This window comes from Triturus cristatus, chromosome 8 (assembly GCF_964204655.1).
Source record: "Triturus cristatus chromosome 8, aTriCri1.1, whole genome shotgun sequence".
NCBI lineage: Eukaryota > Metazoa > Chordata > Amphibia > Caudata > Salamandridae > Triturus > Triturus cristatus.
The window spans coordinates 259,919,034-260,207,391 of NC_140591.1; positions in this window are offsets into that span (position 1 = coordinate 259,919,034).

Below are 288,358 nucleotides of genomic sequence, written 5' to 3' on the forward strand. Positions count from 1 at the left end.
ATATACAACTTAATTGTGACAATCTAAAAACAAAATCTTATAGTGAGACTAGTAATGGCATAGATCAGCCTTGTTTGAATCAGCTCCAACAATATGGCTTGCATTTTCCTACTAATTGTTCTACCAACAATTAAGACATGGTGCCAACTTTTAGATTAGTGAGATATAGTTCCTTCATGGATTATACCATAATTTTGAGTGGTTTGTTAACACATATGCTTGGTTTTTCCATAATACCAAGAATGGAAAGTGATCCCAACCCACAAGCATTTCTATCTGATTTTCTATTTTGCAGTATGCAGAAGTCCAACATTCCCCTCCAAGCCATTTCTACTTACAATTTAAAGCGGTTATACACAAAATCACTAATAAAACCAGCAACTCAGCAATTGCAAATGAATCACCACTAGTGGATTTTTTAAATAACATAATACACTAATAATAATAAAGTTTGTGTCTAAACCCTCGTTAAATGCAAATCCACTTATGAAGCCCACCACAAAGTGATATGCAGCAACCTTGTATCAATAAAGGAGGCCTTACATAGGGCTACCAGAGCTGCCTTTCGCTTCAAGAGCAACTCCGTTCAAATGAAAGCAAAATTTCAACCACGCAAGTTAAGGAGGGCCTACAAACAAGATCTATATTATGCTAAGCACGCCTACCATGAGGAGATATGAAACAAACTTCTAGTTGTGAGTAAATCTAAAAATAGCAGGATTTTCTGGTCTATTATATACAAACTTGAACACAATGGAAACAGGGCCCATAGTGCTGATATCTTGGAGGCCATGTGGTTCAAATATATAACAGACGTGTATGGTTTCTGGTCAAATTCACCCAATGGAAAAAAATTGGATATGATTCGATCCACAGTGAAAGTTGAGGGTGAATTTGGAGGTAGCCCTGATGAAATCCATCAAAGCCTCTCTCTGGTACCTAGTAAGGATCCCACATTGTTTGTTTCTACTGTGTTGCCATTAGGATTAGGGGATACAACAGTTCGTCTTGAATGAAATAGGAGCAATGCCATTTATAGGGCCAACCCAGATTTGAGGTCATGGGTATTGACTATCCTCTATAATGAAGCAATTCTAACTGAGTTAATCCCAGTATCATGTCAAGAAAGTATCTTGCAACCTGTCAATACGGATGGTCTACCAGAATCACCAGCAGATTATTATTTAATTGCCCTAATAGACGTAGCGGCCAAAGTATTTGCATCATGACTGCTAGAGGAAGTGGAAGACTGGGCTGCTGCAGAACATCTTATCCCGTTGAATCAAACTGGTTTTCGTGAGGGCATGTCGACCACCATCAATTTGCTCACCTTGATACTCCTGATTGAGTCTGCCTTATCAACGAAACGCAAGCTGTATATTTGTTTCATAGACTTAAAGGCAGCCTTTGATACCGTTCCTAGAAAATTGTTATGGGAAAAATTATGTACATGGGGAGCTCCACCAAAACGTCTTGATCTCATAATAAGTTTTGACACGAAAACATGGGTCCAGATTAAACTGGCAGATGGAACTTTCCTTACCCGAAGAATTGAGACAGCAAATGGATTAAAAACTGTTGCATTCGTGCTCCCTGTTTGTTTAATGTTTTTATGGCAGATCTTAAACAACATTTGGAGCTCTCAAATTCACATCCACCTACACTGTGTAATATTCCCTTAAATTTCTTCAGGTTGCTGATGACACAGTACTTTTTAGCCAAACACCGATAGGTCTTCAGAATCTAATTAATTCCATTGGAAAATATATGTCAATAAATCATCTAGAGCTCAACATTAAAAGAAACTAAGATTATATAGAATGGAGATTCATCACTCAAACTATGGTCCTGGCACTCAAGAGGAAAACAAAATGAAATAGTCAAAAGCTTTAAGTACCTTGGCATCGTGTTTGACAAAAACATTTCTTTCAGAAGCCATTTTGATTTTTATAATGCTAAAGTGGCCACTAAAACCTTAGCCTTCAAGGCCCTCCGGGATAAACTGACAGGTCCATCATGTGGTCACCTTTTTAATGTTATGTCAGCCAAACTAATCCCTGCTTTAACTTATACTTCATTTATTTTTTGAGGGAAAGATGCAAAGCTACTGGATATACTGCAGGTCAAGGCTGTTAAATCGGTCTTTAAAATTGGCCAGGTACAAATTCAGCTAGAGTTTGGTCTTTACAGACAGGCTATAGCTCCCAAGCTGCATGCTTGCAATATTCCAATTCTTTAACTTCATCTGAATCTGGATCTCTTGCAAACTTGGACTGGCTAACAATTGCTAAATCTGCCTATATTGGCCAATTGCAGATCTACATGTAGGATTTACTCCAAGCTCTATGTTTGCTGGATCAGTGGCCTGTCCAAGAGTCTGCAGCATGCTTTAAAAACAGTGAATCTAACAATGACACTTTTTTCGGTTCCGCAGGACAAAGAAGCATTGACGCTCTAAAAGCATGCCAGGTCAGTGATAAACTCGTATGAAGTTCTGGGAACTCAATCATACTTTAACTTGTGCTTTCCTTCTCACATATGAGACTGATTTATTAAATTGAGACTCGGGTTCTTAATTCAATGTCGGTCAGACTACCAGCTTGCCATATCTGTGGTCAGACCACACTCTGACAGGGAAGACCGCCACCTCCTCCAGTATCTCAAATCTTGATGGGGCTGCGGTTGGAATCATTGTCAGGTGCCGACGTCGGGATTACCATACCCCTTTCTCATGTTGGATAGACTGCCATTAAAAGACTGTCAGAAACAGGTTTTGCGGGCCCCAAACAGGCCCCCATCCTTTGTGGGCCACAGCAAAGTGGTCCTGGGGGCACATGTGGTGCCCCCACACACCTCCATGCACTGTGTGCCAAGCATCATGTGGTGCATGGCATGTGCTGCATGGAAAGGTACGAGGTGCTGCATATCACTGCGGCTTGTGCTTCAGCCCTTTTCAGGTGCAGCTGCACCAACCGCCGTGGTATGGAGCAATTTCAAACCACCATCACGGTGGTTGCGTCGTAATGTGGCAGTCAGACCACTGACTGCCAGTACGGCGGTCTCCTGACAGCCATGATTGCGGTCGGAGGTCTGACCATGCGGCATTGTAATGATGCCCTTGGTGTCTATACAACTTAAGAGGGTACACCTTTATGGATGGAAACATGGCTGAACAGGAATTGTAGGCTCTATGGTCATATGGATTAAATGTTACTTCACCTAGTCTTCATTTGTTCAGCTATATTGAACTCTTGATGCAGGGATAAGAACATGCCACCAAGTATTGATTTTATGTTTAACTGGCAGCTCCATTGTGCTTATTTGCCAATTTGTCAAGTTTTTAGCTGTGGCCGAGAAAAAAACTGATGGCTTTAAGGGCATGGCAGTAAAAGTCTTACTAATTAGCATGGTTCTCGAAGTATTTTCACATTTGCATTTTTTGCACTGCTAAATAATGTCTAATTAATTATTTAATGGTTACGAAATAGTGGACTCTGATGATATAAATCTTTTCTAACAAATGTATATGTTATTGAAAACCAGCCTTTTCATGGCGGAAGAACCAACATGAAAAGGCTGTCAGAAAGGTGCATCCTAATCTCCATGGAGGTGCCTGAGCAAGCACCACCTCTATTTTAGGGATTACTATCCACTCGCAACCATAATGGGCTCCTTGAGTCTGTGGGAGGCGGAGTGTATTACCCCTGCATGCATCGGTCAGACTTCCTGTATCATAATACGGTGGATGGACTGATTCCTCAGACATTGTAATAAGGCCCTGGTATTATCAGCAACATCAGTACCATGATATCAATATTTCAAAATACCTGTACACTTAAAAATCACACATAATGAGGAACCCTTCCTTTTAAATGACATCCTAAACAGCGATAGACTAATATTTATATTTTCTAAAACAGACAACTTACTAAAACTAAGACATTGTTTAACATGATGTAGTATGGGTTAATCACTCCCTATGTACAACGCTAAGTTAGCATAACCTCGACGGCTGTTAGAGAGCCAGCTTGCTGCTTCTGCTGATTTTGCACGCGACACTGTTGTTACATGTTATTCATTCAAGAACTGCTGACTCGACTTTGCTTCACATGAGAACCGTCTGTTGTTCAACATCCTTAACAGCGAGCAGTGACCTTGGTCTGTACACCGTGTAAAGAACGTGTCTGGGTCACTAGACGGTGCAGGTTGTTGTGTTCAGGTTGATCGTACCACTTCTTAGCCATAACATACATACAGCTGCCAATACCTGAAAGACGAGTCCTTTAATATTGCAGAGCAGCATGTTTTCACACACATTTGAAACGAAGAGCTGTTGCAGGAGAGAGCCTAGCTGATCCTGTGATGTGATTCCACTAAGCTGATCTATAAGGTATGGGGTCCCCCATGCAAGCCTAAGAGACTTTCTATTAGTCTAATAATAACTTATTAGTTGTTAAAGAAAGGAGGGTGGTTGCTTTCCATTGTCATTATTATTATGATTGCTCCTTTCATTTTCTATGGTATTGTAACAATGCTGATGGTGCTGATCCTAAGCATTTGTCTGCTTGTGTTAGCCAAAGTACTGCATCTTAGGACGCGAGGTTGATAAAATAAACTCTTTAAACTTTACCGTGTCTTTGTTATTCTGTTGTGGACTGATATATATATATACCAATGGGTATTTCGGATTCCACCACTCCTGAGAGTATATAAGTCGCTTGTTCTGGGTTGTCTATACATTGGGACCGCCGAGCTAAATCTCGGATAACGAATGTGACACTAAGGTAGTCGGATAGGGGTTCTTGGTTCTGAGGGGAGTTTCTGGTACACCACAATTCTCTGAGGTCCTGGTTTCCTGCGCATAGTTCTGTGCATAAGCAGAATCCCTGCAACATGGCGCACCTAACGTTTGGTCTTTTGATCTGAAACGCCTTAGTAGTGCTTTTATTAGTTCACAGCGCCCTCGCTTTGGTTTCCGGACAACGGGAGTGACGGCTTAACCTACCTAGATTTCGACTAAAGGTTCTTTCAAGCTTGATAATTAAAAAGGTTTTCTTTTTCTGAACCCCCATTGCTACAGTAGAGCTCTTTGTTGTTCTTCTGAGTGTCCCGATGGCGGTCAATGTTGCCGCGCATAGTCGGGTTCCCCTGACCGCACATTTATGGGTCTATGGGGTCCCTGATGATGGCTTGGCTGTTATCTTTGTGGTAGGCGCTGATGTGGCGTTCCCGTATGAGTTGTTTTACTCTTGGGTGACGTTCGATGCAGTGGATGCAAACGACAATTTGCTCCACTACTATACTCACACAGCGATGCCTGCAGCCTATGCCCCTTATCGGACACTTGAGATTCCTCTCACTGCCTGGCAGCATACTATTTGGTTTAATGGCGCCCTTCCCCATGCGGTAGTGCCGGCGAGAATGGGCCCGTTGTCTATTGCAGAGGCCACATGGCCGGTGCTGGCTGGTTATACACCCCATCCCCGCTACATGACTGTTGCGGTGGCGGAGTTACGAGTGCTACACACTACCCTGATTACGGTCCATAGGGCGTTGGTGCAGTACGTGTCTCGCAATGTACAGGTGGGGGCACCTGCAGTTGCGGGCCACACGACTGACCATCACGCGGTGGTCATCAGTCCTGTTATGGTTAATGCGGTTGTCGGCAAGCGCCCCCAAAATAGGGATGAATTTCCTTACTGGCTTGCTGAAAAATTTGATCAATTAGAAGCCGTGTTTCCACATACTTCTCCTGTGGATAAACACAGGATTCTCACTATTACTTTGCCGAAGGATCTAGTCCCGGATGTTGTCGACTGTGACAATTGGGGCAAGGTCTTTGCTGCGACCTATGCGAAGTGCTATGGCACTCCGTCTATGTCTGTACTGCCCTCGGTCATCAGGAAGGCCAAGACAATCATGGTGCAGAGGCAGCAATTGAGTTGGGAATGAGGCTTGTCGACAGCTTCGGTATTGTTTGTTCCATGGTTATGGGCAACCTCAAAGGAGATGCCATGCAATTCCAAGTGTGCAATATGTTGGCACTAGTGGATCCGGGCGACAGGCCAAAGGAATTCGCTAAAATTATAGCGAAAGCCTACAAAATGTTGGGTCGTAGCGCCTTGGGTGTGAAACCCGCCGTGATCATTCCTACTGTGGTGCAGCAGCCTAAAGTGAGTTCGTCTACCAAAGACGAGAAGCCCAACTTTCCAAAACAAAGTTGGCAAGATAAAAAACAGGGGAAGCAGCAAGAGAAACAGAGGTCTCGTTCTGCGTTGCCGGTGCAGATACAAAGTGAACGCACTTATGATTTGCGCGAACATTCTAATATTAAGTCACCTGATAGATTTCAGGTTCCTGAACAACGCTCTCCTCGTTCTTCACAGGAAACATCGGCTTTTCAATCCGGTGGCGGAGATCGTGGGAAAGGAAGGGGTGCTAAAGGTCGTGAGCAGCCCCGTCAGACTGACGGTAAAGGCAAGCAGGACGAGTCTGCATATCAAAGACCCCCGTTTCAGAAGAAAAAAGTTGCTGCTCTGACTGCGAGATATGCCTCAGATGGTACGGACACAGCTTCTGAACCAGACATGGGCGCTAACGCTGCTAGACAGCGCGGCGGAAGTTACAGTAGTGCGACAAGCGCTGCGTCCATTTCTGGCGGCGACAGCAACTGATACATTTGTAAGTGTTGAAACTGCTGATACTCGCGTAGCTCCCACTGAACGGATGTTTGAAATTCTCCTTTTAATTGAGGGTGACATACAACGTAAAATTAAAGTGGTATTTTGGGATAATCTAACCTCCACCTATGATATCCTTTTGGCGGAGGCAGATTGGCCCCCGGCTTTCGTTTTAGAGGCTCCTCAAGGGGAGGTGGTGATCCTCCCGTCCTTTGGGCACACAGTGCCACTGGAACATTCTAACAGGTTAGCCGGGGAGTGGGCGCTGGTGCTCGCACCTGCGTTGTACCGTACTCAGGTGGGCTGGGACAAATTTTCTCCCAATCATACGATTCCATTGCGGTCGGAACCCCAGCCACAACCCCAATACCCCATGCGTCGCGTGGCTCGATCTCATGTCTCGTCCATCCTTGAACAATTGGAATATCAGGGAGTAATTGAAACATGTGTGTCACCCATGAATAATCCTTTATTTACTGTGACGAAGCCTGACGGATCGTACCGCCTAGTTTTGGATTACCGGCACTTAAATTCGCACTGCCGGACATGTGCGGTACAGAATACACACAGTTCGGCTCTCGTCGGTAGTCTCGTGAGAAAACGATTTAAAACTACTCTTGACATCTCCAATGGCTTTTATAGCCACAACCTGTCCCCTCATAGCTATGAGTGGACGGCGTTTACCTCGGGTGGCAAGCAAAAGAAGTTCAAAAGGCTCCCGATGGGCTATAAAAATAGCCCCGGGGTCTTTGCTGCTCGTGTGGTCTCTCTCTTGGAGATGACTGACCCAGAAGCATATTCGTATGTAGATGACATCTACCTGACGGACGACGAGTTGCTTCCACACCTTGCTCGCGTGGATAACATAATAACTATGTTTGCTGACTACGGTTACAAGTTCAACTTTGCGAAGTCCCACATCCCCGAGTTCACAGTGTTGTTCTTGGGGTACGAACTCAATCATGAGGGTCGAGGCTTGGCTCCGCAGTTCCTTGAGAAATGCGCACGCCTTAGTACTCCTACGACACTGAAGAAATTACAATCTTTGCTGGGTTTTCTGAATTTCGGTCATACCGACATTCCTGATTATGCCCAGCGTATCAAGTCGCTTTATGCCTTGGTACCACCTACTTTTACCAAATCTTGCTGGCTGCCTGAGCATTCGGCTGCATTGTAATCTTTGCAGTCTGATCTGCTTGCTTCAAAATTCTTACAAATGCGTGATAACCACACTAACCTGGTCATTAGAATCGTACCGGGTGCAGTGGGTTTCACATACTTGACGTTCAATGAGGGCGACACCATCCCCATTGCATACAAATCTCATCTGTACACTTCGGCTGAGCTGCGCTTCTCCGCTGTCGAAAAAGTACTTACAGCAGTTCAGATGGCGATCCTGAAAGAGCGAGCACTATCACAGGGGAAGCACATGCTGGTGGTAACACCGTACCCTGCTCTTGAGGCGGTTACTAAAGCCAGTGTACCGAATTCTAAGGCTTTGCATCCAAGATGGATACAATGGGTAACTTCCTTGACCCCGCCTGACGTCACATATATCTTTGACGCGGCATTACAGACACAGGAGTTCTTGGAGTATGAAATTGTTCATCCAGCTCCTCTGACTTTACGCCCGCTTGAGGAGTACCATTGTATCATTTTCACTTATGGATCAACTGGATCAAAGCACGCCTATTCAGCGGCCTGCGCAGTTTTAGTAGGTACTTTCGTGAACGGTGAGTTCCAGTCTGATGTCGTGCATACGCAGTCATTGGGTGATTGTACCGCGCAGTTAGCTGAACTGAAAGCTCTGGTGCTTGCACTGGAGTTTGCTGATCCTCGAGTCACCACACTTATAGTGAGTGACTCGTACTATTGTGTTCAATCATACAACTAGAATCTCCACTTTTGGAGTCACAATGACTTTCGTGATTCGAAAGGTAGCACAGTGAAGCACAAAACGCTTTGGGTTCGAGTGGCAGAACTTAAAGAAGGTCTGCTCCTCGTGAATGTAATTCACACTCTTGGTCATCAACGAGTTGGTGTCCATGCTGTCGGTAACAGTTTGGCTGACGAGGCAGCAAAAACCACAGTGGCGACATATTTAGTAGCAGCAGTTACAAGATCCAAAACTAGGATTGATGATGACATCTTGGCAGCTATTGCTGTGTCCGAGACAGGGACGGGCTTTCCGAAAGGATTCCCTTCCTGCTACCATTATTGTTTAAGTCCTGATAACTCCCGTTAGTGAGGATTAACGACGTTGGTGACAGATTGATTCCCAACGCGGACTGCAGACCATCTCTGATTACAGCTGCTCACGAAGGTGTTGCGTCTGCGCAGGCCGGCGTTTCGGCGACTGTATCTCTTTTACAGCAACGTTACTGGTGGTACGATTTGTACAAACAAGCGCAAGCTTATGTCCTTTTATGTGACATTTGCCAGCAGATTAAACCTTCTTCTGTCGCGCGTCCACCACAAACGCAGCTGTATATATCTAATCAACCACTTGCGTGTGTTTATTTAGATCACTGCGGTCCTTTTTCCTCTGATACTGCGTACAAGTACATCTTGGTTGCAGTGGATTTGTGTACACGTTTTCTGTGGGTGTGGCCGCAAAGGAGTACTGATGCCCGGACGGTCGTCAAGGTTTTGCGTGTCTTTATTGGGAGTTTTGCATGTGGTACCCTTCATTCTGACCAGGGCCCTGAGTTTGCCTCTAGGGCTTACAAAGAAGCCATGAGAAGTCTGGGGGTCCAAGTCAAATTTTCGTCTCCATACCGGCCTGAGGGCAATAGTGTTGTGGAGCGAATGAACCGTGACCTAAAGCAATCTTTGGGTGGGCGGACCCCATACATGATGCTCTTTGGAGTACGAATGTTTGTTCCGGACCTTGAGAGTCTAGATATGGCGGCGGCTGCCGCGCCTTTTGACCTAGATGATCACTGTGCTGTGTTGCAGAATCTTCAAGAAGCCAGAGACACTCTAGCAAAGGAACACGTACCCTCTACATGCGAAGCTGAGCTCCAGATTCCGGTAGTCGGCTGGCTACCTCGAGTTGGTGACCTGGTCCGTGAGAAGGTGGAGAACAAGAAGGAGTTTGGCCCCTCTTATCGTGCACCGGTCCCAGTGCTTGGAGTCCAGGGTACACGTACAGTTATTTTACCACCATTTCCTGGTCGCAAGGATAACAGGTACATCTCGATTGACAATGTCAAGCTACAGCGGGTGGCCGATTCTCCATAGTATGACACCTTCAGTTTCTTGCCCTTCCATTCTGCGAAATTCTGTTGTGATGCCGCCCTCGAACATCATGCCTCAGGTTGCCGTTGAGATGCATGCAGTTACTGCCCCTTCTATGCCACCTACTGATGGTGGTATGCCTGATGATCCTGAGTATGCTTATCCTGCAGGTGTCCCGTTGCCTCTGTTACATTCGAAAGCGATTAACCAGTCATGTTCTTCCTTTGACACTGAATCAATGACTTCCACTGCCCCTTCCAAAATTTCTATATTTTTTGCCTGGTTCAAGAGACATTTTTTGGTGGCACCATGGACTTACATCTGGCTGGTGCTAATATGTATTTTTTTGTTCATGGCAATTGGCTTTGTGGTAGTGTTTTTTAAACTTATCAATGGACACTACCTGACTGAAAGATCTACGATTGGATTAATTGATGGAACTTTGGCCCCCCATTCCTCATCACACATTATGAAAAGGGACCAGACTTTTGTGAACATAACTGCCTGGCCTGTGCGTGATGGGATCGCTTGGGATGCTGTTAAATTTCAAATTCATGGACCTACCGAAGTGATTAATGTGCCTAATGTATTTCGTGGTTCTATGGGTGATGTAGTTAAACAGAATATCCGATCTGATGATTGGGATGTACAAGCAATAGAAGCACTATTTTCTGATCTAAAATATTATGCTGCATTTGATGCTGAAGATTTGTATTTAAATTCTGCTAATTATGGTGAACAATTTTGTTATCAACATTATGGCACACATTTCCTACACAGAGCAAATACTTTTCGTAATTTTGTAAATTACACACAGTGGGAACACTGTCCGGCCCCTTCTCATGGAAGTTCTGCCACATTAGTGAACAAGTTCACGTATTTTTCGGATGTTATTGTGTCTAAACCGACCTCCTTTTATTTTAAAGTGGCCGCTGAGCCCGCCTCTAAGGTTAGGTTGACAAATACCAAATTATTATATTCCAAGTCCTTTATGGACGAATTGGCTGTCGGAGGCTATGAGCTATGGAAAGCTACTATCGATCTTAAATCGGTTTGGGGAACTAAACTATGACAGGTTCAGGGAACAGAAGCTTTGCATCCCGCCTGTCTTATCCCAAACCATATATTGTCTTTGAATTCATCTATTTATCAGACAACCTGTTTTGGTTTGGCAACGTCTAAAAGATTGAATTCCCTCGTGATCCCTGATCTGGGTGCTTATCCCGGCTGGGGTAATTACACAGATCTTTCCCTTAGTAGGTTGCAGTCCCTCATTTCCAACACCTCCTTTAATGTTTCAGCGTTTAATCCTGAGGGGTGGTTGGTATGGCAAACTGGTTCAGATTCCTGTCAACGTCGATTTTTAGCCTTGGCACCTGGGTACACTCAAGTCAGGGTAGATCCTCGTTTTGAATCATCACACACTGTAACTACCTACTCTGTGGGTAAGTTATGCCAGTCGTGGCTGCAACATTCCACGTTAGCATCTGTTAAACTTCATTTGTCACGTTTAAACGACAAAATTGATCTGAATGATTTTATTAAAGGTCCTGCAATAGGCAGGTCCAACAGATGGGTATATGCTATTTACAACGAAGTTTGGAAAATGTCGCAAATCGAGGCTGCGTCCAGATTACGTGCTATTGACCAGGCCAATATGGAAAAAGTTTTGGCTGTGATTGATAACAGTATAAATACCTTGTCTTCTAGAATTTATACCTTAGATAATATCATTTCATCTGTCGTAGACATTGTGCAGGATGATTTGTCTGTGTTGTACCATGGCCAGAATCAGTTGCGTTCTGTTATGCAGTTTGCATGGACTTTACAAACGTTAAAGGCAGGGAAGGTCCCATGGGATTCCATGAATGTTTCCTCTTTGTTCCTTCCTTTTAATTTAACTGCGAAACAACAGTTTATGTCTATGAAGGATGCGACTTATTCATTACTGCACATTGAGAAATTAGAACCATTGCCTTTTTCTATTGCTGAGTTAAATTTGGCCGTGTGGCTTATCCACGGCGTGATCACTTTACCTTTTTCGCTTTTTAAGTTTAGTTTGTGCATGAAGTATTATGCTCTTGGCAGATATGAACAACTTGGTAGTGCATTCCTGCACGAAGTTTGGTCGCTCCCGTTTACATATAGATGCATGCGGGAGGGCGCAGAGGTTTATCTGAAGGGTGAGGAATGCACTTCTGCTCCTGATCATTCTGTGGTATGTAGACACATACAATTACATGGTGCTTGCAATGTACACGCTCCTAATTTGGCTTGGGTCCTGAAAGGTGTACCGGTGCCAGTTATAACCCCACCATTTACACTGCTTGCTAACGGTAGTTATTTGCTTTTAAATGATGAAAATTGCTGTGGGATGCTAAAGGGCATACCATACATAGTCACTGTTTCACAGCGTGTTGTTTGCTGTAATAATGTCCTTTTCCCACCCCCGCATGGCCGGCTCGATGTTTCTATCTGGCCTTCGATTCCAACCTTGAGCGCAGAGTTCAACCAGATGAGCAGAATAAGGGCTCTTTTGTCTCAAAGGGAGGTCGCTTTTACTTCATCCCGTGAAACCTTTCTTCTTCACGTGGCAAACACCCGCACGGAGGTGCAGGCGCTTTTGAATACTGACCTCCCTTTCCATTTTGGAACATTGATACAGACTATCTTTAATGCCTCATCTACGACCGGCATAGTTCATTTTTTTAAACTTGTGGGCTCCGGCCTCGTGACCTCCTTTCAAACTATTTTTGGTGTGATTCCCGCATTTTTTCATTCTATTTTTTCCAGCGTCTTCGGAGGTCTTCCTTTGCTTCTCGCCCTTATAGCTGGAATACTTCTGTTGGTTTACGTTCTACGCAATGGCTGCGCAACTTGCGTTCCGAGACAACATGCCCCGGCTGGTGCATCTGCGTAACTGGATGCTCGAATACTATGGCACGTTGCCCCTGGCGACTTTAAGTGTCGCGTATGGATTGTCCTTCCGGTTTCCTTTCTTCACTTGTGTGCAACCCGTCTTTCACTGCCTGGATTGTCCATTCCAGTGGGCTCTGGATTTGTGCCTGTCAACCTAGGTGTCACCTGTACCGGATTTTGGTCAACTAATGGGCCCCTTAATGGCTCATGAGTTTGAATGTTCTGGTGTTGGGTTTATGGCCTTGGGTGCGGCACATGGAGTCCTTGGAAATTGGGCCATTGAAGAGGCTGCGATTGACTTTCTGGAACGGAGTTATATCGAGGAACCTTCCTGTTGTCCCCGTGTGGTGCTGGAAGCTCCGACTATGAGTGAACACGTGTGTTCCTTTCCCTTGCTGAATTGGATGGCAGATACTTTTGCGGAACGCTCCAATGATTTCCTCTTGGAGGCTGTTGCAACTTATTGTGCCTATACCTTTATGGATTGACTCATTGTCTTGGTCGACTCATGGTGTATCCATCGATGTCATTTTTCCCCATTTTTTCATGTTTTTTTCACCTGATGACATCTTTTTCTGTTTTTGAATTATTATTTTTTTCTTTTCGAACTTACACTTACCTTATATGGACCTATAGTTCGTGCCCTTGGTTCCGTTCTTTCTAGCTTGAACTCTGCGTTCTTGATAAGTGCGCCCCTAGTGGTTAGTAGTCCGATCAAAGGGGGGTGTAGTATGGGTTAACCACTACCTATGTACAACGCTAAGTTAGCATAACCTCGACGGCTGTTAGAAAGCCAGCTTGCTGCTTCTGCTGCTTTTGCACGCGACACTGTTGTTACATGTTATTCATTCGAGAACTGCTTACTCGACTTTGCTTCACATGAGAACCGTCTGTTGTTCAACATCCTTAACAGCGAGCAGTGACCTTGGTCTGTACACCGTGTAAAGAACGTGTCTGGGTCACTAGACGGTGCAGGTTGTTGTGTTCAGGTTGATCGTACCACTTCTTAGCCATAACATACATACAGCTACCAATACCTGAAAGACGAGTCCATTAATATTGCAGAGCAGCATGTTTTCACACACATTTGAAACGAAGAGCTGTTGCAGGAGAGAGCCTAGCTGATCCTGTGATGTGATTCCACTAAGCTGATCTATGAGGTATGGGGTCCCCCATGCAAGCCTAAGAGACCTTCTATTAGTCTAATAATAACTTATTAGTTGTTAGAGAAAGGAGGGTGGTTGCTTTCCACTGTCATTATTATTATGATTGCTCCTTTCATTTTCTATGGTATTGTAACAATGCTGATGGTGCTGATCCTAACCATTTGTCTGCTTGTGTTAGCCAAAGTACTGCATCTTAGGACGCGAGGTTTATAAAATAAACTCTTTAAACTTTACCGTGTCTTTGTTATTCTGTTGTGGACTGATATATAGCTACCAATGGGTATTTCGGATTCCCACCACTCCTGAGAGTATCTAAGTCGCTTGTTCTGGGTTGTCTATACATTGGGACCGCCGAGCTAAATCTCGGATAACGAATGTGACACTAAGCTAGTCGGATAGGGGTTCTTGGTTCTGAGGGGAGTTTCTGGTACACCACAATTCTCTGAGGTCCTGGTTTCCTGCGCATAGTTCTGTGCATAAGCAGAATCCCTACAACAAAGAATGATGGAAGGATTGCTTAAAATGTGCCTCAAAACATTAACTCAGATATACACCATAAATGGTTAATATAACAACTCAAATATCCCTTTCACATATACCCTATTACCAAATAAACAAAGTAGCACTTACTACAAACTCCTAAAACACATTAAAATAAAACAAATAACGACTACCCACAGAAAGTTTATCATAAACTTTGAATAACTCATGATTCAAGCAATTTTTAAAGTTTACCCACACACAGCCATACAGGGCTGTTACTACCCTTTCAATCAAAGCATATGGAGACATGTCTAATAATCTACACTAAGGGGCTGATAATGACCTTGGTGGATATTCTGTTTGTGGTTTTACCAGTTCCATTATAACCTATGGAACTTATAATAAAACGTACAGGATATCCGTCGTGTTTGTGAAGGAGTATTCCATCCGTAGATCATAATCAGGACCTATGTGTGGAATACGCAAAAAATTGTAAATTTGCCTTTGAAATAAAAACAAATTATAGCACTAGCCTATGTCACTGTCACAGAGGTAGCTAAACACTACAATTTACTAATAGAAAGTCCTTTCTACCAAAAAAACAAATACAAACTAATCCCCCATGGAACATTTTGAAGACATTTAGGTTGGCATTCTACATCACTCCAGGCACAGATGCCAACCCAAATTCCTAATGCCATGGTGGAATGTCTATGACATCACGTTGACACAGGAAGCCAAAACAAACAACGCAGTGGAAGGGTGGCACAATACCTTCCAGTGCAGAATAGGCAGAACACAACCTATCTCTACAGTTATAGAAGCCCTACAAAAAGAGCAAAGCTACCTACAACTATGAATGGAGCAATCCGTAACTCAAATTGCACCTAATATTAGCAAACAAACCAAAAGAATGTGCAAAATGCTCCAATTTAAAGTAAAATATTTCATAAACAACAAAGGAGTAGGTTACTTGGAAATAATAGCCGAAAGCATATTTTAAAATAAATACTAACATACAAAACTCTCCAAAAAGTATAGCATAATCCTAACATTACATATCATTTTTTATATAAATTATAAACATAAGATGGTATTAACTAAGTCAAAACATTACACAAAACCCCAATTTTAAATGAAACTGATGAAATAAAATGGTATGTAAATTGTTTAAATGAAAAACCTAAACCTCACCAACCAAAGACTTCAAACAACAAACACTATCCATTTTGAAAAATAATGATATATAATACCAAATAACACATACATAAATGATAGCATTTTACCCACTCAAAACAAATAATTGAGTAGTTGAAACGTATAATCTACCAAAAACTGGACAAATATTTTCCAAAAAGCCCCCCTAAAGATGCAAAAAATAAACCCAACTGATAGTGATCCAACAAAGTAATACAAAGTATCCAGGAGCCATAAAAAAGGAAATACTACTGGAAAACTGAAAAAAAGGAAATCTATTCAATAATATGGGTGTATTAGAAACCTAAACAGGTTTCCTTAAACAAAAATGGTGCATTGAGATGTCTATAGAACACGAACGTAAAGAAAAACCTGCAAACCAAAACATAACACCCACCCGCAAAACGAATGCAATGAAAAATGACATCTATATTACGCCTAATCACCAAAAAGCAAGGAGCATAACACAATATAAAAGAACATATTGCTACATTGCTAAAGCAATATACGAAAGCCTAAACCAACACACTAGTGATAAACACTACAATTATTACTACTACATGTACTTAGAACCACAAGCAATTATAACTAACCTCTAGAAGTCCCCATCACATCCTCCCTAACCCCCAAAAAAATCTTTAAAAAGGACTTTCTTGATCTAACAAAAAGAACACCTTCTTCCAACCTGGATCCGAGAACATAGATTAAAGATAAGACATCTAGACTAGAAAATAGAAAGTTGTGGTAAAACAAAATAGCAGCTAATGAAACTAAAAAAGAAAACTATCTCACCCGTGAAATCAATGAGAATATAAATTAAAAATATTTTTAAAATGATGCAAAAATGGAAAAAAAATATTAAACATTCAAACCATGATAAAAATTATTCAAGAGTTGTAAAACAATTGTAAAGTATGAAATAAATAATAGTATAGAAATATACAATAATTCAATATATGTTGAAAAAACATATATAAAAATTATGTTGCGAATATGTATATGGAACAACTGAAGTAATGTGGTAAACAATTGAAAAAACCTGAAAAGTGTACAACATATAACACTACTTAAATATGATTTACATTGTTCATTTAATAATAATTCATTTGATCAATAAATAAATATTTTTATATCGTTAACTATATATGTAAAAAATGTTAAACTGTACATTAAATAAACTAAGAAAAATGTAAAAATGTTACATATCTTATTTTAATGTTATTTATTACAAATATACAACCAACTACTATCATAATCTATTACTACTACATAGAAATACATTTAAAAAAAAGGAATTTAACTCCAAGAGCTAAATTTTGAACTCGGCAGTCCATGGGACCACCGAATCTGTGGTGCAGTCCCTGGACCACCAGACTGCTGGTCAACCCGCTACAAGTCCGCTACAGGACCACTGAAAAATGCCAGAGATCCCTGATCCAGTGGCAAAGGGTCTGTGGACCGCCAGACTCATAATCAGGCTCCTATGAGTCTTAGAAAGGCACCGCCACCACAGAAACGCCTGACCTGTATTCAAGCCAGAATGTGGCGGGCGGGAAGACTATGGGTTTAGCGGTAACACCACCAAACTCGTAATCAGGCCCTATGTTATAAGGTTTTATTGAGCGCCCATATCACTCGGAGGGGTCTCAAAGTGCTATAGTGAAAACAAATGAAGGCGAAGATTGACGGCAGACAGGGGGAGGAAAAGCAATCAAAAGAGCCAGGTTTTAAGCTTCTGTTGGAACCAGCCACGGCCCGTATAGGGCGTGCTACCGGGGCGGTGACGTGGGACAGGGGAGGGGCAGGGTGGGGGTTTGTGAAATGCGGCATACGGCCGATTTCAGGTAAGTAACGGAAAAAATAAATAAAACAAATTTTGTTGCGCGCTGCATCGCATTTGGCGAATGGCATATTAGTGAAATTCCATATCTGCAGAAATCTTGAGTTACCTGTTTTCTATTTACTCTGTGCAGTTTTAAGTACACTTTGATGATTAACACGGATTTGGTCTGACTCTGTATCTTTATTTCATCAATTATATTAGCTCAAAGTGAGGGGTATTTAAAATACCTTTCAATAATAAGGGGACTAATAGCCCATATCTCGTGCAAGGAAATAATATCTTTAAAACTGCTAGGGCTACAGGTTGATCGAGTACTTGCTTAAGCCCTGCCACAATTAAAGTGACCTGTGTGCTTCTTGACTCAAGTGTCGATTGTGATGTTGTTTGGAAAGGCTCCTAATGGGATTCAGGATTGCAGAATCCGATTTGGAACCCTTGTTTCCGAACGAATCATGCATATTTCCCAATTACCGATTATGATGTCGGGAAACCGTTCTGGGAGTCCGAATCGGGCATCCAATTAAGGCCCGTGAGGGTCTCCAATCATGCACCTTGGGGTGCTGACCACAGGGTGCAAGGTTTTCCCCAACCACCCCTTTTTTTCAATGGCAGCCTGTGCTCTCATTCGGAAAACAGGCTCCCATTGAAGTCAAAGCAAGTCCAACTGAATGATGTGCGGAAGCATCGCAATTGGTCGTTCGAACTTGCACAACCCGATTCATTCGGAAACGATTCCGAGAGGGATTTGTTTGGAACAGTTTCCGAATTACATTGTAATCGGCCCCTGGGTTTTAATTCTTTGGGCCTTGTTGTCAGTTGTTGTTCGGGACTTGTAGAAGGCCATTTGGATAGAGCCGAATGCAGCCAGCACCAGCCTGGGCCAGATTCTCATGCTCCAGCAGATATTATAATACAATTTCTCTGATTCCTAGAGTTAACTTTTATGCAAATTGTTTATTCCTATGTGTTAGTGGTTCATCCAAGCCATTTAGCCCCTAGGTTTACTGATTTCTCACTGGGGTTGATTAGGGCAAAAGTATATCTCTCTTGCTCCCTTAGTTGAATTTTAATCCCCGTCTGCACCAATATTGACTACTCTTGCAGTATTAGGGCAACATAGGATGGACACCTCCTTTATACTATGGTGGAAACTTTTCCAGGTGTACATTGGTTTGGGCTAATTTGTACTCTAGTAATGTACTCTGCATGTAGTTGTTTTAGCAATTATTGATGATATCACCACAGTATCATTTGGAATTGTGTTTGTTTGTTTGTATATGTTTATGACTAATCAAGAATTTAACTGAACTTTCAAGTGCTTCCCCTTTGTGAGATTTCTATGACGGTCCAAAAAAACACTTTATAATGATAAGCATGTGTATTTTTTATTGTAATAGACAATATTGTTTTGTTTTTATTAAAGTTATATCGTTACACAATCTATTAATATCTATAACAAGATCACTTTATTGATTTAAGAAATACAGATACATGTAGCATAAACATATACACTAATTAAGCAATGTTTAATACTGATTTGTAAATTACAACAATTATACATACAAAAATAATTCTTAAATAAAAATACATAATAATAGTAATTTATATTAAATACCAAAACTCTTAGTATTAACCACTTCTAAATAGGTATTGGAAACATATAACACAACAAGTGTTTTTAAAATACCAAAACTTAAATAAATATATAGTTTAAAAAAAAAGAAAACAAAATATAAAAGTAGCTAAATTAAACATTTTCTGAATTTAGCATGTTTTTAATATTTACCCAAAAATATTCAAACCAATCCCAAGGTAAATCCATATATAGTAGCCTAATACAATACAATACAAAATTGTTTTTAAGAATAAACACATAAAAACAAAGCAGGTACACCGTTCTAACTGAATCCACAAAGCTTCCGGAAATACACACATGGTGGGGGGCAAATTTACTAATCCAACTTCGCTCTAACAAAAATTAGGGGAAATGTACATGCGGGGTTAGATTTACTATTCTAATCATGTGTGACAAATATGGGGGGACAGTGTATACATTTGGGGGTTGCCTTTACTGTTCAAACTACAGTCTAACAAACATTGAGGAAAGTGCATACATTGGGGAAAAACGGGAGTCAGATTTAGTATTCCAACTCTGGTCTAACAAACATTGGGTAAATAGCTTAACTTGGGTGGGGTTCGGTGCATATTACCCATTACAATTCCAGTCCAACAAAAACAGGTAAAATGCATACATTGTGGGGCTCAATTGCAACACGCAAAAATAATACAAATAAATCAGATAAATATTCAAATGATTCCATAAATGTAAATAAAACTTTCTAAAACCTAAATTTACATCTATTATTTTTAATTAAAATTTCTTCTAAAAAAAAAAAATATCTGAAATTACAAAATTATATTTTTATTTCATTAAATAACATTAAAAAAATAAACAATATTCCTCAGTCCCCCAAACATAACATGCAAACATAGTAGAAAAGTAATACAAATGTTTTAAAGAAGTATTTAATTATAGTTTAACTTTTTTTTAAAACACAATCCCCAATATACCCTATTTCTCCCTCAAAACAAAAGATAATTGATTGTCTAGAAAAAACTAATGTAAACATTTAGAATATTAAACATGTAACAATAATTTTGAAACACTTTAAAAACAAAAATCCCCACTCCAACCACACTGCAAAGTGCTATCTATAAAATAAATTCCTAAGAAATACCTAAACCAATTATTTAAAAGTGTAAAAAATACTTTAATTTATTTAAAATAATTAAAAATACACAGACATTCCAACTAAGAGAGTGTTAATAAATAATTAATTAACCAATCTAACTAATGAGCAGAAAATAAGGTAACATTTTAAATTAATACACATTAATTAATAGTTGCCTAAAAACACCACTCCCCAAACATGCAATAAACCCTGCAATCTTAAAATAAAAGTGCCAAAGCAATTAATTAAATCAATAAATTAATATATCATTTAAAAAACCTGCCTATCAAATTCCACAAAATCCGCAATAATCCAAATAAAAAAATATTAAGTGCAGTACATTATTTAGATATTATGAAAATTACATGTCACCATAACTTTTCTTGCCTACATCAGTCAAGATTTTTTTCTGTCTCTTTGTCTTCGTCTCAGTGACACTTTGCTTTGCGCCATTAGTATCAACTCGGATACCACTGACAATTACATTTTCCTTTCCCTCCTGATCTAATAAAGCAACATCAGCATTGAGGGTGGTTTAGGGTAGCTTTCATAGGTGGTATATCCATCAAGGGGTCCTTCTCTTCATTCTAGAGCAAATCACTGTACATATTTGTCATTAACACTGTGAAATGCCACTTTAAACAACTTCTACTTTGATCGTATGATTGCCTGTTTGCAAATTCTTTTATATGTGTAATAAATTCCGATCCACCGGCGGAGTTCACTGAGTTTTGCCCACTCTGGCTTCGGGTGCAAGGACAGCACCCGGTGAGATCTTTTCAATGCAGGCAGTCGAGAGCAGTTGAGAAAGCTGCTTCTCTGGTAGCAAATAAACTCCAGTGGCAGCAAAGAAGCAGCTCCCTCTGGTATGCCATGCAGTGCCATTCACGCTAATTTTGCAGCTCGAAATGCTAAAAATCGCGCGACCCCACCATTCGTGCCGACTTGATCAAATCCTTACAGCGCTATTTTGATGAGAATGTGGGGTCGGTTCCGTCTGCCATCTCCCTGTGGGAGGCTTTCAAGGTGGTTCTTAGAGGGGAGGCCCTCTCCGTTATTTCCAATGCCCGGCGGCGCGAGCGGGAGGAGGTGACCCGGGTTGAGGCCGAAATTGCAGAACTGGAGGGTGACCTGGGGAGCGGGGTAACAGACGCCAAGTTGCATGTGTTGCATTTAAAGCAGGCGGCCTATCGGGCCCTCGTCACGGAGGCGGCCAGGGGCCTCAGTAGAGAGCAGCAGGGGCGATTGTATGATGTGGGTGACAAGGCTGGCAAACTGATTGCGTGGTTGGATAAGAGGGAGAGAGCGAGCCGCGTGGTGCCTTTGATTGAGAGCGTGGATGGAGTGTGTGTCACCGAGCCGGAAGCCATTGTCTCCTGCTTCGCGGACTATTTCCGCGAAGTTTACTCCCCGGTTTCTCCCTGCTCGGAGGAAGATTCCCATGCCCTGCTTCGGGACATCGCACTGCCCTCCCTTACGGTGGAGGACAGGGATTCGCTGGACGCCCCTCCCACCTCGGACGAAATTGCCTCGGCTATTCGCTCGGTTGCATCCGGCAAGGCCATGGGCCCCAATGGTATTCCCATTGAGCTATACAAGCTACGCCCGGATGTGCTGGCGCCCCACCTGCGCGCGATGTTCCTTGCGGCCCACTCGCAGGGCTCCCTCCCGCCGGACCAGCGTCTGGCTACAATTGTGGTGATCCATAAGGAGGGGAAGCCCCGTGAGCGGGTCACATCCTATAGGCCGATTTCGCTTTTGAACGCGGAGCCCAAAATCCTCGCCAAGGTGTTGGCCAACCGGTTGGTTGGCGTGGTGGGCGATTTGGTCCACCAAGACCAATCGGGCTTTATACCACACCGCAACACGGCGCTTAATCTGCGGCGCTTACATGGGGTGCTCGCGCGTGTTCCATTTGTGCGGGAGCCGGCCATCTTGGCGTCCTTGGACGCCACCATGGCGTTTGATACGCTCGAATGGCCATATATCTGGGCGATGCTGGCGAAGTTTGGGTTCGGCCCGGGTTTTGTCAGCTGGGTCAAATTGCTATATTCGGGCCCGTTGGCGCAGGTGGTGGTGAATGGGCGAGTATCGGCCCCATTCGCGCTGGGGCGGGGCACGCGACAGGGTTGTCCCCTGTCGCCTCTCCTGTTCGCCCTGGCCATGGAGCCCCTGGCGGAGTGGCTGCGGTGGCACCCTTCTATCCGTGGTCTCCGCTGGACCCCCGAGCATGAGGACCGCGTGTCCCTCTATGCTGACGATATCCTTTTGTATCTCGCCTCCCCGCGCAAATCACTGATCGTCCTGGTTGATGTTTTGCGCTCCTTCGGTCGCAACTCAGGCCTGGTCATCAACTGGGCGAAATCCTGTGTCTATGTGCTTTCCGGGGAGGCTCCGGTCCTGCCACGGGACTGTCCGATCCAGATTGCCTCCCAGGGTTTCCGGTACCTGGGTATCTATATCACTCTTGACCCGGAGGCCCGCTATGAGCGGAACTTGCTGCCCCCCCTCCAGCGTTTGAGGGAGGACGTGGTGCGCTGGCGGCGTTTGCCGCTCTCGCCGCTCGGCCGAGCGGCCTTATTTAAAATGATGTCCCTGCCGCGCTTCCTCTACGCCCTCCAGAATACCATGGACTTGGTCCCGGCACGCTACTTTCGCGAGGTGGAGGGCCTCCAGCGGCGCCTGTTCTGGGACGGGAGGCCGCGTATTGCTCTGGCTAAATTGACGCTCCCGTGGTACGATGGAGGGGTCGCCCTCCCGGACATCAAACGGTATTACTGGGCCTCCCAACTAGCTGCAATTAATCATGGCCTTTACGGGCCCGCCTTGAACCCGGCATTTGAGATGGACAGGATGCTTCTGCCCGGTGGCGATTATAATCGAGCGCTCTACTCTGGCGCGCCCGACTCCCGTTTGACGGGACCGACGCGTGTCATGGTGCGTGTCTGGCACGCGGCTAATGCAGCTATGGGGTGGAAGGACCGTTTGACCCGAGCGTCTCCGCTGTATGCATCTGAGAGGTTGGGCTCCCTGTGGATGTCGAAGGGCTTCGAGAAGTGGGACACGATCGGAATCAGCACGGTGGGAGATCTCTGGACGAGGGGGGGATTCAAAACTTTTGAGACGCTGCAGGCGGAGTTTCAGCTGCAGGGCAGTGAGTACTTTCGGTACCTACAGGTCCGCCATGCGCTGGGCTCCGTCTTCCCGGATGTCGCATCCATTCCGGAGTCTTCCCCCCTGGAGGACAGAGTGCTAGATGGCCATGTCCCGGACAGCACGATCTCCCTCATATACAAAAAATTGATCAACGATAGATCGTGCCTGCTGACTAGTCTCCGCGCGGCTTGGGTTGCCGACGGGCTGGAGCTGGACGACGAGGATTGGATTTTTGCGGTGGCCTCTCCGAAAGAGGTGGCCATCCCGGCTCGCCTTCGTTTCGTCCAGCTCAAGATCCTTCACCGGGTCTACGTGACGGGGCCAAGGCTTCTACGTATGGGTTTTGCCGGTGATGGAATGTGTAAGCGTGGCTGTGGTGCGTTGGCGACTTTCATGCATATACTGTGGGAGTGCCCGAAGGTGGAGCGATTCTGGCGTGGTGTGCATGAGGTTCTACGAGTGGTTACGCGTGTCGCGCTGCTGCCTGAAGCGAGGAGATGCTTGCTGAATGTCTGGGAACCTAATGACTATTCGGTCCCCCAGACGCGGTGGGTGACTCTGGGATACATGATAGCTAAGCGTGATATTGCTCAATTGTGGGGATCCCAGAGGCCCCCTGCGGTGTCGGCCTGGAAAGAGCATATGGATTGGTGTATGTTTCGTGAAAAGGTGGTGTATGTGGCGAGGGGTAAGCCTGGGGCGTGGATGAAACTCTGGGGCCCCTGGAACGCCTACCGCGGGGGTATTTGTGAGCCGCCACTGCTACCGGCTGCCTCGCCTGCTCCGTCTCCCTAGATGGCCCCCCTCCCTCGGCCGCGGGCGCGCGGTCCCCCAGTCCCTGATCTACTCCCGTCCCCCTCTTCAGAGTTTTGCTGCTGTTTGGATCCCCCACTTATGGAGCACGTGTTGTCACTTTGGATCGCGGGTTGCCTTGCGGTTGTGGTTTGTTGATGTTGTGTTGTTTTAAGAAAATGGAACCGTATTGTGGGCATGGAGCTATGTGGCCTGCACCATTGATTACCCCTGTTTTCCTACTGTACACCGCTGAGAGACTTTTTGCTGTATGTATGTAATATGCTTCTGATGCTCTAGCGGCCGGCCGTGTGGTTGTAGGCCCATACCTGTAACTTTTATAAACTGTAATAAACGGTTTCAAAAAAAAAAAAAAAAAAAAAAAAAGAAATGCTAAAAATCTCCACAACGTGCCCATTCTGCCCGCTCATGGAACTCCACGGAATCCCACAGAATTTTTATGTGACTCAATGGAATTCAACAGAGTCAACCTCTGCGAGTTCTGCCCACTGTCGCTGCCTTGTTTATGTGAGCAGTGGCGGATAAAATGCCAATATGTGAATTGAGACTACACTTTTTATGACCATTCCTATATTGTCTTATTAGTACTTTAGTATCACCAAACATATAAACATGAGATAGAAATCAGTGGGCAACGTACTATGAAAACACCTGAATTTGGCAGTAGTTTGGAGATGATTTGCGATGGAACTATCAGGCCAGAGCTCACGATGGTTTGATGCATTCCAGTCCCAATCAGGGGTTGCTCTGGGGCCTATAAGAGTGGCACAGAGAAGGGGTCTTAAGCCCAGCATTGCTTATCATTCCTCTGCAGGGTCTGTGATAGAAAATAGCTAAACAGCTATTTCTTGCTAAGAAAGGTATGCTGTGAGATCCATCTTGTGAAACTCAATATATTGGCTTGCTGTTTTTTGCTTTTGCTAACTTTAAGCATAGAGCTTAGAAGTAGCGATAGCTTGTTAGGATCGTAAGATTGTACTAATCATGTTAGGACTGTTTATATAGTATTTGCAGGCCATGTCATGCATTGCTGCATCTAATAAACATTTTTAAGTAGTACCCTGTGTTTCACACTGCAATTTTGAGTGTGGTGTTCATTAATGTTCAGAGTTCCACTGTGTCCCTTAACTCATCTTAGTGGGTTATGAGGGGGTTATTGTCCTGCTTGATTACTATTTCATGTTGGTGCATTGAACTTAGTCCTTGCACCTGGGGGTTATAAATCTGACACCTGAGGCTCTGAGGTGGGGGCCAAAATCATGTAATGTTGTTATCCTGTTTCCTTGTGTATTCACAGATACAAGGAGCAAATGGTGAGTGAAATAAGAACACATGAGCAATAATGAGCTGATATCAACAGGTAAAGAATTAATGAATGGGTGATAATTTATTGAGTTCACAGATACCCAAAAAAAGGTGTCCTGGCATTACACCCTTACCAGTAAAAGCATATGGACACAGGATCACACATCTCTTAATTGCAGGTCACATTCTAAGACACAGGGTCATTTAACTGAATGCCATATAAAAGCAATGCCATTGTGGGCCAACCTCTCTCCAAGCTACTGACATCATAGCAGTGGCAAAGGGCTATTGTAAATAATTACTTTTGTTCTATACAAAAACTCTGTAACATGGCCACTGAAGTCCACAGACTGTGCCTCCCATTTTAAGCAGATTTAAGCAAGGTGTTGTCTGTCTAATTGTAGGAATAGATGGAAATCATGGAGTTTCAGAAAAACTCCATGAGATTCTGTGGAGTTCTGCCAATGGGTGGGAAATATGCCGCAAATGGCACCTTGCGTTGCGTAAGAGAACGCAGCCATTCAAGTTGATTTTGCTCTTCTTGAGGGGCAGCAAATATACCCGAACCGCAGCCCTCAGACCACAACCACCCACAGCAGTCCGCTTTAGAAAATCTCACTTGAGCTCATCAGCTTACATTTTCTGGAGCCTCATGTGGGAAAAAATTACAAACACACAATGTTTGGGTGAATTTGGCCGGAACTCCGTATTAAAAAGTAGCACGGATTGACAAAATTCCACCAATCCTGCAGGTTGAGCGAAACAATCCACCCACCCCTATTTAATTGTATGTGGTTTTCCACTATATATGTGTATGAACAAATGCTTTTACCTGGATTAATTTAACAGCAGACAATCTACCTTTGTACATGCATTTATGAGGAATCCAATATTTAAATTATTTTGCAATCTCTCATTACAATATTCTCACAATAGCATTGAACAATGTAAACACCATAACATAGGGGGGGATTACGATGGCGGACGGACTTCAGCCTGTCCGCCATTGTTTTGGGAAGTGGGACCGCCCACCTACAAGACAGCCGTCTCACAAGGCTGATTACAATGCGACCGTCACCACGGCAGTCTCACTCCCCATATTTTACATTGCGCGCGTGTTGCGGGCAGCTTCACCCTCCGCAATGTTAAAATGCACATTTCCCTGCACTACGTGACAGGCAACATTCGGTGCCTGCCACATATTGCAGGAACATGTAGGGGGGCACCTATGGTTCCCCAAAACCAAAGTGCCAGGACGAAAGAGGGACCCGCTACGGACCTCCAAAATCCATCACGCCAGCTGTTCCATGGCGAGGGAACCTTTATGGAAAGGCAGGCAGGGATGGACCATCGTAATCCCTAGGGTGGTGCCATCATTTCAGGAATAGGGGGCCAGATGTATGATGCGCAAAATAGTGTCTTGCAAATTGCGAGACTTTTGCAACTCGCAATTTGTGAGATGGTATTATGCATGTACAACAGTATTATTACACTGTTCTGCGTTTCCCAATGGGGTTGTATTAATATTTATGAGCCTCTCGCAATTTGCGACCCCAGTGGGAATGCCAGCCCTCCCAGGGATCGTGGCCTGCTGGGCTCAGCAGACCATCATGTCTGGGACTGTTTTTCAAAAAGGCAGCTTATTTTTTAAATGCACCCCGTTTTCCTTAAAGGAAACGTTTTTCTGTTTAATTTTTTGGAGGCAGGCAGTGGTCCATGGGACCACTGCCTGCCAATAAGAAATATTTTCCCTTGCATTTGCAAAGGGAAAGGGGTCCCCTAAGGACCCCTTCCCTTTTGCGACCCCATTACCACCCTCTTTAAGAGGGTGGCAATTTGAAAGGGTTTTGCGACCGCAATTGCGGTCACAAAACATTTGTACATGCGGTTGCGCTCGCTATTAGGAAGGGAACGCCCCTTCCTAATAGTGACTTGCAATTCCAAAATAGCAAGTTGCAAAAAAATTGCGACTCGCTACTTTGGAATGGTACATACCCCTATTGCTTTTTGCATGCGCAAACAGGTTTGCAAACCTGTTTACACATGCAAAAACCTTCGTACATCTGGCCCCGGGAGGCCCTCCTCTGCACCGGCAGGCACCCCCGCCATAATTATATAGCAGGCAGAAAATGGCCTCATGATGGCGGTGAACACCCATCGTAATCAGCCCCATAATGTGATGTGATCACATATAAGCCCCTTTCCATTTCTAGAATCTTTAGCCACTCTCTGTGGCTTAAGAAGTACAGGACACATTTACCAATATTTGGCACAATGCAAAACAGCAATTAAAGTTGCTGCACTGCATTACATCGAAGTGTGAGAGAAAAACAGTGCCATACCAGCTAATATATGTCACATTTTTTCCTGTTTGGTAGTACTGGTGCATGTTAAGGCTGCCATGCACCAACACACACACTCTTTTATCATAATACAAGGGTGTGTGCATTCTGTAAAGCATAGGGTTTGTACTGGATGGGCTCTCTTCCAGTACTAAAACTTGGTTTAATACTTTTCCTACTTTGCAGCATACATGCAAAGGTAGAAAAATGTTGAGCTTTTTAAAGTTGCTCCTGTATTACGCCAACCTCAAGGAGACGTACATTTTATATTCAAATCTCTGTCTTGAGATATTAATAGATAGGGATTTTCATCAAGTAAATGCTGAAATAAAGCAGGAAAGAAGAGACCCAATGGAGTTTTAAACGTGTGTTTTAATCATAGAAGGTGTTCCGAACTGTTGTGACCAAGCTCTTTCAGCCTCTCCCCCAACATTCAAACTTGCTCTCCCTATGGTTCTAAAGCTAATCCATTGTTCTAAGCATTACGGGGAGGATGGTGAATACTATTAAAATATATCTAAACAATGTTAACCATACCTGCATTTAAACATAGGGGCTATAAAAGTATATATATATATATATATTCACTGAAAAAACGATGGGTTTCACACACGTTATAGTTAGGAATTAGCATTTAAAAAACCTTAGAAATTCAATGAAAAAACCAAAGGTTTCACACATGTTATAGTTAGCTGGACATTTCACTTGTAAAAAACCAATGAAATTCCCCCGTTATAGTTAGTTCAGCTAACTATAACTCGCGCGCCCGCAATGCACTGCTGATGACGTCACATATTACATCACTCATGACATGGTCAGTGACATCACTCATGACATCACTGATGACATCTCAAATGACATCACTGATGACATCACTGATGACATCATCCAGTGAATGTGTGTTTTTCTGAAAATTAAATATGTTTTATATATGTATATCTAAAGGTCGATGGAAGAATAAATGGGTATATAAGTATCTAAATGGATGATTTGTTTTTGAAAAATTGATTGTGTAACTGACTGATTAAGTGTATCATAGTGAATACATGGCTTAGTAAGTAATGTTAAATATGTAAATATCTGTATCAGTCTCTCACTTTGTGTATAAGTGGCTGCATGGGTTGGTGAGTAGCTACATGGGTGTCCATAAAGGTTATTAGTTGGTTTTTTGAGTATCAGTCTGAGTGTCTGCATGGTTCGGTGGGGGGTATTACGTAGTGCATAGTTGCATGAATGAGTGACTCACTGTTTGTATGTGTTGAAGACAGCATGTGTGCAGGACTGAATGGGTGGATGAGTGTGTGTATGGGTGTGTTAGTGAGTGAATGACTGTCTCAATAGTGTCTTTATGAGTAACTACATATGTTTTAAACTAGTATATGTGACTATTGGTGTATATAAGTGAGTATATGTGAGAGTGAAAGATTGAAAGAGTTCCTATATGAATAAATATGTGTTTCTATAAGTGATTGTTTAAAAGACTAAGTATGTGTACGTTTCCGTAGAAGTAAGTGTGGTGGTGTGTGTATAACTGTATATGCAAGTAAATGTATGGTTGATTCTTTATTAGCATGAGTGACTATGTGTGTGAGTAACTCTATGGATGAGTGGCATTGTGTAACAGGATGTATAGGTGTATGAGTACATATGATGAGTGAGTACATGTATGAGTGACTGTATAGGACTGTTGGTGAATGAGTGGATGTGTATGTGGATCTTAGAATTACTGAAGAGGTTGTTGTAACTGGTATTGGTATGTCCATTGTTTTGAAAATTGTAGTCTCTATTTTTGAATGTGTGTATCAAAGGTTATATTAGGGTGAGAGGAGGTCTGCCACTCTATCACAAGGATGATGTCATCAGTGATGTCATCAGTGATGTCATTTGAGATGTCATCACTGATGTCATGAGTGATGTCACTGACCATGTCATGAGTGATGTAATATGTGACGTCATCAGCAGTGCATTGCGGGCGCGCGAGTTATAGTTAGCTGAACTAACTATAACGGGGGAATTTCATTGGTTTTTTACGAGTGAACTGTCCAGCTAACTATAACATGTGTGAAACCTTTGGTTTTTTCATTGAATTTCTAAGGTTTTTTAAATGCTAATTCCTAACTATAACGTGTGTGAAACCCTTGTTTTTTCAGTGAATTTGCAAGGTTTTTTAAATGCTAATTCTTATATTTACCTTTTTTTTTTTTTTTCTTTTTAGCAATGTTTTTTACATATTTTTATTTTAATTTTATATCCTTTTTTAAAGACTATGGTTAAATTTTAAAAATTCTACAATATATTTTTAATTTTTACCTTTTTTTTAAACTAAACAGGTAAGATTTAGTAGTATAACATAGTGAATCTTTTTTTCCCTTTTCTTTTTTTTTTTTAGTATTTTTTTAACGTGCGCGTACGGTAAGCGCACGTCATGCTTTTTGTACGTTAGATTTCTACGCTGTTTGCGTTCAGATACGCAATTTGCGTAGACGTGCGTCACGCGCACGCGGCGCGTAACGCGTACGCTGCACGCGCATGTTACGCGGAAGTGAAGGGGCGTGCCTGTTTTGCGCATGTGCGCGTGCGCGTGTCTTTTTTACGCGCATGCGTACTTTTACCGTAAGCGCTCCGTAAGCGCACCGTAAGCGTAACGTACGCGCACGTTGGGTCATGTGATCAAGAAACAACACTTTTGATTGGTTTTTACTACTTTCAGTTCTAGAACTCTCCTACACCACACCCATTCCCCTCATTTCTGCTTGTGATCCCTTAGGAGAAGGAGCTGAGTTGTCTTTGTGATACGATGGCAGAACAGCAGACCTCTTCTGAGAGTGAGGCTAGCAGCACTACCATGAGGCAGAGAAGGAGGAAACAAAAGACCTCTTTCATATGGGAGTATTTTGCTTTTCCAGAGGGCCAGAAAAAGGTAAATGCACCTTTAGTGACTTGTAAGCTTTGTGACCGTGTACTTTCAAGAGGGAATCCTAACAAGAAGTATTCCTTCGGGAATCACACTATGTTGAGACACCTTCATGATGTACACGGTAGGACATATGCTCGACATACTGGAGGAAACCCTTCAGTAAGTCAACCAAGCACATCCACAGCAGCTCAGCCTGGTCCATCATCTGCAGGGCCGAGTCCATCTTCGGCAGGTCAGCTGAGCCCTTCATCTGTGGGGGGAGCATCTCCTTTTTCTGGTCCTCTTGAAACTAACCATCGGTTTGCGAGGGTTACAATGCGGTGCGCCACTTGTTATGGTCTAATTTGTCATAGGGAGACCAGTGTTGCCCTAGTTAACAATAAAATAGACCAGCACATTTGTCCTACCGACTAATATTCCCATTCTTTCTTTCCTCTGTCCCTGTACGAACACAACGGCTCTTTTAAGAGCCAACCTTACCTTTCAACTTTTTTTAAAATATTTTTTTTAACTTTTTTTTGATTTTTTTTTACCGTACGCGTACGGTACGCGTAATTTCTTTTTTTTTGTAAAAAAACACTAAAAATCAATTATCACATTACAAGGTCCTTGAGAGATGAAAAACTGAAAATGTGATTGTGGAGAAGTGGAAAAAAGGGACCATGAAATTTCTGACTTACCATACCCACTCAAAAAATTATTTATTAATTAAAATATAATTTTAATTGCTATAAAAATGGTTCAAGTTTTCGAAAATTTTCTTTCTCAATCTGAAAAAAAAGAAAAAAGTATTAATATTTAATAAAACATTTTATAATACAGTACACATATTTACATATTTTCCAAAAACAATTTTTTGCCTTTTTTTTGCTGTTTTCAGAATATATTGCATTTCACTATAAATCGTGAAAGCAATTGCATTCATCACTTAACAGCGGGCAAAAAAAAAATAACAATCTCAAAGATTGTTTAAAAAAATCCCAGAATCTCTTCTCAGTTAAACATAACATTATCGAAATGCAAAATATTATTCATTAAAAATATCATCTAATAACAAAAACTATTTCTAATAAATACCGTCTGACAATTTTCTTACAGAAGCATAATCTCAAAAATATTATATCTCAAATAAATCCACTATACATCTAGTTTCCTTTCTTTTAGGCCAAATGTTAATTTTTGAAATTATTTTTTGATTAAATTTCCAGCGATAATCCAATAAAATTCCAAAATTTAAATTGTACAGATGTTACCGATTCTCTCTAAAATGTTGGTTTCCGAAAGATTAATTAGGATTTAATTAAGTCCACAATACAATTGGATACCTTTCCTTTAGGCCAAATGGTAATTTTAAAAATCTTTTTTGATTAAATTTCCAACGGTAATCCAATAAAATACAAAAATTTAAATTGTACAGATGTTACCGATTCTCTCTAAAATGTTGTTTTCCGAAACATTAATTAAGAATTATATAAGTCCACAATACAATTGGTTACCTTTCCTTTAGGCCAAATGATAATTTTAAAAATCTTTAAATTTGAAAATTCCAATGGTAATCCAATAAAATCAAATCAAATCAACAAAGCTTTATTTCGACACGTGATGTCATAAAAGCACAAGACACATAAAAACAATTACAAATTCATTATTTTTAAAACATGTCGTAAGAAAAATCCAATTTGAAATATGCAATAAATATCTAAAAAGTGTATTAGATTTCACAGCTTTGGGGATTAAAAACAGTAATTTAAAAGATTTAATTAAAACTGATAGATTTTTGCCTGATTAGCCATGCCCAACCTAGAAATTTGGCCACTCCACAGACTAAGGTGGTGTTGGTGGTGGTTTTAAGGATTCGCATGGCGACAATGTGATCCCTTGTTCCTAAGAGTAAACAGGCGGGTCTAAGCCATTTCGTCCTAGGTAATAGATAGGCTGGGCATGCAAAGAAGAAATGGGAGACGTTTTCAGTGGCACCAGGACAGAATGGACAGTCAGGGATGGTCTTGTGGGGGGGTTTCCACTTACTAGTATGGTTACGTAATGGGAGCGTCCCGAACCTAAACTGAATAAAGAGCGACCTGTCCCTGGGCTTAGTGATGAAGTCAAGGTATGGTTCTAAGAGGATAGTTGATTTGTGTTGATAAAAAACCTCTGTCAGCCTTCCAATATTGGGATCTCTTTGTTCCGAAGCATCCACCCAAGCCCAAAAGGCTCGCTTAACTTCGATCTTCGATAATGGGGCCCCCGCTGGCCAAACAGTTGTAAGGCCGGTTGCGAACAGAAGTTTTTTTGTGTTTGTGAGCCACTCAATTTTATGGGCACCTTGCATGTTCATAACCTCCCTGAGCCCTTCAGCATAGTTAGAGAGCTCAGGGGTTCGCCACAGCCGCGCCCAATATAGCAGAGGGCGAAGGGTGGCTAGATCCCTAATTGAGCGCCTACCAAAATCGCTAAGGAGTGGTTTAGTCGGAGTGCCCCTGGGGAGTGATACAAGTTCCCTAAAGAACTTATTTTCGCTGGTCACCAGTGAGTCAACACAGCTGTAGCCCCATAGTTCGGCGCCATAAAGTGCGCTACCCACCGCCTTTGCAGCATAGATGTTTAGTACTGGGGTGATAGGTTTAGAGGTAGAGGCCCGGAATTCCTTTCCCAAGGCACCAATTACTCTTTTAAGATTAAGTGTCATTTTATCTATATGAGGCTGCCATCTGAGCCTGTCGGAGATTCTGATTCCCAGATAATCAAACTCTCCGACGCGCTCAAGAGGTTTCCCTTCTAGGGTCAGAATAGAACCAGAAGATTTTGAGGGATTGAAATAGAGGAGTTTAGTCTTGGCGGTGTTGATGACGAGGCCTCTTTGCTCACAGAACAGAGAGAAGCGCTGTAACAACTTCTGTAAACCAGACGGAGTTTTTGATATTAGCAAAGTGTCGTCTGCGAAAAGAAGTGCGGGAACTTTATCACCCGCCAGAGCGGGAACGTCCGCTTCGACTTCAAGCAGAGAAGAGACCACGCCATTCACAAATAGTGTAAAAAGTGTTGGTGCCATGACACACCCTTGTCGAACCCCTCTATTCACTGGAATTTTTTTAGTTTTCTGGCCCTGTGTCCCCCATCTAATGCAGGCAAAGTTCTCTTCATGCATTCGGATGAGGAGTTTCAAGATGTAGGAAGGGATGCCCAACTCCTCCAAAATCGACCACAGACGATCGCGGGGGACCAAATCGAAGGCGGTTTTAAGGTCAATGAACGCAAGGTATAAAGCACCCTTGCCAATGGTGACCGTCTTCCAGTAAAGAAGCATTAACCTGAATGCTTGGTCAATGGTGCTGGTGCAGGCCCTAAAACCCGCCTGGAACTTGGTTAGAATCCCTTTCTCGTCCACCCAGGAATGTATCCTCTCCAGAAGTACCCTGCCGACCAGCTTCTGGCCAGAATCGATTAAGCTAATTGGGCGATAATTCGCCGGGTCTCCCCTTAAACCCTTCTTGAAGATGGGGATTACTTCTGCACCCTTCCATGACTCCGGCACCGGGGATCCACTCAATAGACTGTTGATATAAATAGTAAAGAACGCAGCCCAGCCTATTGGATTCGCTTTGAAAAGGTCTCCCGGAATGCCGTCAGGACCTGGTGCCTTGGCAGATACAATCTTGTCAATTGCAATTTGAACCTCCTTCTCCTCAACACTTGGGAACAAGATATGATCATGGAATTTTACTACAGACCCTGGGCTGGTTGGCTGGTCTACCACAACCTCAGGACCTGCGTACAGGTTCTTGAAGTGGTTAAACCATTCCCCATCCGTGATGTGGTTAGGGATTTGCGCCTGGGCACAGCTGGATGATCTTCTCATGATGGACCAAAAAAGCTCGCCATTTTTTGCATGGCTCGCTAATTTCAGTGAAACCCATCGCTGTTCTTCCCAGGCTTTTTTGGCAGATGCGAGGGCTTGCCTATAAAGCAACCTCGCTTGCCTAACCTCACTGGGATTATTGGATTTGATTGCAGAAATTAGGCGATTTTTCTTAGTTCTCTAATCTTTATTGAACCAATCATTCTCTCTTTCAACTCTGGAGTTAGGTTTTTTCCTGCGGTCAATAAACAATGCCCCAATTGCATTCATAGAATCCACATAGACTTTAGTATAGCTAGAGTTGTCCTCGGATAGTGAAGAAAGCCTGGTGGTGTAATCAGCGAGGATGTTCTCCAACGCAAGAAGTTTAGTTTCGCTAAGGGCAATTTTGGACCATTTAAGGGATCTGCCACAGTTGGAAGGCTCAAGCTTCTTGGTCAATAGCTGTGTACCTGGTAGAGGGGAAATAGCCTGTCTATTCCAGACTTCACGCATGGTGAGGGACAGGGGGTTATGGTCGCTGGATGTTGATGGTATTACAACCATATCAACGACAAATTTCCATCCCCTCCTGTCAATTAGGATGTAATCTATTCTACTTTGACTGCCTACTCTGTTGAAAGTGTTAGCGCCCACTAGATCAGAAGGGGTGCGCCCATTGACAGCTCTTAAACCGAATTCCAACGCTATGGCATTCATTTGAATTACAGCAGGAGTCCATCTTTTAACGGGGTTCAAGGAGAGAAAAGGGATATTCCATCTAGTGTCCTCGTCATGTGCGCCCAATAAATCTTCTGCGGCAAGTGGTTCAAAAGAACAATTGAAATCACCGGCGACAAGAAGATAAGAGTTCGAGGTGCATGCAGAGAGTATCTCTGAAAGGGCTGTAATGGTAAGCGACTTAGCACCCCCTTGAGTGCCACGAGAATAAACATCAAGAAGTTCCCAGGGTGGACTGTTCTGAGTGTCTTTGATAGTGAGTCTCATTATATCAGGCGTGGAGCGACCGTCAATGGTGACCATCAGGTTGAGATCCGCCTTGATCCAAACCATGAGGCCCCCGGAGGGGCGCCCACGGCCTGACGAGATAGCTGGTATAAAAAAGCAACAGAACCCCAATTTATATATTGGATCGACACTCCAGGTTTCCTGGAAGATACATATATCGTGTTCTTCTATGAATGCGTTCCAGTCAGGGAGGTCTAGCTTGTTGCGTAAACCAGCTATGTTCCAGGAGACAATCTTGAGAAGACTAGGTGTAAACACCCCGGGAGTTGAAGCACTTGAAGGATAAATTTGAGGGGGGTCAGGACTAATAATGGACCTCGTCAGGCTCGTTAACATGATTGATAAATTCGACCCCAAATGTTCAGTCACTGGAGTGGGCTCTAGGGGACAACTTACTGAGAGAAGCGGAGGAGAGGCTGGGGTAACTTTACTGTCCTCCAGTCAATCGACAGCTTCAAGACTGCTAAAACGATTTACTGTAGGAATAAAGTCTAAGGGTGGCAGATGTATAGGCCGACTCCCCAGTGGAGGGCCTCTCCCTTTTCCATGTACAACTGTCCAAGGTTCTGTGAAATGACCAGGGGGATAAAAATAGGTTAAGGGGAGAGTTGAAATACATGATCCTATGGTGGTCGACCTCCAGTTGCAAATATACTCAACTGTTTTGGTGTCCTTGAAGTTAATTAGGATGCAATCCCCCTTTATGTTTTTGGCTAAATGGCCTACCCATGGAACCCGTCGTACCATAAGAATTTTGGCGCTGATGTGCGGAGGTAATGGTCTATTTGTGTTGAGCCAGTACACAACCCTATTCCTTAGGGTTGCGGGTGACTCAAGTGCATTACTCTCCAATTCGGGCACTCCTGCCAAGATTACAACATATGGGGCTGTTTCAGGAGGTAAGTTGGGAGTATTAGCCATAGTTATAGACTCTGATGTTGAGGGCCTAGCAACCTCTTTTGAATCTGTTTTACTGGACAAGATGGGGTTCCTTGGGTTGCCTGCTCTGATGGGGATGTTTGGTTTAATTAAGGGTTGGCTTTCGGTTTGGGCTGGTGGTAAAGGTTTAGGGGCCAACGGGACTTTCTTAGCTCTAGGGTTGGCGGATGGGTTCGGGGCCTCTGGACTAGGAGTGGTGCTTGGTGCAATGGACAGACCCCCTAGGATGCTTTCGATCCTGGCTAGATGTTTTTCGATTTTGAGTAATCTGTCCTGCACGGGACAAAGAGAGGACCTAATTAAATCCCGTATGTCATGCAAGCGCAATGGGTCAGGGGTCCCTCCCTTGGCCACTACGCTTTGCCCATCTCCCTCCTCCTGGCTCATTATCCTTATTGATGTTAAAATAGATTGGGGGACAGAGTCATCCAGTGGGGCCCCCTGTAAGGGTTGCTCGGTGATGTCAGGGGTTTTATTAGTTTTTCCCATTTGATTTGGCACCTTATGTTTGCTTTTGGATTGTTTGCCCTTTCTGCCAATATTGGGCGGGCACCCTTGTTTTGTTTTGGGAATAGCCCCCAAGTTACGCTCCCGAAGCTGCCTGGTGCTACACTCCGGGGCTGTGCTAGGGGCAGACGGCAGTGGGCAAGGAGACAATAACAAAGAGTCGAGGACCAAGGACTGGTCCTCCACTAAAGTATCAGCAACCGTTCCGCTAGCTGGCATCTCCTGGGCTGATGGATCTGTGTCAGATCTGGCTGAGCTTGTGGGGGATAAAGTTTGACGTGCTGGAGACCGAGCATTAACAAGGTATCCCAGGGAGGACCTTCTGGCGGCTGCCAGATCCTGGGAGACGCGGCGCTCCAGAAGCATTATTTCTTGATCAATGACACAATTAACTTTAGTAACAAATTGGTCCATTGTCCCCGTGAAATGAGCATTTGCCGCCCTGGCTTTGCTGTCCTTCGGTGGCATAATAATGGCCAATAGAACAAGCTGCAAGGTGGGCTGGTACAACAAGAGCAAAAATAATAATTAAATAAATGATCAATTTCACATGACACTGTTGTATGCAAGGCGCCTCTGGAGAAAGATGGGGCAACAGTACCTTAGATGAAGTGGTGTGCGGGAAACGTTAGAGGGGTTGCCCAGCCCAGTCCGTTCCAGGCAGTGACGGGCAAGGACGGGCGCTGCCCGCGCGCGTCCCGCGCTGCGTGAGGTCCCTGTTGGTTTTAAAGACCTCCGGCGCCCCTGGATGATGCAAGCGGATGGCGCCTCGCTGGGAACTCTGGGGGATGTAGTCCCTTCAGTGCCCGGCGCCGTTTCCCGCGCAACTGGAGCGAGAGACCCTGCTGCTGAAGTCCGTTCCCCTCACGGTGGTGTCTTCTGGTGAGGTAGGGTAGTGGTGGCAAAAGAGAGTAATATTGCTGCATTCAAGCGTCCCGCGCTGCGTGAGGTCCCTGTTGGTTTTAAAGACCTCCGGCGCCCCTGGATGATGCAAGCGGATGGCGCCTCGCTGGGAACTCTGGGGGATGTAGTCCCTTCAGTGCCCGGCGCCGTTTCCCGCGCAACTGGAGCGAGAGACCCTGCTGCTGAAGTCCGTTCCCCTCACGGTGGTGTCTTCTGGTGAGGTAGGGTAGTGGTGGCAAAAGAGAGTAATATTGCTGCATTCAAGCGTCCCGCGCTGCGTGAGGTCCCTGTTGGTTTTAAAGACCTCCGGCGCCCCTGGATGATGCAAGCGGATGGCGCCTCGCTGGGAACTCTGGGGGATGTAGTCCCTTCAGTGCCCGGCGCCGTTTCCCGCGCAACTGGAGCGAGAGACCCTGCTGCTGAAGTCCGTTCCCCTCACGGTGGTGTCTTCTGGTGAGGTAGGGTAGTGGTGGCAAAAGAGAGTAATATTGCTGCATTCAAGCGTCCCGCGCTGCGTGAGGTCCCTGTTGGTTTTAAAGACCTCCGGCGCCCCTGGATGATGCAAGCGGATGGCGCCTCGCTGGGAACTCTGGGGGATGTAGTCCCTTCAGTGCCCGGCGCCGTTTCCCGCGCAACTGGAGCGAGAGACCCTGCTGCTGAAGTCCGTTCCCCTCACGGTGGTGTCTTCTGGTGAGGTAGGGTAGTGGTGGCAAAAGAGAGTAATATTGCTGCATTCAAGCGTCCAATAAAATGGTAAAATTGTTTTGTACAGATGTTGCCAATTCTCTCTAAAATTTAGGTTTCAGGAAGATTAGATAGGAATTTGCTAAATCAAACGGCAAACGTTGCTTAAAAACCAATTGACAATCATTACACATTGTCCAGCCTTTTTTACATTTTAGATAAATGTGTAATGACCAGAAGTTACAGTAGGTCCATCATGGAAAATTATTGCAACTGTTACAAAAGGTTTTCCTGAAATTGATAATTGCTGTCCTGTAAACTTCTTTATTAAAGTATCCAATTTTGAACCATCAGCTCTACATCGTTGCATCATTAAAATTACATACTGTCCGTATTCCTTTAAAATTAACGTTGAAAACATGTCAGATTTACACTCACCGCATTCCATGCTATGATTAGCATCTTTAACTAATTTAGCAAAAGTGACTGTTTTACTCTCTGGCAATGTTAAATAAATAAACCTTTCAGAATCAACATTAGAGCCACATGTACTGAAACAGTTTTCACAACTATGTTCCCATTTATGAGAGAGACCAAACAAATTTTCAATGTGTACACCTTCTTCTTCCAGTACCTGAAGAAAATACAACAAGAATTCCTGTGCGTCTTGCTGTACATTTTGAGAAAACTGTGTACATCCTGAACATACATCTAAAAGTTTTCTAATTTCAGTAGCACTTTCTATTTGAGTTTTATCATTACTCAGCTTTTGAAAAAGGAGACTCAACTCAGAACAGAATCTTTTTCTATGATTTACTATTATCTGCTCTTGCAAACTTTCCAGATAAAATGCAACATTCAGCACTACATTAGCGTAGCAGTTGACACCAGAGCTATTTTCAAAATGACATCCTACAACCTCTTCTTCATTTTCCTTTTTCTTTTTGCTTGCAATTACATCACTCCTCTTTTTTTTCCTCCTCTCTACATCCTCATTACAGATATTCTCATTTCTCCTTTTACGAGAAACTACACGTTTCTCTAACACAGGATACTGACCTAAATGAGGAGCATAGGTACTTCTTAATCTATTGTACTCCTTTACACAATTTGCATCAGCACTAACTTTTGAATCATCAAAGTCTATCATGAATAAACCAGATAATGTTTTCACTCGTGACAAAGCTACATAAGCCATTCCTTCTTTGAACACAGTTGAACCAATGTTTACAAATGCACAATCTACAGTCAATCCTTGAGACTTGTGAATAGTTACAGCATATGCTAGAGAAAACGGAAACTGTTTCCTTTGTACATATAAGTCTTTTACAAGCATGAAACGAACTGAACAACGACAAATGTCTATAACTTCTTCTATCTGATCAAATTTTATTTTTAAACATTCAATTCCATCTTTTTTCTGATAATTAATAAAACCCACAACTCTTCCCATAGCTCCATTAACTAAACCTTTTTCAACATCCAAATTTCTCCTTAAAAATACTCTACAGTTCATGCAAACATATAGATTTTTTTCTAATCCAGCAGTTTTGGAAATGTTCTTCTCTAGTGAATCCAATTTATTTTTCAGTTTGCCTGTTAATTTGATAGTAATTCTTCCATCCTGAATTTTGTCCACTGCTTCCAATTTCCTGATATCTTCCTTTTCCAATTTCAAAAGCTCCTCATTGAATATTGAGCATTCACGTAGAGTTGGCATTCAGCAGATGACACTTTTCTTTTCTGCAATGTTCTTGTATATCTTCTCTGCAACTATTTCTTCCTTTGGAAATAAATTATGTAGCAACCGACTCTGTAATGCTTTTGTGCCAGCTTCAGTGAGTAGTCCAATTCTGATATCTTTCAGAATACTTCCATATTCTTCATCGTTTGCTTGTCTCATATTAGTAGTAAGTTCCTTGTACTCAAAGAAGGACCAAATATTTGCATTACCGATGCTTCCCAATGACTTCTTTGTGTCTTCATGTGTCACAGTATTAAACACTGGTTGTCCTTTAACTGGAGTAAGCTGTAGAAGATCCCCAAAAACTATGACATGTTTTCCACCAAATAACACGTCATAGTCTGTCCTTAGAGTTTGCTGCATTCTTAAATGCACAAAGGCAAGCATTAAGTTTGATACCATGCTCACCTCATCAATAATGAGAACTTGCATCTTCTTCAATACTCTTGAAACTTCCAAGCATGCTTCTCCAGTTAGCTTGTGGTATTGTATTTTGTTCTCATGCTCCACTGGTAACATTAGCAAACGATGTAAGGTGATTCCTTTTATGTTATATGCTGCTAACCCAGTTGGAGCAGTAACCACACAAGACAAAGTAGAATCCGTTTTTTGGTGTAGGTAGCTTCTGATGACTTTTATTAGGAAACTTTTTCCAGTTCCAGCTTGTCCGCTTACATACATCCTGATTGGATGAAATGATGTGCATGAGCACTCTTTTTTTTTCATGTAGTAATCCGTGATCAATTTTGTTTCTGATTTCTTCATAAATTTGTTGCTGCTCTTCATTCAGTTGTCTTTCCAAATTTGGTAAGTCTATAAATTCTTCTTGAGCTTGATTCATAGCCGTTTCCACTTCATTCATGGCTATTGCAGCTTCATTTTCAACGATTGGTTGTCCTAGGGGATCTTGACTGAGTGTTCCTGAACTTTGGCTGTCTTGAGAACTGTCTCTAGCTACTTCAGCTGCAATTGTAGTTTCCTGTTCAATTTAATCATTTAACATTTCCACATAAGTTGTGAATGTACTGCATTGTATGCTGTCTTTGCAAGCATTAAATGAATCTTCATAGCTTTGAAATTCTCCCAGTAGTTCGTCCTCTGTACGCCATGGTTTAAACAGCTGTAAAAGAGCCAAGTAGTAAAATTCCTTTTTGTCAGTAGTGTCGCAACTCAGCTTCCTGTGATTAATCAAACTTCCTTTTGTTTGCTTCACCAAACACCCTTCCTCACCAATGACTTTATATTTTCCATTGTTGATGTCTTCTGCGGCTTTCCGTGAATAAATGTAGTTCTGCAGCACTTCATAGAGACACACGTGTCCAACATGTTTGATTTCAAAATATCTGTACTTTCTGTGTCATTCTCGGCCAAATATTCAATTTCTCCAACAGATTTCAGTACCCGATTTCTCATTGATGCAAGGCCTAAACTTGCCCAAATTATTCTTCTTGATTTCGAGTAGAGACTTGCAGAAGATAACCTATCTGAACATTCGTAGGATCCAATTTCTCGATGCGATAACATCTTTAAACTGAAACTGTACAGCTTCTTACTGACAGTCTTCTCGTGAGAAATCTCTTCCCACATTTCCTTCAATTCACTTTTTTCTGATTTAGTAATGTAAGACGTTACATATCGAGCAACAGCAATGGAATTGTCAGCTACATACTGTATATCCATGTTAGCATTCCACATGGATAAAATGACTGGGTTGTAGTCATTTATATTTTTTGATTCTTCTTTTCTTTTAAGGTTGTAGGTATTCTTAGGTGATTTTCTTGTAATAGTATGTCGCACAGCTGACATAAAACTGTTGACTCTTCCTTTTGAAAGAACAGGTCTAGGAAATCCAAATCGACACTTTGTGTAGAATTTATCTTTGGTCTTGTACTTCCGTCGACAGTATTTTCCACACCGATGACTTTGGAAACGTAAAACTTGTTCTTTTAACTTTTTCTCTTCTGTGCTTTTAGGTATAGCACATGTTGCATATTCTTCAATGAAAGATAACACTGCTTCATCAGTATCTGTTCCAAACTTTGGGGCATCCTTGATCCACAACAGCATATGAATATGAGGAGCACCTCTTGCCTGGTACTCTTTTCTCCAAAAGAAATCTTCTACTTCTCCAAGAGGTGGATTTTTTTTATTGCAGATGAAGGACATCATAGCCTCAAATCTATGATTGAAATATCTGCAAACATTAACCGGATCCAATGAGCACAGTTCTCCAGCTGTCTTGTATTCGATGTTTTTAATGTTTGAATTTGCCTCTCGTAGAAAATCCAGTAAATCATCCCAAGCGTACTCAGCACAGCTTAGAGTAAGGAACCATGTTGGTGTTCCTAAATTACGTAACATGCATTTTAATTCACCATGGCGTCGGTACCAATATTCATTTGTCCCACGCTGACAAGCCATCAGATTGATCAGTTGTGTTTCCAAATGATCATCTCGGTGCTGCACTTTCTCCATAAAATCCTTAGCAGACACATTTTGTAAATGTACTCCACTTTTTAAAATGTGATTTACTGCATATGATAATGCAGACAAGTCGCTTTCAAATAAAAGATGGAATAAATAAGGAATACTTTGTCGAAATCTTGGATCTTCTGCATATAGTCTTGTAGTCCGATACTCAGAAGCTGGAATCTGTTCTGGACGTTCATCGTATCGTCCTCCTTTTCCTGTAGGAAACAGCTGGGGAAAACATCGAGCTTCCAAGCTCTCCTCCCATACACTCACAGGAGTTCCTTTTGCTTTCTTCATCTGAAACAGATCAATATTGTCTCCCATAACTTCTTTTGAATGAAGAGGATGTATGCTAAAATGTTCATAAACTTCTTCTTCCTTTGACTTGTCCACTTTTTCAATTTGTCCAGTTGGTGTTTCTGTGTCTTCTTGTAAATCTTCTTCTTCTTCTTCTATATAAATTGATTCATACCATTTGTTATTCGTTTTCAAATACAAATTTGCTCTTTGTACTTTCCGTACGTCTACCAGCTTCTGCCAAATCTTCTTATTCTTTGTAGGTACACCATTAACCAGAATAACTAATGGTTCAGTTTCCAAAGTATCTGCATTAATAGTTTCCATATTTTTTTTCAAATCCAAGGGCAAATACACCACTCTTCCTTTTAAACCTCTTACTAAATCTGAAGGAGGTAATTTACCAGTTTTTGGCTCCATACGCACTATGGTCTGGAACGGATGAACACATTGAATAAGTATAGACTCATATGTATTTAATTCAGAAAGTTCGGCAGGAATAGCATCCAATTCTAAATTATTATGTACAGCTCTGGTCGGCATTCTATTTTCTTCTAATTTGTTGTAACAGTATTTACAAATACGCTGATCTTCACCCAATTCAAAACAATTTTCAAGAAATATATATGTGGCAAAATCCTTCCACTTATAATTATCTTCATTTTCACTTTTTCTGTAGAGATCAACATACCTGGTTTGTTTTCTATAATGAGTTCTGCGGCAACAAATACAAGTAATATTTGGTCTTTCATTAGAGATTATTGCAAATTTTGTTATGTGATCATTAAATGTCTTACTTACAGAGGGTTCTTCATTCTCTTCCAGTTCTTCCTCATTTACTGTGTCCTTTTCTGCATTGTCTTGTTCAGGACCAAAGTAACAAAACTGAATTTCATCAATAACCTTCTCTACATCTGATACCGATCCACGGAACAGAGCCCTATTCAATTCATCTAACTTTATTGCTGGACTTTTAGCAAAATACAACCGTCTCACAAACTTTCTCATTTCAGTATGATGAACAGCCAGCATCCTAAAATGATGAAAAACACTTTTACACACTTTTCTAGATAGACAAGCCAGAGAATGACCCTGCAAACCAGTATTCTCTCTCACTCTGCATGGATCTAGACTTTGAAGCACCTTAATCTTCTGTTTTACACTTTTTTTTTACTATATTCTCTTAGAAACTCACGAAATTTATCAATAGATTCCTGACGCACAGTGCAAATACTACTACAATTCCAAGTGTACACTGGGGCTTTAGGACGTCTCCCCATAGCCTCATCCGCCATCACTTGTACCTCATCTCTTGGAACCATTTTCTCCTTCTCCATTATACAACCATTTTTCACTTCGTAAGCACGACCTCTGGTGTAAACTGCATGCAGCAAACTATTACTTTGAAAATAACTCTCTTCATTAAAAAAAGGTTCACTACTTGAACTATGCATCCATTCTCCTAAAAACACTTTACAAAAGTTTGTTCTTTTCACTTCTCTTTTCCTTTTGGTTTGTGATTTCAGTACATTAACCATTTTATCTAATGTACGCATCCTATTCAAAATTAAAATGAATAGTTTCCTTTTTAATTCTAATGCCTTAGCTGCAATGGCTTCAATTTCTTTTTTTCTCTTATAAAATTTAGCCTTTTGCTTATATTTCTTCACATCCTTTATCAAATTGGACATAACTCTTCTCTGAAACATTTTTCTACGTATCTCTTTAAACGCTGTTTTTCTGTTTAAATTAATCTTTATTGTTTCTGAAGGTATATTTGCATTAACTAAATGCTCAATTTTTTCCTGTTCTTTTCTATTTAAAACATTCTTTCCAGTACAGACATTTTGTACATTTTTCCTTTTTTTGAAGATGTTCTTTAAAAAATCTTTTGTCTGCTTACCAGAAGACTTTCTCTTTTTCCCAACATGAGCATCTCCAGCTAACTTAGGTCCTCCAGTTGTCTTCAAATATAGATTTTTTTTGTGGTTTTTCCTTTGTCTGGATTTTGTAGGCATCTTAAATTTTGTTCACTGCTCTTCCGCAATACCTGAAAAAAACTAAAAAGAAAATTTCTTTATTTTATTTAAATATATTACTACAATTTTTATGATCTTTTCAAATCTTAAAATACTAAGTACCCCTTTCCTACAAGTGAAAATCACAATAACACCTTCACAAATTAAATATCTAAAAACAATTCCTGTGTGCACACAGAGTCATGGTTTGAAATTAGGCAAAAAACGAAATTTCTTTGCCAATTGGAAAGCACACTTCCTACTGCTTTTTTGGCAAGTGATAAGTACTTTTACAATCTGACACATTTCTAATCCACTTTTCAGATTCTCAAAAAAGCACATGTCCAAACAGCTTTTTCAGACCAGAAACATCTATAACCTGGGTGACTGACTACACTCCAGCAAGGGCAACCAGCCTTAGTGATGCTGAATGTATTTGCATTACTAACTGCAACCTCAAACCCCACTCGGTTGTGAATACTGTGCATGATTCCACAGGATAAGCAGCTGGGTGTGTGCTAAGAGTCTGCTTCTGCACAAAAAAAATAGTTCCCCCTTTCCTACTAATGCAACTGTAAAATTACCAGAGCAATACGCAAAAAATCTCTGCCTGTAATTCCTCTTTGCACGCAGAGTCATGTTTTCATATTAGTCAGAAAACGAAATTTCTTTGCCAATTTGAAAGCACACTTACTACTCTTTTTTTTGGCAAGTGATAAGTACTTTTACAATCTGACACATTTCTAATCCACTTTTCAGATTCTCAAAAAAGCACATGTCCAAACAGCTTTTTGAGACCAGCAACATGTGTAACCTGGGTGACTGACTACACTCCAGCAAGGGCAACCAGCCTTAGTGATGCTGAATGTATTTGCATTACTGACTGCAACCTCAAACCCCACTCGGTTGTGAATACTGTGCATGATTCCACAGGATAAGCAGCTGGCTGTGTGCTAAGAGTCTGCTTCTGCACAAAAAAAATAGTTCCCCCTTTCCTACTAATGCAACTGTAAAATTACCAGAGCAATACGCAATAAATCTCTGCCTGTAATTCCTCTTTGCACACAGAGTCATGTTTTCATATTAGTCAGAAAACGAAATTTCTTTGCCAATTTGAAAGCACACTTACTACTCTTTTTTTTGGCAAGTGATAAGTACTTTTACAGTCTGACACATTTCTAATCCACTTTTCAGATTCTCAAAAAAGCACATGTCCAAACACCTTTCTGAGACCAGCAACATGTGTAACCTGGGTGACTGACTACACTCCAGCAAGGGCAACCAGCCTTAGTAATGCTGAATGTATTTGCATTACTGACTGCAACCTCAAACCCCACTCGGTTGTGAATACTGTGCATGATTCCACAGGATAAGCAGCTGGCTGTGTGCTAAGAGTCTGCTTCTGCACAAAAAAAATAGTTCCCCCTTTCCTACTAATGCAACTGTAAAATTACCAGAGCAATACGCAATAAATCTCTGCCTGTAATTCCTCTTTGCACACAGAGTCATGTTTTCATATTAGTCAGAAAACGAAATTTCTTTGCCAATTTGAAAGCACACTTACTACTCTTTTTTTTGGCAAGTGATAAGTACTTTTACAATCTGACACATTTCTAATCCACTTTTCAGATTCTCAAAAAAGCACATGTCCAAACAGCTTTTTGAGACCAGCAACATGTGTAACCTGGGTGACTGACTACACTCCAGCAAGGGCAACCAGCCTTAGTGATGCTGAATGTATTTGCATTACTGACTGCAACCTCAAACCCCACTCGGTTGTGAATACTGTGCATGATTCCACAGGATAAGCAGCTGGCTGTGTGCTAAGAGTCTGCTTCTGCACAAAAAAAATAGTTCCCCCTTTCCTACTAATGCAACTGTAAAATTACCAGAGCAATACGCAATAAATCTCTGCCTGTAATTCCTCTTTGCACACAGAGTCATGTTTTCATATTAGTCAGAAAACGAAATTTCTTTGCCAATTTGAAAGCACACTTACTACTCTTTTTTTTGGCAAGTGATAAGTACTTTTACAGTCTGACACATTTCTAATCCACTTTTCAGATTCTCAAAAAAGCACATGTCCAAACACCTTTCTGAGACCAGCAACATGTGTAACCTGGGTGACTGACTACACTCCAGCAAGGGCAACCAGCCTTAGTAATGCTGAATGTATTTGCATTACTGACTGCAACCTCAAACCCCACTCGGTTGTGAATACTGTGCATGATTCCACAGGATAAGCAGCTGGCTGTGTGCTAAGAGTCTGCTTCTGCACAAAAAAAATAGTTCCCCCTTTCCTACTAATGCAACTGTAAAATTACCAGAGCAATACGCAATAAATCTCTGCCTGTAATTCCTCTTTGCACACAGAGTCATGTTTTCATATTAGTCAGAAAACGAAATTTCTTTGCCAATTTGAAAGCACACTTACTACTCTTTTTTTGGCAAGTGATAAGTACTTTTACAGTCTGACACATTTCTAATCCACTTTTCAGATTCTCAAAAAAGCACATGTCCAAACAGCTTTTTGAGACCAGCAACATGTGTAACCTGGGTGACTGACTACACTCCAGCAAGGGCAACCAGCCTTAGTGATGCTGAATGTATTTGCATTACTGACTGCAACCGCAAACCCCACTCGGTTGTGAATACTGTGCATGATTCCACAGGATAAGCAGCTGGCTGTGTGCTAAGAGTCTGCTTCTGCATAAAAAAATAGCTCCCCCTTTCCATCTAATGCAAATGTAAAATCACCAGAGCAATACCAAACAGCTTTCTGAGACCAGCAACATGTGTAACCTGGGTGACTGACTACACTCCAGCAAGGGCAACCAGCCTTAGTAATGCTGAATGTATTTGCATTACTGACTGCAACCTCAAACCCCACTCGGTTGTGAATACTGTGCATGATTCCACAGGATAAGCAGCTGGCTGTGTGCTAAGAGTCTGCTTCTGCACACAAAAAATAGTTCCCCCTTTCCTACTAATGCAACTGTAAAATTACCAGAGCAATACGCAATAAATCTCTGCCTGTAATTCCTCTTTGCACACAGAGTCATGTTTTCATATTAGTCAGAAAACGAAATTTCTTTGCCAATTTGAAAGCACACTTACTACTCTTTTTTTTGGCAAGTGATAAGTACTTTTACAGTCTGACACATTTTGAATCCACTTTTCATATTCTCAAAAAAGCACATGTCCAAACAGCTTTTTGAGACCAGCAACATGTGTAACCTGGGTGACTGACTACACTTCAGCAAGGGCAATCAGCCTTAGTGATGCTGAATGTATTTGCATTACTGACTGCAACCTCAAACCCCACTCGGTTGTGAATACTGTGCATGATTCCACAGGATAAGCAGCTGGCTGTGTGCTAAGAGTCTGCTTCTGCATAAAAAAAATAGCTCCCCCTTTCCATCTAATGCAACTGTAAAATTACCAGAGCAATACGCAATAAATCTCTGCCTGTAATTCCTCTTTGCACACAGAGTCATGTTTTCATATTAGTCAGAAAACGAAATTTCTTTGCCAATTTGAAAGCACACTTACTACTCTTTTTTTTTTGGCAAGTGATAAGTACTTTTACAGTCTGACACTTTTTCAATCCACTTTTCATATTCTTAAAAAAGCACATGTCCAAACAGCTTTTTCAGACCAGGAACATGTGTAACCTGGGTGACTGACTACACTCTAGCAAGGGCAACCAGCCTTAGTGATGCTGAATGTATTTGCATTACTGACTGCAACCTCAAACCCCACTCGGTTGTGAATACTGTGCATGATTCCACAGGATAAGCAGCTGGCTGTATGCTAAGAGTCTGCTTCTGCATAAAAAATAGCTCCCCCTTTCCATCTAATGCAAATGTAAAATCACCAGAGCAATACCAAACAGCTTTCTGAGACCAGCAACATGTGTAACCTGGGTGACTGACTACACTCCAGCAAGGGCAACCAGCCTTAGTGATGCTGAATGTATTTGCATTACTGACTGGAACCTCAAACCCTAAAAGTATTCCTTATTTATACCAGTACACCTTAATTTATGGTGAAAACATAGTCCATATTATTTTACATGTTCCTCACATTTAAGTTTCTCCCAAAACACAAAATGATAAACACAACTTCAACAAAAGGAATTCCAATGCTATTATTCATTTCTTAATTTACCATATACATCCCCTCTCAAACTCTTAACTCACCTTTAAAATTAGTTAGTTGTGAAAGAAATGTGGCACTCAAACAGCAGATTATCAGAGCCAGGATCTCTGTTCTGTACACCTCTCTCCTCTCAGCAGAACCAGATAATGGCAATGTTTCCCTCTCTTTTTCCACACATATACATGTTAGTTTCAAATCTCAGTGCTTCCCCCTTTTTTTCAAATGTAATCACACATTTCTATTGGTTGAAAACCAACCCTTTTCAAAAAGTACCCTTCCCCCAGCTTGACTTCTGCCTAGTACCCTTCCCCCAACTTGACTTCTGCCTGCTACCATAGCAACAGCTCATGGAACACTGCTGTGTGGAGTCAGGTCAGAAGTTCAGCAGACAATGTTTCATTTTCAAAGTGCAAGAGTGCTTGACTTTTCAAACCTAACAGCAAATCCATAGTACTGTTCTTTGGTAACACATTTTTCTTTACCAATACAAATCATGCTTCTATAAATTGACACACACAGCCTAGTTTTTAGTGTAGAATGGTATGAAACAGCCAATCAGTTCTTTTTGTTTTGAAAAAAATATGTATGCCTCCATTTCCAAACTGTCTTTCTTTTCATATTGCCATTCTACTGAAAGACACCTCCTGAGTGTATCCAGTTCTCCTTTGAAGATGTTCACAGTGTGGATTGTAGGGCACAGCTATGTCTTCTGGAGTGAAAAGTATGCAGAGAAAACAGGTATGGTGAGAGACCTTGCTTTGCCAAATGTAGACATTAAATGGATTGGTCAGAGAGGGTTAAAGTGGCACCAATTGATGCCATTGGTGAAATCCTTCATGCAAATCCAACACCCTGACCTCATAATAGTGCACTGTGGTGGCAATGGCCTAGGCACTTTGACTGGGGTAGGTCTGGAAATGCTTATGAAGGAGACCTTTGCACAACTGTTTTCACTTTTCCCTAAAACTGCCTTTGTGTTTTCTAACATATGCCAAAGGCAAAAATGGAACTGGTCCAATCATTTTTGTCCACAGATTTACAAAGCAAGAAAGCACGTCAACAAATCTGTTTCTGCTTTCCTCCGTGACTATGGTATGGGTTCCATTTACCACAACAACTTGCGTTACGACATGCAAGACATTTATAGAGGAGATGGTGTACACTTCAATGATGAAGGGAACAGAGTCTTCCTCTTGAACCTTAGACTCTGCATCGGTAATTACTTGTAGGTACCACTAAAAAATCACTTAATAAACACAACGGCTCTTTTTAGAGCCCCCTAATATCTAAACACTTAAATCTGCATTTCATTTCATTTTTTTTTTTTTTTTACCGTACGCGTACGGTGAGCTTACGCGTACCCCGCGATTTAAAAAAAAAATAATAAATGTTTTTTTTGTACTTTTCTGTCCTTCTTTGACCCCCTTTCAAATGTTAGGGGGTCTGTAACTCTCTTCCTTGCCCCCTTTTCAAGTTATCACCCTTTATTTTCTCAGTGAAACACACAAAATGGCGGCCGCCGCTTCCTGATTTCGACCGATTCGAATGTTTACTAAGATCTAACAGCCAATCAGAATCGCGCTCGCGCACGTCACCGTACGCGTACGGTAAGCGCACCGTAAGCGCACCGTAAGCTGGCTCAGATATATATATTGATTTAACGGCTATTTTCTCAGAATCTACTGAACAGATTTACACCAAACCTACAAAAGGCACTTCCTTGACCTGTAGACTACCTCTCTGCCAAATTTCAAGGAACTCTGTTCAGCCGTTCAGGCTGTAGCTGTGTCTAAAGGTCCTATGGAAAAATGCATGGGAAAAACGCGTTTTGGACCCCCCTTTTATCTTAGCCCCCGCTTGACGAATCCCCCCGAGACTTTCAGGGTAGGAGCGGAGCGTAGCGCCCCATTAGTTTTGAAAATTTCGCGAGGATTCGTCGACCGGCGCCAAAGTTATTCCAAATAGAATGTTGCGGTTTTCCTATGGAAACAGGGTCCTAACTATAACTACCTACTGGCGACCGCCAGTAGGTAATATATATATATATATATATATATATATATATATATATATATATATATATATATATATATATATATATATATATATATATATATATATAAAACAATGGTGGAAAATCATAACATATTTCCCTTACCAAAACAAACAATAAAAAAGAAAGAGGAACAAAAACACATATCCTAATTCCAATACATTGTCCTTGAATTCAGAAATAATTTCTGCTGCAGTATATAACTTAATGAGACCAGGACTGGTCCAACATCTTAAAATATCTTCAAACATTTACTTCATTAATTTCATAGTCCTTGTGCCAATTTAGGAGTACATACCTTCTTCCTACTTTGTCTAACATCATTTTGTCTAGGCTGATTATTAACATCTAACATCTGGGACTCTCTTGTTGTGTTTGTCTTGAACAAAGTGTGGAACCAATCTGTCCATACTCCACATGGGTCCATCAGCCATTGCTACCACATTTTCCCCAACTTCCTTTATTCTCTCAGGACCATAGTATTTGTTGTACTTGTGTTGGTGTGTGTTAAGTTTCTTGATTGACCCATTGTCCGACCACCCATTTACTTTGTTTAACACCCCATCTGTTATCGTAGTCTTCTTTGTATTTCTACTGATGTAACAAAATCTTCTCCCTGGCCTCTTGCCACTCCCTTAGAAAGATTTATTTTCAAAAATCCAATTAGGAGTTAGTTTAAAACCAGGCTTGCGTCCTGTTAGAAAACAAAATGGGAAATGTCCTGTCACACTGTTAGGAGTGATGTGATCAGACCATAACATGTCTTTTATTGACTGAATGATGGGCTTAGAAGAAATGATGGCCAATTGTAAAGCATATTTGATAATTCTATTACTACGCTCCTCTATTCCATTGGCACCAGGGCAATACAGAGGAGTAGAAATATGCTTGATGGCCAGATCTGTAAGAAATTCCTTCATTTCTACTGATACTAGTTGAACACCACTGTCCGTGATAAGAGTGTGTGGAATGCCCTCATTGATGAACACTTCAGACAAAAAACATATGATGGTTTTTGTGGCAATCATATTCACAAATTTGACTGCAATTCATTTAGAGAAGTAATCAACTAAGAATAAAATGGATCCCTTGTACAAGCCAGAAACCAGTTCTAGCGGTTCCCTCCTTGTGCTTTTAGACTTGTCTCTGAGGCCACAAGTATGACACTCTTTCACTAACTCTTCTATCATGGTATCCAAATATGGAATCCGAACTCCACCTGGCAGCCCTTCTCCCCGAGGATCACACGCAGCAGGGGCAGAACACCCCTATAACTGCGACTGAGAACAACATAGTGGTCAACCTCTCCACATACCAACTCACGGACATGGAACTGGAAGTATTGAATAAAGGCCTAGGGTTTGTACCCACTCCCCGTCACGACGGGTTCCAACTTCGGGCAGACCTCTATGGTCTGATGAGGAAGATCAAGTTAAAAAAGTTTTTTGAAGGGAAGGAACAGGAGCAGGCATCAATTTTTTCAACCAACTTACGATGTCCATCACATTTTTGTCCTCCGACGAGCTCAGTAGGCCCGGAAACAGTGGTGTTTGAGCAGAAGGTCCTTCAAGACATCAGCCAGGCAGAACAAAATGTCCATACTGTGGCTCATAGCAACATGAGCATCAGAGATTGGCAAGCCTTAAAAAGTATACAAAGTAATCAAACCATCACTATTAAGCCAGCCGATAAAGGCGGGGCAGTGGTGGTAATGGATACCCAGGATTACGACATCGAGGTGGCCAGGCTTTTGGGGAACCACTGCAATTATCAACCTTTGGCGCGGGACCCCACTAATGATCTTCAGGCCACTATCATCAAACTAGTGACAGAGGCCAAAGAAAAGAAATGGGTAACATATAAGGAAGCGGAATTTCTGATCAATTTAAAACCAAGGATGCCGGCTTTTTATATTGTACCCAAAATTCACAAGCCACAACGACCCCCACCTGGACGTCCAATAGTATCGGGCATCCAATCCCTTTTAGAACCACTGTCACAATTTGCGGACTTTTTTCTCAGGGAATGTGTCATCACCCAACCCTCGTACGTCCAAGATACCACAGATGTCTTGAGAATCCTGGAGGATATAACATACGATCCTGTGAACCAATTCCTTGTCACCATAGACATAGAATCATTATACACGAGTATCCCTCAGGAAGCTACGCTGGTGGCAGCAGCCCGCGCCCTGAGGGACTCTGAATGGTTCTATGACACTCCTCAAACCTTTGTACTCCAGTGCATTGAGATCGCACTGACTAAAAACTTTTTTTCATGCAAAGAACAGGTGTACCTCCAGGTGTCAGGCACCTCGATGGGGGCTACCTTTGCTCCTAGTCTGGCCTGCATCTATGTGGGCCAGTTCGAGGCGTACCATATCCATTCCCACACGAATCTCTTCCAGAAGAACCTTGTTCTCTGGAAGAGATATATAGATGATGTGCTGTGTATATGGGAGGGCTCGGGAGAGAGACTCACTGAATTTCTAAACTGGCTGAATGGCCTTGATGTCTGTTTAAAATTCACTTGGGCGGTGAACAGAACATCTGCAGTGTACCTTGACCTGGACATACAGGCCGAGCATGACAAGCTCGTTACTAAGGTGCACCACAAAACAACTGACAAAAACTCCCTGCTGCACTACAGGTCATATCATCCCAGAGCACTCCGGGATAACTTACCTGTGGGCCAGTTTTTAAGATATCGCCGGAATTGCTCCAACCTTCGCCAATACTCTGAACAGTCTAACGTATTAGCTACCAAGCTGGAGAGCCGAGCATATCCTAAGAAAGTAATCAGGCAGGCGAAAAAACGAGCATACAACACGCCTCGTGCGGCTCTCCTGGAACGAACTTCTAAGCAAAATGGCGAATGTATTCCTGTGGTTACCACTTTTGGCCCCCTATCCACCAAAATTAGGCAGATCATCCGTAGACACTGGCATCTGTTAAGCACTGCCAACATGCAAATGCCTCCACCACGCTTTGCATTTAAACGATCGGCAAACTTACGTGATCAGCTGGTACACACCAGACCCAAATCAGACCCACGGGAAAATAACATTCCGCAAGGACATTATCCATGTGGGGGTTGTTCCGTATGTCGGCTCACAACAGCCACTAAAAGTGTCACCCTCGCAAACAACCGAATGTGGTATTTAAACAAATTCAGTAACTGTAATACATCCAACGTTATTTATAGACTGACTTGCCCTTGCGAGCTACATTATATCGGCCTTACCACCAGGAAGGTCAAAGTTAGGATTCAAGAACATCTTAGCACGTTACGTGCAGGAAAACTGAGTACAAAACTAGTTCAACACTTTCAACACCACAAACATGATCCCAAAGATGTACGTTGGGTAGTACTAGAAAGAGTGATGGGGGACCAGTTTAACATGGAATCCAGACTGAGCAGCAAGGAAGCTCGTTGGATTTACCAGGAGGGTGTGGACCAGACTGGACTGAATGACTCCATTGAGTGGAATAAGGTTTTTACATAATCCATTCACCATTCATTCATTGCTCTTCTTTTTTTCCCCCTGCTGGTCAGTATGAGTCCAGCTATAAGGGTTACTGTATGAACATTGCAAGAGAGGGCGCGACATGGGAGTGCTCCAATTCATGATAAATTAGCACCACAAAGTGAGAAACCTAAGGGCACCCGGCATCACCGACACCGTTTATTGCAGTATTGCAAGATACAGATATCATTCACACTACATTTGACTTTATACTTCATTTATGATTTAAGCCAATTGTCACAAGCGGAACTCCTAGGTGATGGTACGCTCGCATACTGATATGTTGATTGCCTTGTAGATGTATACAATATCATACATCTAGTTTACCATTCTAAGATGGCGCGTTCCGGCGGCCCAGCCAATGTGAACGACCTGAAATGGGCGGGACCAACATAGCGTAGCCACGTGATCCGCGAGATCACGCTTTTAGTCACGGCTGACAGCGGCTGCGTTGTTGCAGTGCTGAGTGAATGCCGGACACGGACACAATATCGGTGAGTCCGATTATACGTTTTCCTTTTAAACAAAGGGGGTTTCTTAAAAAGCAGGGCATACCACAGGCTAAGGGATACCTGCACCAGTTAACTTGGCTCGGCCGTGGGTTCCAAAAAGGGCACGCCTTGACCCGTTACGTAAAGCAATTTTTCCGCAATTTCTTAGTAAGAGCTTGGCTCCACCAATCACCAGTAGATACACCTTGTATGAGCCACACAATAGGCACTAAGAATCGTATCATGAGCGGGACATATGAGGGATAATACCCCACACGGCGGGTAGAACTTAAAATGACCATCTCCTTTGATATAAGACCAACCCCCGCTAAGCAGTAGTTATACATGAGGAGTTACACAACAGCGATATAGGGATGTCTCTAGACTAAGAGAAATAGCAGTCTATGTCACAGGGAGCGGTGGGAACTCGATATCCGTTTCCTCTAAAAACTTTTAATTCAAATTTTCTGATTCATGTCTTTTACTGTGTATTCACAGACTCACGATAGGAGTCGAGGGGATGAGCCCTGAACAAGTGACCGCTGTTATATACACACAAGCTCGAGGGTAAAGGTATGCCCACGATGGGCAACATCCCGGTAAACATTTTGGGGGATACTCAGTTGGGAATGGTGTATATACAGCAATGGGCTCTTTTAAACCAGAAGCCAAATATTTTGGATATGTGTTGTTTGTCTGTCTTTTTTCCAACAGAACTGCTTTTAACGGATCAAGCAAGGCTAAAGGGTGAAATGACAATACCCCACGCCCTGAAGAAGTTGCCGTGAGTTTTTCCAAATGGCAATGAAACATGTCGGCATTTTATATATGAGTAGTCACACAGCATAGAATAAAAAGTAGAAAGCCAGTGTGAACCAACTCAATTTTGTGTACATACACTGTGGGGTATATTACGGTGCACGGTTCTCTGCACAACTTTTCTTCTCTCTGTTACACACCCTAGCAGTTTTTGCGTTTTGGGTCACTACCCAGTCTCTTGTCTACACTCTCCCACACACATTTCCTTTCTGCGGAGTGGTGGCAGCTGATGATGAGATCTTGAGGTAGCAGGTGAGTACCTTCCTGCTTAATCCTCTGTGGTGTTGCTACCGTGAGGCGCCATCACTCCTTTTCTACACTTTTTTCCACATGGGGGTGTTTTTAGACATTATTGTTGGATAAAAAGACAGTCTTTTCCTTATCTCGTTTGAATAACCTTTGTCTTTCCTTTGAATAGTGAGCCATACCTAGAAGTAGCATTGATGACATTAAAACACTTGCTCTACAGTTCGTCTAAAATTAGATGACAACTGCAATGGATACATGAATCAAATGCTCACTGTGGGAACAGGTCCTTTATTGTATACACACATCCAAATATGGAAACCAATATCCCGAACAGTCTGCTTTCAGTAAGGTTCCTACCGAATTAGCCTTCATGAGCTACCTCACAAATACAACTTCTTAGTTTTTCTGGGGGGATAATTTTGTCCGATTTAAAAATATTGTTCCCTTCTATGGACAAATCTCCTCTTACATTCCAAAACAGTTGTATCTCCACTGGAAGATCTCCACATCTTTGTGGCCACTCCTTCATAATACTTTCTTTAACCCCTTCCATGCTCATGACAAGCCCAGCTCGTCATGAGTGACAGTGGAGCTGTGCTCATGACGAGCTGGGCTCGTCATAACGGCCGCGGCCCGCCCCCGCAAGATTGATTCCCCACCGGTGTGGGAGAATTAATTAGTGGGCGGGGTCATGACGAGCCCAGCTCATCATGAGAACAGCTCCACTGTGACTCATGACGAGTTGGGCTCGTCACGAGCACCTGGAGCACAGGTTTATGATTTGTCCTTAGCACAAACGGTAACCCCCCAAGTAATATTTCAAATGATTAGTGGCCCAAAAATATGATAGGGCCTCTTTTTCAAAAGTGGAATAGTTGCATTCCACCTCTTTCAATGCCCTGGAAGTGAAAGCTATGATAATTTCTTTACCGCCCACCACTTGGGACAAAGTGACACCAAGGCCTTTATTACTAGCATCAGTGGTGAGTATAAAATCTCTTTTACTATGAAAATTGCCAATACAAGGAGCTCAGACAATGGCTTTCTTTATCTCATTGAACATCAGGGTATGACAGGTAACCATTCAAACGGTGGGCCTTTCTTTAATAGGCCTCTGATAGGTTGTTCCAAATTGGAGACATTTTTGATACATTTTTACATGTATTCTGCTAAGCCCAGAAATGATTTGATTTCCTCTTTATTAATGGAAATAGGGGCTTTAGTGACCAATTCAATCAAGTCCATTTTAGGTATTATCTATTCACTAGAAAGAGTATTGCCCAGGAAATCTACTGACGCTAATCCTATTTGAAATGTATTTTTCTTGACGGTTAAACCTGCCTTCCTGAATTTTTCACACACTTTCCTCAAGTTGTTATTTTGCTCTTCCTCATTGGACCCATAAATCAGAATATCATCTTGGAAACATATAGTTTTATCCAATCCTTCCAGGACATGTGGCATTATTCTCTGGAATGCCACCACAACGGATGCAAGACCAAACATCTTCTTGGAATTCATATGTTCCAAGTGGAGTGGTAAAAGCTGTGAGTATTTGTGAGGCCGGGTGCCGGGCAACTTGGTTGTATGCCGAAGAAAGGTCCAATACAGAAAAATACTTTGCACCATGTATAATACTCAACATTACATTTATTTTTGGAAGAGGATGTCTGTCCATTCAAATGTTGGCATTCAAACTCCTCAAATCTACACATATGCGAATATCCTTTCCTTCCTTTTTTGACGTTATAACAATAGGAGCCAACCACTCTGATCTTTCTACAGCTTTAATTATTCCCTGCTCTTCTAATTTCTCTAGCTCCTTTTTTAATGGTGCTCACATAAGTAAGGGAATGGATCGAATTGTATGTACTACAGGGACAGCATCAGATTTTAGTTTAATCTTATGTACATATTTCTTTAACATCCCTATTTTGTCAGCAAATACCTCAGGAAAATCGTCACATACATCCACTCCCACTAAGGTTCTGTCTATGAGTAAAAGTTGTTCCTCATTATTCGGATCTAACATAATTCCGAAATCTCTCTGGTGTTTCCAACCCAATAAATTACTTCCTTTCTGTTTAAGATAGACTTTACCGATGGTAATTTTTTTTTGTCCTCATTTATGCGATCTTAATAGGTGAAGTGCAATCAGGTCCTCTTGAGTATAGGCGCCCTTGTAGTAGAATTTGAGGCCTTGCTTCAATACCACCGATCTCATAGATCAAAGGTTTTGGGTACTGCAACTATGAGCCAACGGTTTGATCGCGGTGTTAAATCATTGGACAACCCTTCCTACCCTACCATCTGAGATTATCCCATAGCTCCCAATGCACGGTGCGTTTGCATACTCCTCTAGATTTATCCAAAGATCTAAATTTGTGTACCGACCCCACCCATTCGTGAATCATTGGAGGGACGGGAAGTATCCATTTTAAACAAATTTCACGTCTTGCTATCAATATGCGTACAAATAAGAGATGTTTCTGATTTTTTGTTAAATTAATTTTACCACAGTCTAGAATACCCAAAATACCAAATATAACAGAGAAAGGTCTTACCTTAAAGGCCAGATTTAAACATTTACCAATAAGCTTGCCTACTTCATTCCAGAACTGGCCAAGTTGAGGACAAGAGTAGAACATGTGGATATCGTTTGCTTCTTCCTCACCGCATTTTGGGCATTTTTTCTTTGGCTGAATACTCATTTTGGAAAGCTTCCCCGGGGTCCAATACGACCTATGTCAGGTGAACAAATGATTTTTCCTCAATGGTGCAGAAATAGTAGTATACCACAAGTGAGTATAAGATACTTGCCAAGCCTGTTGTAGGTCTTCAGCCGGAAAGATCTTCTTCCATTTGTAATCTGGAAAATCATAATCCGATTCTTGCTTCTCTACCAGGGACCAGTACCACTTCGCGACTTCTTTCTTTCCCGGGAATTTATGAAGATTATCACCTGTAATTGTAGAGTGTTCTGGTCCGATGACTTGCGATTTAACCCAGTTGGTCAATTGATAGAATTTGAACCTCGAGATTCCATTCATAGTTATCATCGCCAGATCTTCCCATGATTTTAGCATACTGTTTTCTAAGAGATCACCCCATACTGTTATTCCGGATCTTTTCAACGGAAGAGCTAAAGAGTCTTGCAAACATTCCGGAGTACCGGGAGAATTCCATATTGGGGCTTGTGAACTGTAATATGGGTAGTTCCAGATTTTCCTTATGTCGGACCAGGTTTTGCATGCTGCTCGCAGTACCTTTAATTTTATTTTTTTGAAGAATCTGGGATGACCGAATTTGTACAAACAGTTAGTATGGTTGGTTATTGCTTTCCAGTATAGAGGATACGAGGCGTGGTCTAAAAAGAGATGTCTTATGTTTTTAAAGTGAAAAGCCCTATAATACATCAAGAGATCTGGACTAGCTATCCCACCTCGATGTTTTTTTTGACTCAGAGTTTTCCAGGCTATCCTAGATGTTTTAGATGCCCAGATAAAGGAGTTAATCTCGCTTTGGATCTTCTTTATTTGCAGTGTGTTGAACTCCAAGGGAATCGCTTTGAAAACAAAGGTGAACTTAGGCAGAATAGTCATTTTTACTACGTTGACTCTCCCTATAAAGGACAGAGATAAGCATGACCATGAATTAAAAAGTCTCCTCATTTCTCTAGTTTTTATCATCAAGTTCCCTTGGGCAATTTCGTCGATATTTTCTCGAATTTGTATTCCTAGATATCGAATTTCCCTCTTAGAGTTGTATTGAGAGGAGGGTACATTCCACTGCATGATCTCTGTCTTTTGTTGATTTATTTTGTACCCAGAGATCTCCCCAAATCTTGTCAGCATATCATTCATAATGATAGATGTCTCTGTTAACTTATTTGAATAGACCATCAGGTAATCGGCAAATAGTGCCACTCTCTTCTCCCAGTTGTTGAAACTAAATGAGGTAAGATCGTTAGAGGCTCGAATCATGTTGGCCAGGGGCTCTATATATAAATTAAAGAGTAAGGGGGAAAGCGGACACCCCTGTCTAGTGCCCCTCTTGATTTGAACACTGTTAGTTGTGGCACCATTTACCAATATTTTCCCAGTCGGGGCCGTATAGATATTTGCTATCGCCTTAGCAAAATGGTGACCTAGGTTATAGTATGTGATAACTTGGTGTAAGTATAACCAGTTAACTCGGTCAAAGGCCTTGGCCGCATCATTGGTAAATATTGCTAAAGGTACCTTCTCATGAGTTGCTATATCAATAGCTCCTATCAGCTGGTGCGTTAGGTCGTGTGAGTGTCTCCCTCTAACAAAACCCTTTTGATCTTCATGTATTAATTTGTTAGAGAGGGATCCAAGTCTTATGGCCAATATCTGACTGTACACTTTATAATCAGAATTAAGAAGCGAGATTGGTCTGTACGACTCGTAGGAGTGCACTTACTCATTTTGGTATTCACAGAAGGCACTTACTCATCAATGAGTAAGTGCCTTCTGTGAATACCAAAATGAATAAGTGCCCTCTGTGATTACCAAAATGAGTAAATGGCAGTAAGTTTAGGATTTTGTCTTAAGTTAGTTCTGTGAATCAGCCCTTTGTCGTCATCTTTTATGACACTTTTTTTCTTCGCTAATGCTAACCTTATTTAGTGTAATTTCTTTTGCACAAAAAGCAGCATGCTCAATACTTTTAGCTATCAGTACTGCTTCCTCTAGGTCTGACTTTTTGAGTTAATAATCTTCCTTGTACCTTGTGGTCATTGGTATAAAGAACTAATTGATCCCAAATTAGGTAATCCAATAACGTTCCAAACTCACAAGTTGCAGATAACCCCCTCAACGCAGCTATAAGTGAGGTAACCTTTTCCTTCTTTCCCGGCACTCTTTGTCTTTCTAGTACCACATTTACCCTTTCCTTGAAATGGGCACCTACTTTTCTCAATGTTGTAGTGAATACATCTTCATCTTCTTCTTCCTCCCCAACCCCATTGTGGGATAAGTCTTCATAAACCTTCCTTCCTTGGATTTCCAAATTATGTAATAGTATGTGTTATTTCCTTACAGAAGAATTTTTTTCTCTGCCAATTGCAATTAAATAACAATGCACCATTTTAACCCATCTATCTTGAGGAATATCTGGTCTGCCATCTTCATTTAAAAATGGTGGGGTTTGGTTCATATTTGCTATAGACATGTCTAAGGATGAGTTAACCTATACACCTCTGAAATGTATCACTTTTACAATATAAATAAATTAGCAGAAAGATAAGAAATATACAAGATATAAAATAACTTGGCTTGTAATTGTACACCAATAACAATAAAACACTAAGGGGATTGTCAATAAAAACTGTACATCCTATTAATTATGTGAGAGAAAATGAAAAAAAACAAAGTTACTTTTTCCATAAATTAGCACACATACAATATCTCCAATATAATTACAGTGTCTTTAATTCAGAGGTACCTTCCTCCCTGAACTACTTGTAGAAAAATATATCCTGGTTTCTTAGCTGTGCCTGTCAGCGAATCAAAATACAAATAGAAGCTGCAGGCAAACTTATTGGCAGAGAGCTGTGCCTATCATAAAATGAGAATTGCAGAATCGTAACTGCAGGCAGAAGATAAACAGTGAGCTCTGCCTGTCAGCGAAAAAAACTTGAGAACACCCACTCACCGAAACTCGCGCCGTGTTATGACTACTGCTGTCATAAAATATTCCCGTGTCAGAAGACCGCATTTACTCAGCCAACCGTCCAGGAAATGTCAGTAGAATTTGCTGCATTCAATTTGACAAAAGCTCAATTGTTGTCACACGCTGATTTCCTGACACAGAAGGCCATATGAGTAAGCGATAGGAGAATTCAGCACTCCTACTTTTGAAATTTGAGGAATCCAACTTTACCTGCACTTGCTGATTTCCCGACAGGCAGGAAGTGTCAGTCAGCGGTAGGCGGTTCATGCACTCCTACTTCAAGATCTGACTGAAATACTCTGTCTTTTGGCAAATAGTAGGACGACCTTCAACTGCCAGCTCTCCACCCAGGAAGACTCACACTCCAAATGTAGACATAGGTATACTCCGCTCATTCCGGAAGAATTCGGGATGCCAACTTACCGAAGAGCTGAGGTTCCTAGGCAAGCTGATCAGCAGCAGCTCCGGACAATATACCACATAGCTAAGGATCACTTGGACGTTAGCTCACTATAATGCATCGTAAATTAACAGCATCACAGGGGGAGGAACACCCAGCTGCTCCCTGCACAGCGGTTCTCGGTCATCGCCATTGAAAGAAAGAAGGAACTAAGAGGCCAATTGAAGTTATAAATGTGTGTTTTATTCATAAAAGATGTTCCCAACTGCTGTGTCGAAGATCTCTCAGCCTCTCCCCGAACATTCTATATATCTATATATATTTAAACATTGTTTTTTTTTTTTTTTTTTTTTTGAAACCGTTTATTGCACGATGAAAAAGTTACAGGCATGGGCCTACAACCATCCGGCCGGCCGCTAGAGTAGCAAAAGGCGTATAGCATACATACAGTGAGAGTCTCTCGGCGGAGCAGATTGGCAAATCAGGTAAAATCAATGGCGTAGGCCACATAACTCCTAGCCCACAATACGGTTTCCTTTTGTCAAACAGAACAACACAAAAAAACCACACCCGCAAGGCAACCCGCGATCCAAGTGACAGTACGTGCTCCGTAAATGGGGGATCCTAACCAGCAGCAAAACTCTGAAGAGGGGAATGGGAGTATAGCAGGGACTGGGGAGCCACGTGCCCACGGCTGAGGGAGGGGGTCGGCTAAGGAGATGGGGCTGGCGAGGCTGCCGGTAGCAGTGGCGGCTCACAAATACCCCCACGGTAGGCGTTCCAGGGGCTCCAGATTTTCACCCACGCCCCAGGCTTACCCCTCGCCACATACACTACTTTTTCACGAAACATACACCAATCCATATGTTCTTTCCAGGCCAACACCGCCGGGGGCCTCTGGGATCCCCACAATTGGGCAATGTCACGCTTCGCTATCATGTATCCCAGAGTCACCCACCGCGTCTGCGGGACCGAATAGTCATTTGGTTCCCACACATTCAGCAAGCATCTCCTCGCTTCAGGCAACAATGCGACACGCGTAACCACACGCAAAACCTCATGCACACCACGCCAGAATCGCTCCACTTTCGGGCACTCCCACAGTATATGCATGAAAGTTGCCAAAGCACCGCAGCCGCGCTTACACAATCCGTCACCAGCAAAGCCCATACGTAGAAGCCTCGGCCCCGTGACGTAAACCCGGTGAAGGATCTTAAGCTGGACGAAGCGAAGGCGAGCCGGGATGGCCACCTCCTTCGGAGAGGCCACCGCGGAGATCCAGTCCTCGTCGTCCAGCTCCAGCCCATCGGCAACCCAGGCCTCGCGGAGGCCAGTCAGCAGGCACGATCTGTCATTGATCAGTTTTTTATATATAAGGGAGATCGTGCTGTCTGGTACATGGCCATCTAGCACCCTGTCCTCCAGGGGGGAAGACTCCGGAATGGACGCAACATCCGGGAAGACGGAGGCCAGCGCGTGGCGGACCTGCAAGTATCGAAAGTACTCACTGCCTCGCAGCTGAAACTCCGTCTGCAGAGTCTCAAAAGTCTTGAAACCCCCCCTCGTCCAGAGATCTCCCACCGTGCTGATTCCGATCGTGTCCCACTTCTCGAAGCCCTTCGATGTCCACAGGGAGCCCAACCTCTCAGACGCATATAGCGGTGACGCCCGGGTCAAACGGTCCTTCCACCCCATAGCTGCATTAGCCGTGTGCCATACACGCACCATGACACGCGTCGGTCCCGTCAGACGGGAGTCGGGCGTGCCAGAGTAGAGCGCTCGATTATAATCGCCACCGGGCAGGAGCATCCTGTCCATTTCAAATGCCGGGTTCAAGGCGGGCCCGTAAAGGCCATGATTGATTGCAGCTAGCTGGGAGGCCCAGTAATACCGTTTAATGTCCGGGAGGGCGACCCCCCCATCGTACCACGGGAGCGTCAATTTGGCCAGAGCAATACGCGGCCTCCCGTCCCAGAACAGGCGCCGCTGCAGGCCCTCCACCTCGCGGAAGTAGCGCGCTGGTACCAAGTCCATAGTGTTCTGCAGGGCGTACAGAAAGCGCGGCAAGGACATCATCTTAAACAAGGCCGCTCGGCCAAGTGGCGAAAGCGGAAGACGCCGCCAACGCGCCACATCCTTTCGCAAGCGCTGGAGGGGGGGCAACAAGTTCCGCTCATAGCGGGCCTCCGGGTCTAGAGTGATATATATACCCAGGTACCGGAACCCCTGGGAGGCAATCTGGATCGGGCAGTCCCGCGGTAGGGCCGGAGCCTCCCCGGAAAGCACATATACGCAGGATTTCGCCCAGTTGATGACAAGGCCTGAGTTACGCCCGAAGGAGCGCAAAACATCAACCAGGACAATCAGCGATTTGCGCGGGGAGGCGAGATACAAAAGGATATCATCGGCGTAGAGGGACACGCGGTCCTCATACTCAGGGGTCCAGCGGAGACCACGGATAGAAGGGTGCCACCGTAGCCACTCCGCCAAGGGCTCCAAGGCCAGTGCAAACAGGAGCGGCGACAAGGGGCAACCCTGGCGCGTGCCCCGCCCCAGCTCGAATGGGGCTGAGACTCGCCCATTCACCACCACCTGCGCCAATGGGCCCGAATACAACAATTTGACCCAGCTAATGAACCCCGGGCCAAATCCGAATTTCGCCAGCATCGCCCAGAGGTATGGCCATTCAAGCGTGTCAAACGCCATGGTGGCGTCTAAGGATGCCAAGATGGCCGGCTCCCGCACAAACGGGACACGCGCGAGCACCCCGTGCAAGCGTCGCAGATTAAGAGCCGTGTTGCGATGGGGTATAAATCCAGATTGGTCTTGGTGGACCAAGTCGCCCACCACACCGACCAACCGGTTGGCCAACACCTTGGCGAGGATTTTGGGTTCCGCGTTCAAGAGCGAAATTGGCCTGTAGGATGTGACCCGCTCACGGGGCCTCCCCTCCTTGTGTATCACCACGATCGTGGCCAGACGCTGGTCCGGCGGGAGGGAACCCTGCGAGTGGGCCGCCAGGAACATCGCGCGCAGGTGGGGCGCTAGTACATCCGGGCGCAGCTTGTAAAGCTCGATGGGGAGACCATTAGGGCCCATGGCCTTGCCGGACGCGACCGAGCGAATAGCCAGGGCAATTTCGTCCGAGGTGGGAGGAGCGTCCAGCGAATCCCTGTCCTCCACCGAAAGGGAGGGCAGTGCTATGTCCCGAAGCAGGGAATGGGAATCTTCCTCCGAGCAAGGGGAAACCGGGGAGTACACCTCGCGGAAGTAATCCACGAAGCAGGAGACGATGGCTTCCGGCTCGGTGACACGCGTACCATCCATCCTCTCAATCAAAGGAACCACACGACTCGCTCTCTCCCTCTTATCCAACCACGCAATCAATTTACCCGCCTTATCGCCCACATCATACAATCGTCCCTGTTGCTCTCTACTGAGGCCCCTGGCCGCCTCCGTGACGAGGGCCCTATAGGCCGACTGCTTGAGGTGCAAAACATGCAACTTGGCATCCGTTACCCCGCTCCCCAGGTCACCCTCCAGTTCCACAATCTCGGCCTCCACCCGGGTCACCTCCTCCCGCTCACGCCTCCGGGCATGGGAGATAAAGGAGAGGGCCTCCCCTCTGAGGACTACCTTAAAGGCCTCCCACAGGGAGATGGCCGAAGGGACAGACCCCACATTCTCGTCAAAATATCGCTGTAAGGATTTGATCAAGTCGGCACGAATAGTGGGGTCTCGCAAGTACCATGCATTGATTGGGGCCACCCTGCCCTCCCCCCTCGGGAAGACATCAAAATGTAACAGTAGTGGGGAGTGATCCGAAATACCCCGCGCCAGATGGCACACCTCTCCTACCCTCCCAGCGTGGGCCGCCGGGACCAGGATGTAGTCAAGTCGCGAGAGGCTACCATGGGCACCCGAGTGGAAAGTGTATTGCAGCTGCGTAGGGTGCTTTAGTCGCCAGCAATCCACCAGGCCCAGTGTGTCTAAGAGGCCGGACAGCCACGCCTGTGCCCGGGGGAGGTCCCTAGGGGGGTGACGATCCATAGACCCAGAAACTACCGCATTGAAGTCCCCCCCAACCACCAGCAGGCCTCCCGGGAGGTCCAAGAGGAGGCGCCCCAGGTCCGCAAATGTAGTAGCTTGTAACCCAGGCGGGACGTACACTGACATGAAAACAATCACTCTACCCTCCATTCTACCCACCAGGACAGTGTAGCGTCCCCTCTCGTCATGGCGCACCTCATCAATCTCCAGCGGGAGGGAGTTCTTGATCATGATACCCACCCCCCGCGACCCCGAAGTGAAGCCCGAGTGGGCCACCAAACGATAGCCTCGCCGATTCATGGCATGGAAGGAATTACCTATAAGATGTGTCTCCTGCAGGAAGACCACATCTGGCGATATACGTTTCAGGAACTGCAGGACCACACCACGCTTAATCCGATCCCCCAGGCCGTTAACATTCCAGGACAACACAGCCAAGTCCCTACCCCCCATCATACATAGAAGCAATCAGTCGTCCCCCACAGAGCATTTCGAGAACAGCAATACAGTAAAGGGTTTGCCTTGCGGTGCGAACAAACAACACACCCCCCCCACCCCCCCATCCCAACAGAACTCCCCCCTCCCTGCACCCCTGCATGAGCCCAGTCAGCCCCCCCAAAGTGCAGTGTGCCTGTCGCCCCATAGAGAAAGACTAACTAGTACCCCAGAGGAGGAGGGAAGCCCCCAACAGACCCCGTACGACCTCCATAGGAGGGGAACGTACACGATTGAGAAATGGTAAAGAAGTATTGTCCCGAGCAGGGCCTATTATTCACCCCTTAATTCTGATCCGGCAGGCCCTCTCCACCGCCCGCACCCCCCCCACCCCCCCGGCCCCGATCATCAGGCAGAGTGTCCAACCAGTCCCCAGCCGCCTCGGGGCGATCAAAGAAGTGCGTGCGACCTTCCACCCCCACCCTTAGCTTAGCTGGAAAGAGCATTGAGTACTTTAGGTTCAGGTCCCGCAGGCGACGTTTAACACCGAGAAAACTCAGTCTCTGCTTTTGGACCGCCGGAGTAAAGTCTGGGTAGAAACGCACATCCATGTTGTCAAGCTTGACCGGTCCCTGTTGCCTGGAGGTCTGCAGGATAGCGTCCCTGTCCCGAAAGTTAAAAACCCGGGCAATGAGAGGCCGCGGCGGGGCACCGGCCTTCGGCCTGCCCCCAGGGACCCGGTGAGCACGCTCCACCGCAAAAAGCTTACTCAGGCCCCGGGGCTGCAGATGGGTAAGGATTAGATCTTCCACAAAAAGGTCGGCGGCCTCCGCCTCTCGTCCCTCCGGCACCCCCACAATCCGAACATTATTCCTCCTGGCCCGACCCTCGGAATCTTCCAGTCGCCGGTCCATCAGGGCGCTCGCCTGGCCAAGCCGGCGCACCTCCTTTTGGAGGGCCGCCACATCTGTCTCGAGGCCCGTTGTGGTGTGGGTCAGGGAATCGACCCGGTCATTCGTCTTAGAGAGGTCGGCCCTCACCAGGCTCACATCCACAAGGACCGAGTCTATTTTTTGCGCTAGGGTGTCGAAGCGCTGGTCTACCGAGGCCTTCATCTCCGCGATGGCGCCCATGACGTCCCGGAGGGTCAGGTCCACCGGCTGGGCAGGCGTCTCCGTCAGGCCCGCCGGGGACGTGCGCGATGTCTCCGGAGATCCCTTCTGGAGAGTGTAGCGGTCCATACTGTTGGATTGGTGCGCCGGGCCACGGCGGGTCGTCTTCACCTTCGCCCGGTCGCCATCTTGTTTGGTGGACATGCTTGCTCTCCCACCGTCGTGCCAATCTCCTCAAAAGTGCCGATAGACCCGTTCACGGGGTCCGGGGGGGGGAGGGCGGCCACCGCACCGCAGGACGATCCACAGCTGGCGGGTCAGCCGGGCACCTGGACAAGACCACACCACCGCACCCCGCTTCGCGACCCTACCTCGCTGGAGGCGAGGAGGGCGCAAAAGTGAAAGTGAAAGCGCGGGGTACGCGAGTCGCCCAGCCGTGCCCGCCGCTGTTGTTCACTTTGTCCCCGGATCGCCCCACTACTCCAATCCGGGGGGGCGGCGCGGGGAAGGCCGCAACCTTTGATCGGCGCTCCCGCCGGTGTTTGGGGTCCGATTCGAACACGGAAAACGGGTGGCGCCTCGGCTCGGGTTCACCGACACAGTCCCCTCAAAAAGGACAGGATATAGCCAGGATTAATTCAGGAGGTCGCGGAGGTCCTCGGGAGCCTCGCACCTACGCGGCCATCTTGGTTGCGCGCTAGGCTCCTCCTATTTATTTAAACATTGTTAACCATACTTGCATTTAAACATAGGGGCTATAAAAGTATAAATATATATAAAACAATGGTGGAAGATTATAACAAATGCCCATGTACAATTAATGGTATGCCCCATGCAAACAAAGTTGCACAAAGTAGCTATTTTGTGTTACTTTAGCAAACACTAATGTTTTGCATTGGAAAGCACTCATTATCCGTTGATCTTTCACCCATTCATTCTTTCTTCTGCACAGCACAGTGTTTGACTAAGGTATTGAATCCCTTTCTACCCTCCCTAAGTCAAGAGGCTAATGCATGTTGATATATTTCGACAATATGCTCCTCATAGCCTACAATGAGGATTACTAGAGGATCAACTCCAAAAAAACATTTTCTTTTTACAAGATTTATGGTTCATTATCGATTTAGAAAAATCTCAAATTTCTTGCACTCAGAAATTGGAGTTTCTTGGTTCCAGAATAAATGCTGATTCGTGAAATCTTCAACTTTCTCCTTCCAAAAGATTCTTGATTTAGAAAGAAGTCAAAGACTTTTCTTCCTGATCCTCCACAAGCAACTAGCAATGACTCTGGAGCTTTTAGCATCTTCAATCCAAGCTCTTTTCTTTGGCCCTCTCCATCATAGACCTTTCAAAAGGCACTAACAGGAATCATATTTAGGTGTCAATTCCTTGCTTAAAAAGACAAACAGAAAAAGAGAGTCAGGTAACTTGAAAATCAAGAAGCTTGGAAGTGGAGAGCTATCTTTTATTTATACTCAGATCTACACTGAGAGTCAGCTGCAAAATTTTAGATGAGGGACTTGTTGAGGTCAATACTAAAGTGAAGGAAGATTGTCATTGACAAAGTCTAAATCAAGGTGTAGAAGTGCTTACAGGTTTGTTTGAAATTCAAATTGTCGCAAAAGACGAGGTCCACTATTCATTACTTCTCAGGATGGACAATATTACAGTTATTTATTAAATCAACAGTCTAGGGGGCACAAAGTCAAAAGGTCTTGGTGCAATAGCAAACTACAAATTTTGTTTCAGCCACTTTTCAGTGAAGGCTGAATACCTACCAGGTATTCACAACTTAATGGCAGATTGGTACTTTTGTAATCTAGTGTATCAAATCAATTGACATCTTTGCTTTTTAAGATTTTAGTCCCTTCGAAATGTTTTGGCCCTTTCTGAATAAATGTATTTCCTTCTCATCTAAACTCCCAACATCCCTTCTTTTACAGCTGGAGGCTGTATTATTTTACAGCTGGAGGCTTTATCCAATGAGTCTTGCAATGGATGCCTTTCTCCAGGTTTTGAGTCTGGGTGTCACGTATGGCCTTTTTGTTTCACTATGACAGTCAGGTATTGAGATCAGGCACCCACAAATATTTCTGTGCATAATTTGTGACCTTCAGGAAGTCCAATATCTAATTTCAAATCTATTAAATGTGGCAATAAGAGTTCTGGTGATTCTCCCAAATTACATTCCCTTCTCACAGATCCAACAGGTCAATGGCAGGAGATGATCTTATTAGGCTACTTATTCAATGTAACTTAAAAGGTTTGGGGTCTCAATGCAATATGCAAGGATTTCTAACAGACACTATCTGATTCACTGAGATAGCTTGAGCTCCAGGAACCACTAGAAACTATAGGTTAACATGGTCCTCGTGGTCTGGCTGGTGTCTGGAGACATACAAAAATTGCATATAAGCAGATATCACCCAAGCAGTCAATTATTTGACCCGGGATGAATCCTAGTGTACAGAGCACATCCATAGATTAACCATTCTCCTTAATTGTAATCTGGTTGACTGTGAAGCTATTGGGTCATGTTCTTTGGTTGTAGAATGAATGAATTTCATGGGAGTTAACTGGATTCTCTAGTTGCTCTTCATAGGGTTACAATGCAATTTTCCCCTAAAACTGCTTCTTGCTAGGTAGGCAGCATTAGTTTGTTCGATGTCCTACAAAACAGTATTTAATATACAAGCTATTTATGTAGAAGGCAGACCATACCCCCCATTCCCTCCCCCTTGAGTGCATGTGTTTTAAAGCTTTAATAAAGCCTGTTAAATACCTTGTTTTTGAACTCAACCAAACGTATGTGTTATCTGTTGTTAAAAGAACGTGCTCACACCCCCTTACTGTTTTCTTTTTAAAAATTGGTTAATTTTCTTCTCCTGTGGCCATATGTGTTAAGATTGCTATGGACCTGGATGGCATTGATGCTTCCTATTTTGGGCCTCATTCTGCAAGAGGCTATGGTCTTAAAGTTTATCAGCCTTGGTCCAGGCTTGGAGAAATTTTCGAACGTACTGACTGGTCCAGGGTAACTACAGGAAAACGTTTTTTACTGAAAGCCTCTGTCCCTCACATCTGTTCAAATGTTGCTAATATGTTTTAAGCAAGCATAATAAGACTCAATAACGTCTTGACATAGAATATTCTTTTTTGTTTTATTGACAGAAAGTCTTAATTTTATTAAAAAAACAGTGATGAGTGTTATCCCACCTCAGATTGTTATGATATTCTTCGAGAACATTATGATCTTGCTTTCATATAGTGCTAAAGGGTCTTTGTTTTTCTACTAGTTCCATTTATATCAATACACCCACTTGTTTGATAATGAAGAGGATAATTTTTGTGGGGACTGACATCTCACAGACTTTAAACTGGGCTTTAATGCTTTTTTCATCTTGAGTTTTCATCACTTCTGTAAATACCACCTTAACAAGAAAGATTTGTTGTATACTTCAGGCAGTGATAAGATATGCTTTTATCATTCCTTATTGGTAATTGCCATTGTAGTTTTGCTTCCCATGTTGGTACAGATTTGTAAGTTTCTGTTTTGTCTAGTTGCTCTTGAAAATGAGTATGTATGCCTTTAAAACAATATAGAACTTTTCATTAAAACTAGGAAAAAACAAATTTCCATGATCGCAACCATAGCATACCTACAGCAATGCACATTTGTGAAATGTAAGAAGTAATTTATTTGTGCAAACTCTGTGCATGAATGTACAGGGGATGAAAACGTGCACTATATCTATTTAGCCCTTTTCACTCTTTGTGAATCTGGTACCAATTGTTCATTTGTAACTTATGAAATTTTGGACTCATAAGTCAGATTTTCACCAGAAAAAAACAGTTGTGAGGCAGATGCTACATTATTTACTGGTGAAACCGGGATATTTCACACAATCGCCCCATGGTTATGTCTACATCTTTTATGTTCCCTACTTGCTTGATAATCATTCTGTTCATTTTTTAAATTTAGGCTTACAAAACAAATGCATATTGCAACAAGTGTAACTTCTGGATAGGCATGGTTGTAATATGCTTTCTTTGACTGCATTGTTTACTCATAAATGGGAAGTTTAGGCCAGCATTCAGTACCTCCTTTGTACATTATCACATTAACTCTATAAATAAGTAACTTGAATCAGTTTCCAAGCGTATTTCAGAGATATATCAGGAAACATTTTCTGCTAATTGCCCTTTCCCGTTTGGCTGCAATTTTTTTCTCTTCATATCAAAATCTTTTTTTGTTACACTGCCTGAAGCAGTTATTTACAAAGGAATGTTCTTGCACTCCTCCACAAGTGATCAAATACCAACAATAATTCCTTGGTTGACCACCTTGATAATACTTCATGTTCATCTAGATTCCGCTCATTATATCTTGCTGGTTATCTCCCAGATCTTTGTACACATTACAGTTGTTCCTCCCTTCTGCAAGTCTCACAAAATGCTGTTGATGCACAGAAATATAGTTTTAGGCGAATATCCTAAATTTGCAACAGTAACGGGGCTATCTGGGTAGGATCAGATGAAGACTGGATAACAGGGGCTGGCGGAAGTACGTGTATACAATTAAATCCTGGAAAGCATTAAAGGAAGAAAGGACAGAAGCTGAGGACTGCAGCAGGTTGTGATCGGGAAATTGAAAGTCTGCAAAGGAAAACTGTAAGATAATACAATAACTACAACAAAGGGCACAAGGGAAATGATATATAAACAATCATAAATTATAGTTTGTATACTCCTTGGGAAGTGATCGCTCTCTGAGGTGGAAGGATCTTACAAGAAAACAAGGAGCAGATTAATCTCACAAAGTTCTGGGAGACATCCAACAGCTCCCCTGGGAAAGAGTGCTGGGTGGTTCTATGTGCCAGACAAACAAGCATTGCAATCTAACTGGCACCATTGGTAGCAATGACAATCAAGATTGTAATATAAAGAACCAGGAAGACAAAGAGCAGCAGTGGACGCAACACAGAAATTGGAACCGTGCTTTGGAAAACTAGGGATGGAATCAAGGTCAGGTTCAGGACAGGAATACTCTGAACATAAGAAAATAAGTTTTCAAGTAGCAGGACAGATCAAGAACAGTGCATAAAAGTAGATTGGGAAGAACAATCACTATTAAAGAAACAGAGAGGCAGGACAACAAGCAATAGAAACAGAATCAAAAGACAAGTCTTGAAATAAAGCACCAGTGATGCACATAGCATATAGAGATTCAAAAACCAAGTCAGTTGCGAATAACTGCACTCCAGGCTCATAGGGCTGAAAAAGCCTGAAACTCATGGGAAGGAGCACTGAAGCAGGCATGACCCAGGTGCAAAAAATTAACCAGGTGCAAGGAATCAGTGGACTACCAATGAAGGAAAGGTTGAGCTGGGACTTGCAAAATGGAAGACCAGGGTAATCAAGAGATACAGGGTGGGAATGGGAAAGCCAAGAATGGAGTGGGAATCGGAGCCAAGAGCGAGAAGAAAATCAAGAATACAGATATAAGTAGTTCCAAATAAACATAGGATCTAGGAACCAAGCTGGTGAATAGAACCACCACCAGTTCGTGATCTGTGAAGGGTCTGATGACATAGAGACCTACAATAACCATAATGCACCTGGGAAGGGTGACGACATCTAGGGTGGAAGGTGAAGAGAAGCTAAGCATGCTAAGTATAGATGTGCATATTATCCTACATGGATGCAAGGGCTGGGTCCTAAAGTGCCCTTGTGAGCAAAACCTAGAGGCAGGCTCATAGATTCCTGACAACTGTAGCATTTACATTTAAAAAATGAGCAATTCCTGCGTACTGTTTCTATTTGATCTTATCAGAGGTAGAAATAAGAGACGGTTCTGTGCTGGGTTTAGAAGCTTTCTTGCAAATTCAAATTCCTTCTTCCTTCTTTGCTAATAATGTTGCCTTATTTGTACCTTGTGTGATGTTGAGTAAGGTGGATTAGATTTTTTTCTCAATGGATTGCCTCAAGTGATCTCAACAAGCCCTTGTAATTTGAGAAGGCAGGTATCTCATATGCTCTAATAGTTTATCATGTTCCTTTTTCTAGTTTTCTACTTGCGAATTAGCTAAGAGTGCATCTAGGAAGTTGATTTTTCATTCAGTGCAATGATTTTGCAGATCAGCAATATGCTTATGGTATGTATCAATATGTGGGCACACATATTTGTTTTTAAATACCACAAAAGTTTGATTTTCCAATAATTTGTAGTAGTAACTCATTGTAAGTTTATGTTTTAGCATTCATAAATCTATGTTGTTTAGTCCTGCACAATGTTAGTGACACTATTTAATTTCACAACAGAGTTATTGACAGCTTGAACGTTACTGACCATTATATTGTCAACGCTTATATTAAATGCAGTTTTGTTTACTATATTATTGTGCCCTTACTTTTATATTAATCTTTGCCCATTACTCCTAGAGTCAAGTTTATTTTTTAATTTTACAAAATGGTGTTCTATCACATTATCAAGTTTTTAATATTGGCTTTCAAGACTATCCCCTTCAGGTTATCGACTGTCATTACATTGACATGGTAAGTTATATAAGTGATGTGAGGAAGTGGATTATTAGTTGAAGTGGCTGTCAGTCCCCTTTAAGTAATAATCACACTATTTCTTACTAGGATCAGTTAGTTCTCAATAATTTAAACCTGAGCTTAACACTTGGAAGCCATAGCACGAAGCTAGCAGGCTTAACTTAAAAGAAATGTGTAAAGTATTTATCAGCATGCAAACTGTTACAAATTGGAAACATAACAAAATAAAAATCCCACTCCAATTTATAATAAAGGAGAAACTTTTAATGGACACATTGACACCAAAATGATTTAACTATGATGTGGGGAACCCTAGATATGCTTTTAAGTATTAGGTGTTTCTAGCACCAAAATGTGCATAGTACCTCCTGCGGGTATCTGGTTGCACTAGACCATGCCAATGTCAAACGTTAAGGCTGACCATGATCAAATACAGGTCGTATACAGAGACCAGGCTCATCCTGGTGGAAAGTTTACCTTCAGACTTTGGTTATTTCCTGAAGAAAAGTATTTCCCAGCAAGGTTGTCAGTGAGTCTAGTGCCAGCCTTATCCAAAGAGGGGCTCATTGATGGTGGCCAACTGATGCACAGGACCTCAGTGGGAGCCCCAGCTCTGGCTAAAAGTTTGAGGCTCTCAACATTGACAGTTAGAAGACTCCAACCTGGTAAAGTCCAAAGTGTGGGCACAGGGAGTTGTCATGAGCTGCTCGGAGTTGGTCACGATGAAGTCCTTTACTTTCTGACTTAGAAAATTTTCTGGAAGTCAGGATCCTTTCAGTGGGGCAAACTAGTAAAATGAGTCCACTCTGTAGTTTGTGTCGGTAGTTCCGGCAGTCCAGTGGTAGCCTCTAGTTCTTTTTACAAAAAGTTTGGTGTTGCAATTTTGAAGGGGGGGACAAGTAACCTCCACTAATCAATGGTCCAGGACCTTTTGGGCACCAATTCAAGGTCAGGACTCAATCTCCTAGAATTCAGCAGCAGGGTCAAGGGCAAATGCAGTTGGAACAGGTAAGCTGAAATGTCTGCCTCTTGCAGCTTTTGAGTTTCTGGAGCTGAACTGGAGGCTAGCCAACTAGGCCTTCAAGTCCACTCTCTTTGTCTGGGTAAAATTGGGAGCAGATCCAGCAGTCGAGGTTTTCCCCCACATTCATCAGTAAGTCACATTTTGAGAGGTCTTCTGAAGAGGGTATTTTTAGGCCCCCTGCCAGCTTGGAGGTAACACTACCCATTTTTGTACACTTCCAGTGTGTTGTACAGTGAGCTATCACACTGTACCCCTCTCTGCCTAAACCCAATATGACAGAACATTTCTTCCGTTATGCTGGGCTCTGGGAATAATCCTGAGATGTGACCTTGGACAATTTGAAACTCCCCCTGCAAACCAGTTCTGAAATCAGTTTTCCCCTCAGTGGAATTGGTACCACTCTGACTACTTGTCAAAAAAAAATCAAAAACTGTTTTTGTCATATCTCTACAACCTGTTCCAGGCACTGGGTGGTGTTTGGAATAGAAATGGCATTTAAACATAGTAAGAAAGAACTGCAAGAAATAGCGGAATTAGAAAAGGAACGGCTTGGAATTTGATAACCTTGAGGAAGATACATTAGCCCTTGAAGGGCTTAACAGAACCATTAGTGAATGTAACACTTTTGAAATTAAGAAATAAGCAAATGAAGTCCAAAAAGACATTAACAACGTCACTAAAGAAAAGGCATACCCCTACCTACACGAAAATTAATATTCACAGAAACAACCTATGAAGAAAAGGGTCACTTGTGGATGATACAGAGATAACAAATTGATTATATTTTCAGAATCCTCAGCAGGGTCAGAAAGCTTAGACAACACAGGGAAAGGCACTAGCTCTGGCTCAGGTGACCAACCACTCAATAATTTTTTAGGCTAGGTCCAGGGGGGCAGGGGTAACAGACGGAACCAATGGGGAACATGGAATCAACATGCAGGAGATCACCAGACTCAGAGATGATATTATACCTGGGTCCCGGAGGGGTAGTAGAACACAGAGGTTGGACAGGAATTACCCTTTCCAATACTGATACTGCACGAATTCCGATGGGCTTCGTCCATCAGAAATGACTAATCCTTCCATAGGGGAGACAAATTTCCCCATCTGTGAGATGAGTCCTCTGCTGTGTATTACCATTTTCAATCTATCAAGCCATGAGTTCAGTGAAAATGAAATATCCTATTTAAGTAAAAGTCTATCTTTCGTAGGAACTGAAAGAACAGACTTTTTTAAGATACAATCCGAATTTCATACATTTTTTCAGATAATAAGACTAAGACACTTTTTTCAATAAAATTATTCACTAGTAACCCACTTCCAATGATTAGACGTATAATTCAAGAAGTGACTACACATGGCCTTGAAGAAGGCTTTCTCTCACACAAATGGCGTTTGAGTTTTGAATAAAAAGACACCAAAAACTCCAGTTTGATACACACTCCCAAAAATCCATAAGGACATTGAAAATCTACCAGGTAGACCAATTCTATCTGGTGTGACCCCATACTAGAATCCATTGTAGAATACATAAAAACCTTTATTAAAGATTATGTTTAGGTTATGGATACATACGTTCACGACAGTTCATAAATGATCAACCTCATTGAAGTTATGGAATTTGATCCCACAGAAGAAATTCTAGTAACTCTAGATATTGAGTCGCTCTACACCAATATTCCACAAAATCAGAGTATAGAGGTGATAAGAAAGATTTTTGACCTTCAACCAGCATCATACAGGGTCCCTACTGCATTCATTGGAGAACTCTTAGAGATTGCCCTGATTACCAACTACTTTACGTTTAACTCTACATATTGCCAACAATGTTCAGAGACTTCTACAGGAGCTATTTTTGCTCCCAACCTGGAGAATCTCTATGCTGGCCAAATTGAATTGGAACTAATAAACACCATATCTAACCCTTTGCACATTATTATCAAATGTTGGAAACTCTATATAGATGATATTTTTATGATCTGGAAAGGCTCACAAGAAATGCTGGATCAGTTTACACTCTACCTTAACACATGCCAACCACACTTGAAGTTCAAATATGTTGCAAACAGAGACAGCATTGCATTACTGGATTTAAAAATTAAGAACAATGACAATCACTTAATCGTATCTCTTCACAGAAAACCCACATAATGCAATACATTATTGCAATGTAAGAGCTTTCATCCACGGGCCCTAAAAGATAGGCTCCCTCATGGTCAATTCCTTAGACTAAGGAGAAACTGTACCCAAAAAGAATATTTTTTCTGATTTGTACGTTGAAGGAAAGAGGATACCCCAAATGATTAATTAAAACCTCATTCAAAAGAGCTTGGAATAGCCCGAGAGAAGAAATACTAAAAACGAAACAAAAAACAAACTAACATAAGATTGTCTGTGTGACTGTCTTCTACCCAGATACAACCAACATAGTTAAAACCATCAAACAACATTTGCCACTTCTTAACACAATGAGCATTTTCAAAGAACTCCCCCTGTTCTCAGATAGAAAAGGGAAAAACATCAAAGTTCACTTAGTACACTCAGATACGAGTGTGTAAGTACCATCAAACACTATAGCAGAGATGTGGCGCTTACCCCGATAAAAGGCCACCAAAAGTGTGGCATTGCATGGAATGCAATTATACTGCTAACACAAAGGAATTTACACATAGGGATATCAAATTGACATTACAGCAACACACTAACTGCAGCTCAACGAATGTCATTTGTTGCATTTGGTGTCTGTGCAATTTAATACAAACAACACAAACAATCATCAAGGCAAGAATTGGACAACATAGAAGCCGTATTAGTTGTCACATTGAGACAGCACCCCTTGTACAGCATTACATAGAAAAACAACATACAGCTGAGGAAGTGAGGTGGCAGATCATTGAGAAGGCCATTCCACCACCAAGAGATGGAAATGTTCATTTGAGCTTACGAAAGCTAGAATGCAAATGGATCGATGGGTGTAATTCTATCAGACAAGGATTGAACACATTAGAGGAATGGTGCCGCTTTATCACCTTAATGAACTGAGTACCACTATGATGAAAATCACTCCTTCTCAGTAGTGAACTGGATCAAAGAAATAAGAAAAACTGACCACATCTTGTGATGTGCCACTTTGCCACCCTAATGAACTAAGTACCACTCATACCAACTATGTTTAAAATACTTCTCTCTTGGAAATGAACTGTGTCCATGAAAATATGAAACACTGACCACATCTTGTTATGCAAACATAATAGTGAATGACAATATACTATTTTATAATGTGTTCTCATAAATTATAATTTTGTAAAAAAAATGTATCATATGAAAATATATAAATTGCAATTATGTGACCTTGTTCCAGTCGATTGTTGCAATAATATTTTTATGCTTGTACAAAATTCACTGCAATTGAAAATATTACCCATGTGGATCCACAAATCCCTAGAACATTATTAGGTTCATTAATTGTATATGACAAAAAACAAGCCATGTCTGTCTTGACTAGTAAAAGTATATCAGTATTAAATACCATAGGATAGTAAATGACTAACGTTCTATATGCGCCCCGAATAGACCCCAACCCATCGTCTACTATAACTACACTGACCCTCAGACTCGGTGCACAAAGGGGCTCATTATGATATTGGTCGGAAAGCCTCCTACAGACAGTTGGAATCTCCTTGACCGCGTCGGAGACCTTCCGAATGACTCGGTTGGTTTGCATTCCAACTCCCCGAGTACGATGTTCACAGGCAGATTGTAAACCGTGGGGTCATTCTGAATCAGTTCCGCGGAGAATCCGTGTTGGTCAAAACTGCATCGTGCACCCCTATGGACAGCGTTTCTACACACAGGATTACAATGTCATTTTCCAACAACCTTTCCACAGAATGCTCCTGGCGGGGCCCTCCTGTCCCTGCCGCCTACGGTTGATGGCCGATAGGGTACCCAAGGGACCCCCCTGTAGAACCCTGCACTGTGTGGCAGGTACCATGGGGTGCCTGCGACAGGGTGCAGGGTTTTTCACACACACCACATTTCCCCATAAGAGCCTGTGTTATGGCTGGTTTTTGGGCAGAACACAAGCTCCCATATTAAACAATTAGACTCAGACCAAACAGTGTTCGGTCGCACCGTAATCTGGCGGTTGGAACTACCGACCTCAAGTCAGTCGGTCCCAATTCTGAGTCAGTGCCGGTTGAAAGCTTTCCCCCAACATCGTAATGAGCCCCAAAGTGTCCAATCGTTGGTGCATGTGCAATTTGAAGCACGTCGGCCCGGTGCATACATTGTTTCCGCTGTGACTTGAACTAATTCTGGTGTCTCTGTGGCCAAACGCACAAAATAGGGTAAGATTATGGCAGACATTGTGGCTGCACTTTTGGCGATTCTCCGATTGGGAGTACGCCGCCTCATAACCTGGAGATACTGATGGGTAACCAATGAGCACAACATTAAGCCTTCTAAGAAATACTACAGAGTAACTAGATACTTTGTTGGTTTTGGTAAGTGGAATAATCAGCTTTTGATCAATGCTACTTTATTGCACACAACGTACAAATAAAAGTCAGGCCAACTACTAAATCGTTTCATTCTTTTTAAACTAAAGGCCCGTTCTACAGGGAGAGCACTATCTGCTAATATGCACAAAGATCGGAATGAAAAAAAACCTTCATTATGGTGAGTCCCACGGCGGTTCTCATCGTTACACTGAGCCTAGTGCTCAGCGATTAGGCTCCATGCCATTACTTAGGAAATGGACAATTTTAGCTCCTCGATGTTTCTTTCAGACTACTGGGCTATCTAGAGGAATACCAAATCCACTGATCTTCCTGAATATTAAGAAGGTCCCTATGAGAATTACTGCCTTGGAGAAACAACATTTCTACAGGAGAGAAAAAAAGGAAAAAGAGGAGTATTCACGGGTAAGCATATTAGCCATGGCCACAAACATTTTAATTATTGACTAGAAAACTATCTAATATGGAGTATTTCTGTAGCCACCAGATTACCATAGTCCTGATGAGACTCCTACATCCTGAATAGGGTTGAAACGTCGTTGACGTAATTGAAAGGACAGTCCTGAGGCGAAAGCGCCATAAAACATTTTGGTCGCTTGCCTTCTATTGTCTGAATAATCATTGGATGTCCCTGTTAATACCAAGAACCATTTATATATTTTTTGTAAAATTGTATAAGTTACTTATTGTTACTTTCTTTTGCTGTGTGGTTATGGTTACTTTATTTGGGGCTTTTCTATCACTTATCTCTTTAAAAACTCTCACCACTAAACTCTATACGTGTCATTGTATATAATTGTAGATACTGTATCCAATGTTTAAATAAATAACAAAAAATAAAAACGACTCAGTTCGGCTGAACTGAGTGTCATGACAGTGTTGTTCAGGCCATAAAATTATTTTTTTGAATTAGGTGGATACTGTTCCATAATTTCACATTTCTTTTCCTTGATTTAAATTCACACAAGAATTTTTCTTGTAGAAATAAGATAATTGTCTTTATAAAAGAGTTCCATGTGGACACTTGTTGGAAGGTAAAACTCTGACTACTTGTACACTGGTAGAGACAGGCCTAGGTGTGAGTTACATCTGCCAGCGACAGGTGATGCCCCTTTGAAGCTTGTACACTTGAAGGGCCATTCCCAGGCCGTCATGTCAGGAGGACAAAGTATAAACCAAAGGAAATGATGGACGGAGTGTTGAACATTGCAAGCACTCACCCCCAGTCAACTGATCTGGGTTTAATCCATCACCGTTCTTTAGCCCACTCTGCCACCCCAGTTCAGACATGGCCATATGCAAATCAGTCTGACCATGTGCCTCATGGGAACAGTCCAGCCCGAACTGCCAAGCCATGTCTTCCCCGGACCGGAAAAAAGCTTCCTAGGACCGGTTTCTGGCATTTCAGCCGTCTTCAGCCAGGCTTGCTTGAATCCAGTGGCAAAGTGAGCAAGGGACTCATGTCTGAGCATACCCTGCCACCTTATGGCGAACAAAGTATAAACCAAAGGAAATGATGGACGGAGTGTTGAACATTGCAAGCACTCACCCCCAGGCAACTGATCTGGGTTTAATCCATCACCGTTCTTTAGCCCACTCTGCCACCCCAGTTCAGACATGGCCATATGCAAATCAGTCTGACCATGTGCCTCATGGGAACAGTCCAGCCCGACCTGCCAAGCCATGTCTTCCCTGGACCGGAAACAAGCTTCCTAGGACCGGTTTCTGGCATTTCAGCCGTCTTCAGCCAGGCTTGCTTGAATCCAGTGGCAAAGTGAGCAAGGGACTCATGTCTGAGCATACCCTGCCAACTTATGGCGAGCAAAGTATAAACCAAAGGAAATGATGGACGGAGTGTTGAACATTGCAAGCACTCACCCCCAGTCAACTGATCTGGGTTTAATCCATCACCGTTCTTTAGCCCACTCTGCCACCCCAGTTCAGACATGGCCATATGCAAATCAGTCTGACCATGTGCCTCATGGGAACAGTCCAGCCCGAACTGCCAAGCCATGTCTTCCCTGGACCGGAAACAAGCTTCCTAGGACCGGTTTCTGGACTTTCAGCCGTCTTCAGCCAGGCTTGCTTGAATCCAGTGGCAAAGTCAGCAAGGGACTCACGTCTGAGCATACCCTGCCACATTATGGCGAACAAGGTATAAACCAAAGGAAAAGGAGGAGGTCACAATGTGATAACTGATTCTGTAGTTGGCAGAAAAAAGCACAAACAGAAAACTCAGGTCCATCTCCCAGATAAGCACAACACCACCACAATGGTCTAGGGAAATTGTCCCCAATAAAGGGGTGCATGCATTCCCAAAAACAAGATAAAGTCGGATGCCACATGAAGTTACGAACACGCAACCAATCAGGACATAGCACACACAGTACATGCAGTCATCACGCGCCCCTCATGCTGGACATCTGGACACATTAGCCACTGGCCGACATTGTGTCCATGCAAGGTTGAGGCCCACCTGCATTTGTTTTCAGGTGCCTTTTTTACGACTCAACGGATGAGGCCCGCATTCTTTTACCAAACAAGGATCGCCAGATGTACTTTTACAGCACCCAAATCTACATAACAAATGGTTGGAGTCCTCAGAACCATTTCTGTAAGCTTTACTGCCAGCCAAACTGTTTAATTAAACCAACTGTTACAGTTTTGCCAAGCACCTCTTGTTTTAGGTTTGCAAGGTAAATTCATTTTCGAGAAACAATACTATGAATATCCCCTTTAATGTCCTACACTTTCCCGACTATTGCTTATATTAGATTGGGAATAGTAAATGAACCCTCCTTAAAGTGTAAAAACTTTCCCCAATGTAGGTTACAGTGGAGTGTACCTGCATTTGTAAAAGTGATTGCCACATAATGGTTTTTTTTGCTACCAAATCTATTTTTGCAGTAGGAGTACTTTTTTACCAACACTTTTACATTTTTCATAGTTTTTCTCTACTTTCTATTTTTTATGATATTTTGAATAACATTTTCTTCAACATCAATTGGTATACATATTTTTGTTGTTGTTTACAATGTTCATATTTTTAGTTTTTCATAAAAACATTTTACAAATAAATTTTGCATTTTATACATTACAGTTGTACAAAAGAAGATATATTTTTCACCCAAAAAACTAACACCATTTTCACAATCACAACCGTAGGTTTCAAATTAATAAGCACAATAAATTAATACATATAACTGTATCAGTGCTTTTTAATATATTTTCACTTTTTTACAAATATTTTTAAACATTTGTAAATATTTTATAAAAATGTTATCATAGAAAAATATTTGTTAAACTTTCGCTTTTTTCCCTCTCTAGATGACTGCCTTTTTTATTATTTAGTATCAATATTTTTTACCTCTTTCTTTATTTATTAGTGTATCAACCTCATTTTGGGTTCTTCCATCTTAGATATGGTTGAAGTTCACCCTTGACACTTTACAGGCCAGGTAAGAGTATTTTTAGGATACTTTTTGAGGAAGATATAATTGGGGGATGTATTTAGGGTTAGTATAGTTAGTATAGGTTAGCTTTTTTTCGATTTGTTTAATAGTTAGGTTGTAGTTTTAGTTTTGGTCTTCTAGTGCAGTGTGATGCATGCTTTGATGTAATGTAGTAAACTATATTAAATTTATGTGCGTATTTATGTTTATTAACATGGAGCATAGTGGGCGTAGAGGAGCTATGCGGAGAGCCACGTAGTTGAGAACAAAGTCCGTGGAATTCCGTGGAGCTCCGCTACGCCACCCGCCTCCCACCCCCATTATCAATTGCTTAAAACTTAAATAAAAATACTTTAAAGTAAATAAAAAAACACTTACCTTGGCTGCTGCGTCCCCAGGCTGCCCTCCTCCTCTTCATCGTCGTCTCTGGGAAAACTGCGCATGCGCATTTCATGCGAGAAATGCACTTGCGCTCACAGCTATGGGAAGGGTGACAGTGAGGCATCCCGTAATATACTCAACAGTGCCACAGCAGCACCGCCAGGAAATTACTCAGCCTGACGGCTGCTCCACCGCCACAGGAGCAAGGATCCGCAGCAGCTGAAGTGGTCCAGTGGCGGTTAAACTGTCAAACTCAGAATTCAGCAGATGGAACACCAGTCTGGTGGTTCATGGCCGACTACCACAGGTTTCGCGGTCTAATGTACCACTGAACTGTTAATTACTCCCTTAGTGCAGATTTTTAGCTGTGTCTGGGCATATTTTTTAAATGGTATTGAAGATTGCTTGTTTGAAGTCAATGATAATTTTGGGGGGATTTATTTTCTGGGGATAGTAGTTGTTAATTTTGAATTTTATTTGACTTGGTAGTTCTTGGTATGTTATGGTATTCACCATGAATTGTGTAGATTTGTGTGAAAGTTGGAGGGCACAATTTAAACCTGCTCACCATTGTCCAAATGTTACTCTCACCAGGTTTTTTCCTGTTGCATAAATTATTATTCTTCTGCCATTGTTAGTGTTGTCATACATACAGAAGGTTTCTTTGATATGTGGTGTAGTTAAATTATCAGGAATATTTATGTCTTGGAAGTTTTTAGGTGCAGTAGGGGTTTCAGTCGTTGCTTTTCTGATTCTGGCTATGAGTCTATTTAGGTTTGGGATACCTGGGAGTTGGCCTTTAGTATAGTCAGAAAGTTTAGGTATGATATTTTGATAACATGTTTCTGTAGGTTCTTGTAAACTAGTACAAGCTTCTCTGAGGTCTTGTAATACATTTCTGACTTTGATTTCTGAAATATTTGGTGGGTCATTGATGCTCGCTAATGATTTGCTCAATTTCATTTTTAGCAGTAGCACTTCCATAACAGACGTTCAAATAATACTTTGTACATTTCCAGTATGTGTTTTCACTGCTTGTACTCTCATAACTGTAAGTACATCCCATGTGAGTCAATAGAAGTTTTCCTTTCTGAGATGTGATGCAAGTGGCTCTTTCTGACATTATGGTGCCGATCACGATCCGGTAAAAAAATTCCCCGTACGACTCGTATCCGGTCTTTTCACCGTACGAATCGTACAAGTGCCGTACAAACTGCCAATTATGATTCGCATGGGAAAAAGACCATACGAATCGCATTGGGAATTATTCCCCACACGTCCTCGGGTCGGAAAATGTGTCCGACACGTCCTCGGACGATTTACCGTACAAATGTGAAAAGTGAAGTCCGACCGAGGAATCACGATCCATCCCGTGCGTCCGATGTTACAACCGTATGGAAAAAACACTGTCCGCACCGAACACCCATAGCAACCATGGAGACATGTGCCCGCATACGCGCCCAACACTCCCCCCAGCCCCCTAACGTTCGAGACGTACCCCCGTGTATGTACACCCCACCCGTGTATGTACACCTGTGTACGTGTCGTACCCCCGTGTATGTACACCCCTGTACGTGTCGTACCCCCGTGTATGTACACCCGTGTACGTGTCCTACCCCCGTGTATGTAAACCCCTGTACGTGTTGTACCCCCCGTGTATGTACACCTGTGTACGTGTCGTACCCCCCCCTGTATGTACACCCGTGTACGTGTCGTACCCCCTCGTGTATGTACACCCGTGTACGTGTCGTACCCCCCGTGTATGTACACCCCTGTACGTGTCGTACCCCCGTGTATGTACACCCCTGTACATGTCGCACCCCCGTGTATGTACACCCCTGTACGTGTCGTACCCCACGTGTATGTACACCCGTGTATGTGTCCTACCCCGTGTATCTGCACCCCTGTACGTGTCATACCCCCCTTGTATGTACACCCGTGTACGTGTCGTACCCCCCGTGTATGGACACCCCTGTACGTGTCGTACCCCTGTGTATGTACACCCCTGTACGTGTCGTACCCCCCGTGTATGTACACCCCTGTACGTGTCGTACCCCCGTGTATGTCCACCCGTGTATGTACACCCCTGTACGTGTCGTACCCCCGTGTATGTACACCCCTGTACGTGTTGTACCCCCCGTGTCTGTACACCCGTGTACGTGTCGTACACCCGTGTATGTACACCCCTGTACGTGTCGTACCCCCGTGTATGTACACCCCTGTACGTGTCGTACCCCCCGTGTATGTACACCCCTGTACGTGTCGTACCCCCGTGTCTGTACACCCGTGTACGTGTCATACCCCCCGTGTATGTACACCCCCTGTACGTGTTGTACCCCCGTGTATGTACACCCCTGTACGTGTCGTACCCCCCGTGTCTGTACACCCGTGTACGTGTCGTACCCCCGTGTCTGTACACCCATGTACGTGTCGTACCCCCGTGTATGTACACCCCTGTACGTGTCGTACCCCACGTGTCGTACCCCCCGTGTCTGTACACCCGTGTACGTGTCGTACCCCCCGTGTATGTACACCCCTGTACATGTCGTACCCCCCGTGTATGTACACCCCTGTACATGTCGCACCCCCGTGTATGTACACCCCTGTACGTGTCATACCCCTGTGTATGTACACCCGTGTATGTGTCCTACCCCCCGTGTATGTACACCCCTGTACGTGTCATACCCCCCTTGTATGTACACCCGTGTACGTGTCGTACCCCCGTGTATGTACACCCCTGTACGTGTCGTACCCCCGTGTATGGACACCCCTGTACGTGTCGTACCCCCCGTGTATGTACACCCCTGTACGTGTCGTAACCCCGTGTATGTACACCCATGTATGTACACCCCTGTACGTGTCGTACCCCCCGTGTCTATAAGCCCCATGTACGTGTCGTACCCTCCGTGTATGTACACCCACACCCGTGTATGTACACCCGTGTACGTGTCGTACCCCCCGTGTATGTACACCCCTGTACGTGTCATACCCCCATGTCTGTACACCCCTGTACGTGTCGTACCCCCCGTGTATGTACACCCCCACCCGTGTATGTACACCCGTGTACGTGTCGTACCCCCCGTGTATGTACACCCCTGTACGTGTCGTACCCCCGTGTATGTACACCCGTGTACGTGTCGTACCCCCGTGTATGTACACCCGTGTACGTGTCCTACCCCCGTGTATGTACACCCCTGTATGTGTCGTACCCCCCCTTGTATGTACACCCGTGTACGTGTCGTACCCCCGTGTATGTACACCCCTGTACGTGTCGTACCCCCGTGTATGTACACCCCTGTACGTGTTGTAACCCCCGTGTATGTACACCCCTGTACGTGTCGTACCCCCGTGTATGTACACCCGTGTACGTGTCCTACCCCTGTGTATGTACACCCCTGTACATGTCGTACCCCCCGTGTCTGTACACCCCTGTACGTTTCGTACCCCCCGTGTATGTACACCCCCACCCGTGTATGTACACCCGTGTACGTGTCGTACCCCCCGTGTATGTACACCCCTGTACGTGTCGTACCCCCGTGTATGTACACGCGTGTACGTGTCCTACCCCCCGTGTATGTACACCCCTGTACGTGTCGTACCCCCGTGTATGTACACCCCTGTACGTGTCGTTCCCCCCCTGTATGTACACCCGTGTACGTGTCGTACCCCCTCGTGTATGTACACCCGTGTACGTGTCGTACCCCTGTGTATGTACACCCCTGTACGTGTCGTACCCCCGTGTCTGTACACCCGTGTACGTGTCGTACCCCCGTGTATGTACACCCCTGTATGTGTCGTACCCCCCGTGTATGTACACCCGTGTACGTCAGAGTCGCACCCCCACCACAACCTCCTAAGTACGGAGCGCACCCCAGGCCCCAACATCACAACCGCATGTATGAGTCTTACCAAGCCACACAGAAGGACAGCACTGTACAACAAAATGGCCCATGTACACCCCGTACACACGCTAAAAACGCACGTACACAACCAGGACAAAACAAAACAACACAAGAATACACCATTCGAATGGCACAAAGCCACTAAACATGTCCAACAACCACTAAAACAACACATTCACTGACCTGCAACTGCCAAAAACAAACAGAGGGCCCAAACACCACCACTCCTTATAACACACCCACCCAAACTTCAAACACAGCCACACCCACCAATGGACCAATAAAAAGGGCCCACACACACAAACCATGAGCCTTTGCAACAGACTCACTGCTGCCAGACCCCACAGACAACCTACAGCACCAAAATAGAAGCTTTACCACACCTTACACTTGCACACCTTCACAAAACCACCTTCACAAACACCCCCTCATCACATTCACACACACACCTGCACAACCACACCCACACACCCACAACCATCCACACACCCCCCCCACCATCCACACCCACACCCCTCACCATGCCCTCTAACAAGAATCCAAAGTTCAGTAACCGAGAGTTGGAGGTCCTTGTCGATGAAATCCTCAGAGTCGAGCCACACCTCTTTGGAACATTGGTCAGACAGACCAGCATGTCAGAAAAAACAGCCATGTGGCAGACCATCGTCGATGCTGTGAATGCTGTTGTGGACACCAGAAGGAACAAGCAGGAATGTCAAGCCAGATGTTACGATCTGCGGAGGAGGGTCCGAGCCAAGATGACGGATGAACACAACCAGGCCAACGTCACGGGAGGAAGGCCGTCCCGCAGACCCGTACACTACCATCCCTGGGAGGAGAGGGTGATGGCCATACTGCCGGTGGAGACAGTGGAGGGATTAGGAGGACTCCGAGACCCGGGTGAGTACACAAACAACGCACCTCACATGGGGGGAACGTCATCCACAACCAAACTCACATACAGGCACGCAACCACCCCAAGCTATCGCATGACTCAACCACACTCCATGAACACGCACATGCCACTGGCGCCACCATGCCCCATGCACCCAGCTGGACAATGTCAAGTCACAGGCCACAGAAGACACCAACACATGACACGGTAACCCGGATGGCGAGGGGGTGGGCCCCAAAAATCACATAGTGCAACTCAGAAGCAGACAACAATGCCCTCTGCCCATATGGCCTAGGTCACAGCCAGACAAACAGTGTGTCCCCACACAGGAAAGACTTGCCAGCAAATGGCGGACGCCTTGCATTAACACATGGGGGTGAAGACACGTTTTTGCACATGGCAGCAGCTAATGAACAGCCAACACTGTGGAAGAGTGGCAGCACACACCACCACAGCAGCAGCGCAGACACAGACACTACACCCAATGGGTGCCTGGAGATCAGAAACAAACTCACAGCAACAAGCCAAGGGCCATTGAAAGAACTGCTAACAGTGTGTGCCCAGGAAGCTGGGCTGAGGTGACAGAGGGTGACACACAGAGGGAGGGAGAGGGGGACAGAGAGGGAGGGAGACACAGGAAGATGGACAGAGGGAGGAGGCTGACACACAGAGGGAGGGAGAGGGGGACACAGAGGGAGGGAGAGGGGGACACAGAGGGAGGGAGACACAGGAAGACGGACAGAGGGAGGAGGCTGACACACAGAGGGAGGAAGAGGGGGACACAGAGGGAGGGAGAGGGGGACACAGAGGGAGGGAGACACAGGGAGAGCAAATCAGCCTTGTGGTGTGTGGGAATGTCTGCTCGTCAGCAGGTGGACTGCGTGCATGTAGACAAGGGTGGCCAGTGCCAGCACCCCCCCTCTCCTCCATGGCAAAACACAGGGCCATGTCACAACCTGTGCACGAGCACAACGACAGCTACATGCATCATTGAAGTGTGTGGAACAACTTCATGTGCCCACGTACAGTGCAACACGGAAGGCGCCAATGCACGGCTCGCCACACCTGCCCACTCCACTGCTGACTGCAGTCACACTTGACGCAGCAAGTAAGACTGTGCCACACATAGTTAAAGGCGCCAAAGTGGTGCCCAAGGGACACACCCATGCACAAGTACACTGTGAGTGGAATGCAAGACAGATCCTAATTCCCAAAGGAAATGTTCCAACTTTGAAACTGATGAAACATGGATGTTGCATGGACCAAAATTAACATTGTCTCTCTCACACACAGGTCAACCTTGTGGTTCACCCCCCAACACTGGGGGGGAAGACTCACAGGACCCGGCTCTGCGAGATGACGGACCCACCGGCAGCGACGACTCTCACCACTCTGTGGACGACCCCGACCAAACTGGCCCCTCTGGTGTCCAACGACCTGCAGCACCTGCGTCAGGTACAACGGGGCTAACCACCACCCCCACTCCTGCCACATCCCAGGAGACACCCAGGATCCCTGCCCCACCACCACAAAGCAGCCAGGCTGGCCAGGAGGGACATGGTGTCCCGGGCACCCAGGAGGAGGCAGGCGACAATGCCAATGCCACCCCTCAGGGGTCCCGGAGACCCGATGTGCCCACAAGAGCAGGTCAGGTGCAAGTGGGCAGGAGTGGTGGGAGTGGAGGACGGCGGAGGCGCCAGCCTGACCAGTTGGCTGGGGATCCGGTATATTCCCATGTCCGAAACATCCTGGACACATACCGGCAGGACACCACGGGCATGGCCCAGGTTGTGTCCGTCCTCGAGGGGATCAAGACCCAGCAGGCCCAGCAACATGCGGAGCTACATGCCTGTCTACTGCAACACCAACGGAGGATGGATAGGCTGAGCTCGTGACGGTGTACACGGGAATTCACAATACACTCCGTCGGATGGCCGACAACATGGGCAACCCTCCCTGTGCCAGAAGGCGTAGAACATCACCACCCACAGGGAGGGATCAGGAGGAGGAGGAGGAAACATCCGATGGAGCATCCCAAACATCGTCACAGCCTGCTTGTGAGGGTCCCCGCAGGAGGCCGGGTCGTCCACGGAAAAGACCGTGAGGGTCGGCGCTACAGCACCATCTCCCAGGACACCTGGCCTGGCACCTGGCCCACTGGAGCAACAGCAGCACAGCATCAAAAGACATTCTCTGCCACATGGCCTTGCTGATCACTGTCTGACCAATGTTGACAAAGACTGTGGCATGGACTCTGAGGATTTCAAATGGCAAGGACACCAACTCCCCTACTGAACTTTGGATTCCAAACACCCGGAGAGCCCCTCATGTCATATCCCCCCCCCCCCACTAAAATAAAAAGTCACACCATGAAGAGAAGATGCCTGCTGGTTGCATTATTACCTTACATGTGTCTTGTAAAGTCTAAACATGCCTGAGTTCTCTTTTGACTTCAACCATCCACACCCTGGGGCCTGAGTCTGGCACAGGACACACGGGTCACAGTGTATTAGGCAAGACAGACATGGAGCACCATACACACCCGTGATGGGCCCAACCAGCTGAGGGGGTGGCCGCACAACCGTGCTGACAGACAGATTGAGTACAGCAACAGTCATGCGCAGAGGTCAGGGATCCTGTCCAGTGTCCTGGGGGGCACCCAGGTATGTGTAGACAGGTGGCAGAACCATGTCCTGCAAGCTTGAGTCCGGTGGATGCAGATTATGGGGGCCTGGCCAACGTTGGATGCATGGGGATGGCACATGTCACAATACCCACACAGTCATGGACATCATGCACAATACACACTCTCATCCCACACACACAGCTTGCATCTTGCTACTCGACACATAGACACATAGCCACTATCAGGGAAAACCATGCCAGACATGCTGGATGCACCGTGGCAACACACCAGCATTGACTGAGAAGAGGCACCTTGGAGGCATAGGGACACCTTTATTAGTCATGTTTTCGGGATTGCAGAGGCAACTTGAAGTACACATGAACACTTCATGTGGAGTAACATGTGGGTCCAACACTGGCACCCCCCTTCTGCAGCACAAATGCGTGATAGCCATGGAAGTGGCACACAAGTGTCGGCTAACAGCTAAACACCCACAGCTGCTCACGGAGAGACTCCCATACACCATTGATCCGCTGATTTGGAAGTCCCACACCATGTCAAGCCAATGCAAACCGTATGTGTCCGAGGGCAGTGTTACACACATTGATGCCATCATCACAATCCACTATCCCATCACTGATGACTGTCAACAAGTCTGACCATCTATTCAGGTGTACCCAGCTGCATGTCATGTGTACCATGGTGATGCAACATGGCTGCAGAGGAACCAAACATCGACAGGGGCAGTGTGCATACATCGTGAACAACTGCCACACCCAATACACCCCTGATGCATCCCTTACCCCAAGGAGACTTCCAAACATGTCCGTGCCTGTAACGCTGAGTCAGCACACGATGACTTGTCCATGAGGAATAGCAGTGCCACAACAATGCAAGCAGCAGACGGCATGCGCAAGTACCTGGGGAAGAGAGACACACAAGAAGTCAGCCACAAAAAGCACAGCCACTTGCATGTGCATTTACTCGACACATGTATGGATGACAACATGCTAGGTCACAATTATGACTGGGGAAATACAACCATCACTGGCACCATCACTCCAGTGACACTCCCACACACACCTCTGACTCACGTGCCATACATGCAGGTGGAGACACACATCACAACACATGCCACACGGGGACCAATGCGTGCACACTCAGACACTGGTACTCACCACTAAGCAAAGAAGTCGAGTATGAGCCGACTCCGGATGTCCTCTTGCGGCTCCACATCCTCCACATCACGAGCCCCATTGCCAAGCCCTTCGTCCTCCATGGGTGGATGGTCCTCATCATCTTGATCCAGGATGAGTGGCACAGCTTTCTCAACTGCCATGTTGTGCAGCATGCAGCAGACCATGAAGATTTTGCAGACCTTCGCCGGGGCATATGGGAGCGCGCTGCCGGTCTTGTGTAGGCACCTGAATCGGCTCTTCAGCAGGCCAAACGTCCTCTCTATCACTCGCCTTGTCCGGCCATGGGCGGTGTTGTAGCGGAGCTGGGCCGGCGTGATGGGGTTGCGGAGAGGTGTGATCAGCCATGGCATGTTGGGATAGCCAGCGTCCCCTACATGGGAAGCACATGGACATCGTTAGAACAGGAGAAGCGGTTGTGCTAGTAGTCTACGCAGAATACAGGACAGACAGACTGTACCCACCAACAACACATGCTCGTTCGTTGCGCAGCTGCGTCATCATTTCAGGCACCCTGCTACGCCTCATGATGTAGGCATCGTGTGCTGATCCTGGAAAACGAGCACAGACATGTGAAATCACCATGTTGGACAGACACACCCCAAGGGCATTGATGGAGTGGTAGTGCTTGCGATTCCGGTACGCTACCTCCTGTGCCTGTGGTGGTACCAAAGCAACATGTGTCCCATCTATGGACCCAATGACATGGGGCATCCCTCCCAGGGCATAGAATCCACGCTTGACCCCAGTCAACATTTCTGGGGTAGGAAAATGTATGAAGTCATCCAGGTGAATCAACATGGCCTCTAAGAAATCATGCAGCACACGGCAGAACATGCTCTGGGACATGCCACCAACATGAGCTATGGTATTTTGAAAGGTACCCGTGGCTAGAAAATGTAGGGCTGCCATTACCTTCAGCTTGGGTGTCAGTGCCGTAGGATACCTGTGCAGCGGTTGCAGGTGTGGTGCCAGTCTCGCCGTCAACTCCAGAATCAACCGTTGGGGGACGCGGTAGCACCGGATACGATCATTCTCCCACATGGCAGCCAAGTCCGGAATTGCTCGGGGAAGAGGTGGCGCTCTGCAGTAATTTGGAAGTGACAAGGAAGAGTGAGTGCACCACAACAACAAATAATTTGTACTGAGCACATGTTAATCTGTCTATACACATATGCTACATACGGAGTTAGGTATGTGCCACATGCCCTGGACACGTATGGCTGGCAGGTGACACTCCTACCAAGACCCAGCTACACACGGAGATTCTGAACCTCCACATGCCATGGCCTGGGATTAGCTGTGTCCCAGTGCAAGTGAACAGCCAGACGCAAGACAGGAGTGACATACATCCACACATCAGCAGAAGTAGGATGTCGATTGCAGATACTGGTAGCGGAACACTAGAGCCCCAGGTCACATGACATTACACTATGACAGCCCACACACCTTGCCATGAAGGTGTACATGTCATGACTCACCCCACATTCATAGAGAGGATGCAGACATGTCCTTGTTACGCTACTCCGTGTCCCATGCATACATATGCACCTCACATCCGATACCACATGTGGCATGGTGTGCGGAACAGTGTGCAATGTCAATCTACACACAGACACATGTTGGTTGCTGCAACAGCTGCAGCTTTTGAGGGTGCTCCGACATCAACCTAATGGGAACCCCCCACACATACATGACATAGTCACATCGTGCACCGTGGGTAGTGACATGTCAGGTGTGGTAACCCCTGTACCGGGCATCAGGGGACACTTCCGTGTGTTGGTGTCCGTGCCATGCCAGTGACGCTCATTCCAAGTGTGCAGTACGACATACACACATGTCAAAGGAGTCAAGGACATGCCTGGCACACATTGCACCATCACACATAACATCTGTACACATCTCATCATACATCTGGTGCCTTCTCGACTCAGGAGTAATGTGCCACATCACAGCCTGTCACACCTGTGCCCCACACATGTAGTACTGCCCAGACAATGCCTTGATGTCCATCCATGGACAAGTATGTCAGCCCTATTCCTTCCTGTGTGCTGCCTGTCACCACTGTGATGTGTGAATACCACCGTACTGCTGCTAAGAGGGCCTGTGTACGTTCCCATATCCTTATGGGAGTGCTGCCGTATGTGTACCCATAGTGATGGTGAGCGTACAGGCATGTGTACGGTCAGTAAGTACGCATACGCAAGAACACCCATAGTGGTACGGCCCGTACACGCGTGCGTACGTTCACTATCACTATGGGTGTCCTCGCGTATGCGTACTCGTACTGGTACGGCCCGTACACACGCCTGTACGCTCACTATCACTATGGGTGTCCTCGCGTATGCGTACTCGCACTGGTACGGCCCGTACACACGCTTGTACGCTCACTATCACTATGGGTGTCCTCGCGTATGCGTACTCGTAGTGGTACGGCCTGTACACGCGTGCGTACGTTCACTATCACTATGGGTGTCCTCGCGTATGCGTACTCGTAGTGGTACGGCCCGTACACACGCCTGTACGCTCACTATCACTATGGGTGTCCTCGCGTATGCGTACTCGTACTGGAACGGCCCGTACACACGCCTGTACGCTCACTATCACTATGGGTGTCCTCGCGTATGCGTACTCGTACTGGTACGGCCCGTACACACGCCTGTACGCTCACTATCACTACGAGTACGCATATGCGAGGACACCCATAGTGATAGTGAGCGTACAGGCGTGTGTACGGGCCGTACCAGTACGAGTACGCATACGCGAGGACACCCATAGTGATAGTGAGCATACAGGCGTGTGTACGGGCCGTACCAGTACGAGTACGCATACGCGAGGACACCCATAGTGATAGTGAGCGTACAGGCGTGTGTACGGGCCGTACCAGTACGAGTACGGATACGCGAGGACACCCATAGTGATAGTGAGCGTACAGGCGTGTGTACGGCCCGTACCACTGCGAGTACGCATACGCGAGGGCACCCATGGTGATAGTGAAAGTACGCACGCCTGTACGGGCCGTTGCTATGCATTTGGGGTGCCCTAGTGCCCCGGAACGCACCGTACCTGTGTGTGAAGCTCAAAATTACATAGGGGACACTTGAGGGACAAGTATTAAGGCCTACATGCATGCTGGTTGTCATGGAGACCACGTTTTAAGTTTGAATTTGTTCTGGAAGGTGCACAGCAGAAGTCAGTTGGAATGAATCTACTTTGTTGCAATGTGTTTGTGGGGTTGACATCATGCTGAAGAAAAAAACACAATAAGAACCCACTGACTGTGCTAGGTTTGAAGGGATTGGAGGAAACATAGGATGCAAATGTGAGTGACCAATCACTCTGTACTCCTGTGCATGAAACAGGACAGCAAGGCAGATATAAGGCAGCCAGGTCCCATGAGGGAGCACTTGCCTGCACATCTCTGTATTCCACGACCCAGCTGCTGCTACTGATTCCCTGGAACCATGTCAAGGTCTGTGGAGAGGTCACAGCCCTTCACCCTGGAGGAGAACATGGCTCTGCTGGATGTGATCCTCCCACAGTACCCCATGCTGTATGGGCGACCAGGGTATCAGGTGAGTGCAGAGCTACTAGCACAGACTGTGTCCCTTTTTTTGTGACTGTGACTTCTGCCATTGTGTCCAGGTGTGACACACATGCTATGTACTGTAGGGTGGGTCCCAGGGGGGGGGGATGCCTGATGTCTCCCAGCAGTGCCCAGAGACAGGAGGGGTGTGTGCAGAGTCCTCCCAGCAGTGCCCAAAGTCAGGAGGGGTGTGTGCCTATCACTCACAGCAGTGCCCAGAGGCAGGAGGGGTGTGTGCAGAGGCCTCCCAGCAGTGCCCAGAGACAGGAGGGGTGGGTGCAGAGTCCTCCCAGCAGTGCCCAGAGACAGGAGGGGTGGGTGCCTATCACTCCCAGCAGTGCCCAGAGACAGGAGGGGTGGGTGCAGAGTCCTCCCAGCAGTGCCCAGAGACAGGAGGGGTGGGTGCCTATCACTCCCAGCAGTGCCCAGAGGCAGGAGGGGTGGGTGCAGAGTCCTCCCAGCAGTGCCCAGAGGCAGGAGGGGTGGGTGCCTATCACTCCCAGCAGTGCCCAGACACAGGAGGGGTGGGTGCCTATCACTCCCAGCAGTGCCCAGGGACAGGAGGGGTGGGTGCCTATCACTCCCAGCAGTGCCCAGAGACAGGAGGGGTGGGTGTGATGCACAGTGTGAGCCTTTGTAATTGATTGTGTCTTTGCCCTCATTCCACCTGTGTACTTTCACTGGCACGTACTGCTTTTGCCCTTCCCCAGAGGAGTATGTCCCTATGGCAAAGGTGCAATGTGTTGGCTGCATGACATGCCTTGTTGTAACCAGCTAATTTGTTCTCATATGTGTCTCTGTGACATGTTGCAGGTGTATTGATGTAGTGTCACTTGTTCATCCTCACAGGTAGGCGCTACTGCCAAGGAGCAGATCTGGCTGACGGCCGTCAGTGCCGTGAGGAGTGCGGATGGTCGGAAGCGGCGCCTGTCCCAGGTGAGGAAACGCTGGCAGGATATCCGGTGCTGGACGTGGAGGATCGCACGGGTCCTGCTGGGGGACTCACCTGAGAGCCATAAGAACCGCGGGCGCCGCCGTCTGAGCCACATCCACAAGCGTGTGCTGCCGGTGGTCTTTCCAGACTTGGAGAGGCGCTTACAGGAGATGCAGCAGCAGGAAGGGGGTAGGTACATGTGTGTTTGTTGTGTTTCACCAGCATTTGTAAGTGCACTGTTCCATGGATGCACTGCCAGGGTTTAATGGTGCTGTGCAGATCCTGTTACCCACAGTATTGCAGTGCTCTCCTGCCTCCCTTCCCCTCCTTGCAATGTGTTCCCTGGTCTGTGTGGTCACTCCGTCACAAGGTTATGTAGCCTGGCATCCTTCTCCACGTGTAGAATTCCTGCAGCATCATGTGTGGGGGTGGTGTGTAACAGATTTTGGGACCTTGCCTGTGCCCTGTCCAGTTCTGATCTTGTGGGTTCCATGTCAGTTGGCACTAATGATGAGTCCAGACATGGGAGTTAGTCTCTCAAGTGTGAGGCCTTACAGCACGCATGTCCTATGTGGTGGCCTGTGACATGATGTGCATGAGTGTGCAGTACGCATAGTGTGGGGATGGTAGCGTGTGTTGCAGTCATTCCCATTCAGGAGCATGGAGTTGTGTGGCCACTACTGTCCCCAGGGGCATATTTTCCTAGGTATCATGTGTGTAATCCGAATATGTTGACAATCTCTGTGTCTACAGCATAGGTTGTGCTCTGTGCCATTGTCCCCTGGCCAAATGTATATTGACGTGAAATGTAGTACAAGTGTCCACTGTACAGCCTGACCTGATTTTCCTTGTTCATAGTCACAGTGGCCAGTGCCTGTGTGTCTTGTTACAATCATCTGATGATGGCCATTTGTACATGATTATTTGGGCAGGCGCACCTTGGGTATTTTGTGTGCAACCTTGATTTGTTGCATCCCATGTGTATTTCACCCAGACTAAGGGATGTAAGTGCTTCCTGTGTCTCCAAATAGTAGTCTCATGTAGGGGGTGGGTGGTGCGGGCATGGCCTTCATGTCACAACCTGATATCTCCTTGCTAGGACTGGCCAGTGTGTGATGTTTGTCTGGACATGCACTCAAGGTGCAGTGGGCCAGTCATGGTGGGCATGTTTTCAGTATAACCTATGCTGCATGTGCCTCTTTTCCTGGATATGGTCCCTGCTCATCCCTATTTCTTGCCACGCTGTGTGGTGCAGATGCAGTGCTGGATTGTCCCCAGGGCCTTGCTCCTCAGTCAAAATTCCATTCCATCTCATTTGCTATTGTGTCATGCTCTCCATAGTTTTTGGGTGGCATGATGGGTCAAACAACTGTGTCTTGCATGCCCTACATAGGTACCTTGTTTTGTAGATGTAACTCTTCTTTTGTTTCAGGCTATGCACTGTGACCTATTTAGATTGGACTCATGTGACATATGTATACAGGTGTATGATTAATTTCTGTCTCTTCACCCTGCCCACAGCATCGTCGGGGGACACGGAGGGAGACATGGGCACAGACAGAGCAGAGGGACCGAGCACCAGTGCCAGCGGTGACATCGGGGCTGGCACATCAAGTGGGACTGAGGTGGAGGAGAGTGAAGCCGGGGACCTGTCGACTGGCACAACAGAGTATGAAGCTGACGGGTCCGAGGATGATCTCTCCGAGTGGGCGGCGGCTGCACCAGCAGCTGACAGCGGCACTACATCTCGCCCCGCCCCCTCCATTACCATCAGCCACCTCCCACTTGCTCGTGTCCCTTCCCAACGTGCCCGGTCACCACATGTCTCCTTCCTGCCAGGCACCGCACCCCCTGCCCCTGTCTCCACTGCTGCCACCAATGCCGAGTCTGTGGACATCCAGCGGCAGTTGCAGGTTGGTCAGGCTGCGATCCTTAATGTCCTCCATGGCCACAGCCAAGTGCTGCACAACATGGAGGCATACTTGGAGGGCATTCATTCATCGCAGGCTGACCAACGCAGCTTGCTGAGGTCGATAGACTCGACACTGACTGCAGCAGTGGGTCTCCTGCAGCGCTACGTCCCACCCCCTACCCCTGCCCCATCCACACTTCCCACTCCCATGCCTGTTCCACGTACACCCAGACGTCAGCATGCACCCACCACAACACACACAGGCACCACACCAGCAGGGAAGGTCCACCGCACACCTCCTGACACGCACACTCAGGGTGAAGTAGGCACACCCACTGGGTCGGGGGGCAAACGTGTGACACGCAGCCAGAGTGGGAGTCTGCATTCCACCCAATCCACTCCCTCCAAATCCCCTCCCCTCAGCTCTCCTGGCCACATCTCCCCCAAAGACTCCTTCATGGCCGCTCTGTCCCTGAGCCCCACAGTGACGCCACCACGCAATCGGTCAAGGAAGTCCTCGGTCAGGGTGGTTGATCCCCCCCCCCCCTGTCTACACCCTCCCCCAGTGGCGCTGCGACCCATCCCTCTGACCCCCCCCCCCTCCTTGGGGCCTGTGGTTCCTTCGGGTGCAGGGGATTCCCTGGAGGACCTTGCTAAGGTGTGCAGCGAGATCCTGGCCTCCGCCTTTGGCTCTGCCCCACCCCCTGTGGTGGAGTCCTCCATCCCTGCACCCACGACGCCTACCCTTCACCCTCCTGTCCCTGCGGTGCCTGTTTCTCCCCCCCACATGATGCCCTCACCCCTGTGGAAGACGACGGAATGTAACTGTGCAGGCAAGCTAGGGGACACGCATCCCACTGTGTCCCCCATCCAGCTGTGACTTCTGGACTGCCCAATGGGCTTTGTAAATATTGAACTTTATACGAACATACAATTTTTGATCATGCTGATTAAAGCCATTTTTGTTTCCTTTGAACACTACTGCTTTTCTGATATTGCTGTTGGTGGGGCTGCTACATGATTTTGGGTGGTGATCATGTGTTGGTTGTGTGGGAAATGTAGTAGTGTGCTGGTCATAGGGGGGACCCTGGGATCTGTGTGCCATCACACAGTGTTAGCTAGGTTTCTGTGTTCATGTGAGCAGTTGCTGCATTGTGAAATTGTCCAAAGGTGTATTCCTTCCTCTGTGTACCCTGCCATCTTCCCTGCAGGGTGTTCCCAATATTTAGCGCAGAGCTGTGTGTACATTAGCTGGGTGTGTGACGGACTCCTTCTACTTTGCACATGCATGCTGTGCGATGTCTCCACCTGCATCATTCGTGGCATTCTTGATAGTCATTGTACTTGTGTATGTGGACTATTGACATGACTTCATGTGGACATGTTTTCTTTTCTGCGCTATGCATGCGTATACTCCCAGCCTCGCACACATGTGGTTACATGTACTGCAGGGTCTTGTGCACCTGACTGACATTTGTGGGCATGGTATCTGTGGCTACTCCACCCTTTGCGTTACATGGGAACTGCTGTAAGTGTTAGGCACCCACCCCTCCTGTGTCTGGGCACTGCTGGGAGGACTCTGCACCCACCCCTCCTGACTCTGGGCACTGCTGGGAGGACTCTGCACCCACCCCTCCTGTGTCTGGGCACTGCTGGGAGTGATGGGCACACAACCCTCCTGTGTCTGGGCACTGCTGGGAGGACTCTGCACACACCCCTCCTGCCTCTGGGAACTGCTGGGAGTGATAGGCACACACCCCTCCTGTCTCTGGGCACTGCTGGGAGGACTCTGCACACACCCCTCCTGCCTCTGGGCACTGCTGTGAGTGATAGGCACCCACCCCTCCTGACTCTGGGCACTGCTGGGAGGCCTCTGCACACACCCCTCCTGACTCTGGGCACTGGTGGGAGGACTCTGCACACACCCCTCCTGACTCTGGGCACTGCTGGGCGGCCTCTGCACACACCCCTCCTGCCTCTGGGCACTGCTGGGAGTGATAGGCACACACCCCTCCTGTCTCTGGGCACTGCTGGGAGGCCTCTGCACACACCCCTCCTGCCTCTGGGCACTGCTGGGAGTGATAGGCACACACCCCTCCTGTCTCTGGGCACTGCTGGGAGGACTCTGCACACACCCCTCCTGCCTCTGGGCACTGCTGGGAGTGATAGGCACACACCCCTCCTGTCTCTGGGCAATGCTGGGAGGACTCTGCACACACCCCTCCTGACTCTGGGCACTGCTGGGAGTGATAGGCACACACCCCTCCTGTCTCTGGGCACTGCTGGGAGGACTCTGCACACACCCCTCCTGACTCTGGGCACTGCTGGGAGTGATAGGCACACACCCCTCCTGACTCTGGGCACTGCTGGGGGGACTCTGCACACACCCCTCCTGTGTCTAGGCACTGCTGGGAGGACTCTGCACACACCCCTCCTGTGTCTGGGCACTGCTGGGAGGACTCTGCACATACCCCTCCTGTGTCTGGGGACTGCTGGGAGTGATGGGCACACAACCCTCCTGTGTCTGGGCACTGCTGAGAGGACTCTGCACACACCCCTCCTGCCTCTGGGCACTGCTGGGAGTGATAGGCACACACCCCTCCTGTCTCTGGGCACTGCTGGGAGGACTCTGCACACACCCCTCCTGCCTCTGGGCACTGCTGTGAGTGATAGGCACCCACCCCTCCCGACTCTGGGCACTGCTGGGAGGCCTCTGCACACACCCCTCCTGACTCTTTGCACTGGTGGGAGGACTCTGCACACACCCCTCCTGACTCTGGGCACTGCTGGGCGGCCTCTGCTCACACCCCTCCTGCCTCTGGGCACTGCTGGGAGTGATAGGCACACACCCCTCCTGTCTCTGGGCACTGCTGGGAGGCCTCTGCACACACCCCTCCTGCCTCTGGGCACTGCTGGGAGTGATAGGCACACACCCCTCCTGTCTCTGGGCACTGGTGGGAGGACTCTGCACACACCCCTCCTGCCTCTGGGCACTGCTGGGAGGACTCTGCACCCACCCCTCCTGTCTCTGGGCACTGCTGGGAGGCCTCTGCACACACCCCTCCTGACTCTGGGCACTGCCGGGAGTGATAGGCACACACCCCTCCTGACTCTGGGCACTGCTGGGGGGACTCTGCACACACCCCTCCTGTGTCTGGGCACTGCTGGGAGGACTCTGCACACACCCCTCCTGTGTCTGGGCACTGCTGGGAGGACTCTGCACACACCCCTCCTGTGTCTGGGCACTGCTGGGAGTGATGGGCACACAACCCTCCTGTGTCTGGGCATTGCTGGGAGGACTCTGCACACACCCCTCCTGACTCTGGGCACTGCTGGGCGGCCTCTGCACACACCCCTCCTGCCTCTGGGCACTGCTGGGAGTGAGAGGCTCACACCCCTCTTGTCTCTGGGCACTGCTGGGAGGACTCTGCACACACCCCTCCTGACTCTGGGCACTGCTGGGAGGCCTCTGCACACACCCCTCCTGTCTCTGGGCACTGCTGGGAGGACTCTGCACCCACCCCTCCTGTCTCTGGGCACTGCTGGGAGGCCTCTGCACACACCCCTCCTGCCTCTGGGCACTGCTGTGAGTGATAGGCACACACCCCTCCTGTCTCTGGGCACTGCTGGGAGGACTCTGCACACACCCCTCCTGACTCTGGGCACTGCTGGGAGGCCTCTGCACACACCCCTCCTGTCTCTGGGCACTGCTGGGAGGACTCTGCACCCACCCCTCCTGTCTCTGGGCACTGCTGGGAGGCCTCTGCACACACCCCTCCTGCCTCTGGGCACTGCTGTGAGTGATAGGCACACCCCTCCTGACTCTGGGCACTGCTGGGAGTGATTGGCACACACCCCTCCTATTTATCAATATGTACGCTTTGTCCATACACGTGTGTGGGTTCGCTCCATGGGGGTACGGGTCGTACTTACACTGTTGGGGTGGGGGGTACGCTCCATACGTCCGCGGGTGAGGGTACGGGTCGTACTTACACTGTTGGGGTGGGGGTACGCTCCATACGTACGCGGGTGAGGGTACGGGTCGTACTTACACTGTTGGGGTGGGGGGGTACGCTCCATGCATACGCGGGTGGGGGGACGTGTCGTACGTACAATGTTGGCATGGGGGTACGCTCCTTGATTACGTGGGTGGGGGTACGTGTCGTACTTACACTGTTGGGGTGGGGGGTACGCTCCATACGTACGCGGGTGGGGGTACGGGTCGTACATACACGGTTGGGGTGGGGGTACGGTCCGTACATACACTGTTGGGGTGGGGGTATGCTCCATACGTACACGGGTGAGGGTACGGGTCGTACATACACGGTTGGGGTGGGGGGTACGCTCCATACGTACGCGGGTGGGGGTACGTGTCGTACTTACACTGTTGGGGTGGGGGGTACGCTCCTTGCATACGCGGGTGGGGGTACGTGTCGTACGTACAATGTTGGCATGGGGGTACACTCCTTGCATACGCGGGTGGGGGTACGGGTCATACTTACACTGTTGGGGTGGGGGGTACGCTCCATACGTACGTGGGTGGGGGTACGTGTCGTACTTACACTGTTGGCATGGGGGTACGCTCCTTGCATACGCGGGTGGGGGTACGGGTCATACTTACACTGTTGGGGTGGGGGGTACGCTCCATACGTATGCGGGTGGGGGTACGTGTCGTACTTACACTGTTGGCATGGGGGGTACGCTCCTTGCATACGCGGGTGGGGGTACGTGTCGTACATACAATGTTGGCATGGGGGTACGCTCCTTGCATACGCGGGTGGGGGTACGGGTCATACTTACACTGTTGGGGTGGGGGGTACGCTCCATACGTACGTGGGTGGGGGTACGTGTCGTACTTACACTGTTGGCATGGGGGTACGCTCCTTGCATACGCGGGTGGGGGTACGGGTCATACTTACACTGTTGGGGTGGGGGGTACGCTCCATACGTATGCGGGTGGGGGTACGTGTCGTACTTACACTGTTGGCATGGGGGGTACGCTCCTTGCATACGCGGGTGGGGGTACGTGTCGTACTTACACTGTTGGGGTGGGGGGTACGCTCTTTGCATACGCGGGTGGGGGTATGTGTCGTACTTACACTGTTGGGGTTGGGGGTACGCTCCATGCATACGGGGTGGGGGTACGGTCCGTACATATCCGTCCCCATGCTATGTGATGCTTGTGCGACCCGTACCCAGGCCTTTGCCACGTGGGTACGAGCCGTCCCGCCATTGTTGGGGTGACGAAGGTGTGGGCGTGGTACGACTCGTACCCACGCTCTTAAGGCGTGGGTACGGGACGTACCTGTCTGGTTGTGTTGCCGGTTCGCGTCGTCAAGAACTTCCGTTGTGGCGGTCGCTGGCTTAGCTGGACACGCCCCCACCCCCTCGTAGTGACCAGGGCCTGAGGGTCAGGTATGTCCAGGGCATGTGTGCTGTGTGACTTTGGTGGGGGTTTTGTGGCCTGCCCTGGTCTTGCCACCCCCCCCCCTTTCCCCCCTCCCTTTGTTGTTCTGACCTTCTGCGGTGTCTGCGTCGGAACCTGTAGAGGAGGTCGACTGCTATGAGGGCCGGGATGACACGTAGGTTCGGGTCCATGTCTGTCCGTCGCGTACGGGTACTCCTTGTTCGCGTCGTCCTGTCTGTCCGTCGCGTACCGGTACTCCTTGTTCGCGTCGTCCTGATTTCCCGGCAGTTTTTGGCAGCCGGAAAATATTCACCGTGCGGGATGACGTCGGTGCGAATCGTAATTCCTGGTTCGTGAATGGCAGGCTGCGTGCATCCCGACGTCACGTCGGCGCTTTCCCGGATCGCATTTGTAGGTTTATTTTCGTCGGTCGGGGTTCTGTACGATTCGTACGGAAATGGTGTTTCCTTGCGAATCGTAATTCCATGTTTGTATATTTTGACGACCGGGTACGCGTCGGACGGAGAATATGCTCCGTCCGACGGTTCGTACCCGGTTTTAACAGGATCGTGATCGGCACCTATGTCTGTGGGTTTGATGAGTTGGATTTCTTGTTTTTTGGAGCTGGTTGTTTTGTGTCCCCTGTGTACAATACAGCAGAGTGTTGCTTTCTTGTAGTGCTGGCATCTGGGGTGTAATTTTGAGCATGTTTTTGTGCCATTTTTTATAGTGGTTATTTAATTAGTAATGTGTTTGTATTGGTTTCTTTGTTTTCAGTTTAATTTCATTGGTTGCTTCACTTGAAATTTGATTTTATTAGCACTAATCAATATTTGATGGACACTAATTTGTGTTTATGTATTAATGTTGTATTAATATATTTTTTGAAGTTATATATATTAAACTTTATCTACGTAAGGTTCATGTTTTATTGAATAAATATTTTTTATTGCTGTGCTGGATCGTTAAATATTTCAGAATTATTTCTGGCTTAATGTTATTTTTGGTTCCTGTAGATTAATGTCACTTTGATAAATTGTATATAATATTTATAACTGTTTTGGTCTGTGTTTATGAGAAAAATAAATATTATTTAAATATGTTTGTGTTATCTATTTGCTTATGGAATTTTACATTTGTAGTTGAATGCATCTAAACCATAGTTATGTTTTTATTTATTTGTAATATTTTGGTTGTCGAAAAGTTTATTCTCAATATTTTTTTAATGTTGTAACTTTTTGTTGTGGTTACAATATTGTGTATTTCTTTATTTTATTTTTCGATATTTGGCCATTTTAGATATTTTTAAGGGTCATATATTTGTAGTTGACTTAAACATATTTCTCCTTTTAGCCAAAACCCCAACACAAGTGGAGCTCAAAATGATTAAAACAAATGGGGACTTCTGCCTGAAACAGAGTGATATTTATAATTCAGTAAGGTGTCCTACTTCCATTCGTAACTAAAACTAAAGAGCCCCCGTTAAAAGATATCTTTTGTATTCAGTGTATCTACTTTAGGCTATATGTTTGGGAATGCAGGCTGTGGGGTGATATGTGTTTCTGACAGGAAATGCAGGGGTTTGAAGAAGTATTTTTTATAATTCCCTGCATTTACCCTTCCACTTCTATCTGAGTGCAATCAATTCCAGTAAGTTTATTTTGCCTATTTATTTTCCCTATTAACAGCCCAAACCTTCCATAGAGGTCCTTCCTCAAATTTTCCAATGTCCTCTCCTTGCCAGAAGAAGAGATACATGAAGTGCTGTGTTCAAACAAGGGCGTTACTCACCTAGGAACTGAGGGTCATATGTACAAGCCCCTATCGGCACCACAACGTCACCTATAGTGGCGTTGTGGTGGCGATAGGGGCTGTGCCTTATGTACAAGGCAGTGTTAAGCCACTTATTGTGGCGTAATGCTGGCTTGTACATAGGGCCCCCTTTCTCGCTATGATAAGCATGAAAAGGGTGGGAAGTGGGTTTTGGGGTAGACGTTCCACCACAACACCAATTCATTTTGACGCTGCCCCCTGTGTACAAGGGTGGCTTACATAGGTAATAACTGGTCTTAAGATGGTGAAACGAGGAGAAATGCATTATTTCTCCTCGTTTTAGCTTTCTCCATGTGTGCTGCCTTGTGCAACACACATGGAAAAAGCAAAATGCCATGGTTTGTTTATGTACAGGAAGGTGTCCCTTCCTGTACATAAACAAACTTTTTTTTTAAATGCCATTTTGCCACTTTCATGTGTGCTGCATGAAGCAGCACACATGAAAGTGACAGAATGGCATTTCTAGGATTGTTTATATGCAGCAAGGGACACCTTCCTATACATAAACAATCCTCCCCTGCACGCAGACACTCTTGCACACTGGTGCAAGGGTGCCTGCGTTGGTACTAAGTTGCTAAACTTAGCGACCATCGCAGGGGGAAAAGCAAGGCTGCACCACATTCTTGTAAATATGGTGCAGTCTTGCGTTTCAGAAGTGGAAGAGAGAGGCGTTAAGCCAGGATGGCTAACACCTCTCTCCTCCATTTCCTTGTACATATCCCCCAGAGTTTTGCTTCCGTTGAGACAAACCATGAGATGCAGTATGATGACTAATCTACGCCCTCAGCCCAGGACATCCTAGCAGTACTCTCTGGTTCACAAAATCTCGAGGTGCAGCTATTGGGTGCTACTATAGAGAATACATACCCACAACGGACCAAAAAGCAGGGGTAGCTGGTGCACCTGCCTCTGTGTCAAGAACCACTGGAGGAAGGACCTGCCATTTCAAGGAGGAAATAGAGCAAAGGAGTGCCCCATCATGCAAGGCCCAAATTGATATGCACACCTTATTGTTAGGTTTAATACTTTAAAGAAAGGATAGCTGTAAGTATGTAAGCATTTGATCAACATTAGGTCAAACAAGTCAAAGAAATATGATAATTGATCGCGAACCATGACACTAGACATCAGGTCCATATTTAAAACTGGGTGCCTGAACTGATTCAGTATGGTGCTCTTTCTCTGCTTCTAAGCTGTCTAGTTAGGTGACACCGTCCTTTGAGCAGGTTAATAAAAAAAAAGGAACTATACTGCGGCCCATATTTATCAAAAATTCATGCAACGCAACAAGCTACCTTGTTGCTCTGCATTGTGCTGTGCTACTTGAAAGGGAAAGAGGGCAGAAATACGCCATATTTACTATTATACTTCGGATTCCTGACCTTTCATAGCACTGTCACACTTTTGGCTGCCTAGCATCAATGCAGGCACCCTTGTGTTATGTTGCAAGGGTGCCTGCATTACAGCCAGGATTGTTTTTATGCAGGAAGGGACACCTTCCTGCATAGAAAACAATACTGAAAGGCATGTTTCTCTTTCTAAGTGTGCAGCAGAATTCAGCCCACTTAGAAAGAAGTAACAATGAGGAGAAATAAAGATATTTCTCCTTGTTGCAGGTCTGATGGGGATGCGTGCAGTTCTGACTCATTCCCAGGGATGTATGACGTTACAACGCATGCTGTTACAACGCATGCTGTTACAACGAAAGTTTTACAACGCGAGTGCATTGACAACGCAGGACATTACAACGCAAGTATTTACATCGACTTGCACTAGATGGCGTGCTAACATTAAAAAAGTGTAATTTACTATTCCAACTCCAGTCCACGTAACAGTAGGGAAGGTGTTGGGATAGTAAACTACACTATTTTTAATGTTAGCACGCCATCTAGTGCAAGTCGATGTAAAGACTTGCATTGTAATGTCCTGCGTTGTCAATGCACTCGCGTTGTAACAGTTTCGTTGTAATGGTAGCACGTTGTAAAAGTTGCGTTGTAAAGGTTGTTCCCCCATTCCCAGGTCTACCAATGTTGCTAAATCTGGGAATGTGTAAGAATCAATGGGTGGTTGCCTGGGAACAATCACCTCCACCCATGGCACGCCTCCCTGCCTCAGAGTAATGAACGGCAGTGATTTGTGCTGCCTCGCGTTGCTCTAGATTTCTCAAGACATTCAGGGCCACGCAAAGTGGCCTTGTTTGACTTGATAAATCTCATCTGGGTTTTGCGTCCCCAGGCGTGTCTTAAGGGTGACACATCACCTTGGTAAATCTAGGGGCCAAATATTTCCATCAACTCACATATGATGTTTTGTAGTTGAACTCAAAATATGACAATTTGTCACAACGCTGTACATTTTAGTGTTGTGCATTACGATGCCTAAAATGTTTATTTTAGAGTGACGGTTTAAAGCAAGACATGAATGGGTATTGCAAGCAATGATAACGTGAGGTGACATACTGTAGAAAAAGGAGAATACCGTTATAATTTCATTTCATCACACTTCTTAGCAAAAATTGCTGATGGGAAATACACCTGGAGAAAAACATGTTTCCAGTTGTCACTTCTTCATCATGGAGAAATGCATATACATTAGACTAATAACATTTAACTGCTTTAAATACCGCTTCATACCGAACTTCTGTGTTTCGATGCTCTTTAAAGAAGGGGTGTTGCTATCACCTAATGTATTGATCCTTAATAGGCCGATCACGGAACGTTGACAGAGTCTGTCCTCCAATGATGTGAACTCGTGACCTTCAAATCATCACAGATGTCGGAAGCTCAATGTTTCCAGATGTGCCGGTATATTTATCGACTTATATATAAATTATGCATGTTGCCAGTCTGCAACTCTGAAAAAAAATTCAAGTTTGTTTTAGTTAGAATGGATCAGGCTTTTTATCTCAAATGCCATATTAAAGAGAACTCTCAAAAGTTCAACTGCACCCTTAGAAGGATTCCCTCCTGCAAGGATCTCAACAGACTCCGGTAGTTATTCATTCTCCTTTAACACTTTCTCAAGCTCACGGCCTTCTCTACTGATACAGAACATGGGCACACTATGTTTTAAATGAGGTATTTAATCATCACTGTGCAGCACTGACTGTCTTGATTTAAAGCAAGGCACCGTTAAGCATTTTAATCATTTCCCCAGGAGTACAGAAAGGTTTCCATAGGGGAAAGTGCATCAAAGCTGAAGCGCACATTTTATTTAAATGAACGTGTTAGTGCCTACTGAATTCTTCAATGAACAGGACAGCCGAATATTCATCCAAAGAATATAAATGCTAAATATGACTAAAAACTACCATGTGTCTTGCAATGAATGCCTGAATTCAAATAAAAAATTAATAATTAAGATCTTAGATCATGGGTCTATTCTTTTATAAAGTCTAGCATATTATACTAGCAAATGTCAATAGGTTGAATTTGTGGTCGTCAAACCAATCCAGAATGGTGGCAGGTTTACATGCATATTTAGCTGAGAAAGTGTGTGGTTGAATATATCCTGGTTAGCAAGCTGAAAAGAGTGTGTAAGAGGTTCACTGCTTATAATAATTTGAAGGCCGTGGATATATTATGAATGAAAGATAACTATAACTTTAGAATTTTTAAAGTTTGTGCAATTATAGGGGCATATCAACAACAACAGGCGATAATTATCTCTAAGCGCACTTAGCGCTAGGATAATTATCGCCGGCTAGCGTGAATTTTTATCGCTGAGATAGCGTGCTATTAGCAACGCTTATCTCAATAGCGATAAAAATCCTCACGCTAACAGGCTAACGTGAGATTATCGCTGGAAACCCAGCGATAATCTCACGTTACCTTGTTGATAGGGACAGGCAAACTTAGCCATGATATCCTCCTTCCATGGCTAAGTCAGAAAAATACCAGACGTAAAAAAGCAGCGTTAACCGCGGTTAGCGCTGCTTTTTTTGTCTCTAACAGGGTTAGCAACATTCTTGATAATAGGAGAAATGTCGCTTAGCGACATTTCTCCTATTATTTTACTCTGGAACGCCCCCTTTGCATCTCATTAGAGATGCAAGGGGAAGCGTAGAATAAAAGGGTGCTAACATGCAAATTTGCATGTTAGCACCCTGTTGTTGATAGGGCGCTAGTTTTATCTCTCCTTTTTTGGCTTTTAAAGCCAAAAAAGCAGAGATAAAGCCCTTGTTGATATGCCCCTAAATTTGGCTTCTATAGGGGAATTGCATTTCCCAACTATGACTAAACGTTAACCTTTGATTTTTTTCATTGAATTTCAATGGGTGTTTTAAACTTTTTTTACACTTTTTCACAACTCTCCCATTCGGTCTTTCGTCAGCCCCTTGATGTTTCACCAAGACCCTCAAACCCGTAGTATCGTCACTCAGAGCACAAGTGATCAGACTCATTGTCTATCTCGGTGACATTTGGATCATGGCTCAGAGCAGGGAAATTCTGTTAACTCCTTCCCGGCAGTTGGAGTTTCTTTGTTTCCTAATAGATACCTCTCGATCTGTTCTACAATTGTCTCTCCAAAAAGTGACTCTTATAAAAAAAAGTGATTCATCACACTCTCTCTCTCAGATTGTTAGCCTGTCTGGTGGTTCTCCTGGCATCCTCAATTCATGTAATTTTTCTGGGTGTTCTACACTATTGGGCCTTTTAGAGGTTAAAGATGTGTCATCTCCACAGAGGTCTTGCCTATTCAGACCCAGTTTCTTTAGGTCCAGAGTCCAAAGAAGAACTTCTTTGGTGGCTGATCCACTTAGAGGCTTGGAACAGAAGAACGATTTTCTCTGCCTTCCAGATCTTTGAAGTCGGACAGGTTGGGGCACAAGATGTGGTCAATTCTCGACTGCAGGTACATGGTCTCCTCTGGAGTCATTCTTGCACATATACAGTTTAGAGATGCTTGCAGGTTCGTTTGCTATCCATTCCTTTGCAAAAGACTAAGCAAAAAATGCAATTCTATTACTCATGAACAATCTGACAGCAGTACAATAAAAGATTTTGGCAGATCTTGCCAAACGCCTTTTGGGAATATTGTCTTCAAACTCAAATATCAGTCAGAGCTGTCTATCTCCCAGAAAATCTGAATTTTGTGACAGATTGAACTCCAGACATCTACACGACTCGAGCGATTGGCAAGTTCATCCTTCAGTATTCATCATCATCATCAAAAGTCTTTATTTCAGTTTTACAGTACCATAAAAGAGATCAGCACATTAATCTTAAATAGCAATTATCAAAGTAAAAGGTACTATAAAAAATATTCCCTATATAGACTCTTGGAAATTAAGAAAAAAAGAATACAAATTTAACAAGATCATGACACAAAGATACAAGTACAAAAAGGGTACAAAGGTAAACAATTTCAATATTTAAGTGATTTATCCTATCGAAACAGAGCTAAAGTGCTAGTGCCTATTTAGATTTTGTTTTTATCTCAAATTTACAAATATACAGCCCGATTACAGAGTAACACACATTTTAATCCCGTGCCCCAAATAACCAGTAAAAGGATAAAAGTTTAAAATAGTAACATATAAACCAGTTATTTACAAGCCAAAGTGCTAGTGCAGGGTACGCGCCCGACTGGTCTGATCATTTAGATTTCAGTTTATTTTGTTCATGCCAGTCGGTGAAGTAGATAGAGCCCTCCTTCTAATGGCCCACAAATGGCCCAGAAATGTTGCAGTTGCACAAGCATAGATTGGTCTCACATCTGACTTTAAAATACGTAGGGCATCTTTATGGCTATGTGACCCAAATTGTCTACATACCAGAGTTAGCCAGTTCCTTCTAGGTCTGGCATAAGCAGCACAGCCAAAGAATACATGGCCTATTGTTTCATAAGGGCATGGACAAGAGGGGCAGCCCTTGGGTTGTGGTGTATTTGTCAGCCAAGTGTTGATAAAAGCGTTAATGGGTAGACAGCCATATCTGAACTGAATATACCATTTTCTGTCTGCCGGCACTTTTATAAAATCGAGGTAGCTTTCAAGCCGGCTGATGGATTTAATATCAGTAAACACATCAGTTAAACAGCCTTGGCATATATTTCAGGAAATTCTTCTGTTCTACCCATGCCCAAAACTGTGGGCCCGATTCACAGAACTAACTTAAGACAAAATCCTAAACTTACTACCATTTTGGTATTCACAGAATGCACTTACTGCTTTTGGTATTCACAGAATGCACTTACAACTTTTGGTATTCACAGAATGGATTTATGACTACTAACTTTACGTCCGCACTCGGGCCGGAAATTCTGGCCCGGAGGCGGAGCTTCCGTCCCGAAGGCGGAGCTTCCGGGCCGGAGGAGGAGCTTCCGGCCCAGAGGTGGAGATTTTGGCCATGGCTAAATCTCCGCCACTGGCCGGAATCCCCACCTCTGGGCCGGAAGCTCCGCCTCCGGCCCGGAAGCCCCGCTTCCAGGCCGGAAGCTCCGCCTCCGGGCCGGAATTTCCGGCCCGAGAGCGGACGTAAAGTTAGTAGTCGTAAATCCATTCTGTGAATACCAAAAGTAGTAAGTGCATTCTGTGAATACCAAAAGTAGTAAGTGCATTCTGTGAATACCAAAAGTAGTAAGTTTAGGATTTTGTCTTAAGTTAATTCTGTGAATCGGGACCTGTGATTTTAATTGGTCCCTAGATGAGTGGGCGGAAGACCTTCTAACTCCTTAGGCACACCTATATGTGCCCGGATGGTATTTATGTATTTGATCCACCCAATTTTCTGATTTGTATGCAAGGCAGAAACTTCGGTAAAAGCAGCGGCGTATGGGGCCCGATCGGAGGTTGTAACCAATTGATGCCAGAAGAGCAATAGTCGTAAGTTCACTTGCTCATTGATAGACTTGACACCCATGTCAAGTTTTAATTGGAGGAGGGGGGTGCTCTGTGGGAGTGATACCAGGCTCCTAAGAAACTTGTTTTCTATTGTTGAAAGGATGTTAACGTTTATGGAACCCCATAGCTCTGCCCCGTAGAGCACACTACTCACTACCTTGCAACTATACAACTTAAGTATGGGTGCTACAGGCTTGGTATAAGAGAGGCAGTGCTCCCGTCACAAGGCCCCAGTTAACTGACAGAATTTCAGGGACGCCCTCTCTAGATGTTTCTTCCAAGCCATTCCCTCGGACAGCTTAATTCCTAGGTAGTCAAAGGAACTCACTCGTTCGAGCGGGACATTGTCAAGGACCAGAGTACCTTTAAAGGATTTGTGGGGGTTTAGCATCATCAACTTGGTTTTAGTAGTGTTGATGACCAAACCCCTCTCATCACAAAAGGTCTTCAAATGATTTAAAAGTTTTTCTAGGCCCATGGGAGTTTTGGACACCAAGAGGGTGTCGTCTGCAAACAATAAGGTAGCTATTTTGTGGTTTGCCAACGAGGGGGCGTCGGCCGGAGTAGAGCACAAGAGATCGGCCACCTGATTTACATAGAGGGAGAAGAGGGTGGGGACCAAGACACACCCTTGGCGTACCCCCGCCAAATCTTGAATGGCTCGGTAGTTTGACCCTGGTTTCCCCACCTTACACATGCAAAATTATCCTCATGTAGCCTGATAAGTGGTTCAAGGAGTTCCAAAGGCATACCCATGTCCCAAAGGACTTGCCAAAGTAAATCCCTGAGGACTAGGTCAAGCACAACTACCTTCCAATACAGCAGAACCTTCAGTATTCAGTTGTCTTCTTTCCATCTGTGGCACTATGTCAATAGATCTTTTTACTTCCCGTCTCAACTCCATGTCTTTTTCAGTCAGAGACCAGATCCTCAAGCTCTGCAACAAACACCTTTCTTCAGTCCTGGCCCTCTTCTCTTCTCTATGCCTGCCTTCCTTTTCTTCTAATTGCCCGAGCTCTAGCTCGTAGTCAACATTCCTCTCTGGTGCTAATAACCCCTTTTGCAAGCTCAATCCTGGTTCCCAACTCTGTTGGAACTGTCAGCCGATTTCTCTCTTTGGCTTCCTCATTTTCCAAATATCTTACTCAGCCACCAGAATCTTCAACACACCATTATCCTGCAGGGATGGATCCCTCTTTCTCATTGCTTGGAGGATTTTGGGTCTTCCTGGAGAACCCCAAGAATTTCTCAAGAAACTATCCTCCTCATCCAACAATCTTGGGCCCCTGGTATATCCAAACTTTATAAATCAGCCTGGTGGCCTGGAATAGATGGTGTTTGGACAGGGATTTAGATCCTGTTTCAGAGGATGTAACTCTTGTGGTCAATTTTTTTCCCTCTTTAGCTTCAAAAGGCAAAACCTATTGTACATTCAGTACCTATAGGTCAGACATAGCTGCTGAACATATTCGAGTTGATGGAAGACCCATCAGAGAACACCCTTTGGGTTGCCACTTGTTAAAGGGAATACGTTATGTAAATCCTCCTTTACCTAAGTACAGGACTTTATGGGATGTCAATTTGGTATTGAATTTGTTTGCTACATGGCAAGATAATATATATGTTTCTCTAAAACAGTTATCAGCAAAGTTAACAATGCTATTGTTTTTAATATCTTTGCAACGTGTTTCTGATGATAGAGCTCGGGATGGGTCCTCGTTTCAATAGTCTCCTTATGGTGCTACTTTTCAGGTTCATAGACGTACCAAGACCAATTTGACTACTGTCCATTACCCCTTTTTCCCTTCTCAACCAAAACTATGGGGCCAATTCCGATAGCCGGTCAGACAGCTGTCCGTAGCCGTACCATGCAACCGACACGTACCCGGAGCCGGTCCATCCTGTAGAGTAAATACGATGTGCATAACTGCCAAAAACCCGACCGACACATAGGCTCTGAGTCAAGCTCCATTCTCCGTCCGAGCCGTAACTCCTATTGCTGAACTGAGTCGCCCGGAAGCAGTATCCATTGCAGTTTCCAGCATGACAAGTACGATGCGTACTTCCTACGCGCCGGACGGGTCGCCATGTACGGCACGTCACAGCATCCGGAAAACAAGCATATCAGCTACGATTCGCGATGACACCCGCCTCCACAAGGGAGTCATCCTCAGAGCTGCTGTGGCCCTCAGCTGGGGGGATGGTGCTGATGACTCCTCTGTGTGGCTCCACTCGCCCTCCGTGCCAATGGGTCCACCCGACTCCTCTCCTTCTGTCCCTGTCACGCTCTGTGGCTCCTCCTGGTCCGTGGAGCTGTCCCCTCCTGTGGCCGTGGATGTATCTGGATAGGAATAGGAAGTAAGAGAACAACATCAGTCACCTGCACTGACTGCACACACCACAGTGAGTACATCACATCACAGGGCAAGCCCTGGCATCATCAGCTGAACACAGCTCAAAGTGCCAACACTGTTTAGAAAAAGACAATTGTCATTCTCAACATCAACCATGGCAAACATATCCCTCCTTGACTTTCACACATATGTCCGTTGCATGTTGGATGCTAACACCCCAATGTGTTAACATGCACCACCCACACATTAGTTGTACATGCAAGTGAACATGTAGGAGTATGTCACTATACACACAGCACATCTCTTGCTACTGACTGTACAGGTGTCCGGATGAAGGGATGGGCAGAGACCCATTTCACATGCTTGTGATGCATGCCAGCAACACACACTATGATGTACCCATGTCCTGATGGGCAATGCCACAATGGTGTGCATGGTGCACACTTGAACACAATGCAGGATCACTCATAGCAAGTTCAATGCCATGGCACTGGGATGCCCTGAAAGTCAGTCAATACTGTCTCCTGTCACAGGGGCAGGGCATCCAGGCAACAACAATATGCACTGACTCACAATCCTAGCTCAGGGGTAAAGCTAACTCTGCAGATGACCGGCCCACTTGCCCATCCCATGCAAACAACATATCCAGGACTCAGAAGACCCCACATCATGCAAATCATACATATGAGTCTCTGCAAACACAGATTCCTGTACACTAACACATCACAGTCTGCCATGCATGTAACCCAGCTGCATGAAGGACACAGTTGCATACACCATTGTGCGCTGTCATATGATCACACACCTATATGTCAGACAGGTCGTGTCTCTCACAGTCACATCTCAGATGTCATGCTGACACCCTGAATCATGGACACCCCAGTTGTACATAACAACAAGCCACACCCTAATGACACAGAGGCAGACACCTGAGGGCACATGTCACTAAGCACAACCTACAATTTCATACACAGGAGTGGGATTACAGAGTGTTTCTAAATGCCCTTGAGGAGCCATGACTGACCAGGTCTACATGAAACAGTGTTTGGCCCTGGACAGCAGTCAGGTGGCTAAGCAAGTGTGACATACTTGATATAAATACTTCTGAGGCCCCAAAATTGGAGTACCCTGCTGCATGGGTTTGTTTGGAATACCCCAGCCACATGTTGCGAGTCAGACCAGCGATTGGTACACATCTCAAGGGCACACACAGATCACATGTCAGATCTCAGGCATTGTGTAAACAATTGACCCGCCAATGAAACACACAACAGAGTCACGGGAACAGATGCTGTCCGGTAGATAAAGCATATCTAACTGCAGGAACACAGTGCCCTAGTGACACAAGAAACAGACTGTAGGGGCCACAGCTGTGGAACAGATGAGGAGGTTGCATCACACAATTGAGGGACCTGAGTATTGGACTACAAGACCTACGTAATGTGGAAGTGTGACCAGGCCAAAAGACTGCAATTAGCATGTCAGACATAGTACACAGATTAGGCATGGACTTACCCCCTTCCTGCTGCTGTCTGGCCTTCAGTTGCCTATCCAGGTCCGGGAAGACCACCACCAGTATCAGGAGCATGTGGGGAGTCAGGGTCCGGTGTCCGCCCCTCCTGCGTGGAGGTGACAGCTTCAGCTGGACTATAGCTATCCTCTGGGTCCAGCCCCAAAGGTCCTGCCACCTCTTCTGGCAGTTGCGAATCCGGCGCTTGTAGACCCCCACAGAATGAATAGCCCGGGCGATGGTCAGCCAGATCTCCTGCTTCTGGTGGGCATCAACTTGTGAGGATGACAAAGTGATAAATACATTAACACGCATGCCCCAGATTTGTGCAGCACACATTTGGATATACATGTCATCATCACAAAGGGAAATGAATTACACAGGTAGTGCAACCATGGGGAAGGAAAAAATCACCTGCATGTCTGACATGCTAACAATGCCTGGATAGTTTAAGCTTGCAATAATGCACTTTAGCAGCAGGAAACCTATTCATTACGTGTACCCACACACTTTAGGGGATGAAAGTAGTCATTGAGAATGTTTGCCACTGGTGTACACACTGCTAGTACTGCTAGTCAGCCAACATGCATAATTATGAAGTCAGTGGACTGCACACTCACCTGCTACCCTGGTTTCCCATAGAGCTTGCTGTACTGTGGAAGGAGCCCGTCCAGCAGGGCCTGGTCTCCTCCTCAGTGAAGGCTGGGGCCCTCTCCAGAGTACGTGCCATAGTAGGAGCCAGAGGATGCAGAGACAGCAGCAGTGGTAGCAGGGATGTGGTCCAGTAGCATGTAGTTCAGGCAAGTAAGCTACCTGGGGGGCAGCCAGCCTTATATCTGTGCAGCAGAGGCAGACTCTGTGCCATGTGTCCTAAGTCATAGGTCCAACACGGTTGCAGTCGATGAATCTGGCCAATCCATTTAAAAGTACGACTCGTACATGCCTTCCGCATCGTTCAAATCTTCACCTTCATGGAACACTTGAAATTGCAACATTGTTGTAGGCATCCAACTGAATTTCCAGTGCACAACTCGTACAAGTTTTGAATCCGCATCCGTCTCCATGACAGTCCAGAGCCAATGGGTGCACCCGGCTCATTCAACTGACTGTACAACTCGTATTTTGAATAAACACATGCACCCGTCTCCATACGATTCAATGGCCAAGGCGTACGCCTGTCTCGGACCATGCCTGTCCGACGCGTATGCATGATAGTCACCCGCGTCGGTCCTCATTGCATTCAATGACAAAGCGTACGCACGGTTCGGACATGACCCGTGCAATGCGTACGCGTTGTCACCCACGTCGGACCTCATTGCATTCAATGACAAAGCGTACGCACGACTCGGACATGACCCTTGCAATGCGTGCGCATTGTCACCCTCGTCGGTCCTCATTGCATTCAATGACAAAGCGTACGCACGGCTCGGACATGACCCGTGCAATGTGTATGCATTTTCACCCACGTCGGACCTCATTGGTGTGACTATTATACGAATGCAACACACATATACTGGCCAGGGACACCTGTGCACACCTACCACACTACAGCATTGGCCACACAGTGTCCCATGGCATGTAAGACTGCATTCCCTGGGTGTTTGGGGGGACCACATATGTTTTTTTGGCTGGCACTTTGTGCAGCCACTCCCAGGCTGTGCACATGTACATGGGGGCAAATTCATTTGTGTGTTGTGCACATTACCAATGTGATGTGCAATTGGACAGTAATGGGCATGAGTCACGGACACAGTGTCAGGTTGGATATATTTAGGACAGGTCACATACACCCTGAGTCCTGGGGGTGATGGCATGTACATCACAGTGATAGCTGTAGCCACAATACTGATGTGCACAAACAGTCTGTGTGCATGTTGTGTCTCAGATGTGTCTGATCAAATGTTCCCAATGGGTGACAGTCTCCACATCTATGTGGTATATGCATCAACCTTGATGGGGTGTGTGTCTAAGAGACGTACATGTTGGGCCGGCAGGAACAACAGTGGCCACTACCTGTGGGACTTACGCTTGCCTTGTGGTGTGTACGTGCTACGCCATGTCCATTGCTGTGTTGATGTTGCAATACAGGGAACCTGGGTTTCTGCATGGCAAAGATCTGTGATGCCTGGGAGACATGAGGCCTCAATTGTCACTATGGTGTGTGTTTGGAACGTTGCAGCAGCACATAGGTTGGGTGACACAGCCAGATGATTGGCCACTGCACTACATGGGACTCATGTGTACATGTGGAATTGAGATGTGAGGTGGTGGTCTTGTAGGTGACATATGTGTCCATGACGAACAGCACAAACCTCAGTACATTGTGTAATGTCATGAACTAGCATGTGATATTGATCATGGTCATGGCCACATGGGTGGATGAACTGACAATCTTCCTTTGTGCATCTCTGTACTGCAGGGCACCAGCTGTCCATCGGCCGTTCCCAGACCTTGCAACCATGCAGGAACGCGACTGCATCAGACGGTACCGCTTCACCAGGCCACTGATTGCGGAGTTGGCGGAGCAGTTGGCGCCACATCTGCTACCTGGCCGCACATACCCTACAGCACTGACCCCAGAGGTGAAGGTGATGGCAGCCCTGCACTTCTTTGCTACTGGTACCTTCCAGTACACTGTGGCTACTGCTGGTGGAATGTCGCAAACGATGTTTAGTCGGGTACTACGCGATGTCTTGGAGGAGATATTGCAATTCCTCGACCTGTATATAAAGTTCCCAAGCACAGCTGAACTTCCTGAAATAAAGGTTGCCTTTTATACACTGGGGAGGATGCCGAACGTCATCGGATCTATTGATGGGACACATGTTGCCCTGATACCACCACAGGCACATGAGCAGGCATACCGGAACAGGAAGCACTAACATTCAATCAATGCTCTGGTGGTCTGTCTTGCTGACATGTCAATCACACATGTGTGTGCACAGTTCCCTGGTTCTGCGCACGATGCCTACATTATGAGGAGTAGTCGCATTGCAACGCTGATGTCACAGATGCCAGCTCAGCATGCCTGGCTTGTCGGTGTGTACTGACTGTTTCTCATTGTGTGTGTTTGTCAATGTTGTATTCCGCACTCTGACAAAACTCAGCTACTTGTTCATTTTTGTGTGTGTAGGTGACTCCGGATACCCCAACATGCCGTGGTTGCTGACACCCCTCAGGAACCCTGTGACACCAGCCGAGCTGTGCTACAATGAGGCACATGGTCGGAGTAGTAGGGTGATTGAGCGGACATTCGACCTCCTGAAAAGCCGTTTTCGCTGCCTGGACAAGACCGGAGGGGCCCTCCCATATGATCCTGCAAAGGTGTGCAAAATAATCCTTGTCTGCTGCATGCTACACAACATGGCGGTGCAGAAGGAGGTGCCTCTCATCCAGGATGACGATGACCAACGTCCGGCACCTGTGGAGGATCCCGGCCTGGGCCAAGATGCCAGTGATGGTGACGTCCGCTCCCAAGTCATCAACAACTTCTTCACCTGAATGTGAGTTTCCATGGTTGTTATGTGAATGTATGGAGGTAGCCAGGAATGTGTTGTGCCAGTTCTGTTGCTGTCTGAGTGTGTCTGTGTGCCACTTGACTGGATGCGTGCTGTGATGTGTCCATTCAGGTGGTGTGTATTCCACAATAGGGTAGTACTGCTAACTAGTGTTTGTGTAGGTGTCTTGCAACATGTTTTGTACATGTGTATTGCATTTCTCTCCTGTTCTTCTTTGCTTTTGACTGTATCTTGTCTGTCCTTCCCAGGGTACTTTGCCTGTTGTGTGGTCAACACTGACCCCCAACACCCAGAAGTCAACACCAGTGTGGAAGTTGACAATTCCCATCAACTGATGTACCACACATCCCTGGACTTCCATCCTCCAACACATTGGGAACATGTGTCCACTATTACATAGAATTACCATGCAACTAATGTGGAATAAACGTGTTGCTGATGTGTAATGAACCTGTGCTACGCTTTGTTATGTGCGTTGTCTGTCTTCCCACATCTGAGTGACATCTGCTTACCTCACCTGTGGACTTGTTACCACTGACTGGGCTTGGTGTTGTGTCTGTGCATGCCAATGTGTTTCAGGTCAACATCATTGTGTGTGATGAATAACATGGCCTTGATGAGTATGTTTTGTGTTGTCATAGTGGCGTGTCTCCCTCACATGTGTCACATCCCCATGACTCACCTTACGTTGGTCACATTGTTGCAGTATTTGGCATGCACTGTGTTGTGTAGCAGATCGACATCTCCCTGAACATGACAAGTTGGAATCACAACAGAGGCAAGTATGGTGTACTGGTGAGTTTATTTACAAACATGTGTGAGGGAAGTGCACAGGATGATGGGTGCTGTACAGTGGTTTGGGAATCCAAAGTTCACATTGGAGTTGGAAGTACTGGTAGATGAAATGTCCAGAGTAAAGTCCACAGCCATCTGATACATTGGCCCAACATGAACCCTCCATGCGCACAAAGAACATTGTCCAGAACAGGTTTAGAGGCCCTGGGGGATGTGCTGGGACATCTGCCTCTCACATGTCTTTCTTCGGACGACCCCTCTTCTTCCGGGGGGGGGGATCCTCATGTGCAGGCCTCTGCGGTGCAGGGGACTCTCCATCCGGGAGTCCTCCTCCCTTCCTGTGGCGCTGGCAGATGGTGTTGCGACAGATGTTGTGGGCACACAGGGGGGTGTTGGCAGGTTGGTGTTGATCTGGCGGATGCATTGTAGTATGTCCTGATGCACCACAGGGATGTCATCCCACTTGGCCTCCATGTGGGCATGGTGGGCGACCTGCTTGTGTTGTATGTCCTTGAGGATCCCCACTACCTGGCCAAATCCTCCGGTGCTATCCTGGTACGCATCTAAGATGCATGCCAGGTGGGGGTCATCTTGCAGTCCAGACCCCTCTGCAAGGCGCGTCCTGTGCCTCTCACCCCTCCCAGCACCCCTCTCTACACGGGCAGGACCAGTGGCGGGACGCACAGGTGACACTGGGACCCCTTGGGTGGTGTTGCTGGTGGTGTTGGCTGTAGCTTTCGGGGGGTCCTGTGTCCCTGTGTTTTGGGTGTTAATTGTCCTTGGTCTGTCTGTGTTGGCGGGGGTGCGCTGTCAGTGCCCAGATGCTGGAGGCGTGGGTACAGAGGGTGCAGATGTTGATGCTGCTGGTGCTGCATGATGGCTCACACCGGAGGGGCCAGGTTGGTCGTCGTCATCCGAAGAGGACAGTGAGAGAGGCAGACCAGAGAGCTCAGTGTCCACCAGAGTCTAGGACTGGGTATCCTCATCTTTTGGTGCTGGGTGCCCAGCACCACCTGTGTTTGGGAGAGACATACAATGTGATTTATGTTTCTACATGCATTGTTGGTTCACAAACATGACATTTTCTACTTTTCAAACAGATGCCTGCCTGTACACTGCTTTTTCCCAGCTTGTCACGGACAGAGTTTGATATTGTTGTTGGCCATTTCCCAGCATGGCCTTGTGCTCCCCACGACAGTGCCCAGTGTCAGACATCTTGTCAGTCCCTTCCCACTCCCTGTGAGGTGAGTATGGTTCATTTTGATCTTGCTGGGCCATGTGGGTGGGTGTAGGTTGTCTGTGACTGCGAGTCCCATCATACTCTTGGCTACACCCCCCTTCCCAGCATGCCCATACTTCCTCCCTCTTGACTCTGCTTCCCTGTGAGGGGGTGTGACAGCAATGGCAAGATGGCTGACCGTGAAATTCTGGTGTTTGTTTGGCTACAAGTCCAAAGTGAGCCCCTGTGCTTCACACAGCAGCACCCAGTACGGGGTATCTTTTGCTGATATTTCAATGAGGTGTGTGTCAATGCATTGTACCAGGTGAGTTGTGTGAAGTTTGTGTTGAGGGGGGGTGTCTCCCCATGCTGATAAGTATGGTCAGGGCTCCCAGTCCTCCTTCCCATCATGAAACGTGCTTCCATTGTAGGGCGTGCAAGTTGTCTTTCAGGATGTCAGTCAGTGGTGTCCTGCTTCTTATTTGCACACAAGCCCTAGCAGGGCCTTGTGCTCCCCACAGCAGGACCCAGTGTCAGCCATCTTGTCAGTCATTTTCCACTCCCTGTGATGTGGGCATGTTTAAGAGAGGTCTTGATGGGCCAATCAGGAGGGGGAGCATTATCTGTGACTACAGGCCCCATTATGCTTTTGGCTACACTCACTTCACCTGCATCCCCACTATTCCTTCCTGACAGTCAGCTGCACTGTGAGGTGGTGTGTTTGTGGTGGCAAACTGTCTGGCAGGGTCTATTTGTTTTAGTGCCACTGGCTTGCTCTATTTGTTTGTAGGTGTGTGCATGTCATGACACAGTTCCAAGTCACTCTGAGATGGCAGGTATTGTGTTTGTCTGACTGGCATACACATCTTGGGCTGATTATCTTTTGGTTGGTGTAGCTTTGCTTGCAGTGCATGGTTTCACGGTCCCTTTGCCACACAATCTTGGGTATGTTGTTTGTGTACTCACCAGGTTCTGGGATGTCTGTTAGGCCATGGACGCTCTCTGGTGGTAGGATGTCCCGCACCTTCTCCTCCCCGTCCAGAAGTAGACTGGTTTGGCAGGAGGGCCACCGCCGGTGCACTGACTCAGGGCATGATCTTTTTTGATGAGTTTCTTGACCCTCCTGCGCACGTCATACCACCTGTTCTGGATATCGTCCTTTGTGCGCCTTGCTGGTGCTTGGGCGTTAACCTTGTCCACAATCCTCGCCCACATCTTGGTTTTCTGTGAGATGGGGGTCCTTTGGACCAATGTACCAAACAAATGTGGCTCTACTCTGATGATCTCGTCTACCAGCACTTCTAACTCCCTATCTGTGAACTTTGGATTCTTCTTTGGGGGCATGGTGATGGGTGGTGGTGGTGAGGGATGTGTGTGTGATGGTGCAAGTGATGGTGGGTTGGTGTTGGTTTTGCTGGGTCTATGTGTGTGTGCTTTTGTATGAGGTGCTGATGGTGTGTGAGTTGTGTGATGGGTGAGTTGTGAGTGTGTCTGTGGTTGCTGTGTACTGGTGTTTGCTGCTGGCTGTGTCTCCTGTTTGCAAGGGATGGTGGTAGTGATTGTAGTCCTTTATATAGTTGGAGTGGTGGGTGTGTCTTTGTCCCATGTTTTTTTTTTGCTATTTATTGGCTTTGTCATTGCTAGTTTGGTCCTTTTTTTGTCTTTTTTCCTTTGTGATTTGTAGGCATGAAGGAGACGTTCATGTGACGGAAACGGACACTGCTGTTGTCTCGTGCGGGTTACTCCGCCTCGTTCATGCTGCCTATCTTCTGTGTTTGGTATGCGTCGGTCGCAGTGGTCCCTGTTGCTTGTGTGCTGGGTTGTCTGTGCGTGTCGGTCGTGCGGCTTGGTCTCTGTGCGAATCAGTCTGGTTTTACACGCATTGCATCGTACTGCGCAAATCGTACATTGCGGGTACGGGTCGGTCGGCTTCATTCCGGGTTTGTGTCGGTCGGTGATATTCGCGTCGGTTTTCCGGCTGGATCACTATTTTCCTTACGGCTCGGTCATACGGCTTGTCTTCTGTACGTGTCGGTTGGACTTCACACGCGTTGCATCGTACTGCACAGGTCGTACGGCGCTGGTCAGTGTCGGTCGGTATTCGGTCCAAGTCCGTGTCGGTCGGTTCGTTTTGCAGCCAGAATCGGCCCCTATATGTTGGAAATTACTTAAAATCTTACGTTTCACGAACTGCAGATTTGAGGTACTCCTACTGTACTCAGTTATTAATCTCTTATCAGAAACCCCATAAGCCTTTTTTTCCCCCTCTTTAGCCCGCTAGGTTAAGTGGATCATGTCCTTGGCTGGGATTTACATTTCTTCCTTTGATGCCCATTCGGCCAGAGGAGCTATGGCTTCTCGGGCCTTCTGGGCCAGTGCAGGTTTCTGGGCTGGTGCACGACATCCTCAAATCTGAAGATTGATCAAATGTTAATACATTCAAAATCTTTTATTGTAAACCTATTGCTCATATATCTGATTCTTTTGTTGCATTGCTTCGACCAAGCATAATATGAGCCTCCAGTCTTGTAATGAAATTAAGATTTTCCTAGTCTTGGTGTCATAAAGGCTAGATTTTATTAAAGACATGGAGGCATGTATTACCCCACCACTAGTTCAACCCACCCTGATTGCTTTTTCTGCAGTTCCAGTGCCCTCTACTGGTGCTTCCTCCACCACGCGATCTTTCTGGACTTCCTTCTTCAATGGATTTGGGATCTATTCTACGTGGATCATTTGTCTATTCCCATGGGACTCAGCCTTGTTTGATGTTCGTAACTTGGTGGATTTTTTCAGTGTTCTGTTTTCTTTTATGACAGTGTTTTTCTTTCTTTCCGTACCTCATTTGAACTAACTCGCTTCAAGAAAAGAGGATTTGCTGTTCTCAAACAGGATAATTATTTGACTATACTCAATGTCCTATTGGTTGTTTTATTATGAGATCATCTTTGTTGTTATTCTATCAGATGTTTTGGGTATTGTAGTTTCTTTTTGATCTTATTAATCAGCAAGGAAAGACTGCATAATACTAACCCTGGGCGAGACACTACGCTTCGCCCACGTAGTGTACGTAGCGCTGCCTGCTTCGCAGTTTTCGAAGTAGGCGAAGCAGGCTAGCGCTACGCACACCCAGGGCGAAGCGTAGCTGCCTGCTGCTGCCACCCGCCTCCCGCCCGCCCTCCTTTTAAATCAAACCCCGGGATTTACAATAAATACTAAATTAAAGAAACTTACCTGAAACGCGGCGTCTCCGGGGCTCCCTCTTCCATTTCAAACTTCTTCCGGGGGTTTGATTTAAAAGGAGGGCGGGCGGGAGGCGGGTGGCGCGTAGTGGGGCTACGCGAAGCACGTATTGTGCGTAGATTTGGGCACACTACGTGCTGCTTCACGTAGCCCCACTACGCCCACTACGCCCACCCTTACATAATACTCAACTCTGTGTCTTTAGTAAAATCTAGCCTTTCTGACACCAAGGCTAGGAAAATCTTAGTTTTCCCATAGAAGTTATATAAGGTGCTCCGGAAGCTAAAATAAGAGCATATATTCTGTGAATTCACACTATGTTTCTAAGCCATATGAGAATGAATTCTGACATTCTCAGTGATACATATACTTCCAACATCTAGTTGATTCCTGTGTGTTCTACTGCAGCCACCCAGAATGTTGTAAATAACAACTAGAGGGCTAACAGTCTTATATTATGATAAAAGTATGGCACACTTAAAACCACCTGAATTGATTCAAGCTGGTAAAACTTAAAACATTTAAGTTAGAAAGAAACACAAAGAGATGGTTCTTTTTGTCATGGAATTATGGCTAATGCTATAGAAAGAAACATGAGGACAACACCACTTCCGCCTGGTTAGAGGTCTAGTGGTCCAGGGGAGGTCTACTTAATGAGCACGCTGTCGCGCCCGCGCAGCACTGATCACCGAGCAAAGCTGCGTTCAACGCTTGCTGGTGACATCGCTTTGAATTACGATCTTTTGGGTGATTATTTTAATGATTTTTTTAAAAAGATTTCATGGTTCTTAATACGGTTTTAACTTTAGAACGGCATTTAATTTACTGAGAAGCAGGAAGGGAGCTATCTTTTGCACTTGGGCACTTGCACTTTAGCCGGAGCACTGCTCTGGGCTCGGACGACACCACTTCCGCCTGGTTAGCGGTCTAGTGGTCCAGGGGGGGTCTACTTAATGAGCACGTTGTCGAGCCGCTGGCACGCCGAAGGCGCGCCCAATGCAAGCCCGTCTGCACCCGTCTGCGCGCGGGCCGGGCACAGGGCCAGTCCCCCTGGCCTTCTCACAAACCGACAGGTGGTGCTATAGTAGCAATGAATTACATATGCTGAATCAGGTTGACAAGGGTTTTCACAGCCCTAAAATGTTTCCGGACAATTATTATGAAAGTAACAAATATCAAGACACAGAAAGTGGGAGTTTAGCGTGCAACAATTGTCAGTTACTGTTTCCTACAGTGCTAAACCTACCAATTGAACTTAAGGAAATTACTCTGGGTTCGGATAGGGGCAGTGGAAGGTAGACTCCATTGAATTGTATGTTATTCAATGCCAGATCACTGGTAAAACATTCCATGGCATTTATCACAGAGACATGGTTAGACAGCACCTCGGGCCCGGACCTGGTTAAAGCCACACCATTTGGCTTTCACTGCTATACGCTTGATCGAACGCAGAAAAAAGGTGGAGGGCTTGCGGTGATATATCATAAGTCACTCACCCCACACTTCCTGCCAGTTTACGATCAAGGGTGTGAAGCTCTTTCTTTTAAGATATATTCAGTATTATATAAGCCTTTTAAGGGGATTTTAATTTACCGCCCACCTGGTGTTAAAAGTGGTTTCTTAGACTCTTTGAGTCTGTTATTAGAAGAAGGGCTGAGTCAACAATCTTTCACAATGCTTGGCGATTTTAATTTTCATTTGGAAAAACCTGATGACCCTGACACTGCCAGACTAAATAACATCATGGCTATAGGAGGTTTGGAACAACTGGTCTCTTCTCCTACTCATGTGAAAGGTCATACCCTAGATGGGATATTTTCAAACAATAATGATTTCGTCAATATTTCTACTCTTCCTATTACATGGTCTGATCACTCTGTGGTCAAGTTTGAACTAAATAGTTCCAGGAGGTATCTCATCTCACTGGCCCTAAACAGAATAAGGAGATCATTACTAGGGCATGGGGTAAACTGGATGCCAAACAACTGGAATCTTCCCTTATAGACTCAATGTACACATCTTCGCAGGACAGTCAACAGGCAACAACTTTGTATAACAGATGGTTAGTTAATGCATGTCAACAATTAGCACCCCCTAAAAACCGGATACCGAAATGGACCTCGCCTACCACAGCTTGGTATTCAGGAGAGCTCAAGGAAAAAAAAATTATATGCAAATATGCTGAAAGGAAATGGCGTAAAAACTATGCCGCGGCAGACAAAATAGAATTTAAATTAACCATCTCCAAATATAAGCAATCCCTCATGCTAGCTAAGAAAGAGTATTTTTCCTTACAAATAACCAAGGCCCAATCTGTTTCTAAGGAATTGTTTAAAACAGTTATCAAACAGTCCAGTCCCAAGATGCCAAAAGATCATGCTGCTCCAGATTTCTGTAATGTAGTCGGGGCGTTTTTCAAGTCGAAAGTTGAGACAATTTTTTTATCCTTGTCGGGACTGATCGACAAAAATCAGACTGATTTGAATTTTAAAAAATTGGAAAATCCACCTCCCCCTGTCATGATATTGGATCATTTTTCCCCTCTGGAAATGGATGACACCGTGAAACTGCTGAACAATATAAAATCTGGCGCCCCAAGTGATCCCTGTCCAGTATGGATCATCAAGCAGATTACTGATATTGTTTGCAGGGTATTGACACCTTTGTTCAACATATAATTTCATCTGGAATCTTTCCAAACTTATGGAAAAAAGCCTCAGTGCTCCCGTTATTGAAAAAACAGTCCTTGGATCCCAAGGACCCAATTAACTATCGTCCTATCTCTAGACTTCCTTTGCCAGCCAAACTGTTAGAAAAAGCAATAAATAGGCAACTTAGCGACTTTCTCTACCTTAATAACTCTCTGGATTCTTCACAATATGGTTTCAGAGCTTTTCATAGCAGTGAGCTGGCACTTCTTAAATCCACTGAGGAAATCAGAGAGGCCGTGGATAAGGGAGGGAATGCGATGTTGATCCTATTAGACTTTTCCGCGGCCTTTGATACGGTTCACCATAAGGTATTACTTAATGGGTTATCTGAGATCAGGATATGTGGTTGGGCCTGGAAACTGTTAAACTCCTTTTTGACGGACAGGTCACAAACAGTTGAACTAGACGGTAACACTTCTGAACCCTTTTCTTTGCCATGTGGGGTGCCGCAGGGATCAGCTCTTAGCCCCACACTTTTTAACATCTATGTGGAACCCCTGGCTGGCATTATTAGATCCTTTGGGTTCCAGCTCACCTCCTACGCTGACGACACACAAATTGTGTTGTCGGTGATGGAGGGAGCCGAAAAGGAAATAGGTGCACGTTTTCATGACTGCATGGGATCCATCTCAACTTGGATGTCGGCCAATTGCCTACAACTGAACTCAGCTAAAACTGAGGTGCTGAGATTTGGTAACAGTCCCCGGATGTGGACACCAGATTGGTGGCCTGATAATCTTGGTCTCTGTCCTACACCTTCCAGGAAAGCCAAAAACTTGGGTATGGTGATAGATGACAAACTTACCATGGGGGACCAGGTGAGCAAGGTGACGTCTGGATGCCCAATGGTTCTCAGAATGATTAGGAAAATTAGGTTTTTCCTATCTGAAGGGAGTCTGAGGACGGTGGTGACTGCATTAATAATGTCACGGCTTGACTATTGTAATAGCTTATATCTCAATATGCAAATACAACATCAGAACAGGCTGCAGGTCATTCAGAATGCAGCAGCTAGACTGTTGACCGGGACTTCCAGGACTGTTTCAGTCAGAGGAGAATTAAAGAAATTGCATTGGCTCCCAATTCATTTGAGCTCTCGCTTTAAGGCGTTGTGTATTGTTTTTAGGGCCTTGAACGGAATAGGTCCTGAGTTTCTTAAAAACAAGTTCTCTTGGTATATTCCTAGCAGAACTCTCAGGTCCACTGGTGCCATGTTAGTGAAAACTCCCTTTTTAAAAAAAGTAAACTGGGGAGGTAGAAGCTTTGTACATTGTGCCTCCAAAACCTGGAATGAACTCACCCTCATGTTGAGAAATGCCTCTGATTTGACTTCTTTTAAGAAAGATCTTAAGACATGGTTCTTCTCCCAGTTCTAGTTCTTTGTTATCTTAGGTAATCAGTGCTCAGCGCCAGGACACCTTATGGTAATCGTGCGCTCTAGAAGTAATAATAACATAACATAACATAACATAAGTGAGATCACAGATATCTTCCTGTTGTACTTCAGCAGGATCAGCACGTCAGTTGATTCCCCTGTGTTGTACTGCAGCCTCCCAGAGTATTCTAAGGAACAACTAGAGCACTAACACTCTTAATTATGACAAAGGTATGGCACACCTGAAGCCATCTTGATTGACTCAAACATTCAAACATTCAAACATTTAATTTAGAAAGAACAAAATGAGGGGTTTCATTTTATCATAGAAATTGTGGTTAGTGATTTAAAAAGAAAAATTAGGACATGTTTTAAGTGAGGTCTCAAATATCTTCCTCTTCTATTTCATTAAAACATTCTAACATGTAGACAAACACCAACAGCAGGCTGCCAATTAATTCCCTGGTCATCAGCAGATTACTACAATATTCTGATGAGGAACTAGAGTGCTAACATTCTGAATGTATGCCAAAAGTGTGGGACATCTTGATGGAATTTAAGTAAAAACTGAGAGCATTTTATACTGAGGATACCACAGTACATGAGGAGACTAGGGAGCTTCATAACAAATAAGTCTCCCAAGATGGCCACCAGAGAGAGAAAAAGCCTAAAATGTTGCCCAAATATCACCCAAATGCAGCCCACCTATAGCCCAATGTCAGAAGTGTGCAACACACCCACACATATTGGGCTTCTTTATAAAAGTGTATGAAAGGGATAACACATACTAACCATTCAGGAATGCAGTGAGAAAAAAAAGAATGAAAGATATGCTTTTATTTGATGACTTCCTCATTATCAGAGGGTGCAAATTTGAAAATGCTGCTTACATTGGTGCCGATTCCGATCCGGGTAAAAAATGTTGCGTATGACTCGTATCCGTATATTTTCACGTACGAATCATACAAGTACCGTACAAACTGCGAAGTGCGATTCGTACGTGAAAAATACATACGAATTGCGTCGGGAAAATGGTCCGAGAGGGATCCGTAAATTTCTACGTCCGAATAGCATCGGGAAAAGTGTCCGATAGGGAGCCGGACATTTTTACGTGCAAATAGTAAAACAGAAGTCCGAGCTCGCAAGTACGATCCGTACCGCCCGTCCGAATACACAACCGCATGTAAAAGGCCCCATACGGAGCGAACGCTGTAGCACACATGTACACTTGTGCCCAGGTACGAGTCGTACAGCCCCCCCTCACCCCGCACATGTCAGCACCGTACCCCCGTATGTCAGCACCATACCCCCCTCTGCACCGTACCCCAACACCGTAGCACAGCCCCGCACCTGTACGCGCCACACCCCAGGCCCGTCTCCCAGCCCCGCACCTGTACTCCCCGTACCCCAGGACCATACCCCAGCCCCCCTGTATGTACGCACCGTACACCCAGCCCCCCGTATGTATGCACCGTACCCCCAGCCCCCCGTATGTACGCGCCGTACCCCCAGCGCACAGTGCTGGGGGTACGGCGCGTACATACGGCGGTGGGGGTACGGCGCGTACATACGGCGCCATACCCCCAGCGCATTCCGCTGGGGGTACGGCGCGTACATACGGGGGTGGGGGTACGGCGCGTACATACGGGGGGCTGGGGGTACGGTGCGTACATAAGGGGGGCTGGGGGTACGGCACGTACCGGGCACTCTTTTCCTCGTGCATCGCAGCATACTTAGCTTTTCCGGCACTTTTTGGCTCCGTAAAAATATAGCCATGCGGAGTGCTGTGGGTACGAATCGTACTTGCTGGTCCGTAAAACGCTGCCTGACTCCGTGCGGACGTCGCGTACGTGCTGTCCAGGATCGTAATTGTATGTATTTTTTAGCCGCACGCTGTTTTTTATGATTCGTTCGGAAAAGGTATTTCTGTACGAATCGTACTTGCTGGTTTGTACGGTGGAATTCCCAGGTACGAGTCGTACGGAGAAAACGCTCCGTACGACCATTTGTACCCGGGTTTTACAGGATCGGAATCGGCACCTTTGTGTTAGAGTGGTTTTCCATTTTTATGCTTAGGTTTTACATTTCCTGACAGTATTGTATCTATCTGATAAGATCAAAAAATAACATTTGATCACAAACTCAATTTTCAGGTATGAGAATTGCATTTAATTTGGAGAACAAAACGATTAAAAAATGTATATGTGTAAGTGTGAATGTTATAAGCGAGTATGAAATATTGGAACTATATAAGGTAACGTATGAGTGGTTTTATGAGTGGCTTTGTATGTTTTATAACAGGTGATAAAGATGCTTTATGAGTGTCTGAGAATGTGACAGTTTGCCTGATTTTCAGACTAGGTGTGTGAGGAGTTGATTCACAATCTGTTGCTTTGAATTAGTATTTTGTGCATTTGCTGATTATTACATGGTATAATTGGTAGGAAAAAACTGTAGAGTTAAACTTTTAGTTAGCAAGGTATTAGAAGATGTGGAAATATTTAAATATGCATTCTACATGTGCTCTTCTCAAAGTACTTTTCTTTGAATTCTAGTGTTGTAGCTCTATTACACTGATTTGTCAGACAATTAAGGACGCATATATACATTCAGTCACTTCCCAGAAGGGAATATAACCTCCTTGAAACCTTAGGTTTTTAAGTGAATGTTAAGGTTTTTTTAAATTCTATTGCCCAACATTAGCATTCCTGTAACCTTTGACTTTTTCAGTGACATTCTAAGGTTTTTTAAATTATATTTCCTAACTATAATGTCCCTGTAACCTTTAGGTTTTTTTGAGAATTACTAAGGTTTTTTAATCTTTATGCTTCTGTGTGGGTGTGTTAGTAGCTGTATCAGTTACTGGGCCACAACAGAACTGCAGCAGCTCCTTTAACAAAAATAGTGTACATTTTTACAAAAAATATTACACCAGTGGAGGAGTTTCTAGTGGTTAATTAGTAGGCTTTATCTCCATGGGTAAATGTCCTGTATGTATTCTGCACTACAGCTCTGCAATGGAGTATGAGGAAATATCAGTAGTGACATTCTGTACGTTTTTGTAGGGGTGTACCTTGATCAGTAAGATTGTGGTGTTGTGAGCTTCAAAGGTGTTACCTCCTTCGGTAAATGTCCAGTACGTATTCTTCCCTACAGCTGTGTAATGGAATAAGAGGAAGTGTTAGTATTGACATTTTGTACATTTTTGCAGAATTGTACTTTGGTCAGTAAGATTGTGGTGGTGTGAAACATATTGAAAATATGACAACAAAAATATCGACTCCTATACTTAAACAGGTAAGTGCGAAAATATTGACTAAAAAATGTTGCTGTAAAAAATATAGATGTATAAAATATCGACTTTTACACATATAAAATAAAATAACATCTATTAAAACTATTAAATATAATTTTAACAAAATAAAAGAAATGTAGTATACATTTTAATAAAATATAACAAATAAACTTATTAAAAAATGATAAACATATATAATTTATACACATATATGAACTTTAAAACAATTAATAAACTATTATTTTTAGTTTATGTTAAAAGTTTAAAATAATATAAAAAATAAAAATAAATATTAATGATTTAAAATATAAGAAAACAAGAATCTACAATAAGTTAAAACATTAAACTATTAAAAAATATTTAAACATAATTTTCAAAATACAATCAATGCAACAGTAAGGAAAATGTTGGATAGCAAAAGAGAAAAAATAACTGTTCCTACTCCAGTGAGTGCAACAGTAGGGTAAGTGTTGGATAGCGGATAAATTACATTTACTAGTCCAACTTCAGTGAGTGCAACAGTAGGGAAAGTCTTAGATAGTGGAGGGGCAAAAATTACTATTCCCAATCCAAAGAGTGCAACAGTAAAGAAAGTGTTGGATAGCAGAGGGATAAAAATTTCTATTCCCACCTCAAAAAGTGCAACTAGAGGGAACGTGTTGGATAGCAGAGGGGTAAAAATTACTATTCCCACTCAACTGAATGCAACAGTAGGATAAGTGTTAGATAGCAGGGAGGTAAAAAATGTTATTCCCTCTCCGGTGAGTGCAATTGTAGGGAAAGTGTTGGATAGCAGAGGGGTAAAAATTACTATTTCAGTGAGAGCAACAGTAGGGGAAGTGTCGTATAGCGGAGGGGTAAAATTAACTAATCCCACTCCAGTGAGTGCAACAGTAGGGATAGTGCTTGATAGTGGAGGGGTAAAAATTACTATTCGCACTCCAGTGAGTGCAACAGTAGGGAAAGTGTTGGATAGCAGAGGGGTAAAAATTATTATTCTAACTCCAGTGAGTGCAACAGTATAGAAAGTGTTGTACAATGGAGGGGTAAAAATTACTATTCCCACTCCAGTCAGTGCAACATTAGGGAAAGTGCTAGATAGCGGAGAGACAAAAATTATTATTTACACTCAAAAAGTTAAAAAATATATTAAATATATAAAAGGAAATGATAATATAATATTAATTACATATTAAAAAAACCTACAAATATTATATAAAATAAAATTGAAAAAATTATTTTAAACTTGAAAATAATTGCAAACAAAACAAATAATCAATACATAAATGAATTCATTGTATTTCCTACCCTATAACACCACACCAAAAACAAAACACTTAAACATTTTAAATTAAATTTACTTCCATGATTAACATAATTAATAATCAATTAAAAAACTATTATTAATAAAAATAAACATTAATTGGCTAAACACACTTTAACACTATAATACCCACAACACACATCTAAATTAAACTATAAAATAATAAAACACAATTAAAAGTTATATTTAAATTAAAAACTATTACTGTTAAAAACGATTAATATAGTAATTAAAAAGTATTTAATACCCATCTTTTACTCCTTTAAAAGACAAAACAATACACACAAAGTAAACAATTACCCAAAAATAACATCAAATAATTCACATTAATTAACAACCAATTATTAATTCATAAATTAATAATAAATTACTTCCCACCCTTAACACCTATAAACACCACAACACACACCTAAAATTAATTAGGACTTTACCATATTTAATTATCATTTAATTAATTAAAACTCATTAACAACCAATTAGTAATTCGTAAATTAAAAATAAATCACTTCCCACCCTTTACATATATAAACACCACAACACACACCTAGAATTAATTACACAATTACCTTGATTAATTACCAATTATTCATTTAAAATTAATTAACAACCAATTATTAATTAATTAATTAATAATACATTATTTTACACAATTAAAACTATAAAATCTCAATCAAACAAGTCTTAATAAATACAAATTAATCAATTAATTTAATATAATTAAATAGCTTCCCACCCTATTCCCCTACAAACCCACAACCAGCTAAGGTAATTAAAAAGCAAAATTCAAATTTCAAAAAATGAATAGATACAAAAAATGTACAAATACAAACAATTCATATTAAAAAAAACAGACATCACATACATCTTAAATATATACTAAAATACATAACATTACTTGAAAACATATATTTTTACCAACAGAGGGGCCTATTAGGATGGCGGGAGGATCGCCCCCACCGGGCCGGCGGTAGCCCACCATCCAAGCCTGAATGACCCCCCACCATATTAGGATGGCTAGGGGGTCCGCGGCGGACGGGAATACTGTCCGCCGGTTTTCCGCCTGTCGACGAGTCGACTGGGTGGAAAAGGGGCTTAAAATGGTGGCGGTGTCTGCAAGAGTAAGACACCACCATCCATATTAACATGCAGGCGAAGATTGGCCTTTCCATGTTGGCATTGGAAAGGCATGCGGTCTTCGCTGTTGGGGGCCCGTAGCGGGCCCCCAGGATGTTGGGGGGGTGGGGGTTGCACATTGGGGGTACCTATGCACAAGGTGGCGGGCATCGCACAGTGCCTGTCTCATTGTGCATACAAATGCACTACATGAATTTTTTACATTGCGGCAGGTGCTGCTTACAGCACCGCCCGCCGTAATGTAAAAAATGCAGGATATGCCCGCCAGTGGCACATCTTAATTTGTATGGCGGGACCGCCGCAACAATGGCGGGTGGTCCAGTTTCCTGGTACAGTGGCGGACGAACATCGTAATAGGGCCCCTATGTTTTTGCAAATGATATTAAACACTTCGATATTTTTAAAGTAGATATTGCCTACCTTAAATCAATATTCTTGACCACGATATTCTATCTGTCGTTATTTCTGAACCAAAATATTTTTTCTCGATATTTGTGCAACTCAATATTTTTTATTCGATATTCTGTCTGCACACCGATTTTGTAATGTATGAAGTGATGTAGTGAGCAATGGTGATCAAATTCGCTGCAACAAAATGTAGCTCGATATTTGCATTTCACATCTTCAGAATCACAGGGTTGTAGTTATTTATGTATTTCGAGGCCTCTGTTCTTTTCAGGTTGCATGTGTTTTTCAATGAATTCCATTTCAAAGTATGTCTGACTGTAAACATAAAGCTGTTCACTCTTCCTTGTGAAATCACAGGTCATGGCCAAATCGACATTTTGTGTAAAATTTACATTTGCATCAGTATTTTCAACAACAGTACTTCCCATACCTATAAGTTTGAAAGCGTAGAACTTGCTATCTCAAGCTGTTTTAAGGACTGTCTCTTGGGATGCAACATGTCAAATACCGTTGCATGAAAGACAAGACAGACTCATCACGGTCTGTTCGAAACTTTTGTCCATCTTTTACCCATCACAGCATGTGAAAGTGAGGAGCATCTCTTGCTTGCTACTCTATTTGCAAAAAGAACTGAGTTGCTATGCCAAGAGGAGGATTTCCTTTGTTGCAGCTGAAAGACATCATAACTTGAAAACTATGGTTAAAAAATCGGCAAATATTTGTTGGATCCAAGGAGAAAGATTCTACAGCTGTCTTCACTTTGATAGTTTTAACATTAGAGTTCCCTTCGCTCAAAAATTCAAACAGGTCATCCCAGGTATACTCAGCACAACTGAATACCAATAATCAAGTAGGTGCACCTAGATTTTTTAGCACACACTTCAATTCTTCATGACAGCATTACCAATACTCGTGTGTGCCTTGTTGGCACTCCATCAAATTAATCAAGTTGTACTCCAAGTTCTCTTCTTTCCAATAAACTTTTTCAAACAATTCCTTTGCAGCCAGATTTTGAAGATTAACTCATTATTTCACAATATAGTTAACAGCATATGTAAGTCCAGCCAAGTCACTCTCAAACAGAAGATGGAATATGTAGGGAATACACTAACAAAATCTTCGATCCTCTGAATATAATCTGGTTGACCGGTATTCAGCTGCTAGCATCTGCACAGCAAAAGACACACAAATGATGAACGGAATGCGGTATACATCAAACATTCACCCCGAGTTAAGAGATCTTAGTTGAATCCATCATTTGTTTGCTCACCATGCCACTCTAGTTTAGACCGAGCCATATGTAAATCAGCCTTAACCCTGCTCCTCATGGGAACAGTCCAGCCCACACTGCCAAGCCAGACCCTCCCTGAACCAGAAACAAGTATTCTGCGATCAAGTTCGGGGTATCACCCCTCTTCAGACAGGCTAACTAGATTCCAGTGGCACATTTAGCTCAGGACCCACATCTGGGCATTCTCGTGGCACTTTGGGCAAGAATGCAAAAGACACACAAATGATGGAAAGAATGTCTAACAAATCATGCATCTATACAAGGTGGTCATCAAAGCAGCCTCCTTGTCCAGTGGAGAGCAGCTGTGGAAAGCAGCAAGCTTTTAAACTTTTCTTCCACACACTCATGGGAGGTCCTTTTGCTTGCTTCATTTGAAAGAGATTAATAGCATCACTGATTACTTCTTTAGAATGCAGAGGATGAATGCTGTAGTATTTGTAAATCACTTCTGATCTGGATCGATCCACTTTTTTTAATCTATCCACTTGATGGTGATGTTTCAGCCTCTACACGTCATGTCTTGAAAAACATAAACATTTTTTTTAATAAACAATATTTTGTACCAGGTATAATGTCGCTTCTTTTACTTTTCTAACATGCCGGATTTTCTTAACTCTTTGTAGTCACACCATTTACTAGAATCACAACTGATTCATGAGCCTCTCTATGTATACTAACAGTTTCAATATTCTGTTTAAAATCTAAAGGTAAGTAGACAACTCTTCCTCTAACTTGTTTCTGAAGGTCAGTTGGTGGTAGCTCACATGTCTTGGGTACCATACGAACTATAGCCTGCAATGGGTGTACACATTGTATGAGAATAGATTCATCAACATTTAAAACTCATAATTCTTTTGGAATAGATACTATATTACTTTCTGAGTGGTGTAGGAGTGGGTGCATACCTATCTAAGTGGGTCTTACAATGGGTGCATCAGTGTCTGAGTGGGTATGTCAGTGTGTGCTTAAATACCTGAGTGAAATTGTCAGTGAAAGTATGAATCTATGAATTGGTGTGTGAGTGGGTGCATGAATCTCTGAGTGAGTCTGTGAGTGGATGCATGAGTGTCTGAGTGGGTATATGAGTGTGTATCTGAGTGTCTGAGTGGGTATGTAATTGGATGTATGAGTATCTGAGTGGGTCTGTGAATTGGTGTTTGAGTGTCTGAGTTGATATGTGAATGATTGTATGAAACTCTGAGTGGGTCTTTGACTGGGTGCATGAGTCTCTGAGTGCATCTGTGAGTGGGTGTATGAGTGTCTGAGTAGGTATGTGAGTGGGTGTATGAGTGTCTAAATAGGTGTATGAACAGCTCAGTAGGTACATGAGTAGGTGCATGGGTCAGTAACTGGATGTATGAGTAGGTACATACATGTCTGAGTGGGTCTGTGAGTAGATGTATGAGTCTCTGATTGGGCGTCTCTGAGTGGGTATGTGAGTGGGTGCATGAGAGTCTGAGTGGGTATGCAAGTGGGTATATAAGTCTCCAAATGGGTCTGTGAGTGGGTGCATAAGTCTCTGAGTGGGTATGAGAGTGGGTGCATGAGTTTCTGAGTAGGTAGGTGAGTAGCTGCATGAGTCTCTGAGTAGGTTTGTGAGTGGGTGCCTGAGTGTCTGAGTGGGTATGTGTAGGAACCTGGCTCTCTATGAAGTGCTCTAAAAAGAAGTACACTATGCGGAGATTCCAGTGAGTCCCAGATTGGTAAACAGAGGCAAAAGTTGATAATACTGATGCTCTATTTGTGGTAGTGTGGGTGAGCAGTTAGACTTATCAGAGGGTAGTGCTAAGCATTTGTTGTACTCACAGAGCAATAAATGAGGCACACGCACATGCTCAAAGAATAAATGGAGACCAATGTACAAAACAACACTTCATTTTATGTAATTTTTCAGACCAAGAACTCCGTTAATAGTATCTACCCATTTTGTTTTGAAAATAACTCACAGTTGTGCGCAATTAGACATAATGCATTCCTAAGGGAGAAAACACATAAATGTTTAGGATATCATGTAGGCGGTTCTCGGGGTCCGCCTTTGGTTTTTAGAGTAGGAGTAAGTCCAGGTCCAATTTTCCATCGGCAGATTGTAGGACACGTCCTGGATTTGGCTGGGAAGCAGGGTGCTGGTGTTGTTGGTAGCAGGTGCTACAAAGAAGGGGGGCCAACCAGGATCTTTGCATCAAGATGTTCTTCGTGGTCAGGGGCAAACAGGTTCCAGGGATGATTTAAAGACAGCTGAGCCACTCACAAAGTGGGTCTCAGGGGTTTTGACATCCCTCAATGGGTGCTTGCTTCCTGGACAGTTAGAGTCTGGATTGAACTCCTTGTCTTGGTATAGGTTGCAGGCAGTCCAGTACCCATGGTAGTGCTTCGGCACACCTCCAGTAGGTCCTGGTGTCTTCACATTCAGTGGGGAGACAGATCTGACCCACTTGAGCTGGTGTACCTCTTTTTGTTTGTTTGCTGCATTGGCGTCACCGGGGAGTGGCAAGTTGGTATGCTGAACTCTGCTGATGTGTTGCCTGCATTCTGCAGGGGAGTAGTTACTCTTCTCCAAGGGAGTTTTCTGGCAATTGGTGAAGCTCTAGAGGTCTTCTTGGGTTCCTAGAGGCCTCACAGTAGCAGGACTGGGTGCATGAGTCACTGAATTGGAATGTAAGTGGGTGCATGAGTGTCTGAGTTGAGATGTAAGTGGGTGCATGAGTGGGTCTGTATAAAGTTCAAGGTGAGACCAAAATGATGATTTTAGAAAGGGGGTTTATTCATCACAGCACAGTAGCCTTCAACTCCTCCAACTCACTTGTACTGGCCACACTCCCCAGCCACCTCTTCATTTTATTACAGAATCCAGTTACAACACACTACCAGGAGACATAGGGGCCGATTCCAATCCTGGAAAAAGGCTGTACGAATCGTTGTACGGAGCGTTTTCTCCGTACGACTCGTACCCGGTAAACCTTTCCGTACAACCTAGGGAGTACGATTCGTACAGAAAGTCTATTTCCGTACGTTTCGTACAATAGACCGTACGGGTCAAAAAAAACAACAATTCTAATCCGGAACTGCTTGTACGCGACGTCCGGACGTATTCAAGCAGCGGTTTCCGGCCCAGCAAGTACGATTCGTCCCTACGTCACTCCGTACGGCTCTTTTTTTACGGGAGCCGAACACAGCCGGAAAAGCAGAGTCCTACGCGAACCGCTACGCAACGGAGCCCCAGTACGTGACGTACACGCCATGAACCCTATCGTACGTGTCATCCCGGTACTCCTAGCCTACGACCTGGTGCACCGTACTCAACGCACATGCTGCAGAAAGTGAGAACAACACTCAGGGGCCAGGGTGGGGGTGAGGGGCAGGAAATATACCCCATACCCAAATCCAAACCTATAATATGGAGTCCATACATTACCACCAGGGTCTGGTCACTTTGGGGGGCGTGTCCAGCAACCCCTGCGTACCGCAACATCGGAAGTGGACGTGTACGGTGCGTTGCACACATACCCCTACGGCACCAGTACAATAGTGATACGGACCGTACACACGCAATGAATGCGGGTGTACGGTGCGTTTCACATGTACCCCTACGGCACCAGTAGAATAGTGATACGGACCGTACACACGCAATGAATGCGGGTGTACGGTGCGTTTCACACGTACCCCTGCGGCACCAGTAGAATAGTGATACGGACCGTACACACGCAATGAATGCGGGTTTACGGTGCGATTCACACGTACCCCTATGGCACCAGTAGAAAATTGATACGGACCGTACACACGCAGTGAATGCGGGTGTACGGTGCATTTCACACGTACCCCTACGGCACCAGTAGAATAGTGATATGGACCGTACACACGCAATGAATGTGGGTGTACGATGTGTTTCACACGTACCCCTACGGCACCAGTAGAATAGTGATACAGACCGTACACACGCAATGAATGGGGGTGTATGGTGTGTTTCACACTTACCCGTATGGCACCAGTAGAACAATGATACGGACCGTACACACGCAATGAATGCGGGTGTACGGTGCATTTCATACGTACCCCTACGGCACCAGTAGAACAGTGATACGGACCGTACACACGCAATGAATGCGGGTGTACGGTGCGTTTCACATGTACCCCTACGGCACCAGTAGAATAGTGATACAGACCGTACACACGCAATGAATGCGGGTGTACGGTGCGTTTCACACGTACCCGTACGGCACCAGTAGAATAGTGATACGGACCGTACACACGCAATGAATGCGGGTGTACGCTGCGTTTCACACGTACCCCTACGGACACCAGTAGAATAGTGATATGATGCGTACACACGCAATGAATGGAGGGCTACGAGTCACACATGGATGTCCATCAAGTACTTGTCATTGCATACTTTCATGTGTAGGCCCTAGGTGTGTCAGCCAGTGATATTGCACAGGTCATCTCATCTAGTTGCACAATTGATGTGTGATGACCTGTGTACACATGTCATGTGTGATGGGGCACTATGTGGCACACATCACTTTGACACTTGCCACATGTGTGTCTGTAGTCCAACTGTGTCATGCACAGCAGCAGTGGGATGGCACAGTCATCACCACCTGCACCTGTCTCCTGATGCCAGGGACAGGGACACTCTATCAACTGACATGTCACGATCAGCGTGTCCCTATGTGACTATGTCAGGTGTGTGTCATGTGTTCCCATGAGCTTGCTGTTAGTGTTCCGTCAACTGCATCTGCTGTTGGTGCATCCAACATGGGTCTGTGTGGAGATGGGCATGGCACACATCTACGCACACCATGCCTCATGTGGATTCCCACGGCTGTAGGGTCTGTGTGTATTGGACATCATATTTTCCCAGGCATACATGTCTGCGTCGTCTGAATGGCTGTGTTTATTTGTTATCACGTGTACCCCTTCATCGCAATGTGTTTCATATGTACATTCGACATTGCATGTGACCTGTGCGTGTGCCTTGCAGTCAACTGTCTGGATGAGATGACATCCTTCCAATGCAGCTATGTGGATGAGTGTCACTCCGGTGATATCTCTGGCTGTTCACTCAGACTTGCCCCCAGCTCATTTCAGGGCATGTCACGTAGACTTGACAATCAACAGGTGTATCTGGCTTTTCATAGGAGTGCCAGCAAGCTGGCATATGTGTGCTGGATGTATTGCACACACCAGACTCCATAGTTACCTGATGTTTAGTAGCAGTTTAGCATGTGCTATGTTCATTGACATTGATGTTGGCTGACTCTCAATCTTTATTATTCATAACAATGTCTTGCAGGGCACCGCCTGTCCCAAGACCAATGCCAGACTTGGCTGCCATGAGGGAACGTGCCTGAATCTGACGTTACAGATTCACTCGACAGTTGATTGAGGACTTAACCGACAAGCTGGCACCACACCTCCAACCGCGACACAGGTATCCTACTGCGCTGACCCCCAAGATGAAGGTGATGGCAGCCCTACATTATTTTGCCACAGGTACGTTTCAATTGACCATAGCTGATGTTGCTGGGATGTCACAGACAACGTTCAGCTGTGTCCTGCGTGATGTTTTGGCAGCCATATTGGAGGACCTTGATGAATTCACCAAATTTCCTACTCCTGAGGAGTTGACAGATGTCAAGGGTGATTTCTATGCCCTGGGAGGGATGTCCCATGTCATTTGGCCCATTGATGTGGCTTTGGTACCACCACAGGCACAGGAGCAAGCCTATCGCAACCGTAAACATTACCACTCAATAAATGCCCTTGTGGTGTGTCTTGCTAACATGCTGATTTCCCACGTCTGTGCACGTTTTCCAGGATCAGCACACAATGCCTACATCATGAGGCATAGCAGGGTGCCACAAATGATGCTGCGGCTGCACATTGAACGAGCATGTCTTGTTGGTGGGTATACTCTGTTTGTCCTGTGTGTTGCGGTATCTTTGGCTCTTACGGCATCTCCTGACCCACTTATTTACATGATGTTTCCATGTAGGGGACTCTGAATATCCCAACATGCCATGGCTAATGACACCTCTCCGCAACCCAAGAACAGCTGCAGATCACCTGTACAACAATGCACACGGGCAGACCAGGCGAGTGATTGAGAGGACTTTCGGCCTCCTGAAGAGCCGATTTCGGTGCCTTGACAAGACAGGCGGGTCCCTCCCATATGCACCGGAGAAGGTCTGTAAAATCTTCATTGTGTGCTGCATGCTGCACAACATGGTCGTTGAGAAGGCAGTGCCACTCATCCTTGATCCTGATGAGCAGCAACATCCACCCGTGGAGGATCCAGGGCTTGGTCACGAGACAAGGGATGAGGAGGAGGAGGATGATATCCGGAGTCAGCTCATACGCAACTTCTTCTCATAATGGTGAGTCACTGGGTATGAGTGTGCAAGCTTGTAGCATTGAGTGGCATGTGTTGCAATGTGTGTGTCCAGCTGACTGAATGCAAAGTGACTTTGATGTGTGTACTGATGTGTCACTCGAGTGATGATGTCATGCCACACAGTTTTGCGGAGAGACTTTCTTTGAAATTTGCATGTGTCCAACATTGTTCATGTTTCGTAACTGACCATGTTTGCGGCGAGATTTGTTTTAGGTGACTTCTTCTGTGTCTGTCATTGCCAGGTTTTTGCGCTTGTTGTCTGCTCGTGTCATCTTTGTCCTCCAGCTATTCCTCATGAGGATTGCAATGCGTGCTGAATCAGCGTTCCATGCACGGACATGTGGAAATGTCAGTTTCGGTAAGGATTGCAGCAAGGCTTTTTGGTGGTGGTACAGGTTGGGAATGTGTGGGGACTGCTTCTGTGCATATTGTGGTACCATGCATACATGTCTTCTCACCATGGAGCATATAACACGCAGCATCACTCCCATGACATGATGGTCACCCTTCTTGACAGTCATCTGTAGTGGAGTGTGGAGTCTGATGAAGGCATCAATGTGTGTAAACCTTCCCTCTGAAACATTGCGGATGCTACGGGTGGACATAGTGTGGGACATCACAACAACAGGCTCTATGGTGAATTGCAGCCTCTCCGTGTGCAGCAGGATGTGTTTGGCTCCTCCCCTTAACTTGTGTGCCAGTTCATTGGGATTTACAACATCCGTGTTGTGAAGGGGGGGTCCAGCGTATGTCCCACATGTTCTGTCAACTGACCTGTGAGTCTGTTCGTATGGATGCATTTCCCTTTGTGTGAGTTTGTGCAATAAAGGTGTTCAGCACAATCCAAAGTGCCTCACTGCAGATCTCTTGCCAGTTTGCATGCGTCATCTATGTGTACTTCGGCAACATGCATGCAGTTATTCATGGCTAATAATCTCTATTGTGCATGAAGTACCTTGTTGTGTATGTATTTGTGCAGGTTGCTCCCCACAACGGGACGTCAACGCCTGCTGACGGTGTGTCTCCTGTGCACAGCTCCGCATTTTGTTGCCTGATCCTGTGGCCATCATTTTTGTTGATTCTTCATACATTTTCTCGGAGTGACCCATGAGTAACCTGACACTCCTTCCTTTACATACACCTGTTGCACTGTGCCTTTCTGACCTCCTTGTCTTTGTGTGCTACATTTTGCCTAGTTTCTCACCCCTTCCGCTTGTTACAGACTCACCTGCGGCACCGCCCCACCGAGTGCCCTGATTCTGCAACCCACACGCCTAAAAAATGCTCCTCCCTTCCCCCCTCCACCCATTCTTAATGCAGCCAGCAGCTTGTCTATGCCACAATTGCACCAAAGCTGTGCCAAAGGCAGGACTGTCTGCGCCTGCAACGTGCACAGTGCACGAGCCTCTGGTCCTTGCATGACCCACGTCACACAACAGGCTCATGCTGCAGCCACCCTCCAAGCAATGTTCACCAGGCAAGCAACCGCCTACTATCAGGCAACCTCTAAGCGCACACACGACACCTTTGCATGCTGAGTGTGCAACTCCAACTGCCTACACAGCGCTGCCCCACCTACCAGACCATGTCAGAACAACCAGGTCATGTGCCTCCTACTCCACACCCGCTCCGTCCACCAGCACGCCATTGGACTCTGTTACCTCCTCAACACAACAGCCCCACACATTACCTTCATGACAGTAACCTGGATAAAAGCTTCCTCATCACACAACTTCTTCATTGCCATCTCTGACGGATACAAGATCACTTGCAGGGACGGCACCAACAATCCCGGCGGATGACTTGCAATTTATTCACAAGTACACCCACAGAGTCACAAATCCGGTTTCGCACCAACCCCCTGGCAACCCTCAGAGTAACTCTCATCTACAGATCTCCAGGCCTACATCCACAAATCCGCAAAGCCATCAACACGTACATCTGCACACACGCCCTCACCTCCACAGGCTACATGTAGATGGGGGCCAGTAACTTCTTGCTGGAGGAGAACCACACCACCATCCATCATTGGTCCATCAACATTTGCATCCACGTCTCCGACAAGCAACACACTGCCCCACACCCCGCTACTGATCCTCCAAAGATGCTTGATGTAAGTCACCACAGACAAGCTGTGTGGGACACTCGAACCAACACACCCGCCACACCCTGCAACATCACACACTGGATCAGCAACTGATCCAACAAGCTTGCCACATTGACGGACTTTCCTGTGAAGCACACCAACAGTTAAGCCACCTGGGACAAGGCAGACCTACTGAATTCATACAGATCTAGCCGGACACTTGTACAAACCTTGCAACACAAAGAACCATCAGTTACCTTACAACCGTGGAAAATGCCACACACAGCCATCACCATATCATCAGCAAGGGCAAGTGGAGATCCTTCACATAGGGCCGAGGCACCAAAACACATGACATAAAGGAGCTCATCAGCATTGTGAGTGGACTGACAGCAGGTCTCCATCCAAAAGACACCCCACCCTTGCAAGGCAGATCAAATCCCTTGATACTTTCTACCACTGCAAGCTCATGGACATACACGACAGCCTTGGCACACAGACAGCACTATTATCCGCGGGACAGACCCTCCTCAGGTTCTGGACTCCCGTCAGCAGCAAATACACCACCTGGCTCATGTGCACCATCCACTCTGGCTCTCCACCAGGCCCCTTCCCACACAACATCTCAACCACATCATTCCCCATCTCTGAAGCCTACGTCCAGCACGTCATGAATGTCTCCTTTGAGTTTGCCACATTCCATGGGTGCTGGAGGCATGCAGAGACCCAGGCCCTTCTTAAACAACGGACGGCAGTACCGCTGGAACTCCTGGAACGTCACCCTGCTTCCCTACCCAGCAAATGTCATCAGGAAGAAACTCAACAAGCAACTGACAAACTTCCTCCACGCAAACAGCTCCAGGCAACCGGCACCAGACCATCTTCCACAGTAATCACACCACTGCACCCGTCATAATTGCCACCACCAACGACAACTTTGCCCTGCTCAACAATGGTGAGATCACCCCCCTTGACCTCTCAACGGCATTCTACACCATGTGCTACCACACTGTCAGTTCACACATCTCAAACACTGGTATCCAGAGGAGGGCCCAGGATTAAATCAACAAGTAGCTCACCAGCAAGGCCCGGGGAGTCGGCCTCCACCATTCCGCATGTGTTACACTGGGGTCATCTAGCCCATGCCCCAGGGCTAATCTCTCAGCGTGACGATCTTCAATGTCTCCATGACCCCCCTCTCCACCATCACATGAGCACACGTCCTCATCATCATCTCGTATGCCATTGACACCCATTGACAGCTTCTGCATCAACATTAGTTAGTAGTGAACATCACTAATTATTGGGTGTGTGATCTTATGCCGCCTACTACAGACAGAGGTATTCCTTATTTTGTCCCGCCATATGTGGCCTTTGTGCTACTACATGTGTAAGGAAACATGTATCAGAAAACGAGCTAAGTAATAGGATGATGCTACAGCAACATCTCCATGACTTCATGAATATTGACCTAGACTCGGATTGATGAGAGTATAGTTATTGCCTATGTAAGGGCAAAAGGAGGGTCTGTGGTACTTTAAAATTTGGGACCGCGTAGGAGGCAGGGCCCTACCCCTGTCTATCCCGGTATTAGCGAACCGCGAATGGTCAATGCGGTATGTACAAGTGCTTCGTGTAACGTTTTAGCTATAAATGCACTATGTATACGATATTATACATCACTACGTGGGTTCCATCTTAGAGCGGTGGCCATCTTATGGTTGCCCTCACATAGGCTACATATTATGAAGAAAATACGGGCCTTTAGAGCACATGTGCCTTCCTTTGACTTCTCTATGACCTGGGCAGCTTGGCTCTGCTGCCCCAGGTCAGTCCGGTCTCACGAGTTCCCCGTCCTCTGGCCACCTGTGATTAGCATCAGGGCTTGACACACCATAAAGCCTTTACATTAAACACGAGCCTCCAGCTAATCTCTTTCACACCTGACTGTTCCTGTTTTATGGCTTGTTCTCCAAACAGGAGATGCTCATGTTTATTGGGGCCTATCAATATCTGATGTGGGATCTGAGCCTTGCTGGGTAAATAATTGTGGGCTGGTTTAACTGGAATGTGGGATGGTCATCATGACTCTGCCTTTTCTTTGAAGCCAAAATATGTGAATAACCAACTGCAAGAGAAGGGCGGTGTTGCCCAGAGCGTAATATTCTGTATAAAACAGAAGACTGGTTTTTGTTCTGCAGACTGCCTCATTCAGTTGCTAAGGCTTCTGTGCGACGTAGTCTCACTCATGTGTGTTTAATAAAGATGTCTTTTCATATTTCAGCTTCTTTTGCCAAGTTCTTTGTTACATTACCATGAGAGCGTCTTTTATAATACTACAGCAACAGGATAACCCGAAGTCATAGGGTGCTATCCCTGGCACCGCTGGGGTCCTAAAATCCCCGGTACTTCAGTAGTCATCATTAATTTTTCGCTTGACTGCCCTCCGCAGATCGTACCACCTGGCTTGGCATTCAGTCCTGGTCCTTCTGATGGGTGCAACAGCATTCACCCTATCGACGAACCTCTGCCACAGGCGTGATTTTTCGGCTATGCTGGTCTGTCTGACCAATGTTCCAAACAGCTGTGGCTCGACTCTGATGACTTCATTGACAAGGATCTCCAGCTCCTCCCTTGTGAACTTTGGATTCTTCTCTGTGGGCATGGTGTGGGGTGAGGGTGTGGATGGTTGTGGGTGTGTGGGTCTGAATGTGAAGTTGTGTGTCTGAATGTGAAGAGGGGGTATGTGTGAAGGAGGTTGTGTGAAGGTGTATATGTTAAGGTGGATGGGTGCAGTTGTTGGTGTGTGCTCTCTAGCTGCAGTGAGTCTGTTGCAAAGGCCCATGGTTAGTGTGTGTGGGCCCTTTTTATTGGTCCATTTGTGGGTGGGCCTCAGTTTGAATTTTTGGTAGGTGTGTTATAAGGGGTGGTTGTGAGTTTGGCCCGCTTTTTGCCTGTTTGGATGTGGCCAGGTCAGTCATTTCCATGTTTTGTGCACTGTAGACGTATTTTGTGGTGTTGTGCGAGTCGAATAGACCCTCCTTGTGCTGTTTTACATTGCCTATGTACGGTGCGTACATACGCGATGTTGTTGTGAGGTGCGTACATATGCGATGTTGGGGTACGCACCGTACATACGCGATGATGTTGTCATAAGGTGTGTACATACGCGATGTTGGCGTACGCACTGTAAATACGCAAGGTTGGGGTACGCACCGTACATACGCGATGATGTTGTTGTAAGGTGTGTACATATGGGATGTTGTTGTGAGGTGCCTACATACGCGATGTGGGTGTACACACCGTACATACGCGATGATGTAAGGTGTGTACATACGCAATGTTGTTGTGAGGTGCATACATACGCGATGTTGGGGTACGCACCATACATACGCGATGATGTTGTTGTAAGGTGTGTACATACGCGATGTTGGCGTACGCACCGTACATATGCGATGTTGGGGTACGCACCGTACATACGCGATGTTGTTGTAAGGTGCGTACATACGCGATGTTGGCATACGCACTGTACATGCGCGATGTTGTTGTAAAGTGCATACATATGCGATGTTGTTGTAAGGTGCGTACATACGTGATGTTGGGGTACGTACCGTACATACGAGATGTTGTAAGGTGCGTACATATGCATGGGGGGCCTGTACGACTCGCACCCCGGGAACTACTTTTCCCAGGATACGAGTCGTACAAAGTTTGCTTTGTAACGGGTAAAGTCATTCCCCGCGTACGGGCTGTTTTCCGTACGAATCCTAAATCGGAAAGCCGGTCCGGATCGTACTTGTACGGTCGGACTGTATTTTTAGGATTCGTACGGAAAAGTGTCCGGGTCAGTCTCGTACAACTTTTCCCAATCCAATTCGTACAGATCGGGCCGATCCGTATGTATTTTTCCCGTACGAATCGTACTTCACGGGTGGGACAGGACTTGTACGATTCGTACGGGAAAAATTACGGATATAAGTTGTACGGAAAAAAAAATACAGGATCGGAATCGACCCCATAATGTTGATACCATCACAGCTGTATTACAGATACTAATCCCAACATATCTTTCCCCATACAAATGGCAAATCACAAAACAACAAACTATATACAATACCAGACATGCATAAAATATGGGACATATTATACTGAAACCCAAAACCTCAGGCAAAATCTCCGAACCTGGTCAGAGGACGCCGTTGCCTCACACATGTTCCCATCTTTACTCGCAAGGCTACAAATTTTCATCCAATACACTTCCCATACTCCACCCACGAGGTTGAAATCCATATAGAAATCACTCTGACCCCCAACACCACTGTCTTGAGATTCATAAGACGTATCTTTTCCCAACTTTACTCTCACAAAAGATCCATCATTCTCTTCCTCCTGAAAAAAAAATACTGTCTGGTTTGCATTTAGCCACCCTCCTCACATTCCAGACTTTCCCATCCTGTTTCACCACACTCTTACGATAGGTCTTTGTAGGAGAGTAGGATCTGCACTTATAATGCCCCCACTTTTTTTCTGATGCATACACTGGTTTCTGGCTATAGTCTGGCTGGGTCCCTGCTAATCAGGGCCCCAGTCTCTCTGTTCTCTCTAAACGACTTTGAGTGCATACTAGATGCACTAGCGATTGGATACTGTGGTACCTTATGAGCCCCTAGTATATGGTACCTTAGGTACCTAGGGCATAGGCACTTCACAGGCCTACCAGGGGCTGAAGCATGTATTATGCCACCCCTGGGAAGCAGACTAAATCTGACACCACAGGCCTGCTACTGCAGCCTAGGTGAGGTGGTGTTAGCACTCCTCACAGAGGTATAGGTTTCTATATCTCACCATACACACACATATAAACCTATCAGCCACCCCTATGGTAGGCCCTATCACTCCTGAGGGCAGGGTGCGTGGTTTACTATGTGAGGGGGTGCCTCTGCATGAGTAGGGCCCCTCTGCAGCTACCAGAGTCTATTCTCTATGGCTGCTTGTGGATGTGGTTAAACCATATACTCTTAAGTGCATTAAAATGCTAACTTTGGAATGACTGCATCAAAACATGTCGTGTTTGGTGTCGAACAACTTGGAATCATACCCCCACATCAGTCCATGATGTGGGAGCATGGTCCCACCCTTCTAGAGGGGACGACATGTAAAACGAAAGAAATCACAAAATGGATGCCACCAGCACAGACACTGGGCTGCCCTCCTGCTGCTGACTGAAATTCGCAGTGGAGGAAGCCCAACAATAGACATCCTGTCACAGGGAGGTGTCACCACCTTCCAGACAGGATTTAGTGTATTGGGGCTGGGTGGGTGCACTTCTAGAGTGCTTTGAAGTCCTGCACTGGGGGAGCAGTAGGCTTCTCTGTGCATATGCCGGCTCAAACCGGTTCAGGGGCTACCTGTCCCTGCTCTGTTGCAAAACTAGACAAAGGGAAGTGGGTGAAACCACCCCTACCCTGATCGTCCCAGAGGAGTGGTCATAGAGCTAGTCCCCCCCCCTATCTTTAGTATAAGAGAGCAAACCTTTCCATTGCAAAGCAGATAACCCTGGACGACGCTCTACAAAGAAGAATCCTGGCCCTTCGATGTTCCACTACCTTTGGAAGACAGAAGAATCTCCCTTGGAGTCAAGGAGGGACTCCCCTGCTTGGCAGGCACCAAAAACCTTAATCAATGGTCGCAAACTTTCCCGCTCCCGCCGGAGTTCAAAGTCCCTGTAGCCCCAGAAATAGATTTCCTGACTTCTTGATGGCCATTGTGAGTCCCCAGCAAAGCTGTGGCCAATGGACTCCACGAGTGACGAGGAACAGCAATACCCGGGGACCGTGCACTATTGTCGAGTGCAACCCCTTCACGACAATCTACAAACATGTGCATTGGACCATTTATGGGCCAAGCCTCTAGCCAATTTTGCAGTGAAAATCAGAGGCCTACCCTGTCCTGAGTGACCGTGGGCTCCTGTGAAGCATTTCCTCAAGAGGCATCTTCGCGATCACTTGCACATTGGCTTGTGGGTCCACCAAAGACTTTCTTATCAACTAAAAGGACTCCCCTGGTTGCTCTAGGCCTGCCCTCACTCACCCACACTGGGTGAGTCCCTCAGACCTTGCTGGTCTGCAACGCTGACAATCTTCACTTTCCACAAGACTTGCAGTTGCTAAGGCTTTTTGGCTCCAATCTGCTTGCTGACACTGCCATCAGCTGCAGACGTTGTGGGACACTCCGAATCCAGCTGCTGGTCATCGACGATCCCTCCTGGACCTCGTGAGAGAAGAGTCAAAACACCATTGATGACCTGAAATCACCCAACATCTGTGGTCATCCATCTTCCTGGCCACCGGTCACTGGCAAGTGACTTTGAACACTGTCCCTTCAATTTTCAGGTCACTTCCATCTTGAATCCACCCTTGGATTCCACCGAACACTTCTTCAGTCGACGCAAGCAGCCAGTCTTCTTTGGTCTCCATAGAAAACAGCAACGCGACCCGACACCAAAAGACACCTATGCACCCGGTTTCCCTGGGTGAGGTAGCTCGTGCACTCCAGTGCCCTAGTGTGTGTTGGCCCTCAAATTACTTACCTTCTAAGTGGCTTGCTTGTAGACTTCCTCGAAGTACCCTAAAACTTTAAAAATCAAACCGCGACTTGCTCCAGTGTAATCAATAGGGAACCCGCGGCTGCGTTCACACACTGCACGCGTCTCCCGTGGGCCTGTTACTTACCTGCAATCACTGCAGTAGTGAAGCCCCAGCGATTCCCCAGGCCCTAGGCCTTGTCATTTAGTATATGGTCTGGTAAGCTCCTAGGGCTCCAGCCATATTTGTGCTTAACTTATTGTGAAACGTTGATATTTGAATGTGTTCCTGTCTTCTAATCTCATAAAGAGATTAGTAGAGTGTGTCTAGTAATAAATATATATATATTTGATATATATATATACCTGTGTGGTGTCCTTTCATTTGGTAATTCAAGAGATTATAAGGTAAAACAAGCTGCTTTACATTCCTCGGAGACTTCTCTCCACAGCTACCACTAGGATAGCTTTCTTTAAAAGGTTGTCTTAAACCTATCTACCATAAGAGTCGAATCGGACTGGTGCAAGGTGGCCACTATAACTAGTGACCAGCATATGCCAGGCCAACTTCTCACATAGGTGGGCAGCGTGTGGGATTCCAGCTTGCCATTGTTTTACCAGAAAACCTCTATTTAAATTACTAACTGAAAACCACTAAAGGTACTCAAGGTACATATAAAAGTCAAGCTTAGTATCAATAAGTTCTACTGAACTTAGAGTTGTTTGTGAAGGGATAGCACACCCTTGCTACAGCTCAAGCTAGGATCAGTAGGCCACAAACTAGTGTAGGTAGTGCAACACTGCATAACACTAGAATGTCCTTAAGGGATGGACCCAGTGGATCCACTCAACCCCAGTATAAGGACATGACCTTCTTTGACTTGAAGGCCATGTGTGTTGCAAGACACAAGGGATTAGGACAGAGTCCCTCCACACTACACCTGATAAATCTACTTGTAGCAGATGATCTTAGACTAGCTATCGGAGCTGGTGGTTCTGGATCAGGGGGTGGGTCAGCCATAGTCTCTGGGTCTGATGATGAAAATCAAGATGACCTGGAGTCTGTGATTGAAGGGCCAGACTCAGAAAGGTCTGAACAGGACAGAGAAATTCTACCTAAGAGAGTTGGCAGAGTGGAAGTGAGGCCTAGGTCCCTATCAAGGGAATCTAACCACTCATATCACTCTGACAAGGATTCTGTCCATCAGAGGAACTCATACTTACATAGAGAGACCTCCTCTGAAAGAAGGTACAAGATGCTGCAGTATGAGGAAGCTAGGCTTGCCCTCAGAACCAAGCAATTGGCCTTAGAGAGAGAAGCCTTTGAGCTCCAGAGAGCTTCTAGAAGAGAGGGGTTAGATACCCCTGGTGGCAGCAACAGTGTCCCTAGAGGCAGAGATTATATGCCAGATCATAGGAACCTGTCCAATGTTGTTCCTCCCTACCAGAGTGGGAATGATATCCACAAATGGATAACTGCTATGGAGAGGGCCTGTAAAATTCAACAGGTCCCCCAGAAACAGTGGGCAGCAATCTTGTGGCTCTCCTTTTCTGATAAAGGTAGAGACAAGCTCTTCACTGTTAGAGAAGAGGATGATAATGATTATGAAACCCTGAAGAGTGCTTTGATAGATGGGTTTGCCCTAACCATTGAACAGTACAGGTTGAAGTTCAGAGATACCCAGAAAGCACAGACTCAGGATTAGACTGACTTTGTTGATTGTGCAACCAAGGCTCTAGAAGGTTGGCTAGTTGGTAGTAGAGTTACTGATTTTAAGGGATTGTATAATCTTATCACGAGAGAACAGATCCTTAAAAATTGCCAAAACTAGTTGTTGCATCAGTACCTGGTGGACTCTGATCTGACCTCTCCCCAAGAATTGGGAAAGAAGGCAGACAAATGGGTCAGAACCAGGGTGAGGCAGAAAACCCAGAACTAAGGGGGTGACACTAAGAAGCAGGATCCTAAATGCTCAGATAAAGGTGGGGATAAGTCAAAAGACCAGAAGTCTTCACAAGGGCCCCAAAAATCTGCATCTGGTGGGGATTCACAGTCTACAAAGGGAAAAGGTCAAAAGAAGCCCTGGTGCAAATTCTGTAAACGGAAAGGGCACTGGACTTCTGATTGTACCAAGTCCAAAGACCAAACCACCACCACTCCAGCTCCTATGGCAACTGTTCCCCCTAGTGCAGTCATTGGTGGAGGTGGTAATCAGAATAAGGGTGTAGTAGGGGTGACCCTGGGTTCTGATGTGGACTCTGGCCTAGTCAGAGTACCAACGCAGGCATTGCTAGTTTGTGAGGGAGACCTTGATATGTCCTTCCTAGTGAGCCCCAGTAATCTGGGCAAGTAAAAACAGCAGCCTATAATAAATGGCAAACAGGCTTTGGCATTCAGGGACACAGGTGCTAGTGTCACCATGGTGGCAGAGGATCTAGTGGATCCTGCACAGATCATCCTGGGTGAAATGTACCAGGTGACCAATGCAAGCAATGTCAGGACCAACCAAAGTCTGGCAGTTGTAAATTTCTCCTGGGGAGGGGTAACTGGCCTCAAAAAGGTAGTAGTCAGTGCAGACCTCCCTGTAGAATGTTTGTTGGGCAATGATCTGGAAACTTCATCCTGGTCTGAAGTAGAATTATGGACTCATGCTGAGATGTTGGGCATACCTGCTGAGGTGTTTGCTGTGACCAGGTCACAGGCCAAAATGCATAAAGCTTAACCAGCTCTGGATCCTGAAACTATGGACCAGATGCTACCCAAGACTAGAGGAGGGGCAGTAGGGTTAAGGCTGTGCCTTCCCCTCCGTCTCAGATCTCAGATTCCCTTCTGAGGGAGGAGAAGCATATCCTGAAGAAGGAACTGCCCCAGAGGGACTTGAGCCTGGTCAGGTTGAGTTATTGGGGGCAGGGGGACCTTCCAGGGAAGATCTGAGTAAGGAGCAACAGTGCTGCCCCTCTCTTGAACCCCTCAGACAGCAAGCTGCTGCTGAGGCTGCTGGGAGTGCTAGTGGGTCGCATAAGGTTTATTGGGATGAGGGACTCCTACATTCTGAGGCTAGAGATTCTACCCCTGGAGCCACCAGGAGGTTGGTAATGCCTCAGAAGTTTAGGGGGTTCCTCTTGACCCTAGCACATGACATCCCATTGGCAGGACACTTGGGCTAACCTGGGACAGGCATGTTCCACATTTTCATTGGCCACACATGTCTGAGGACACCAAGGAGTGTTGTCGCTCCTGTGTCACTTGCCAAGCAAGTGGCAAGTCAGGTGGCACAACAAAGGCCCCCCCTGATACCACTACCTGTGGTGGGGGTTCCCTTTGAAAGGGTAGGGATTGACATTGTTGGTCCCCTTGACCCTCCATCTGCATCTGGGCACAGATTTATACTGGTGGTAGTGGATCATGCCACCAGGTATCCAGAAGCTATACCCATCAGGACTAAGAGCCCTCATTGGAGTCTTCTCCAGAGTGGGTTTCCCTAAGGAGGTCATAGCTGACAGAGGTACCAACTTTATGTCAGGATATTTAAAAGCAATGTGGAAGGAGTGTGGTGTCAATTACAAATTCACTACTCCCTATCACCCACAATGCAATGGGTTACTTGAGAGATTCAACAAAACCCTAAAGGAAATGATTAAAGGCCTCCCAGAAAAGCTTAGGCGAAAATGGGACCTTTTACTTCCCTGCCTTCTATTTGCATACAGGGAGGTCCCACAGAAGGGGGTTGGCTTCAGCCCTTTTGAACTTCTGTTTGGGCACCCTGTAAGAGGTCCATTATGTTTGGTGAAGGAGGGCTGGGAGTTACCTCTCAAACCTCCCAAACAGGATGTGATGGACTATGTACTTGGTCTCCGCTCCCGGATGGCTGAATACATGGAGAAGGCAACCAAAAACCTGGAGGCAAGCCAACAACTACAAAAAGCTTGGCATGACCAAAAGGCTGTACTGACTGTCTTTCAGCCAGGACAGAAAGGGTGGGTGTTGGAGCCTGTGGCCCCAGCAGCTCTCCAAGACAAGTGTAGTGGCCCCCATACAATTGTTGAGAAAAAGGGAGAAATCACCTACTTGGTGGATCTTGAAACTCCCAGGAGTCCCCTTAGGGTGATCCATGTCAACAGATTAAAACCATTTGTGGACAGGGCTGACATGGGCTTGCACATGGCAACTGATGAGGACCAGGAGGAGGAGAGTGGCCCTCTCCCTGACCTGCTCTCACAGTACCCTGATGATTAGTCAGTAGATGGTGTTGCTTTGGCAAGCAGCCTCACTGACCATCAGCAAACTGAGTGCAGACAAGTTCTGCTGCAGTTCAGACATATGTTTAGCCTGACTCCTAGTCAGACTTCCTGGTGCACCCATGAGGTGGACACTGAAAACAGTCTGACTGTCAAGAGTAAAATCTACAGGCAACCTGGCCATGTCAGGGACTGTATCAGGACTGAAGTCTAGTAAATGTTGGAACTAGGTGTGATTGAGCCTTCAGATAGCCCTTGGGCTAGTCCAGTAGTCCTTGTGCCTAAACCTCATACACAGGGTGGTAAGAAAGAAATGAGGTTTTGTGTTGACTACAGATGCCTCAATGCAGTCACCAGGACTGATGCCTATCCAATTCCCAGGGCAGATCAACTGAAAGATACTTTGGCCTCAGCCAAGTGCCTTAGTACATTTGACCTAACAGCTGGCTACTGGCAAATCAAGTTAGCTGATGATGCCAAGGCAAAATTGCATTTTCAACCCCTGGTGGGCACTACCACTTTGTGGTGATGCCCTTTGGTTTGAAAAATGCACCTGACACTTTTCAGAGGTTGGTGAATAAAGTTCTGACAGGTATGGAGACTTATTGCTCAGCTTATCTAGATGACATTGCTGTCTTTAGTTCCACCTGGCAGGATCACCTGGTCCACCTCAGAAATGTTTTGGAGGCCCTGCAAAAAGCAGGCCTCACTATCAAGGCCATTAAGTGTCAGATAGGGCAGAGTCAGGTTGTGTACCTGGGCCACCTTGTAGGTGGAGGCCAGGTTCAACCATTGCAGAGCAAAATCCAAAACATAATGGAATGGGTAGCTCCAACAACCCAGACACAGGTTAGAGCCTTTTTAGGCCTGACTGGGTACTAAAGTTGGTTTGTTAAGGGATATGGATCTATAGTGACCCCCTTAAATGATCTTACCTCTAAGAAAATGCCAAAAAAGGTTCAGTGGACAGCTAGCTGTCAAAAGGCATTTGATGACCTGAAGCAGGCCATGTGCACTGCTCCCATCTTACAGAGTCCAGACTACACAAAAAAGTTCATTGTCCAAACAGATGCTTCTGAGCTGGGTGTGGGTGCTGTACTGTCTCAACTGAATGATGAAGGTCAAGACCAGCCAGTAGCTTTTATAAGCAGAAGGCTGACCCTAGAGAAAAACGTTGGTCCGCTATAGAGAGGGAGGCCTTTGCTGTGGTGTTGGCCCTGAAGAAGCTGAGGCCATACTTGTTTGGCACTCACTTCATAGTTCAGACTGACCACAAGCCCCTCCTATTGCTCAAACAGATGAAAGGTGAAAATCCTAAACTGCTAAGGTGGTCCATTTCCCTACAGAATATGGACTATATAGTGGAACATAGACCTGGGACCCAACATGCCAATGCAGATGGACTCTCAAGGTATTTCCACTTAGAACACAAAGACTCAACTGGTCAAGGTTAGTTTAGTGTCCTTGCGTTTGGGGGGGGGTTGTGTAGGAGAGTACGATCTGCACTGATGTTGCTCCCCACTTTTTTTCTGATGTTAACACTGGTTTCTGGCTATAGTCTGGCTGGGTCCCTGCTAATCAGGGCCCCCGTCTCTTTGTTCTCTCTAAACAACTTGGAGTGCATATTAGATGCACTAGTGATTGGATACTGTGGTACCTTATGATCCCCCAGTGTATGGTACCCTAGGTACCAATGCATAGGTACTTCACAGGCCTACCAGGGGCTGAAGCATGTATTATGCCACCCCTGGGAAGCAGACTAAATCTGACACCACAGGCCTGCTACTGCAGCCTGGGTGAGGTAGTGTTAGCACTCCTCACTGAGGTATAGGTTCCTATCTCACCATACACACACAAATAAGCCTATCAGCCACCCCTAAGGCAGGCCCTATCAATCCTGAGGGCAGGGTACTTGGATTACAATGTGAGGGGGTGCCTCTGCATGAGCAGGGTCCCTCTGCAGCTGGCAGAGTCTATTCTCTGTGGCTGTTTGTGGATGCGGTTAAACCATATACTCTTAAATGCATTATAACCCAACGGTAAATGCTAACTTTGGAATGACTGCATCAAAACATGACGTGTTTGGTGTCAAACAACTTGGAATCATACCCCCACACCAGTAACTGGTGTGGGAGTATGATCCCACCCTTCTAGAGGGGACGACATGTACCCACTGTGGAAACACGGTGGAAATCTGAAAGAGCCCTGGCATCACAAAATGGATGCCACCAGCACAGACACTGGGCTGCCCTCCTGCTGCTGACTGAAACTCGCAGTGCAGGAGGCCCAACAATAGGCATCCTGTCACAGGGAGGTGTCACCACCTTCCAGACAGGATTTAGTGTATTGGGGCTGGGTGGGTGCAGTCCTAGAGTGCTTTGAAGTCCTGCACTGGGGGAGCAGTAGGCTCCTCTGTGGATATGCCAGCTCAAACCGGTTCAGGGGCTACCTGTCCCTGCTCTGGTGTGAAACTGGACAAAGGGAATTTGGTGTAACCACCCCCTACCCTGACCCTCCGAGAGGAGTGGTCATAAATCTAGTCCCTCCCTTTCTTTTTAGTATAAGATAGGGAACCCTTGCCATTGCAAACTAGATATGCCTGGACGATGCTTTACAAGAAGAATCCTGGCCCTTTGACGTTCCACTACCTTTGGAAGACGGAAGAATCTCCCTTGGAGTCAAGGAGTGACTCCCCTGCTTGGTAGGCACCAAAAACTCTAATCATCGGTAGCAAACTTTCCTGCTCCCGCCGGAGTCCAAAGTCCCTGCAGCCCCAGAAGTAGATTTCCTGACTTCTTGATGGCCATTGTGAGTCCCCAGCAGAGCTGAGGCGAGTGGACCCCACGAGTGATGAGGAACAGCAATACCCGGGTACAGTGCACTATTGTTGAGTGCAACCCCTTTGCGACGTTTTACGAACTTGTGCATTGGACCTTTTCTGGCCCAAGCCTCCAGCACGTTGTGCACCGAAAATCAGAGGCCTACCCTGTCCCGAGTGAACGTGGGCTCCTGTAAAGCATTTCCTCATGAGGCATCTTCGTGATCCCTTGCCCATTGGCCTGTGGGTCCCCTGAGGACTTCTGATCAAACCAAAGGGCTGCCCTGGTTGCTCCAGGCCTGCCCTCACTTACCTTTGCTGGATGAGTCCCTCAGACCTTGCTGGTCTGCACCGCTGACTTTATTCACTTTTCACAAGACTTGCTGTTGCCAAGGCTTGTTGGCTCCAATCCGGTTACCGACACATCAGTAAGCTGCAGACATCGTGGGACACTCCGAATCCAGCTGCTGGTCATCGTCGATGCCTCCTGGTCCTCGTGAGCGAAGAGTCAAAACTTCCTTGATTACCCGAAATCACCCGACTTCTGTAGGCATCCATTTTCCTGGCCCCGGGTCACTGGCAAATGACTGTGAACACTGTCCCTTCTGCTTTTAGGTCATCTTCATCTTGAATCCAGCCTTGGATTCCACCAGACACTTCTTCAGTCTTCGCAAGCAGCAAATCTTCTTTGGCTTCCATAGAAAACAGCGACGCGACGCGACCCGACACCAAAAGACACCTATGCACCCGGCTTCCCTGGGTGAGGTAACTCGTGCACTCCGGTGCCCTAGTGTGTGCTGGCCCTCAAATTACTTACCTTGTAAGTGGCTTGCTTGTAGACTTCTTAGAAGTACCCTAAAACTTTAAAAATCCAACCGCGACTTGCTCCGTTGAAATCAATAGGGAACCGCGGCTGTGTTCTCACACTGCACGCATCTCCCGTGGGTCTTTTACTTACCTGCTTTTGCTGCATTAGTGAAGCCCCAGCGATTCTACAGGCCCTAGGCCTTGTCCCTCTGCAAGTTGACTTTCCTAAAGCTCTGTTTTTTAGTATATGGTCTGGTATGCCCCTGGGGCCCCAACCATATTTGTGCTTAACTTATTGTGAAATGTTGATATTTGAATGTGATCCTGACTTCTAATCTCATAAAGAGATTAGTAGAGTGTGTCTAGACATAAATACATATATATTTGATATATATACCTGTGTGGTGTCCTTTCATTTGGTAATTCAAGAGATTATAAGGTAAAACAAGCTGCTTTACTTTCCTCAGAGACTTAGCCTGAAGGCTGCTCTCCACAGCTACCACTAGGATAGCTGTCTTTAAAAGGTTGTCTTAAACCTATCTACCATGAGTCGAATTGGACTGGTGCAAGGTGCCACTATAACTAGTGACCAGCATATGCCAGGCCTACTTCTCACAGCCCTCTATTGTCTCATGAGCAGGACTGTTCCGTATGGGTTTGATGGCATGTGCGGCTGCGCTAGGGGTACTAGCTCAGTGGGATATTGGTGCAGCAGCACGTGATTTCCAGCAACGAAGTTACATCGAGTACCACGCAAGTTGCCCACCGATGGTGCCGGAAGCACCCATCATTAATGAGCATGTTTGCTCCTTTGAATTACTTAACTGGATGGCGTCTACATTTTCAGACAATGACAATGATTGATTGTTGGAAGCTGTCGCCACTTTTTGCGCTTACATGCTAATGGATTGATAAGACCAGGCCGCCCAGACATTTTTTTAAAATATTTTTTTTCCCTTTCTATTACTTTTTTAATCCCCTACCAGAAACACATATTTTTTTTAACGAACTGAACTATACCATATTTCTCACCCTATTGACCTTCTTCACTTTCAATTCGCATAAGCTCTTGTTGCTCAGACTTTTTGAACACTGTGTTCTGCTTCAATCACTGTGCGTAGGACTGCCCAAGGGGAGGGTGTCGTGAGGGTTTGGGGGTGTCAGCGGACTTTGCTAAGTGCGTTGCATCACTGCCATCTTGCCGCTTATGCACATGACACTACATGCCTTGGTTCCCATAAACACTTTTGCTCGTGCTGCTTCACATGGGAACTGTCTGCCTTTCACTATTTCTTTTGTGCTCTGATTTCTCGTCTGTACTTCATGTTCAAGGCCAGAAAACAACTACACTGGTTAATCGGCTTTGGTCCGTCCCACACACATATAGACATAAGATGGAACACAGCTGCGCTTCTGATTTTCTGGGAGCTTTTAATATTGCACGGAATGCAAGTTAGCAACACTTGGAGAAAACCTTGAGGTAGGTCTTCCCCTGAACATAGCTTGTAGCATGGAGAGGTTGGTAAAGCGCTATAAGGCTTAATCCACTGTCATTATAATATGCTATCCCCGTTCGTAATATATGGAATTGTAACCATGCTGATTATATTGTTTTGATGCATTTCTTTGCTAGTGTTAGCAAGTGTACTGCATTACAGAGCATGTTAGTTGAAATAAACGTTTTAAATTATACAGTGTCTCTGGTTACTCACATTGTGAACAGGTATGAGTATCTAAGCATAAGAGTGTCTTGTTCCCACGAATTCTGAGAGGCCCTGAGTCGCATGTTCTAGGATATCCAATCATTGGTAGCTCTGCTGTAGTACGTAGAACGAATGGGATACTATAGCTAGCCAGATAGGGCTTTTGGGCACAGAGGCGTGTTTTTGGTACACCACAATACACCGAAGTCCTGGTTTCCTGTGTATAGTTCTGTATATGTGCAGAATCCGAGCAACAACATGATTGTGTTGAGTTTGCCTGTTATTCCAACAAGATATGATAATGCCGAGTGAGGGCAAACAAGACAATCATGCTTGTACTTTCACAAATTTTGCACATACGACTTGTTTGACACATTCCCAAGGCCCTGTTTGGCCTAACATAACCATGTCCTACATGCTCTTTTCATGATAACATCGATGAAGAATGCACACGGGAGTGTCAAAACTATTGATGGTGTATGTCACTCTTTATAAGTCATATGCAATATATTTTAACTTTCAGATCTCATACAATGTTACTCTAGCCAGAGGTACAAGGGCAGCGCACATAGTCGTCTGCGCCAACATGGGATGTAGTGAATAGCTGTTCCTATCTCAACAAAACTTTGAGAAAAGCATTAATCCTCATCTTGTATTATCTTTACATGTGTGCTGCCTTGTGCAGCACACATGGAATGATCATAATGCATGGGATTGTTTATGTCTTGTAAGGTCACACTTCATGTACATGAACAATGTTTTCCCTGCACGCAGACACACTTGCACTATGGTGCAAGGGCGCCTGGGTTGGCACTACACTGCAACTTTTTTGCACCAGCGCTGGTGGAAACGCAAGCCTGCACCATATGCTTGTAAACATGGTGCAGCGTTGAGTCTCTGCAGTGGGAAAGTTAGGCCTGAAGGCATGTTGTAGAACGCCTCACTCCGCAAAATACCTGTACATATACCCCATTGTGTTACAAACATCACTTTTTATTAGTAACAAAAGTGTTCATTCAAGTATTTTGAGGTTGTACTTACCATCTTGTTGGCCATTGAGCACTTCAAGGTGGTCCAACATGTCACTCTCATGACCAACGCAATCCTGCCATCGATGTTTCCACTGTCGGACAGTCCTGCCCACACAGCAATATCTGGCTCCTTACATTCTCCCACCTAACCTTCCTCAAATGTACCGCATAGACCTGCAGGATCTGACCCCCACTTTCTATAATTAAGGGCAGGTAGTGCTTCACCAGCCAGAGGAAGCCCCCAATGCCCCCTCCGACATCCTGCCCTCCCTACCCACACCAACCATCTCCCCGTACACCCCTAAACCCTCATAAAAAATTAAAACCCCAATATATACCCCAACAATGATTAATAATTTAAAATACCCCTTGGACAAACACCCGACAAAATATAGTACTAGACACAAAAAACAAGAAAGGACAACTACACAAGACTTAACAGGGACACTAGGGACAGTTCACAGGACACAACCACACTCTCAAAACCAAATTCAGCAGCACAGAACACCAAAAACCTCCAACACTCTCCACAATCACAAGAAGTGCACAGTACTCCTCCATACAACAGGATGCATGCTGACATCACTTCCTGTGTGTTTGCGGCCCGTTTTTTGAGTTTGTGATTATTTTCTGCACGCAAAATGGATTTTGTGGTAATTTTTCATGTGTTCACATGTATCTAGCTATATTTTCCTAGTGCGTTTATAAAAAAAATTGTCGCGTTACCGTTTATGCGGCAAAAATCTGGAAGCTAGCTGAAAGTTTTACCTCTGATGAACTGTATTTGCTGTAATTTGATCTCTGACCCCAAAACACACCCTGAATTTTTATCTCTGACCCCAAAAAACACCCTTCATTTCATCTCTAACCCCCAAAACACCCTAAATGTCATATCTGACCTCAAAACACATCCTACATTTCATCTCTGACCTCAAGACCACATACCCACCCACAAACATACAATTCAACAATAATAACTGCACATTGTTAAACTTCACCTGTCAGATGTATCTACTCATGCAGAGTATGAACATGCACACAAGGTTTTTGTGTTGTGATGTTTTATTTGAACAACTATGCTCAGGTGCATTTTGCACAGTCTAAACAAAGAAAGGGTTGTCATATTTTTAAGTGGTCATGTGAAAAAATTGTGGATGATTCTGTCCCTTTGTGCTGTTCCTGCAGCCATGGCTGGGGTGTGTGCAGCATCAGCCTCTTCTTCTTCGTCATCCTCAGGATTGTCCAGTTGATCTGGAACTTCTATCCATATTGCATTGGTGCCGACACATATATTGTGCAGCACACAACATGCCATGATGATCTTGCAGACTATTTCAGGATTGTACAGCAGTCTGCCGCCTGAGATGAGTACACCAAATGTTCTCTACACAATGGACCCGGTGCGTGTAAGTGCCACATTGTAATGTCTCTGTACCTGGGTGTTTGTGGCTCTGAGGGGTGTCATCAGTCATGGAGATAGTGTATATCCTTGATCACCTGTAACATGAAATGGAGAGATGTGTCCATTAGTATATGTGCATGATGTGTTTGCAGTGTTCCTATTTTTGTGTGTGTGATTTGAGCTACTTAGGTAAATTAGATTTGCCATGTGTAGCTTCAGACAATTGTCCAGCATCAATGCAAATTACATTGTCTACCAGCTGCTCGTCCATCCCCCCTACCCTATGTAATGGCGGCGGCTGCACATTAGCACCACTAGTGCAACGAAGGCACACAAAAAGCAAGCACATCTGTGTCCGTCCGTAACCCAGACACAAACGGCACCAGGGACCCTGGATCTCATTACGTCTACCTCTACAACTCATCTGCCATTGTCGCACTCAACCCCAGAAGAATGTACATCTGACAACAGGCCACAATGAACACCACCCAGGCCAGTTAACCTGCCTCCACTGCCGCATTACCTTCACCACTTCCTCGGTGGCCAACACCGCCAACACACTAAGATGCACTCCCTGCACAGACACACTGTGGACATCTGGTACTTTTGGGACACACAATCACCCAAAATCCCCTTGTTTTTGCACAGCTGAACCACCAACTTCCCTGCCCCTGACATCACCTTCACAATGCCAGATGGAGACAAGAACCGGAGGGAGGACTGCCCCCAAAACCCGTCAGGAGTCCTCATCATTGTGCATGAAAAGTTCCCTTTGCCTCTCCACCTTCAGTAACACATTTGCCACCACGGAAGACATGCACTTCCAGGTTCAGCCAAGCCCCGAATCCACACTCTGTGGCACACTTGCCTACAGACCCCCGGGACACATGGACTGCTTTACCAACACCATCAACGACCTCTTTGTACCCCACGCCATCACCTCCATGGACTATCTACTCATCGTATACCTGGACCTCCATCTCAACAACCCCAAAGACACCAACTCCACTACCCTCTGGATGAAGAGCTCGCCAACATGTGAATGACACAACTCTTACCCACACCAACCCACAAGGCAGGAGACACCCTCAACCCCTTCTTTGCAGGAGGAAACAGCGTACCCTTCAGCCACACCACAGAGCACCCATGGACCAACCATCACTGCATACACTTCTTTGGCAACATAACCAAGCCGGACACACCTGCACATCACGCAACTCGAAGGTACTGGAGCTGAGTCACAGATGAGCAGATGTAATCAACCCTCAACTGCAACTCCCCCGACACTGCAGCAGACGCCAAATGCACTTCCAGGGAATCCCGCACATGGCACTCCAAATGCGCAGACAAACACAACCCGCCACACAACTCAAATATTCCAGACACACCTGCAGAACCCTGGAGAAAAACAGGAGAAACTGCAAGACACATATTAACTTCTAGACATACAAGACCATCATGTCCAAATACCACCAACGCATTGATAGGATTTTCTGCCACAACATAATAGTTGCGTATGCCACCAACTCAAAAGACATATTTAATGTCATCCATGAATTCACAAAGACCACCAGATAAGCCATAGACAACGCCATCCTGGACCCGTCACTGTCTTGATTTCTAAGCAACCACAGCACCTACTCGCTGCCACAGACAACATCCACACCCTCCTTGGCCAAGGCCACAACGCAGCCCTGATTCTACTCGACCTGTCAGCAGCTTTCCACACTGTCTCTCACCACACACTAGCGGGCAGACTACATGACGCAGGCAAACAAGGAACCACCCTTGACTGTATCCGATCATTCATCGGCGGCAGAAGCCATGGGACGAGACTGCCACCCTTCCTCTCTGAACCCACAAATATTCACATGCAGAGTGCCCGAGGGATCATTGCTCACCCAAACTCTTCAACATCCACATGCCCCCCCTCGCCACCATCTCCAACCGCACAAACTCAGCATAGTATCGTACACCAAGGACACCCAGCTCATCCTCTCCCTCACCAAGGAGCCCACTACCACCAGAGTCAAATTCCAGGATGGAATTAAGGTAGTTGCAGACTGCATGAGCAACACCTGCATGAGACTCAACGCAGAGAGAACATGAGTTGTCATCCTTGGAAACACCCCAGTGGCATCTAACAGCGCCTGGTGACACACCACCCTCGGCAGTCCCATAACACGACACGAGCATGTGTTATGATCTGTAAGCTGTGTATTGGTGCTGTTTGGAATTCTGTCCATGTCATGGAATGGATTGATGCATCGGGTGATGTGTCATCCATTCCAGAGCGGAGACGATGTCTGAAGGGTTGGTGCTGTTGCATTGATCCTGATGTATTCCTGAATAAACCATCTACTGCTGTTATAAGAAATGGATCATCTTCATCATTACACACACACAGACCCCGCTAGAGACCTGGACATCATACTCACATGCCCCCTCTCCATGTGCCAAATGGTCACCATCCTCACATCCAGCTACTTCAACACCCTCCACATCCTCTGTAAGAGCTTCAAATAGATTCCCACCAAATCCAAGAATACAGTCACCAACACACTAATTTACATCAGACTGGGATACAGATGCGCCCTCTGTACCAGCATGGGACAGTCTGTGCTTCGCAAGCTCAAGACTATGCAGGACACCACCACCATACTTGGGCTTGTGTTCACACTTTCCTCATAGGTCCTGACCCACCATCACACCTATTTGTTTCCAACCTCTCCTAGCATTTGCAGCTGTGTGACAGAGGGGCAGGACTTTGGATGGAATTTTGTCTACAAGGCTACCGCCAAGGACCGCAGTCCCTTAGGTTCTTTTGTATGGTGGGTGGACATATTTCAAGGCATGTTGTTTGGCATTTGCTATATGTACATTCTCACATTTGTGTGCTACATGATTGTGTACTTGTTGTGTGTGGTGTGTTCTGTTTGTACTTTCCAACAAGAAGTCCATTTCCATATGTGCCATTCTCAAAACGCTGGTTGATGATTGACTGCCGGAAGATGTAGAAGTCATGCACACTCTCTGGAAATGTGGCTGCAACATTGGTGAACAAGCCCCAGTGGTCCACGATTGCCTGAACGCTCATGGAGTGTGTGTGCTTCCTGTTCCTGTATATGTGTGCAGTGTCCACAGGAGGCACAAGTAGGACATGGGTGCATTCAGTTGCCCCCAACACATGGGGAAAGCCAGCAATAGCATAGAGACCTTGTTTGGTGTCAAGCTGTTCTTGAGCAGTGTTGGCGAAGTGTAGGTGCTGTGCCGTAAGGCTGATGATGGCAATCAAGACATTTGGGAGGAACCTTGAAAAGGATGACTGGGAGACTCCCCCAACTCTGGCAGTGGTTGGTTGGAAGGTACCTGAGGCCAACATGTGCAGCACTGCTACGAGCTTTGTCTTCGGAGGGATGTTGTTGCACCTCTGTGTTGGTGCCTGCAGCCTGGGGGCTATATGGGTCAATATGCGGAGGATGGAGGACCTTTTCAGCCTGTAGTGAGCTATCACATCCTCTGATGTTAGGTCTATCAGGGTGATGCGTTGACGATATACCCGCTGTCTTCTTTGGCGCTGCCTCCATGGTAATCCTGGGGACAGGGGTGGTGGCGGTGGTTGTAGTGGTCTTCTTGGTGCTCCATGCTGCATGAGCAGTACCTCCATGGCATCAGTGGGTTGTGAAATGTGGTTCTGGGCTACCCACTTCTTATATCCTCTTTTGTTATCCCCATTTTTCAGACCAACTTTTTTCTGGTCTTAGAAACCAGCCGCTAACAGACCTTAGCGGCTCTTTTTTTAACATTTCGCTGGCCCCGGCAATCATTGTACATATCGCGAAGTGGGATTAGCGTCGGTTTTTACACTGGAACACCTACCTTGCATCTCATTTTCGTTAGCTATCGCTAACAGAAGTGGCGAACAGACAAACAGACAATATAGCCAGAATGCTGTCACTAACCACGGTTAACGGCAACTTGTACATACGGTGATAAAAAAAGCTACCATAGCGTCAGAAAACTGAAGCTACGGCGGTGGTAACTCCTTGTACATACGCCTCATTGTTTCAAGATCTGTGCAAATGCTGTTTACTGGCAAATGTGTATGCAACCTCAGTCCAGTCTATATGCATATAAAGTGCAAATGTAAGAATATTGGCAATTTCCCCAAAATAGCTACTGTGAGAAAATAAAGGTATTGGTGCAATATGTAAACAATTATCTCTACGATATTTTTACTATCAAAGTTATGTCACATAATGTTCAACCATATATTCTATAACAATCATGTGGCGACTGCCCAACCAACATTTTCAGTATGGTTTAATTCCTGAGAACAATTACGTTTCCCTGTATATATTCCGGCACTGTAACTCCACCTGCAATGCAGGTTACATTTTATCAATATGCCGTGACAGAACCTTGTACATGTCCCTCCTAACTTTCTATAAATTGCAAGTGCTGTGCAGTACATACGATTATAGAGGTTATAATCCACTACATATTTATTCTTTATCTCAGTTCATCGAGGGTCTGCCAGTATACTATCCATCAAGTTCAGATTCTAATAATGCAAAAGCATATTATTCATAAGTGGACATGCAGTTCTGCATCAAGGTTATGACCCAATGGTTTTTTCAAGGCCAATGGTTTTTTCAATTCACATTGGCGCAGTTCCAGGTCCCTGTGATCCTTTCCCTGATCTTGCATGTTCTACCCTCAAATGTCTCATAACTCATGTGGTTAGTTCCAAATTCACAGGCCTTACAAGTGGCACACTTCTTAAACTGACAATTCCTGCTTGTGAGTCAACCTGGCTCTTGGTAGAACATAGATCATGTTAACATGTCGTCCAATGATGGTGCCTTGCCATACGTTATGCTGGGATGCTGACCTATGATGTCTTTCAAATGTTCATCATGTTGTAAGCTGTTGCAGTTGCACTCGATCAGGGAACTAATAAATCCATGTTCCATGTTGTAACTCATAAAAAAAGTATAACCTGTTCCTGTTTACATGTATCCCCTGGCGAGGTTGTAGATTTGGCCTATGTATTCAAGAACAACAATTACTCCCTATTCTTGGTCAGAATCCCCTGTTTAGCTGCTCTGAGATCTTGTTCTGGAAACCCCTTTTTAAAGAACCTCCCTTCCATTTCAAATAGTTCATCAGTTGAACAAATTCTACAGGTCCGTAATAGCTGACTATAAGGTATATTCCATTTCAATGAGCATGGATGACCACCGTTGCCATGAAGAATCAAAGTGCAGGCAGTTTTCTTTCGAGACACAGCGGTTTGGATGAAATTTCCATACTTCTTGCAACTTCACATCCAAAAAACTCGATTTCAAGCGTGCTCCATTTTACAGTCAGTTGTATGTTATCGAGATTGGTGTTTATGCTTGCAACATACTCACTCAACTACTTCTCATCTCCATCCCACAGGATGAACAATTTGTCTATTTACGGTATCCACATTATGATCTTACTGTTGTATTGCGTTACAGTCAGCCCACGCCACCTTTTTCTCCCATCAGCCCATATTGATGTTGGCATACATGGGGCAAATGCTGACCATTCACCATGCCTTGCTTTTGGAGATATATATTATTATCGAAGAGAAAGATGTTGTGCGCGAGACAAAAAGAAAGCATCATGATGAGCATTGTAGTATGTTGTGCAGGTTCCAGGAATCTCAATCTTGAAAAGGAACAGCAGGCCTTAATCATGGGCAATGGATGTATATAACAAACAAACATCCATTCTTACCTTTATGTAGCTACTATGCCTGGGGATATTGTTACTCTTGCATGACAAATCATTTGTATCCTGTAAATACAATGAAAGATGCGTGACGTTGTGACCTAAAAACAGATCTCAAAACCTGGAATTGTTCGCATCATACTGCGATCGGTCTTCCTGGAGGATTTTGAAGATTTTTGTGCACCTTCGAGAAACAGTAGATAACCGCTGTCTTGGGATGATGAGTCTTTGGGTACAAGTGTTCTTCAACTGACAACAGCCTCTGATCAGCCCAACCCTTGAGCATGGCATGATATACCCTTTGGTGGTCACAGATAGGGTTACTTTTCAGTTCCAGATAATGTTTTCTTACCTTAAATTGACTATTAATTTCCCTATTATACTGACTGGTATTGATGACAACGACACTGCCGCCTTTGCCTGAAGATTCCAGGATAATACATCTGGTGTTCCTGAGAGCATTTAGCTCACACCAATCCTGTGCTGTAAAGTTATTATGATTCTTTTGACATTCAGCACCCCTCAGTTTGTCAATGTCATCAGTTAGTAATTCATGAAATACATCAACCAAGTTACCAGTTGGCAATTGTGGCATGAATCTACTCCCTGTTTTCAACCCACTAATGATGGTCTGACATGTCAAGAAACCCATTTGTTCGAGTAGTGGGATGTCAATTTCATTTGATGCCAATGTGGGACCACTGATATCTCCTCCCATATCCAAGCTGTTAATTTCTAGTATAACTGGAATATCACCAATGGAGAAATTGGCAGCATTAAGGTCAGGATCACTCGTAAAGATTGTATTTTTAGGATTCTTCGAAGCAAAATGTTTACTCAATTTCAACTTTCTGACAAACTTGTTGGCCACTAATCTGAGATCAGGTCCTACTGAGGGGCAAAAGCGCTTAGGCCATCATTCTAGATCTTTAGTTGGCCTTATGTAATGGGAATGCCAGAGATGTTAATAACATTGTTCTCTGTATGTCCATATCCTTAAACGTGTGCATCAGAAAAATAAGCAAACCATGTGGTATCCTTTCGCACTCAATGTATCCGGTCAGAGACATCATCTCCCATCATTTTTGGGATTCTGCAATGTGTGTTTTCTCTAATTCTCTGATCACTGCCTGTGGTTTTCTTGCAGTCCCCATTTTTCTATCAATATTTCCACTGTAGTTGCTGCACCACTAATGACATCTAAAGCTGCTTTCTCCCACTGTACCCTTCTTTCTGCCACTTTAAAAAACAATAGTCAATTTCACAGTTCTGCAGAGGCTCTCCATTGTTGTTTTACTGCACTTTAAAATTGCGACTGCTAATTAAACAACATCTCAGCGAAACCTGTGGTCTGTGTCCGTGTTTTCTCATCAGGATTGGAGCGTGACGGTGTCTGCAACATATATATATATATATATATATATATATATATACATATATAGGCACAGAGCATTCGTTAATTTCTCCGAGAAAAAGAATGCACGAACTCCTCTTCGTCGGTAAACACTTTTTTATTTTCAAAAGTATTAGAGTCTCCCTTCTGTCATGACGCGTTTCGGCCGACGAACGGCCTTGATCACATGGAACAAACTTTGCGTATGACGGTCTTTAAAAATGCTAACACCCATATCACGTGATGGAGAGAAATAGAAAACATACTTTCATTTGCAAAATCAATTACCAGCAAAAAAAACATCGTAATATTTGCATAATGTGAACACATAATTATGTTTGTGTGTGTGTATATATTCAATACAATATTTGATCTAACCTCCCGAGTTTTACACTTAATGAAGAGTCTAAATACTGTTGATTATGACAAACTCAGAACACATGAAGCCAATTTTGTGCTAAAGTTAGATCGTATGAAGTAAATGGGCAATCCCAAACAAATCTCCTATGTAATATATATCCTACAACACAAGATAATTATAACTGAATGTGCAAATATTGCTAGCAGTGTATCTTGGGACCCGCCAAAAATATCACCTGGATAAAATCCAAAAAGCAGGAACCTTGTGTATTCAATAAAGTTCTATTTCAGTGCAATCAAGAAATACTATGTGGCTTACTATCGGTATGAATAATGTTTTTTTTGGTATAGTTTTAATTATTATGTATTTTTTTATGAATAGTTTATTTCTTTAATATGTATGTGCAATTGGATTAAAGTGCAAAAAGTGCATATAAGTGCAATTAATAAAGTGCAAATAGTGCAAAAGTGCAATTCGAGCATATGTGCAAATGCGCAATAAATGTGCAAAATGTAAAACGCTCATAAAGCACATACACTAAAATGATGCATAACGATAGAATCCTAATATCACCTAAAATAGTGTTTTTGAATTGCATAGAAATATAGGTGTTCTAAAAAGCATATTTTATATCTATTCTGAATAATAACCATGAAAGTGAGGTTGCAGACACCTCCCAACGTGAACCACAAGACTTTAAAACTCAATGGGCATACTGTCAAATTGAAAACATATATGAAGACAAGGAACATAGTTAATGCACAAACAAAGCATCATGGATAGATATAAAAATCCAAACTGTTCAATATTTTTTCGTTATCATAAAAATTCATAAAAAGTTGTGCAAGTCTTCCATACATATATATAACATGCAAGACAGATTTTGCATTGTTTATCTTACAATGTCCATGTGGCTTCTCCTATATAGGAAGTACTGTTCAGCAGTACACAAGCGAATTTTGCAGCATCAGTGGGCAATTAAGAACTGTGATAGAAGTTATCCAGTGGCCCGTCATTTTGAATTAGTACATAACAGTGGAACAACAGGTTTAATATACTTTGTCCTGGGTGTGGTCCCCCCAATATACAAGAAGGCAACAGAGAAAAACAATTTAGACAGATGTAATCTAGATATATTATATTGATGAACACGAAACAGCCCTGGGGTCTCAATAGTGAAGAAGACTTACATACACATTCATAAAGATACAGCGAATCATTTTGACTCTCAACACAGTATTTTAAATTCATTTTAACATGGACACAATTTACACATTGCACTGAGCACTTTAAGATGTATTCTGCACATTTCTCGCTAGGCTGAGATAATCACCAAATTCATGTGTTATTGGAGGGGACACAGCCCACTATTACCATTATCAATTTCTGCTCGGCTGAAATACACAAGGAAGAAACAGTACTTTATTAATAAATCCAAACTGGTCGTAAAAATGAGTTAAATTATGCATGTTATACAGTCATTTTTTGCATCAATTTTAACTGTATTTGGGGGCCAATTATGATGTCGGTCAGAAAGCCTCCTCCCGTCAGCCAGAATCTCCTCAGTCATGTCAGAACCCTTCCAACCAACTGAATACGATGTTCACAGTCGGAAGGTAAACCTCGTGGTCATTCCGAATTGGTTCCGACTGGCTCTCTGAGAATTTGTGTCGGTCGGAACTGCATCTTACACCTCTATGGACAGTGTTTCCAACCTCTCAATTATGATGCCGATTTCCAGCAGCTTTTCTGAGTCGCCCTGCCCGACACGGAAAGGCTTTTGGAAAGTGACTTTGGCAGCCTCTAACAGGCCCCCCTTCATCCTGAGGCCTCCGGTTGAGGGCTGAGGGGGTCCCTAAGGGTTTCTCCTGCAAAACCCTGCACAGTGTGGCTGGCACAATGGGGTGCCTGTGACAGGGTGCTGGGTTTTCCCACACACCCCCCATTTCCCCATAGGAGCCTGTGTTACGGCTGGTTGTCGGACAGAACACAGGCTCAAATAGGAAACAATGGGACTCCGACCGATCAGTGTTCGGTTGGACCGTAATAGGTCAGGAGGAACCGCCGACCGCGAGTCGGGCTGTCCCAAATCCTATTTTGTGCTGGGTGAAAAGTTTCCGCACAGCATCATAAGAGGCCTTCTGGTGTTTTACTATGTTGGGATTTTATGCTGCAGGAAGGAGTGTGGCACTTGGGATTAAACATTGCATAATTTTGTACATTTGGAATGGTATTTAATTGAATCTTATTTCATGGAGCGTTTCAATCAACTTGACATGTATACTAAATATTTGTCTCAATAGTGGCAACATGAAACCAGCACTGCTAAATAGAATGATTTCATCAGTTTTTTTATATAATTATTTTTGTACAAGCAGTGTATATTTCAACACATGTTGATAAATTATAATGAATGTATAGAACAAGCTTTGCAAGTTCCATGTGTTACCGTATAAAATTGTTTGTCATCAGGCGTAAAAACCTGCGAGGAGTTAGAGTCTGTTTTCACTTTTCACACATAAGTCACATGGTTTATGTTTAAATGCGAAAGTAAATGGTGTCTCGCTATCAGTGAACAAGTCTGGTTGTAGTCGAATTACGTCCGATGTAGAATGGCAAATAAAGAAAATATGTGTTCCTGCACGGCATCGTCATTCCCTTTTTTGAAGTGGATATCGTTTCATATATTTATATATAATATAGATAACCTATTTGAGATTGCCAGTAGGTAGTTATAGTTAGGACCTAGTTTCCATAGGAAAAGCATTTTTTGTTTTGGGACATACTTAAGCGCCAGAGGAAAAATCATCACAAAATTTCCAAACTAGTCTGCCACTCACTTCAGCTGCTGTTTGAAAGGTTTTGGGCTGATTTGTCAGGCGGGGGCAGAGAAAAAAGTGGTGTCTCAAAATGCGTTTTCTCCATGCAATTTCCCATAGCGAACTGCTTGATGGAATATACCAAATTTGACAGAAAGCTAGATCTTGGGATAGAAAGACCCTTTTTTGTAATTTGCTGTTTTAGTTTTGGGGTTAATAAAGATTTTTTTTTCGTATACCTAGGGAGGTGGATGCTATGCGAATCCAACATATCTCATGATGAGATCTGATTGACTACCACCATTTGAATCAAAAAGTTGTTGCAGCCATCTTGTGACTTGGACTCAGCTGAGTCCCTAGAAAAAATGCAAAAAAACCCATAAGGGGCAGAGTAGGAATACCCTTACCCCCCTAGGCCTGTTATTTCTTTTTTTAAATGTTGCCACAAATTCATGCAGGATATGCAGTAAAATTACATAGAAAAACAAACGTGGTTTCCCATGCCCAGGTTGGGCCAATTTCTGGGGAGGAGGGAATTTATAGATTTGGGGGAGGGGGCGCTTGCGACCCCCCCTATCTAGGCTGTGTTTGGCCCCGGGGACCCCATTCCCAGGACCCAGCCAAAATTAAAAAGGGGAAGGGGGCCATGCGGCCCTTCCTTTCAGACTGATTAATGGCCCTGAGCACCCCATCCACCAGGATGGGCTCCAGTTATGTCCTGGGGTGCCCACCTCAGGGACTTAGTGATGTCCCTGCCCTGGTGTGGGCAGGGACACCTGTGTTGGCTCTCGTTTATCGGGATCCATTTCAAAGCTCCCACCAAGCGAGGGCTGTTTATCTGCCCACAGTGCTGCAGGCCGGGAAATAGATCTGATTATTGCTCCTGCCCCCACAGGGAGCAACATTTTTAGCTGCTCCCTGCGGGCAGGAGCAATGCCACACCAGTGGGATGAGGGGAGCCGGCTGGGGCCTTGGCTCTCCCACAGATCCGAATGAGGACATAGTTGAGATGGAGTTCCCAGAGAAAAACTCATCACAGGGAGGGCGGGTTGTTGCCCCCCTCTCGGTTGTTGCCCCCCTCTCCTTGCAGTAATTGGCCAGGCCCAAGGGATAGGGTCCCTGGGCCTGTAATTTGCCTGGGGGAGGGGCTGTGTGCTCCCAACTCAAGGTTGCCTAGATATGGGGGTGGGCCCAGGCCTGGCAAAAGTCAGGCCCTGCAGCTGACCCCAGCCTCGCACAATATTTGGCAAGGCACAGGGGTGGGTGCCTGCGGGAGTTTGGCTACAACCAGTTCCTTTGGCCAACCCACTTCTGTGTACGACCCGCCCTCGCTGCTGTGTGGCATGGGGTTGAGTGCCTACGGGGGCTCGACCTTGGGCAGGGTCCTGAGGCTACCCCCACCACACACAGAAGATCTTGCATGGTGGGGGTTGGATTAACATAAGGTAATTAAATAGTACTTTTTTAATGGAGTTTTCATTGAATACAAACATCAGCACAGTACATTGAAGGTATTACTTTTACAATGAGACAGGTCTTAAGATATGTTTATCAAATTAAGTAGTTCAGTAGCATATATTATTAACTTTTGACCACTGTCCACAACATGCATACTAGCATCCCAGTTCCATTGTACCATGCTTCCGCTCCCCAGCAAGATTATGTGGAGCACATGTAGAAAAGAAAATGATAGAGAGAAGGAAAGAGAGGAGGGTGTTATTGGGGGAACTCTCAGGCCTATAGGGTGAGATGCATTTGGGCAGCATGGGTTTGTACAGTGCAGTTTCTGGCAAGCCACGTATCTCCCTCACAGTGCCCACTCGTTTGCTTGAGGGGTCACATTTTGCTCCTAGGGGTGAGATCTGAGGTATCTCTGCAGCAGTTCCCATATATCCTCAGGGTGCACCTGTGCAGGCGTCAGCTCCCAGAATTCTTACAACTGATTATGGCAGAATGCCGTGCCCCTAAGCCAATCATTAGCACGCGGGCACCGTCTAAGGCCCCAGCACATTGCAATACGTGCTTCACCAGCAATAAAAGCATAGCCGCTAGTTTCCTAACCGCCGTTGGTACATACTGTACATACCCAAAAAAAGCTATCAGAGGGGAGCATACAAGCCTGCACCCTAACATTGCCTCCAACACTTAAAAGATGCATCCCCAGTATTGTGCAACTTCCGGACAGGCCCAGGACAAATGCAGGAATTACACATCCGGTGCCTGGCAGGCCAGCTCTGTGCATCTATACAGGGGACCTACATAGTCTGTGTATGAACTTAAAGTGGATTAGCCTCAGTCTATAAATAAGAGATAACTCCCTTGCCTGCGCACAGCAGTACACCCATGTCATCCTTTGCAATAACTCCTTCCATTCGCGTTGCACCGGGGGAACACTGACCGGCGCCGTGCGCTGCATGCCGGAGTATAGTCTGGTGATGAGTTTACATGGTGACCGGTTCCCCAGAAACTCCTCCAGCACCTGGAACGTTGGTGGTGCTAGTGGGAAGAAGTGAAAGAGTGTGCACAGTGCTGCCCGAAACTGCTAGTCTGTCGGTCTGTCAAGTGATCTGATGTCCTCACCTTCAAGTGCTCTGTTTAAGGAAATAAAGATGCCATCAGACTGTGCAGCAGACCGTGTCTGCCTGGTCATGCTCAGGCGCAGCATGCACCATGAATTGGTTTGGGTATAGCTAGTAAAACCCAAATTGAGCCTGTGCGCAGTTGTAGTATAATTCCATGTCTGGAGTGCCCTGACCTCATTGCTTGAATGGCAGTGTTAGGGTTTCCCAGGTGACTCTGTGCTGCTTGCCTACCCAAGCGAGAGCGATCAGGTTTGAGCGCAATCAACGCCTAAAATCACTGCTATGAGGAAGCGGGAGATGGCCAAAAACATATAGAAACTTGCGAAGCACCACCATCTTGGCTATGGCCAGTCGGCCCACCAGAGACAGTGGGAGCATCGTCCAGCAGTTCAACTGGCTCTCGAGCCATTCCATGAGCCTCCCATAGTTGCAACACCACAGTTCTTCATAGTCCCAGCTGAGCCAGATTCCCAAGTATTTCACCGGAAACTCTGCCCAACCGAGTGGGAATTCTGACTGGATCCGATTGGTGGCCGATGTCAACGGGAAAATAATTGACTTACCCCTGTTTATGGTAATGCCAGATAAGCCTCCGAACCAAATGATTTTGCGGATTAGGACATCCAGATTCTCAACTGGGCACATGACATATAGGGTCACATCATCAGCATACATGGATACCAGGATTACTTGTGGTAAGAAAGCAAGGCCACGATGTGCATGATGTTGCCTTAATCTGGTAGCCAGTGGCTCCATGGCCATGGCAAAGAAGATGGGAGAGAGGGGGCAACCCTGTCTCATGCCACGGGCCACCAGGATGGGAGGAGAGATTATGCCGTTGATCCGCAGTTTCACCCTCAAGGCAGAGTAAAGCAAAGCAACATTTATAAAAAAAGAAGAGCTAATGTCAAAGTGGGAGAGAAGTGTGAAAAGATATGGCCACTCCAAGGTGTCAAAGGCCTTGGTGGCATCCAGAAAGATAACAGCCGCCAGGAGGGAGGGGTCTATTTCTTGTATGGTCAAAAAAAAGTGCGAAGGTTGTGGTAAGTGCCCCTACCATGAACAAATCCACACTGGTCAGGCCTCAGCACCATGGGGAGCAACAGGAGTAGCCGAGTAGTTATTAATTTTGTGAGAATTTTATTATCCAGGTTAATAATTGATAGTTGTCTATAGGAGTCGCAGAGCTGCGTATACTTATATGGTTTGAGGATAGTGACAATCAATGCCTCTTGCAGGGAGGGAGGAAGCCTGCCCCACTCCAGTGATTCCTCATACATACTGAGGAGCTGTGGCACCAGCAGTGGGGCAAAATCCTTACAGAAGGCGGAGGACCAAGGGCCTTATCGCCAGGCATGTCACGGATTACTCCAATCTCCTTCTCCACCGAAAACTGCTTGTCTAGGTATCTACGCTGGCCATCACTTACCCACAGCAGTTCAATAGAATCTAGGAAGGGGATCAGAATAGCGTGCAGCATACAGCGTGGATCATTTCGGTCTGGACAGCGTCCTGCCCAACCAAGACCCGGGTGTCTGTATTGCATAATTCACTAATGTAGTTGCTTGGCCACAGCTTTTTTAAAGGGCCAGCCAGTGTTTTTACAGCTCAGTCTCCTTCGCCATATCATTGAGCACCTGTCTACTTCCGCAAGTAATGCGTCTCTCTGTGGGCTGCTTCCTCAAATTCTACAATTTTCTCCTTGATGTGTCCAAGGATCACTAACTGGTTAGTGGCAAAGTATTCTGACTCTATTCTCCGTATCTCTCCCTCGAGGCATCTAAGGTCCTCTCTTAGTGAGTGCAGTGCACTTACCCCTTATGACAGTTTGAATGCTTCCCACAGTGTGGCGAGGAAATCTACCATGCCCGTGTTTATTGCGAAGTACTCTGTTATAGCAGAACGGATCACATCTTTGAAGACCTGGTCCCAAAGTGCCCCCTGGAGGAGTCTCCATCTGGAGGTCTTATTAGGAGCGCCCGTTAGCGAGAACTCATGTAGCGCTGGGGCATGGTCGGAGAGGGTTCGAGCAAGGTGGGTAGCACCAGACACCCATGCATCTAAATCCCTCGATGTCAGCCAATAGTCTATCCTGGACCAGGTGGGGCCCACTGCAGACACGCACATGCCCTCTATTTTGTGCAACTGGCAGCAGCGACAGACGTCTACCAGCTTATGATCCTCCATGATAGTCTGCAGTTGCACCACTGCCCGCGGGTGGGGTCGATGAGAGTCCCCCGATCTGTCCTTGTGTGGATCCAGTATTACATTAAAGTCTCCTTCAACAGGACAGCACCAGGCATCACCTCTCAGTCAAGCAGCACACCTCACTGAAGAAGTTTGGGTCGCCCACGTTAGGGCCGTATTTTGAGATCAGCCTGACCGCATGTCCCCCGATCATGCCAGCCACAATGACATATTTACGTTTTGGGTCGCAAAGCGCAGTATGCGTGCACCAAGGCAGTCCTTTCCTGAGAATAAGTGCAGTGCCTCTTGCATAGTTGGAGTAGTCGGCAATGAATTTCTCTCCCATCAACCCCGCCCGCAGGAGGGCGTAGCTGGTCCCCATCACATGCAACTCTGAAAAAGGAAATATCTGCACTATTGCGATTTAGATATGCCATAACCAGCCGCACCTTTCTGCAGTCATTCTGGCCACAAACATTCCACGTCACTGCTTTTAGAGTAGTCACACTGTTAACACACGAGCCCTGACATATGAACATGCTGTACATTGTGTACCTGCATTAAGGATGTAGCGGTCCCATGGCAAAGGGAGACCAGAGAGGGGGAAGAGGGGAAGGAGGGGAGAAAGTACAGAAGCATTGCAGCCATTCTGAGCAGCTCAACACCTGAGAAAAACACCCCCTACCACTACAGCCTCCCAACATGGCTGAAAGGTGATACCCCTACCCCAGAAAGGCCCAAAGTGGCAAACTGTTAGGAAAAACGTAGGACCCATACCAGAGAGGAGCCTTAGGGGCTTGACATATCCCAGCTGGTGGATACTGTGTGGCTGGCGAGATACGCTGAGTGGGGAAATCCCCACAGGCATCCGGGCAAACATATTAAATCAACAAAGCATTGTTGTAAGGGGGAAAGCCAGCCTGAGAGAGGCACAAGCGGGGGCTCCACCCCGCCAGACAAGGGGGACTACATCACAGAAAAAAGATTGTTCCACCCAGTCCCTCAGTCATTTGTGTTAAGAGAGTTGTCTTCCTCTGCGTTTCTCTCTGCATGTACGGGCTGTCTGGGTTGCTTGAGACCATGAGCAAATTTGGCGGCAAGTTTGGGATCAGTGAAAAACACGGTTTTGCCAGAGTGAAAAATTCGAAATTAAAGCAGAGAATACTTACTGTTACGTTGTTGTAACATTCTTTTCACTGGCACAAAATCTCTCCTGGCCGCCTGGACATTTAATGAGAAGTCGTGGAAGAATGACACAGCGTTGTCTTGATATCTCATTTCCTGTTGGTCTCTGGCCCTGCGCAGGACCACATCACAGTCCCTGTAGTTTAATAGGCGCGCAATTATCGGCCTCGCGGAGACTCCCGGGCGGGGGTCTCGGGCCAAGGAATCTATGGGCTTGTTCGATAATACAGACCACAGACAGGGAATCTCCGAACAGGGACCGCAAAATCTCAACCACATCGTCTTTGATGAAGGTCATGACTGTGGACTCCGGGATCCTCAAGATGTGCAGGTTGTTGCATTGTGACCTGGCATCTAGGTCTTCATTCTTATTCCTGATAACTTCTAATGCTTTCTCCATTCAGAGAAGTTTTTACCCCGGGGCGGTCCACTCATCTTCTAGCACGAATGTGCTCTGCTCAACCTCCGCAATGCATTTATCATGGCCAGTGACCTTGTCTTGGAGCTGGTCCAGTCTGTTTGACACTGAGTCGATTTTGATATCGATGGCCGATAGTGACTGGTTTAGGTCTTTGAACATTTCACGGATGTTCGGTTCAGATGCGGACATGGATTACATGGTTGTTTCTGGCTCTTCCTCCTCTGGGGGATTGCCGCCACAGGGTCTCTTGCGCTGTTCAAAGGATATTTCCGGTTGCCTCGTATCTGTTTTACCCATGGTGTGTATACGCTCCTGCTCCACATGGGGTGTGCTTACATAGATGAACCAGGTCTGTTTGCATTGTGTTTTCCCCATGGACGTTGGGGCAGTCAGGAGCTTATCAGCATGGGAAGTGTTCTCTTTGAGTTGGTGGTGGCGTTATCCCATGTGCCAGGGCTATGCTAGATCCTGGTCTTACTCCCAGCGAGGAGGATGAAAGGCAGCCATGCACATCTGCCCGAAATGTTACAATCTATGGGGCCAAAAGGTAGATCCTTGTTTAATTGAGCACACATTTTTGCCTGACCCCCACCTCTCTTCACTGAGTCGATGAGTCTGCTATAGGAACTGTGCTGGCCACACGCAGGCAGGCCCTGGTGCAATGCAGCTGTCCTGTAGTGTCTGTCATAGTGTTAGGGTGGGTCCCCCACCACAGGCTGCACGACTCAGCCCGTGCAGCTTCCCAGGTATGCCACCGTCCACGCCTCCACATGGTGTCCATTTTGGAACAGAGCAGGATTTACTCCGCCGTCGGTACCCGCCCTCCAGTTTTCACAGACTATTCTCAGTGCACTCAGGAAGGGGGGTGCGCATCATTCCTTCCAAGTCTTCCTCCTGCTGCGGCTCACACCACGAATCGGTGAGGCGCGGAGCCTGCTTCAGCTCCTTCTCTGCTGATCATCTAGTAGGCAGCACCAGAGGCTGTCCGCCTGACTGTGTCTACTGGGCCTTCCCGGCTTGGGGCCCGCTGACTCAAGGCTTATGGGCCTGCCTCAGCAGTGTTATTTGTGCGTCACAGTCCGGCACGGCTGGGGCAGCCTCAACACACCCAATCCTCACAGTCCTTACCTAAACTTTGCCGTTCGCTGCTCTCGCCGGTCTCCTCGGCCGGTGCCCCACACGTTGTCGATATCTGCTCTTATGAGCTGTGTTGGGCTGTGCTGGGCGATCTCCCAGGCGATCTCTATCCTGCCTCGTCCTGCCACCTCACAGCTAGGACCTCTAGGGGGAATCAGCCATATGCAGTGCTGCAGTCTCGCAGCTACTCGGGTCCCACCTGGTAGAGGTCCAAGGCGTCACCTCCACCTCACTTCGCCAGGGTACATCAGGGTGCCACCGTCACCTCAGCCACTCCCAATCCCGCTCGAAACTGGCTCCAGCAAACGTGCGCTACCCAGCAATACACACGTATCTCCGTTCCACCAGCCTTGCCCTTCGTGCTGTGCGCGGGGCAACTCACTCTGTGCGGCCGAGTGCCAACGGCCCTAAGCAGTGCTGCTCGTCTCTCTCCGCTTTCCCCAGCCAGCAAGTCATGGCTAGGGGAGGCGGCAGAGCCAGTACAGTCTCAACGAGATGTCCGAGCAGTGGCCCCAGCTTGGATGCGTGTGCTCAGATCACTGCATCATCCATAGCTCAATCCGTGCACTGCAGCCGGTCCTGGGCTCAATTATTCAATGCCACAGGTGTCGCGTAGTATTCCCCCGTTTTTAGGGCTCACGATGTCTGCCCTGGCAGCTGGACTTGTAACGGAGTGTCCACCCAGCCTCTAGATCCTCACCAGGTGGTGTCCATCGTTCAGCCAGCACTCTAGCACCTTCCCATAGGTAATTAAATAGTACTTACTTTCATTTTTATTTTATTTTTATTTATTTTTTATTAGAAAATGTATACCAACACAGCTGTTTGCCTACAACCCGGAGGCCGGCAGCAAGTATTAAGTGAATGCTTTGGCAATATGACACAGCTCTTTTGCCTACAACCCATCGGGCCGGCAGCGATGTACAGTACATTGAAGCCATAATCTTCCTATTCAGTTGGTGGCGCTATTTCAACTTATAGCATGGTTCTACACTTAATAGGCCTTTCTCTAACAACTATCCTCCCTCCCTCCCCCCTATCTCACCTACTCTACCCTGATGCCTGTAGTGTCACCCTATTTGTCATGTGGTGTATGTGGCTATCTCACTCCGGCCGTCCTTCCCCTTCACTCTGCATCGCTGATCGTCGGGTCCCCCTCCTCTGCTTCCTTTCCCTCAACCCTACTGGTTTGGCAATGGCCCCTGGTGCATGGCGTTATCAGCCATTCTCCTACGCCTAGTGTCTCAGAAGGTCCGACCCCCCTGCTCCCAGCCAGGCCACGAATGGCTTCCAAATGTCCACAGGCCTGGATCTGCTAGACATTAACCCTTTCGGTGCCACGCCCTTTCCCCCTCCTGTGCCGGGCGTTTCCTTAGTGGGCGGGTTTCATGACGAGATAGTCTCGTCATGGGCACAGCGCGACCGTGCTCCATGACGAGACTATCTCGTCATGGGCACAGAAGAGGTTAACTCCCAGTAATTAGAAAGCTGGTCTTTACAATAAATTACCGTATTCACCCAAGCAGCTATTGTAGGGGGCTGCTGTTTCTTCCAATGGATTGCCACCTGTCTCTTAGCCAGCAGTAGCAACATGGCCGTGAGTTTCCTGGAGCCCTTTGGAACCTCGGAGACCCATCCCAAGAGTACTGTCAGTAGAGTGGCATGTACCTGAGTATTGGTGATTTGTCTAACATGCTCGATAACTTCCTCCCAGAATCTCGTTATCGGTTCGCAGTCCCATGCCAAGTGTGTGAATGTGGCACTCGGGCCCCACACCTCCAACATCTCGCATCTGGATGAATGTCCATGCGATGCAACCGAGAGGGCGTGCGATATAGCCTATGTAAGAAATTAAAGTGTATTAGCCGCAGCCTGTAATTAGGTGATAGCAGTATTGCTATTGTTTCTCCGTAACACCAAGGTTAAAATCTCTTTCCCACTCCGCCCTAGATGTGCTCACGATAACTGGTGATTCTTTTTGAGTTATACTGTAAATACGCGTGATCAATTTGCGAGGAGATGGATTTGCCAAGACATTTTCTAGCGCAGGTAACGCAGGAGGCGCCTGTGGGAAGGATATATATCTAGCGCGGCACGCAGCTCTAATCTGATAGTACAATAGTGTATCCGATGCCGTGGGTGCGCGAGAATTACACTTCTGTTGTAATGTTATGAATGTGTCATCCGGATATAAATCGCCACCCTTTTCCAACGCATGCGCTTTGGCTCGTGATGTGATTGCTTTATCCATTAGGGGAGTGAGCAACGGGTTGCCCCCCAGTGGCATCGATGGAGCATACAGTTCCTCGAGGCAGGCCCTCTTAGCTATCCCTCTTCAGGCCCACTGCATGGTTTCTACCGTGTCTATTTCTAAGTGGGGTCTTTTGTAGGGCTGATAGAGCGCCGCGTTCAGCGGAACAAGAGCCACTCTATCAATTTCGATCGCCACGTGTGGTTGAAAGGGCGTTGGATGCTGCCAGAAATGTAGAAATTGCGCCTGAGCGCTATAGACATATAGCTCGAAGTCTGGAGCCCCCAGTCCTCCCTGAGTGAATAGTAATGTCAACAGCCCCCAGGATGCTCTAGGCTGTTTTCCCACCCACACCAGTTCTAGGATGTGTGATCCTAGTTTCCGGAAGAAGTGCGTGTTGAGTGGCATCGGTATGTTTACAAAGAGGTATAGGAGTTAGGGTAAGATTACCATTTTTATAATGGCTATCCGACCCATCAATTACAACGGTAGCTGTTTCCATTTCTTCACTTTGCTTTCAATCCAATCCACCACTGTGCCGTAATTAGCCAGCCATATCTCGTGCAGTGATCTGCTCACCCGTATTCCCAGGTATTTGACTTCCCCGCCCACCCACTGTATAGGGAATTCCGTATCAACCTGAGTGGTGTCATCAGTGAGCGGAAATATCACAGACTCAGACCAATTCACCTGAATTCCCGTGAGTCCACCATATCGGACTATCTCTCGCATCACTTCAACGAAATTCTCCTGGCGGTTTGTTAAATATATTATAATGTCATCCGCATACATTGAGATTAACAGCCCTCTGGACATGAACCCTATGCTTCTATGCATATGATGTTGCCGAAGTCGGGCTGCCAATGGCTCCGTTGCATTGGCGAACAACAGTGGCGACAGCGGACAGCCCTGTCTTGTCCCCCTCGTTATTGTGAAAGGCTCTGACATTTGCCCATTTAACCTGACCCGTGCCACCGGATTCGTATAAAGCAACTGAATTTGTTTGAGGAATAAAGGGCTAAACTCCATACGGGACAGTAAGACAAAGAGAAACCTCCACTCCAAGGCGTCAAATGCCTTTGTGGCATCCAGCAGTGCAGCAATCGCTTGTACATGGGCGGCCCGATAATGCAAGAGTCCGAAGAGCATTCTTAAATTATGGGCGGTTGGGCAGCCAGGTATACAACCAGACTGGTCCGGCAATGCTATCTGCGGCAACATTGGCTTCAACCTGTTAGCAATGAGTTTAGCGTAGATCTTAGCATCAAGATTTGTTAAAGAAAGTGGACGTAGGAATCAGGCTCCGCAGGATCCTTTTCGGGTTTCAGCAGAGTAACTATAGTGGCATCTCGTAGCGTGGGGGGGAGGATACCTGTCTCCATTGCCTCTAGGTATACTTGCAGCAGACGCGGAGCCAGTAGATCAGGGTACTCCTTATAGAAGGCCGCAGTAAGCCTGTCAGCCCCAGGGGCATGCCACTTATCACCTGCTTGACGTCGTTTACCGTGATGGGAATTTCCATATATTGCCTAGCTCTATCGCTAAACCATGCCAAAGCTACGGAGTCCAAATAGTCCGCTATGTCTGACTGCAAAGGGCTAGATTTAGAAGTATATAATGTTTCATAATACCGAGACATTGTATGTAAGATTTCTGGCGGTGTTCTAACCATCTTCCCATCTTCTGTGCGCATCTCAGTTATGTACCCCGCCCCCCTCGGCTGTCTAAGCAATCCTGCTAGGGTTCTCCCAGCTCTGTCTCCCTCCCCGTATCGCCGCGCCTGTGCATGTTTGTATAAGTATGCCGTTTCCCTCTCCGCCTCTGCCTGAAAATCAGGCAATTTGGACCTAATCTGTGCAGCAATGGCAAGGGAAGGGGAATGTGCCCATGTACGCTTCAATTCTCCGATTTCGCGTTCCAGCTTCTGCAATTCGTTGCGTATACCTCCAAGGACCCCTGTCTTTAGTGCTATACAGTCCCCCCGGACCACAGCTTTGAATGCCTCCCAGAGCACACCAGGTGACTCCACCGTACCCTCATTGAGTGTGAAATAGTCGTCTATTTTCCCCCGTAATTCTTCCCTGAAGACTTGGTCTAGTAGTGTAGAAACCTCCAGCTAAACGGAGTGATGTAGGGGTCGGGCACTCCAAATGTCAGCAGTGCAAGCGCGTGATCTGAGAGTGTGCGTGGGAGGTGCTTGGCTGCGGTCACTCACGTGTGCATGTCTTTAGATATTAACCAAAAATCTAGCCTCGACCAGGCATAGCGGTGGTGTGTCGCGCATGTGCCTTCTCGAAGCGTGGGGTGCAACGCTCTCCATGAGTCAACCAAGTGGAGGTCTGATATGATATTCTGTAACATTTCAGCCGCTCTCGGATGGTGTTCCCTGTTCGCACCCTGCCTGTCAGCCGCGTCCGAGAGAACCACATTGAAGTCCCCACCCCAGATAACGGTGGTATTAGTCAATGATTGGACCATATATCTGATGTGCTGGAAGAAATCAGGTGCGTCCGAGTTTGGGCCATACGTATTGATTATCACCGTGGGTGTATTGTATAGTGTCCCATGCAGTAAAATATATCGTCCCTCCCTGTCTATCATTTTATGATGTGTGCGCCATTGCAACTCCTTGCGTATTAATATAGCCACTCCTCAAGAGTAGTTGGAGTACCCCCTGTCCACCACCTCCCCCATCTGTTGTTCCAGAGCATGCCCGCCGTGCCTCCCGTTAAATGTTTTTCTTGTAGTAAACATATGTCCACTCCATGCCTAGCGAGGTATGAATGAACCAGTCATGACTTACGACGGTCATTAGGACGCCGAACGTTCCATGTGAGGCATTTCAGCTGTGACATATTATGAGCAAGGTCTGGATATGGTCACAACCTATAGATGTCGCTAGGCCCCCCAACTTAACAGTTAACAGAGCCACGGGCCATTGTCTGTCCGTGCTGTCAGCATCCTCATGTCCAATTGCGGAGATAACCACACTCTGCAATCTCCATCTACCACTGGGTGTACACACACAGGCTAGCAGGCATCCTAAATAAAACAGCCCGTCCCCCCCTTGCCCTCCCACACCAACCTCCCAAACAGGTTGTGATGTCCTTCCCATCTCCCCTCAACTGTAAACAAGAGCTCCGTGGTAGGAACCCTAAGGGAATCATCCCATGAGGAATGTGGGTCCGCCGGCATTACACCCCTGCACTCATGGCAGGGTGGCCGAGTGTTACACCTACTGACCCAGGTCCAGAGCCTGTATATGCCGTCATCAGCAGGAATCTGTGCACCAGCTGAGCCCTTAACATAGGATTATTAGATTCCACTGTCCCCTTCAATTTTGTCATTCAATAACTCTGAGAAATAAACTTATCTGAACAGCTGGCGTTATATATTGAATCCGTCAGTCATTGTCGATCAGATGATTTTCCGCATTGGGTTCTTCCGATGGCGTTCTGTGTCGCTGTGCCTTGGCCATCGGTTTCGCGTACGCCAGAGAAGCCTTTGCATCCGTAACGAAGGTGGGCTTTCCATGGCCCTGAATCCGCAGCTTGGCTGGGTAGATCAGCGAATACTTGGTGCCTATCTGTTGGAATATATTTTTGGCCAGCATGAACTCCCTGCGGGCCGCCTGTACCTGTAACGTAAAATCTGGATACATGGCGATGTTATTGCCACTGTATTGTATGTCCCTTTTTTGTCGCGCCATTCTGAGGATCGTGTCCCGGTCTCTGTAGTTGAGGACTCTAGCCAGTATGGGTCTTGGAGGCGCCCACGCCCACGGTCTGGGACCCAGCGTTCTATGGGTCCGTCCTATGAAGAACATGGTGGATAATGCGGTGCCAAAGAGATCTCGCATCATGGTCTCTATGTATTTCTCCATGTATTGTATGTCTGTGGTTTCCGAAATACCTGTGATTCGTCGTTATTCCTCCTCGACCTGGCTTCCAAATCTTCGTTCTTTAACCTTATGACATGCAACACCCCATCCATTTCCCGCAAGTTTTTTGTCCATTTCCGTTGTCCTTCTTCCGCCTCTGTTACTCTTGTTTCCAATATGCTCATGCAACATTCCTGCTTATCCAACCTGTGCGTTATCCTGTCCATTCTTTCTGCAAGGGAATCCATCTTGGAGTCCAGGCCATGGAAACTTGATTTCAGATCTTTGAACATGGAGCGGATGTCTTCCTCTGGCGGTAACGCTGAAGCCCCATCCTCCGCAGCCTGGCTCTGCTGAATTGATCTCCCTCCGCCACCTTGCTAGATTTTTTGTCGAACGTGATCCGGGGCTGACGAGTGTCAGTTTTCCCCATCTTGACTGGCTCTTTAGTCCTCGTGGCAATGTTGGCTATGCGCTAAATTACCGCTTGTGCGGGACTCCCCTGGAAGACACGATTCGCCGTGTGATCCGTCACCGTCTCTGCCATCGTGCATCTGTCGTAAATTGGCTGCGATTAAATTAGCGTTAGCAGAATCCATCTGGTATTTAGAGGCTATCCTGTACATTTTGTGGAATCCATTTTGTATTTCTGGCAGCCATTTTGTCTTCCCTTGTGCTCTGTTTAAAGGACTGGCTATACTTAGACTCTGCTACCCTGCACATGCGCAGGAATATCTAACTGTCCATGCATCTGTTTTTAGTCTGTAACTATCAGGTTGTTTCTACCAGAGTCAGCAACTGCTTGCTCCTCCTTTACTGTTGATTGTGCATTTCTGTATGACCATCTATGTATGTAACTCTTCTCATGTATGCTTGCACCGCCCTTTTTCTGAGCCCCTGTGTGGGTATTAAAGACCCATGGTTCTTCTACTCTGTGTGCTACCTTCATTCAGCACCACAGGGTGCTGGGTGAATGTGGTTCCACCTCATGAGGTATTAAACTCTGTATTTTCTATTTCAGTTTCTGTGCCAACTTCTTTCTAATAGTCTGAGGACTCTGTGCAGAGAAGGGCGAACCCCTTACACTGGTAGGCCTAGCTGAGGCCTACTTTCCACACATCAACCCCCATTATCAGAGTTCAGGGGTAGTCTCCAATCCACCAGCAGCATAGCACGGCCGGCGCGGCACTGCAACCACCTTGTCTCCACAACCTCGGCAGGACTTAGCGCAGCATTTCCACAATGGCACGGCCTGTCGCGTCTCCCCGCTAGTGCACCACCTTGAGGATGTCGTCTGTCTCATTGCGTGGTCGCCTACAGTTCCACAGCACATGACATGTTCACCAGACCGCGCTAAAGCGCCTTAGGTGCCCTATCCTCCACTCTCCGGTGGCTCCTATGATGGCCAACAGCATGACCTGACATGAGCAGCTTCTATGCCAGCTCCTTTCTGTGGCGCAACACCGCAACAGTAGTACGGTCAGCTCCACTTTGCATCGCACAGCACCCCAACAATGTCCTCCTCCACAATGGCTCCCCGTCTGGGTGGGGTCTGTAGTACCAGCAGCCCGCCGTCTCCACACAGCTGTCCCAGGTCCGCAGCACCTATCAGCGATCCCTCTTCCGGGCCCTGCTTCAGACTTGTGCCACACTCACCGTCGCTGCCCCACTTAAATATGTCCTACAGGCGCTGGCTCTGAAGAGTCTGAAGCCCCCGCTACAGGGCCTTCACTTACAATTATCAATTAGAGACATCCAGCCGTCATTCGCCTGCACAAGCCCCCCCACTGCTTGCAGTTACTTTGTCAGCCAAGTGTTAATGGTGCGCTCTGGACGAAGCCCCTGTGAAAAATGCGCCGCATGCAGAGTTCTCTCCGCTTCAGCAGCCCCCAGGACATGCAGAAACCAAGCGCTGCTGTGCACACTGACTGAGGAGTGGATATCTTGATTGATTGATTGATATCGGTAACGCAGGCATTCTTCCCAGGCGGAGCTCTCCGTGCCGGTACAGGTGCCGCAATCTCTCCCTGCCTCTCAAAGGCCTCTCATCTCGCCCCCGGCAATCTCACACCAGTCGCGCCTCCTACCGCTTCTCGGGGCTCGCCTCCTTCCACCGCTCATATCCCCCGATGTCAGCAATCTCCCTCCGATGCAGCCGCCGGGCATCTCAACTTCAGTCCGCGGCCCGCCCCGGCAGGCCGCAGCTCTGGTATTTTTGCACCTCCAACCGTCGATCAGGGCCTCCCCGGGCAGCTCGCACTCAAGGTCCCGACTGCGCGCTGGAACGGCGTCGGAAGGATGCGCCGCCATCCTCACCACCTCCCGCGGCGTTCTGGCGGATTTTCGCTCCCAGGTGCTGCCACCTCACTCACGGGTCATCCGTCCCATGATTGGTTCTCCCCTGGGTCAGTATTAGCGGATTAATGCAACTCAGCTGGCAGAGCCACTGTAGTGTGCGGCCATTTCGCAGCTCGGCGAAGCCACACCCCTGTACTTACTTTCATTAAACAAGCCCTAGAAATTCACTGAACAAACAAAGTTTACAAGGACATTTAAGTTAGGAAACAGAATTTATTTTAAACATAGAAATTGGCTAAAAAACCAAATGTTAGAGGCATGTTACAGTTAGGTTCATATTCTATATGCACAAAACCTTAGAAATGTAACCTTTATAGTTATACCTATCACAAGAAACTTTAACTTGTGTACTAAGGTAACTATAACTCACTCCCTCGTCATGAACAGCTACTTACCCCACATATTACATCAGAAATGACATCATTCATAATATAACTGCAACATTTGCAAAATAATTATTGATGAGAAAACTGTGCATGGCAGGGCCATGAGTTATAGTACCATTAAATTGTAAAGGTATATGTTTAGTTTGTTTGTAGTCAAGTGGGAATAGTAAGTTTTATGTTTGTATTGTGAAATAGGTTGTAATAGTTGTGTTTTGTATTTGTGAGATGAAATAAAATGTAATTTTCAAAATATTTGTGTTTATACATTAAGAAGTATAAAAAAAAAATACACACATTTATATTTATGAATTTTTTATTTAAACAAAATAACACTTTTAGTAGCTTTCAACTATATTCGTTCCATAAAAAAGTACAGTTTGCTGTAGCTACATAACGACATATTTTTAAAAGTTGAAAAACATATAAAAAAATAGTAGTTTTCATTATTGTTTACATGATATACATTATGATTTTTTGGGAATATCGTACTTTTTTTTATATATGTTCGAAACATGTTTATATTCATAATTAAAGATATTTAACATAAATATTATTATCATATAATAAATAATCGTATATATAGTATAATGTTATTAAATATACACTTTACAATGTATGTAGTCTTTTCACAACATTGTTGTACATGTTTGATTTTTTTTATATTTCTAAACTTATTTAAAAACATTTTAATAACTTTTCTGCTATTTTTACAATTAATTCCTGTGGGAAGATAGTCTTTTTGTTACTTTTATTAAGTTTTTTTTCCTACAGCTAACTATATTTAGTACTCTATTCGTGCTATTTAGGGTTGTTTCTGGAAGAAAGAAGTTGCAATTGGGTGCTGCTGTCCATTGGTAAATGTAAGTTAATTTTTACTGTTTTTATGGGGTTTCTTAGGTTGGGGTAAGTAGTACAGTTGTGTAAGATGGTTGTGCTGCTATTGCAAAGTTCTTTTTGGGTTTTAGTGCATTTCTAATTTTATTTGGCATTGAGGTGCTTTGAGACTTTTTTGAATGAAAAGTAAATTATAGTCCAAGTTATTATTAAGATATGTAAAGTATTTTATTGATTTTCTAATCTCATAACATACAATAAACAAACTGCCTCTTTCCAATACCTCTCATGATTAAGATATGTGTTGATAAATAGTTTTGTATAGTTTAATCGATGTATGTTTTGAGGGTGTTTTATTTATTTGTAACATGTTTGCGTTTCCTTGGTGGAAATCTGTATTTAATTGTTATAAATATATTTCCCTGTTTTTTGCGTTTCCTGGAGAGGTTCATTTTTAAATTTTTAATTTTTTTTTGGAACCTACAGACTGTGGATTGCTTCAAGGGATTCCCTTTTTTTTCTAAACTGTTGCATTTAAGGTGGCTTTTTATTAATGTGCTAAGGCCTTTTTGGTGGATTACTATGTTTTCATATAAGGATTTGGAGAGAGATCTGCAGCAACAAAATTGTAAGTTTAATTAATGTATTTATCAAGGGTGGGAAATATAATTTTTGTATAATGATATGTTGATGTATGTAATATGTTGCTTTGTTGCTTTGTTGAAGGTATGTGCTGTATTTATACTATTATGTCTACTTAGGTTGTTAGTTAATTTTATTAGTTTAATATTGAAATATGTTTTTTTAAATGCCACTATTAATATTTTTTTATGTATCAGTGCTTAATGTCTGTTTTAACATTATTTATTCACTGAAATATTAATAATACTTTAATAAGTATAAAATATATATTTTATTTTTCTGCTGTTGTATATTGTACTCTCTGACTTTTGGGCCAGGTTCTATTTGGTCTTATATAATGGATTTGGCTATGCCTTCTAAGAAGTATAGTGTTTTAATGTTTATAAATAATTTTATGTTGCTTTGTAGCTTCTTATACATTCTCTTACTTTGTTTACTTCCTTTTGGGCAAATTTCGGTAACTGATTGTTCTCTTCTAAGTTCTTGGTAGCTTTGTTCTTTTTGTAAGGCTTCTAATAATAGTGTAGGTTGAATTCTGCCTAGTGTGAATTAGAAGGCATTATGACATTCTTTTACCGCATTGTTTGCTTTTGTTTCTTGTGTCATGGTACTGTCGTAGACATTCCAACATGGTATCTTGATTTTTGGTTATCATCTGTGTCCTGACCTATGCAATCTGCCAACTCATGTATTCTTGAGGTAGTCTGTTAGGGAAGTAAGTTTGTCTTTATTATTTAGATAATAAGGGCTTTCTATTAGGATGTTGTAATGGTTAGGTACGTCTTTGACAGGAAAGTAGGCTAGCGCAATCATTTTTTTTACCTCACATGCAAATTGGCTGTTGGTAGCGTATTCTACCCTTAGTGCAGATTTCTGTAGTTGATGGCATATGCTTTGATGAAAATAGTAATAACATCCTTGTATGGCTGTGTAGGGGTTCTATTCTTAGGATGGATTGAATCATAGCTCATTCAAAGTCAATAATAATTTGTTGGAGGTAATAGTTGTTTGTCTGTTGTTTGGTATGGTTGAGGAATTCCATGTAGGTACTGCCTTGTTTATTAGGAAGTAGATCATAAACAAAAGGAATACTGATGGAATGATTTGGGACACATTTTAACTGTCCCATCCATCATCTATGTTTGGCATGAGGACAGTTTTAGTAAGTTGTTAGAGGTAGAGAATACTAAAACTCTTTATTATTTTATTATCAGATAGTAAGAAGCATTTTCTCTATGGGTTGTTAGGTTTATTGGTTTGTTTATCTCCCTGTATGTTTGAGGACCAGGTGAAGTGTCACTGGTGGCCCTTTTAGTGCTTGTTCCTAGGCATTTAAAGGTTCGTATTGATGGCATTTGGCCTGTTATATGTTCAGATACCTGGGATAGTATATTTTTGAGTATTTGTGTTGTGGGTTCTTGAATGCTAGTGCTTGCTTCTCATATATTTTCTAAAACATCTCTCACTTCTATTTCTGTTAAATTTGCGTGGGGATTATGCTCTTTAATGTTAAATATTACAGTTTCTTTTGTAGTAGCCCACCCATAAGTTGCATTGGAATAATACTTCTACAGTTAAATAATATTTCCTATTTCTTATCTCAACTTACTTGTATGATCTTTAGAGAATTTTTTGTTGTTGCAGTGTTTTCTTTCGGGAAGCATCTTCACGTAACAGGTCTTTTTATTCTTTTGGGAAAAAAGCTGTTTTATTTGTTTCATGTGGTATAGTTTTAGTGTTTGACGACGTTTAGGTGATTAGCATGTTTGGCATTGCTCTTGCACTAAGGATTAGGTTGTTATTTAAATGTACTTACTTTGTTTTGTGTTGTTTGATGTGTAGTAATCGATCCCTCTTTGGGCCCTATGCACAATTTTGTCCCAGGATTACAAACCCTTTTGGAATCCAGTATGGAGTATCAAACTTTTAAGGTATTAGGAAACTTTAATTTTCATCTAGACCTAGTGGACAACTGAGGTAAGGATAACATGGTTGACTGCTGTAGGAGATTTGGCATTCACAAATAGTAAATGAGACCACCCATAATGCTAATCGTATTCTTTTTTAAGTTAGTGACTTCTGGACTCGCCCCACGGCCAAGTAACAGAGGTATCTCAAAAAAACTTCAGCCAATCGTGAAAGGTAATTAAGCCGGAGTTAAGGGGGACACTACTACCAGTCCATCATTTGGTTCCGACATTGATATTGACACTTCTAATTTTACACATTGGATTGATGGGGCAATCACCCAGTTTATGCCTGAGAAAATTATAATCAGTCACAGGACACACCCATCAGCATCTTGGTACACACCTGAATTGGGCACTCTCATGCAGAAATGTAGGGCTTTTGAATGAAAATGGAGGAGGGAATATGATCCAGAAGAGAAAACAAGATAGTAGTCCGTGAAGAATATAAAGAGCTCATAACCTACACTAAAGTTCAATGTTTTTCAGACAAAATAAAAATCACTGAAAACTCTGCATGTGTGTTGTTTAAAACCGTCACCTTTCTCTCTAACCTTCATCAGGGCATTACTAGTGGCATGAATCAAGCTTTTTGTAACAAACTGGCGGACTTTTTTTCAAAGTAAAATAAACAGTGTGTATAACAAATTTGTGGCAAGTGCAATTTCCAGCTACTTGGAATCTGTAGCTGACCCATTACTTAGAAACTCACACAATTTATCTCAGCCTACACCAGATAACCTGATATTGCAAGTTGGTTTATGTAACTTCTCCCCTCGAGGAAAAAGTTACTGATTTGATTGTAACCACCAAATCTGTGTCACCAATGGACCCCTGTCCATGTTCTGTCCTCCATTTGGTACCTGAATTGATATCAGGGTATCAGACAGAATTGCAGAATTACATTGTAGAGGCAGGTCAATATCCAATGGCCTTATAAGGTGGCCTCTGTCCTCTTCATCTTAAAAGATTCTACATTAAATCTGACAGTTACTAATTAAAATCATACCATCTCCCTGTTGCCTTTCCTTGCCAAAATATTGGGAAAAAATTGAATCAAAATCTTACAGCTTTTTGGACTCCAATACAATATTAAATCCCTTGCAACACAGTTTTAGACCTAAACATTGTACAGAATTGGCCAATGTGACTGCTACAGAGGAGATCCGGAGGTTGGTGGAGGAGTGTGGGGGTGCCACGCTGATTCTTCTGGACCTCTCATCCTGAGAGGCTCAGGGATAGAGGTGCAGCGCTCTCACTTCTCAGTTCCTTCCTAGCTAATATAGTTCAAACAGTCAAAATGGGCAGCTTTAAATCCAACTCTTTCTTTCTTCATTGTGGGGTACCCCAAAAGTCCTCCTTGTCCCCTGCGCTTTTTACTATTTATACCACGCCTTTGGTGGAACTCATTCAATCATTCGGCATTACGGCTATTTCTCACGCTGATGGTACAGAAATTCTAGTATCTATTTCTATTGAGGAAGGCAGAGCTGTCTCTAATTACAATCAATGCTTCACTCAGACCGCTGTTTGGATTTGGAATAGTTTTCTAAAACTGAACACGGAGAAAACAGAGGTGATCTTCTTTGGGAAAAACATAGCATCTTGGAATAACTTTTGGTGGCCTGAGGACTTTCGCCCAATACCAGTCCCTGTGCAATAGGTAAAACACCTAAGTATTAACTTTGATAAACCGCTGCATTTCTCAGAGCAGGGTAACTGCCTAACTTCTTCCTCCTTTTATGCAATTAAGCTGCTCAAAAAGGTTTTTCCTTTTATTCCCATTCACGTGCAAAAGATGGTTGTGGTTTTCTTATATTTTCAAGGATCGACAATTGTAATGTCCTCTTTTAAGGGATAAATAAAAGCTCTCAATCCAAGTTACAATCATTGCAAAATGCAGCTGCACATCTTCTTCTAAAGTTACCTAAATTCTGCTCTGTTTCCAAGAAAATTCAGGAGTTGCATTGGCTGCCAGTGACCAAAAGGGTTTTGTTTAAGAATCTTTGTATGATACACAAAGTCCTGCCTGGCACTAGCTCCCTTTATCTTCAGAAAGTTTTTACTTGGTACTTTCCACGGTGAGTATTAATGCCCTTGCTTTCCTATTTGGTGATAATTCTCAGAATAAACAAGTCCAGGTGGGGGGAGCGGGGGTGGAATTGGACCTTTTACTACCTTGGCAGAAGATTGTGGAACTGCCTTTGTATTTAAGATCCCAAGCAAGCCTCATCCTTTTTTAGGAAATCCTTGCACTTGCAAGTAAGTTAGGGGCTGATTACGATGGTTGGTGGACTTACGTCTGCCCGCCGCCGTATCGAGAATGGGAATGTCCAACAGTCTACAAACTTACTACAAAATGCCATTTGCAAGCCTTGGGGCAAATTTATAACAAAGTGGCGGAGTGCGGTGTTAGCCTCCTTGGCTTAACGCAGCGCTCTGCCACTTCAGAAGAGCAGGGCTGCCCCATATTTACAACAATATGCTGCCTTCCTGCAATTTCCCCCTACGTTGGCGCTAAATTTAGCAGCCCAGCAAAAATTCAGGCACCCTTGCAGCATAGAAGGGAAGATTGAGGGAAAGATTGTTTATGAGCAGGGAGGTGTGCCTTCCCGCACATAAACAATCTGAAATTTGTAACTATTATGTGCGCTGCTTAATGCAGCACACATACAACTTGCAAAATGTGTTTTTAGGTGTGCTGCACACCACAACGCACATAGAAACAGCATAAACAAGGAGAAATAAAGCTTTTCTCCTCATTTCACCTGTTTAGGACACGGTTTTCCATTTGTCTTCATTTTGGTGCTGACTCCTATTTATGCCTCTCTTGTAAATAGAGGGCACCATCAAAATCAATGAGTGTTGCAGTGCAACACTCACCGCAGCACCCATTGCCTTCCCCTTTCACGCAAAGTACACCGTGAAAGTGTGCCTTATTTACATGGCAGTGTTAAGCCACGTTAAGAGGCTTAACACTGCCTTGTAAATAAGGCGAAGAGCCTATCGCCACCACAACGTCACTAAAAGTGACGCCTATGGTGGCAGTAGGGGCTTGGAAATATACCCCCTAATTTCGGAGGTCAACAGCTCTGCCTATCTTTTATGTGCAGAGATCTCTGTCCTGACTGAAAAAAGGGGAAGTGGCTTGAAAATTAGGGATATTTATGAACTAAGGAGAGGAATTTTGCAAAGGTTAAGGCGGGGTCAGGGGAGGACTAGAGAGAGGTTTGGAAAGAGACATGCTCCACTGGACAAAAGATTATGCCCCTTCTCATTCTCAAATTGCTCTTCTAAAGTTATTGAGGCCTAAAATGACCCAAAACAAAATGTATTCCAGTTTAGATCTGGAATAAGTCCAGCACTACGCCTGACTACTCACTGGTACTGTAACACCATACCCAGGAGTAGGGGCCTGAAATAGAACCTCATAGTAAAGAATAGTAAACTGAATAAACTCATTTGAATTGATATTTATTTTTTACGTTAACATAAATATCTATATGTTAAAAAATATGTTTAAAATATTAATTTGTATTTGTAAGTATTTTATATTAAAATAATGTAATTACAATTTTTCAAGATCAATATGAATAAATATTTTTACTTTTTTAAATTGTATATGTTTAAATTAGTTACATTAAATTTGTTTTATGCCTCTCTTTTAGTAATGTTTAATACATAATAAATAAATATAAGCATTTTACTAGGTGGTATTAATTTAAAAAAAATACTTATAGTCTTGTAAAAATAATTACACATTTTTCAATAGTGCAGTAGCATAACACAAATATTATACATATATACAATTATTTAAAATTATTATATATTTCAAATGTAATATTTTTTTAATTATTTCTAGGACTTTGCTAGAGGGAGATCCCTGTTCGAAGTGCGGAGGTCTCCACCAAGTGTACAAAACGTCAAATGTGGTTGTAAAGTCACTACTAGGAGTAACTTTACACTCATGATTAATGTTTTATGAACAAGTAAGTCTACACTTTTGAGTAACTTTACACTTCTAAAACGTAAATAGCCAGAAGTACTAACGTTACTAAAAAGTGCAAGAGAAATTGTCCATGTTTAGATTTACTCATATGTAAAGCTACCTTTGAGAATAGTCCCGTACTGTTTCCATATTACCTACGATAGCAATCTGCAAAACTCTTCCTTGCTGTAGCATGTGGTGCCAATTCTGAGAGATTGTTATTGAAGAGAAGGAAATTACTATACGCTGAGTGGAATCTCAATGACAACAAATGCCACATTCTAAAGGGGTATACATTGAATGTCAAAAAAACATGTCACACAAAGATGGAGGGGTGGCCCAAAAGTTTGCAAATTATGAAAATCAAATAAACACATCAATATTTATAAAAGTAAATAGAAAATAACCCATAGGAACACCCTGGAAAAGGTGTAGATTCAAAGGTATGGGATCTTCTGAAAAAGGGGTAAAATTGCAAAGTATCTTCTGTATAGGAGATCTTTTTCTTGGAGGTAAATAATGCAATCTCATTGCAGGCTCAAACTTCTCAGCAAAATTCTCCCAGTCGAAAAACATTCAGATGAAGCTGTTGAAGACTCACCTATTTCATCTTGTCCAGAACATCCCAGCAAAAATCTCCTAGTGGAAAAACCGCTGTTTCACTTATAATTGTCACCTTGTCCCGATCCTCCAGGGGTGAATATATTCATATTCATTAAGGAAAAGTAGGTCGCACACCGCTCGTCACACCAGCAAGTTGCCCCAAAGGACTGTGGGAAATGTAGTGGCGACGGCGGGTACGCCTATGCCACAGAATGTAAATAGAACAGTATGTGTATGCGTTAGCCATCCCTGGACACGTGTTTCGAGGTAGTTGCCTCTCGTCAGCAGGGAGCAGGTCAATGTAAAGGGGTGCCGCCTGGACTGCCAAATGTAATTAAAAGCAGGTCAAGTACCTCTCCTGGCGCGCAGGTGCAGACTCAAGGCTCGTCAGCCCGTTAGCTTAAGGAAGCCGTTTAAATTAAGGAAAAGTAGGTCGCACACCGCTCGTCACACCAGCAAGTTGCCCCAAAGGACTGTGGGAAATGTAGTGGCGACGGCGGGTACGCCTATGCCACAGAATGTAAATAGAACAGTATGTGTATGCGTTAGCCATCCCTGGACACGTGTTTCGAGGTAGTTGCCTCTCGTCAGCAGGGAGCAGGTCAATGTAAAGGGGTGCCGCCTGGACTGCCAAATGTAATTAAAAGCAGGTCAAGTACCTCTCCTGGCGCGCAGGTGCAGACTCAAGGCTCGTCAGCCCGTTAGCTTAAGGAAGCCGTTTAAATTAAGGAAAAGTAGGTCGCACACCGCTCGTCACACCAGCAAGTTGCCCCAAAGGACTGTGGGAAATGTAGTGGCGACGGCGGGTACGCCTATGCCACAGAATGTAAATAGAACAGTATGTGTATGCGTTAGCCATCCCTGGACACGTGTTTCGAGGTAGTTGCCTCTCGTCAGCAGGGAGCAGGTCAATGTAAAGGGGTGCCGCCTGGACTGCCAAATGTAATTAAAAGCAGGTCAAGTACCTCTCCTGGCGCGCAGGTGCAGACTCAAGGCTCGTCAGCCCGTTAGCTTAAGGAAGCCGTTTAAATTAAGGAAAAGTAGGTCGCACACCGCTCGTCACACCAGCAAGTTGCCCCAAAGGACTGTGGGAAATGTAGTGGCGACGGCGGGTACGCCTATGCCACAGAATGTAAATAGAACAGTATGTGTATGCGTTAGCCATCCCTGGACACGTGTTTCGAGGTAGTTGCCTCTCGTCAGCAGGGAGCAGGTCAATGTAAAGGGGTGCCGCCTGGACTGCCAAATGTAATTAAAAGCAGGTCAAGTAGCTCTCCTGGCGCGCAGGTGCAGACTCAAGGCTCGTCAGCCCGTTAGCTTAAAGAAGCCGTTTAAATTAAGGAAAAGTAGGTCGCACACCGCTCGTCACACCAGCAAGTTGCCCCAAAGGACTGTGGGAAATGTAGTGGCGACGGCGGGTACGCCTATGCCACAGAATGTAAATAGAACAGTATGTGTATGCGTTAGCCATCCCTGGACACGTGTTTCGAGGTAGTTGCCTCTCGTCAGCAGGGAGCAGGTCAATGTAAAGGGGTGCCGCCTGGACTGCCAAATGTAATTAAAAGCAGGTCAAGTACCTCTCCTGGCGCGCAGGTGCAGACTCAAGGCTCGTCAGCCCGTTAGCTTAAGGAAGCCGTTTAAATTAAGGAAAAGTAGGTCGCACACCGCTCGTCACACCAGCAAGTTGCCCCAAAGGACTGTGGGAAATGTAGTGGCGACGGCGGGTACGCCTATGCCACAGAATGTAAATAGAACAGTATGTGTATGCGTTAGCCATCCCTGGACACGTGTTTCGAGGTAGTTGCCTCTCGTCAGCAGGGAGCAGGTCAATGTAAAGGGGTGCCGCCTGGACTGCCAAATGTAATTAAAAGCAGGTCAAGTACCTCTCCTGGCGCGCAGGTGCAGACTCAAGGCTCGTCAGCCCGTTAGCTTAAGGAAGCCGTTTAAATTAAGGAAAAGTAGGTCGCACACCGCTCGTCACACCAGCAAGTTGCCCCAAAGGACTGTGGGAAATGTAGTGGCGACGGCGGGTACGCCTATGCCACAGAATGTAAATAGAACAGTATGTGTATGCGTTAGCCATCCCTGGACACGTGTTTCGAGGTAGTTGCCTCTCGTCAGCAGGGAGCAGGTCAATGTAAAGGGGTGCCGCCTGGACTGCCAAATGTAATTAAAAGCAGGTCAAGTACCTCTCCTGGCGCGCAGGTGCAGACTCAAGGCTCGTCAGCCCGTTAGCTTAAGGAAGCCGTTTAAATTAAGGAAAAGTAGGTCGCACACCGCTCGTCACACCAGCAAGTTGCCCCAAAGGACTGTGGGAAATGTAGTGGCGACGGCGGGTACGCCTATGCCACAGAATGTAAATAGAACAGTATGTGTATGCGTTAGCCATCCCTGGACACGTGTTTCGAGGTAGTTGCCTCTCGTCAGCAGGGAGCAGGTCAATGTAAAGGGGTGCCGCCTGGACTGCCAAATGTAATTAAAAGCAGGTCAAGTACCTCTCCTGGCGCGCAGGTGCAGACTCAAGGCTCGTCAGCCCGTTAGCTTAAGGAAGCCGTTTAAATTAAGGAAAAGTAGGTCGCACACCGCTCGTCACACCAGCAAGTTGCCCCAAAGGACTGTGGGAAATGTAGTGGCGACGGCGGGTACGCCTATGCCACAGAATGTAAATAGAACAGTATGTGTATGCGTTAGCCATCCCTGGACACGTGTTTCGAGGTAGTTGCCTCTCGTCAGCAGGGAGCAGGTCAATGTAAAGGGGTGCCGCCTGGACTGCCAAATGTAATTAAAAGCAGGTCAAGTACCTCTCCTGGCGCGCAGGTGCAGACTCAAGGCTCGTCAGCCCGTTAGCTTAAGGAAGCCGTTTAAATTAAGGAAAAGTAGGTCGCACACCGCTCGTCACACCAGCAAGTTGCCCCAAAGGACTGTGGGAAATGTAGTGGCGACGGCGGGTACGCCTATGCCACAGAATGTAAATAGAACAGTATGTGTATGCGTTAGCCATCCCTGGACACGTGTTTCGAGGTAGTTGCCTCTCGTCAGCAGGGAGCAGGTCAATGTAAAGGGGTGCCGCCTGGACTGCCAAATGTAATTAAAAGCAGGTCAAGTACCTCTCCTGGCGCGCAGGTGCAGACTCAAGGCTCGTCAGCCCGTTAGCTTAAGGAAGCCGTTTAAATTAAGGAAAAGTAGGTCGCACACCGCTCGTCACACCAGCAAGTTGCCCCAAAGGACTGTGGGAAATGTAGTGGCTACGGCGGGTACGCCTATGCCACAGAATGTAAATAGAACAGTATGTGTATGCGTTAGCCATCCCTGGACACGTGTTTCGAGGTAGTTGCCTCTCGTCAGCAGGGAGCAGGTCAATGTAAAGGGGTGCCGCCTGGACTGCCAAATGTAATTAAAAGCAGGTCAAGTACCTCTCCTGGCGCGCAGGTGCAGACTCAAGGCTCGTCAGCCCGTTAGCTTAAGGAAGCCGTTTAAATTAAGGAAAAGTAGGTCGCACACCGCTCGTCACACCAGCAAGTTGCCCCAAAGGACTGTGGGAAATGTAGTGGCGACGGCGGGTACGCCTATGCCACAGAATGTAAATAGAACAGTATGTGTATGCGTTAGCCATCCCTGGACACGTGTTTCGAGGTAGTTGCCTCTCGTCAGCAGGGAGCAGGTCAATGTAAAGGGGTGCCGCCTGGACTGCCAAATGTAATTAAAAGCAGGTCAAGTACCTCTCCTGGCGCGCAGGTGCAGACTCAAGGCTCGTCAGCCCGTTAGCTTAAGGAAGCCGTTTAAATTAAGGAAAAGTAGGTCGCACACCGCTCGTCACACCAGCAAGTTGCCCCAAAGGACTGTGGGAAATGTAGTGGCGACGGCGGGTACGCCTATGCCACAGAATGTAAATAGAACAGTATGTGTATGCGTTAGCCATCCCTGGACACATGTTTCGAGGTAGTTGCCTCTCGTCAGCAGGGAGCAGGTCAATGTAAAGGGGTGCCGCCTGGACTGCCAAATGTAATTAAAAGCAGGTCAAGTACCTCTCCTGGCGCGCAGGTGCAGACTCAAGGCTCGTCAGCCCGTTAGCTTAAGGAAGCCGTTTAAATTAAGGAAAAGTAGGTCGCACACCGCTCGTCACACCAGCAAGTTGCCCCAAAGGACTGTGGGAAATGTAGTGGCGACGGCGGGTACGCCTATGCCACAGAATGTAAATAAAACAGTATGTGTATGCGTTAGCCATCCCTGGACACGTGTTTCGAGGTAGTTGCCTCTCGTCAGCAGGGAGCAGGTCAATGTAAAGGGGTGCCGCCTGGACTGCCAAATGTAATTAAAAGCAGGTCAAGTACCTCTCCTGGCGCGCAGGTGCAGACTCAAGGCTCGTCAGCCCGTTAGCTTAAGGAAGCCGTTTAAATTAAGGAAAAGTAGGTCGCACACCGCTCGTCACACCAGCAAGTTGCCCCAAAGGACTGTGGGAAATGTAGTGGCGACGGCGGGTACGCCTATGCCACAGAATGTAAATAGAACAGTATGTGTATGCGTTAGCCATCCCTGGACACGTGTTTCGAGGTAGTTGCCTCTCGTCAGCAGGGAGCAGGTCAATGTAAAGGGGTGCCGCCTGGACTGCCAAATGTAATTAAAAGCAGGTCAAGTACCTCTCCTGGCGCGCAGGTGCAGACTCAAGGCTCGTCAGCCCGTTAGCTTAAGGAAGCCGTTTAAATTAAGGAAAAGTAGGTCGCACACCGCTCGTCACACCAGCAAGTTGCCCCAAAGGACTGTGGGAAATGTAGTGGCGACGGCGGGTACGCCTATGCCACAGAATGTAAATAGAACAGTATGTGTATGCGTTAGCCATCCCTGGACACGTGTTTCGAGGTAGTTGCCTCTCGTCAGCAGGGAGCAGGTCAATGTAAAGGGGTGCCGCCTGGACTGCCAAATGTAATTAAAAGCAGGTCAAGTACCTCTCCTGGCGCGCAGGTGCAGACTCAAGGCTCGTCAGCCCGTTAGCTTAAGGAAGCCGTTTAAATTAAGGAAAAGTAGGTCGCACACCGCTCGTCACACCAGCAAGTTGCCCCAAAGGACTGTGGGAAATGTAGTGGCGACGGCGGGTACGCCTATGCCACAGAATGTAAATAGAACAGTATGTGTATGCGTTAGCCATCCCTGGACACGTGTTTCGAGGTAGTAGCCTCTCGTCAGCAGGGAGCAGGTCAATGTAAAGGGGTGCCGCCTGGACTGCCAAATGTAATTAAAAGCAGGTCAAGTACCTCTCCTGGCGCGCAGGTGCAGACTCAAGGCTCGTCAGCCCGTTAGCTTAAGGAAGCCGTTTAAATTAAGGAAAAGTAGGTCGCACACCGCTCGTCACACCAGCAAGTTGCCCCAAAGGACTGTGGGAAATGTAGTGGCGACGGCGGGTACGCCTATGCCACAGAATGTAAATAGAACAGTATGTGTATGCGTTAGCCATCCCTGGACACGTGTTTCGAGGTAGTTGCCTCTCGTCAGCAGGGAGCAGGTCAATGTAAAGGGGTGCCGCCTGGACTGCCAAATGTAATTAAAAGCAGGTCAAGTACCTCTCCTGGCGCGCAGGTGCAGACTCAAGGCTCGTCAGCCCGTTAGCTTAAGGAAGCCGTTTAAATTAAGGAAAAGTAGGTCGCACACCGCTCGTCACACCAGCAAGTTGCCCCAAAGGACTGTGGGAAATGTAGTGGTGACGGCGGGTACGCCTATGCCACAGAATGTAAATAGAACAGTATGTGTATGCGTTAGCCATCCCTGGACACGTGTTTCGAGGTAGTTGCCTCTCGTCAGCAGGGAGCAGGTCAATGTAAAGGGGTGCCGCCTGGACTGCCAAATGTAATTAAAAGCAGGTCAAGTACCTCTCCTGGCGCGCAGGTGCAGACTCAAGGCTCGTCAGCCCGTTAGCTTAAGGAAGCCGTTTAAATTAAGGAAAAGTAGGTCGCACACCGCTCGTCACACCAGCAAGTTGCCCCAAAGGACTGTGGGAAATGTAGTGGCGACGGCGGGTACGCCTATGCCACAGAATGTAAATAGAACAGTATGTGTATGCGTTAGCCATCCCTGGACACGTGTTTCGAGGTAGTTGCCTCTCGTCAGCAGGGAGCAGGTCAATGTAAAGGGGTGCCGCCTGGACTGCCAAATGTAATTAAAAGCAGGTCAAGTACCTCTCCTGGCGCGCAGGTGCAGACTCAAGGCTCGTCAGCCCGTTAGCTTAAGGAAGCCGTTTAAATTAAGGAAAAGTAGGTCGCACACCGCTCGTCACACCAGCAAGTTGCCCCAAAGGACTGTGGGAAATGTAGTGGCGACGGCGGGTACGCCTATGCCACAGAATGTAAATAGAACAGTATGTGTATGCGTTAGCCATCCCTGGACACGTGTTTCGAGGTAGTTGCCTCTCGTCAGCAGGGAGCAGGTCAATGTAAAGGGGTGCCGCCTGGACTGCCAAATGTAATTAAAAGCAGGTCAAGTACCTCTCCTGGCGCGCAGGTGCAGACTCAAGGCTCGTCAGCCCGTTAGCTTAAGGAAGCCGTTTAAATTAAGGAAAAGTAGGTCGCACACCGCTCGTCACACCAGCAAGTTGCCCCAAAGGACTGTGGGAAATGTAGTGGCGACGGCGGGTACGCCTATGCCACAGAATGTAAATAGAACAGTATGTGTATGCGTTAGCCATCCCTGGACACGTGTTTCGAGGTAGTTGCCTCTCGTCAGCAGGGAGCAGGTCAATGTAAAGGGGTGCCGCCTGGACTGCCAAATGTAATTAAAAGCAGGTCAAGTACCTCTCCTGGCGCGCAGGTGCAGACTCAAGGCTCGTCAGCCCGTTAGCTTAAGGAAGCCGTTTAAATTAAGGAAAAGTAGGTCGCACACCGCTCGTCACACCAGCAAGTTGCCCCAAAGGACTGTGGGAAATGTAGTGGCGACGGCGGGTACGCCTATGCCACAGAATGTAAATAGAACAGTATGTGTATGCGTTAGCCATCCCTGGACACGTGTTTCGAGGTAGTTGCCTCTCGTCAGCAGGGAGCAGGTCAATGTAAAGGGGTGCCGCCTGGACTGCCAAATGTAATTAAAAGCAGGTCAAGTACCTCTCCTGGCGCGCAGGTGCAGACTCAAGGCTCGTCAGCCCGTTAGCTTAAGGAAGCCGTTTAAATTAAGGAAAAGTAGGTCGCACACCGCTCGTCACACCAGCAAGTTGCCCCAAAGGACTGTGGGAAATGTAGTGGCGACGGCGGGTACGCCTATGCCACAGAATGTAAATAGAACAGTATGTGTATGCGTTAGCCATCCCTGGACACGTGTTTCGAGGTAGTTGCCTCTCGTCAGCAGGGAGCAGGTCAATGTAAAGGGGTGCCGCCTGGACTGCCAAATGTAATTAAAAGCAGGTCAAGTACCTCTCCTGGTGCGCAGGTGCAGACTCAAGGCTCGTCAGCCCGTTAGCTTAAGGAAGCCGTTTAAATTAAGGAAAAGTAGGTCGCACACCGCTCGTCACACCAGCAAGTTGCCCCAAAGGACTGTGGGAAATGTAGTGGCGACGGCGGGTACGCCTATGCCACAGAATGTAAATAGAACAGTATGTGTATGCGTTAGCCATCCCTGGACACGTGTTTCGAGGTAGTTGCCTCTTGTCAGCAGGGAGCAGGTCAATGTAAAGGGGTGCCGCCTGGACTGCCAAATGTAATTAAAAGCAGGTCAAGTACCTCTCCTGGCGCGCAGGTGCAGACTCAAGGCTCGTCAGCCCGTTAGCTTAAGGAAGCCGTTTAAATTAAGGAAAAGTAGGTCGCACACCGCTCGTCACACCAGCAAGTTGCCCCAAAGGACTGTGGGAAATGTAAGTGGCGACGGCGGGTCGAAACACGTGTCCAGGGATGGCTAACGCTATTCACACTTGCACTCACGACACGAGCATAGGTGTATCCGCCGACGCTAACTACAGGGACCACAGTTCTTTGGGGTAACACGCAGGTAGGTCAGCAGTGTGCGGCCATTTTGTTGTAAATATTCATATTCATATAGACTTTCTGATAGGTCTGGTACCTTGAAGAAATAATAAGTAGACCTGGACGAAATTTAAATTACTCCGGCACAATTCCAATATTCTTGGGAACTTCATGGTACACTTGTCACACGAAATAGCCAAAATTAGTCCATTACACCAATTTGGGCCTGATTACGATGCTGTCGGAAACGGCTCGGAGCTTTTCCGACTACATCGTAATATGCTAGTCGAATTCCTTTCTAACCACCTCATTATGATGGAGGTGGTCGGAAAGGAATCTAAAAGGTCATTCCGACTGGCTTCCAATGGGCATTGAGAGTGGCCAGTAATCCCAAGGGCGGCTCTTTCTGCCTGTGGGATTAAGATGTTGGGTTTCGGCAGCCTTTTCGTGACGGCCTTTCGACACAGAAAGGCTGTTAGAACTCGACTTGAGGTGCTTGCCACAGGGTGCAGGGATGAACTGCACCTTCTATTTCACAATGGGAGCATGCATTCCATCTGGAATACATGCTCCTATTGTAAAGTATTGGAATGCGACCAAACAGTGTTCGGTCACAGCCTAATCAGTTAGTCGGGACTGTCGACCGGGTGTTGGCCTTAGTGTAATTATGCTCTATTCATTGTAAAAAATTACCAGAAACACACAGGCACAACAGAACCAGACCAACCATAGTTTATGGAGCAGGCTTTTTTGCACCTTTTATTTACTGTGGCATGAATTCTGGTGTCACAAATTGTCAAATGAATGCATTTGACTCTAAAATATACTTTTGCTGAAGTTTCACATAATTATGCAAAAACAAATTACTCACAATTCTCACACCTCTATCTTAAAGCTGCAGGACCGGCTCCTCATAACACCAGTTCTTGTTTTCAAGTCAAAGGGGACTTCCTATAATTTCATTTTCAGGGTCCCGAAAAGAGTCTTGGTCAATCTGCTTTACTGATATTCACTACATCAGGCTATAGCCTCTTCGTCCCTGAAGAAAAACATGTTTTCCCAATGGAAAAAAAGAAAAAGAAAACATTTGTACATCAAGTTACTTTTTAGCATGAATACAACCCTGCATTGTCAAATATCATATACCATTCTGTAAGTAATTAGGTATTACTTGAGGGGGTTAACAACCCACCTCAAGTAATAATCACAATCCTTGTCAGGGTGAATCACAAAAGTCACTGAATTAACCTGAGGTCAACCCACTGGTAAATATTGCACAGAGCAAACAGGCATAACTTAGAGACAATGTGTAAGACATTTACCCAGTAGTAAAGTCGAAATGCAAAATAATAAAAATCCAAAAATGGTGTAGAAAAACTAATAAATAAAATAATAAAAAAATGAAAGCATATTTAAAAAGGGGACCAAGAGATATAAATATTCAAAATCTACAGTACAAAATACACCAAAAAACAGAAAGTGCAAATGATATTCAATGGTCAAGAAAGAACAGGACTTAGGCTCAACCGCAATGGATTGGGTGCTGAATACACTAATCAGGTTCACGCTGGTCAAAGATTTTACTTTCTGACAATAATCCTTGAAGTCTCAAGCCATCACAGCAGCACACTTCCGAAACTCTCAGGGCCTTAAGGGAGGATTTAGAGACTCAATTGAATTTGGACTTAGCTCCAACAGGGCCTAGTTCAAGTCACATTGCCTCTGGCCATCTGGACAGTTGCATGAAAAGGCTTCTTATAGCTTGTTGTGTCCATGTAGCTTCAACAGGATAACAGTATTATGACCCTAGGAGCCCACTTCTTTGTCCTGGATACACATGGCAGACAAGGTCCAGTCTTCTCGTCTTTTCTCAAGTGTCCGATAGTAGGTCCAATACTCTTCCGATCTTCCACAGGTCCAGGAGTGTTCTGAAGTGGGTGCCTGGTTATGCCACATTTATGCCTGACAAATGATCGTGGGTTGGAATGACCCCTGGGGAAGCCCTAACTGAGGGGACACAGGTCTCATGGACTAGCCCTACCCTTATTGGATATTTTGAAGATGGCAGAAGTCTTCAACCACACAAGCTTCCTGTACCCCTAAAAAGCTAAAAACAAAACTGAAGCATGGTAGAACAATGCTGAGCTAACAGCAACCAGACAGTGAGCCCCAAATGTTACATGTAAACGCAGCAGACCTGTCAAACAGGCTTTGACACTAAAATGTCAAAAATAGGCCTGATGTAATTGGGGCCTCTTTAACTGGGGGGGGCCATGGAATGACCATACCCATTTGTGAGCTAACATTTGCCTGTGGCATGGGAGGCCTCTTTAAAGTACACACCAAGGTGCCAATCACGATCCGGTAAAAAAATTCCCCGTACGACTCGTATCCGGTCTTTTTACCGTACGAATCGTACAAGTGCCGTACAAACTGCCAATTACGATTCGCATGGTAAAAAGTCCATACGAATCGCATTGGGAATTATTCCCCACACGTCCTCGAGTCGGAAAATGTGTCCGACACGTCCATGGACGATTTACCGTACAAATGTGAAAAGTGAAGTCCGACCGCGGAATTACGATCCATCTCGTGCGTCCGATGTTGCAACCGTATGGAAAAAACACCGTCCGCACCGAACTCCCATAGCAACCATGGAGACATGTGCCCGCATACGCGCCGAACACCCCCCCAGCCCCCGTATGTACGCGCCGACCCCCCCAGCCCCCGTACGTTTGAGTCGAACCCCCCGTGTATGTACACCTGTGTACGTGTCGAACCCCCGTGTATGTACACCCGTGTACGTGTCGAACCCCCCCGTGTATGTACACCTGTGTACGTGTCAAACCCCCCGTGTATGTACACCCGTGTACGTGTCGAACCCCCCCGTGTATGTACACCTGTGTACGTGTCGAACCCCTGTGTATGTACACCCGTGTACGTGTCGAACCCCCCGTGTATGTACACCTGTGTACGTGTCGAACCCCCCGTGTATGTACACCCGTGTACGTGTCGAACCCCCCCGTGTATGTACACCTGTGTACGTGTCGAACCCCCCGTGTATGAACACCTGTGTACGTGTCGAACCCCCCGTGTATGTACACCCGTGTACGTGTCGAACCCCCCGTGTATGTACACCTGTGTACGTGTCGAACCCCCGTGTATGTACACCCGTGTACGTGTCGAACATACACGGGTGGGGGTACGACTCGAACGTACATGGGTGTACATACACGGGGGGGTTCGACACGTACATGGGTGTACATACACGGGGGGGTTCGACACGTACACGGGTGTACATACACGGGGGGGTACGACTCGAACGTACACAGGTGTACATACACGGGGGGTTCGACTCGAACGTACGGAGGCTGGGGGGGTCGACTCGAACGTACGGGGGCTGGGGGGGTTCGACTCAGACGTACGGGGGCTGGGGGGGGTCGGCGCGTACCGGGCCACCTACTCTGGTCGTTTTGCGCCGTACTTCGCTTTTCCGGCACCTTTTGGGTGCCGGAAAAATATTGCCGTCCGGACTGCTGTCGGTTCGAATCGTACTTCCTGGGTCGTGAAACGCTGCCTGACAGCGTCCCGACGTCACGTCGCTGCATTCCCGGTTCACATTCGTACGTATATTTTCGTCGGTCGGTGTTTTTTACGATTCGTACGGAAATGGTGTTTTCGTGCGAATCGTAATTCCATGTTTGTAAAGTTTTACAACCGGGTACGAGTCGGACGGAGAAAACGCTCCGACCGACGGTTCGTACCCGGTTTTTACCGGATCGTAATCGGCACCCAAGCATCATATGAAAAGTCCAGCAGAACTGTCAAGCAGGTCTTGACTTTCCAGCAGGATCTGACACTGCAATTTCAACAGCTGTCCCACTGTGATGAATGCCAGTTTGGCTATAGGGACGAAAGAGGGGTGCAGGCCTTGATGTTAGCTACATCTGCCTGTGACAGGGTAGGCCTGTTTGAAGTTAATCTCGTCCTTTCACCCAGCACAAAGGCCAGCCTGAAAGGGGACCACACAGACATCGCCCCACACTCAAGGCCTTTTGTAGCTGTCCTGGGAGCAAGTTCACACATCTTTCACATCCACTGAAATTTCAATTAATAGATGGAAGCAAGAGCAAAATGCAGATTTAGCTGCCAGGGACTTCAGGCAGGTTAAAGATGACTTTTTTTAAGTACCCCTTCAAAGTATTTATTTCAAATCCGACTTTACTAGTCTATTGGCTTGTAATAAATATTTCAAAAAGTCCAAAACTCTCATTTGTGACTGGTTTCTAGGCATAGGTAACATTTATTATACTTGGGGCCTTATGAGTGGATCTCCGAACCAAGGGTGGTGGTCCGACCACCGCCACACTGCTGCCCGCCCACAGTATTGTGAGTGTGGCAGTCGCACCGCCACAGGACCACTGCGACTGCCGCACCGCCACAGGACCACTAAGACTGCCAGGGATCAAGATCACATAGTGGTCAGGAGCACGAATATGCTGGCAGTGCTGCTTCGGCACTGCCAAGTGTATTAGGAGTTGCTGCTCCACCGCCCTTTTCATGACAGGGAACCCGCCATGAAAAAGGTGGCAGAGAGGTGACATAGGGGGCCCTAACAGGGCTCCTGGGCCTGGGGGTGCATGCGGGGGGGGGGGCACATTTAGTTGCACCCCTGGTTTTGTACCCCCAGTTCCTGCACGATGTGGCATGTATGCCACACCATGTAGGAAGGTGCATTCGGCGCTCTGAGAACAGCGGTCTGCATGTCAGGCTTTTCAATGAGCCTGACAGACCTTCACCTTAGACAGCTGCAGCACCGCCCACCAGACAAGAATTAATTCCTAATCTGGCAGGCTGCAGCACCACAGCTTTGGTGGTCCTATGGCGGGTGGGGCATTGCTCCATTCGCTGTTGGACCACCAAAGTTGTAATAAGACCTTTAATATTGTATCCTATTGCTTTCCTATGGAACAGCCTACCCTGCTACATTGAATATAGTATTGAGGTGTTAGTTACTGTAAGGGCATATTTAACACTAACCTTTACATGCTCTAAATATGATGCATCCTGCTTTAATGGGCAGTAAGGCTTATTTAGGGGCGACTTATAAGTATTTAAATGGAGATATAGGCCTGTCAAAAGGGTTAGTTTGAAAAGGCGCATGAGCAGTTTAAACCAAGACAGCTAGGCTACTGGTGGCAGGCCTGTAGTGTGTTTGCATCATCAATGCAGTGGGTGGCACAATGAGTACTGCAGGCCACTGGTGACATTTAATTTAATTTATTTACAGGCCCTGGAGATACGCTGTGGGGACTATATACTTGGGATATATAGATAAGTTAGCATGCCAGTCAGGATTAGACATTTTTTACTATGTTTAAAGGAGGAGCACAAGCAATGTATAAGTGTTAGATGGGGTAAAGTGCTCAGGGTAATACTGCCAAACAAAATAGGGTTCAGCAGAGAGGCCACACTAATCAGGATGGCCCTTTGGAAAAGGAAAAGTTCCAACACAGTGCCAGTAACACGCTGTGTGAGATTCAAATAGCTTTTCTTTTTTTTTTTTTCTTTTTTTTTTTTTTTTTGTGGTTCAATTTTTTATTGAAATTTACAAAAGAATACATATAGTATAATAACTGTTTGCATTATCATACAATAAATATATAAGAAAATTGTTATATATAAGCATATAATAAAACTTTCTGAATAATTAATCATATTATATAATTTAATAAATTCATAAACAGATCCATGCAAAAACAAATATTTGACTTTATATTGAGGCCATAAAAGATGGAATTACGGGAAGGGGGGGAGGAGAGAGAAAGGGAAGGCAAAGAAGGGAACACAAAAGAAAACGATAAATGAAAATGTACACAAATATAAGACATAATGCTATATAAATTCAAATAGCTTTTCATAAGTACGAATGGAAACGTTTGGTAATTTCCAAGTCATTTACAATCGTGAGTAGGAGTACTCGTGCGGGAGTAAATGTGCAGCTTTTTGTGAATTTGAAATCAGTCATCCGGCTCTGTGGCTGCCGAAAAAGAAATCGCAGTGTTGAAATCCAGGGTTACACTGTTGCAATGCCAATTTATCGAAGTCAAACGCCCAGCGCCACAGTTTAATTGCCCGTCTGCACACATCAAGTGCCAGGCTGCATGAGTTACATGCTCCAATGGAGCGTAAAATGACAGTGAATGACATGAAATTGCAGAACAGATTGAAGACTCTCACTGAGATCAGTGGCAGGTTTTCAGCCTCAAACATTCACCTGCAATACTCTGTCAAAGGCCAGCAGCACATCCACTCCAACACTAAGGAATGAAACATACTTGAACACTGACGGCAGCACAGATGTAAATCTGGAGACTTTGCTTTGCTTAATTATAACTGAACACAGGTTGATGGTTAGTACCCATCTATTTAAGCTATAACCAACAGCTAGAAAACACCAAGGGAATATTTAGAGCTATGCAAGCAAAGCATAAATCCTAAAAACAAAACAACTGGTGCGTTTACAAACATGGCTGCACGGAATTTACCAGAGGTTAATCAAGTCAAAGATTAAAATGTAAAATAAGGGACTTATTTAAGAGAGGTTTATGTCGCCGGAGCTTCACTTTTCTTAAAGCTCCTGCAGTGCAAGCCTCTCAATCATATCTATGAGGCCACTCAAAGCCTCTTTGCATGGCCTCACAGATATGTGATGCTGCCCCAGATTTACTAAATCAAGCAAATCTGGGGCAGAACCAAAACCTTATGCCTCCATAAGGAATAACAAGGAGAAATATTTGTATTTCTCCTTGTTTTTTCCTCTGTCCATGTGTGCTGCATTCTGCAGAACACATGGAAAGAGTAAAACGCATCTTGGGATTGTATTTATGCAGCAAGGCGCACATTTCTGCAAACCAGCAACCTGGTCTGCAAGAAGACTTGCGACGCTGCCCTATGCCATTTTTGTGTAAATGAGGCCATAAATACATACTGCAATATGTCTACTAGTAAATAGACACAATTCTCATATTGCTGGAAGCAGAACATTCATTCCCACCTTTCAGTTGTTAAATGTATTTAGCAGGAACACATCAATAGATATACTCGATGATTAGTATTTTTCCTTTTAGAAAATTACTATACATAAGGAGGCCAATTCCGATCCTGGAAAAACCGGGTACGAATCGTCGGACGGAGCGTTTTCTCCGTCCGACTCGTACCCGGGAAATCCACCTTACAAACCCGCAAGTACGATTCGTACAGAAACACCATTTCCGTACGAATCGTAAAAAACACCGACCGGCTAAAATATACCCACAATTCCGATCCAGGACACCGCGTACGCGACATTCGCATGGAGTCAGGCAGCGTTTTATGGACCAGCAAGTACGATTCGTACCCACAGCACTTCGCACGGCAATATTTTTACGGGACCCAAAAAGTGCCGGGAAAGCTAAGTACGCCACGATGCACGGCGAAAAGGGGGCCCGGTACGCACTGTACCCCCATCCCTACACGTCCGCACCGTACCCCCAGCCCCCCCCATGTCCGCGCCGTACCCCAGCACCCCCCCATGTCCACGCCATACCCCAGCACCCCCCCATGTCCGTGCCGTACCCCAGCACCCCCCCACCCCCCCGTAGGCACGGTGCATACCCCCACCCGCCGTAGGCACGGTGCGTACCCCCACACCCGTATGTACGGTGCGTACCCCCACCCCCCGAAGGCACGGTGCGTACCCCCAACCCCGTATGTACGGTGCGTATCCCCAGCGCTATGAGCTGGGGGTACGCACCGTACATATGGGGTAGGGGTATGCACCGTACATACGGGGGTGGGGGTACGCACCGTACATACGGGGGGTGGGGGTACGCACCGTACATACGGGGGTGGGGGTCCGCACCGTACATACGGGGGGTGGGGGTACGCACAGTACATACAGGGGTGGGGGTACGGCACGGACATGGGGGGGCTGGGGGTACAGCACGTAAATGGGGGGGTTGGGGGTACGGCACGTACATGGGGGGGCTGGGGGTATGGCGCGTACGTAAAACTGTCCGGGGACATGTCGGACACTTTTTCCGACCCGAAGACATGTGCATCAAGGAGGCATTTCATGGAAGTTGTGGTGGGTACTCCGACGCAACAACCATGGGTTTTCACACTGCGCCGGATTTACAAAATCACATAAACCTGTGGCAGTGCCAAAACCGTACGCCTCCCCTGAGCATGCGTAAAAAGGAGAATTTCTTTCATTTCTTCTTGTTTTTTCCTCTTTCCATGTGTGCTGCATTCTGTGGAAAACGATTCCTGTACAAAAATAATCCTGCATAATGCAGGAGTGACTAAGTTGTTGCTAGGCAGCAAATTGTGCACCTACAAAGGGGCAAAGGACCTGTGTCCATTCCTGCCATTTCAAATTGGCATAGGGCAGTGCAGCAAAAAGATTTGCGCCGTTGGCCTATGCCAGTGTTTTGTAAATGAGGCCATAAGGGCATACTGCAATATATCTGTTCATAAATAAACACAGTTCTCGTATTACTGGTAGCGGTGTTTAGCCAAAATATCGAGTTTTGAATTTCGACCTACCATAAAATCGTGTTTTTAATATCGTAGGTACAGAATATCGAAGTCAAGAATATCGACGGACAGAATATCGATCCCAAGGTAAGTAATATCGAAGTTAATAATATCGAAGTAATTAATATCCATGTAAGTAATATCGTAAGCAAAAATTTCGATGTCAATAATATCGATATTGTTTTAGTGTAATGTAATTTAATATGTATTTTATTTGTATGTTAAAGATTATTGTAATGTATTTTAATACATTTAAAAATAAATGTTTAGAGATTAATAATTATTTTAAATTTAATTTAGCGTTTTAGTATCAGAGCGGGTTGTGGGTTTATAGGGGAATAGGGTGGGAAGTAATGTAATTATAATTAATGAATTAATATGCATTTTTTTCATTGGTATTTATGATTAATTAATTGGTAATTAATTAATAATTCGTAATTAATTGAATAATTAATTGTTAATTAATGATCAATTGTAAAATTATTTTATTAATTGGTTAATTATATACATTATAATTAGTTTATTATTAATATTTATTTATTGTTATTGTTAATTAATTAATTGTTAATTAGTAATTAATTGGTGATTTAATTTTATTAAGTGATTAATTGATAATTAAATTAAATATGTGAATGTTTATGTGTAGTGGGTTGTGGGTTTGTAGGGGAATAGGGTGGGATGTAATTAAAATAAAATAAATATTGATATATTTTATTTATTATTAATTAATTGTTATTAGTTAGTTAAATATAGTAAATATAAATAATTTATTATTGTATTTTATTTGTTGTTATTGCTAATTAATGTATTGTTAATTAATAATTAATAGGTGAATATTTGTAATTTCGTAGTTAATATGTATTAATTAGTCAATTAATAACTATATTAATTATAAAGAATGTATTATTAATTTTAAATAAGAGATAAATTGATATTTAAATCTATTGTGTATTTTGTATGTGTAGTGTGTTGTGTGTTAAAGGTGGAATAGTGTGGGATGTAATTTAAATTTATTTATGTAAATATTTATTTTACATAATTGGTATTTAATAATATATATTTTTTTAAAACATTGTTAACATGCAATTTTTTTATAAGAAATTATTGAATTGGTTATAATGTTCATAGAATCACTATGCTATCTAGTGCTTTCCCAACTGTTTTACTATCTGGAGTGGGAATAGTAATTTTTACCCCTACGCTATCCAGCGCTTTCCCTACTGTTGCACTCTCTGGAGTTGGAATAGTAATCTTTACCCCTACTCTATCCAGCGATTTCCCTACTGTTGCACTCTTTGGAGTTGGAATAGTAATTTTTACCCCTATGCTATCCAACCTTTTCTCTACTGTTGCACTGTCTGGAGTGGGAAGAGTAATTTTTACCCTTACGCTATCCAACACTTTCCCTACTATTGCATTCTCTGGAGTGGGAATAGTAAATGTTACCCTTACGCTATCCAACACTTTCCCTACTATTGCACTCTCTGGAGTTGGAATAGTAATTTTTACCCCTACGCTATCCAACGTTTTCTCTACTGTTGCACTCTATGGAGTTGGAATAGTTATTTTTACCCCTACGCTATCCAATGTTTTCTCTACTGTTGCACTGTCTGAAGTGGGAATAGTAATTTTTACCCTTACGCTATCCAACACTTTCCCTACTATTGCACTCTCTGGAGTGGGAATAGTAAATTTTACCCTTACGCTATCCAACACTTTCCCTACTATTGCACTCTCTGGAGTTGGAATAGTAATTTTTACCCCTACGCTATCCAACATTTTCCCTACTGTTGCACTCTTTGGAGTTGGAATAGTTATTTGTACCCCTACGCTATCCAACATTTTCCCTACTGTTGCACTGTCTGTAGTGGGAATAGTAATTTTTACCCTTACGCTATCCAACACTTTCCCTACTATTGCACTCTCTGGAGTGGGAATAGTAATTTTTACCATTACGCTATCCAACACTTTCCCTACTATTGCACTCTCTGGAGTTGGAATAGTAATTTTTACCCCTACGCTATCCAACGCTTTCCCTACTGTTGCACTCTTTGGAGTTGGAATAGTAATTTTTACCCCTACGCTATCCAATGTTTTCCCTACTGTTGCACTCTCGGGAGTTGGAATAGTTATTTTTACCCCTACGCTGTCCAACATTTTCCTTACTGTTGTTTTTGTTGAAGTTGGACTAGTAGTTTTATTGTGTCTGATATTTAATATGTTTTGTAATATTTTAGCTATTCTAATATATAATTAATAATACAAATTATTCATATTAAAAATATTGATTATTATTTGCTATATGTAATTATTTAATATTTATTAATGTTATTGTTTTATGTGTATAGATGTATTGGTAATTTAAATAAATATTTAATAATTTATATGTAACAGAAATTATTATTAAAAGTAATTATTAAGTAAGTGTATATATTATGGTGCCGATTACGATCCTGTAAAAAAATTCCCCGTACGACTCGTATCCGGTCTTTTTACCGCACGAATCGTGCAAGTGCCATACAAACTGCCAAGTACGATTCGCATGGGAAAAACTCCATACGAGTCGCATTGGGAATAATTCCCCACACGTCCTCGGGTCGGAAAATGTGCCCGACACCTCCCCGGACGATTAACCATACAAACGTGAAAAGTGAAGTCCGACCGCGCAAGTACAATCCATCCCGTGCGTTCGATGTCACAACCGTTTGGAAAAAACACCGTCCGCACCGAACTCCCATTGCAACCATGGAGACATGTGCCCACATACGCGCCGTACACCCTCCCCAGCCCCCCGTGAGTACGCGCCGTACTCCCCCAGCCCCCGTGAGTATGCGCCGTACCCCCCCCAGCCCCCGTGAGTACGCGCCGAACCCCCCGTGTATGTACACCCCTGTACGTGTCAAACCCCCGTGTATGTACACCCCTGTACGTGTCGAACCCCCGTGTATGTACACCTCTGTACGTGTCGAACCCCCGTGTATGTACACCCCTGTACGTTCGAGTCGTACCCCCACCCGTGTATGTACGGTGCGTACCCCCAGCGCGTAGGCTGGGGGGGTACGGCGCGTACTCACGGGGGCTGGGGGGGGGTACGGCGCATACTCACGGGGGCTGGGGGGGGTACGGCGCGTACTCACGGGGGCTGGGGGGTGTACGGCACGTACTGGGCCCCCTATTCTGGTCGTTTTGCGGCGTACTTCGCTTTTCCGGCACTTTTTGGGTGCCGTAAAAATATTGCCGTCCTGACTGCTGTCGGTTCGAATCGTACTTCCTGGGTCGTGAAACGCTGCCTGACAGCGTCCCGACGTCACGTCGGGGCATTCCCGGATCACATTCGTATGTATATTTTCGTACGGAAATGGTGTTTCCGTGCGAATCGTACTTCCATGTTTGTAAAGTTTTACAACCAGGTACGAGTCGGACGGAGAAAACACTCCGACCGACGGTTCGTACCCGGTTTTTCCAGGATCGTAATCGGCACCTATATATTATATATATATGTTTAATTAAAGTTTTATTTAATTATATATATTTATTATAAATTTTACATATTATAAAATATATTTAATTATGTTTCTTTGATTTATAAGTATTATTTGGTTTATTTTACATATATTTTTAATGTTAAAAAAACCCGATATTTTTGAATTACGATATTTTTGACATCGATATTAAATTATCGATATTTTTGGACTTACCATATTGTAGATAGGATGTCGATATTCTTGACCACGATATTTTTGTTGCGATATTTTTGTAGGTCGAATTTTTGTCTTTCGAAATTATGTCATACAACCTACTGGTAGCAGCACATTCATTCCCACTTTTTAGTTGCTAAATGTATTTGCCTGCTTTAACAGGAACACGTCAATAGATATACCCAATGACCAGTATTTTTTTTTTTTTTAGAAATTCGTATAAATTTAGGGGCTTATTTACAAGAGGCCTGCACCACGGGTGCGTCACTTTTTTGATGCTCCGGTGGTGCAGGCCTCTCAATCATATGAATTAGGCGACGCAAAGCTAACCTGAGTGGCTTTGCATGTCCTCATAGATATGCATGTCCTCATAGATAGGCAAGGCAGCGCAAAGAGCTGACTTGCCTTACTTTGCATCAAGGAGGTATTTCATTAGCGTTGCAGTAGGTGCTTGTTGGAAAGTGGATTATTAGCAGTGGTAAATATGGATCTACCACTGGCAATAATGCCACTAACACTGTATAGGGCTCAGAACAGGTCTCAGAAACGTATTCCCATGCTCATCCCTTGGTAGCTTGGCTGCGAGCAGGCAAGCTTAACTTTAAAGGCAGGTATGTAAAGTATTTAAAAACACCAATTCAGTAAATAATTAAGGCAAAACACACAATGAAAATCCACCACAAATTTATAAAAATAGGACATATTTTTATCTTTAAAATGACACCAAAATGAAAACAATCCAATGTAGGGAACAGGAGATATGATTTTTTTTAAAAGATTTAGCACTGTATAGCACATAGAAACCTATAGCGCCTATTGCAATATCTGGTCATGCTAGACCGGGACAAAGTCAAAGTTTCAGGCCAACTGTGATGGAGCCCTGCGTGGCTACCCCTCGCGGTAGGTCTCGGTCAAAGTTTTTACATTCTGACTTTTCTGGAGCTTTCTTTCCCGGGGTTCCTCAAAGCTCTCGGATTTGGTGAGGTCTCCTGCTTGCCTTGCGATTAGCTCCCAGTCAAACTTATGGAAGTCAGACCTCCGGAGCTTTCCAGGGCACAAACTAGAGATTTAGGCTGGATTGCGGTTGAAGGTGGGCAGCTTGACTCTCGAGGTTGGTCCCGGTCACCTTTCATACGTTCTGACTTGTAACATTTTACAGAGCTTTTTCTCCTGTGGTCCCTCAATGCTCTTCACCAGGCAGATTCAGTGAGGGTTCACCGGCTTTGGTTTCAACCAATTACCGGTCGGACTTTTGGAACTTTTCATCAGGACGAACATGAAGGGCAGCCCAGCTTGCGGTTAAGGGGTCGCCGGCTTGGATGGCCAGGTCTAGTCGGTCCACTTATGGAGTATTTTTCCAAAGTTGTTCAAAACTTCTTCAAACTTTTGGACCTTCTTTCTGAAGTTCCTTTGAGGGTCCCAACGTGTCCAAAATGTACTCAAAGGGTCTAGAAGCTCCAAGATGGTCCTTGAAAGTTTGGGGTTTCAAATCCCACAATCCACTTGGACAAAACCCTCACAAATCCATTGCTAGTACTCCAGGCTAGGGATTCTTGGGGAGCTCTGTTAACTTAGTCCTTTTGAAGCAGATTTGATCCACAGGGCTGTAGTTCCAGATTGTGCAGCAAGCACAGTCAGTCAGAGTACAGTTGGTGCCAATCAAACTTCCAGCATGGACTCTTCTTATGTAGTTTCAAGCAGAAGATATGAGAGGCACTGCCCCTCTCAGATACTTCATCAGTGTTCTCTGGAGTAACACTGGAGGGCACTCCAGTCCAATGTGGGGCAGGACAATGTGGCACAAGGGTCTCCCAGAAAGCACTATTTCTCCAAATTTCAATAAGGCTGCAGTATCAGCAGAGAGGCAAGAGCTGTCTAAAACAACCTCCAGGATGGCTCATCTTCATATTCTACCTCCCCCTGGCATCAGCACATTCCTTCCTTAAGCATGTAATCAGGCTGGGGTCAAAGAGTAGGGGTGTAAATAAAACTAGTTTCCCCTGCCTGTCTCCTCCTTCTATTGAAGATTATTGTTTACGACCCCTCCTCTTGCTCTGGCATTTCTATGTAGCAGAACCCTCTTATCCCAGAGTGGCTATTTCCCCCCACCGGCATTATCACCTCATCAAAGCAGCCTGGCTAATCCACTTTAGTCTGACTAATCAGGACAGATCACTGGATGGCTGAATGTTGGCTTACAGACAAGGGTGCGCAGTTAAAATATCAAGTTTTTTATATCGACCTACATTTTTATCGAGTTTGAAATATAGGAGGGACAGAATATAGACAGCAAGAATATCGGTGACCAGAATATCGACCTTAAGGTAAATAATATCGTTTTTGTTAATATAGAAGTAAGTCATATCGTTTGCAATAATCTAGATGTCAATAATATCGACATTTATATTAGTGTTATGTATTTTAGTATGTATTTTATATGTATGTGTTTAACATTTTTTATGTTTTTTTTTTTTAAATATATGCATTAAATGTTTAGAAGTTATTAATTTTTTGTACGTTAATTTTGCGTTTCAGTATTGTCGCGGGTTGTGGGTTTATAGGGGAATAAGGTGGGAAGTAATTTATTATAATTAATTCATTAATATGTTGTATTTATTGGTATTGCTAATTAATTTATTTTCAGTTAATTATTAATTGGTAATTCATTAATAATAATATATTAATTGAGAATTATATTAATTGTGTAAATATTTTTACAGAGTGGGTTGTGTGTTTAAAGGGGAATAGGTTGGGAAGTAATGTATTATAATTAATGTATTATTGTTTGTTATTTATTGGTATTGATTTTTAATTTACTGTTCATTATTTATTGATTGGTAATTACGTTTTAATAATGTATTAATTAATAATTGTATTAATCGTGTTCTTTTTTATGTAGAGTGTGTTGTGGGTTTAGAGGGAACTAGTGTTGGAAGTAATCTAATTATAATTAAGTAATTAAATTTTTTTATTGAATGGCATTTATAAATATTTATTTTTTATAATTATTAATTGGTAATTAGTTCTTGTAAATTGATTAATTGATAATTACATTAATTGTGTAAATATTTTTATGGAGCGGGTTGTGAGTTTATAGGGGTATAGGGTGGGAACTAATTTATTATAATTAAGTAATTATTAATTTAACTTTATTGGTATTCATTTAAAAAGAAATGCTAATTAATTATCAATTGGTAATTATTTTTTAGTAATTGATTAATTGATATATTTTATTAATTGTGTTAAATTTTTATGGGCGTATTGTGTGTTTATAGGGGAATAGGGTGGGAAGTAATTTAATGTTAGTTAAGTAAATATTTTTTATTGAGTTTTTTTATGGGCAATTATTACGTTTTTACATAAATTAAAACAAAACATAATTAATAAGTATTTTAAGTAAAACCCCCGGCTTTCCAAGACTTTCCCTAAAGTTATACTTTCTGGAGTAGGAATAGTCATTTTTACCCCTACGCTATCCAACACTTTCTCTACTGTTGCACTCTCTGAGGTGGGAATAGTAATTTTTAGCCCTATACTATCCTACACTTCCCCTACTGTTGCACTCACTGGAGTGGTAATAGTAATTTTTAGCCCTACGCTATCCTACACTTTCCCTACTGTTGCACTCACTGGAGTTGGAATAGTAATTTTTACCCCTCCTCTATCCAATACTTTCCCTACTGTTGCAGTAACTGGAGTGAGAATAGTAATTTTAACCCTTACGCTATCCAACACTTTCCCTACTGTTGCACTCACTGGAGTGGGAATAGTAATTTTAACCCCTGCGCTATCCAACCCTTTACCTACTGTTGCACTCACTGGAAATCCCTGCCTGCAACAGAGGCACCCTTGCAACATGGTGCAAGGGTGCCAGTGTTTGTGCTAGGCAGCAAATTGTGCCCCAGCACAGGGGAAAAGGACAGGAATGCACCGTATTTTCATGAATACAGTGCATTCCTGCCCTTTCTATGAGAATCAGGTGGCAGACGCCTCTCAATCATATCTATTAGGCAACACAAAGCCACCCTTCATGGCCTCATAGGTATGGAGCTGTGGCTAGGCAGCGCAGAGCTCAACATCAAGAAGGCATTCCATGGGTGTTGCTGTGGGATTTCACATGCAACACCTGTGGGTTTTGACTCATTCACTGATTTACAATGCGTCAAAACTCTGTGCCTTCCCAGGTGAGGCGTAACATGGAGAATACCTTTATTTCACCTTGTTTTTTTATCTTTCTATATGCGCTGCATTCTGCAGAACACATAGGAAGTGGAAAACATCTCAATTTTTGTGCAGGAAGTTGTCCCTTAGAGCAGAAAAACAATTGTGTCAACAACGCAGACAGCCTTACACCATGGTGCAAGCGTGCCTGTGTGGGAGCTAGGCATCAATTATTGTGCAGGCAAAGAGAACAGAAATGCACTTGGGTTTTATTGATATGTGCTGTGCTGCCCTTTCCTTTTGATGCAGGGCCGCACAGCAAGAAGCCTTGTGGTGCAGCCCTACACCATAAAGTTGTGAATAAGGACCCATGTTTTAAGCTTTGCATTCTGAGACTAGTAGTTCTGGTGACTCATATTATACATATCACTACAAGTGCCAATATACAAAGTTGACCCTAGGCTGGTGCTGCACTTCACATGTGACAGGGAGAAATGTGAGGGAGCTGGACTGAGCTGTGCTACGTTACTGGTGATGTTACTTGCACCTATGTGATGTTTAATGATACATGACCCAGATTCTTGCCCTTTGGCCTGTACACAGGGCAGTGGAGCACTGGTACCTAGATCGCTGCACTGTACAACATGTCCTTTTTGCCCAGATTGTCCCTTGTTGCAACGTAACATGTAGGTTTTGTTTGTTCCTCATGAGTTGCACTGTCTTATCCTGGCACGCCAGCCACCAACTCCTCTGTGATGAGAGCTGCCACCAGCTCCTCCAAAAAAATCTAGCTCCTCCAGTGGTGTCAGACTACCAACTCCAGTCTGCGTGGCTGCCTTGAGGTGTTTGTCCAGTTTCTCCTTCGAACTGCTCTTACAGTCATGGCAGCATTTTTTGTAGTAGGTGACTGTCCTCCTGGCCAGGGGCGGCTCCACCACCAAGGTGGAGGAGTTTCACCACACTGCTCTCAGAGCAATTGAAAAGGGAAAAAAAATGGTAATACCAATGTTCATTTTATTTTTCATTGCTGCGGGGCTGGGTTAAGGTGAGTAGGGCCGATGGCACAGGGAGCAAGAGTGGTTCATGCACTTAAGAGCGCATGAAATTATTGCCAGCCATCTTGGGCTGGCTAAATAGTCATGCGCACTATGCATATTCTCCACCAGGCTGTAATACACAGCCTGGGTGGAGAACATGCACAGGCTCCCTGTCCTTATTTGAGCACTGCCCCAGACCAATCACAACACTGCATTGCAGTGTTATAATTGTTTTAGGGGAGCCTGTGTGCTTCCTTATTCTTCCAGACTCGGAGTTAGGAAGGGAAGCTGAGAGACAAGGAGAGACAGCGCAAAAAGTATGTTTTAAAAAAAATACTTTTCAAACCCCCCCTACCACCGCATTATGTACCAGCCGCCACTGCTCTTGGCTTGTTCCACGCTGTTGATCTTGTCCACTATGGACTGCCAAATGGCCTCTTTCCTCCCTAATGCCAATTTTGTGGTGATAAAGAACTGATGTTGGTGGCTTGTCACCTCAGTGATCAAGATTTTGTTTTCCTACTCACTGAAGTTAGACATTTCTTTTTCCTCTTCCTCTGGGAATCTGTCTGGACATCCTGGCTGGTACTGAGGTTGTTGGGGGTGTTGTACTGGCTGCTGCTCTCTTCTTCCCTCTGCATGACTGGATTTTGTGTAGTGTGGCAATGTTTTTTTTTTCACACAGCTTAATTTTTTTTGTTTCTTATTTTGACATTTCATGCAATGAAAAGTGTTACTCAAATGTTCCTCATCACTTTACCTGCGCCAAAACAGCCTTACATCAGTTTTCCTGCTGAAGCCTCAGTTTCCGCTGCACCAACATGCCCGCGGCATCATCATTGTTTTTTTACGGTGCTTGATACTTATGCCATGGTGGCCCACACCATAAAAATAGCGCTTCCATGGCTTTTACAACTGACATAGCGATTCGTAAGTGATTTTAACGCATCGCAGAGATGCATCACTTCATGTTAATGAGGGCCTTTACTCCTAAGGTGTCTTCTAGGCTTCAATTGCACCAAGAGGTCTTTCAGGATGAAGGCGATCTTTGGCTGCCTTCCTCCCTGGATGTTAACGGGGCTTTGACAATCTACCTGCACCCTATGAAGGAGTTTCACCTTGTCAATTCCCTGTTAATTTCTCTTGGTAGTGCCAATAGGGGTAAAAAATGGTCACCTCGATGCTCAGCAGATGGATTTGGCAGGCAATCTGTCAAACTTACAAATGCCTTGGTGCAGCCCCTCCAGTGCATGTCCAGCACTCCACTGGGTCAGTTTTTTAATCCGGGGCTGAGGCATCGTGGGGGTCAAACCAGGAGATTGGCAGGGCGGCCACATGACAGTCTCTTCACACCTTTGTTAAACACTATCGTCCTGATGTGTTGCAATCTGCTTCTGATCATTTTGCTGTTGGGGTTGTGAAAGCCGCAATGGAATAAGTATGGTTTAATACATTTCACTTGTTTGCAGACTATGGTGTTAAATGCATTCTTTTTTGCATGTGAAATCCTCATATTGTGATGGCTTGGAGGAGGAGGTCCTAGGAGGGGTTAATGATTCCATCACTTACTGGTAAACTTCCTCACCCTAATCAAGGTCCTCCTCGTCCCAGTCATCGGTCCACCCTCTCTCCCTTCTGGTTTTATATTTCTTGTCGGGTCTTGTTACCAGCAGGCACAAAACAGGGAGGGAGGAGTCTTTATTCTATTAGTTAAAAATATAAGAAAAACTAGATGTGGATAGGCCTGTCTGGGGGCTGGACCGCCACAGATTGTAATGACTGGGGCGAGGAGAACCATGATCGGGGTAACGAAGTTTAGCGGTAAGTAAGGGATTCAAAACCCTGGATTGTCTTGTAAATATTTTGCATGCACTGTCAATTTGTTAAAATTTCCATTCTGCATATGATATTATATCACTTATATACAAAATTAACAGGTAACACAGCATTCGATTATGTATTTCAAAAACCACTGCAGTGCTTTAATGTTTATGGGAATCAAAAAGGGCATTTGCTAGTAAGAGAAGATTTTCTTGAACAGTGAAAAACAGTAATATGTAAGTGCTAGATCACAAAACAGATCACACAAACTGAACTGCCTGCACTGGAATTCCTTGTAGCATCTTAACTCAGCATCGCAAACAAAGTCTCTCAGCCTAAAATATATTTATAGTTTCATACCATAGTGGAACTTTTTTCTTCTACAGATAAATCTGTGCAATTCCAACAGCCTTTGCATTCTACCATGGTGTTATATTTTCAGCTAACCCAAGTGTCACAAAATGCAGAGTTGTGCTTTGATAGGACTAACGCCATGTTAGTTATTATACTTTTTCGCTAAAGATAGTTGTGCGCGTTCGAATGTGATTCATTCAAGCCGCAGCTCTCTTGAATGCAGAATCACCCTCTTGCTCTTTGTCTCCCTGCTGCACAGATATCAAACCCATAAACCTTTCTGACGACCCAAAGCAACCAAGGGTGACTTCTCTGCTTGGCCCTGTTAGGTCTGGCCTAGGGCCTGGGTTTGTGGTCAAACTACTTTCCACCTTAAGATGGCAGTCTATCTAGGACCCCTGTTCTGCATTTTTACAATAATTTAGCTGCACGTACTGCTTGATGTGCCATCTTTGGATCTCGCACATGTGACGGCCACGCACACATAGCCCACTGTCCTGATACACTCCCATGAGATCTAACCAAACTACTCCTCCCCACAGGTTGTGTGACGGAACCATGCATGCCATTACCACGTATGCGGGTTCAACACGGTCCTAACCACGCAAGTCTTAATCATACATATACCTTTACCACGCATGCCTTTACAATGAAATATGCATTGTTAAGTCATGTATGGCAAAGACATATGTGTGTTTTATACTTATGACCCCTGCCACCCACCCTGAGCCATTAAAGGCCCCCAGGGCAAAAATCTACTTTGACCCCAGAACACCAGCCCCCCTGCCGCGACCCCTGTCCAGAGCCCTAAAACCGCCCGAGCCCAAAAATCTAACCTGATCACTGGCCCCCACACTGAGCCCTAAAGCAGCCCCCAGGCCAATAAAATACCCCTTCCTCCCTAACCCGAAACCTAAAACTACCCTCTCTCTCCTGAAAACCAACCCCTCCCCCTGAGCCCTATAAACCTCCCCAACCCCTCACACTAAAAACTATTCATGCCTCTCTGCCCTGAGACTTAAAACTACCCCCTCCCTCCTGAAAACCAACACCCTCTCCCCGAGCCATGAAAAGTTCCCCTACCGCCCTGAGCCCTAAAACCTTCCCCTGACCCCTCAGCCCTGAAAACTATCCCCAACCCTTAATACCTACCCCCCATCGCCCCAAAACCCAGCCCCACTACCTCACCTCGTCCTCTCCTGATCCTTCCTCTTCCTGGGTCTGCACATTCGGGGCATCTAGACCGCGCAAATGCCTTAACCACACACATATATGCAGGGTTAAGCCATATGCAAGCATGGTAGAGCTTTCATTGATTGGACACGCGTTGCTGAGGCTGTGTCGTTCCAGCTGTTTCCCCTCTCCACACCATGTTACATGCATCTCCTATTATCCTGCTGTAATAAAACTGCAGTCCACATCCTCTGATCAAACAAACATCGTGCTTATGTTCTATATATATATATATATACCTGCATTAACAGCCAACGTTCTTTTCATGCACACACGCATGCCTGAGTCTAAAACCAAGGTATGTGTGCTGGTGGCCACATTAGTGGCAGCAATGCTTCAGTTGAATGGCAATGACGCAGACATACGTGAGTCATTGTGTAACCTGGACAAAAAACAAATCATCAGTTATTGGTGTGTAGATCTTAATAAGGGGAAAATATGGGATGGCATCATGTCGCATGTAATGACATGAAGGATGACGTAGGAGGAAGGTGGGGTGACATCATTCACATTTGCTGTGGCTAAAACATACAAATGTAATATTTGCATTGAAAAGCTATACCTTTTGATTTACCTGTTGCTTTCGATTTATCTTTGAAATAAAATAGTCTGCAGACTGCACTGGTGTGGATAGTCTCAGCCCTGATGGTTCACAGTTGTGCTCTGGTCGTTGTGCCTTCTTTTTCGACATTATTACATTATTTGTCACTTTGAGAAGCATGACAAGGGCCCCAATGATCGTGATGTGCTGTAAACAGGATTACAGCTCCGATTATTATTATGAGAATCAAGTTAAACCTGCAGATACTGTGCATCTCACCTGCGAGTGTGGCTGCTGAAACCTCTGGGTGAAAAACATGAGTAATCACCACAATCAAGGCTCCTGTAGTAATGTATCATTACTAAGGGGACCCTCATGGTGCCCCTTGTACTCCACATCTCCCAGTGATCAATGCCCCTGTATTGGTAACTCTGGCAGCTGGACATGAGTGGGCTGGCGCCGGAGAACTCGCAATGAGACCCTAGGTCTCACATGCACGTAGGCCTCTGTTAACAAAAGAGAGTGTCCATCATTTATATTGGAGGGAGGATACAATTAGATACAAGTGAATATTCTCTTGCATGCTTTCAAATCGGGGCTAGATTTAGAGTTTGGTGGACGGGCACTCCATCACAAATTCCAGGTGCCTTATTACAAGTGCATTATCCCATGGCTCTTGTGATTCAGTGGAAAGGATATCAGTCACATTTGTGAGAAAGTAACCAATCCACCACTCTAAATCTAAATCAGGCACTTAGGGCCTGATTCACAGAAGTAATCTGAGACAAAATCCTAAACTTACTACTTTTGGTATTCACAGAAGGCATTTAGAAGTAGTAAAGTTAGGATTTTGTCTTAAGTCTGTCTTAAGTCTGTCTTAAGTCTGTCCTAAGTTTGTCTTAAGTTTGTCTTAAGTCTGACTTAAGTCTGACTTAAGTCTGTATTAAGTCTGTTTTAAGTCAAATTTAAGACAAAATCCTAACTTCACTACTTCTAAATGCCTTCTGTGAATATCAAAAGTAGTAAGTTTAGGATTTTGTCTCAGATTAGTTCTGTGAATCGGCCCCTTACTACCTTTTTTAAATCCTTTACATTTGTTGCAGAGATATATCATAGTATAGCATAACATCGGTTAAGTGTTTGGGTATAATGAACTAATCATATAAATTGACTTTTTTAATTCAATTGTGCATGGGAATCATTAGCTTCGGAAATCACCTGTTTTGGTTTTATATTTGCCCCTTTCTCTAAAACAGCCAACAATGTAAGTAGCAACCTGTTTAATCTTCAATTAGTCAAATCTTCATTACTAACATGAGAAGTCGGGCATGGTGGGTGGGGGCACCTTCTTCTTGAATTCTGGAATAGGCCAAATAAAAAGATGCTGACAATTGGCACTTGTTCTTGAAGTCACTGACACAGAATTTTGCTGTTGCAACTATCGAATTAGATCACTACCAACATTCATGACAGGGTTTATGGTTGAAGTAGATTGCAGCAATGACGTCTGTCTCCAATGCAAGAATCTACTGGCAATAAATGCAATCTAAAGGTTACAGCACAGTCATTATATTTAAAGGGACAGCATTTTTTTAGGCAAATAGTTCACATACCAAGAATTTAGGGCCTCATTTATGAAAAGTGACATCACTTTTCATTGCACCCTCCTTGCGATACCAATGATGCGTCATATTTCCAGTATGACGCATCATGTTGCAAGGAGATACAGATACGTCAGTATTTCTGACGTATCTGTAGGCGCAAAAATGACGCATTGCTGGAGTGTGTCACAAAAGTGACGCAACTCTAGCAATGGGTCATTTCACCTGGGCAAGTCCCATTTGGAATGTGCCTGCGTCAGTCTTACGCCTGCTGTGATGTAGGTGTGAGATATTGACGCATTTGCGTCCTAGAAGTGGAGCAGTGAAATCTCATAGATTTCACTGCGTCACTTCTACGAGGTTTACTTGCGTCGAAGTGCCCACCCTGCATACATTATACCTGGCGCAGGTATAATGTGGCGCACGGGATTACAAAGTGACGCATCTATCTAGATGCGTCACTTTGTAAATATGACGCAACGTGGCACATTTTTTTACGTCGCTGATGCGTCACAAAAAGTGACGCACCGGCGGCGCAAAAGTGACGCAAGGGCTCATAAATAAGCCCCTTAGTATTTCTTTGTGAGTGAAGTAGAATGGAGTCGGGTATTAACCCATTAAATACAATTACCCCGGAGTGAGGTGCTTACCAAGTACAGTAAATAACTCCCATTCTCAGTATGCATATCCAATTTTACATGTACAAGAATTCCTCCCATGTATATTTCAGCAGGATTACTCTGGCAAAATTGAATTGGGAAAAGATCGCAGGATGCCCGGTGCTTGCTGGGCAACATACAGTTAAAATAGCAACACAAACAGAATTATGTGTAGGAATTGGAATTTAACCCCGTCCTCAGATTCGGGGCATTCTTTGTCATAGCTTGACGATGCATGTGCATGAGCAACAGTGGTATCTCTATTTTAAGAACTCTGCATCCCCTGGTGTTTCAATTGCAGCATATTGCTTTCTGAGATGATTAGTCTCTTGACAGTTTTAGCAAATAGGCTTATCTTTCAGTCACTTAGGATTTTCACAACAGCATTGAAATCTCTTTTGAAACATATACTGACTGTCGGGCATAACATGTATTTAATCGTCACTTTGTTTACTTCTGTCAGTGTTGTGTTTCCCCATGTCAATATTCCAATGACTCTTAGTCCAGTGAAAACAGCACATGTGCATACAAGTACTTCTGCATCTACTTCTCTCCTGTTTCTCTTGACATTAGCTGCTGTTGAGTTTCCTTTCAGTATGAGGTTGGCAAAAATACAAATTAGAAAATCAATTACAATTTGTTTTTTTCCCTACATATGATGCTAATTAACCCAAACCAGCAAATGGAAATAAAGCAACTGAGAATGCTGAGAGGCTTGAAAATAAGCTACTGTGCTGAATGTCAGCACTGAGAACGTAGGGGATTGGTGATTGATTCTGTGCCAGCAGTGTGGTGCCAGTGCCACCATTGCTCTCCGGTGAAGGATATGAATAGTGTTCTTCTTCAGGTCTTATCTGTGAGAAAGCACGTCTTTTGGCATGGAGACTCCCATAATCTGAGCACTGATGTGGCTGTTTTTTTAACTCTGCACACTGAGGTACTAATGTCTAGTCTCCAGAGTACATTCTTTGACCCCTAAAGCATGGTAACATTGGGTAATCCCCAACTGTCATAATTATCTTTCCAGTAAGGCCATTGAATATGGTGCCAGAAAACACCAAATTAAATGTGAGATGTCAAATTAAATGTGAGATGTAAACTGCAGCAGATACTGTGCAATCCACTAGAATGACACAGAAAATCTAAAACAGATCACCCCTGAGTAGGCACTGTAGCCCATAATGTAGGGTACCTATTATTTAAAAATGGAATGTGATAATGTCATGTTTTCATGTACCTACAGTGAATTGCCCACAAAAGCTATTTTACCGACACAGCAATTATGATGATCCTTTGAGGAAAACGAAAGTCCAATTAAACTACTATTTTTGCTAACTTTGGCTTGTGATAAGCTATGGAACTGGGCACTGTTTCTAATATTTCTTAAAGACCAATTGATTGGTGAAGTTGAAGTTTGATGAATATACAGAAAAAGCAACTTTTAGAAATGTTACTTTAACTACCTAAAAGCTCCAGCAGGCTATTTACCATTAGCTTGCATGCACTTGCCCTTTGGTCAGTGCTTTTCACTATGGCATGAAAAGTGCTCATAGAGTAGATACAATGGTGTGGCTTTTTGGTAGGAAGACCTGGGTGTGAGGTGTGTGGTTCAACTCAGTTCAGGAACAGCAGTTTGTGAAAGATCAGGAATGTAACTAACTTGAAAGAAGCAGTGAGAGGACTGCTCCTTCATAGCTAACTATAAAATGAGACCCTCAGGAATTGTCTTTTTTAGGTTTTACTCGTTAATTGTGGTTTCACAGGTCTAGTTCCCAAGTTATCTCTACCCAGCGAAGCATAGGTATCTTCGATAATCCTGTTGTGCAAGAGTGAATTCCCTCAGGCGTTGGCGTATAGCCACCGCTACTGAGTTCCCTTTTACTTTAGCTAACTTAATTGTTGATACCTGGGCAAAATTGCCTATCCATTTCATCCCCAAGTCCAGGGCAGGTTCTGTCCTGTACTCATTCTGTGTTTGTTTCAATACTTCTTGTATGACTGCTATTGAGGGGGTACCATGATTTCTGGTGTAAATGGCAGCAAAAACTGTACCCAAAGTGCTACAATCCTCTATCGGGGGAGCTATTCCCATTGGCAAGCAAATTGTTGTTGCTATTCTGTGTTTTTCCTGCGGGTTTGTGTGGGGTAATATGGCCTCAAGCTCTGCTATTTTCAGTGCAATCCAGAATGGTATCTGCTCAACTTTATTAGGCATTCTTCCCCTAATTGCGTTTAGCATTTGTGGGGTGATTTTTGTCGCTGTTCCTTGCAGTTGACCGGCTGGATTGACCCTTGTAGGTTGAATTGTAAGTGTTCGCATTACCAACTGTGTAAGGTTTTTGTATAGCTTTACTATCTCTTTGTAAAGTGTACGTAAGTCTGCTGCTGGCAGGGAGAGGATGTGGTCTGATGGCTAGATTGACAGACTTTGGTGCTGGAAACCAAGGTTCGAGCCTCGGTGTCGCGTCCACATCCTGTGATTCTGGGCAAATCACTTAATCTCCCCTTGCCTGAATGTGTCCTTGTGTAATGTAACCGGTGCTCATGTAAAGCACTCCAATACCTTCGGGTCAAGTTTGCACTATATAAATCTGCATTTAAAAAAAAAGAAAAATGTACCAATCTCTGGATGAGGGGTGGAAGCAGCTAGGACCAGCCAAGGAAGTCGCTCCTTCTCTGCTGAGTGGACTAAGTCTCACTTTTTCTGTTGTGTGTGGGAGGGCGCCTTTAAACCAGTTAATATGCTCTTGGTAAGTTAACAGGACGTCTATGTCCTCGTATGGAGAGTATTCTTCAGGTGTCTCATCTGAAATGTAAGTATGAATCACATGTGTACGTGCATCTGCAGGTGGGAATCTGACCCAAGAATAGAATACCTCTGTCCTGAATGCCTCGTGTGCCTCAATCACGAAGGTAACAGTCCCACCTATTGATGAGAGACCATAATCTGCAAATTTCATAGTAAGTGCATGTCTGCAATTCTCTGAAATGTCAAGAGCACCTTCAGCCTCATCTTCCCCTGAATTAGCAGCGCCTACCTGAACAGACATTGTGGATAGGATTTGTAAGAAAAAGAGAAGAGGTTATGCACAATGTGGGGATCTCTAATCCTTCAAGCTTGATCGAACCTACAGCTAATACATAGGATATGCCTACTCAGCTTTCCTTCCCACTCCAGATGTATTTGGGTAAATGTGAGTAGGTGTCTCTGAGAAAGCATGACTGAACTACTCAGATTTGACAGTTAAATAGGAACCAAACCAACATTGGGTGCCATGTTGCGTAGTTCCTAAACATACATAGGATCTGCACGTTTAGACAACATAAACTAAGGGATTGATGTCCAGACTGATTCCAGACACCCCAAAAGGATATGTCAGCCTTTAGACCAGCTGCCTCACAGTGCCACCATAAGCCCCCTAACCTTGCCAAGGAGTGAATAGGTTCTGGCAACTATTGAAGATGACAACCCTTGATTCTTCAGGGAACATGGAAACAGTGCAATACTTTTCACTCAGTAAATCGTGCTCACTTAGGGGCTCATTAGCATGGCGGTCGTAGACACATCCACGGTGCTGGCAGAAAATATCCTTATCCGCATTCCATCGGCGGTCCTCATGTCTGCCATATTACAATGGGCAAACATAGCCCATTTTCTGTCCGCTGCGGAGTTACGTGAAGCACCCGCTGGTGGGGACAGGAACATATCCGCCAGTGTACTCACACATTTCCTACCTGATAGAAACTCACACCTCCACATCCGGGTCACCCATCAACCCCCAAATCACTGCAATGTCCCAGGCAAGTCACCGCAGTGTTGAAGACGCTGGAAAACCTGCGCACAATGTAGTAGGCAGGGCCGGCACCAGGCATGGGCAGTCCGGCCAGATTCACAGGCCTCCACCTTTACCCTTCCCACAGTACACTTCCCACACCCATTTGGGCACATGCTGTGTGCCCCTCCTTTGCTCCCTTGCATAATTTATGAGCCAGGTGAAGCCAGACCTCACACATCAAATGAACAAGGTAGATTGACTGGGAAGGTGGGGGTGAAGATGAACACCCTGCACAGAAGGTCAGGGGCTGGGCAACCTTCCCCCTCACACTTACCTTCCATTCATGTGAATCAACCAGAGTATAAATCAGAAATGAAGACTCACACTGCATATGAACTTCCACTGTACTGTTCACACTGATTGGCAAGTCCCTCAGAAAGATCCCACACTGACACTCTGCCACATACAAATACCATAGGTCAGCAGCAATGGACGACAATGAATGGGCTAGCCCAAAGTGAAGTGAACAGTGCTGGAAAGCCATGGAGCAAGCCACATAGCATGGAACATATCACACCACCCTTAGACTCTCAAATCCGACATGGGTGGCACAGTGAGTGAAATTAAACCACAATGGCCTCTGTGCAACAACTCAGGGATACATCAATGCAAGCCATGCATAGGCACAGGAATGATAGGAAGTGTCAGAAGTCATACAGTGACCAGCCACACATCTGTGTCAACTTACTTGACATGTGTATGCCATCAGCACAACACACATGGCTCATTGTCACACTCTCTGACTGTCAAACACAAGTAGGACCTTCACACATACCCCTCATCTACCAACCTCACACCTGAAACACTCAACACCTGTGAGAAACACACGTAATGGTGCAAATGATGTCCTGTGAGTTCACTGACAACCAATCACACACCCTGTGGTGCATCCACAAATATCAGACTCACAATCAGGGATGACTGAACCAATGCTGATACAAAACCAATAGCCAAACACAAATCTCGCAAACAATATCCACAGAAGTCCAACAAGCCCAGCCATGTGCAGCCAAACAGTGGAAAGGCAATGTGACCCTAGACAGAACAGGAATGCACAACATTGTCAATCTGGACAAATGCACAGACACCATACCCCAACACAAACAAGAATTGCATCATCAAAAAACAATCATGAACAATAACTGGGATCAAGGGATCAAATTGGCTAACACACACATACACAACACACATACACACTACACCAGTCATCAAGTGAACATGGTGACATAGTGTACCACAAGCACACACATGCACAAACCTGACAAGTGACAGGCCAAAAATGGGAGGACAAACCACTATTGTGTACGCAAAACAAGTTCATTAACATGAATCCACATTGCTGCATGTGACATACACACAAGAAATGCACACTACACATGCAACACACATCTGAATGTATCACAATGCATAAACTACTCACACACAATGTCATGCAAATAGAACATCACACACATATTTCACCTGTCAGCAGAAAGTGCCAACACAGGACACACACTGCATACACCCACAAGAACAACACAACAAAGGCACATACCAACCCATCACATAGCAAACTCAGCTGGACATCAGGGGGATGCACACCAAGCAAGTACAAGGCAACATACACTGACAGCATTGCATGCACACCAAGCAGTGTGTGCACAACTGCAAACCCAGTAGCACACATATCTGAGTGCCACACCATGAAGTCCCACAATAAAAATCATCACAACACGCAGATAACATCACACTCAGGAAGGGTAGCAGTACCTCAGCAAACACACATACAGCTTAGCCTTCACCCACAGATGCACAACTCAGGGAACACCGGATGCAAACAACATGACTAGAGGACTGTGCTGCTCAAACATATGCACATCAGACGAGGAACCATGACTGCAAACTAGTAGAAGAAAATAACATGAAACTAATTGTGATACTGTCCTGAGTGGCACATTGGTCTGGTACACAGATCATCCTCACACAGTGTAGTGTCACACTATGAAGTGGTGGGAGGCTCACACACTGGCAAGGCATGGGGTGGAAGATATGAGACTGAAGTGGTCTGTACATCAGTATTGGATAGTTGAGGAGTGTACAGTCCACAAACACATAGAGGAGTAACTCACAATGTGTAGGCATCAGAAGGACGTATAGTGTATGGTATGACTCCTCATACCACATACCATACTGGAGCAAAAAATGGGTCAAGTGACAGCAATGCATGAGAAAACTCACAAATAATGTCAGTGTGGCTGAGCAGGTCAGCACAGTGAGCACAAACAGAAACAAGACACACGGCTGATCCACAAAACACAACACAGACTTTGCAGCCACACACTCTGCGTACTCACAACTGGCAGCAACAACAAGTAGGTGTTCCCCAGGACTGCAAGCACATACGGACACACTGCACAGTGCTCAACCTACAACTCCTAAATGTGCCCACAATCTGAAGCACATGGGTGACAATTTAAGCAAACAGGCACTCATTACCTGGATCATACATGTGTGTAGTTGGCTTTGCAGGGGCACACACACATCAACAATACTGACAATGACAGCCCATTCTCACTGTATGACTACTCAAGTGGACACATTCAAATGTACCCATGTGACTATGAACAGAGGCACACACAAGATGACTACACACCAATTTTGCTGTGCACAAATCAAGAAAGAACCCACATGCCGGACCGTGACCACCCTGCAAGTAATCCTGTGGATAGCATTCACCTCTGTACTGGTATTGCATCCTGGCATGACATGTGTACAATTTAGAAAACCTGAGCACAGAATGTTTAGGAGAAGAGTAGACCATCACAAACGACCATCATTGCACCCTCAAGCCTCAGAATCAAGAAAAACAAAAGTGCCTGTTACCTCTGGAAACCTCTGAAAAAATAAAACAAGCAATTGGCAATGTTAAAGTGGCATACGAGCATGTGTCACATGAACCGATACCCATACATAAAACCTTTTATTTAGCAAGGACATTGACAAAGCAGACAGCATGAGTAACTGTGTTTATTACATAATACCCAGATAGGCATCAAAAGTACAAAACAGCAAGGCCATTGGCAGTACAAATTATAAGTATGCACATGTGTGCATGAGAAGCTGCACAGGGAATGGGCATCCAAAGTGACAAACAGCAAGGCCATTGGCCAGTACAAATTCAAAGTATGTACATGTGTGCATGAGAAACTGCACAGGGAATGGGCATCCAAAGTGACAAACAGCAAGGCCATTGGCCAGTACAAATTCAAAGTATGTACATGTGTGCATGAGAAACTGCACAGGGAATGGGCATCCAAAGTGACAAACAGCAAGGTCATTGGCCAGTACAAATTCAAAGTATGTAGATGTGTGCATGAGAAAGTGCACAGGGAAAGGGCATCCAAAGTGACAAACAGTAAGGCCAGTGGCCAGTGCAAAGTTCCGGTGTGCACATGTGTGCACGAGAAACTGCACAGGGAATGGGTAACACCGCCCACTGCCATGGGGATCACCACAGCTCCGGGGATACAAATGGGCAGTCCATGCACCGCTGTGGGAGAGATGGTGTTGGGAGGAGGACTTTGCCTCAGATTTGGCTGTCAGTTGAACTGGTAGGTGGCTGATTGTTGGGGCCAGTTGGAGGACTGTGTAGGAGAGTAGGATCTGCTTCACATGTTTACCCCCACTTTTTGCTTGTGTTTCACTGTTTTTCGACTTTAGTCTGGTTGGGACCCTGCTATTCAGGGCCCCAGCCTAGCTGCTTCCTCTCTAAATTGAATCCATGTACATTAGGTACATCACAGATTGGATTCTGGAATGCCCTTATAAGTCCCTAGTAAATGGTATACTATGGACCTAGGGTATAGGTACCCCAGACGCCTACCAGGGGCTGGAGCATGTATTATGCCACCCCTGGAAAGCCACCCAAAATGACACCACAGGGCTGCTACTGCAGCCTGGGTAAGGTGGTGCATGCACCCCTTACTGTGGTATAGGTTACCTATATTACTATATCTATACACACATATAAACCTATAAGTCACTCCACTGGCAGGCCTTATCAATCCTGAAGGCTGAGTGCTTGGTTCTTATGTGAGAGGGTGCCTCTGCATGAGCAGAGCCCCTCTGCAGCGTTCGGAGACCCTTCACTGATGCTGTTTGTAGTGCAGCCTGACCATATACTCTTAAGTGCATTATAACCTCGCGGTAAATGCTAACTTAAGGATGGCTGCACGGAAACATGTCGTGTTTGGTGTCAAACGCTTTGGAATCCTACCCCCCCCCACCAGTTCTGGTGGCGGGGGTACAATTCCACCCTTGTAGAGGGAGAGACATGTACCCACTGGTATACCCGGTAGAAATCTAATAGAGCCCTGGCATCACAAAATGGATGCTGCAGCCACAGACACGGGTCTGGCCTCCTGCTGCTGACCGAAACTCCGGCAGGGGAGGCCTGTATAATAGGTTTCCTGTCACAAGGAGGTGTAACCACCTCCCCAACAGGGTTATGTGTATTGGGGCTGGGTGGGAGCAATCTCTGAGTGCTTTGAAGTCCTGCACTGGGGGCACATTTGGTGTCCCTGTGCATTGTCCAGCTCAGACCGGTTCAGGGGCTTCCAGCACCTGCTCTGGCGCGAAACTGGACAAAGGAAATGGGTGTAGCCACCCCTCTTTCCAAACCCTCCCATAGGTGGGTCCCCAGAGCTAATCCAACCCCTTCCTTAGCTATAAGTAAGGAACCTCGGTAACCAGAACTTAAGATATCCCTGGACGAAACTCTGAAGCTGAATCCTGGAACTTCGATGCTCTACTCAAGACTAGAGGACTGAAGAAATCTCCCTTGGGGTCAAGGAGTGACTTCCCTGCTTGGCAGGCACCAACAAAGCATTTTGCCGGTCTGCATTTCCGCCGGACTCCAAAGTATTTGCAGCCCAGGAAGAGGATTTCAAGATATCTCACAGCCGACCCGAGTCCCCAGCAAAGCTGAGACCTGCAGTCCATGGGAGTAGCGTGGAACCGGAACACCTGGTCACTGTGCACTTTTGCAAGTGCATTGAGTTCTTGATGTCTCCTGAAGTCGTGCTTGGGCTGACTTGTAGCTCCATCCTCGAACACTGAATTCACTGAAGATTGTTGGCCTGGTCACTCCGAGTGACCCGTGGGCTGCCATTTTGTGTTTTGTCTTGAGGTCCCTTCACAATCCCTATTCCATTGACTGGTGGGTCCCTGAGGGGGTAACTTTCAATTTCCTTGGGCTTCCATGGTTGCTCCAGACGTGCCCCAACTCCCTACCAAGTGGTGAGTCCCCCAGACCTTGCTGGTCTGCACCGATGCACCTTTCTCGTTTCTGCTTGGGTTGCTGTTGCCAAGGCTTGTTGTATCCAATCCGGGCACCGATGCTGCAGCACTCAACATCCTTTGTGGGACAGCTCAAATCCAGCTCCTGATTGTCCTTGACACCTCCTGGTCCTCGTGGCTGAAGAGTCAAGCTTCACCTTCTTCACCTGAAATCACCCAACATTGGTGGGTATCTTCCTATCGTCTTCCTGGTCACTGGCTAGTGACCCAGACTGTGTCCCCTCGGCTTTCAGGTTCTTCTCATCTTCGATCCAGGCTTGGATCTCTACGGACACTTCGTATTTTCCCGGCAGCAGCACTTCTTCGCCCGCTCCTATTGAAATCGACGACGCGACCCGACACCAAAAGACACCTATGCACCCAGCTTCCCTGGGTGAGGTAACACAAGTACTCTGGTGCTCCCATGGGTGCTAGCCCTAGTACTTCCTAAGTCCAAAAGGGTTTGGTCCTGACTTAATTCTAAGTGTCCCTAATTGTTAAAAATCTAACGGCAACTTTCCCCATAGAAGCTAACTGGAGCTCTCGGCTGTGTTCACACACTGCACACGGCCCCCGTGGGTCCCCTGTGTCACTACCTTGGGTGGTTCCTTGGGGTCCTCGCAATTCTACAGGCTCTAGGCCTTGTGTCTAGTTAAGTCGTGGTTCTTATACCACTATTTTAGTATATGGGTTGGCTCGCCCCTAGGGCCTGACGTGTATTTGTGCTTATTACTGTGATACTTGAAGGGTAACTTATGTGTTTTGACCTCTAGCCTCATAAAGAGTCTAGGAGGGTGTGTTTAGAAATAAATACATATATTTTATATATATACCTGGTGTGGTTATCTTTCATTTAGGCACTCAAGAGATTATAGACTGTTAAAACAAGCTGCTTTACATTCCTTCAAGACTTTACCTGAAGGCTGCTCTCCATAGCTACCACTAGGATAGCTTTCAATAAAGGTTGTCTTTAACCTAAAACCAATAAGGGGTTGTTTGGACTGGTACAGGGTGCCCACTATAACTAGTAGACAACATATACCAGGCCAACTTCTCACAGACTGGACCTGGGAGAGAGAGGGCCAGCTGAAGTAGAGGCATCAGTGGCTGTGGGAGCCTAAGGGCTGCTTGGACCGGGTGGTGTGGTGGCACGGGGAGGTGGAGACATGCTGCCGTGAGACACAGTGTGTGAGGGTGAATTTTGAGGGCTGGGTCTTAACTTCTTATGGATTTGATAGCCCACAATTGTCTTGGACGGATTGGGAAGTGAGTTGGGCACAACAGCCTCACTCTCCACCAAAAGTGTATCAGGTGCAGGTGGTTCTCCCGGTGGGTATTTGCTGGATCTGCTGGTTTGCTTGGGTGGCCTTGCCTTTTCCCCTCCATCCCCTGTTGTCCAGGCGAACCACCCACTTTGCCCTCCTGTACCAGCTTCATAGGGGTGTTGGTGGGAGTTGAGGTTGTGGGTGAATGTGCCTTAGAGAAGTGTTTGTGATGAGTATTTGCAGGCACCAAGTTCACAGCAGACAGGGCAACTGTTCGCTTGTCTGTGGGAGCACCCTTGGGTGGGGATGATTTGGATGAATGTGAGGTTGAGGCCTGCTTCTTGGACTGATGCCCCTGAGTGTCACGTGATGGGCTTTTCCCTGTTTTGTGTTTTGGGGATGGTGTCTGTGCTCTGGGCCGCTTGAAGTGCTACTGTTGTGTGCTGCGTGTGGAGGACTTGGTGCCTGAGGCCTCTGGCGTGTGGGCACTCTCGTCAGGTGGTGCCACTTGCAGTGTGGTTGCTAAAGGGACTGGAGCTAGACAGGGAGCCTGTGACAGCAGAATGTCATGGAGGTCACATTTAGGGCCATGATCTTACATTCTCACACTCTTCCCACAAGGTGTAGGCCTGTCTTGTGCAATCCTCAGGCCTTAGATAGCTCATTGAGAAATAGGGTGGCAGACAACATATATGTTTCACTCTGTCTGTGAGAAGTTGGCCTGGCATATGCTGGTGACTAATTATAGTGGCCACCTTGCACCAGTCCAATTCGACTCTTATGGTAGATAGGTTTAAGACAACCTTTTAAAGAAAGCTATCCTAGTGGTAGCTGTGGAGAGCAGCCATCAGGCTAAGCCTTAGAGGAATGTAAAGCAGCTTGTTTTACCTTATAATCTCTTGAATTACCAAATGAAAGGACACCACACAGGTATATATATCAAATATTTATGTATTTATTACTAGACACACTCTACTAATCTCTTTATGAGATTAGAAGCCAGGAACACATTCAAATATCAACATTTCACAATAAGGTAAGCACAAATATGGCTAGGACCCTAGGGGTGTACCAGACCATATACTAAAAAAGAGGTTTAGGAAAGTCGACTTGCAGAATGACAAGGTCTAGGGCCTGTAGAATCGCTGGGGCTTCACTACTGCAGTGAAAGCAGGTAAGTAACAGACCCACGGGAGACGCATGCAGTGTGTGAACACAGCCGCGGGTTCCCTATTGATTACAATGAAGCAAGTCGCTGTTTGATTTTTTAAGTTTTAGGGTACTTCGAGGAAGTCTACAAGCAAGCCACTTACAAGGAAAGTAATTCGAGGGCCAACACACACTAGGGCACCGGAGTGCATGAGTTACCTCACCCAGGGAAGCCGGGTGCATAGGTGTCTTTTGGTGTCGGGTCGCGTCGCTGTTTTCTATGGAGACCCAAGAAGATTTGCTTCTTGCGAAGACTGAAGAAGTGTCCGGTGGAATCCAAGGCTGGATTCAAGATGTAGAGGACCTGAAAATTGAAGGGACAGTGTTCACAGTCACCGTGACCCGGGGCCAGGAAGATGGATGCCCACGGATGTTGGGTGATTTCCGGTGATCAAGGGTGTTTTGACTCTTCGCTAACGAGGTCCAGGAGAGATCGATGATGACCAGCAGCTGGATTCGGAGTATCCCATGAAGTCTGCAGCTGATGGCTGTGTCGGCAACCAGATTGGAGCCAACAAGCCTTGGCAACAGCAAGTCTTGTGGAAAGTGAATTTAGTCAATGGTGCAGACCAGCAAGATCTGAGGGACTCTCCCAGCAAGGGTGAGTGAGGGCAGGCCTGGAGCAACCAGGGGAGCCCTATTAGTTGATAAGAAAGTCTTCGGGGGACCCACATGCCAACAGGCAAGTGATTGCAAAGGTGCCTCTTAAGGAAATGCTTCACAGGAGCCCACGGTCACTTAGGACAGGGTAGGCGTCTGATTTTCGCTGCAGAACCTGCTGGAGGCTTGGGGCACAAGTGGTCCAAAGCACAAGATCGTAGAACATCGTGAAGGGGTTGCACTTGACAATAGTGCATGGTTCCCAGGTATTGCGGTTCCTCGTCACTCGTGGGGTCCACTCACCTCAGCTCTGCTGGGGACTCACAATGGCCTTATAAAAGTCAGGAAATCTACTTCAGGGGCTGCAGGGACTTCGGACTCCGCCGGGAGTGGGAACGTTTGCAACCACTGATTCATGTTTTGGTGCCTGCCAATCAAGGGAGATTCTTCTATCTTCCAAACGTAGTGGAACATCGAAGGACCAGGATTCTTCTTGTAAAGTGTTGTCCAGGGTTATCTACTTTGCAATGGCAAGGTTTCCTATCTTATACTGAAGATAGGGGAGGGACTAGCTCATTGACCACTCCTCTGGGATGGTCAGGGTAGGGGGTGGTTACACCCACTTCCCTTTGTCCAGTTTCGTGCCAGAGCAGGGGCAGGTAGCCCCTGAACCGGCTTGAGCTGGCATATGCACAAAGGAGCCTACTGCTCCCCAGTGCAGGATTTCAAAGCACTCTAGGAGTGCACCCAACCCCAAATACACTAAATCCTGTCTGGAAGGCGGTGACACCTCCCTGTGACAGGATGCCTATTGTTGGGCCTCCTCCACTGCGAGTTTCAGTCAGCAGCAGGAGGGCAGCCCAGTGTCTGTGCTGGTGGCATCCATTTTGTGATGCCAGGGCTCTTTCAGATTTCTACCGTGTTACCACAGTAGGCACATGTCGTCCCCTCTAGAAGGGTGGGATCATGCTCCCACATCATGGACTGATGTGGGTGTATGATTCCAGGTTGTTTGACACCAAACACGACATGTTTTGATGCAGTAATTCCAAAGCTAGCATTTATAATGCACTTAAGAGTATATGGTTTAACTGCATCCACAAACAGCCACAAGGAATAGACTCTGCCAGCTGCAGAGGGGCCCTGCTCAGGCAGAGGCACCCCCCTCACATTGTAAACCAAGTACCCTGCCCTCAGGATTTATAGGGCCTGCCTTAAGGGTGACTGATTGGTTTATATGTGTGTGTATGGTGAGAAATAGGAACCTATACCTCAGTGAGGAGTGGTAACACTACCTTACCCAGGCTGCAGTAGCAGGCCTGTGGTGTCAGATGTAGTCTGCTTCCCAGGGGTGGCATAATACATGCTTCAGCCCCTGGTAGGCCTGTGAAGTACCTATGCCCTTGGTCCTTAGGGTACCAAATACTAGGGGCTCATAAGGTACCACTGTATCCAATCACTAGTACATCTAGTATGCACTCAAAGTTGTTTAGAGAGAACAGAGAGACTGGGGCCCTGATTAGCAGGGACCCAGCCAGACTATAGCCAGAAACCAGTGTATACATCAGAAAAAAAGTGGGGGCAACATAAGTGCAGATCCTACTCTCCTACACTGTCCATTTACTGATGGGTCCTTGTCAAATTGGGCATTTTCTGTGCAGGCCAGGGGAACTCACACTGAGGTTAAACGTGGGCCATCAGAACATGCACATGCATGTACAATATGAGAGGGCAAACAGTGTCTGCACATGCGAGTCAGTACACATAATGAAAAAAATGGAAGGCTGATATCTCCAAATTACATTTATCTGATGTGTCATAGGTGAATTACGACCAAAAGTGTTACACTCAGGCATTTTGAACACATATGCATGGGGGTAATATGAAAACTGTACACCCATTCTTCATTACCCTCTGGAAGACATAACTTTGCACTGTCACAAATGAGCATGTGAAAACCTCGTGGACCATGTCATCGCATAGCCCAGGCAATGTTTTTTCAGACTTCGACTGTGCAAACCAGCAGTGTGACAGTATGGCTGCAAAAACACTGCATATCCCTCCAATTCTTCAATGCAGCCATGGATCTGTGGAAATAAGGCTACACACCCCATCAACATGAAGTCAGCATGTCAGGCATTGTATCACTCATTTACATTACCCAGTCTCAGACCTACGTTTGTATTTTACTTGCTGGAGAAGGGCTGTAGAAAGGTCCATGTTGCCATCCTCCACAAATAGTCAAGTGCAATATTTACTAGGCCAGGTATGGAGCATGGTACATCAAAAATGAGGACGCATGCCTATTAACTTGCCCACACAGGCACGTAATACTGCAGAGCAATATCATGTGAGCACTCTCAAATTGTCACTCTGAAACACTTACCAGTACATCTGGAGCACCATATAGCCTCCAATACTGTGAAAGCACCTCATCCACCATGACCTCCATCTCCTCTGTGATGAACGGACAGGCCCTGATGTTCTCAGTTCTCACCATCACTGGGTCCAGGAGACAGGAACAGCAGCAGTTGGGGATGAAGAATGGCAGGCAGCAGTGTCTGGATACTATTCAAATGTGTGGCTCTCGCACAGACATATATAGCCCCCTGGGGTTGTTTCAGTGGTACTCAGCTGCTGCAATTGGTGTTCCTGGTCAGCTTTTTTCAAATGCAACCACTGACCGGGACCGCAGTAGCGATGCACACCTACCGTTATTTTCAAATGTGTAACTCACTACCGCAATCACGGTTCCCATTGGCTGGTAGGGCATGGGCATTGGCGGTGTTACACTGTGGGGGCCAAGCGGTCGCTACCGCAATCATGCATCTTTTGATATTACCCAATAACCGGGCCTGGGCCCACAATGGTGGTGCATGCCTACCGCGGGTTTCAAATGTGTAATTCACTACTGCGATCGCGGTTCCCATTGGCTGGTAGGGCATGGGCATTGGCGGTGTCACACCGCAGGGACCAGGTTATCACTACCGCAAATGTGTATCTTTTGCTAGTACCCAATGACCGGGCCCGTGGTAGCGGAGCACGCCTACCGTAGGTTTCAAATGTGTAATTCACTACCGCGATCGTGGTGTCCATTAGCTGGTAGGGCATGGTCATTGGCGGTGTCACACTGCGGGGACCAGGTGATTACTACCGCAATTGTGTATCTTTTGATAGAACCCAATGACCGGGCCTGCGGTGGCGATTCACGCCTACCGTGTGTTTCAAATGTGTAATTCTCTACCACGATCGTGGTGCCCATAAGCTGGTAGGGCATGGGCATTGGCGGTGTCACATCGCGGGGGCCAGGAGGGTGCTACCGCAATCCTGCATCTTTTGATAGTACCCAATGACCGGGCCCGCGTTGGTGTTGCACGCCTACCACGGGTTTCAAATGTGTAATTCACTACAGCGACTGCGGTTCCCATTGGCTGGTAGGGCATGGGCATTGGTGGTGTCACACCCCGGGGGCCAGGAGGTGACAACCACAATCTTGCATCTTTTGATAGTACCCAATGACCGGGCCCACGTTGGTGGTGCAACACTACCGCGGGTTTCAAATGTGTAATTCACTACCACGATCCCGGTTCCCATTGGCTGGTAGGGCATGGGCATTGGCGGTGTCACACTGCTGGGCCCAGGAGGTTGCTACCACGAATTAGCATTTTTCAATTGGGGCCAATGACCGTGATTACTGTGGCAGTGCACGCATACGGCACCTATGGACACATCATGCTGCAGCAATAGCAATGGCCACTTCTCATCATTGAACACTAGACACTTACAATGAATCAAGCCACCTGATTGGTAAATTCAATGCTAGTGTGACATTGAACTCACTGATGACTACACATGCCATGTCAGTGCACAGGATTACATGCATTGGCATGTACTTCCTCACATGTCACATATGATATTTGTGTGCATGAACACAGATCTGTTGTGTAATGGACTCTCATATTTGTGAACATGTCAATGTGTGAGATGGCTAATCAACCCACAGTAATGATGGACTGACTACATAATTTGCCTATTTCACTGTGTACATTACAGAAATCATTTTGATTGTCGATCTGCTTACACACACTGTGCTCATTGTGTTTAAAATGTGTGCTCTATCCGACTTACGAAAAAGGTGTGGCAGGTACAGCAGCTACGTAGAAGCCAGCAGTGTTGCTGTTTCAAGCATGTGCCGTGTCAACTACTCTCAGGGCTGGTGACACAGGATGTCGGAATGTACCATTTTCAATTCACATAGTCAGAATCTGTTTTGGGGTACTCAGTATGTACATACTGAACACATGTACAACTACTTGAGAACAAGGTGTTTCTGCATGTGACTTGCGCTTTAAGCTGTTGTTTCAGTCCAGTCATTGTTGGTGCTGTGTCAGTCAAGACATAAGATGTTGGACACATCTCATAGGGGAATTGAATTGACATGTGTCCACTTTCATTTTATGTAGGAGACAAACAAATGTGCATCGTCCATTCACATTGCTGGCGGACATGGAGGATGAGGACATCATAAGGAAATTCCGTTTGGATCGACTTACCCTTCAAGACCAATGTGGTCAGTTGGAGCCCCATCTGAGGCCTCACAGAACCTATCCAACTGCTTTGGCACCAACTGTTAAGGTGATGGCAGCCCTGCATTTCTTCGCAACTGGTTCGTTCCAGTACACGGTGGCCAGCGCAGGTGGGATGTCTCAACCAATGTTCAGCATGGTGCTACGTGATGTCCTGTCTGCAATGATGACATACAAGGACCGTTACTTCCATTTTCCCAGGAGACATGAATTGGCAGCTGTGAAGGGTGATTTTTATGACCTTGGCAACATACTGAATGTTGTTGGCGCCATTGACTGCACACATGTTGGCCTGGTTCCACCACAGGCACTTGAGCACATATATAGGAACAGAAAGCATTTCCATACCATTAATGTGCAAGTGGTATGCCAATCAGATATGATTATCTCCCATGTCTGTGCCAGATTTCCAGGATCAGCACATGACTCCTACATACTGCGTAACAGCATCATACCACAGCTGATGGCAAATCTGCATCCAGAGTGTGTGTGGCTTGTTGGTGAGTATGCAGAGTCAAGTAGTGTGCTGTATGTGTAACATGCTGTCCTCAGCTACTGTTTATATTACAAAATTGGTCTGTATATCTCACACCAAGGTGATTCTGCGTATCCCAACCGGCCTTGGTTGCTGAGCCACTGAGGAATCCCAGGATCCCGGGTGAAGTCCGCTACAATGATGCACATGGGAGGAAATGTTGTGTGGTGGAGCGTCCTTTTGGGCTTCTGAAGTCTAGATTCCGGTGTCTGGACAAGAGCGGAGGTGCACAACTGTACTCTCTCCAAAAGATGTGTCAGATCGTAGTTGCATGCTCCACAACCTTGCCTTGCGCAAAGACATCCCCCTTCTCCTGGACGATGGTAAGCAGCAGATGCCCCCCGCAAACCCACACATGTCCAGTGACGACAATAGTGGAGAGTAGGAAGGTGGCAACCTGCATCAACAGCTCATCAACAACTACTTCCCTTTAGTGTGAGTGACATTCTACAACAGTGACATTGTCTGTTGTCTTTGATGGTAGTGACGAGGCCTAGAAGAGCTTTTTGACTGCTGGCTGTTGTTGGCCCTGTGCTAATGGCTGATGTGTGTGGAACACGGTAGTTATGACCAGCTACATAATGTCGATTTTTGATATTGGTGCTCATTGTAATGTGTGCTGGTTTGTGTACCTTGATGACTAGTGGTGTGTTCTAGCTGTGATGCCATCACCTGACAAATAAATGTCATTCTCTTATGTCTTTCTAGGTCCCTACACCCTCTCAATGTCTAGTCACAATCAGAGCTTGTGGTACATTGGAATCTGAGTACAAATTGTACATACTCTGATAAACATGGAGCTGAGCTGATACAAAGACATAGGTGTGTAAAGAGTTTTTATTTACAATGAGTATTTGTGACAGAAAAGTGATTATTTGCAAAATGGTGCGATGTGAATTTATGTGTTGTCAGTGATGGTAAATGAGACAATAGAATAGTCACCAAATTGATGTAGTCAAACAGTGCAAAAGACACCTGTCATCAACATGGCAGGGTGGGTAAGGATAGTCAACAAAGTCAATGTCAAGGGGAACAGAGGTGCCATCATGGCTGGCTCGGCGACTAGCGTTTGGATGGTTCGTTGCCACGTGATCCTCCCCTGATGTTTCTCGAACAGACCCTTGTGCGTTTGGCAGGGGGGCCACTGCTGCGGGCTCAGTGGTGTCTGAGGAGTCCTTTTATTGCTGCTCACCCCTCTCTGTGGCCGCAGCTGAGGTGGTAGGAGTATCATCCTACGGGCCACTGGAGGGGGGTTGAGCTGTCCTTTAAGCCGCATGTCTGTCCATCAGAACACCCACTAGCTGGCCCATGAGGTCCACAATTTGGCCCATACACGTGTCCATGGACCTCAGCAGCAGGCAGAGTTCACGCACTTCTTCCACAACCTGGCCCATGTATCCCTGGGTCTGCTCACATGCCCCAAGGACTCTGGCGATGTTGGCCAGGGCTTCGGTCCCAGTGTCCTCTGGAATTAGTCCTGCAGTTGCCCTCCCACCTGCCCTGCTGTCCCGGACCTGTGGCATTGGCACTCAATGCACCCGCAGACTCTCCCTGCCCTCCTCTGATTGTGTGGTGGTGTTGGTAACCATTGATGCAGTGAGCGTGTTGCAGACAGAAGTGGTGGTTTATGGTGGTGGTGGTTGAGGCCGCACAGGTCATTGCAGCAGGGGTCAGCGCTGTTGTTGTTGCTGTGGTGGTGGCGCTGGTGGGGACAATGGGGACCTGGGACGTGGTGCGCCCTGGCAGTCCAGATGGGCCAGGTTGTTGCTCCTCATGCGAGAAACATAGGGAGTCTGCATCCGAGAGTTAATGTTCCGGGGGGGAAATACTGGCTCTGCTGGTTGGTGTTGTGTTCTGCAGCAGTTGCTTGTGGATCTCCTGTTGAACAGAGGTGAAATGGTCATTGAAGTGCACTCCACAAGGTTGGTGTTAGACATTTGTATGTTACATGTGATCCACCACACAGTTTACATTGAAATCACTTTATATGGCTGCAAGGTACTGAGCATCATGACATGATGTGGAGGTACATACATTACTTGTCCATGGTGCGACATGTAAAAAGAAACCATGTGCCACGTACAGATTCTGTGATTACAAGGACATGTCATCATCTAACGACTTGCGGCACATCAACTTAATGTGATGCATCTTTTTGGTTTGCTCTGCTTGGAAGACGTTTCATCTGAGAAATAACTAGCCATTGTAATGTTATGCATACCTTTTTCACATCATGTACTTTACTTTGTTTTTCCAATTGACCATGCATGTTTTATGTTCATATGGGCCTTCATGCTCTGACACCATGGCACTTACACATAGCATTCAGTGCTGTGCATGATTGGGATCTGAATTTCTTCAACATGTGACTTGGTGAGTCAAACTTTAATTTCAGTGACAGTTACGTATGCTTTGTTGTCTGCACACTGGATGTGGGTTTTGGATCTATGTCAAGTTGAATGACATGTGAGGGCTGGTGTGGTCATATGGCTCCATGCTTTTTGAGAAGGATGGCAGGGTGCATGCACTGAGCACTGATTTGGCTGTTTTTTGACCTCTGCACACTGGGGTACTATGGTCCAGTCTCCAGAGTATATTCTTTGACCCCTAAAGCATGGTAACATTGGTTAATGCCCAACTGTCATAATTATCTTTCCCGTAAACTAAAGTATATGGTGCAAGAAAACACCAATTTAAATGGTATTCAGTCAAAATATCGATTTGGAAATGTCGACTTACACTAATATCGAGTTTTAAAGATCGTGACACAGAAATGTCGACAGCAAGAATATTTTGGTCAAGAATATCGACTTTAAGGTAAGAAATATTGTTTTAAAAAATATAGAAATCATTAATATTGTTTGCAAAAATTGAGGGGCTCATTACGATGGCGTAACGATTGCCACCGTCGGTGGCAATCGTTGCGCAATTGTAACGTGATATACCCCCCGCCATATTACGATGGCAGTGGGTATCGCGGCAGATAGAAAGTCTGTCCGCCTGCTTTTTTGCCGGCAGGCAATCGTTACGATTGCCTGCTGGGCGGAGGAGGGGCTCTAATAGCCAGCCATTTAGGATGTCGTTTTGTAAAGGCCTTTCCATGGCATCGATGCCGCTATGGAAAGGCTGGCGAGGAATGGCTTTGGGGGCCCGTGTGGTGCCTGCCATGTGGTACAGTGACATGCTAGGCATGTGGTTTTGACATCGTGGTGGGTGCTGCTGTAAGCAGCACCCGCCGCATTGTTAAAAGGAGGAATGCGACCGCTAGGGTGGCGGTCGCATTCTAATTCGTCGTGTGGGACCGCCACATGTCTGGCGGCCGGTCCCAACACCGCGAGTCCGCCTGCCATCCTAATAGGTCCCATAGTTCTATAAAATATTGATTTTTTAGTTAGTGCTATGTATTTTTGTATATATTTTAAATGTGATGCATTTTTTTGTATAAGTATTGTTTATCTTTTATAATAAATGTGTTAAATTTTTTGTAGTAATTAATTTTATTTTAATTACATTTTTTGTATTTTAGTTGAGTAGCGGGTTGTGGTTTTATAGGGGACAAGGGTGGGAAGTCATTTAATTATAATAAATGAATGAATTGTTTTTTTTAAATTAATTGAGATTTTATACTGCTAATTGTGTTTTTATTTTGTTTGGTAAAATTTAGGTGCGGGTTGTGGGGTTTATAGGGGTAAAGGATAGAAAGTAATTTATTTGTAATTAATTACAAATTGTTAATTAATTAATTGACAATTAAGTATGGTAATTGTGTAATTAATTTTAGGTGCAGGTTGTGGGGTTTATAGGGATAAAGGGTGGGATGTAATTTATTTTTAATTAATTATTAATTAATTGTTAATTATTATTAATTAATTAATTGACAATTAAATATGGAAATTATGTCATTTATTTTAGTTGTGTGTTGTGGGGTTTTTAGGGGTACAGGGTGGGAAGTAATTTATTTTTCATTCATAAACAATTAGTTGAGAATTAATTAATTAATTGATTATTGATTAGGGTAATTGTTGAATTATTTTTTTGTTTGGGGGTTTTGGGTTTATAGGGGTGAAGGGTGGGGAGTAAATACATTTTACTTACTTTATAATTGCTGGCTGCAGCACCTGCCGCAATGTCAAATGGCCATGTTGTGCATTTCCATGCACAACGGGGCAGGCACCACGCGGTGCCTACCACCTTGTGCATGGACATGGTGGGGGTTACCATGGGTACCCCCCAGTGCACCCCAACCCCCCTCCAGAGGGAGCCTGCAACAAGTCCCCAAAGCCAATCACCTCCAGCCTTTTCATGACGGCATCGCCACCATGGAAAGGCACCTACAACACCCACATCCTAATATGGCGGATGAAGCCTGCAAGGCACAGCCACCATATTATTGCCCCTGCTCTGTCCAGCAGGCAATCGTGACGATTGCCAACAGCAGAAAAGCGGCAGATGGACATTTCGTCCGCCGCGATACCCACCGCCATCATAATATGGCTGGGGGTAACTCTCATGATGTTGGCGTAACGATCGCCACCGCTGGCCCGGCAGTGGCGATCGTTCCACCATCGGAATGAGCCCCTTAGTATTTAAAAATGGGGGGCCAGATGTACGAGCATTTTTTGCGGTCGCAAACAGAAATCGGGCCATTTACGACTATAAAAAAGGGGCTGGCATGTACAAATGCAAATTGGTGAGTTGGTTACTCGCAAAATATCATTTGCGACTATTGTTATTAGGAAAGGGTGCCCCTTCCTAATAGCGAGTCACAATGGAATGTACCATTGTTTTGCAACCGCATTTGTGGCCGCAAAACACTCACATTTTACCACCTACTACAAGTAAGTGCTAAGCCACCCGCAAAAGGGAAGTGGTCCCTAAAAGACTGCTTCCCCTTTGTGATTGGATACAAAAATATTTTTTAAGAGCAGGCAGTGGTCCCATGGACCACTGTATGCCCTTAAAAATGAAACAGAAACGTTTCATTTTTCTTTTTTAAATGCATTCCGTTTTCCTGTAAGGAAAACAGGCTGCATTTTTTTTAAAAACTGCTTTATTTAAAAAAGCAGTCACAGACATGGCGGTCTGCTGACCCCAGCAGGCCACCATCCCTGAGAGTGCTAGCCATTCCTAACGGGGTCGCAAATTGCACCTGCCTCATAAATATTAATGAGGCATGCAATTTGCAACCCCAATAGGAATCGCAAAATGTGTCTGAGACACTGTTATCAATTCCAATTTGTGTGTCACAAATTGTGACTCCCAAATTGGTAGGGTCATACGTCTGGCCCGGAATGTGATCATTTCATGTTTTCATGTTCCTACAGTGAATTGCATCCCAAAGCTATTTTAACTGCACAGGAAAACTAAGGTCCAATTAAACTACTACTTTTGCTAACTTTGGCTTGTGATAAGCTATAGAACTGGGCGCTGTTTCGAATATTTATTAAACTTCAATTCATTAATGAAGTTGAATTTTGATAAATATACAGAAAAGGCAACTTTTAGAAATGATACTTTTCCTACCTAAAAGCTCCAGTGGCTGATTACCATTAGTTTGATGTAGTTGTCCTTGGTCAGTGATTTGCACTAAGGCATGTAAACTGCACACAGAGTAGATACAATGGTTTGGGCCTTTTGGCAGGCAGACCTGGGTGTGAGGTATGTGGTTCAACTCCCATTTATAGTTAACTGTAAAATTAGACCCTTAAGAAGAGAAGTTATTTGATCCAAGAGCCATCTGTAACCAGTTTGACACCATGCTACCTCTACAGGAAGAAGGGCTCTGCCATGTTGGATTTCACTCAGAATCATGCACTGTGAAGTAGATTAGCATTGGGAATTTTGTTCTTATTGTTTTGGGAGTGGCCAGGAGTTACCACCACTTACTGGCTAGTCCATTTTAAAAAGGTGGCACCTCATCAGCAGCTCCTCAGAACACATCTGGGCCTGAGGATGAATATAACAAGACCGGACTTGCTATCATGCAGGCACTCAAAATTGATGTTTCTTCTCATCTGCATCTATGCAGTGGTTCCAAGTGCACTGCATTCATCTGGTTCCCACAACTGCAGTGATCAGTTGGTTTTGATTGGCGCAACGGTGTTGATGTATGTGTTCTGGGAGAAGCAGAACTTTAAGCTCACTTCCAAGGCCCTAGGACTGGATTAGCACCACTTGGCAGAGCAGGACTTACAGCAGACAGACTCCAGGTGCAATTTGCAGGTTGAAGAGAGAAGTCTTAGAAATATCTGAGACTTCAGAAAACCGTAGGCAAGACAACTAGCACTTGGCAATACTGTGGTTCTGGGATGTTTAGATGAAGGTCCAGTCCTTCTCACTCCCAGGCATGAGGTAGCAGGCCAACACAGCAAGCAGTTCAGCAAAGTGGCAGTCCCTCCAGCAGCACAGCACTTCATCTTCTGGTAGAATGGTAGATTTGGTGGTGTCAGAGGTCCACTGCTTATACTCAGTTGGGGATTTGAATTAGGGGAGATTTCAAAGACATGCTTCGAAGTGCACAAAGTCCCTTTCTTTCCTGCCCTGACTTCGGATTTACTACAGGGGGTATGCAAACCTTTGTGTGGGGACATGACACAGCGCTTTCAGGTGTAACTGTCCGCTCCTCCATCCGATCTTGCTCAGGGTGACCCATTAGCATGCAGATGGCCATTAAGTCACACCTACCTTTCCTTTGTGAGTTGGTATCTAAAGGTAATGCAGAAAGCCAGCTGCCACCCACCACAGACGTGTATTCCAGAGACAGGCAGAAGGCACCAAATGGTTGCAGCAAGAAAATGCAAACTTTCTAAAAGTGACATTTCTAGAATTGCAATTTAAAAACCAACTGCACCATAAGTTGTATTTTTAAATTGTGATTCCAGAGACACCATTTATGGGGAGCCCATCTTTTTCCAATTGGAAATTATGCTTATGAAATGAAATAGGGAAATCCCAATGTTATCTTATGGGAGAGATAGGCCTTGCACTAATGCAAAATGAGTTGGTAGTATTTCACTACCAGGACATGTACATGCCCTACTTTTCAAATACGCTGCACCGTGCTCATTGACTGTCCAGGGTCTACCTTTGGGACCTATTTGTAATAAAAAGGAAAGTTTGGGCCTGACAAGTAGGTTAACTTGCCAGGTCAGCATTGCAGTTTACACACAGGCTGTGCAGTGGCAGGCCTGAGACATGTTTAAGGGAATACTTAAGTGGGTGGCCCAATCAGTGGTGCAATCCCACTAGTGGCATTGGGGTACAGGTCCTGGGTACATGTAGTGCACTTTACTAGGTATTTATAAGAAAATCAAATATGCCAGTTGTGGATAAACCAATGTTACCATGTCTTGTGGAAGAAGCACATGCACCTGTAATGTAATGTAATGTAATCGGATACTTGTAAAGCACGACTATCAATCCGAGGAGCATCATGGTACTAGGCGGATCGCTGAGTTGGAACAAAACTGGGTAGCAGAGGGAGAAAAGGGGAGTTAGATAAGTGTTCTGCTTAGGTCGTCGGAGGCTGAGAAAATCCAAGTTTTAGGGCCTTCCTGAAGGGTGTTTCAAATTGGATATGAAGGAGGTGGTTAGGTAGTTAGTTTCATTCTCTGGCACCTATCATTGCAAGCGGTTTTCCTCCTTTTGAGGAATATCTAAATGCTGGTGATTTTAACAGGTTTGAGTTAGGTGATCTGAGACTCCGGAATGGTAGATAACGGTCAAATCTGGACCGGAAATATTCTGAAGGTGATTATCAGAATCTTAAACAGAACTCTTTTATAGCTAGGTACCCAGTGTAATGTTTCTAAGGCAGCCAATGCAGATGATCTCCTCGGCCATTATAGTACTAGGCATGCCGCTGCTTGTTGGACCATTTGGAGTTTATGTAAGACTGACTTGTTGGGCCCTGCATAAATGCTGTTGCAGAAGTCCAATCTAGATGTGATTAGGGCCACAGCGACTGCCTGTCTGGCTGAAATGGGAAGCAAATCAAAAACCTTTTTGAGTGCTTTTATAATGTGAAAGCAGGTTCCAGCGACTGCTAGTGATTGTTTGTTGAAAGATAGTGTGGCATCAAATTTGATTCTCATGTTTCTAGCTACTTTTATTGAATTTGGAGGAGGAGGAGTGTCAACTGGCCACCATATATTGGTAGAGAAAGCGTTCCCTTGTCCCAGGGGTAGGATCTCTGTCTTTTCTGAATTGCACTTTAGATGGTTGGTTTTCATCCATTGGAAAGATGCAGTAAGACATAGGCAGAAATGTTCTTCCTGTGTGTGTTGTGTTTTTATCTAGGACCAGGATTAACTAAACTGCGTATCGTCAGCATATAAAATGGTCTCTATGTGAAAGGACAATATCAGACTGATCAATGGGGCCATGTAGGCATTAAAGAGCACCGGGCTAAGAACGGACCCCTGAGGGTCACCAGAAAGCAGGTTTTTTTTTTTACTTGTATTGCCCATGGGTGAGGACTTGTCTGCGGTTCTGCAAGAACCCTTTAAGACAGGCCAGGGCCATGTGGGAGATGCCGTACGATTCGAGACGTTCTAGAAGAATGACATGTGAGACCATATCAAACGCGGCCGATAGTTCCAACAGGACTAGACCTGCATTCTTTCCTTGATCAAGGGCTGCTTTGAGAGATTCTTTAGCACTGGTTATCAGTGGTCAGGTCCCCAGATTCCTAAAACCAGCGACCACGTGGCCGGGAACAACAGTCAAAAACAGGAGGATAGAAGCCAAAATGTCAGGGGAAACCTCACCAAGGATGTCAGGTCTAACACAATTTGATGCAGTTTTTAAATAAATACTAAATATTTTATTAACGCTAATAGTAAATAAAATAGTTTCACGCACAGAATTTCAACAAAAGTTACAATAAAATTAATTCATTATTAAAAGCATCAAAATCTTTAAGATAAAAAGTACAATAGTACAACTATACCCAATCAATTGTCAATTATTGAACTACATTAAAAATAATAAATACACAAAATACTATAACTTTAAAGTCTTCCAAACCTATACCACTACCAAACATAACACAGTATAAAGATAACTCCATAACAAGCATAGACATTTAAAATGAACCTAGTAAAAAAATCCCAAAATTACAAAAACATTAGAAAAAGTAATAATTTACTCAATTAAATATTACATTGAAATTGAAAATACATTAACAATAATATTTATATAATGGTCTTTTTAATTGACATCCCATCTTATTCCTCTACAAGCTCAAAAACCTACTGCTAAAATGTAACTTACTATTAATACAAATAAAATTGAAATGTGCATTAAAATCAACAATTAACCAAAACATAATTTAACAATGAAAACATTAACATAATTATTAATCAATTGTATTAAAAAAAAGATATTTATCATTAAATATACATTACTTATATTTAATTAACGTTCCACCTTATTCCTCTACAAGGCCAACAGTCTACCACTACACTAAATAACAAATTTAATTCACAAATAAAATAGTATAAAACTTAAAATTACAAACCATATATTAAAAAATTAATAGTAATTTTACTATCAATACTAACATTCAAAATTATTATATTAACTAAAACACGTTAAATGAATGCAAAAAGGAAATATTTTATAAAAAATAAACTTGAAAACGATATTATTTATCAAAAAATGATATTATTAATAACAATATTCTGTGCCATGATGTTTTCGTGTTAACAATTTTTCTTGATGATGTTTATGTAGCACAATATTTAAAAATGTATATTTTGTCCAAATACCCTGGAAGCTTTAGTAAAAGATAAAACCCAGTCATGTAGCTCCCTTCCCTTCAGTGGTAATACCTAGAAAATGTAAGCGGTAGAAAAATACCTCTATGTCAAGGGACAACAGTGCCTGAGCTGACAAGAAGACCAAGAGAGGTAATCAGTTGCCGTGCATCCTGGAATGAGGGGGAGAGAAAGCGAACAGTAACACAAATGGAATCAAAAAACACTAAGGTGGACCTTGCCCTCCTCTAAATAATGTGGTTGAATTCAAGAAACAGTGGCTGCACATTTATGAGAGACACAATACCCCTCACAAGTGTCTGCCTGCAGAGGAGGTCCAAGCAATGAGCACAAATCCTTTGGTCACAATCTTACACACAAAGCAATGAAAAAACACCCATTGGTCACTTATGGATTCTCGTCTATGAGCAGTGTTGGTGCAATGGGAGCCTGCTAGTCATCATCCAAAGTAGCATATTGACATGTTTGGTATTTCACATTAACCATTATTAACTCAAAAAATTACTCAAAGAATTACATTTTGATCACAATAGTAGGGGTGGAAATATGTCTAATTGCTCTATCACTCATAGCTTTCATAAGTAGTGAAAAACAGGGTCTTTGTTGTAGACACTGAATTTTACTGCCCTCTTTTGGACATTTTCCCATGTCAGCCAGGTGTCAGATTAAGGCTGCAGAAGGCACAGACTGAGAGCACATTTCACATATAGGTCTGATAGAAGTTTTTTAATTTGTGAGTATGTACTGACACATGCCGTTCCTGGAATTGGGATACATTGGATTGTGTGGCTGGCAATATCGGTTAACTGCATATCTACTATGCCAGACTTGGGGAATGGATTAGAATTTCGAGTTAATAGAAAACCCTCCGATTTCTATAGAGAGTGCAGAAACCTCAGTTTCTCCTTCTGATCCAGAACATCTTCCTGAAATTGAAAGATTTTCCATTGGCATACAACTCTAGTTTGGTCCTGTATTTCTGTTTTCAAGGCTTTAGAATGCACATACTTAAGGCTACTCTATCAATTTGCAGATGACCTGTGGCATTCTATTTCCTCATTCCATTGTTAGCCAACAGAGGAAGAGATTAGCATTACATTTCGATAATGCACCATTACATAACTGCTATTTGCAATGTTGAGATTAAGTGGACCGGATGCGTGTCACAAAGACTTTGTGCTCATGTGACCTGAGGCTCTGTCATTATTTCATAGATGAGACATAAACGGAACAAACTCATATGTGTTTGACTGTTATCCCTTGAATTCTGATTTCCTTGACTTTACTGCAGCTATGACATAGCAGTTCTTGGCATTTTATTTTAAAAAATGAGTGTGGCTAAGTAATTCAAGAATTGCCTTAGATGAGCTGCAGTCAAAGTCAACTATGTTGTGATCTGTTAAATCCTTCAGAAGATGTGCATTTGACCAATACCATGGTTCAGCCCTATAATTCATCACATGCAAATATGTACCAGCTTGCTCAGGTGATGGAACTGCACACACATCTAATGCATACAAATTGCACCATCTGAGACTGGCTGCAACTAGACTAGAGAACAAATTGTGAATTTGAACACTTTTCATAACTGAATCATGGAGAGATGCCAACTAGTGTAACAGACACCAAAATAGACCTTCACCTTGCACTGCCCTGGGATAAAAAGGAAACATAAGAGTGACCTTTGATTCAGGGCTCAAATTCACCTCCTCCCTAAACCAAAAGTAAAACTGTTTTCAACGGTGAAAAATACAATCTATCCACTTCTCCAAATGAACCACTGAGTAGATCTCACTAGGTCTATGATGATGACTTGAAGAGATTCTTGAAATGAAGTCTAGTTTACACGCCCCAAAAAGCAGTTCATTAAGAGTCCAAATCCAGGAAGTCTGCCAGGCTTTCAGTTTGAAAAGAAAATGCAGTCCCATCAAACCAACAATTAAAACATTCTAATGGGCCCAGGTGGATGTCAGAATCAAGTCAACATTCTCAAATCTTACTCATGAGGTGCTTTGAATAAAAAGTAAAGGATATCAAAAAAGGCTGCCAGGATACTACAGAGAAAGCAGAAAATACTGTTCAGAAATTTGTAGACCATGGGCCTGATTACCATGGTGGTCGGACTGCATGATTCGTCGGTGACGGTCTGACTGTCACCTGCTAATGTGGTCCGACGATGCATTACAATGCGTGGGTTCGGAGACAGTAGTCAGAGGGACTGTCCAACGCATTCTGACAGGCTCAAGAAACCCGTTGGTGCATCGGAAACAGTTCATAATCCCTTAATAACGGCGGCTGTGTCGTCGGTATTATGATGTTGGTTTCCGACAGCCATTCCATGTCGGCCTTTCGGACATGGAAAGGCTGTTGGAAAGCAACATTGGGTGCCCCTAGCAGGGCCCCCTTCCCTCCTGGCCATTCGTATTGTGCCACCCTAAACATCCCTGCACTGTGTGGCAGGCACCCGTGCAGGGATGTTTGAAAAATCTATTTTTCAATGGAAGCTTGTGATGCGGGCCTTTTCCACCCACCGCGCAAGCTTCCATTGAAAAATGCACGTTTCCAACCGCCCTATGGGTGGTCGCATCCAAATTAGGGTGTCGAGACCACCGACCTAAGGTCGGGTGGTTCCTTTCCTATAAGGCCCCATGTGTAAACAGAATTTCAAATGTCAGAAGCATTTGATTTCATATCTTTCATGCAGGACACAATGATCTGGAATACTGGACATCCCTAAATGCACAATCAAACTATTCATAGTTTTCAGGTTTCAGAATTGTGGACCCACTGAACGCCCTTAATGTCCCTGAATCTCTGTGCTGGTGAATAGAATGAAATGTGTCACCAGGCACAGAAATTGGCGCAGAGGCAGGGAAAGGAAATGACAGACGAATCCTGGCCCAGAGCCATTCGCTTTTATATTAATCTATTTCGAAGGACTGATCTTATGAAGACAGATAGATCTGACTAGCTGAAAGACAGAGGGCAAATGGTCAGTAATTAATACCTGCCTTATAAGAAAGAAGACCGAATTAAAAAAAGACTTACCGGTTCCGGAAGTGGATGTTGCTATGATGCCCTTCTCCCCTCTCGTCCCCTCCAAACAACACCCAAAAACAAGGCTCACTGGTCCACCTTTGAACTGTATGATGACCAGTCCATCTCTAAAATTCTAGCCTCCTTAAAACCGAACACCCACTTCAACGACCCTCTCCCCGCCAACTGCTTGGCAGCGGCCTCCCCACTCATCGTTCCCATCTGGACTACAATTATCAATGCTTCCCTTCTTCAAGGTTTCATACCTGACTCCCTGAAAACCAGGCAAGTTATCGCCATCCTAAAAAAACCCACTCTGAACCCGGAAATTCCAGACAGCTTCAGACCTATTTTGAATATTCCTCTTCTTGCAAAAGTGCTGGAGAAATGTGTGCAGCTACAACTAAGCCAACACATCGCAGATTTCAAATTACTTGATGATTTCCAATCTGGGTTCAGGCCTGGGCATAGCACTGAAACCACTATTCTTCACATCGTAGATGATGCTCTCCTAGCCCTGGACCAAGGCAAAACCTGTCTCTTGATCCTTCTGAATCTCTCCTCAGCTTTCGACACAGTCAACCATGAGAAACGTCTTGAACGCCTCAAACACAGGATGGGCCTAGGAGGTACCGTCATCAAATGGTTTGGTTCCTTCCTCCAGAAACACATCCAGAGGTTTTAGTCAACAACAACCTATCTGCTCCTTCCCCGATCTCTATCGGTGTCCCTCAAGGCTCTACTCTGTCACCTACCCTCTTTAATCTCTAACTTGAACCACTAGCTGAAATTCTTCGCACGGCCAACATCTCCTTCTGATGGCACTCAGATATACATAAAAAACTCCTCTCTTGAGGAGATTACCTATCCGAATGATGCCCCCAATCCGACTGTTCAATGGCTCGCCAACCAGCTAAAATTGAATGCCCATAAAACGGAGATCCTTCTCATCTCCCCCCAAAAAAATCCAATGATATCCCTCAATGGATTAACTCGATCACAGCACTCAACTGCACCCCAACCATAGTTGATTCTGCCAAATCACTCAGGATAACCTTGGACTGCAACCTGAATATGCGTGAACACATCAATTCGATGGCCAAAACTGCCAGGTTCCATCTGAGCTACTTGAGAAAACTAAAACCCTTCCTTGATACTCCTGACCTAAAAAACTCAGGTCAGGTGTTAGTTATCTCCAGAATTGAATATGGCTGCTCTACCCTATCTGGACTACCAAAGACTTCGAGGGCCCCGCTAAAAGCTTGCCTCAACGCAGCAGCTAGAGTCTTATCTGGCTCAAAGAATTTGACCACATTTCACCACATCTGAAGGCCCTGAACTGGCTTCCTCTTGAAGGCAGAATCCAGCTCAAGCTGGCCTGCATCACTCCCAAAGCCTTGTACACGAACACCCTAAAGTATCTCGCCCAGAACATTGTGATATCTGGGAGAACCAGAAACTCCCGGTCCGCCAGAGACCGTGTGCTCCAGCCACCCCGCTTCCGCAATGTAAAAACACATAACCGAGTGTTCTCTGGGGCCGCACCAAGAATCTGGAACTCGCTACTTCCCTCCATCAGAAGAATTCCTACTTCAAAAAGGAAGCGAAAATCTTCATAATGAGCAAATTCCTCCAATAACTCTCGGTTATTGGGCATTCCGCCTTTTCATGGCCTATGTTTTTGTGCATAATCGAGTGTATTGCTTGGCCCTCTCCATGTATCAATTGTTCCCCTTGTTTTATTGCTACCATGTCGCTCGCTGATTTTGGTACTGTACTGTTTATTATATATAGCTCTGACTTTTGCCCTACTGTAGTCAATTCCCTAACCCCATCCTTGTATTCTGCCTATGCATATACTGTACGCAACATGTTTATCCCTGTAAAGCGATCTGATACCCTAATGGGTCATGTTTGCGCTAAACCTCAAATAAATAAATAAATAGGTGACCAGGAATCCAGTGAAAGCCCCTGGATGCTTTTAAATACTCCCTGGTAAGACTCTCATGTGGTTACATAGGCCCTGGGAACAGAACACCACCTTTTTACATGTTCACGTTTAAAGTTGCCACCTTCAACGATGAATTTTAACACACATTTGTTTGGGCACCCTTATAAGATAATATTCCCAGAAACAGACTTGCTTACACTAACACTTCTTCATAGGCATATTATCAGGCCACTTGAACATTCTGTACAAGGACTAACTTCACTGTGCCAAATGTCATTGTTTGTTGGCTATTTTGACGACAGCTCTGCAAGGGTAGAATAAACTATAACAGCCAGACTAGCACTCCGGCACGGAGTGTATGGGTGAAGTTTATTCTAAAAGCACTTCCAGCCCTTTGTTAGGAGAGAGGAACATTTTGCTGGCACTGTTGAGATCGTCCTATGACGGAATTCCAGCCCAGCTGAATCTCGTTACCCTCATGAGAAGGACGGAGGCCTGTTCTCCACCAAGACGGGCTCCGGCATGACACATACTCACAAGTAAAGGGGGAGTTAGACCTTTCTAAGGTATTCTGGCAGATCTGCACACCCTATGCATATTAGGGTAGGAAGCGCTAGATAGGAGTACAATTATATGCATTCATATAATCAATGTAACAAGACAGTCGTTGAGCTGATTATTCTCTTTACCCTTCTCGTAACGCTTAGTATTAGTTTTTTTGCTTCTACTAATCGATACACCGTACATATTTTACACAAGAATCTTATTGCCTTAAATAAATGTTTGAAATTTAAAATTGAGTATTTCTTGTGTTTCCCTTTGGGCATGTCTGAGTTACTCATGAAAAGGTTTAATATATGTTTCCAAGATTTGCTTGGAAAGTCAGGGTTCTCATGTTCTAAGGATGAAGACACCATCCGGTACCTTGTAAGGTTTAGCGGTCCAGATGGTGCACTATGAGCTGGCCAGGATTTAGGTCAACTCAATCTGAAGGTATGCACGGAGTTAGTCCCGCGTAGGTTTGACATTTACATTTACTAAATGCACAGAGGAAACGTATGACAAGACTCTCCAAACAAAGTTTACAAATAACTAGGCTAGGGAAGGACTAAAGTGAACCAAGGGAACAGAGAGAGACGCAAATATCAACAGCGAGATATGCAAAATAGATGCAAACTGTAGCAGAAGTCAGAAAGTCAATACAGGGATGCAAGTCGCTACCAGGCAAAGACTAAAACACATAAGGAGTCTTAAATAGGACTCTACCAGTCTTGACCAGGAAACAACCCCTATCCAGGAAGCAGGTACTTGTGATCCTTGCATGAGGTTAGTGGTCTAGTGTGCCAGGCGGTCTAAGATTAAACTTGTCAATTTTCAAGCACCTATAGCCTCTGTGTGCCTGAAAGGTTGCCTAACAATAGTTCATGAAATTTCTAAAAATTTTGAGGTGAACCCACAATAAAATGAATTATTAAATTCAGAGTGCATGTTCCCACAGAATGTCCTCACTAAAATTAATCAAACAGCACAGCATAGTGGTTTCATATTTCACTACTAACTACCCAATAACTGGCATCCCTACTAACAGTCTTTTACTCCCCAACCTCTTCACTCTCATCCCAGTAATTGAAAAATCTCTTACCATACCATATTACACTACTCACTTCTATTTTTTTCCCAACTGTTTTAGCAACTTCATACACAAAACCTTTGAATGTAACTACACAAAGCCTCACAAGACTCCCTAGAGTGTATCTAGATGTATCAATTAAAATTCTACCATTGTTATGTGCTTTACAGCCATCTAAAATCTTCTTAAAACAACGTGTACAGCATAGAAAAAATGAATGCGTAAATCAAAAGCTGTTTGCTACAGATTTGAGTTGCTACTCTTCTTCAGTACTCCGATTAGCTAAGTAATGTTGATCCAGCTTTATTTAGGTATACCTAGTGAGTTAGAAACATTGGTCTAAATAATTCTGGCATGTATTCTGCTCTCTGCTACATTTTCTCAGGTTGCTCAGGTGTGTAGAAATGAGGATTCCTTGCTCTCTGTGGTAAGGGAGTCAAACTAGTTCTCAATGGTGAGCCAACGTTTGCCTGGGGTTGCTTTCTGTCTCATGCACATGGAGCATCACCTGGCCGGTTTGGCCTTCTGTGGATCAGTAGGATTGACTGCCTAATGGTGGGACTCTTTTTCAATGGAAAAATAATGGAATAATTGTGGGATTGCTCGTTAAACATTCCTCATCTTTATGGAAATAAGTTCCTTAATTGGTGAGGGTATGTTCGGACATGGATACTTTGCCCACTCTATCTAGAAACCAAAACCACATGTCACTGATGACACTGAAACGCAGCCTGGATAATTTTTGGTTACAATCAAAAAGGGTCTTGCCTCCGAGTAAAGGTAAGGTGACCCCATATGGAGCAGGACTGAACTCATTCGAAAAATGAATCACAGAGGTGAGCCGAAAATGATGGAAAGTCAACCACAGGTTTTTCCAGTGGTTTATGATGTTGTCTAGAGTTTTGTTTTGTCTCCTAGATATGTTGGTACCCACATGTGTCTGTCTCAAACCATCCAAAGTAGTACAATTGGGTTTCTTTTGGTCCGTCTAGGGCCCCAGACTCTCGGTTCATGTTGATACTCCACCTTCTGCTGTGGGTTGGCAGCCTCTCTTCTTTCTATTTGGACTCTGATGAATATTGGCACTGCTTTTCCTCTACCACAAAATGCCTCCGCTCGCGCTCTCGGGAGGCCACCAGAGTCACGGCGCATGATTACATGCTCACTTGGGGAACTCTGGGGCTTATTTACAAACACTTTGTGCCACAGGTACGTACCTTTTTCCCAAATTAAAAGTGATGCACCATCAGACCAACAGAGTGGCATTTAATACTGCCACATTGCTAATGTTTTAAAAAACTTTGAGAAAACTATTCTAACTGCAACAGCAAGCACCAGGGAATTAACATATACATATTACTTAATATCTTCTTATTCTCTTACTGTTGGACTTGGTATGCTTATACAACTTTGCTTGCTCTTCTCTCTACTGCTTGCCCACCATTGCATGCTCTTCTCACTACTCCTTACGCAACATTGCTTTCTCAATCATTAGGGAATAAATCTTGGAAGGGTAATCTGTAACAGTTGTGATTAACTTATAGGGAGCACACCGACTCCTCTTAGTACCAAGGATGGATGGCCCAGAGGTGGCTCCCTTACATTGCTACACACATAATGTCGGCATGAAGCAACAGGGAGATATTCCTGACACAGCGTTGTTGCCAGTCCCCAGCAATGTTAGCCCTAATCGTGCATTCTGGGTACATTTTATCAGCAGAGGGGTTTTAATTAGGGGTGCACGAAATTGACATAATTTACTTTTGTGTAATTATGTGAAATTAAAAAAAATGCATTGGGCATTTATCTCTTTATTACCATAAACAATAGCTGCTCGCGTTTGGTTCATTCTGTTGCTTCCATGCTTCTGTAATACGATTTTACCTGAAGGGACTTGAAATGACGCTTCAGGAATTCTTTGTTGCACATCTTTATAAACTATGTAAAATGTTTTCCTTTTGTTTATATCATGATATAATTGTGCAGAATTTAGAATATGTTTTTTTAATTAGCTGTGTTCCGAAAATAATTAAAACCACACGCAAATCAAAGTCACATATAGTAGTATTCTGTGGGCTGGCTAGGTCGATGAAATGAAATGATGGAACATTTCTACAAAATTAGTACATAAAAGCCTAAAAGCCATTTGTGGTGTTGCGGTCTAGTGCTCAACATCCACGTGACCTGAGCCATGCCTCATGGGAACTGAAGGAGGCGGCGCAGAATGTAGGGGACAGGGCGAAGTATGCACGCTAGCTCTCCCTCTGAATAAAGGAGCTTACACCCAATCTCCTGTGGCCGTGTCATCTCTGCCCCAGAGGCTCATAAATACACCCCACAGACTGGCGACAAGTTTTCAAGGACTCCACTGACACCGCTCAACCGAGCGCCGTGTCATCCACACTGCGCCGCGCGGCCTCCGACTTCCACGGCGCTCAGAGGGAGGGCGGCACTCAACGGGCATCTGCCCTGAGGCAGCGCTACCACAAAGCAGGTACGCTCACAGCACGAGTGAGGCCCCGCGCTTTCTCACGCGCCTAAAGCCCACCACATGCCCGCTTTGCCACAGAGGTAAATTCTTGAAGCGGCAGGCCTACATGCATCAGGAATGCGCACAGCACATGTGCTCCAGCAACGCCCACCTGCCACAGCGTGCGACGGGCCTTTGACTGCTGCAGTGCCTCTCATCACAGGCACCTCTACTGCCTCCCAGCCACCATTCCCCACAGCGGGCAAAGCACCCAGCTTTACAGTGCCACCCTCACTGCAACAGGGTTAACCAGCTTTCCCTCGCCCATTTAGCTCACTGGATAAGACGAAGTCAAGGCGTCCCCACGCTACCAGCGGGAACGGGAATTCCACCCCACCATCCCAGACTGCCGAAGTGAGCCCTACCAGGTGCACCTACAGGTGCCGACACCACAACCTGCCAACTTCAGCTGTGCACTCCACCGACAACCCTCCCAAGTGAATACCCGTCAGTCCAGCAAGATGTGTGCCCAGACCTTCTCATTGATCAAGCCCGTGCCATTCCTCCCTAAGCCAGGCAAACCAGCCATGAAGTGGGCGGACTGGAAGGGATACTTTCTTAACTACCTATCGGCCCTAGAAGATGAAGGGGAAGAAGTGTTCTCCAGAAAACGCAGAAAGAAGATACTCCTTCACAATCTCGGGCCGGAGGGTCTACGAGTGTATGAGAACATGGTCAAGAAGCCAAGAGCAGCCACAGATGAAGACGTATTCCAACACGCGCTCGACGACTTAGATGGGCACTACCAACCGGTCATTTGCATAGTCATAGATAGATGAAAATTTTTCCAACGCAAACAAAGCGACACAGAGACGGTGGAAGTCTATGTCGCAGCACTCAAGAAACTGGCTGTAAACTGCAAGTTCGGGCATCTGCACAACGACCTGGTGCGGGACCAGATAATAATGCACACGGTCAACACCAACGTGCAGGAGAAGTTGTGGGTGAGCGGGGACGCTCCCCTCCACAAAATCATCACGATCGGCAAGAAGGCTGAACTCTCCAAAAGATGCGCCGCGGCTGCAAAAAAAGAAGGACACAAAACCAACGGTGTGCAAGATAAGCGACAAAGACATGCCCAGAGACAAACCAGGCCCCTCCACAGGACACAAGTCTGGCCGATGACCCACGAAGACCTCGACAGGACCCCCCCGGCCTTCCCACGACTCGAAAAGCTCCTGCTACAGGTGCGGCAGCCAGACGCATATGGCTAACGACAAACAATGCCCTGCCTTCCACGTCAAGTGCTCCTTTGTGGTGTGACAGTACATTTCAGCAAAGTCTGCAGGCGGAGACCTCGCAGCACCGCAGTCAAGTGTGTCATGTACGACTCGGAGCCCGACGCGAAAGAAGGAGAAGAGGACGAAGATAGCATCTTGTGCATAGAGGACCAAGTGTTAGGCATTGACTGCAACTCCAGGAGGAAACCATCCTGTCTCCTGTCCATAGGAGGGATCCAGATATCCATGGTGGCAGACTCAGGGTCCCCATTCACAATCATAAAAAAGGACATATGGGACAAGGATTTTGCCAGCACCTTAGAGCACCACCTACACCCTACAGACATGCATCCGGTCACTTTCACAGGTGAAAAGATTCCCATGGTAGGGTTCCGACAACTACACTTTGAGTTCAAGGGGCGAGAGACCACAGGCAAGTTGTACGTAGCAGAAAAGGGACCCTCGGTCCTCGGGTGGATTGACCAAGGAGCACTGGGCATCCAGCTCAACCCCGGCGGAGAAACGCAAGTACTACTGACAAGCGAAAACCCCAGCCCCAACATGGACAAACTTTGCGAAGAATTCCCGAACGTCTTTAGTGGGACCATTGGACAATTGTCTAAGTTCACCCACAAAATCCAGCTTAAGGACGGGGTGGTCCCCGTCAGTAACAAGGTGCAGAACATCCCCTTCAACTGCAGGGAATCCGTGCAACTCGAATAACCACGCCTAGAGGACAACGGAGTCATTGAACCGATCGAAAACGCCGATTTGCTGGCGCCCTTGGTAGTGGCACGTAAACCAAACGGAAAAGTGCGTCTGTGCATTGACCTTCGAGAACTAAACAAAAACATACTAGTCGACAAGTTCCCGCTGCCACGCATCAACGACATGCTAGCTCAAACGAGCGGAATCAAGTGGTTTTCGACCATAGATCTTACCGCTGCATACCACCAGATCTTACTCCACCCATCGTCTAGAAAGCTGACTTCATTCATCACCCCATTCGGCTGCTACCGATTCTGGCGCCTGCCCTTCGGACTTGCGTCCACAGCAGCGATATTCCAAAAACTAATGTATAAGCTGTTCAAAGACTGCCGCAATGTCATATACTTCCAGGATGACCAAGCCAGGGACAGTTCGAACAGTCCTGCACACCCTTTCCACCAATGGCCTCACCGATGAACTGGAAAATGCAGATTCGGCCTGCGCAACGTCACATACCTGGGGCATGAAATCGGCAAAAATGAGATTTAACTGAAGAAAGCCAACGTCGAAGCTATCTGGTCGGTGCCCAAACCAAGTTCCAAAGACGAAGTACGATCGTTCCTCGGATTGGCAGAATTCTATAGCAAGTTTGACAAGAACTTTGCAACCAAGACCCACAACTTGGGCCAGCTGCTGAAGGAGAAGTCCACGTTCCACTGGTCGGCAGAATCAGATGCAGAATTCGAGACTATCAAAAACGACATTTGCAAAGTCGTTCCACTTCAAGGGTTCGACAGCTCAGCCTCCAGCATCCTGACAACCGACGCCAGCGAGAAGGGATTGGGAGTAGTCCTGTCGCAACATGCCACGGACGGCACAGAAGTCATTATCGGCTTCGCGTCCCGCTCCCTTGCTCCCAATGAAGAGAAGTTTAGCGTCATAGAAAAAGAGATGCTGGCTGCCATCTGGGCTATGGAGAAATTCCGACAATACCTCTGGGGCTCCAAGTTCACGCTCTGCAGTGACCACAAGCCACTGATCAAAGTCCTAACGTCCACCGGAAATGCCAAAGCCACCCCGTGCATTGCCAAAATGACACTCCGGCTCCTAGACTTCGTCTACGACATGGAATTCCTGTCAGGCCACAAGAACAAAGTAGCCGACTTTCTCAGCCGTTCGGCCGCAATGGAGGACGCTCCACTCTCCGACCGTTGGGATGAGTACCAAGTGGCGCTCACTGCAGATCAAGAGACCACCATTGGGGCACAAGACTGGAAGACAGCCTACGAACAGGACCCCCATCTCTCCAAAGTGAAGACCTTCATCACTCAGGGCTGGCCCGAGAAGAAACACATGAAGGGCGATCTCAGGAAGTACTGGGAGATGCACGAGGAGTTATTCCGCAGCGACGACACCATGTTCCTCCTCAGAGGAGACAAGGTTGTTCCCCCGAAGGACGTGCTGGACCGCCTCCTCACCATACTGCACGAAGGCCATCTAGGCATCATCAAATCCAAACTCAGAGTGAAACAGTCGTACTGGTGGCCTGCAGTTGACAACTCAGTGGAAAGATTTGTGCGCGCCTGCTGACACTGCATAAATGCCGACAAAGCACACACAATGCTGAGACCCCCGATGGGGGAATTCAATGCGCCCTCAAACCCATGGGAAGAATTGTCAGTGAACATCCTGGTCCCCATCCTGGGTTCCTGGGGAGTACCCAAATACGTGATAGTCCTCGTCGACAGATACTCTAAATGGCTGGACGTGGAAATCTGCGAAAAAGTTGACACCGATGCCGTCATCACCTTCTTGACAAACACATTCTTGAGGGTAGGAATTCCAAGAGTCCTCACCAGCGACAACGGCCCTCAGTTCACCTTGGATAAAATTGATAGCATTCCTTCGGAGAAATGGCATCCGAAACAAACACATGCCAGTATATCACCCTGCAGGCAATGGCCAAGCAGAACGGTTCAACCGAGTCCTCATGGGCTCAGTCCAGGCAGCCATCAGCAAGGGCAAGAATTGGGAGATGGAAATCAAAAGCACCGTGTGGGCCCATCGCATCACTCTCACCCTCACTGGGTAGAGCCCGTTCCGGATCTTGCGTGGCAGGGAGCCATTCACAATGGACAACCTGGCATGGATGGACTTGAAACTTCAAAGCCGTTGGTCACCTGCAGTGGTTAGAAGCAACATACAGAAAGCCCAAAAGATATACAAGGACAATTATGACAGGACACACGGAGTGCGAGTGGTCTCCTTAGCCCGAGGGGACTGGGTAAGAGTGAAACTAGGCCACTTTGGCAAGAAAGGGGAAAGCAAGTTCATCCCGCCCCTACAGGTCCAAGAACTGTATTCCCGCTCAGCACTACTCAGTGACCGCAAAGTATGGTCACACAGCAGGATAGCGAAGTGCAACAAGGTCCTACAGTGGCAGGCTAATGGACCCCCCTCCACGGCACGCTCTCAAGGAACGATGGTGGATCAGGACAATGACATAGCTACCAACAGCTCTGAGTCTGGAGGCCCGAAAGGGGGGACAGGAGGCAGCACCGATTCAGCACAGCACACACCTCCACAAGCACCTGATCACACGGATATACCAGAAATAAGGCAAGGGGCATGCACCTCACACGACGACTGCCAGGAAAGAGAAACACACGAGGAGCAGGCCTCCTACACAAACACCCGCACAGATAGAAGAGTGGTGCGACCAAGAAGATACAATGATTTTACCACATAGAGCTCCAGGGGGGCCGACACCATCTCCACCCTGAGCTGACAACGCAGGCTCCCAAGACCCCTCCGGCGAGGGGTCACCACGCAGAGTCTATGCGCATAAGTGCTCACACGCACAACCCACTGTTAATGCAGTTTATGCAGCCTATGTAGTTAGGACTCTTGTTCTTATGCCTTTTGCATTGTTATTAAATGGGGGAGATATGTGGTGTTGCGGTCTAGTGCTCAACACCCACGTGACCTGCGCCATGCATCATGGGAACTTAAGGAGGTGGCGCAGAATGTAGGGGACAGGGCGAAGTATGCACGCTAGCTTTCCCTCTGAATAAAGGAGCTTACACCCAATCTCCTGTAGCCATTTCATCTATTCCCCCGAGGCTCATAAATACACCCCACAACATTACCATCGTAAGACATCCTCTACACAAGAACAATGCCTAGGCCAGGTGACTATCATTAATTCAATAAAATATCGAAAATCTGTTATGGGCGAAAAGTAACCCCATGGCAAAAGGAGCTCTTCTTCTGCCATTTTGTACAGCTCTGTTTCTAAAGCATTTTTCAGATTGCCTCCTAATGATGTGGTATAATGGATTATTTTCAAACAAGTGTAAAGCGAAAAATCTAAAATTATGCAAGATTATGTCCTTCTCATAGAACATTTGCATGGGCCTAACTAAACAACCAGAGTTTAGAGAATAATCCAGTGAGTAAAGTTTGTTGTAGTTGGCAGATTTGTTTATTTGCCTGTGTGTGTGTTGGTTCTGTGAGTTACTTTAGAGTGCTATTCATGGAAGCGGATGTATTGGGTGTATATTTATAGTATATGTTGAGTCATGTGCTGGGGAAAAGTGGCAGCTTGTGCTGGGCTGCTCTAAGTTTTGAACAAAGAGTCAACATGCCCTTCTTTCTGGCGCATAGCTTTATTTCTTGTTAGAAAATGCATCATTAGTTGTGTGGCCTAGTAATAGGTCTACATTTGTCCTCCACTGTGAACCAAACTGTGAACCAAACATCCCATTGTAGCACTTGACTCTCACAGGGTAGCAAAGCAGAGCAGTTCAAGACCTACTCAAGGGGGGTGGTGTGGGCTAGTAATCACCGTTCACAGACACACAACAATAACACTCAATAAATGATTGACCAGTCTGTGCTTTTTCTTTTGAAACAGGAAAAGTAAATGTATTACATGCACACTACTCAATACTATGCGCAATTTGCAAATATACACTAGCTGATGGAAATACATTGTGAAGATATTGCGTAATCATTCTTACCCCCTCCCAAAGGAGTGTCTAGCACCACAACTCACATGTCCAAACATTATCTTGTCTATAACTGCAAGGACACATAACTTGGAGTAAGAGCAGTTAATACTGGCACCAAAGCGAGCAGCTGTCAACCTCATTTTCTCCACAAGTATTTCATCAGAGGAATAAATGCAATATCTACATGTAGCCATGACTGAGGACACTTAACACTGTCAATAAAGCATGGAAATTTTGATCACGACTCTGAGTCTCATTATTTAAATAAAGCAGTCTCATTATTTAAGTAAAGCATTCGCAAGAGGAAATATCTATGCATGACTGGGCTGTTCATGAATGACACAATTTAACCGCAGCCCCTAAAGGGCATCACCTTCATAATTTGGTCACTTTACAATTATAGACTTTCTTCCCTAGAGGGTGTTTGCAACATATGCTTTTAATCAAATTCAGAATAAAATACTGCATTCTTTTTTTTCAAGAACATCTTTTGATTAACATAAATACTGCATTCTTTACATGGTCCCTAAAGAACATCATTTTTGTAAATACACACATGTGCAATAACCGCCATTTATCCCTAAAGGGTGTCTTCCAACATGAAAACTCACATGGTACTACTTCAGGGCATAAGAACTATAGTCATAATCTTTGCCCCTACAGGATGCAGCACTCCCTGCTCAAGAGCAAATCTTCAGCATAGGGAGTGCTTACAAATCCAAGGAAATCCTATGGAGTTATCAGTTTAGAGTCCCACCCCACTTAGGGTGGGGACCCTGGTAATTTGTTTTGGGCAGAGGCTGCCCTTTCCTACAGCTCACACTGTGATTTAGCATTGTTTTGGTGGTGACCCCATTCTCCTGGGGCCATTACAAAGCCAAAACAAGGGATTTTCAATCTAATAAGCCAGTGAAACTGACTACCTCATGTAGTGAAGCTGGACCATGGAGAACAAAACTGGTATTTATTTACTGAGCTCAGAGTCTCTTGCAACAAGGACAACAATGAGAAAATGAGGTGTAAATATTAGGCCTGAAACCCCTGAACTTTATATCAATTCTGGAATCAAGAGGGACCCATGCCAAGGAGAAGAGCTGAAGAGCTGTAAGAAGGAGATTTACTGTATGTTGCTTTACTGGGTTGTCCTACAGTTGCTGCTTCTGCCAAGGAGAGGACAAAGACTGGAACTTTGCTGTGAACCTGCTTGTGAAGAATTTCCAGGGGCATGTGTGCGATGGCCTCTTGTTCTGAAGTCTCAGGAAACAAAGACTTTACGACCAGCTTCCTTGAAATCCACTGCTAGGAGTTCTGACCTGCCAGGACGTGCCTATTCCAGTTCTGGGCCTCTGGAGGTTGTTTCTGATGCTCGGAGCTGAAAAAGCTTGAAGAAACGAAGACAATTGATGCATCACCCTTCCTGTGCCGGTTTTTCCGACGCTGCACCGCCGAGCTGGAGAAATTTCTACGCTACGCCGCTGTGCGGTCGAAGAATCGACATGGCGCCTGCCAGCGGCTGAGAAATCTTCCACAGAATGAGTCCTGTGCATTGATCTCTGAAGTCTGAGATCACCACACCGACTCCCACGCAGGCCTTGATGTGAGGCTAAAAGAATCAGCCCATAGTGTGCTTCAAACACTTTCTCTCTCTGCATCTGTTTTGTCTTGTGGATTTTGACGCATTTGAGGTACTTTGTGTAAAAGTCTCGCATTCATAGTTTTCTGTATACAGAATTGCCTGAAACCTTTAAAAAATCATATTTTGAATTGTGTATGTTGGATTTTTGTCATTTTGGTCTTGCTTGGTTTAAATAAAGACACTTTATCTTACTAAACTGGTGTGGTGTCCATTTATATTGTTTTCACTGTGTTGCTGTGTGTTTGGGAGCAAATACTTCACACATTGCCTTTGAGAAAAGCCTATCTGCTTGTGCCACACTACCAAGAGGGTGAGCAGGGGTTATCTAATGAGTGTAAATCCCTTATCTTGATTAGAATTAAGGGTCCCTTCTTGGACAAAGTGCAAACCTCTGCCAACTAGAGACCCCCATTTCTAGAACTTCTGGCATGTGTAGCATGGAGAAACGCTACTCACACTAAACATTCTCTTGCAGGATCACAGTTGATTAACATCCCTGATAAAAGGCAGTCATACCATTCTTCTTCATATTCATTGAATTCTGATGCAACTTAAGAGATATGATGCTACAGGGAAGGCAGAACAGGGAGCTCTAAGGCAGATGTGTCTATGGAATATATTACCTACGCTGAATCTAGTAGTTGTGTGAGATCCACAGAGGCCACCATGAACTCTAATGGATGCATCTCTCTCATGGAGGATTCTATTTCACATTCGCTTCTGGCCAGTTTTTCAGTGGTGCTTCTCCGTGGTCTGTCTTCAAATGTCATGCCAGTAATCTCTGTAGTTCCTTCACCTTATTGTTTTATTTGGCTATTGTATGGTTTGATATTGTAAACGTAAAGGACGTCATACCCCTTATGAGGCACATTTGGTGATGGGTAGCACACTACACCATAGGGCAGGCCGGCTGGAAATATGTAATTTTGTGGCCACTGCATTTTCTGCATAGTTATGAATGTTCCGCTGATATGTTACAATCCAGCATCCGCTGCATCATTTTTAGATTTTAACAAAAATAAATTGCTTTTATCTCAAAGGGTTAAAAAGTTACAAGCAATTAGGTGGCATATGTTGCTGTGCAGTCGATGGCCATTTGCAAAGGATGACAGGTCACCATTCAGGTACTAATTGCCTTATGTGGGTGCTACTCTGTTACTGATTAGATGGGACCTTTGCCTAGATAGAGATAACGTGAACAAATGAGGGAAAAATGAAGAAATAGAATCAGGAAATATGCCACATTATGCCACATAATTTGCCTTTTCTTGCTCCATAATTTAGTCAAGCTCCCTCATAATTTAATCCTCCCCATTGCATAATTCCAGTGGCCCTGTGGTAGGGAATTGTGCTTGGCTGGAATTTCCTATCAGCAATGAGAGAAGAAAGAAGCAGAGAAGAAATGCGCACAAGTCACAACTGCTACCCTAAAATTATTTCACCATGGCTCGCACCAAGCATACTTTCCAGCATCTGGTCTGTAAAATTGCTTAGGGTTTCAAGGCAGATATGTGGTCATAGGGACTTGCTGGAGGCCAGTGAAGCATACCTGAGCCTATTTGTGGTCACCAACCTATGTGCTATTCATGCCATGCATGTCAACATCATGCCCTAGGATATCCAGGTGGGACGTCAGATCAGTGGAGGGTGCGCCTAGGCTGCAGTGCAGTATAGGTGCCATACCATAGTAGTGTGAACTTCAACTTTGTAGTACTTTGTTGCTTTAGTAATTTAGGAAAAGCGTGTAGTCCAGTGTAGTGGTGTGAGGGAGGATGGAAACATCCTCATATCAATCAATCAATCAGGGATTTATAGCGGGCACTACTCAACCTTAAGGGTCTCATGGCGCTGGGCGGAGGGGGTTTGGCAGCTCCGAGGTCATCCAAATGTCATTCGAGGTCTTGAGATCTTTTCTGAAGGCTTACAGTGTAGGGCCTCGTCTGATGCTGAGGGGGGAGTTCATTTCAGGTCTTGGCCACGAGTTGGGAAAAGGATATGCCCCCATTTTGGCTCTGTGGATACAGGAGATTTCGGCAAGCACTAGATCAGCAAAGGGGAGGTTTCTCTTGGGGACGAGGAAGGAGATTCTTTAGTTGAGGTTTTGTGGTCCGGTGTTGTTGAGGGCTTTGTAGGCGTGCGTGAGCAGCTTGAAGGTAACTCTCTTTTTGACCGGGAGCCAGTGGAGGTCAAGGAGGTGCTTCGGTGATGTGGTCGAGTCGTGGGATGCTGAGGATGAGTATGGCTGAGGCGTTTTGGACGCTCTGGAGTTTGTGAAAGTGAGATTTGTTGATTCCGGTGTAGAGAGCATTTCTGTAGTCCAGCCTGCTGGTGAAGAGTGCGTGGGTGATGGTCTTCCTGGAGTCAGGGGGATACATTTGAAGGTCTTGTGGAGTATGCAGAGGGTGTTGAAGCATGTGGAGGACACATCATTGATCTGTCGGTTTATGGTAAATGAGGAGCTGAGTATGATGCCGAAGTTACGGGTGTGGTCCGTGGGGGTGAGAGGGTTTCCGAGAGTGGAGGGCCACTCGGCTGGGGTGGATCCAAGGATGAGGACCGAGTTGACCTTCAGGCAGCTGTTACTCATCCAGAATGCGTTGTCCTTCATTCCTTCTAGGAAACTGCGCCTGGTGATGTCAGGTTCCTTGGTAAGGTAGAGGATTAGCTGGGTGTCGTTGGCATAGGATACTATGATGAGTCTGAGTTTTCTGACGATGGTTGCAAGGGGGGATATGTAGATATTGAAGAGCTTGGGACTGAGGGAGGATCCTTGGTGATCTCTTTGAGCTCGGAGAGGAAGGGTTGGAGTCTTATACTTTGTGTTCTACTGGAGAGGAAAGAGCGGATCCAGTCTAAGGCAGTTCCCTGTATGCCTGCGTCATGGAGTCTGGCGGTTAGTGTGCTGTGGGAGACGGTGTCGAAGGCTGCTGAGAGGTCTAGTAGAATCAGGGCTGCCGTGTGGCCTTGATCGAGGAGGGTGCGGATGTCGACCGTGGTGACAAGGAGGGCGGTTTTGGTGCAGTGGTTGCTGCAGAATAAGGATTGAGATGAGTCAAGGATGCTATTGGTTTCTATGAAGTGCAATAGCTGGGTGTTGACAATTTCCTCAATGGCTATGGCAGCGAAGGGGAGGAGAGAGCTGGGCATGTAGTTCTCGAAGTCCATCGGGTCTGAGGAGGTCTTCTTGAGGAGGGGTTTGACTTCGGTGCGTTTCCAGTCATCGGGGAATGTGCCTGTTTTGAGGGCGCAATTGATTGTCTGTCGTAGTTCGGGTGCGATGGCGGAGGCGGCCCTGTGGAAGATGTGCGGTGAGCAGGGGTCAGTAGGTGCTCCGGAGTGGAGGCACAAATGTACATTTTAAAATCTTATCTTTTTGGAGGTAACAGGCTTTTTTTACATTTTGTTCCGCAGCACAATCAAAATGCATAAAAAGAGAAAATACTTAAATTTCTTGTTTTTTATAGATTAAAACCATGGTGACAGACTAGAAGGTTTCCGTTGTATTCCTTTGGTGTGTAAATACTTTCTATTGGATGCCAGTTTGTGTTCCTCAGTTTCCGGTTTTCAGTTTATATCAGGCATGTTACGTTTTTCTTTTATAATATTTCAGTTTTGTTTTCTCTATTTCAGTCACAAGATTGCAATTTTAAAAGTTTCGTCTCATCGAAATGTTATTATTAAATACTGGTTGGGAGACAATTTAATTTCAGTTTAGCCTTTGTCGGCAGAAGCTTTTCTTTGTGTTGTTTATCACTGACCAGCGTAATACTCCTATAACAACATTGGTGGGAGTGCCAGTGACAACATTGTTCCCATCACCACTTTGCCAGTCACAATCTGGGTGCGTGCAGTCCGAATGTACCAGGTGGTGAACTTTGTTTCGGGAATTATTTATTGTACACCTCTCTAAACTATTTAAAATGTTTTCTTTTTGTTCATTTCATGATATAATGTGCGCCGAATTTAGATAATTTTTTATTTAGCTATGTTGCCTGCGAAATAGATTAAACCCACGCACAAAACACTGTCACACATAGTATTCTGTGGGGCTAGCTAGGTCGATGAAATGAAACGATGGAACATTTCTACAAAATAAATACATAAAAGCCTAAAAGGCATTCCGCTCATTATTTCCCCAGGGCATTGCTATAGTACCACATCCAATATACAAGAACAATCCCTAGGCCAAATAACTAGTCATTAATTCAATAAAAATATCGAAAATCTGTTAGTTGGAGTAAAGCAACCCTGAGGCAAAACGAGCTCTGGTTCTGTCATTTTGTACAGCTCTGTTTCAGAAATGTAAGAGCTCCATTATTTCACACATCATAATACACTATTATTCTATTATCTGCATGGCTCTAAAGCATTTTTCAGATTGTCCTTCGATGCATCATAATTTCAGCTTGAAATAATTCTCTTCTGATGTGAGTAATTCAACTTGAACGCATATCTAATATAATTCTTCTCATGTCCCCAGGCTGCCAAGTTGGCTGTGTTTGAAATTAGCATACGGCTCTTGCTATTTTTAACAGTGCAGCAGGATGCTTGGCATCTTCACAGCTTGGGATAGTTCGGTGGAATGTTTTCACAACACCACGTAATAATGTCAAGATGTAAACGCTGCCTTTCTGCAGTTGTTACCTATTTGCGCTTTCTGGCATGAATCTTAACAATACATGTCAAATATGTAGTAATGAAAATTCTAAATACTTTCGCACATTAATTTAGAGCATATGAACTGCGAAAAATATATCACAAATATTTGGATATACTTTAAGGGGCAGATTTATGTTTCCTGGCGCATCCCTGCAAATCAGCAGGGATGCGCCAGGAAAGATGCGTCACGCAAGTTTACCCTTGCGCCACCACAGATGCGCCGCATTTATAATGCAGCGCATCGTGGCGCAAGGATAAACAGATGCGTGACGCATCTGATGGCGTAAGGGCGGCGCATTGCTGGAGTCGCGTCGCAAGCACCACGCAACTCCAGCAATGTTTAGGGGCTGCCCATACCTAACATGCTGCGTCATGACTTACGCCTGCTTCAAGCAGGCGCAAGGTTTTGACGCAGCTGCGGCGGAAAAGTGACTGAGTGAAATCTTGTAGATTTCACTGCGTCACTTTTCCGAGGCTTTTTCCGATGGAACGCCCACCCTGCATGCATTAAACCTGACGCAGGTTTAATGTAGCGCAGGGCTTTACAACGTGACGCATCTCACTAGATGCGTCACGTTGTAAATAAGGCGCAAATTGGCGCATGGTTTACGCCGCCGCTGCGTCACAAAAGTGACGCAACGGCGGCGTAAAAGTGGCGCAAGTCTAACATAAATCTGCCCCTTATTTCCTTTACTTCAGAGCTCTCACAGTTGGTGCCAAGTGGCACCATGGTTCCAAGCCAGGTGGGTTATTTTCAGCCAGTTCTGGCTTTTTAGCATACATTACTTTGCATTCTGGGACTAGAAGGCTCGTACGTAAGATAGGAATGGTGAAACTACAAGCCCCACCATGTTGTTGTTCAAAGGCCCAAGACTGGTGGAAAGAGGTCCTAAATGCATTGTTTTTTAAATGCTAACTTCCACAGAAGAGATTTACTACTTTCTCAAAACTGTTGAATGACATCTTTCTTTATTCCCAGGAAAATAGGCTCGAATTAGGGAAAATACGTGGAAAATGGTATGATAACAACTCTTTCCTTATGCTATTCCTCAGTCCAGGTGTTACAATTTGGAATCTCCCAGTCCAGGTGTGCGAATACCACTCGATATCAGTAACATTTAAAAGGCTTGTAGGTTTTCCAAGAAAACCCAGAGCCAACAACTGAGCTGCACGGTACAATGATTCTTAATTGTATACTGAGTATTCATCAACTCTTATGGTAAAATATATATAATATAAAATGGGTATAAAGGAAACCTGTGTATTTCAGCAAGGTGCAAAAAATACTGCCTTTAGTATCAGTGGGTATTTGTATACCTCTGAATCTGATTTACCCATACTATCATGTGATTCAGTGGACATTTTGAAAAATGTCTTTTATCATGTTCACTAACTTGTACACTGGCTCACTTTTGGAAACTACAAATGCAGAGAAATACAATTGTCATAACAAATGTTCTACTACTCTGTGTTCCCGCGTGTTTTCCGATCAAAATTATGCTCCACTTGAATGGCTTGGCCTAGTGCCTTCAATACAAAACACCCCAAAACGTGTCCTGGAGTTACCCTATGTCACCCAGCAGAATCTGACTTAACTGGGTGTGGATTATTGGCCCTAACTCAGCCAGCACCATGGGAAGCCTACCAAATCTGCACATTCCTAAAAACTATACACCTGGGGGGTCCAGGGTGGCTGTACTTGTGTTGCTCTCTGTAGGTTTTTTTACCTAGAAGCCCTTGTCAACCTCAAAGCATGGCAAAAATCACACATTTTCCTTACATTTCTGTGAGTTACACGTTTTCTGCAGAGACTCCCATTGAGCCTGATTTGATCTGTTCCTGTCTCTGGCACTAGGCCCAGTCACACAACTAGTGAGTCATTTTTAATAGGACATGTTTGGAAATGCTGGGTGTTAGGAATTTAGTAGATCCTAAAGGATTCCAGAAGTGTGTGAATTTAGGCAAAGTTTCAGGTTTTCAAAGCATTGTGGGCAAGAAAATATCATGGGATCCATGTGAAGCACACCAACTTGCACTTCACTGTGTGTCTAATTTTCAAAAATGTTTGGTTTTGGTAGGTTGCCCTAGGTGGTGAGCAAGCCTGGTCCCAATTAATGCAGCTATCCTCATTGCCAAATCAGGTCAGTTTTTTAACAGGAAAAGTTGATGTTGCCACATTTTGTTATGGGGATTTTCCTGCCAGTGAGACTAGGCCCAACCATACTCGAAGGGTAGTTTTTTTTTTTTTAAACAAGTGCGGGAATGCTTGTAGGAAATTTGTGGATCCCTGTGTATATCAGAAGATTACTTCACAGAAATTCAAGGAACATGCATGATCTTTGGCAGCGTTTGAGTTATGCAGGGCCTTGTGGTTAAGAAAATGTCATGAGATCCACATGAGGCATACCACCCTAGACTCCCCTCGATTTCTAGTATTCAGAAATGTCTGGGTTTGGTAGGTTTCCCCAGGTGGCAGCCTACCCAAGCCAACAAAGTTCATCCATTCGTAATGGCAAATTATACGATATTAGGATTTAGGTTCAGATGCCAGTTTCAGGCAGCTGTCCCTCATCCATTTGGCTATGTCAGTAATGATATTGCAGAAGTCGATCTTGGCATTGGAGGGTCTTCAGTGAGTGGGAGGATAAGTTGAATGTCATTGGCGTAGGAGATTACGCTGAGTCCTTGGGATTCTGCGACATCTGGGAGGGGTGTTGTGTAGATGTTGAACAGGGTGAGGCTGAGAGATGATCCTTTGGCTATGCCGCACATGATGTTCTTGGATGCGTAGATGAAGGGAGGTAGATGGATGCTCTATGTGCATCCTGAGAGACTAGGCCCAACCATACTGGAAGGGTAGTTTTTTTTTTTTAAACGAGTGCGGGAATGCTTGTAGGAACTTTGTGGATCCCTGTGTATATCAGAAGATTACTTCACAGAAATTCAAGGAACATGCATGATCTTTGGCAGCGTTTGAGTTATGCAGGGCCTTGTGGTTAAGAAAATGTCATGAGATCCACATGAGGCATACCACCCTAGACTCCCCTCGATTTCTAGTATTCAGAAATGTCTGGGTTTGGTAGGTTTCCCCAGGTGGCAGCCTACCCAAGCCAACAAAGTTCATCCATTCATAATGGCAAATTATACGATATTAGGATTTAGGTTCAGATGCCAGTTTCAGGCAGCTGTCCCTCATCCATTTGGCTATGTCAGTAATGATATTGCAGAAGTCGATCTTGGCATTGGAGGGTCTTCAGTGAGTGGGAGGATAAGTTGAATGTCATTGGCGTAGGAGATTACGCTGAGTCCTTGGGATTCTGCGACATCTGGGAGGGGTGTTGTGTAGATGTTGAACAGGGTGAGGCTGAGAGATGATCCTTTGGCTATGCCGCACATGATGTTCTTGGATGCGTAGATGAAGGGAGGTAGATGGATGCTCTATGTGCATCCTGAGAGTATAGAGGCAATCCACTTAAGGGTGTTTTGCTGTATGCTGATGTTGTGGAGTCTGTTGATGAGGATGTGGTGGGATACAGTGTTGAACACAGCAGAGAGGTTGAGTGGGATCAGGGCCAAGGTTTTGCCATGGTCAATGAGGATTCTGATGTCATATGTGGCGGCAATCAGCACAGTCTCGGTGCTGTGGTTGGCATGGAATCCTGATTGTGAGGCATCGAGTTGGTGGTTGAGTTCCTGGTAATCGGTGATCTGTTGGTTGATGGCTTTCCTGAGTAACTTGCCTGGGTGGGGGAGCAGAGAGAGCAATTGGTCATTTTTGAGGTTACTGAGGTTAGCGGAGAGCTTCTTCAGGAGTGGTCTGACCTTGTCATGTCTCCATCCATCCAGGAAGGTTGATGTGGAGATGGAGGTGTTGAGGATGCTGGTGAGTTCTGTGCTGTTTGAGTGGCTCCAATATTGAAGAGATGTTGGAGCAGCGTCGGTAGGCTGTGGTGGTCTGGGTGGTGAACGGAGACCAGGTGGGGCTCAGTTTGGGTTTTTGCCCTCTCCATGAAACAGAAGGAGCCCAGTTGACTGCATTAGATTATCTACATATGGCGGCAGACGAGGATCATCGGGTAGTTTTGCTACTACTTGATCTTGCTACTGCATTTGACACTGTCAGACTTGATGTACTGCTTACCAGGCTGTCAGAATGAAATAAGAGTTAAAGGAACAGCTCTGCAGTGACTGCTTTGTTTTGGAAGGAAGAACACAGGCAGTTAATTTGCCTCCATATTCCCCTGCTTTTAAATCAGTTTAAGAAGAAGTGCCTCAGGGTTCATCAAGAAGCCCAATTTTGATTCATGTATATTTAATGCCACTGGCTAAGCTTATTAGATCTTATGGCCTAACATTTCTTAATTATGCTAGTGACACTCAACTAATCCTCACTTTGGATTGTACCTCACATTCTCCAATGGCATCTTTCTATGAATGCATTCAAGATGTCTGGCAGCGACTTACAGCTGAATTCCTGAAGTTTAATGGACACAAGACTGAGGTAATGGATTGTCTTTCAGGGTTTCCTTTTAAACCTGTGGCAGCAAAATGTTGGCCACTGGAGTATAGCTCAGATCCGATTATAGTGTCAGCCATATGGATAATGATCTCTCCCTCTCTCCAGTCATGTTAACAAACTATCCTTCACTTGCTTTGGGCTAATGAGGGTATTCTGTAAAATTCTACCACTGGTGCCAAAGCATCTCTGCCGACTTGTGGCGCAAAGTATTTTCTTAAGGCGACATGACTATGGCAACACCTTCATTTTAGAGGATCAAGATATCTTGTACAACGTCTCAATTGTGTAGAGGCAGTGGCTGCAAAAAGTACTCTATTCTGGCCTTGCTTTTCTTCTATCTCAGCGGCTATGGATTATCTTCACTGGCCCCTGTGGCCAAGTATGTCAAATTTAAAGCACTGTGCATACCACATCGTGCGTTTATCACACTGGTAACCTTTCACTTCAACATAAGCTGCAACGCTATCTTCCACTAGATCATTACGCTCTGCAAATGCCAATTTGTTCAAAGTTCCTAAACTTAGAAAAGCTTGCCTTGGTGGGGAATCCTTTTGTGTACAGACAGCTTACCTATGGGGCAGTATGCTGGACTATTTGCATACTATTAGCAATCACTATGCCTTTAGGGAAACCCTGAAGAACTGGTGATATAAGTTCTAAAGTTTTTACTTGTCTGGATGGGTCTAAGTTTAGTTAAGCACCAGGATGCCCTTTTAGGTGACAGCTTTGCACTCTTCAAATATTACAATAATAATAGAACAAGCTACGCATGAGATAGCAGTTATGGTTCATAAGATCTTCCTCTATTTGCATCTATGATGTGTGTCAATTCTTGGCATCCTTGAAGGTCATTGCTCTTTTCAAGATTTCATTATTAAATAACTTTCTGGCTGAGTCATACATATGAGAAAGCTGATGCACTATCAAACAAGAACGAGGAAAAGGAAGGAGTGCTATCCCCGCCTCAAAACATTTCACTGTTGGGATCAATAGTTAATCCTCCATGGACTTTTTTTTTGTCTAAGGCCATTCAAGTTCAACAAACTCTTAATGGTAGGGAGTGAATGCAAAACAAATTATTTATTATTTATGATTTACATATACTAACTCTTTGCAAACCTCTCATGTCCCTTTTTCTGGTTATGGCTGTTATGCTGAGAAGCTTCCCTGCATGTTGACTGGGACTTAGGTACCTTTCATCTCACAGATAAAATCCAAATCTTCCTGCTGGACAAAGTCCAAGGTTGTGGTACCCTTAAAGTCAGCTAAGTCAGTTTTGACTCTAAATGGGGAAATATTGGGGCATATTTGCAAGGGCTTTATCTCCGCTTTTTTGGCTTAGAAAGCCAAAAAAGCGGAAATAAAACTAGCGCCCTATTTACAAGAGGGTGCTAACATGCATAATCTCATGTTAGCACCCTTTTCCCAACACCTCCCTTTGCATCTCCAATGAGATGCAAAGTTGGCGTTACTGGGCGTACCCCGGATGGACTACCTTGCAAATATCGTTGATGTTTACATCGCGATATTTACAAGGCAGCCCACATGATTTTAGCAGACGTTAGATTTTGGTGAAAACGTCTGTTTTCGCCAAAATCTAACGTCTGCTAAAATCCTGACTTACCCATCCCTAACAAAGGGGGTGGATTATGCTGATACGACCCTGTGGGTCGTATCAGCAAGGTTATCGCCGTTTTGCAGGGAACATCGCTGGAAAACCAGCGATGTTCCCTGCAAAAAGTCGATAACCTCGCTATCTCTGGAATTTTTATCGCCGTGGAGAAACGCGTTGTTAATAACGCGCTACCAGCGCGATAAATTCCAGAGATAGCCTGCGATAATATCATTATCGCTAAGCACGGCCAGCGATAATTATCGCTGGCCGTTGATAATATGCCCCTTTGATTTTGTAGCCAGTGAAGTCACTTCACAGGTCTTTTTGAAAAAAGATTGAAAGTCTGACTATCAGAATATCCTGATGTAACCAACTATAGGACATTTTTATGAACTAAGTGTAATTCTTTTCGAGATCTGTGACACTTTACCATTGATAACTCATTTAATGTTGTTTCACATTGTTTTTCATGTTTGACCTTGGTGAGAAGACAGATGGTGAAATATTACGGTGGACTGTTTATATTTTCTATAGGGATAGCTTGGCTGTGTCCTAACATAAAGATTGAAATAGTGCCAACTTCCTTATATTCTGCGAGACAGTGGGCGAAAAGTCTATGAATTTTTTGAATGCATTAATAGATATTTGCTATGTCTGAAAATCCTGTATATAATTGTGATAACAATTGCTATTGTTCCATCAATTGATTCTCAGATGATTTATTGTGGAAGGATATTGCATTTTATTTTTAATTTCTATAATTTTCTCTAATGAAAGTCCCAATAAGCTGCACATTGTCTGGTGCACCTTATGATATTTTCCATTCTACATGATAATAAATTCTCCAGTAACCGGGGACTTTGACAGGTTTGCTTTTAACACAATATTAGTTGCCTTAGAGAAAAACAAGAGCAATAATATTTTATAATTTCGATTGAGAGCCATATCAAGTTGCACATCAACTTGTGTTAGCCTCTTTCAACACTTCAAATTGATATAAAGTGAATGCCAAAGCACAGTTCATTTCCTTCATACACTTCCAAGATGGCCGACGGCCCATTTGTAAAGGGCTATATTAATCCTGTCACTTCCGTCAAACCCGACAGCTTTGAACTGTCATTGAATGCCAGACAAGGCCGCTGCGAGACGTCCTGGCCACTATTGACGACAAGAAAGAAGTGTGGCCTCTAAATATTTATCCATGCTCAATACTAAATGCTCGAGATAAGTTTAAAATTAAACCAATGATCAGTTTTTGTAGTAAATGGTGCAGTTTTTCAAAGACATTATGTACATTGATAAACTCAGTTAAACTTTATTTGAGAATTAGCACTGTGTTTTTTCTGATCGGCTTGGTTTTTTGAATAGACGATGTCTAACCACGTGTACCAAGAGTTACCATGGTCTTAGAACCATAATCATGAGCCCAGATAATACTTGAATTATACATATGTTCATGTTTTGGGCACAGTTTTAAGTTATGAATGCGCTCTTCTCATTAACCTTTATTTCATGAAACTACAAAAGCATTGGTTCATGACAGGAACGTCCTTCATATACAACAGACTACGACCAGGTGTGTGAAAAGACTGGTCCTGTATTAAATGGATAAGACTGGTCCTGTATTAAGAACACTTGGCAATTAGATTTTAAATACGTCGTGCCTTTAAAAAGGGTTTTGTTTTGAAATTTTCCAAGAACATCACATGTTCTTCTTAATAAACCTGAATTTACATAGATAAAATTTCCATTTGTAGATACTGGTTTATGATTTATATGTAACTATCTTTGATAAACTCACCTTAAACCCGTAATCAGTTCTAAGCACACAGTGTGCTTTTTTATTAGACAGCTTTGGACATCTACTGAATATTTCTAAGTAAAATGTAATACAATTAAAGCATGTAGAATTCCTTACTATAACTGCTAAAGAAGCACATTAGCAAGGCAATCTAGAAATGATAATTCCAGATTTCATTCTTCAAGTTTGAAGATATTCATTACTTCACGTCTTACATTGACACACCGACCAGTGAGCTGTGATATTCTCTTTAATTTCAGACTTGGTTAAGGGATCATTTTTCTTCCTTATTTTAGATTTCTGCTTTTTGAAAAAAAACATGGATTCATAACTTTGCTAAACACACATTTCTTTATGTTATAGAATCAGATCATTGGTGATGGTTTCCTATTTACACAACTTTGCAACATAGACCTCGATCACCTCATTCCGGGTGCATGCCTTAAACACTACTTTTATCAGCTCTAGTTGTTTAGATTCTTGTATAAAGGTTTTTAGAAGGGTCTTGGATCTCTGTGTGAAATTTAAGCCCTGAAGATGGTCCCACAGATATACTACAACAGAGACCGAGACGTTGATGCCCAACCCAACTTTCCCTTTAGTTATTGTTAAAATTGATTTAGTTACTATGTCTAGGACAGACTCTACGTTTATTATATGTGTAAGTGGGTATCCATACATTGATGACTAGAAAACCTTCATTGATAATAATCAAAATATCTGTTAATAATGTTTATGGGGATTTTTGTTGTGCACCCCTTGCCTTATGTATTTGACTTGTTCTTGATATAAACATAACAGAAATATATACACCCGGCTGATGAAATGTATTGTTTTCAGATCAACCTTGATATATATATTATGCTTATTGATTTATGATGTCACAATGAGACATTGAAAAAAGCGATACACTGGTTGAAAAATGCAGTAAAAAACAAATCCCTTGTGGGCACTATTACCTGTTTCACTTTTAATGCCAAAGTCCACAAGGGTATATTGTGTTGCCCTTAT